At 37.9% G+C, this 279,753-nt stretch overlaps 29 protein-coding genes and 3 pseudogenes across 55 annotated transcripts; 15 read left to right on the forward strand and 17 right to left on the reverse strand.

The window, feature by feature from the left end:
* Positions 1-1,695: 1,695 nt before the first annotated feature.
* Positions 1,696-12,860, forward strand: LOC137946122 (mediator of RNA polymerase II transcription subunit 6). 3 transcript variants are annotated; one of them, XM_068792314.1, is made up of 5 exons: positions 1,696-2,075; positions 2,481-2,655; positions 7,756-7,825; positions 11,730-11,839; positions 12,597-12,860. In XM_068792314.1, the coding sequence occupies exons 1-5, from the start codon at positions 1,813-1,815 to the stop codon at positions 12,759-12,761; spliced, it is 783 nt and encodes a 260-aa protein (XP_068648415.1). In that variant the 5' UTR covers positions 1,696-1,812; the 3' UTR covers positions 12,762-12,860. The 3 variants fall into 3 exon arrangements, with proteins under 3 accessions (XP_068648415.1, XP_068648414.1, XP_068648416.1); XM_068792313.1 differs by having other exon boundaries at positions 12,607-12,860; XM_068792315.1 differs by lacking the exon at positions 11,730-11,839 and having other exon boundaries at positions 12,607-12,860.
* Positions 12,861-13,439: 579 nt separating this feature from the next.
* On the reverse strand, positions 13,440-15,728 carry LOC137945942 (probable inositol oxygenase). The gene is made up of 11 exons (XM_068792052.1): positions 15,665-15,728; positions 15,397-15,520; positions 15,203-15,284; positions 14,894-15,098; positions 14,696-14,755; positions 14,550-14,602; positions 14,291-14,413; positions 14,124-14,193; positions 13,951-14,029; positions 13,777-13,858; positions 13,440-13,663 (listed from the first exon to the last, which is right to left on the reverse strand). The coding sequence occupies exons 1-11, from the start codon at positions 15,681-15,683 to the stop codon at positions 13,637-13,639; spliced, it is 924 nt and encodes a 307-aa protein (XP_068648153.1). The 5' UTR covers positions 15,684-15,728; the 3' UTR covers positions 13,440-13,636.
* A 3,491-nt stretch (positions 15,729-19,219) lies between these two features.
* On the forward strand, positions 19,220-23,244 carry LOC137946223 (RNA polymerase sigma factor sigC). The gene is made up of 7 exons (XM_068792441.1): positions 19,220-19,418; positions 20,270-20,436; positions 20,597-21,112; positions 21,195-21,422; positions 21,675-21,815; positions 21,950-22,150; positions 22,839-23,244. The coding sequence occupies exons 1-7, from the start codon at positions 19,316-19,318 to the stop codon at positions 23,118-23,120; spliced, it is 1,638 nt and encodes a 545-aa protein (XP_068648542.1). The 5' UTR covers positions 19,220-19,315; the 3' UTR covers positions 23,121-23,244.
* A 2,846-nt stretch (positions 23,245-26,090) lies between these two features.
* On the forward strand, positions 26,091-28,638 carry LOC137945621 (inositol oxygenase 1-like). Its single transcript, XM_068791567.1, has 10 exons — positions 26,091-26,209; positions 26,506-26,608; positions 26,998-27,079; positions 27,175-27,379; positions 27,466-27,578; positions 27,679-27,801; positions 27,891-27,960; positions 28,035-28,113; positions 28,198-28,279; positions 28,365-28,638. The coding sequence occupies exons 1-10, from the start codon at positions 26,179-26,181 to the stop codon at positions 28,389-28,391; spliced, it is 915 nt and encodes a 304-aa protein (XP_068647668.1). The 5' UTR covers positions 26,091-26,178; the 3' UTR covers positions 28,392-28,638.
* Positions 28,639-28,943: 305 nt separating this feature from the next.
* On the forward strand, positions 28,944-33,252 carry LOC137946228 (polyadenylate-binding protein 2). Its single transcript, XM_068792444.1, has 10 exons — positions 28,944-29,532; positions 29,638-29,700; positions 30,469-30,550; positions 30,645-30,719; positions 30,987-31,068; positions 31,267-31,312; positions 32,091-32,200; positions 32,368-32,437; positions 32,843-32,925; positions 33,059-33,252. Exons 1-10 carry the CDS (start codon positions 29,116-29,118, stop codon positions 33,087-33,089), a joined length of 1,059 nt encoding a protein of 352 aa, XP_068648545.1. The 5' UTR covers positions 28,944-29,115; the 3' UTR covers positions 33,090-33,252.
* A 920-nt stretch (positions 33,253-34,172) lies between these two features.
* Positions 34,173-48,642, forward strand: LOC137945281 (K(+) efflux antiporter 4-like). Of its 2 annotated transcripts, none has more exons than XM_068791094.1 (20): positions 34,173-34,443; positions 34,772-34,815; positions 37,563-37,621; positions 37,778-37,856; positions 38,018-38,079; positions 38,278-38,353; positions 38,523-38,597; positions 39,173-39,244; positions 39,341-39,424; positions 41,686-41,754; positions 42,870-42,947; positions 43,150-43,238; positions 43,402-43,498; positions 43,597-43,650; positions 43,834-43,929; positions 45,058-45,246; positions 45,344-45,421; positions 47,519-47,563; positions 47,868-47,960; positions 48,134-48,642. In XM_068791094.1, exons 1-20 carry the CDS (start codon positions 34,230-34,232, stop codon positions 48,212-48,214), a joined length of 1,734 nt encoding a protein of 577 aa, XP_068647195.1. In that variant the 5' UTR covers positions 34,173-34,229; the 3' UTR covers positions 48,215-48,642. The 2 variants fall into 2 exon arrangements, with proteins under 2 accessions (XP_068647195.1, XP_068647196.1); XM_068791095.1 differs by having other exon boundaries at positions 48,290-48,642.
* Positions 48,643-50,755: 2,113 nt separating this feature from the next.
* On the reverse strand, positions 50,756-52,922 carry LOC137946059 (transcription factor MYBS3-like). Its single transcript, XM_068792233.1, has 3 exons — positions 52,412-52,922; positions 51,521-51,717; positions 50,756-51,423 (listed from the first exon to the last, which is right to left on the reverse strand). The coding sequence occupies exons 1-3, from the start codon at positions 52,683-52,685 to the stop codon at positions 51,025-51,027; spliced, it is 870 nt and encodes a 289-aa protein (XP_068648334.1). The 5' UTR covers positions 52,686-52,922; the 3' UTR covers positions 50,756-51,024.
* Positions 52,923-58,820: 5,898 nt separating this feature from the next.
* Positions 58,821-72,380, reverse strand: LOC137946172 (probable acyl-[acyl-carrier-protein]--UDP-N-acetylglucosamine O-acyltransferase, mitochondrial). 2 transcript variants are annotated; one of them, XM_068792384.1, is made up of 10 exons: positions 72,122-72,380; positions 71,928-72,025; positions 64,605-64,729; positions 64,288-64,396; positions 62,701-62,793; positions 62,482-62,598; positions 60,119-60,202; positions 59,898-60,002; positions 59,265-59,351; positions 58,821-59,140 (listed from the first exon to the last, which is right to left on the reverse strand). In XM_068792384.1, exons 1-10 carry the CDS (start codon positions 72,231-72,233, stop codon positions 59,021-59,023), a joined length of 1,050 nt encoding a protein of 349 aa, XP_068648485.1. In that variant the 5' UTR covers positions 72,234-72,380; the 3' UTR covers positions 58,821-59,020. The 2 variants fall into 2 exon arrangements, with proteins under 2 accessions (XP_068648485.1, XP_068648484.1); XM_068792383.1 differs by having other exon boundaries at positions 58,821-59,161.
* Positions 72,381-74,147: 1,767 nt separating this feature from the next.
* LOC137946173 (proteasome subunit beta type-1-like) lies at positions 74,148-88,876 on the forward strand. Its single transcript, XM_068792385.1, has 7 exons — positions 74,148-74,323; positions 74,421-74,528; positions 77,012-77,093; positions 82,223-82,352; positions 82,427-82,569; positions 82,671-82,757; positions 88,580-88,876. Exons 1-7 carry the CDS (start codon positions 74,274-74,276, stop codon positions 88,652-88,654), a joined length of 675 nt encoding a protein of 224 aa, XP_068648486.1. The 5' UTR covers positions 74,148-74,273; the 3' UTR covers positions 88,655-88,876.
* Positions 88,877-90,827: 1,951 nt separating this feature from the next.
* Positions 90,828-97,078, forward strand: LOC137945633 (RGG repeats nuclear RNA binding protein A-like). Of its 2 annotated transcripts, none has more exons than XM_068791581.1 (6): positions 90,828-91,303; positions 92,040-92,427; positions 92,537-92,678; positions 96,280-96,438; positions 96,532-96,594; positions 96,699-97,078. In XM_068791581.1, exons 1-6 carry the CDS (start codon positions 91,138-91,140, stop codon positions 96,894-96,896), a joined length of 1,116 nt encoding a protein of 371 aa, XP_068647682.1. In that variant the 5' UTR covers positions 90,828-91,137; the 3' UTR covers positions 96,897-97,078. The 2 variants fall into 2 exon arrangements, with proteins under 2 accessions (XP_068647682.1, XP_068647683.1); XM_068791582.1 differs by having other exon boundaries at positions 96,280-96,435.
* A 947-nt stretch (positions 97,079-98,025) lies between these two features.
* Positions 98,026-103,844, reverse strand: LOC137945526 (inactive protein kinase SELMODRAFT_444075). 3 transcript variants are annotated; one of them, XM_068791462.1, is made up of 11 exons: positions 102,526-103,844; positions 102,174-102,425; positions 101,065-101,219; positions 100,880-100,974; positions 99,723-100,759; positions 99,448-99,608; positions 99,205-99,281; positions 98,972-99,119; positions 98,654-98,803; positions 98,273-98,541; positions 98,026-98,118 (listed from the first exon to the last, which is right to left on the reverse strand). In XM_068791462.1, the coding sequence occupies exons 2-10, from the start codon at positions 102,358-102,360 to the stop codon at positions 98,302-98,304; spliced, it is 2,250 nt and encodes a 749-aa protein (XP_068647563.1). In that variant the 5' UTR covers positions 102,361-102,425; positions 102,526-103,844; the 3' UTR covers positions 98,026-98,118; positions 98,273-98,301. The 3 variants fall into 3 exon arrangements, with proteins under 3 accessions (XP_068647563.1, XP_068647561.1, XP_068647562.1); XM_068791460.1 differs by having other exon boundaries at positions 98,026-98,541; XM_068791461.1 differs by having other exon boundaries at positions 98,026-98,541; positions 102,174-103,844.
* Positions 103,845-105,799: 1,955 nt separating this feature from the next.
* On the reverse strand, positions 105,800-113,573 carry LOC137945834 (zinc finger BED domain-containing protein RICESLEEPER 2-like). Of its 2 annotated transcripts, none has more exons than XM_068791882.1 (4): positions 113,036-113,573; positions 106,304-108,454; positions 106,064-106,194; positions 105,800-105,970 (listed from the first exon to the last, which is right to left on the reverse strand). In XM_068791882.1, exons 2-4 carry the CDS (start codon positions 108,438-108,440, stop codon positions 105,962-105,964), a joined length of 2,277 nt encoding a protein of 758 aa, XP_068647983.1. In that variant the 5' UTR covers positions 108,441-108,454; positions 113,036-113,573; the 3' UTR covers positions 105,800-105,961. The 2 variants fall into 2 exon arrangements, with proteins under 2 accessions (XP_068647983.1, XP_068647984.1); XM_068791883.1 differs by lacking the exon at positions 113,036-113,573 and adding an exon at positions 110,047-110,091.
* An 809-nt stretch (positions 113,574-114,382) lies between these two features.
* Positions 114,383-119,357, forward strand: LOC137945423 (protein EFFECTOR OF TRANSCRIPTION 2-like). Its single transcript, XM_068791311.1, has 3 exons — positions 114,383-114,558; positions 115,023-115,391; positions 117,897-119,357. Exons 1-3 carry the CDS (start codon positions 114,472-114,474, stop codon positions 118,938-118,940), a joined length of 1,500 nt encoding a protein of 499 aa, XP_068647412.1. The 5' UTR covers positions 114,383-114,471; the 3' UTR covers positions 118,941-119,357.
* Positions 119,322-126,735, reverse strand: LOC137945422 (uncharacterized). Its single transcript, XM_068791310.1, has 18 exons — positions 126,423-126,735; positions 125,673-125,798; positions 125,461-125,586; positions 125,308-125,370; positions 124,065-124,172; positions 123,391-123,468; positions 123,009-123,101; positions 122,830-122,916; positions 122,152-122,253; positions 121,779-121,898; positions 121,421-121,483; positions 121,137-121,267; positions 120,550-120,631; positions 120,390-120,448; positions 120,257-120,302; positions 119,978-120,069; positions 119,808-119,877; positions 119,322-119,721 (listed from the first exon to the last, which is right to left on the reverse strand). Exons 1-18 carry the CDS (start codon positions 126,663-126,665, stop codon positions 119,650-119,652), a joined length of 1,761 nt encoding a protein of 586 aa, XP_068647411.1. The 5' UTR covers positions 126,666-126,735; the 3' UTR covers positions 119,322-119,649.
* An 800-nt stretch (positions 126,736-127,535) lies between these two features.
* On the forward strand, positions 127,536-130,821 carry LOC137946080 (probable polyol transporter 4). Its single transcript, XM_068792256.1, has 2 exons — positions 127,536-128,083; positions 129,083-130,821. The coding sequence occupies exons 1-2, from the start codon at positions 127,882-127,884 to the stop codon at positions 130,459-130,461; spliced, it is 1,581 nt and encodes a 526-aa protein (XP_068648357.1). The 5' UTR covers positions 127,536-127,881; the 3' UTR covers positions 130,462-130,821.
* Positions 130,822-132,997: 2,176 nt separating this feature from the next.
* Positions 132,998-138,306, forward strand: LOC137946021 (ABC transporter C family member 8). The gene is made up of 11 exons (XM_068792169.1): positions 132,998-134,536; positions 134,623-134,943; positions 135,372-135,458; positions 135,559-136,167; positions 136,262-136,426; positions 136,512-136,803; positions 136,906-137,120; positions 137,203-137,508; positions 137,591-137,654; positions 137,734-137,973; positions 138,052-138,306. The coding sequence occupies exons 1-11, from the start codon at positions 133,040-133,042 to the stop codon at positions 138,180-138,182; spliced, it is 3,927 nt and encodes a 1,308-aa protein (XP_068648270.1). The 5' UTR covers positions 132,998-133,039; the 3' UTR covers positions 138,183-138,306.
* A 2,092-nt stretch (positions 138,307-140,398) lies between these two features.
* Positions 140,399-141,010, forward strand: LOC137946845 (abscisic acid receptor PYL2-like). The gene has a single exon (XM_068793137.1). It carries the CDS (start codon positions 140,450-140,452, stop codon positions 141,008-141,010), a length of 561 nt encoding a protein of 186 aa, XP_068649238.1. The 5' UTR covers positions 140,399-140,449.
* Positions 141,011-142,051: 1,041 nt separating this feature from the next.
* LOC137945302 (homeobox protein ATH1-like) lies at positions 142,052-147,549 on the reverse strand. Of its 15 annotated transcripts, XM_068791121.1 has the most exons (7): positions 147,285-147,546; positions 146,400-147,177; positions 145,878-145,958; positions 143,227-144,272; positions 142,754-143,106; positions 142,582-142,642; positions 142,052-142,402 (listed from the first exon to the last, which is right to left on the reverse strand). In XM_068791121.1, exons 2-7 carry the CDS (start codon positions 146,497-146,499, stop codon positions 142,244-142,246), a joined length of 1,800 nt encoding a protein of 599 aa, XP_068647222.1. In that variant the 5' UTR covers positions 146,500-147,177; positions 147,285-147,546; the 3' UTR covers positions 142,052-142,243. The 15 variants fall into 15 exon arrangements, with proteins under 15 accessions (XP_068647222.1, XP_068647223.1, XP_068647221.1 ...); XM_068791122.1 differs by having other exon boundaries at positions 143,230-144,272; positions 146,400-147,549; XM_068791120.1 differs by having other exon boundaries at positions 146,400-147,546.
* Positions 147,550-148,306: 757 nt separating this feature from the next.
* Positions 148,307-151,325, reverse strand: LOC137945794 (mitochondrial carrier protein CoAc2-like). 2 transcript variants are annotated; one of them, XM_068791823.1, is made up of 7 exons: positions 151,097-151,179; positions 149,964-150,063; positions 149,662-149,869; positions 149,388-149,514; positions 149,108-149,292; positions 148,896-149,021; positions 148,307-148,802 (listed from the first exon to the last, which is right to left on the reverse strand). In XM_068791823.1, exons 3-7 carry the CDS (start codon positions 149,815-149,817, stop codon positions 148,665-148,667), a joined length of 732 nt encoding a protein of 243 aa, XP_068647924.1. In that variant the 5' UTR covers positions 149,818-149,869; positions 149,964-150,063; positions 151,097-151,179; the 3' UTR covers positions 148,307-148,664. The 2 variants fall into 2 exon arrangements, with proteins under 2 accessions (XP_068647924.1, XP_068647923.1); XM_068791822.1 differs by having other exon boundaries at positions 148,309-148,802; positions 149,964-150,049; positions 151,097-151,325.
* A 3,786-nt stretch (positions 151,326-155,111) lies between these two features.
* On the reverse strand, positions 155,112-158,424 carry LOC137945781 (thiamine phosphate phosphatase-like protein). 2 transcript variants are annotated; one of them, XM_068791804.1, is made up of 5 exons: positions 158,129-158,424; positions 157,133-157,298; positions 156,426-156,547; positions 156,123-156,321; positions 155,112-155,627 (listed from the first exon to the last, which is right to left on the reverse strand). In XM_068791804.1, exons 2-5 carry the CDS (start codon positions 157,268-157,270, stop codon positions 155,259-155,261), a joined length of 828 nt encoding a protein of 275 aa, XP_068647905.1. In that variant the 5' UTR covers positions 157,271-157,298; positions 158,129-158,424; the 3' UTR covers positions 155,112-155,258. The 2 variants fall into 2 exon arrangements, with proteins under 2 accessions (XP_068647905.1, XP_068647904.1); XM_068791803.1 differs by having other exon boundaries at positions 157,133-157,306.
* Positions 158,425-161,900: 3,476 nt separating this feature from the next.
* LOC137945802 (inorganic pyrophosphatase 2-like) lies at positions 161,901-163,680 on the reverse strand. Its single transcript, XM_068791832.1, has 5 exons — positions 163,606-163,680; positions 163,200-163,442; positions 162,843-162,964; positions 162,554-162,755; positions 161,901-162,423 (listed from the first exon to the last, which is right to left on the reverse strand). The coding sequence occupies exons 2-5, from the start codon at positions 163,335-163,337 to the stop codon at positions 162,061-162,063; spliced, it is 825 nt and encodes a 274-aa protein (XP_068647933.1). The 5' UTR covers positions 163,338-163,442; positions 163,606-163,680; the 3' UTR covers positions 161,901-162,060.
* Positions 163,681-165,370: 1,690 nt separating this feature from the next.
* Positions 165,371-166,873, reverse strand: LOC137946222 (inorganic pyrophosphatase 1-like). The gene is made up of 4 exons (XM_068792440.1): positions 166,655-166,873; positions 166,289-166,410; positions 165,982-166,183; positions 165,371-165,825 (listed from the first exon to the last, which is right to left on the reverse strand). Exons 1-4 carry the CDS (start codon positions 166,790-166,792, stop codon positions 165,466-165,468), a joined length of 822 nt encoding a protein of 273 aa, XP_068648541.1. The 5' UTR covers positions 166,793-166,873; the 3' UTR covers positions 165,371-165,465.
* Positions 166,874-173,655: 6,782 nt separating this feature from the next.
* LOC137946846 (protein NDL1-like) lies at positions 173,656-174,957 on the reverse strand (annotated as a pseudogene).
* Positions 174,958-183,762: 8,805 nt separating this feature from the next.
* Positions 183,763-190,583, reverse strand: LOC137946847 (protein NDL1-like; annotated as a pseudogene).
* LOC137945297 (protein NDL1-like) lies at positions 189,915-197,764 on the reverse strand. Its single transcript, XM_068791113.1, has 11 exons — positions 197,599-197,764; positions 192,875-192,974; positions 192,565-192,662; positions 192,322-192,410; positions 191,880-191,940; positions 191,690-191,776; positions 191,526-191,603; positions 191,356-191,412; positions 191,190-191,245; positions 190,951-191,086; positions 189,915-190,870 (listed from the first exon to the last, which is right to left on the reverse strand). The coding sequence occupies exons 1-11, from the start codon at positions 197,656-197,658 to the stop codon at positions 190,649-190,651; spliced, it is 1,044 nt and encodes a 347-aa protein (XP_068647214.1). The 5' UTR covers positions 197,659-197,764; the 3' UTR covers positions 189,915-190,648.
* Positions 194,173-195,702, forward strand: LOC137945296 (3-ketoacyl-CoA synthase 11-like; annotated as a pseudogene).
* A 4,916-nt stretch (positions 197,765-202,680) lies between the features above and the next one.
* LOC137945780 (uncharacterized) lies at positions 202,681-207,413 on the reverse strand. 2 transcript variants are annotated; one of them, XM_068791802.1, is made up of 6 exons: positions 206,479-207,413; positions 205,354-205,406; positions 204,177-204,343; positions 203,799-203,947; positions 203,242-203,697; positions 202,681-203,124 (listed from the first exon to the last, which is right to left on the reverse strand). In XM_068791802.1, exons 1-5 carry the CDS (start codon positions 207,290-207,292, stop codon positions 203,243-203,245), a joined length of 1,638 nt encoding a protein of 545 aa, XP_068647903.1. In that variant the 5' UTR covers positions 207,293-207,413; the 3' UTR covers positions 202,681-203,124; position 203,242. The 2 variants fall into 2 exon arrangements, with proteins under 2 accessions (XP_068647903.1, XP_068647902.1); XM_068791801.1 differs by having other exon boundaries at positions 202,681-203,697.
* A 639-nt stretch (positions 207,414-208,052) lies between these two features.
* LOC137946337 (uncharacterized) lies at positions 208,053-211,472 on the forward strand. Its single transcript, XM_068792594.1, has 7 exons — positions 208,053-208,285; positions 208,351-208,461; positions 209,066-209,134; positions 210,269-210,400; positions 210,689-210,766; positions 210,847-210,966; positions 211,060-211,472. Exons 1-7 carry the CDS (start codon positions 208,088-208,090, stop codon positions 211,243-211,245), a joined length of 894 nt encoding a protein of 297 aa, XP_068648695.1. The 5' UTR covers positions 208,053-208,087; the 3' UTR covers positions 211,246-211,472.
* Positions 211,473-211,767: 295 nt separating this feature from the next.
* Positions 211,768-217,646, reverse strand: LOC137945687 (probable protein arginine N-methyltransferase 1). Its single transcript, XM_068791664.1, has 9 exons — positions 217,220-217,646; positions 216,624-216,634; positions 215,644-215,799; positions 214,225-214,288; positions 213,767-213,909; positions 213,353-213,440; positions 212,871-212,986; positions 212,611-212,761; positions 211,768-212,208 (listed from the first exon to the last, which is right to left on the reverse strand). Exons 1-9 carry the CDS (start codon positions 217,428-217,430, stop codon positions 212,003-212,005), a joined length of 1,146 nt encoding a protein of 381 aa, XP_068647765.1. The 5' UTR covers positions 217,431-217,646; the 3' UTR covers positions 211,768-212,002.
* An 11,801-nt stretch (positions 217,647-229,447) lies between these two features.
* Positions 229,448-241,951, reverse strand: LOC137945316 (serine/threonine protein phosphatase 2A 55 kDa regulatory subunit B beta isoform-like). 2 transcript variants are annotated; one of them, XM_068791155.1, is made up of 14 exons: positions 241,481-241,951; positions 239,078-239,181; positions 238,892-238,990; positions 238,651-238,770; positions 235,290-235,490; positions 233,708-233,799; positions 232,464-232,582; positions 231,636-231,759; positions 231,363-231,486; positions 230,918-230,986; positions 230,744-230,835; positions 230,578-230,655; positions 230,383-230,450; positions 229,448-230,284 (listed from the first exon to the last, which is right to left on the reverse strand). In XM_068791155.1, the coding sequence occupies exons 1-14, from the start codon at positions 241,593-241,595 to the stop codon at positions 230,148-230,150; spliced, it is 1,542 nt and encodes a 513-aa protein (XP_068647256.1). In that variant the 5' UTR covers positions 241,596-241,951; the 3' UTR covers positions 229,448-230,147. The 2 variants fall into 2 exon arrangements, with proteins under 2 accessions (XP_068647256.1, XP_068647255.1); XM_068791154.1 differs by having other exon boundaries at positions 235,287-235,490.
* Positions 241,952-250,198: 8,247 nt separating this feature from the next.
* On the forward strand, positions 250,199-262,070 carry LOC137945909 (uncharacterized). Its single transcript, XM_068791998.1, has 2 exons — positions 250,199-250,679; positions 261,558-262,070. Exons 1-2 carry the CDS (start codon positions 250,282-250,284, stop codon positions 261,790-261,792), a joined length of 633 nt encoding a protein of 210 aa, XP_068648099.1. The 5' UTR covers positions 250,199-250,281; the 3' UTR covers positions 261,793-262,070.
* A 1,223-nt stretch (positions 262,071-263,293) lies between these two features.
* Positions 263,294-272,440, forward strand: LOC137945300 (uncharacterized). Its single transcript, XM_068791118.1, has 7 exons — positions 263,294-263,672; positions 264,685-264,812; positions 264,902-265,087; positions 265,197-265,292; positions 265,454-265,525; positions 266,836-266,952; positions 270,969-272,440. Exons 1-7 carry the CDS (start codon positions 263,369-263,371, stop codon positions 272,292-272,294), a joined length of 2,229 nt encoding a protein of 742 aa, XP_068647219.1. The 5' UTR covers positions 263,294-263,368; the 3' UTR covers positions 272,295-272,440.
* Positions 272,441-279,753: the final 7,313 nt, after the last annotated feature.

Here is a 279,753-nt window from a genome sequence, read left to right on the forward strand (position 1 = left end):
CCCTTCAGAGAAAAGCAGCCGTGCAGAGAAGCAGCAGAAGAAGCAGAAGATAAGGACTCTGCCTGCTTGGACCCATTTAAGAGAGAGAAAGTGGGGCTCAAACGTGTGAGACACCCAAAACAAACTGGGCTTGCTTCATCTCGGATATCATTGCATTCGGATGAGAACGAGCTCCAGAATGAGCTCAAACCATGTGAAAGTGTACTCTTAACCACTTTCTCCCTTTATCTTTCATTCAAGATTAGAACTAATCCATTAGTCTCTAAACTATTTCAATTTGAAAGAGGATGTTGATGAGTCAACGACCACTGTTCTTATCCTTCTCATCTTCCACTCTCTCTCTCTCTCTGTCTCTGGTTCACAAGAAAATCCCAAATAATAAGATTAAAAATACTAATTAAGGCGATGTGGCACATCTTCAAGAAGTGTTAGCTAAGTGATGATATGGAGATAGCATATATAATATAAGATAAGAATGGGATAATAATTTATGTGATTGCAGAAAAGATAAAGAAGAAGTCAAAAGGCATACAAATCTAGTGCAAGATATCATAAATAAATGGAACCAGGCGAAAGAATCGTAGAAGGGGTGCACGGGTTCGGAGAAGATTGACACTGACGGCTAACAACTAGTCCATCTGGTGCACTCTCTTCCACTACACATGTACCTACACATTACTGGATCCTAATTATATTTTTTAGGCCTCTTTCGTTTGATCCATAGAAGTTACTTATCCCATAATATAATTTATTTTTTTCTAACACCAAGGCCTAATCAATACAATCCAAAAGATCGAGTTAAGTACTCAGAATATGTTACCGACTTTAATACCATATCAAACACTTAGCCAATATAATCCGATAGATCGGTTTGTTAAATACAAAAGTACTTAACCTATCAGTAGCGGAGGGAACCACTCGGTGGAAACCGCCTAGAAGGAACTACCCACCTTTGACATTTTTCACTTTTGAAAATTTGATTGTTGTTTTATTACAAAGTAAAAATATTCAAAAAATAAAAAATGGTGTTCTAAAATAAAAAAAATAAAAAAAAAATCGAGAAGTCACTACGGGCACTTGTCTACAAGATTAATTATGCTTTCAATAATTTAGGGTTAGGTTACATCCCATAGAAAACTAAATAATTCACTTTGATTTGCTACAAAGGTTAGAAAAATATTGACAATCTCATTATTATAAAAAAAACAATAAAAGAGTGATTTGTGTGTTTGTAAATTAAATAATATAATTCTATCATAAGAATAATACTTTTAACATAAAAATTATAGGGTAAGTGTATTTAGCTTTTTTTTTAAATAAATATTATTTGATATAAAATAAGTAGTTATTATAAATAATTATTATAACAAATATATTTATCATAGAGTTGAATCTCATTCAAAATACAAATGAGCTTTTATTTTAGTTTTTTTTATAAATAATTTTAAATATAAAAATATACAATTTAATTCAATGACAAGAAGATCATATATTTAAATAAATATATTTAATCCTCTCCGTTCTCTTCGGCAGAAAAAGGGTGGATTCAGGGTTACAAATTTTAAACGGGCCTTCCATGCCCATTCTGGGTCAGACTGGCTCCTGGACCTCTCGGCCTGGGTCCGGTAGGCCTCTGTGACCTTAGTCAAGGAAGGAAACAAGATTGATCCTCCTCTTACATAAAGGCAAAGAACCCAAGTATTGTAGTCCGGCAGTTCGTCGTTTCGAGTTTCCAGTCCAACATTTTGCCACCTCCGGGTAGGAAGTGAGACTGTGAGAGCGACTGGCGAGCGTGGGGAAGAAACGTAGAAAATGGCAGCAACGCCTCTCCCACCACCAAACCCCGGTATGGGGGCTGGAAATTCTACTTTTGATGGAAACCCAGCATTGCCGCCTCCGCCTGGGACGGACATGACAGGGATCTGCTTCCGAGATCAGCTGTGGCTGAACAGCTACCCGCTTGATCGTAATTTCGTCTTTGATTACTTTGCTCTCTCACCTTTCTATGATAGGACCTGTAATAACGAGCAGCTTCGGTCACGATCAGTTCATCCCCTTGACATCTCTCACCTCTCGTGAGTTCTCCCCTCTTTGAAGTTACTGAAATTTACCAGTATTTGACTTCCTCAGAATAGGTGTATTTTGTTCTCTGAAACTAAAAACTCTTGAATTGTTTTGGTAATTTTCTAATTTTTTTTAATGTTAGTTAGATTTAGCCATAAAGTGACAGCTTCCTTTGGAAGAAATGGACAAGGAAATGATGCTTGAATTGATTCTTAGTCATTTTTTAACGGAAACATTTGGGCAGCATTTCATATGTAAAACACGATGGGAATTAATTTGATGCTGATGTTTATCGACTACTAGCTGGAAAAATAATCAGCTATGCATTCCCCTCTCTTGCTGTTGTTACTTTAATCAAGTAGTTGTAGTTATTCTTGAATGTGTAACTTGATTTCACGTGCACCATAATCCTACAGGAAGATGACTGGAAATGAGTACATGTTGAACGAAGTTATGGAGCCTCATCTCTTTGTTATCCGAAAGCAGAAGAGAGATGGACCTGAGAAGGTCACTCCCATGCTAACTTACTACGTTCTTGATGGTTCTATTTATCAAGCACCTCAACTTTCCAATGTCTTTGCAGCTAGAATTGTAAGTTCTTTTCTTTTTATCATCTATTTGTTTTGTTCTCCCTTGTATCAATGCTATTTTGGGTTGCTTAATTGTGTTTTTCAACAAGCTATGCATTTTCTATGAATCCTGCATGTTTTGAACTTCAGAGCAGTGTGTTAATTAAGTATAGATCATCCAATGGCAGACACAGGTGTCAGCCACAGGTGAGCACTGAACCCTGTTTCTAGGACAGCCCTCAGTACTAGTGATAGGTGTCACTCTGCAATCATTGTTTTTCTTCATTGAAAATGTCCCAGCTAGTTATGTTGAATCAAATTTTTCATATCCTCGTTCCAGTGCTGAGATAATATTTGATATCTTTTGGCCTCAAACCATGTCATTTCAAAGTGGAAAAAAGACCTACATGTATTATTTGTGCTCATATGTGTAAAATGTTAGAAATATGCTGAGGTTGTATAATAAATAAATTGTAAAGAAAGCAAATGGACTTTCTTTGAGGTACTATATAGAGATGTGAGATTAATTAGGGTTTGGGGTTTGGAGAGAAGTTTAAAAAAAAAACATTGACACTGTGGATGGAAAGTCTCTTTTCTCTTTATATGTGTATTATAGGGATTAAGCCTTTTTTTGAAGTCTGCTGCTCAGATCTCTGGTCAGTTTTTTTGCTAGATAAAAGAAAAGAAAAGTCTGGTTAGTTTTTGTAAAGGCTGGTGAAGATTCAGCTGGCGTGTTGTGCATGGTGGAGAGGAACCTTTTCTTTTGTAGGCAGAGACTAAGTGTCTGGGAATTTAGAATGTGGGGCAAATTTTAGCCCAATTGGTGGTGTTTGAACCTTGGAGAGAAGTTGGTAATTGAAGAATGGTGTGATGTAGATTGGACTCGAGGGTATAGATCCCAAGAAAAGACAAAAAAAGGAGGCTCTCATCTGGAAAAAAGAAAAGGAGAAAATATTTATGGATTGTCTTGTGAGCATCATATTTGAACTAGGCATTGATGGTGCACTTTTACTAAGATGGTTCTTGTATTGATACCTCTTCAGCATCTTCTCTTCTATTTATTCTAACTCCACATGAGATCAGCCTCAGATGGTTATTGATTTCAGGTGGTTCTCATGTTGTAATTGTTTCAGTAGTCGGGCGCCTTTCAGTGACACCTTCAAGATAACTAGAAATTAGTAGTTTAGAAACACTTAATAATTGGAGAGGACATCTCATTATTCTTACAATATAGTTATTGAAAAAACAAATGTTTGTACTATGGTTGGTTGTTGAAACTGAGGATTCCATGATGGATAATCATGGTAGAAGATGATTAAGGGATGAGAAGAAGAAGAAGAGTTGTGGAGAGGAGGTTTTAGGACTTTATCAAAAAAAAAAAAAAAAAAAAAAAGGAGGTTTTAGGAGGAGAAGAGGAAGAGTAACAATTTGGAGCAAAAAGGAGGAAGAATAGGGTTATGGATTTGTCCAAACACTCTCCCTTAAGTTGTATTTATTGATGTCAAAATACCGATATTACAAGAATACTCTTCACCTTAATAAGAGTTAATAAGAGACATATATGATAAACTAATTACATCAATGTCATCTTTATGGATGACTCTTTATTGACCATCATGCCACCACTGTGTGGGCATTTGGGCCTTCTCCTTGGTCTGTGGGCTTGAGCTCATCTTTCACATACTTGGATGCGTGGGCTTGGGTCCATCTTCCACACACTTGGACGTGTGAGCTTGGGCTCATCTTCCAACACTCCCCCTCAAGCAAACACCTAGCTTACTACAAATGGTGTATATGATCTTCCCATATAAAATGGCAGTCCACCATATCTTCTAACACTCCCCCTCAAGTTGGTGGTCTCTTGTTCTTTTCCAAGAGACCCAACTGGCATAATATAAGAGAGAGTAAAATCACTCCTAGCCGTAAGACATTTCTCCATACTCTAGTCAAATGGTCATAGTCAAAAATACTTTTTGCTCAATTTCACAGGCGGAAAAGTAGCCCTACTGTGGGGCACAGAGTCTACCCACTTTCTCAGGGTAGCTAAAAAAAACTCTTGGGTGAATAATAGATTTGACTCATGTTGGATGTTGGGCACACTCCTATCCTCTGTAGGTAGTGGGTCTATAGGCATTGCTCAGAAGTGAACAAATAAACTCCTCCATCACGGTGTCCCAACACAGGGCACCGACTCTCAATACGTAGGAGTAAAACTGCCAAATAAGGGAGTAAAAGGTAATCACCGAAAGATAATATTCTGGGGCCACCATGTACTTTCTTCTTCATCGGAGTAACCAATGCTGACAACAATCAGCAACTGAGAAGTCCTGCAATAATAATGTCTCAATCAGATAGACACAATAGCAGCAGCGGATATGGGCCAATGCCAAAATAGCACATACCAAATAGGTAGTTATATAGCAACGGATAACCAATAGGTAGTAAAAGTCCTTAAGAGCAAGAAGGACACATAAGATAATCTACAACAAGTCCATCCTTGAATAAAGAAGCTATGCACCAAGTAAAAAGTTGAGGATAATCCAGGGTAATAATCATGTTGGAGTCAAGCCGGTAGCAGATAACAAATAGTAACTTTGACCATGAGTGAGTGAGTCAAGCTGAGTAATGGACTGCCAATAATAAGTTGAACTAAGTGTTGTTTGATAATCAATAAATTCAGTAATCTCCAATGTGCTCATCCTTCATACTTCTCCTTCTATTCTCCCCCTCAAGCTGGGAGATAATGTCAATGATCCCAGCTTAAAGTCAACACATATTTTGCAAGCTCAAGTACTAATCCACCTTTTGTATGGTCAAGTAAAAGAAGGATAGTATCAACAACTTCACTAGCTCAAATATTGTAAACCAAGTAACTCAAGCCAAGCTAAATATTTCAATCTTTTCTTGCCTTAAATTTTTAGGTAAGGATACCAAATCAAATTCTTTGTAATCTTTCAAAAAACCAACAAAATCTCACAAAATTCGTGGCTGGAAAAATCTTCTAAATAAGGTACTTTACTCCTTCAATTGCTGCCAACTTAGCAATCAAAGAAGACACCTTTCCTTGCCTTTTTTTCTTGAATTCCTTTTTTTTTTCTTGAAATATTTGACAAATAAATCAAGGAAAGTTTCTGAAAATAAGATGATCTTCTAAAGATTTTTTCCAGATATTTTTAGTTAACAAAAAAAAAAAAAATTCCAAGGGTAGATCGTGAGATAGTTTCCTGATATTGTTGATCAATAGCAGCAACTCAAAAATTTAAGCAAAAAATTCGGCTTAAATCCCATCTTCGCATGCAATAGTATACCAACATGACCTTTGATTCTTCCGATGTGAATATCTCCTTAAATATAGATCCAATTGACATAAAATTTTCTCCTTTTGAAACTAGACTTAAGTAAATTTCAACCATGTACTTCTTCATAAATAATCTGATAGATTTCGGACTCTGTAATCTAGCCGAACTGAGTATTCTTTCTTCTTTGGCCAGAATGACTATTAACTCTTCCAAGATTGATATCTTCATCTAAAAAACTCAGAATGAGAATTAGTTGAATAGGTAAAAAAATGGACTTACATATATTTCTTTTGATATATAATTCTCCATATAAAGTCTCGTTCTTTATAGCATAAAACAGCTCGAAGTATGAAGTTTTCTGCTGTTGCACAAAACTTTTCTGTTGCTTTACCTTTGCTGCTTCAGATGTCGATTTCTCTTTCTAGAAAAATCTGATTTCAATGATTCTTTTTGAGTTGGAAACTATACTCAAATATCTTTCCAACGGTATATAATTTTCTACATGTTAAATACGTCAAGAGAGTGAAACATCCAATGAAATAAAGAAATATAGAAATAAGACTTAAGGGAAAACGAGAAACTCCTCTTTTTTCCTTTTCTTCTTTTTTTTTCTTCTTCCTCCTCTGTTTCTTCTCCATCTTCTTCTCCTTTTACATCTCAGATCATTACCTACTTTGATACCTTGTTGAAACTTAGGATTCCATAATGGATAATCATGGTAGAAGAGGATTAAGGGGTGAGAAGAAGAAGAAGAGTTGTGGAGAGAAGGTTTTAGGAGGAGAGAGGAAGAGTAACGGATTTGGAGCAAAGAGGAGGAAGAATAGGGTTATGGACTAGTCCAAACCCTCCCCCTTAAGTTGTATTTATAGATGTCAAAAGTACTAATATTACAAGAATACCCTTTACCCTAGTAAGAGTGAATAAGAGATATAAATCATAAACTAATTACATCAGTGCCATCTTTATGAGATGTCTCTTTATTTACCATCATGTCACATATGTGGGCCTTCTCTTTGGTCCGTGGGCTTGAGCCCATCTTCCACACACTTGGATGTGTGGGTTTGGTTCCACCTTCCACACACTTGGACGTGTTGACCTTCTTTAGTCATGTGGACTTGGGTCCATCTTCCACACAGTTGGATGTGTGGGCCTTCTTTGGTCATGTGAGCTTGGGCCCATCTTCCAACAGGTTTTATTAGATAATATCAAATAAATAAATCAATAGATCAATGAAATTATACTATTTAATTGTGATAAATAAACAAAACAATCATAATGATGAGATGATAATTGCGATCATTTTTTTTCAACTGCGAGTATTATTTGTTGATGCCATCTATATTAATAGGAAGCTTTTCAAAAAATCTATATTAATAGGAAGAAAAAAGTGGTTCTCCTGTTCTTGTTGTTGGTAGGGGAGCCCATACCAAGGTCAGTTTTTTGCTAAATTGATCTTGTAATAACCCTCAATTCCTACTTCATGAATTCTGTAGCAACATCTTTGTGATGCCTGTTTTAGGTTTCAGTTTAAATGATTTGCTTCCAGTTGATAACTTTGGACATCTCGGTTAGTAACTTTACTCACTTCCTGTAAACAACTATGTCCGCTATCTGTTTTTTGGCTCTGAATTGTGGATGGCTGTATGTTCCTTTCTTGCATGTAGTGGTACTAAACTTATGAGATCTATTCTCTTTGATTTTTGTGGGGGTAAGGCTGTTGTCTATGGCCAAACATGTCTTGTTTCTTCTTCAATGCTAAAAGTAGCTTATGTTACCTTCAGGAACTACTTTGCCTCGTGTCTAACTGAGTGTCAATGTGACAGGGTCGAGCATTATATCATATATCAAAGGCTTTTACAACTGCTGCATCAAAATTGGAAAAGATTGGTTATGGTATGAGCTCAGATGTGAATAATCTCTTTTAATGATTTTTGTCATCTGTGTTTGGCCATGAATTTTTTTCCCTTTTTTTTACTTCTTTGCTTTCTCTTAATGCTTAAGTGGAGCTTATTGGTCATGTGGTGACTATCTTGCATGAGGATTTTGTATGGCCTTATCAACAATTTTCTACTACTGAAGGTCACAAGGCTTTTCTCCACTACTAGCTGGAATTGATTAAGAGGACTTGAGAACTATAATTAATGGAACAAATAAAGGGTAAAAAAGAAAAAAAATTAAATATGCTGTTTACTGTTGAAACTATTGACACTTCTACAAGCGTTTTCCATTTTAAAAGACTTTCCTAATGATGAGAAGAAGCTTTTATAGGTCATGCGAGAAGTAGTTTGAAAGCCACTTATTTTAGGAGATTCCTATTTTAGTCAGAATTTGTTAGAGAGGGAATGAAGCAGACTTATCTCAAATTGTACATGCTCTCTTTGGGTTCAATTGTCACTTTTTTCATCAGTGACTGTGATGCGGGACGAGCGTGATTTAATGACTCTAACGGTGAAATTACTGAAGAAAATAGGAGAAACAGATAAAGAGAAGAGGAATTGAGAAGAAGAAGAAAGAGAAGATTAGAGAGGATGAAGAGAAAGATCGGGAAGGAGATAACAGTAGGAGGAAAATTTCAATTCATCATCATTCTCTTTCAGTAATCCGATTACAATCAACTAATAAAGGAAAAATTGAAATTCAAAAAGAGATAAATCACTAAATTATAAATCTCGTAAAATCAGGAAGAATAAAAAACAAAATAAAATGAAATAAAGGAATTACAAATATATGGAATCACCCAACCACAATGTAGTGGATACTGGTGGGGCTCAATACTTCTGAGTGTAAACTCGGGTGACTAGTTGCACATTGGTGTCCCCACCAACTCTCCTGAGGTAGGCAAATCTTGACCTCATCGAGTGTAACTCCTAGAGGCTTTGATAATATGCGAAGAAATCCAGATCCAACTACTGCACATGAGAAATAGGTGTTGTATTGGACGAAATGGTAGAGTCAGAAGGGGTCAGACAAAATGGATTATCAGGAATGGATGAAGGACCCCTGTATGCGATCAAATCCTCAATGTTAAAAGTGGAGCTAATGCTAGATTCAGGTGGCAAATCAACAACATAAGCATTAGTTCCTACTCTCTTTAGCTTCTTAAATGGTCCTGCACTACGGGCTTGCAGCTTTCGAGCTTGCCTCGAAGGTAGCCGCTGGGGTAGAATCCGAACCATGACATATTCACCCTCATTAAATTTTTAGCATTTTTAAGCATATCAACATACATTTTGTACTGGGCATTACTTGTGCGAATACGTTTATTAACTTCAGCATGCAATTCTTGGACTCTACGTGCAAATGAAACGGCGGGCTCAGAGACCCTAGCATGGGGAGACATTGGTATGAGGTCTAAAGGTTTCCTATGTTCATACATATGGATAACTTGAAACGGGCTCATACCTATTGATCTATTCACCAAGTTATTGTATGCAAATTGTGCAGTTGGAAGAATTAACCCCCATGTCCGATGATGGTCGCCCACAAGGCACCGAAGTAGGTTCCCTAAATTGTAGTTAATGACTTCAGTCTGACCATCAGTCTTTGGATGGTAGGCAGTAGAAAATTTCAATTGTATACCTAGTAAGTGCCACAAAGTTTTTCAAAAGTAGCTCATGAAGCTAACATCCGTATAAAAAACTATGGTCTGAGGAAGACCGTATTGCTTGATGATCTCATCAAAGAATAGTCGAGCGACTTTGGATGCATCGAAAGTTTTAGCACAATGGATAAAATGAGTCATCTTGGAAAAACGATCTACCACAACAAAGATGGAGTCATTTTTCCAAAAGGTACATTGTAGACCTAAGACAAAATCGATGTTGAGGTCTTGCCAAGGGCATGTAGAGACTAGTAGGGGCATATATAACCCAGTGTTTTGTTTCCTATGTTTACCCAATTGACATGTCCTACACTGTTCAACTAGTTTTGCGATGTCCTTTTTATGCTCGGCCAATAAAATCGACTATCCACCTTCTCAATTGTTCTATTTTGCCCAAAATATCCCCCAAGTCCTCCTACATGGAGTTCCAAAACCCAAAAGTCTCGCACTGACATACAGGGAACTCATAGCTTTTCTACGTGAAATAAATAGTCATCTGGAGATAGAAGTCATTGATAATGAGCCGGTGTCCCTCTCTCAATTCAGTGTACACCTTACCAAAGTCGGGGCAGGAAACATAGTCATCTTTGATCTTCTCAAAACCAGTAACTTGCACGCTCACAACAAACAATAAGGTAATCCTGCGATTGAGGGCATTTGCCACTTTATTCACACTCTCGGATAGGTGCTTTAAGACAAAAGAGTATGCTTGTAGGTACTCGACCCATCACCCATGCCTAGTGTTGTGTTTCTTTTGAGAATTGATATATCGAAGGGCCTAGTGATCGGTGTGCAAGAAAAATTCATGCGGAAGGAGATAGTGATGCCAATAACGTAAAGCTTGTACAACCGCATAGAATTCCTTATCATAGGTCGAATACTTTTGTTTGGCGTCGTTAAGTTTTTAACTAATGTGATCGGATGTCGCTCTTGACTTATTACTCTACCTATTCCGATACCTAATGCATCGCATTCGACTTCGAAAACCATAGAAAATTAGGTAATCTCATAATAGGTCTCTGTCTTATGTTTCTTAATTTCTTAGAATGCGCAAGAGGCAACTTTACCACGAGAACTCTCCTTTCTTCATGCAATCTATGATGGGTGTCATGAAGGAACTGAATCCCCTAATAAATTATCGGTAAAAAGTGGTTAAACCATGAAATCTACGAACCTCATGCATGGTAGAAGGTTCCAACCACTCAACAATTGTTTTTACTTTCTGGGGATCTGTAGGAGTTACTATAAAGCCCAAGAAAATTACTTGATCAGTTAGGAATAAACATTTCTGGAGATTGGCATAAAGTTTTCCTTCTGGAGCAAGTGGCAAACTAGGCGAAGGTGGTCAAGGCGCTGGTCTTTGGTTTGGTTATAAATGAGGATGTTATCAACATAGACCACCAAGAACTTGCCAAGAAATGGTCAAAGCACTTGTGTCATCATGCGCATAAAAGTGCTAGGTGCATTCGACAATCCAAATGACATAACCATCCATTCATGCAACCCATATTTTTTCTTAAAGATTGTGTCACTGATCTAAAAGGGTGCTTCTATAGAAAGGGGGAAGGTATTTCGTCTGGAGCTTAGAGTTTCATTTACTCCCGGTGAGTAATAGGAGGCTCGCGTCTTCTCGCAATACCCTTTTCAAGGTTTTCCTATATAAGCATTGTCACTCGAATCCTGCATTTGGGAAGGCTGTGATGAAAGAGCTAGAAGGCACCTAAATATGTCTTCTTTGGCACCCCAAAATGCTTGCAAATCATGGTTCTTTTGGAGATGATAAAAAACAAAGAAGACTTAATGAGGATGCTTGCCCACCAATACATTCATGAAGCTGAAATACAGGTGATATATTTAGCTGAGAATAGGCAATAGGATGGAGAAGATATTTCATTAATTACCGAAAGAGAGAGTCTCCACAAGATCAGAGAGGAACGGGCTAGGGAGGAAAAAAGGCAGTAAACAAGGATATGGTCATTTGACTCTGTAAAGGTTGAAGAGAGTCGGATCTTAAAAATGATTTGTCACGTCATCATCAAAGCCTTGTTTCAACTTTTGGGGCTGGCTATGCATGTATGCATGATTGACATAGATTTATGTTTGATGAATATTTATTTCTTCTCCATGTGCTTTTCAGACAAATAGTATTTGAAGTTTATTGTTTTATTGCTAAAGTATATGTTGGTTGAGTTGCAGTGGATGCTGAAAGTGAAAGCACAAGCATTGAACCAAAGAGTGGAAAAGAAACCATAGACTTGAAGGAAGTGAAGCGAGTTGATCATATTCTTGCCTCATTACAACGGAAGGTAACTTCTTCCTTTTTCTGATTCTGAAGTCTATGGTTGCTTTTATGAGAAGAGTCTCACTCTTGTGAAACACTGGAGATCTAGGAAAACAAAATTAATACCTCAAGAATTAAGTTTCTGATCTTGATCATCAGAAAAATATTAAATAATAATCAACAATGTTTTTAGAAGAAAAGTAAATGGAAATCATTAAAAAAAAATCTCTGCAAGGAATTGACAAAAAGAGAAGATTTGGAAAGAAGAGTTAGCACATAGTATCATATTTGTTCAAAGAATAATATTTGCATGAAGGGATTTGTTACATGTTAGGAACGATGGAGTAGAGATGAAACTGTAAAGAACGATGGTGACCATGATTATGGAAATTAGATTAATGTCGAGCCCTGAATATCTGAAAATGTTGCATCCAGTGATGAGTTAAATCATGCGCTCATTGAAATACACATCGTGAGGCTCCTCCCAACTCCAGCAGTTCACAGAGCAATGAGCTGCCACAGTAAAGTTCTGGCAGCGCAGTTTTACATAAAAATTTGTTCAAATTCAGTTGACAGCTTTGCTACATTTTGTGAGAAGAATTCCAGTTTCTCCTAAAAAACTCTCAAGACCTCGAAGCTTCTTCTTTGATCTCTCAGATAGACCAGTCTGGAGATTGCAAACAACTCGTATTTGGTTTGAAATTGTGCCATATTGTTTGCATTTATTATCCAAAATCATATGTAATACATTTGAGTCATTTATTTGTGATAATAATGTGCAGCTTCCCCCAGTACCACCTCCACCTCCATTTCCAGAAGGCTATGCTCCACGACCAAGTTCGGATGCAGACAAAGGTCCTGATGGTCAACAACAGGAAGAACAGCAAGTTTCTCCTGTTGATCCTATTATTGATCAAGGTCCATCAAAAAGGGCAAGATTTCAGTGATCCAAAAATTCATCCTCTAGTAGCATTTGTATAACGTGTATCTTTATTTTCCCAGTAAAAGAGTATGATTCTCCCCAGAAGAGATGGCCTTGGTTGGTTTACTCTGTTTTCAGCGTCTTCAGTTTCTGTTTCTTTCTTTCTTTTTAGAGGTTAAGTAGGTAGCGGCATCTAGTGGCATTCTCGTTCTCACAATTAATAAAGGAAGTTGTAAACAAAGAGAGCCAACGATTCTATGATGCGGGGGCAAAGAGCGAATGGCATCAAAGAGTCAAATCAAATCACAAATATGATATACAACGTTCTGGGCAGGTCTTTACAGTTGAAATCAGCTGTTTGATTTACAACATTTTTATTTATTTTTTTAATTATTTACAACATTCTCCAATTTAACCTATTTTAGATGTTTATTACTTGACTTCGTCATCCTACAGCAATATAAGAAATCAAAAGCGCGAGGTGCTCGACTCTACAACCGTTAAGGAGCATCGAGTCATTTAGACAAATCTCAATTTGATTGATGGGCATGCCAGACCCCCAAGATTCATTATTCTGGGTGCAATGGTGGTGCATTCGTCTGGACTGGACTACTTATAAAGGGTTAAAACGAATTTTTCATTTTCGGGTCCTAGTTTAAGGATGGAGACCCAGATGTGATGTAAGTGATAGGAGATCCATGGAAGCATGTCCCACTTTTTTATTTATCCATTTACGGACCTATGAGAGATTCAGATGGATACAAAAGATCACTTGATCATTCAAAACCTACTACGATAAGACGAGCTATTAACTTCACTGTATAAAAACTAGTAACTATCCAGGCGTCTCAGATATTGGCAGTCCCCATGATTATGAGCCCAACTCCTCGTATATATCTCTCACCATCGAAGCTTGGCGGGGAAATACTGAAGCAAAGAGTGGAGAATGATCATGAATGGAATAGAACAATCCGACGATTCTGAAACAAAATAAAGCACTGAAACCAAAGAGAAGGGCAGGCATATACGCAAATGGCTACCTTGTCAATGAGAGAAAGGTAGTAAGGTTTGACTTTCTCCAAGTCGACCCGCACCTTGCTTTTACTGTATAGATCATATTTGCTGCGTGCAGTGAAAGATAAAATCCCCCATGATTATTCAGAATAAGATGATGAAAGAGAATTGAGAGCTGCCATGGGAGAACACCAACTTACTTGAAAATATGAACCCATTTGAGCATCTTCTTGTCCTCGTCATTCATTAAATATGAGTAAGCTCCATCTCGATGCAAAGCTGCAACATAAGTCGTATATAGCAAACTCTGACATCCACTCTAAGAAAAAAAAAAAAAAAACAGTGTAGGAACAACAGGTTGGATCCCACCCACCATAGAAGGAATGGAACCTGATGACGAAAAGGGCCTCTGGAGGTAGCTTCGTGTCGTTCCCCTTCGCCACCTAGTCGTGAAATTCCGTCAGTGGCTCAATTTGCCCAATTCAAATTGAAAAGGTACAGAAAAATAAAAGATAGGAAGATGAAACCTGCGTGCCTTACCAGGTACATGTACTCGTCGTGTCCCCAGGACATGGTGACCTTGTCCAGCCCGCAGTTCTCTGAGTAGATTCCGAGCTTTGTCGAGAAGATCGGGTTCTGCGAGTCCGGGTTTTCCTTGAAGAACTGGATTAAAATGCATTTTTAAAAAAAAAAAAAGGTTCATCGGATCATCAATTTATTGAAGTTGACAAGTCACCTGGAAAAAAAAACATGCAAGACGTCGTTGCATCGATTTATGGTGAAGAATGAGTAGTGTTACCTGAGAGTGAACTACCGCCGCGTCAAATGCACATCCCAGAGGAAAAGTGTCACCTTTCAAAATGAAAACTCTTTAATTAATAAATAAAGATTAAAGAATAAATAGCAATGAAGAAAACACAATTTCAAGATTTTTGTCCTACTTACCGACTGTACACCACTGGGGTTGAGCACCGAATGACTGGTGGAGCAAAACCTTTCCGAGATCTGCACAAAGAACACTTGTGCTAAGCATCATGCCTACATGCATGCGGGCGGGCTTCACAATTTTTCTGGAATGGTTTCACGTAAAAGTTAAGCTACAAATAGGAAGACGAAGATCCGATAATGTGATAAAATGCGAACCGTGGATGAGAGCAGTGAGATGAAGCCAATCTTCACCGGGATAGTCCCTTCGAATGGCCTCCGCTGATTGGAGGAGATGTTCAATCTGTGGCTCATCCAAATCCGGATCGCTCTCGTCAACAAACTCGTTCAATAGATCGCAGCACTCCCAAATGCTCATCTTAGCTTTGTCAAGCTTCGCATAGTCCTCTTTCTTTTCCACTGCCTGTACTTCCACCAAATCATACCACAGATTAATTTTTTTTGTATCCTTTCTTTTTTCCTTAACTTATCAGTAATTTATTGAGATACCACAAAGACTATTCTTACGAATCCATAGGTCTGATAAATGTGATTTAATCTGTAAGTTTCCTCCACGATTGCGGTCCTGTCATTTTCCTTGTTGTAATCCCTTCAAAAATTAAACCATATCTAATCCATCAGTCTTGTAAAGACTGAGTCAAATTAATCCACAATCGATTGTAGCAACACTACTAACAACATCACTAATTAACAGCACTAACCTGAAGGAAGTCCCGAACGCATTGTTGTCAGGAACCACAAAGCCTCCGTCAAGCTTAAGCGATCCGTCATCTCCTTCCTCCTTAGCTTCAGCCACAGAGTTGTTACTGGCGGAAAGGATAGGTTCTAAATAGAACAAACACACAAATAAAATTGTTGCGGATGTGAAAGTGATTAAATGCATATCTGTTCCATAAATCCAAAACTAGAAGCTATGAAAAGAGATGAATTTCTAAGAAATTGCAACAAAAAAACTAGGAAAATTTCTACCTGGAACGATGATCGTCATGGCAAAAGGGGCGACGCTATTACCCAAGCCCACAGAGACGGAATGGAGAAGCCGCGGATGCCCGGGGCGCTTCTCGCCAGCCCTTTTATAGCCTAGGCTGGCCTTCCAAACAACCGCCTCGCTTCTCCGCTAATTTACATCTCCACCACTATGTAAAATTTTGAAAGTTCACCACTTGTACAACCCGAAAGTCGGTATTTGTTTACTCTCGGATAGAGATTTAATTCGTCTTTGAGGAAGGAGGGCATTATGGTAAATTAAATTGTCAGAGACGTTTGGTGTAAACGAGCGGAGCGGAGATGACTTAATCCTCAGAATTGAATTACACGTCAGTAATTAGCAAAAAACAAATTCAGGGAGAGGCGTGGAGGACCGAGGTAGAGAATTCAGTCACATCCGACAAAAGACTGACGTGGATCCAGGCGGATTCTGCCAAGTTTGGCGGTACCTCTGCTACGCGGCTTTTTCGAGCTGGCACGTCACCTTTTTTACCGGGGATACCCGGTGTCGGTGCGAGAGAAGAGAGAGAGGTGGCGGTTTGCACGCTTGCATGCTCTAACAGCCTAAAATATCTTCTCACCCGAGTATATCCTTTTCCAACTCGGGAACTGTTCGAAGGTACAACCGTACGATCGCTTCAAGGAAATCACGTGGCATCGTACCCTCCGCTGAACTTATAGAGGGAGCCGTTCCGTAAAGCGAGGATCCGAGGAACCGTACGAGTCAAACGAAATAAATTGGGGTTCGTATTTCTTCTCAAGTGGCCGGTGCCTAGTGGGACGTGGTCCCACCTAACTCGCACGGTCACATGGTGGCAGTATTTGATTGAAACTGTCCTTGGAAGTAAAAAAGCGCAGCACGAGCCCTCTCCTTGGAAAGAGAAAAGAAAGAATTCGGGACGTGTCCTTTTTAATGAAAACGGCGGGGTTCTGTCTTCTTCTCTCTCGGTCAAACGCTGACGTGAGACAATCATTTTAGAAGGACAATTCTAAGGACAATTCAATCATTGGGAGAAACGCACCTAGCAAATGTTTTTGCGGACAAAGAAGGGCTTTTTGAAGAGTTTAACAGAAAACAGGATTCTTTTTATAAATTCGATAAAATATAAGACGGAATTACGGATCTAACCTTCCCACGTTTACCCCTTGAGGGTACTTCCGTCTCCCTGGTTGTTGAAGTCACGGATTACGGATATGCATTTGGTTTACTGTTGACACGTATCACGTAGTAGGCGAGAATCGCGAACAGGGGCCCTCGTGGCGTCATAAGAGTCGGAACTTGTGTAATATTTGGATGACAGTAAATAACAGTAAAATTATTTTATTTATTTATTAAAAAAATATTTTGATCTAATTTAATAATTATTGTATACTAATATTTAATTTATTTCTATATTGTTAATTTAAATTTATTTTTAATAATATGATCAAATTCAACTACATGACTATATGATTAGAGATACAACTATGATAATTATTTATTTTGATTAAATAGTATCTATGCCAAATGTCAACTCTTTAACTAATCACTTTTTTAATTAAAAATATAAATATAAATATTTAATGTAGAGTTTTTTATTTGTAATAAATTTAACATATAATTTTATATCCCCAAACAAAAATTCCTAGAAAGAAAGCAATCCAAATTGAATTACGGTCCTTAGGTAAGCACTTTCCATCCTCTTTGGAACACAAACTAGAGAGAAAAAGAAAAGAAAAAGATAAATAGAAAATAAGTTTTTTTTTTTCTTGTTTGGATACCCATGGAAAAGAAATATAGTTTATCTTATTCGGATACAAGTAAAAAAAAAAAGAAAATTAGTAGTATTTAAATTTTGATTTTCTCTCAAATTTCCAGTTTTTTTCTTTTTTCCCCAAATTCTATCATTTTGCGAGAGAAAATTTATTAATTCTCTCTTTTTCTTTTATCTCAATGATTCTCTGCTACTAAACAATAGAAAATAATTTTATTTCCCCTTTTCTTTTCTATAGGTTCCAAACGGACCTTATTATTTCATTTTTATTAAATATTTTTGGAAATAATAATAATAAAATTCTCATTTTTTTTCTTTTCCATAGGTTCCAAACAAACTATTAGGGTGGGTCTTTTTTGGCACTTATGTGATAGGAAGGACAAACCCCTCCTTTGTCAAAAAAAAAAAAAAAAAAAAAAGAATAGAGGGGAAAACCTCTTCCTCCTGCGTTACCTAATTCATCAAATAATGGCATTAATGTAGAAAAAATTACATTGAAGTGAGATTACACCGTTTCATTATCTGATGCACCTATTTTGCAAATCAACCAATTGAATCGCATATCGAGTGTTGCTCTTCCCCCAGCGATCCTTCGGGGTAATCTCCCTCCCTCCTGTCGGCCTCCCTCTCCTCTCTCGCTCGTCCTCCGTCACAAAGTATGGGAGGGCGACCTCTATTGCAGAGCCTCTCGGCCTCCCTCTCTGCCCTTCCCCCCCCCCCCCCCCCCCAAACCCTAAACTCTAAACTCTAAGTTAAGGAAAAATTAAACCATCGTAATAAGAATAATAATTTATATTTTTTTTTTATAAAATAATTATTTTTATTTATTTAATATATTTATTTTATAATTACTATATTATATTAGTTATTTAATAGTCATAATTAAAATATTTTTTAAATAAAATATTTGATAAATTGTTTTGGTTTAATTATCCCGCTGCTATAATTAATTAAACCAATGGTTTTAAATTTTGTGACAATATATTATTAATTATTAATACATAAAAAATATATTATGTTATTGATAAATATTATATATATATATATATATATATTATTATTACTATATTAAATTAGTGAGTTTTAATGTTAAAATATTTTTTATGTTATTAAAAAATAATTTATTTATTTATTATATGCGATTCTGTTATTTTTTACTTTTTTATAAAATTTTAATAATTTATTCTAGTCACGCGTAATAATTGTATTAATTAATAATAAACTATAATCATTAAGTAATATAATATACTTTTTTAAATTAGGATATTAACATATTTTAATACTACACGTTAAATCACTTATAAGTATAGTAACCATATTTATTTTGGTTAATTATCTATTTAGGTATATATTCTATTTAAGTATATTATAAAAGGTTACTCATTCTCTTGTTTATATCATACTTTTCATTCGAGGGCACTAATACTGGAATTTGTTTCTAGTACACTGAAACTCTTCTACACTAACACCTAAGGATGAGTTGAGGTTGAATCAATTCATTTAAGTTCAATTCAATTATTCACTTCAATTTAAGTTCATTGTGAACTAACCCCTCAGTGCTTGGGCTTAAGAACGCTAATGTCATGAAATGAGAGGTGAGTCACTCATAGTGAGTCGTCCGAGGTGGGAGAGCGGCCGAGAAAAACGAGTCGAGACAATAGACGGACTGACAGAGCAAAACTGCCTTGTGTAGGAGTAGAAACTAGAAATTTTAGATAAAAGAAGCGGTCTTCATTCTTGAGTCACTCATTTTAGGGAGTAGACTCCAGATGGGAAACCAGTGGCGTGGTGGGAGCCTTCAATTTATCCGTTCCTTTCCACCACAACCACCTTTTGAAAATAACATGCTTCTCCTCCTGCTCGCCATCGAGCCATTTCCATGGGAATTCGCTTCTTTCTCCAGTGGAAGTGGGTCCTTCCCGTCCGATCCCCGCCCATATCCAGTTCCACGACCCGACTTCAACAATCGTCATCTTCTTCCTGTAGGTTTCAATTGAACTTGTTTTACCTTTCTTGGCTGCTTTCTGCTTTCGCTGATTTTGTTAATTATCTATAAAAAAAACCTGTGTTTCTTTTGAGTGAGATGCTTACCTAAAGGGAATTATTGGCTGCTGAATGTCATCAAAAGTTTCAGTTTATCGTGGTTTATGGTTTCCCGAACAAACTTTTTTTTTTTTTTTTTGTCGAAATTGAAGTTAATGAAGCGGAAAGAGGGCGAACCATTTCTGTCCCTAGAGATAACAGCTAAAAACTATACAGAAACCATACGAATTTGAGGACACAGAAAATCAATGGGTATTGAGCAGCCAATTCGTTGTATCGTTGAGGGAATTCCTGACTCATCATCTCAGACATCTATCACCTTTCTGTTCAAAATCGAACTTCTTTCACCACAAAACTGGAAGAGTGATCTGGGCATCTCTTTTACTTATAAAGCTTTTGTTGGATGTGGAAGATGTCACTGATTCTCCAGAGTTCAGGTCTAATATAAATGGTTGATTTGTGAATACATTGCCTGTGGCGCTCTGCAACCATTGGGAGTGATACTAGGTTACATTTGCCCAATATAGGACTCAAGGATTTTCTACCCCTCTTAATTTACCAAAGTCCTGTTTTTGAGTGTATCTTTTATTTATTTGTCACAATTTACTCAATTTCTGGATTTTGTTATATACATTTGCTTTTGCAGATCACCTTTATGTGGTGGGACTTGGGATGTTGTTCTCACCAACAGTCTTTAGATAAAGTTTTTATTCTGAATCTACTTGTTGGATGGATTTATAGTGTCTAATTTCTCTTCTGATTTATGGCTTTTACCTATTTCACAATGCAGTGAGGAGCAGGGAAGCGGCTTCATTTGATTCAGCTACAGTGTCTACCTTGTCTATCTTTCCTGAAGAATATGAAATTTGTCATAAAGATGCTCTCAAACCTCACACATGTTCATTTGGAACTTTGGAAAGCCTCGAGAGGAACGATTCATCGAAAGGAGTGGTGAAGGTATTTTCTGTAGCATAAATGAAATTCTTGGTAAATTTTAATTTTCTTTGGTTACTTTTAACACCCAGAGTCTTTCTACCTCAGTATATCTCCTCCATTTACATATTTTTAGTGGAGTGATAAGAACAAAAGTTTTTTCCTGTGATTTTTATTATGTCAGATGAGCATAGAGAAGACAGGATCCTTTGTGGAGGTTTCGTCTACATATCTTGCGAGTCATCCAGAAAATAATACCTATCTCTATACACTCTTAATGGAAAACCTAGCACAAATAGAACAGTCCATTGACAATTCAAACTTGTTAAGGCTGGAAAGAGATATACTCACACAGATAGACAGGCTTGGAGCTCTTAGCATATTTTATGCATGTCTATCCAAGACCATTAAGACCCCGAGAGATGTATCTACAGCAGCTTCAGTTGCTGGGGTAGCTAACGACTCCCCTGTACGCAGCAGAAGTGATAACAGAGACAAAGGAATTGTTCGCTCTGTAAAAAGCATGGAGAGAAAGTTTAAGAGAAAAAAGGCATTGTCAAAAGCTTCCAAGAAACCTATTTCGTCTTCATCCACAAGGACAGTTCATAACATTAACATCACCTTGTCAAAATTGTCAAGCCCAAGTAGCAGAAGACTTCCAATTGCTAGAAGTGAGTCAGAAATGTCCAAAGGGGTAAAGGTAAAAATTCGGCTGCTAATTATTTGAAGTGACCACAGTCACTTTAGTGGTAAAACTCCTGAGCTTCTGAATTGTGTAATAGGATGTTGCAAATTTGGAGAGAATACGGACAAGTTTGGAAGAAAGAATTGAAATGGTAAGCTTTAAGGGGTGGGCTGATGCTGTTGGAATCAGTGAAAAGGAACTGCAACAGCGGTTGTCTTGTGGATGGGAATGCAGAGATAGACTTCTGAAAAGCGCTCGATCTTTAGTTCAATACATTGCCAGAAACTATCGTGGACAAGGAATCAGCAGCGAAGATTTAGTTCAGGTATTATCATAATAAATAATGGTTTCCTGCAACCTGAAACACAGTTTTAACCCTTTTTGTGGCTCTAGAGTGGGATAACTACTAAATGCCCACAATGAACATGAAGGTGCTAGTGATGGTAGGAGTTATTTTTTGTCTGCCCATGGGCTTCTGCCACTTTGGGTGCTTAAGCAGTGTACAATTTTCTAGGAATGGTTTTGACCTACATTTTGGTAGTTATGGCCTCATTTTACATTCTTGATTCATAAGCAGGCAGGGAATATTGGCGTTCTTCAAGGAGCAGAGAGGTTTGATCCGACAAAGGGCTACCAATTTTCCACCTATGCGCAGTATTGGATCCGCAGATCAATATCAACTTTTCTAGCCAGGCATTCTAGAGGGATACAAATGACTGTAAGGACTTTTTTGTCTTCATAGTAGCTCATGATCCTTGTTTTGTGGTTCCTTGTTGGTCTATGTTCTTGTCAATATTGTCTTGTTCAAGATATCCATGCAGTTAGTTGATGAATGTGTTTTTATTTTTGCAGCGGCTATTCAATAATGCAATGATTACAACAAAGAAAGCACGGAAGGTGTTGTATAATCTCCACAAAAGACCCCCTCAAGATGAAGAAATCGCCAAGTTTACTGGTATTTCAATAGCTAATATCAGATTAGCTTGCAAGTACTTGCGAGTTGTTGGATCTATTGAGCAGAAAGTGGGAGATGACACAGGTGCAAAATTTATGGTATGAATCATCTTTTCTCTAATTGTTTTTATTTATCTACCTTATTACATCTAAGAAAATTATTGTGTGTCCCACTATTTTAATCTTATTATCCAATATCGAGCTCTATTTGATCTTCTAACTGGTGACATGATGGTGTAAGCTTTGTTTTGAATACGCCAAGATCTCTTTATCAGCTCAAACTTCATTAGTTCGGTTACATATATATATATATATATATATATATATATAATAATCTTTTTCCCACCATCTTTAAGCACATTACAGTTGAATATTACTGTTAAATGAGTGGCAAAAACATAATCAAAGCCGGTCTGGAGTTGGCCTTCAGTCACAGATTCAACAAAGCTGAGAGGAACAAAACAATATTATTTTCAGTGAACCGGATGATGGGTGTGATAGCTTGGGCAGTGGCCTATTAGCCCCTCAACAAAAACAAACAAAAATCGGAAACTTGAGTCAAATTTGCCAGTTCTCAAGTTTTCATTGGCAATATTGAAATTGGTGGGAACAAGGGCATCATCCCCTGGAGATAAACTGCCTATGAACAATAAGGGCTTTAACTGGTTGTGGTGACTTGCTAATTTCCGATACGCATTCACCTGTGTTGCTTTCCACATTCAACTGAACTACTGACATTCACCTTGTGTGAAAACTTTTCTCATGATAGGCTTATATGTGCCCGCAGGAAATAACACCCGATGCATCGGTAAGCATTCCTGAAGAGATTGTAATGAGGCAGCACATGATAAAAGAGATATATGAGCTACTGGAAGGGCTTCAGCCTAGGGAGAAGCAAGTGCTGATGCTAAGGTATGGGCTTGGGGATGGTAGATGCAAATCACTTGGGGAGATAGGAAGTCTTTTTGGTGTCAGTAAGGAATGGATAAGAAAGATAGAGAGAGCCGCCCTGATTAAGTTGAGGCAAGGAGATATACAGAAGAGATTAAAGCACTTTATAGAGTTATAGATATGTAGAACCAGTGGGCAGTCAAATTCATTTGATGGAATTAGATTTGAGAGATCGATTCCAACTGTAGTGACTCAGAATTGGGTTAAACTTTTTGTAGATACTATTGAACATAAATAAAACGTTTCCGAGTTTTGCTACATATAGGTTGTTGCCTGCTGGGGTGATGGATGACAAAGACGCTGCCAACATTGCCGAAGTATCTATCCAATTGACCATAGAGTGATAGAGAATTTGCTCACAAAAAGTCATAAATTCATAATGATTGATAAAAATATCCTTGCTTATAACAAACAGAACTTGTGGTAATTCTTCGTCAAATAAATGAAACGCCAGTCATATGAAAGAGATCGCTTATCGCAACTCCCTCTGCAAGTCCCTCTCTTTCTGTATATGGAAAGGAGATTTTGCTAGTGATTAGAGAGATCGTACGCCCGAAGGACTACTTTTATGAAGAGGCAGCTAAGGAGTTGAAAACTTTCTGAAAGTTGAGTTTTACTCAGAAAAAATTGCTTTCTTGCCTTTTTCTTTGAAAGGCAGTAAGAATTTCATGTCAAGGAGAGTATTATTTGATATTTGTCCGCCATTAACGAAGGCTGATCGAGTGTTTGAGACAAGCTTAGAAATATGGACGTAGATGATTTGCTAAAACTTTTGAAGCACATCCCCTCCCCAGAGACTGAAACTCAGCGCCTGGTGTGGCTTCATTGGGGATCCATAGGTGTTAGTTGAGTAAAGCGAATGTGCGGGGAAGTAGGTAGGTGGGGGTGGGAAGAAGAGTAGGTAGGTGTTTTGAACTGGGTAATTTGATCAGATATGCGAGTTACATAGCGATGGAGACATAATTGATGACAAGATGGTGATATATATCCATTAAATGGAGCAAGATCTCTCTGAGATTTGGAAGTATGTGCTTTTGCCGTTTTGTACTACGGAGGGTGGGTAGGGATGATGTTGCCTGTCGGAAAATTTTATAGTTGATATGTAAGGTATATGATACGTCGATCTGGTGTCTAAATCTTGGTAGTACGGTGAAGAGAAAGAAGATAAGACATTGCTGTTATTCTAATAAGACTGATAGAAAAATGAAAAAAAGGCATAAATGATGATGAGATAACAGAGAACCACCGCCGACGTCAGAGTTTGCAGTCGGTGGCTTCTTTTGGTAAAGGACAAGTACCGATTGTGCGTCAGTCTCTTCTTTCTTGCTCGGTATCAATTACCATGATACTGCTCACGGCGGGCCGAGTGTCAGGGCTCCGGCGGAGTCAAATATTGCAGCGATCATCCAGTAAAATTTGTCCCTGAACACGGCTACATGAATGCCAGCTACATAAAGCCCTCTCGCCTTTATGAAAACAGCAAGTGGGTTCCTAATGTTGGCAACATTGCTGGAAGTGTCCATTCAGAACTCTCGATAGAGATTTTTTCCCTGGAAACAGAAGTCGTAAATTTAATAATGATTGGGTAAATGATCCACTTTGCATATAACAAGCAGAACCTGTCGTAATTGTTTGTCAGATGTGGGTGGAAGCTGTATCATTTAGTTGAATCACTTTCTCTTTTACTTTCGCAGGGGGGTAATGGACAGAACCTGTCGTCATCGTCTCCGGGACCTCCCAACTTGCAAATAGATCACTTTTCTTTACTCGTCCTTCTGTACTCTTCTCTGAGTCATTTAAGAGTGATACTTTCTTTCTATTGGTCCCCATGTCAACTTTTAGCAGACGGCAGAATTGTGCAGGTTAGGTTCTGAAATTCATCAACTGGTTGTACCGATGCGGAGTGATGACTGTCGGTTCTGGTTAGGAAAATTCTTTGAAGAAGACTCACCGCCGTTCCGTTGTCCTCCCTCGTAGCAAAATGAAAAAAAGAAGCACGTTCTTAAGGTATCTATCTCCTTAATGTTTGATTCGCCTGGCATCTTTGGTCGAGTGTTTGTATAATTATGCTTCTTTTTATGTTAAGTAAACGAAGGCACTTCCAGATTAAGGAGTTTAATGTTTGTGAGTTAGAAAGAAAATATTTGCTGAACTGTGATGGCTATTCAGCAAACTTCTTCGTCCCGCCAATGCTAGAACTCTCTCTCTCTCTCTCTGTGATTTTTTTTTCTCTTCTTCCGTTTCACTCTCCCTTAGTGTTTGCTTTTCACATGTTCCTCCACAGAGATAGGAGAGAAGAGGTAGCGTCGATCCCTCATCGCCCTGAACAATAAAAATGGAAGGAAAACAGTTTCCAAGCAGTTACAAGAGATACAAAACCTCAAAAACCAATTTTTTTCTGTCGTTTTGGCTGTCGTTGTCAGTCAGGGGTTCGTAAAGAGACTGATAAATACACAGCCTTACCATCGAAAGCACGTGGTGGTGGCAGTACGTCCGCCTCTCCTGAGCGAGATGTTCTCGTCCACGGAATTGAGAAAAATCACGGAAAGCACCGACGTGGCCGCATGTTGCGTCCATTTGTCGGCAGCCATCGGCCGGACAAATCCGGTACGTGGCTTGAAAACCTGAAATTTGTTGAACTGGGTCGCAGCCAAGGCCCCCGTCAGGCGGACCCCCTCGCCTTCTTTTCCGCCTCCAAGCGTTAATGTCAACCTGAAACCTCGGGAAAACGATGCGTCCACGCAGAGCTGACTCAGCTTCCCCCGCTTCTGTACCTACTTCCTCACGTCTGTGTAAATTTTTTTATTCAATATCATTCATTCTAAATTAGATAATATAAATATTTTTAATCTACCATTAGGGGGCAGAAATGTCATTTCATCCCTGAAAGGCTAAAACGAGTAAGTGGCGTGGATGCAGACGAGATGGGCTGGATGCAGCCCTTTACGTTTTTTTTTTTGTTTCCATTTATGAATTCCAAATTAATAAGGAGAATTTCGGTATTTTACCAGAAGTACGCGTCACTCTCCTTCCCCCGCCTATAAAGAGCCTTCGTCATGTAGAATACCTCCATGCACAGAAACTGAGATCCTCTTTCTCTAGCCACTCTTCTCAGCTTCTGTATTGCGGTGTTCCGCCCTCCTCGTCCTTCTTTCTTTTTTGCTTCGCCGAGGAAGATGACGATCGTCATTGAGCAACCTCAACTCGGTAACTTCATCTTTCCTTTGATGAAACAAATGTCTTCCTTTTTTATAATTTTCACGTCTCCGCCTCCAAAAAGAGATTTTTGGTTTCCAGATGCTTTTGCTGGGTTTCTCTTTTAACTTCTTGTTTATCTAGTTACTTTCAGATTTCTTTCAAGAATACTTTTTTTTTTCATGTTTTTGCGCATTAATGGCGATAACCTCCTCTTTGGCGTCGCCCAACATGCGAAATGATGTGGATGGGGGAGAGAGATTTTAGTTTTTGCGCTACGTGCTGATCATTGGTGAGACTTTTTGCAGGAGATGATGTGGTGGAGAAGAAGATCCATAACGAGTCGAACGATCTAGCCCTGGATGAAGGCTTTGTCGTGCAGGAAAAAAACTCGTTCGGCCACACTTTCAGGTTCGCGTTTCTTTTGTGTCCTCGCTCGTTCTTTCCACGAGTCGCACCCAGTCGTTGACGAGAAAATACCGCGGAGATACGCCAAGCATTTTTGGATATAGAGATCGCATATTCCTAATAGTTTGTTGGAATCTAGTCAGATCTAAAGGTCAAAAGTCAACCCTCATCAGCATCCATTGGATCACGCTGACGCGTCAGCCGTATCTTCGTTCCCAAATTCCACGCCCCAGATTTTCCTTCACCTTTATGGCCTTTTTGGTCATTTAGTTCCGTACGATATCTCGTACGGCGGAAAAGGGCCCTGGGCCGGGCCCCCAGTCTAACTATCAGTATTTTTTCCAAAAATATATTCGAGTATATTTAATTTCGTTTTCGGTAAATTTTAACAGGGATTACGATGCGGAAAGCGAACGTAAGAATAGTGTGGAGGAGTTCTACCGGACGAATCACATCCATCAATCTGTCGAATTTGTGAGTAAAATCTGCAGTTTATGTGTTTAACGAAATTCTCAACGAGATTTTACCAAATGGAGATTTAATCGATCGATTGCTTTGCGTTTTTACAGGTGAAGAAAATGAGGGAAGAGTACGGGAAGCTGAACAGGGTGGAGATGAGCATCTGGGAATGTTGTGAGCTTCTGAACGAGTTCGTCGACGAGAGTGATCCCGACCTCGACGAGCCCCAGATTGAGCACTTGTTGCAGACGGCTGAGGCCATTAGGAAAGATTACCCTGATGAGGATTGGCTCCACCTCACTGGCCTCATTCACGGTTCGCTCTGTTCTTTTCTTTTCTTTTCTTTTCTTTCTTTTTTTCCCCCTATTCGCGTATGTTTTCAAAATCGGTTTCTGTTTCAGACCTCGGGAAGGTTCTTCTTCATCAAAAGTTTGGAGCACTTCCTCAATGGGCTGTAGTTGGTGACACGTTCCCTGTTGGTTGTGCCTTCGATGAATCAAACGTTCATCACAAGGTATTATCTACCAATTCTTCCCGTTTTTGAAGAGTTTTCTGAAGTTGTCATCCGAGACAAATCATCTAAACTTCGATTTTCTATCTCTGCAACAATGAAGTACTTTAAGGAGAACCCAGACTACCACAACCCTGCTTATAACGGCAAGCTTGGTATCTACTCTGAAGGCTGTGGACTTAATAATGTTATGATGTCTTGGGGCCATGATGACTACATGTACCTGGTAATCCCTTCATTCCCTTTCTCATCGATCTGTTTGATCTTTGCCTTTCATGGACACCTTCTTAGTGTTTGACTTTATGCTTCTTACAGGTTGCTAAGGAAAATAAAACAACTCTACCATCTGCTGCGCTTTTCATCATCCGTTACCATTCCTTTTATCGTAAGTATTTAACGCTGCGTTTTTTTTCTTTCAATCTGAAACATCTATTGATGATGTTTTCCATTACTGTGCAGCCCTGCACAGGTCTGGTGCTTACACATTCCTGATGAACGAGGAGGATGCCGAGAATCTGAAATGGCTGCACATATTCAAGTAATTTTGATTTACAGAATTCAGTTATTTGCCCCTAAACTACACCACCCTTCACTTCCTAATGGAGTTTTGATGTTTGTACAGCAAATATGACCTCTACAGCAAGAGCAAGGTGAGGGTTGATGTCGAAAAAGTGAAGCCATACTACTTATCTCTCATTGAAAAGGTGAAAATCTCTCTTTCTGGGCTTTCTTTTTTCTCGTACTTCATCAAGATCCAATACTAACATTGTTGTTGTAATGTTGGTGCAGTACTTCCCTTCAAAGCTTAGATGGTGATTGCAGCCCAAACGCAGGATCATGATTTAGTTGATGAACATTTTGAGATCGGATGGGAGCGGATAGAATTAGATTTTGGAATGCCATTGTTTGTATGAGGAGATCTTATAAAAAAATAATGTTAGTCCTTCGTTTTGGGATTTCTTGGTCTGTTATAGAATTGGTTTGACAAAAATTCGTCCTTTTGGAGTTCCTTGTTCTCAGTCATGTGGCTCAATAAAAAACTGGTCAGAAATTATTGTATCAATTGATTTGCTCTACTTCATAACCATGGCACTTGGGACGGAATTTTACTGCTACAATTTAAAAAAACGAACGGTGCCAAAATTGCAACTAATCACTCTTAGATTACCAAAATTGAGGTTAAGATGATAAATATGAAATATTTATATAAATAATGTAAATGTCATTTTGAAAATTATCTATTCCTGTTGGTCACTGTTTCCAAAATAAACAAAATAGGGGGGGTTTCTCTTAGTTGTGTTGGTTGGCTCGGCCCAATCTTTTGCAGCCCAGTTGGTCATTTGATCGGAACTGATGTTCTTCGCCGAAAAGATCGTTTTTGATGGCATCTAAGTTAGATCAGTAGGAGGAGCTGAGCACGAAGTTAGGTTGCCCGGAAAATTATCCATGCAGTGGCTGCCTGCCGGCCATCGGAATTGCGATTATGATTGCTCCTAGATCCTAGACAACCGTCGGCTGCGACTGACTTGGATCCTCTCGCATGGACTCCAAGGACGCCTTCAGCATGCCGACGATGGCTCCTACTGCTCAAACCCTCGCACCCAATATGGACATCAAGATTTATCACCCAAACCCCGCTGTGCATTTACCTCCTCCTCAGCCAACAATGCACTCCTCCGCCGTCGGCCCGTTTCCACCGCCCGGCGCCGAGGCTACCCATTCGCCAGCTGCTGCTCAACGCCCCTTCGGCCAACTTTACTTACATCAGCAACACCACTTTCATTACCCGCCGCCATCGAATCCGGCGTCTTTCCTTCATCCCGAGCAACAAAATATCCACACACTTTTCATTTCTGGCCTCCCCGACGACGTCAAGGCTCGCGAAATCCACAACTTGTTTCGCCGCCGTCAAGGGTTCGAGTCATGCCAGCTTAAATACACCGGTCGCGGTAATCAGGTCAGAACCCCCCCTCCCTAAATGGAAGAAATTGTTCGAGTTTCCATTGAAGGAAAAGAGAGAAATGTTTGAGCTTGTTTATTAAAAGATATTAACTTTCTGCAGGTTGTTGCGTTTGCTACTTTCTATAATCACCACACGGCGATGGTAGCTTTGAAAGAGCTAGACGTAAGTACCGCTGATAGTTGAACAATTCTTCATTTTGTTGCTACTTTTTGTTATGGTGCTTGCTATGTCGGAACTGACTTTCTCTGTAGCTTTGAGATATATTGGTAATCAGAAGCCGCGTTTTTTTTTTTTTTTATGAATTACGAAAGCGTTTACAACTTTTACCGGATTCAAGTCCTCTGAAGATATTTTCCTTTTAAATTCTGTTCAGGATTGATGGAACTGATAGATAGGTGGAATATACCTGGGTATAGCTCATCATGGTAGAGAAAGGAACCGATCCTGTCTTGGGATCAGTATACCAAATTTCTCAGTAATATCTAATAGCTGTCTAGCTTGTTGAGATTTGCAAGATTTTCACTTGATGTGTTCTCGCTTCTTACCACAAAAAAGAACTAAAAAAAGTGTTACTAAATCCATCTGCATTTACCCTATCTAGAAATCATCGTAACATGATTATCTGAAGGGGCGTCCCTGATCAACAGCAACATAGTCATATTCTCAAAAAAAAATAAAAAAATCAATATGGTTGATATCGGGTAGTTCTACATATAGCATATGAAGCACTCTGAGTTACTCTGTTATGGAAGTTAGGTGCTGCTCGTTCTTCAAGTTCTGGGCTGAGGTTCTGGAAAAGACTAGACTAGATCTCCCTCTTTTTTTTGCATGGATATTTGCTATTGGGATGATTTGCACTTCTGTTTTCTGTTTTTATTTTTTTCCTACTCTTCTGATAGTGAATGATAACTGGTGATGATTATCATTCAGGGTAGACTCTTTGACCCTGAGACAGGGGCCACACTTCATGTTGAGCTTGCCAGATCCAATTCCCGGACAAAAAGGCCTCGTGGTACTGGAATTGAAGTTTCATTCTTTTGTTATTCACAAATTGTCTTCTCATGTTATTGTTGGTTTGAATTATCTTGGAACATGCTTTCATACAGGAACTGGAGCATATGCGATAATTGACAAAAGATTTAGAACATCAATTGACATTCAAGAAACCGAGAGCAATGATGGTACGAAACATACCTATCAGTTAATATGGACTTTGATGAAACAAATTCTTATGAATAATTGGATGGTGGAGTCTGGAAATTCTTTCTGTTCTAATACCTTTAAGACATGTCAAAGTTAAACTCAGACCAATATCTATCTTGGGTTTCTTTTCCTTACGTATGCTTTTGAGAATTGCGCAGTCTGGGTTTCACTAATGAGACACTGGTCACAAGAATTTGATTCAACAGCTCACTTGCACATGTTTTTGGCACATTTTGCACGTCCAGGAGATGGTGGATCTGATGACCCATCCGGCACCGATAATCCTAATTCCAACAACAAGGATACTGCTTTAGCTGCTACACAGAGGTCCAGATGCACTTCATAAAGACACAAAAGTTAATTGTTTGCTAATATGTTAGGTGATACTTGCTACTACTGTTAGCAGACCCACATTATAAATACTGCAGTCACCTTGCAGTTGAAATAATATGAAGCATAATGTTGAACTCTTATGATCTGTATGAGGAAAGCTAACTTAAGTCTTTTTCCTCTTGCCATGTGCAGTGGTGATTCTAGTGGCAATCTGGATAGTGAGCAAGTTGGTCTGAATGTAAGTTGATTACATGATTTTATTTGTGGTTTTCCAGAAGAAAGGAATTGTAGTTTCTTGTGCTGTTTAAAGCACTGTTATCAAACCCAGACTGGACTGGCTGGTTGATCTGGATCCAACCAGACCCAGTCCCTCCATCTCGTCAAAGTTTTAGTAAATCCTGGAAATGAGTCAAAACGTGGTTGACCAGTTCAACCGGTGAACTTGCTAACCTTGCTCAGTTAGTTGGGTTATTCATTGTGCAGGAGAATTCTTCCTGTGCAGCATAGAAATAAGGGTGACTCTCTTTTTGCACTGGCTAGGGGGTTATCCTTCATTGTTAATGGTGGGGAGAGCAAGAAATCCAGTCCTGGTGACACGAAAAGTGACAGAGAGGAGCAGCTGCTCCTCTTTCCTTCACCCTCTCTGTATATCGACCTGTGTACATTTATAGAGGGGGAGGGGGGCAGCCCTTCTAAGTCTCCTTTTCACTGCAAATATGAGAAAGGATCCCCTATTGCAGAAGGGTAGTGAGGGAGACACCCTTCTGAAGTTGGCTCCCGCCCCCCCTCCTAGTGATCCCCTCCTAGCGATCATGGGAAAGAAGATATGATGTCAAATGACATCATCGTCAGGTCAAACTGGTGGTTAACGCGGGTTGACCTTTGTTCAACTGGATCGAGTTAACTTGCCAGTTTGGGTTTTATAACATTGGTTTAAAGTTTCATTTTTATTTTTAGCATTACTTGTTGTATGGGTGGATATATTGTAGTCAGATTTTTCATATCTGATATTGCAGGAGCAATCAGAGAAACCTACAACTACAGAACTACATCCTTGTTCTACTTTGTTTATCGCAAATCTGGGTCCAACTTGCACTGAAGAAGAACTGAAACAGGTTATGTCTCAGTAAGTTGAACAAGATTCTCTTTTGCTTTTTTATTTTTCCTGGTTTTTGTTGTTTGCACGGTTTGTAATCAAATTGAAGCAATTACTGTTCACAATTCCACATGTTTTTGTTTCTCAGTATTTGTGTGTTCTTTGGTTTGGCATGTAACTTCTTTTCTGGGTGATAGATATCCTGGGTTTCTTGTGCTTAAGATGAGGGCCAGAGGTGGAATGCCAGTTGCCTTTGCAGATTTTGAGGTATGATTCTGTTCACTATGGGAGCTTGGTAAACTCTTAGAGAAGAAAATATGCTTAATACTTTAGTGGGATAATTCTTGATTGCCACTATTAATTTGACTACTATCTTGATCATTTATAATTCTTGTATGTTTTCTGATATTCTATCACCTTATGCCTTTTTATTATGAGTTTGACTGTTACGAATTGTGAGTCTAACTAAGATGACTTCGAGGTGATAGCAAGCAGCTCGCAGAGCAGCAGATATTACATTTATCATTAAAAGTATTAGAGTTATCATTATCATAGTTTGTGGGTGATGATGATGATGGTTGTCCTTCCCATAGGTCTTTCACCTGAGAAATTTCTACTTGCTTTGGTGTGTGTGGCTTGAGCAAATAAAAAAGGTACAAGCTTTTGTTGCAGGAAGTTGATCAAGCCACTGAAGCTCTGAAGAGCCTTCACGGTAGCTTGCTGCCATCATCTGATCGAGGGGGCTTGCACATGGAGTATCCTTTTTGTGATAATTTGAATTGTTGCTATACCTTGACTTTGCATGCCCTCTTTCTGCATAGTTTGAATTAGTGCCACTGTCCTTTTAAAATCATCTTGGTTATTATTTCTTAACGTGACACTCTTCAGATATGCAAGATCGAAAATGAGAAAACGCTAGAGCTGAAGGACTTGTTGAAGCAGCTGTTAACAAACTGAATTTCTGTTTATGATACTTAGAATGGTTTAGAATGGTTTAACAGACTTTCTTAACTCCTTTGTTTGTAATGGTCTGTTCATTTCTTATATTGCCTTCAGGTGCCATAAATTTCACTATTCTTCCAGTTGAGTATTTGTCCTCTACTCCAATAATGGTCACTAGCAAACTCACAATCCCTTCTGTTTTGAGGACCGACTTATAGTTCTGAAGTAAGGTAATGAGGCACAAATCTACTTACAATGGCTTTCATGATTTGCTCTTCAGAGCCTACAAACCCAAACCAAGTTTATGTTTGATGTGAAGTATCGACCAACTCGGCAAATCCCCTCTAGGCCTGCGTACACAAAAAACAGCGGGGCAGTTGAAACGAAGCTCGGGTCAGATACCACAAATGCCATCTCCGTAGTCTTCCTTTTCATAGTTAAGCTCTGGAGAGTCACGTTTCTTAAGGCTAGCAGAACAACGGTGGCCATCTCTATTTGGAAAAATTATTGTATTCGTTTAGCAAAACGAGGAGCTGCTTATTTTAAGTTTTTAACGAACAGAAATGCTTATTCAGTTATTCGGATGCTTGGATTCATGTTGACTTTTACACTCAGCTCGTCCTTCCAAGTATACAGGTACTTCGACCAAGACAGTGGAACTATTTTACACGTAAAATGACTTAACTAGCCTCACATTCTCTCGAATCGTCAACTCGTTTGGTGCAATTTGACGGTTAGGACCCACGGGTGTACTTTCGTCAAAAACAAAATTTCAGTTAATTAGTTTATTCAAACTGAGGAGATTAATAGGGTCTATTAATTAGGTTTTAAAAACAAAGTTCAATGCCGCTGATTTATAATCTTCCGACTCGGTCGGGTCGGTCCAAGTTCAATGAGATTGTAATCAGGACGTGTGTAGTCTGTACTCTGTACGCCAGGTCACATCTTAAGCGCCGGGCGCCTTTTAACAGAATCCAACCGCACCTGATCAACACACATGCGACCGGTGCCTACTTAAACTTTGTAAGCCCGATTAAGCTCACTTCTCCCCCCACTCCTTCCGACGCAGGCTGCCTCTTAATTTCCGCCATCGCCACCGTCGTCTTCCGCCCATCTGATGAAGAGCGCCTCCCTCTTCCACATGCGGACCTTTTTGTACCTCGCTTTCCTCCTCATCTTCTTCAACGCCTTTGTTCCGTCGTTCGTGTTGACATCACCTGACGGATCTGCTGATGGCAATGCTACTGAGACCGGATCTAAGGAGGAAAGCTTCGCTAACATGATTGATCGCGCGCTTGAGAAGGAATTCACTGAAAATGATCAGCCTGAAGGTCCGTAGATCTGCACTTTCATCTTTTTCCTTTGTTTTTCTTGTGTTCGCCTTTGGATTCGGCATCCGCGATGTGATTGCAAAATGTGTGATGAATAAGTCAAGTTTAGGGTTTCGATGAGGTTTTTTAGGGGACTGGATTTCTAGTGGCTAGATTTGCTGTGGTTAATTGGTGTTGCTCTTCCTCACTTCACATCGAGATTCTTTCTCCTAAACTTACACTTTTTTCTAGAAAGATGTTACGCGCCGCTGATGCTTAAACAACATTGAAATGATGGAAGTTGGAAATGGACTTCGACGTGTACTGATTAGTCTTCTCTTTTATGCAGTGGCTGATGTAGGCGGCTTTAACAATAGTGTTGCAGAACAACAGGTTTCTGATCTTTTATTTATTTATTTATTGGAATTGATATTGAATACTTTTTTTATTGCAGCAAGTGCAACCATGCCATGATTTAGTCTCTTATGCATTGATTAAGGCCTTTCCTTATGTGTATTGCAGTGCTTTGTTGACAAATTTTGTTTTTCATATTTGATAGCATTACTGCGACAAGGAGTTATTGGCTTCTATTAAAGGATTTTAGCTGCTTTTTGGAAGATTATTTTTTTTGCAATGCTGGTAGTTTTTATTTTTTTCCTTTTTTTTTTCTTGAGAATTATCATACTATTGCTCTTAAATACACGATTTATTTATTCTAGTCAAACCCGATGGCAACTTTGGTTGAAATTTGGAGCATTTACTAAAGCCTGAGGCGTACTAAGTAGTCTTCAACTTGAATTTTTTTTTATTTCCTCATTATAATAGTTTTCATAGTTTGGTTCAAAAATAATTTTTTTCATAGAGTCCCTCTTAAAATGACTATACAAAGTTAGGAAACCTCTTCCCTAGTAATAAGTATAGAATTTTTCTTACCCTAGATCTATGTGGGACTATTATTTGCACTCTCTCTCATGTGTGGGCTCTCTTGATTCCTATATATGGGTGGAAACCTACATACAAGTACCCCTTCTAATACCATGTTAAAGTTGGTCCCAACTCTATCTTGAATTGACTGGCCGAAGAAATGCCACAAAAATATTGAAATATAGTTGATAGGCAAGACAAGAAAATGAATAACCCAATCACTACTGCTTTTTTGTCTTCCTCTTCCTTTTTTTTGCTTCGTTCTTGTATATACCTTAAATGATTTGGGATGGCTTAGTTTGCCCTCGAGTTCTCAACTTTATCTTCATGACCGCTATAGTAAGATGGTGGATGTTTGACGCTCAATGTATCACTGATGTGTAACTCAGGAGGCAATTGTACCTTGTAGGCATTGTTATTTATCATCTATCTCACATAGAACTATCTTAGTTTTTGTTTTTTTTTTCTCAAATAATGAACCCTTTTATTGGCTCAAGAAAAGTTGAACCAGTGATTAGAAAAGACCTATTAGCCTACAAAGGGAAGGATGTTCCCCATACAAGAGATGGGCAAAGCATGCCGTCTTTAGCTAATGTATCAGCCAAGGAATTTGCAGCCCTTAACTAGTGCTGCCAGGAAACAACATAAAGCTTATAAATGTCCAGAATTTCCACATGAATGTATCTGAGTCTCCAGAGAGGCTTTCATTCAACTAATCAACATGGAAGAGTTTCCTTCAACTTCTAAAGGAGCAGAAAAATTCTCAAAGTACAGTTTGCATCGTTGTTTTTCTAGCACTAATTTCTATACTGCAGAATCCTTGTAGAGCCTGTGAAAGAAACCTTATAAATCCCTTGTTATCCCTTATGATCCCTCCTATTCCTGCTGCCTTGGGTGACCAAATGAGCTCCAATTAATGTTCAACTTGAGACTGCAGTGGGGATTACTCCAAGAAATTGCAACTAGGGACTCATGATTCACGAACATGGCCACTGGTCTCCAATTCTTTTTTATTAAAGAGAGGTGCAAAGGAGGGTAGTGTTTATATGTTTTAGCCCATGATAATATCATGTGGGAGAGGTTTTCAACTATACTTCCAGCTCAAGTTGTTTTTTTTTTGTGAAAGGTTTGGGAATTCTTTTCTTCTTAGACTTGAGTTTACGATATTCACCTGTAGGATATCTTTCCTTTGAGAGATACACTAAAAAATCCATCACCTACATCAATATTATGTTCCTTGTGTGTTTATTAACATGCTCACTGTAGTCAGCATAGCTTGTCCCACTTTTAGCCCAAACTTGTTCATAAAGGGCAAGTAGATCAGCAATCATGTCTTCAGTCTTTTCTATGCTTTACTATGCTGATGATTTGCTTCCATCTTTCTATTGATTCCATTTTCATCCTAGAATGGTCTCAACATTTGCATTTTATGAGTGACTTTCACTTTTTCCTTTTATGGCATTGAGGAGTTTGTGGTTCATTTCTTATCGCATATTGCCCCTGATATATTTGGTCTTCTATTACTTTGTAACTGTACATTTTCAAGTGGATCTGCCTCTTGTTTTAGTGCTTGATTTTTTTGCCTATTTCTTCAGTGCATGATCTTCTCCCTAATTCTTTTGGAGATACGTTCTGTTGCATTGTTTTTGAAAACCCTTGTGCAATTTTTGGAATATTTATGCTTTTTCACTGTGCTTGCTTTTCTTTTGTTTTCTTTGTACAGTACTACAACACTTTTCTTTTCAATTGGGTTAAAATTGAGTTCAGGTCCATTCCAAAATGACTCAGAAGTTAGGAGGCCTCTTCCCCAGTTATGAGCACATAATCTTTCTGACCCTAGATCCATGTGCACGTATGTGAACCCTCATATGACTTCTAATCATGGATAATTTTGGGTGGCAGCCTACAAATGATTATCTTCTTTAATATCAGGTTAAAGTTGGGTCCAAGGCCATCCCAACGTTGCTAGTCGCCGTTAGGAAGGTCTCTTCCCAAGTTATAAGCATAGGATCTTTCTTACCCTAGATACATGTGGGACTGTTCTTAACAAACTGAAGAACAAAGATTACTATTGAAAACAACCTGAATGTGTTTCATCATCATTTATACAGCTGCAAACAGTCTAATTGTGAATATTGGTTTTTGTGATCGATTTACATTGAAATTGTGGATACCTACTAAATATTTAGTCTTTGTTTGCTTTTTTTGATCATCAGGCAGTTCTGGAAACAGTAGCTAGAGTTAAGTCCAAGAAAAATGAGACCAAAGAGGAGAAGTATATGCTTCTTTCATTTGAATATATACATAATTATCTTCTGTCTTCTTTTCCTGAAAATACTGATCTAAATCTTACTGTGGTCAGATAATATCAGTTCATTGTCTACAATCCATGTTGACTTTTATTATTTGCATTTTGTGATTCTTATGCCAGGTCATTTCAGCTTCATGATGTTTTCAATTTAGATAATGAAAATCGAGCAGAAGACACACCTACCTTAATAGATAGAAAGGTATGCTTGAACTTCAGTGAAAATGTTTATCTCATTGAATGGATAGATGTTTTGAGTAGTTTGTTAATACCTAAGGTAACAGTTTTTGTGCTAGCTTAGTCTTTATGGAATTTCTAAAGACTCATCATATTTGGTCTACTTGTTTGCAAATTTCTTTTCAGGACAATGTTTTCATTATATCAAATCCCAAGTTGAAGTATCCTGCTTTACAGCTGGACACAAGGTAAACCAATTTGTTTTTCTTTATTGTTGCACTGACTTAATGGGTAATAGTAAATTACCTATTTAACATTCAAAAAAATTGTGAATTACTTATTTGATAATCAATCAAGATCATTGAAGCTACTTTATGAATTCTATGAGTTGGATTTAAATAATTATGTTTAACTTTTCAATACCATTCAAATTATTATCTTTGCAGGTTGATATCAGATTTGGTAGTGGTCATTGTTTCTGCTACTTGTGGTGGCATTGCCTTTGCTTGTGCTGGACAACCGGTCTGATTGTTGTTATGTTTTTAATTTTAGTTATGAACTATAATGATTTATCCGTCATGAGGATTTTTTTTTCAGTTTCATTGAGCCATTGAAATTTTGTGTTTATGTTTGTTTGAATTTTGCATTTATGGTGTAACTATTTTTTAACTATTTTCTACCAAATTTGCAGGTTATTTCTGGATATTTGCTAGCAGGATCAGTAATTGGACCTGGGGGTTTCAGCTTTGTCAGCGAAATGGTGCAAGTAAGATGCTTTTGCTTTTGCAACACAATACTGGCTCAATCTTACATATGAAATTTAAATTTGGTGAGGCTTATAAAGAGTAGCTATTATTGAGGAAGATGAAGTGTTGAGGAAGTGCTTTGTAGAGTTCAGCCAGAAACCAGCATCAATCTAAGACCACACTTAAGGGCCAAGTGTGATGACCGTTGTCTAGAAATGGGGCTGAGCAGCAACATCTCATTGTTAGAAGTCATCATTCTCATATCTCTGTGTCTAATTTTCTATCTTTTGTATCATTGGACTCTGCAATCATGTTTGATCTCTTTGGCTGAGCTAGCACTCCATCCTTTTCTTGGGCTCTTTTCTTAATACAAACTTCTTTTCAAAGAAAAAAAAAAGAAAGAAAGGAAGGAAGTCATGAGTTTTGTGTCTGCTTTAGTTAATGTAGTTTTAATTGAAAAGTATTTGGGTTTAACTTGGTGTATCTTACTCCTTGGCATAGTATGGTACAGATCTGATTGAAAAGTTTTTTGGTCTAGCTTAGTAAATCTTACTGCTTGGCATGTATGATACAAATCTCTCACTTTTTGATGTAGGTAGAGACTGTTGCTCAGTTTGGAGTAATTTTCCTTCTGTTTGCTCTGGGTCTTGAATTCTCCATGACGAAGGTCAACCTATAACATTGACCCATGTAACTTTAGTTTTTGCTGATTTATAGACATCTGGAATAGCTTGGTTTTGACTTGATCTGTTTTTTCTTGCAGCTTAGAGTTGTTCGAGCTGTGGCTGTTCTGGGGGGCCTACTCCAGATATTTCTGTTCATGTGTTTGTGTGGCATTATAACTTCGGTATGGTTCTGTATTCTATCAGCAAATCCTTGCCTGACGTGGATGTTGCCCTCAGGAGCTCCATAATTTTTTTTGTTAAAATTTCTGAACTTTTTTTTATTAATTGACATTTTGAATGATTTATTAATTAGTATGTCACTTAATTTTACTTAAAGCATTCAAATAATGCTGACAGTGCCACCTATTGGGAACCAAATATGCAGCCTATCTTCTTCTCCTCTATATTATTGCTTTTCACTAGTTCTTCTTCCAACCTACTTACAGTATATTTCTGTGATCATTTGTTTCCTGTGGCATCTAATTGCATACAACTAAGACATAAATGGAAAGAGTTGTTCATTTAAATGTTATGCATTTTCTCATTGCAAAACTTCACCTTCAATGTCTTTAGTATAATAATCATGGGATACACTGAAGCCCATCCACTTATAGCTGTTGATGGATTCATGTGCTCTCATCACAGAAGCCAATGGCCTCAAAGTTCAAAACCTGAGGCACACAAAGTTTGCTACTCAAGAGGAAATCAAAATGGTATCTGTTGCAACAAAACAATGCTTCCAATAGAGTATTTGTGGTGTTTGACAGGATCAATTAATGATGAAATCTGCTATTGCCCAATTAGGTTTTTTGGTGAAATGAAGGTTGTTAAGGAATAGTCCCACATGGATTAGCAAGATCAAATATCTTAAGTTTATTAATTGGTAAAGAGGTTTATTTAGATGGCTAGTCATTTTGGAATTGGCCTTGGACCCAACTTCACATGGTATCAGAGCAAATACTCGTATGTGGGCTTTCACCCAAATTATCCACGTGTAAGAGTCCAGAGGGCCTACACGTGAGGGGGAGTGTTAAGGAATAGTTCCACATGGATTAGTGAGATCAAATATCTTAAGTTTATTAATTGGTAAAGAGGTTTCTTAAGATGGCTAGTCATTTTGGGATAGGTCTTGGACCCAACTTCACAAAGGTCTATCAGGAGATTGTGGGCAAATAAGACCATTCAAGATTGCTCCATTTATGCGTAAAGACCATCTGAATATTCTATTGGAGACTTACTATGTCATCTCTTTTGTTATAAAAAAGAGTGGAAGCTCCCTCTTCTGGTTTTTCTTTTGTTAGAGATGGATAATTTTTCAAGCAGCGTCTGAATATATGAGAGAAGTTTGTATGAGAGACAAACAGTTGTGGAGATAGAATAATGTGCCTAATTTTGTCTACTTCCTTCTTGGTGCAAATCTTTTATCACTACCTTGTTTATCTAAATCTAAAAATTTGTGAAACTGAGGGGTCTTCTGACAGAATATGACTGTTAGTGCTATTGCGAATTGCTCTGAAGCCAGGGCGCTTCTTGAGTATGATTGAAGTGCAAATATCTTTGATATTACTGTTGTTTGATTTTGATTATGCACTACCTAAACCTTCAGTCAGTTCTGAAAAATTAAATGTTTTCTACTCTTGATTATTAAAATTGTAATTTCTTTTTTATAAATATTCACACTTTCCATAAAAAAAAAAGATTGTAATCTACTTTCTTTCAAAAGGTTGTGATTTGGGTACACTTGATTGTTTTATTTCTGATATCCTCAATGAAAATATGAAACAGTTTGATTGATGCTTAACTTTTATGCAGTACTTAATTTACTTAGATATGTTGGATATGACAACCACCTCAGTCCTGATGAAGAAAACATAGATATTTGTATAGACACATAGAAACTGAAAAGAATAACCTCCTATTCTGCAATTACCTTTTCTAAAAGATCATCAAATTTTTTTTTCTTAGCATAATTCCAGTCTTTATGGCTGAGGGGCTGTGAACGAGAGAAGTTATTTGCTATACTTCTTTTATTTACTTTTCTTCAATGATCATTAGTACAAAACTTGCAGTGTTTTAACTTAATATTAGAGTCAAGATAACATACCTCTGACAGTGAATAGAGAAACATTGATTGGACTCTTGACAAATTCAGTAAATTATCCTGTTAAGCTTTGTAAGCAGAAGTGGTCTGTATGAAAATTCTCCTAATTTTCTTAATTTTGAAGCATGATAAAAGTTCTGAAAGTTATCCTCCATAGCCAGTACTATGTTACTTATTTTATTTGTGTTGCACATAATGGTATATTGATAACTGTTGAGTCTATTAAAGAAAATGTTGCCAAATGTTAGTGTTTTGTTGTTAATCGATGCAGTTGAAGACTAGTATATGTTAATGCTCCCTCACTTCACTTTTACCAAGTTCTGACATGCATAATTTTTGCAGCTGTGTGGTGGTAAAGCTTCAGAAGGGATATTTGTTGGTGCATTCTTGTCAATGTCCTCTACAGCTGTGGTACTTTCACAATATTTGTTGAGAAAATCTTCATCTGTTTTAAGTATGTTTACTTAATGATTGATTGGAGCTTTGTTTCAAGAAAAAGGTTAATAGGAGGTAATTGGTCCTCACACATCTGGCAGGTTTACATGGTTCAAGGATGTTCGGATGTCATTATTTGTTCTCTTTATTCATTTGAAATTAAAATGCACATTAAAGTTAACAGCTACTACTGTATTACTCTGCAAGTTCGGCTAGATAATAATTACATTTGCTACCAAAAGCAGCCATTTTCCTATTCGATAATGTGAAATTGTCAACTTTGGTTCTTCCTGGAAAGGTGCAAGCGTTATAAAACAGCTGCATTTCTTTCACCAGGATTTTACTGCCTCAGGTGTCTTCTGCTCTTTCAGCATCAGTATTTCTGGAGAAACTAGATGAAAAATAGTTAGGACAGAGATAAAGAATGATACTCATGGTTCTATTTTCTTATTTGGCAAAAAATTAAAGGTCAAAACATATGACCTGCTCAGAATCTACCTGTTTCCCTGAGAATTCTTTATTTCAACATAGTATAGCATGCCTTCTGTCTGCAAGTGAATCTTCCTTTGACTGCCTAGCATGTGGTTGCCAGTCATTTTGGCTTGACCTGAGTTATTCCTTCTCTTGGTTCTATTATCTGTTGCTCGTATTGACCAGTGCTATATTGTTCCAGTGATCTGATCTGTTGCTTCTATATGATATATGATTGTTATTCAAAAATGTATAGCAATTTCATAAAAAAGTATAGCAATTTTAAGTGAGTTCAGTATCCTCTAAGAATGTTTCCGTCATTTCAACATAAGTAGCTGAATGATTGATGCTGTGTTTTGTTTGTACATGTGTTACAACCTTTTTTTGCTGGAGGAAAACTGTTAATTTGCTTGTATTTGAACATGGCTCACATTAAGCTGTCTTTCAAAATGTTTTCCAAATGAATAAATTTTCTTAAGGATAAGTTGAATTAATTGTGTGAATGTTTGGATGGTTGCTGGGACAGGGAGTTTGAAACTCACCACCCTCGGTATAATCTGCCTGGATTCACTGTCCTGTTAATGACACATTAAACATCAATTAACCTGTTTTATGTGTAGGTCCTGAAGTTCTTAATGGAAAGAAATAGCATCAGTGCTCTTCATGGACAAGTCACAATTGGCATCCTTATTCTCCAGGTACATTTTTTCCCCCTGATTTCTAAACATGAACTAACAGTTAAGAAGAGAATTTTGAAAGAGACTAAAGATTGCCATGCTTTATCTAACTCTGCCAATTCTACTCCACATCTGTAGGTTCTTAAAGATTTTCCATTCCTCATTGATAGTATCTGTTTTCCAAAACACTGCTTGCAAATGATCAAGCTTTATATTGTTCTAGGATTGTGCTGTTGGCTTGCTGTTTGCAATGCTGCCTGTTCTAGGTGGTACATCTGGTGTCTTCCAAGGAGTGATATCCTTGACTAAATCGTAAGTGAAAATCCTACCACATCCTTGTTATTATGGCCTGCTCTAGTTTTTATCAGGCCATTTATTTTTATTTCCTTATAAGAGTTCAATGCCTAGTTTTTATCTGGCCATTTTTTTCTGCATAAGAATGCAATGCATACACTTGATTTGTCTTTTCTGACAGAATGGTGCTCCTATGTACGTTTTTGACTATTCTTTCCATATTATGTCGTACTTGTGTTCCCCGATTTCTTAAGCTAATGGTCAGCCTTTCTTCTCAGGTATTTCTGAACTTATTGATAGAAAGTTATGTATGTCATTTTGCTATGTTGCAAGTCACATGCTCTACATTCTGTTTAACCCTTCTCTTTTTTGGCAGACAAATGAACTTTATCAATTGGCAGTGGTGGCATTTTGTTTACTTGTTGCATGGGTTTGTATCAGCATCTCTTATTTGTTTTCATTAATTTCTTCTTATGCTTTAGCTCTGATTGGGAATCTATTTCTCACATTGTGTTTGCTTCATGTAATTTCCTCACTTTGTGACATCTAAGATGGTTACGCGAGTCACTGCTTTGCTAATTTCGTTTTTTCCCCATTATCTGGTACATTTCAGTGTAGTGACAAGTTGGGTCTAAGCCTTGAATTGGGTTCATTCGCTGCTGGAGTGATGATATCAACTACTGATCTTTCACAGCATACCCTTGAACAGGTCTTTTTTTTTTGCTTATTTGTTCATTTCCTTGACGAAAAGTTTGTTTACATGGTCTATACCTGTAAAACATTGTGCATACTCTTTTACTGAAATTGGGATTTTCTCTATTTTACTGAATGAAGTCGGGCAGCTTTGAATGTTCTTGCAATTCAATGAATTTGTTTTTGGACAGATTTGACAATTCCTAGTTTAGCTTCTGCTGATCGATCTATTCTGGTTGGTTGCTGTCACATCACAACCTCCTGAGAGAAACATGTAGACCAATCTCTAGCGTATCTTATATTTTTGAAATATAATGTAGGGACAGCATTGCACCTTTATAAAAAAATAAAAAAATACAAAAAGTAAAGAAAAAGGCATTGCCAGCTAACTCGAGTGGAGTTGCTGGCCTAAGATATAGAAGGGGATTCAAAGTTGTGATCGGCTGGTGCTCAACTGCTTCAGATCCTCCTTGGTGTCATTAGGAGATTTTCCATGAGATTTTGAATCTCTCCTCTTATACTAACGTTTCTTGGTTTCATGTACTGAGGTTTACCAACCAACTCCTTTGCTAAACAAGGGGTTGCCCTACAATCCCTTGTTGTATCAGGCTCCCCCCTGTCTAGTGCTTTGTAATTTGTTTTAGCTTTTTTGCCTTAATGAAATCTCACCTTTCTTAAAAAAATAAAAAATAAAAAAAACAAATAAAGTGTTTCATTGATATTTATTAGTGTCTGATATGATTTTTTTTTTATGGATGCATGATGTTTACCTGACTAGGCAATTTTCTGTGGTACGGAAACTGTTATAGGTTATCTGGCTAGTGTGTTTTTTTTTTAAACTTAACGGGAACAACATTCATTGTTATAAAAATAAAAATAAAAAATAAAAAAAAGCATTGCACCAGCTAACTTGCTGATTATGCAATTTTCTTTGTGATATGGATGTAGGTTTGTCTGGCTAATGCCTTGGGCAAAAACATTAATGTAGGGTTTGCTGATTCTCTTAAATACAAACTTGCAATTAAACGATGGATTTTGATTTTTATCATTTGGACCTGTTTTTTAGATAGTGCACATTTCAATCTTTCTCATAGAGATGTCATGAAATCAGCTCTCATCATACCATATGTGCTCTTTTCTGCAGATTGAACCTATCCGTAATTTCTTTGCTGCTCTTTTTCTCGCCAGTATCGGAATGCTAATCCATGTTCATTTCCTTTGGAACCATGTGGATATATTACTGGCGGCTGTTATTTTGGTGATCATTGTGAAAACACTAGTCATCACTACTGTAGTCAAGGGATTTGGCTACTCCAATAAGACTTCGGTGCTTGTAAGGATTTGGTTTCTGCTGACCACATGAAATGAATTTATTCACTGTATGTAATATGATGCTGATTGATCTTATTTGTCATTATATATTTTCATAGGTTGGCATGTCTCTGGCACAAATTGGCGAATTCGCTTTTGTACTTCTCAGCCGTGCTTCTAATCTTCATCTGGTTGAGGTTAGTTATTTTGTACATCCACTCCATGCCCTTATGGCAAACTGCAAGTCTTTATCATAAACTTGCTTAGATTGGTGTACTGAGTGATTATGGTAGATTACATTCACTTACCCTTTTATTTATTCATAAATATTGAATTAGTTATAAAATCTAGCTAGTAAAGTTACAATTGAACAATATTTTGCCATGCAATATATCCAGGTCAATAGGCGATTGGAACTAAAAAAGGTTAAGTACAAATGATCCAACCATACAATTAGTGTCTGTCAGCATGAAATATTTACCCCCTTCCAAAATCACAAGTTTCTTTTAGATGTTAATGTTGTTCACGTTTTTGTTCAGACATTAAGTAATGATAGCTTGACAAAATTAATCTTCCTCATTGATTAGTAGGATGGTGCTGGCAGACTCCTGCTAAGCTGCTGGGTTGGAGTCATTGGTTATAAATATTTTGCACAGCCCCTGTTTAAGGTTAACTGTAGCATTTAACAGTATGAGCTGTGCCTGAATAACTTAATGAGCCTATCCATCTAATCCCTTATGGTCTGGATCCGTATTGCTTCCAAGTTCTCCAGAGATTGACCTAGATGTTTCTTGTACCCAGATAAACATAATGCTTTCTATATGTAGATTCATTCAGTAATCAACAGGGCATGGAAAATTCAGATATTGAATGAATCTGCGAAAAATAGTTTATAAGGTTATTAAAGTTGGGCCTAGGTTCATCCCAAAGTGACTAGCCAAATTCAGGGATTTTTTTTTCTCTAATTGATAGATACAGGATTTTTTTTCTGACTTATAGCCTATATAGGATAATGCCCACTAATACTTCCTCTCACATCCAGGCCTAAACAAATAGACAACTAACATGAAACAGGACAAGTTAATTGGATACAAACTAAATGGGGTATAAACTAGGCCCAACAAGATAGTACCCTACTTAAATATGGGTCGAGATCCATCCCAAAATGATTAGCCGAATTAACGTCTTTCACAACTAATAACCACAAGATTTTCAGGACGTTACTTATATTGGATTATTCCCAGAAGCAAAAAATTTGTTAAACCACAAAATTTAAGGATACATCATGGTATATAAGGCATATAACAAATGTCACTAATGTTGTTGAGAGAAGTAATAAATATCATTGATGTTATTGTCTATCATGTACTATAACTTGTGAATGTGGAACCTTAGCTATAATTAGATGCATTATTGACATAATTTGAACTTTTGGTGCTCAACCTTGGTTGGGAATTGGATATTAGTTATTGTGATCAAAATGTGTAAAACTAGGTACTTAAAGGTCCAATAAATAAAGCTCATCATTCTCAAAAAAAAGGGCCAACAATGGAAGGTATAGAAAATATATACTCAGTAAAGTTGGGTCCAAGGCCCATCCCAAAATGACTAGCCAACTTAGGAAATCTCTTTCCCAACTAATAAACACAAGATCTTTTTACTCACTAATCCATGTGAGACTATTCCTTAACATACTCAATACCATAGGTGTTCAGTATGCACTTTATCTTGTAACTGTTTTTCAATCCTATCTATAAGTTATTGCATTATTAACAGAAATGAGATTCTTTGGTGCTTGGTTTGGGTTGATTATTGGGGCCAAATATTGTGGTTAGAATCTGTAAAATTTGGGTAGTTATGTCCAATGATGTCACAGTTTGCCCTAGGGGGAACAGTCCGGGTGGGTGATGCGAAGGACAGGAGCAGAGTGAAAACCCTGTTACACCCAGAAGTGTTGGGTCAGGTTTTGTGGACTTCTTTGTGAATGAGTCAATTTGATCAGATTCAGTGGGCCATGTCTGGTTTGCTTAATCAACCAAAAACCCCAAAGAGCAGAGTACAGTCTAGATATTCAAGTCTATTTAAGATTCAGGTTTTAAAAATAAAACAGTATTCTGTCAGACTTAACTAATACCAGGACCTTTTTGGTCCATTAGATCCAAAGAGTCACAATAATGAAGAAACTTATATGTTAAAAAAAAAAAAAAATACCAAATCGATGTCTACTGCAAAAAAATGAAGAGAACCCAAAAAAGTTGATGGTGTTACTCATTTTTCTATAATGTTTCTTACAGGGTAAATTATACCTCCTGCTGCTTGGTACAACAGCTCTTAGCCTGGTAATTTTCTCTGACGCATGACTTATCATTATGGAATTCTATTTTGTAAAAGGATGTGCACGTCTCCAAACCCATGGAAAACATACCACTGATTTTGTTATAGCATGCATACCTTCCATGCTCAACCAATATACATAAAAATGTAAATGTTGATTTAGCAAGAAATAGAAGTGCATCCAGGGACAAACGTTATTCATGCTCTTCAGCATGGCCATTCTCTTCAAAAAAAAAACATTTCAAGCAGATTTTAGTTCCTTATTCTTAGTTTTCTTAGTCTATATCACTTGCAAAAAAAATTGTGCAGGTGACTACCCCATTGCTTTTCAAGCTCATTCCTGCAGTAGTACACCTTGGGGTTCTGTTGCGGTGGTTCTCTCCAGATAGCAGTCAGATAGAGGTAAAACTTCCTGTTCTCAAATTGGCCCATTCAGAAATTAATTTAATTTCTAGGGTACCCCGGTGATTCATTGCCATTTATGAAGAAGGATTTTGGTTGTTCTTTCTTTTATTTTGGAACTACGCAAAAAAACAAGGGGTTTAAGGCTTTTGAATTATGATTTCAACTTCCAGATGGGATTTAAAGGTGATAGCCTTCTCGCAGACAGTGCTAAGCGTATTACTTTGATGGTCCAAGGCTCTCATGATTCATGAAAAAAACAAAAAAAAAAAAACAAATTGGTGGAATTCCAGCTAACCTCATGGGCTTCTCTATACTCTGGGGGACAGGTACCTAAAAGTGCGAAGGAGATAGACTGAGACATTTGTTGAAACTGCTCTTTCATCTCTCCTTCCAAGCATGCCTGCGCACGCGGAAATACAACTAACAACTACAACGCTTCCCAAATGTGAAGGCCCAGAATTTTGATCAAGTTAATTTTACCTCAATACCAATTTTGTGTAAATTGCGATGTATTTGATTTTATTTTTTTGGTTGCAACCTGCAAGCAAAGTTGCAGTCATTTGTGAAATTTGTAGAATATGACGATCGATTCTTGTATTCCATTTCATGATATCGGTTCAATTCTGAAAATTTTGTGTGGGCATCTTACTGAATTTGGGCACTTCCCATGTTTGTACCTTCCGATTACTTCTAATTACTAATGAAGTGAAGGAACTAATGTCACTTCCAAAATGATAAGGATAATTTGTAAATATTGCCCTTACTTCAGTTTTATTTTAGAAATGCAACTCGATTTCTCGTATCATGGGCACGTGTTCGGTACAAAAGGGTAAATCTTCATAGAGGAGATGATTACTCCTTTGTGAGAAGCATTACAGCAGATACTCTTGAGAGAGAAAGTAGCGTCACTGCCAGTCAAGAAAGGTTGTCCTCTCCATGGCCAATCTCCAAGAAATTGGATTAGGTGAGGAACTAGTACAACGACTCCATTTTAAGAGTTCCCAGGTGACAGCATCTGTTCTGACGCGATTCATTTCCCAGGGAATCCCTCCAATCCAGTAAATCTACGAGTATCTTTTGCATCAGCAATCAATAATTAATATAGACAATAAAGAGAGGATAACTTTTCTTAAAACACAAGTAGGCCAAAGAAATCACTTGGATATTGCCAGTTAAAATAAACGGTTCATTATTTCTTTTTTATTAAAGTAACGACCGTTGGACTTTGCTACCTCTCTCAAGCATTATTTTAAGAGTTCAACAAGTTACCTATGTCAAGTTTGTTCGAGAACATAGGTTGTTGCTTCAGCCTCCTCCATTTCATCTTACCTACGGCAACAAAAAACAAAAAGACGAAAAACCTGCACATTTCAAATGTCTCTCCTTTAGTGATTGAAGAAGGGGACTCGACATTTGCAATCGAATCCTGTGCAGGTTTCATTTCCCTTTACGTGTAAAGTCATCTCTTGGTGGTGGCCTAACTTTAGTTTTTCCTATAATGAATGGCGCAGGCACAGAACTTACACAGTTACTCCTTTGCCCAGTACTCCACCTTCTGGCGCAACAACTGTTAAGAAAACCAAAAGGACATGCATCCGTCAGTTACAAGTTATCACCACCACAAAAATACTATTGGAAGAAAATTGAGGAACGACAGGTTTATCCACCGGAAGCAACTCGACTCCTCCTATTATCCTTCAAGTCTTTTCTGTGAAAAAGAAAAAGAAAAAGAAAAAAATCCTGTGATATGAATTTCAAATGTTCAAAAGAAGGTACATAAACATGGTGGCATTGACACGTCTATGATGACTACACTGAGTCAATAAGACATATCAAGTAGTTCAAATGTCGCTATTTCTCAAAAGTGGGTGCTCAATATGGACAAACCGTCACATTTCAATTATTTATGACCAAAAGAACTCTTTTCACTACTAGGCTTAGCAGGTCTTTTTTTCCCCCTTTTGTTTATAATATCAACCCAAGTGTTTGAGGTGGGTGTGAAGGTAATGTCTTAATATGAATTTGCTTAAAACGCAATGGTAGAAGTGGTCCCCTTGATCGATTGCCATGAATCATGAAGAAGGTGTCTGATAACTACATTCCGGCCATGGCTGTACGAGTTTTTGGAGGATTTTCTGATCCCCAGATCCTGTAGTTGCTATCACATTTCACTAGACAGTACCTACCGCTCCTTCAAAACCCATTATTATTTGGGTCAGTCATGAAGATTTCAAGGTCAAGGCTTAACTTTCATGGATGTTTAATCGTCCTATCCTTCACAGAAGACAAGTATGTGGTTGTAAAACCTACACACTGTAAGCGAAGGAAAGCAAATAGATTTTCCAGAGGTTTCCCTGGCAAACAAGAAAGGATGTCAGTAAATACAGTGGTCCCTCGATCGGCTTCTTCTGGAGCTGTGGTCAATCTTTCTTCTATTTTTCCTCTTTGTTATCCTCTTCTTTTGCACAAAACTTCATTTTGAATTGTTTACGGAAACATTCTGGGTAGCGAGAGAGAAGACCAAATCCAGACTCACTTGAGTTGTTTAATCGAACAGCTCCAAAAGGTTTTCCTTACATCGTAGAATCTATGAAAGTAAGGGATGGTCCAAACTCCAAATCCAAATGGTTATGAGTAGTCTTCTCTATTAACGAAGAAAACTTTTTATATAAATTTACGATTCCTAAACAGAAGGCCCAGTGGTTGGCGGTGCAGTCACCCATCTAAGATATCTTTCAGTCGAGTGGATCTTTCATCTACCTCGAGTATCCAGCCCCGCATCTTTATCAAGATAAAGAGATAAACTACAATACTAGATATGATCAAAGATAAAGTTAAGCATACAGTTTGCTGGTTTTCTCAGACCCAGTCAAACAAATTTACAGAAATTTTTTAAAGAAAAGCTATTTCTACTTATCATCCACCATTAACTGTTGGAAATCGAACATCGCAACATTAACTGGCGGCTTGTTTCAGAGTTTTTCTCTCTTGCAACAGAAGTGGCTTTGGTGTTAAAGTTGTTAGCATTCCACAGCGTGATCCTTCTGAATTGGGTCGGTCGTCACGTTACGGTAATGGGTCCGACGAGAACTGAGTTGTGAGTTGAATTACTTTGATCTATCGACCTCGGAGCTGCAATTGTCAGTTCTAGATTGAGAGGGTCAGGAGGCGTAATTAGAGAAGAAGATGCTTGAGAGAGAAAACCAGTAGGCAAACCAGATGATCCACAAGAAGGCCAAGCAGGCATTACATATTGATACGATGGTGACTGGAGAAGTTTTCCCGTTCCCAATTGAGCTTCGTTCTCCAAAGAATTAAGATCGATCGATTTGGTGCCTTCATGGTTTTCAGGATTTACCGTTTTGTAGGAAGACAATGCAGGAAGTGGCATTTCGCAAGACAAAGAATGCTCGCTGAAGATATACTCGGCATTCTTATGAACTTCTGAGTCACTTCGGACCTGGGAAAAATGGAAACGAGGATCATATCTCACTATTTTTATAGGATTTTGGAGAGAGAGAGAGAGAGACTGTATTTGGCAATTTTATGAGAATTACCATGTCGAAGAGGCTGGATCGGCGCTTTTTCTTGTTGAGGCAGCTCTGTCTGAGAAAGTATTTCTGGGCGTGGCTAGCAACTTGGGTTGGAGTTCTGGTGGTTACGAAGTTTCTGGAAATGCCTCTCCAGTCACCTTTGCCAAGCTTCTCAAGACCAATGAGAAATGTTTTATGCTCTTCTTCAGTCCATGGAACACCTGCTCATTGCAGAAATTTCTCATCAATAACAAGGTCAACCCTACAAACCGAATTAGTTCATGACAAATCTAAACGAACCAAAGAGGACGAAGAAATGAATGAGAACGCTCTGTATCAGAGCAAAAGCAGACCAAAATTGTAAACCAACAAGATTACAAGATAGCAGAGAAACAGAACTTGAGACAGACAAGTCAAGACAATAGTAGACGCCATTAACGAAAATTCTCTGGCATCATATTTTTCGTAAGAGGATTAAATTCTGAGAGTACCAGCCCTACAGGGTCTGCCATATGAATCCTTTTTTCTTCGTTAGAACTACAGGCTGAAAATTTGTCCAACTACAGATGGGAAAAAACATGAAAAGAAAGAATAACAGTCACGGTGTCTTATGTTGGACTGAATCATCCACCAGAATGTATTATGAACTTCACTAATTTAAAGCCCAAATTAGTGGAGAAACCAGTATAAAACAGTGACACAACCCATGAACTCTATGTAATGCTGAAAATTTGAGATGCCACTCTCCTACCAACATTCTCAAAAGTAGCAAAAGATGTTATTAACTACGAGAAAATTTCTGGAAATGGCTTCTAAGCACGCAACAGCAAGAACACCAAAAGAAAATAAGAATTAAAGAGGGAGGCAAAAAAGAAGAGACCCAGAATCACACCCACCATGACATCCCATTCTCACCTTTCTTTCTTTCTTGAGTACCGCAAATAGGACCCTCGGAGAGATATCCGTTCCCCAGTTTCCCAGAGCTATCATCAATAGAAAGACGAGAAAAGGAGGACGATGAAGTAGAGGAAGACGACGACAAGCTATCCATGCTAAAACTCTTCTTCATGGGAGAACCTACGTCAAGCTGTACTCCAAAGAGCCTGAGCCCAGTATTGTTACCTCTGTAACCGCCACAGGTCCTCGAATTGTGCCCATTGTTCCCACAATGAGAGCATTTCCTGCCCATACTTCCCCTGGTAAACCAACTACCGACAGAAAACACAGAAGGAAGAGGTATCAGAGAGGTAGGATTGATGGTTTAAGAAGAGCTAGCAAGGAAAGAGGATTGGTTGGATGTTGTCTCTTGGTGCGCCTTTTTCCACTTCGGAAATTCTTCAATCATGTACATACCCAATCCAGGGGAACATGCAAACACTACGATTTAATGAATGGCTTTGCATGCTTTAGCAATCCATGGCCTTGGTTGAACCTACGAAAGGAGAGGAATGTATGCCCATGTATGCATATCTTTGAACTTTGAACCTGTACATATATTACATCCACCTTCTTGCATACATCCATATCACTGAAGCTCTACCAAGGCCAGAGATTCGTTATCTAGTTTCCAACATTGATACACGTATGTTATTTGAAATCATGAGAGAGAGAGAGAGAGAGAGAGAGAGAGAGAGAGAGATAAAAGAAGGTGGTCGGAAGAAGAAAAAATCCACCAACTGTCTGGAAGTGGTAGAAAAAAAAAAAAAAACTTGAAGAAAGAAGAAAAGAGGGTGTCTACAGTTTTTTTAGAAAACGGTTCCTTTCTTTTGAGGAAAACGACGGAAAATCACAGCTGACTATCTGGAAAATGATAAGTTTTACATTAATAAGATACAACTATTTAAGTTTTTTATTAAGTTCATTTTAGTTTTGATTTTGAAAATAAACGTTTAAGTTTTGCAGCTGCCGTTTGATGCTATGAATCAAATGCCAATTTCTGGATATTTTTATTGCTTCCACTACTCATCAAAAAAAAAAAAAAAAAAAAAACTCTTTGCCGACATACCCATTTGGCACTATCATGAGAGGAATCTTCATTCCTCATAACAACAGGAGTAATGAGTTCTAAAGGAAATTTTACTGTTCTTTGACTTCATTATCATAGATTCTCCGCTAAGTGCTCATATTATAATCCCAGAAGTCTGGATCTTATCTGCTTAACTCCTTTAAAAACTAAATTCGTATTGCAATGGCCATTAGACAAAGACCCTTTCACATATCATGGTTTAATGAGCTCGGATGCCCATGAGATGCTCGATAATTTTCCCACTGTATGCATGGTTTTTTTGTGTGTGGCACATAAACCAGATAGAACGGTCCCAAGCTTACACAAGTCAAATCTCTGTTCATAGGACACACAGAGATATGTGAACCGAAAACAGATTTGTTGTTTCGGATCAGGTAGGTAACCGTGCGATAAGATCCAGCTGATGTTCGGTCAGTAAAGAACCGAACAAGCATACCAGACAACGTTGGGAAAATGTCTCCCCTGAACCTCCTCCGGTACAGAGCAAGAAAAAAAAATCATCCCTTCCCCCCTCTTCCGTTCTGCAGTTTTTTTATCCTTGTTTTACTGTTGTTCAATGGGGGCCATACAAAAATATTCCATAAATTGAATTTAAATCCAGAACGACCAAAATTTTGCTTTTTCTACTTGTTTAAACCAGAACTATTAAAGAAGAAGAAAATTAAGAACTTTGTGCTTCCAAAGTAAACTTTATCAACTTGACCTCGGCCAGAATATCCAACTTTTCAAACCAATTGACGCAGAAGCTTTTTAAGTTCAAGCACAACTTTATCCAGCCAGTAGTCATCACTTCCAGTTTGCAGAAACTTTCTTTAGGCTCAGTAACCTCATGACAGCACTTTGAAGAATCAGTCTCCCATTTAGAGTTCTTTGTCCATTTGCAACGTACTAGAAGATAAGTTTTCTGAAGTCATTTCATATCTGTAGGCTTCAACTTGACCACAAGCCTCCAAAACTAGATGGCAAGTGGGGGATCTTTCTGGCTCAGACCTCAAAAGAGGGAAGCATCTACAAAGAATTGTACAGAAGATGAAGTACTCAAATGCTTTTGTTCTGCAAAGTGAATCATATTGTGACAAACAAATCCCTTCAGTGGAGCCTCTGCTCTGTAGAACATCTGCCGAACATCTTTTCTTTTAAATAAAGAGCATTTAAGAAGAGGAAAATTGGATCCATGGGAATCCAGCACCTATTGATTCAAACCAGCCCATTGATTCTTCACCATTAGAAGAGAAAAACAGCTGAAATCTTGCACAGATGGAGAAAGAATGAAAGAGAACGGAAGAGAAAATACATCAAATAATATTTTATTGAAAAGTTATACGTTAGTCCCTTCTCTTCTTTTCACTCGTATTAGAAGAATAAATTATCCTGCCCATGATTCTTTAGATCACTTAAGATAATGTAATATGCAACTAAGTCAGTCTTACCTGGTCCGTCCTTTTCAACAAAGGAAAAAGTCATGGGCCTAATTCAAAATGATGATGCCCTTTATTAATCCTCTGGGACCCAAAGTTCGGAGAAGATTAGGTACCTTCCAAGAACAACATAATGCTTTTTAGTTTCTTCCTAGAGAGAGAAAATGAAAAAAAAAAAAAAAAAAAAACTTCATCTCTCTTTAGTACAAATTTGATGAAACCAATCCTAGAAAAGACCGCACTGAGCAATCACTAGGAATTGTCTTTTATCTTTTATCTGTCTAACCGTGTATTGTTGTCTTCGTAATCCTGCCAAAAAAATCTTAACTTCTTCTCCAAATATTGTAAAAGATTAGATATGAAGGACACACAGTTCACATCAAAGTTTTAAGATCATGGCGTGAAGTGGCACCCACAAATCAACTACATGGATTACATTCAAACCCATTACCTCAGCCACTTGTATTATCTTACTTTATCTCATTTGTTCATCTTTAGTCTGGCCTACTTTGACAAGACTATCAATCACTAAAGCTTGTTCATGTAGTGGACTCAGGAGGATGAATCTTGCCATTCTTTAAAATGGGCTTGTCAGTATGAGATAGTGCTTGCATGATCTCATTGCTCATTCTTTTTTCCACATGATAAGGGATTTATTTAAGCAGATGAAGCAACATCAAGAATAAGCTTGAGTAGTCTCTTCATTAAAATATTTGCAGGTTCAAGGCATGAAGGATGTAAATTCTATTCTAAAAGGTGTTAAGAAAAGCCTAGCCTTGCAAATTATCCTTCTTCTCTTCTTCTAACTTCAAATTTCTTTATTTTCTTGATTTTTATCAAGGTATCAAAGCAGTAGCGTCGGTTCTTGAGAGTTTATAGCAGATTCTCTCTCTCTCTCTCAACCCTAAAGGCAAAAATCAAATCGCTCTACTCTTTGGTAAGGTAATATCAATTTTTTATTTTTTCTACTGCCATAAATTCCTTTGATTGATGATTATTGTTGCTATTTGAGCAGTTATAATTGTCTCTAGAAGACATTTATTGAAGTTTTTTAGCCTCATATATGCATGTGTCACCTACCATTTCATGTGTCATCCTTCCCATGTTGACATCATCATGCCAAAAGCCAATTTTATACTATGTTGAGAGTATTATTGATGGTAATTTGGTTTAGTTGAGAATGGTGTGCCCTAATTGAAAAATATCATAGATCTAATTTCCTAGTTAGTTCTAGTAGTAGTTTTCGTCTTTTTAAATTAATTCATTTTGATGTATGGGGCCCATGTCAAGTTCCGAGTCCATTTAGTCTTAAGTATTTTGCCTTTTATTGATGACTTAAGTTGGGTAACTTGGTTTATCTTTTAAGAGGAAAATATGAAGCTTTTGATATATTCGTGAAATTTTAGGGTGAATTAAAAAAACCAATTTGATATACATGTTAGTGTGTTTTATACTAATAATGGGCTTTAAGTACCTAATCAAGAGTTTACTTCTTGTTGTATCTTGCATGGAATCATTCACTTGATTTTGTGTATTTATACTCTCCAACAAAATGGGGTTGTCGAGCATAAAAATCAACATCTTCTTAAAATAACCCACACTTCATTATTTCATATGAACATATTCCTAAATTATATTTGGGAGATACAATGTTGACATCTTGTTTTTTATTAATCGGATGTCATCGTTTGTACTACATGGACAAATTTTGATTCAGGTTTTAAAACTAGGATGTAAATGATTTTATGTTATTCCTCGTATATTTTGATCTACATGTTTTATTCATTTTTTCAATCCATCTATGGATAAATCATTTCCTTGTGCTATAAAATTTGTCGTTGAGTTATTTCCGTATTAAGAAGGGATACAAGTATTATGATCTAATTAACAAGAAAACATATATCTCTTTTAATGTCACATTTTTTTAAGTCCACTTCAAATTTGGCTTCTATGCTCCTCTTGTAGGTCATACTCCACCACTCTAAGTGTATAACAAACGCTCTCACCACATATTACCTACACCAACATCAGTAGACTATCCTCATGAGCTCCCTTTTCATGGTCAACTATCTTCTTCTTTGCTTACTGATCATATAAAATAGCTTGGTTTGGACAGTTTAGTAGTTTGGTGACATAATTTGGGTTTTACAGAAGTCATTGTCGATTTTTGTACTCAAAACAAAACAAGGTATTGTGATTTTAATTGGGTATGTTGATGATATTATCTTATCTAATAGTGACTTTGAATAAATGATAGAAGTAAAACAATATTTGGTCACACACTTTCATACCAAAGATTTGGGATAGTTGAAGTATTTTTTTCGCATTAAAGTAACTTGGAGTAAAAAAGGTATTATTCTTTCTCAAAGGAAATATGTCGCTGACATGTTAACTGAATATGGCAACTTAGATGCAAAACTTGTGGGGACCCTTGTGGAGGTGGACCATAACTAGACCCGATATATCATTTTCCGTGGGCGTAGTGAGTTAGTTTATGTGGAATCCAAGGTTGATCCATTTTGAAGTAACTCATCAAATCTTGAAATAATTGGAAGGAACTCCTGGAAACGCCTCCTATATGTTCCAAAGTGATATGATGGATATAATGGGGTACTCTAATGCATATTATGTTGGGTACAAAATGGATAGGAGGTTAACTATTGGTTATTGTTGTTTTTTTGGAAGTAACCTAGTGAGCGGGAAGAGCAATAAGCAAGTTGTGGTAGTCAGATCTAGTGTAGCGGCTGAATATAGAGCAATTGCTCACACAATTAGTAAGCTCATGTAAGACAAGTCGCTTCCGGTTGAGTTTGGTGTTTCTGTCCCAAAACCTATGATTATGAAGTGTAATAATCAAATATTAATTTTTATAATAAGTGATATTCTGTTTTATGAAAGAACTAAATGACTGTCATTTTACAGTGAGCGTGGAGACTGAAAATTAGCCTCTTCAATGGAAATGGATCTCTTCCAGCGTTCCTCTGGAGTCTCTTTTTAGCCATTTTTAACTGTTACGCTGTTCCACCATTGACGGAATCCCTCAATTCTAATCAAAGTTGGGCATTTCAGTTTTCTGAAAATCTAAGACGTGTCGCCTGATACACCTCCAATTGATGTGAATGGGAGATCTATGCATGATGATATAATCCTCGTAACAGGACGCCCATACATGAGAGAATCATATACTCAAGGAAGCCAACAGATCAGTGATTCCTGTACAGTGACAGGACCCACTCAACTTTTCTCCATTCAATGCACCAACCTATCAAACGTTTTGACGTTACATTGGTGGGCAATCACTTACGGAGATGCTTCGGGAAAGATTTTTTCTGGGTTTCAAATTCCAATCATGGAGGCGATAAGCAAGTTGACTGATGGCAGATAAGTCTGTCCAGGTGTTGTTGGCCTCACAGCCTCAAGATGGGAAGACGAAGATTGGGACTTGGGGCTTCGCAAGCCTCACCCTTTTCATCATGGAACGTGTGACCATGAAATTGCAGAATTTCCATTATCTTCGCTTCTTCTTTCCAACGAGGTAGAGATAATTAGATATTCCTCGGCCATTATGCTGACAGAATCTGTCACCCGCAAGGGTGGGATTGAGACTTGGGGCCCCTAGCGGGAAGCAAGACTTCTTGGGTCCAAGGAAATAATCTTCTTTACCATGATTAAATTGAATTTTTTTTTTTCGACTTCTACAATGATAATCTGAGAGAACTTCGGCTTGAAAGTTGAAACGCAAGCGTGGGTGAAAGAGAAAAGAAAAGGTGGATTTGAGATAAGGCAGGCCAGAATCACATTCACCAACCGTGCGAGATAGTCACAGAACCACATTGGGGATGTTCACATCAGTAGGAAGTAATTAAAGTTATACGCTAGAAATTAATTAAAAACAGTTCTGTTGTGTATGATAATTTACAACAGCCTCTTGGGCTCACAAAGTGGTCAAATCTCAAATTTTGACCGTCCTGTTCCCGTCGAAATGGATACATTCTTATGAAACTAAAAAAGTTTCAAACTCTGTTTGAAACAATGTTACAAGAAGATGAGAAATCGCAATAGCTCGTCACCATTTATCCTTCAAGATCCACTCCAATGACTGAATTTGCAAATTCCACGACGGTTAAGTTCAAATGAATCACGGATAGATTGCACCATAGAGCAAACAACGGGCAAGTTTGACAATTCTTCATCCTGTTCCTGCAAAGTGTAAAAGCATGGCTTGGGCTTCTTTTTTTTTTTTTTTGAAATGGCTAATTGTCATGTAGAATACTTTTCAATAATCTGGTGCAACAAAAACAGAGTATATCAGGCGGAGACTCACAACTTCAGCCAATCGCTCTTCAATTCGCCCCGACTCTCCATCATTAGGCATGAATATCTTCCGATAAGCTTTTCTCATGCATTTGACCTTGAATTTTATCAAACAAAGAATTTAAATCATAAGACATATAAGAAAGCCATAATATAAAGAGAATCCTGCAACGAATAAATTGTGTTTATGCATGTGTATGTTTGATGTTTGTCTCTGTATATATTAAACTTCCTATATTTTTTTCAAAGAGTTGTGTGCTTTCTTTTCAAGAACTAATTAACTACTTGCTTGTCATGGCACATGATTATTGACTTCTCTCTCTGTAAAAGAATAGATCCAAGATAGATGCCTATTTTCATTTTTTTCTTCTTTGTGGATGTGAGGGTATCCTTCTACTATAGAAATGGATCACAAACCAAATCAAAACAGAAATGGGACTCTCTAAACAATAGGAGTTGACCAATAAGATAAAAAACAAAATGGCACAAGGGAATTCAATATGGGAGTTGGAGCCCAATTTTTGCCAGTACCATACAGCAAAATCCAATTCAACCCTTTATTTGTTCACTTAGTGATTTTTCAAGTTGACGGAACACTAATGGGTTCAAAGCAAAAACTGTTAGATGTTTAGGATATAACAACCTCTGTGCTTGAGAATCCATGACGCCGAAGACCCTCTAGATTCAGACCACGGAGCTCAGCTCTGTCCCCAGCAACCATCATATACTTTGGGATGTCTTGGGAGACCTGTTTGAAATTAACTTGAAATAATTTAAGAAACTATGGTAGAATACTAAGGGCAGATTAAAATTGTACAACAGATAATCACCAGCATAGTATGTAGGGAGAAGGCAGATCCATACCACAGAACCCCCTCCAATGAATGAAAAAGACCCGAGATGACTAAATTGATGAACAACAATTGCACCTGCTGTACGGGTGAAGTCCTACATTCAAGAAACCAAATTGAGGTCAACTGAAAAACTTGTTTATGAGTAACAACTAAGGGTGGCATCGAGTCGAGCCTCGCCCGAACCTGCCTATGTTCGAGCCGAGCTTGATTTAAATATTTCGAACTCGAGCGTGAACTCAGCCCAGCCTCGAGCCTAAAATTGTTATCGAGCTCGAGCCCAATAATTTTAACCGAGCTCGAGTCGAGTTCGAACTTCCACTTATATTTAAAACTTTGCATAAAATACATGTAAGATAAATTATATATAAAATTATTTATACACTCTGCATAAAATTATTCATAAAAACTACATAATTATACATAAACTTTATTCAAAAAAAATAATTCATCTATAAAAAAGGAGGTGTTTTGCATTTCCTCTCTCTCTCTACAGTCAAATCCTTGCCATGGTGGGAAGGTCACATGTGGCTGCAAATCAAATGAGGCTATTCAGATCTCAAACTAAATAATTTAGTGCCGTGTACTATTTAAACTAAGAAACACTAAAACCACCACCTAACATATCTTATGGATCTTATGGTGTTAGCCCTGGAGGCTTCTACAATATATTTCACCCATAAATGCTTCCGCTTTTCTCAGTAAGAATTTAATGGCTTAGAAGGACAAGCTTACTGCTCTCCTTCATGTCTGACCCGAACTCACTATGATCTTAATAGTTCAGGTCAGTTTTTACCCCACTTCAACAACCTGCACCCCCGCAAACACTGTATACGATCTCTTTTTATTATTAAAAATAATCATGAACTGTTCATAGACATGATAAAATAAGGTTAGGGATCAATGTAATATCAGTAAGAACCGAGCCATACTACAAGTACGTCAATGGGTAATTCTTTTCTTTTACGAAAAAACAAATACAAAGCATCAATATGAAAATTGGTGCTCATAGTGCCAATTGTCACAATTATACCACCTCATTGAACCCTCTTTGCCAGCTACGCTTCTCTCCTTCTCCCTAGTCGTCCCCCTCTCCCCCTCGAACGAGCAAATGAACATTCGCTTTCCGTCATTCTAGGGCTGAGAAAACCCAAAGTTGGAAGTTGCAGATCTTCTTTCTCGGCCTGGAAAGGAAAAGAAACGAGGGAGTGAGGACTCAGAAATTTTGATCGATAGCCTTATTTTTCTTCTTGCTTGCTTTTGATTGCAGTTATTTCTTTCTTCTTGAAGGTCTTTTCTTGATAAATGTGATCATTGTGATATGAAGGTCGTGAGAATCATCGCTGCTTGCGTGATTTGTTGATTTGTGTGGGAATAGGGGAATCATCAAGATTTTTGGGTGGTCTGGTTTTGTTTGGGTTTTCGCCATGGCTAACATCGTGAAACAAATCTTGGTGAAGCCCATCCAGTTGGCGGACCAGGCAACACAAGGGGCAGACGACGTCTCCAATTTTAGGGCGGAGTGCGTCGAGCTCAAAGCCAAGACGGGGAAGTTGGCAACGTTGCTCTGGCAGGCGGCCCGCGTTGGCTCTGACCTTTATGAGTGACCCATGCGCCAGATCATCGATGAGATAGAGCAGGCTCTTGACAAGGCGCTTACCCTAGTTGTCAAATGCCGCACCAATAACATCATGAAACAGGTCTTCACCATCATCCCCACCGCTGCATTCAAGAAGGTTACCACCCAGTTGGGGAATTCCATCGGGGAGAAACAAAAGTAGCGGCTACTGAGACGACGCAGGGGTAAGGGAGTCTACGACAAAGGTGGCCGGCGAGCAGCTGTCGACGGCGACGAAGGCGGCCACAACAGCGGACGGGAGGGCTCGGCGACAGCAGACGAGGGGAAGAAGAAATCGAAGTCCCGCTCGCGGCTCCCGCCTCCCGCCTCCCGGTCCTGAACCCTCGTTAAGTTAACGAGCCGACTCGCGAGCTTTCAAACCGAACCATGGTTCGGTAGAGTTCGGCTTGTTAACTCAAACGAGCCTTATCCGGATCTCGAACTTAGTTCAAGATCCAGATAAATCGAATTGAACCAAGCTGGAACCGAGTTGAGCTCGAGTCGCTCGTGAACTGGCTCGGTTCGATGCCACCCCTAGTAACAACCCAGCTCTAGGCACTCTCGCAATAGTTATAGTGGGCTCATAGATTGAATAAATATCAATATTTGATTCCTCCCTAAGCAGATACATATAAAAATTTTACTTGAGGGAAAATGAAAAGTGAAAACAACACACTCTCATGCTGGTTATTAACAATCCTTACTCATTATCAGTAGATAGATATATTGAAGCAACAGAAGAGAAAAAAGATACTTACTTCTACCACTACATGGCCTGCTAATAGGGTATTATTTGCAAAAATATTATTACTGCCTACTTTGCAATCATGTGCTATATGACAGGAACCCATAATAAGATTGTTGTTACCTATAACCTGACAAAAGAAATGCAAATCATGGAGTTCAGATATCATTGCAATCAAACAAACAAAAGGAGGTTATCAGAGAACGAAGCACAACAGAGATGAATTCAGTACCGTTTTATCACATGATTTAGAAGATCTATGAATAGAAGTATGCTCTCTGATATCATTGTTATCACCAACGTATAGGAAACATTCATCTCCAGCCTGAGAGAGGACATAAGGGGTCTAAGGTCAATTCTTGTAAGGTAATTGAATTTTCAAGTATTAAGATGCCTTCGTAAAAAGTTAGAACATTATTTGGCTTCCTTCAGTTATTCAGATGATCGAGATTTTGGTTAAACATCTAAAACCATTAACCATTCTAAACAACTGAAGGAACAAGAGGAAGAAAGAATGGCATCTGACTTCAAGGCAAAAAAATTAACCATAAAAAATGGCAGAAACACTTCATGGCAGTGGGAAGCATAATTCAACTATTGTAAGCAATTAACGATAATAATCATAATAAAGAGAGAGAGAGAGAAGAAGAAGAAGGAGAAGAGGAGGAAGAGACATCCCTGGGATTCATGGCTTTACTGATTTAGGAATTTAATGCTTCCAAAAACTCCTAAAGAAACAGTGTACCCAAAAATCTGTAACCATATGCCTTCAGTACATTTTAAAATAACAACTTTAACACAATGTTTCCTTCAGAGTACAAGCTTAATAAAAAATGTCATAAATCTTATAACATAAGCTTTTCACATGCATTCCTCATATACAACAAAAGGCACCACAAGTAATTTTCAGTTTCATCATTTTATGGGCAGAAGCATGACTAAGATGACAGTTCCACCCATAAATGTCAATCAAAATAAAAAAAGATGGATAAAGCAGATGTTCAGTAGGATAATCTTGCAAAGGCCATAGTACCATATAAAGATCATAACCGATGCCTTTTTCATCAACACCTATGAATGTTACTTATAATGATCCAATCGCCATAGCTAAGAACCTGTAGCTCTCTCTCTCTAACTCGAAAATAAGGGTGTAGAGAGCATGTTCAGCATTAAAATCAAGAGGAATCCTAAAGCAGAAAAAGTAAAAATAGAACCAAAAGCTAGAGATCATTCTCAAGGTTTACCAAGTTGCCCTGACTAGTTCTCTGCCTAACATAATGAAGTTGAACTGATACTAACACTGAACAGATATATTATAGCAGATCTACATTTACAAGAATCAGAAATAAAATAACATATTTTTTCCTCGTGGAGAGGAATTTTGAAATTCAAAATGAGAAAATGTCAGAACTATCCATTTTAGTCAGAATGCTGTTACTGCAGACACGCTCATAAAAGAAAATATATCCATGGCAGGAATCTCTTTTTCTTTTCTTTTTTTCCCACAGCAATCAGTGCATCCAAAGGAAAGATAAAACTCACCCTATCACTGGTAAGTCTGCCAGGTCCTAGGCCGGGCTGAGAGAGGGTAAAGTTTACGTATCTTTCACATATTTTGTGTATGTGTATAAAAAATAAGCTTGAAAACCAAGAAAGTTCAGACACATCCATCTGATAGAACCAAAAAATTAAAAACTTGTAGTGGAAAGCCTGAAGCACAGTTATTACAGATATACTGTGTGGATCACTCCACACAAACACGTACATGTATGTATCACTGCCTACATAGCCATTCTAGTCACATTAGAAGCACACTAACCTTGTATTTCAAATCTTGGCACATAACACCAACAACTGCATGATGTCCAATGATGTTATTGTTCCCAATGATTGTTTGACCTGGAATATCAGCACCCACAATAGCACCACTGGCCTGACAAAATTCCAAATAGTAAACATTTATTTTTGGCAAGGGGACTGAAGGAATGCTTATAGAACTCTTGAGCTATTCTATCTTTAGGAGACGTAAATAACAAATGTACAAAGTGAAGCTACAAACTGAAAGATAGAAGGCAGACATGCTACCAAATAGGGAATATAGAACCATATGGTATTAAAAGGATGAGGCAAACTCACGTTAGTAAAGTGCAACGATCACCTAACTCTGTATCCCCAAATAAATGACTTCCTGGATGTAAGTTACAAGCATTCCCAAGCTTCACACCACACCCAACAGTACAGAAAGGCCCAACTGTAACACTCTAAAAACAAAAGAAGCCGTGTCAGGAACTCTAAAGCCAAACAGAAAAAGTTGAATGTGTAGCAGTTCTCGGTCATTTAAAATTTGATCTTTGCATACATTTAAATCTGATTGTAAAATTACAGATTAAAGAGAAAGAAGGGAGTATTCCATATGTTCTGCTCTTCCAGTGAAGGGTGATCATTGTATTGACTAGGACATGAAAAAGGTTTTAAACTGAAAAAAGGAGTAACATTGAAGATTATAGAGAGAGATGATGAGAGAGAAGAGAGAGGAAAAGAATGAGAGATAAAGAACCTGAAATCATATCTCCCAATATACATACTCAAAATCTACCAAATTTGAACTAGAGCCAGATCTAAACATGCTGAACGATATAATGTGTACTCTGAATACTACAGCTAATGTAAAATGATGAAACTAGCCTTCAGCTGATTTTCTAACACTACCCCTCAAGCTGGAGAGTATATGTCCATGAGTCCCATCTTGTTACAAAAAGATTCAAACTTATGTTTGCCCAATGATTTAATAAACACAATGGTCACCATACCTAACATAGGGAGTGACTTTCCTTCTTCATGGCAGCATCTCTAATAAAGTATGAATTTACTTCAATATGTTTAGTTCTTTCGAGATTTCCTTTAATGAATATGGTTGTTTGGTTATCACAATATATGGTCATAGGCTCCTTCATCTGTAGATTAAATTCTCTAACAACCGATCACAGTAGCCTGAGGTAGACTTTTTGTCAAGTTTTGACCTTGCATAGTCGCATCTGAGAAAGCTTATATTTTCAAATGACCATGAGATTTAAAGAATAGCCCCTTTACAAGTGGCTCCTTCAAATATCTTAATATTCTTTGTGCAACCTCTAGGTAAACCATACATGGGCAATCCATAAACTGACTGACAACACTAATAGCAAAGGAGATGTCAGGACGAGTGATTGTGCCATATATAAGTTGGCCAACTAATCGGTCATACACTATCTTGTTATTACGCTCATCACTCTATTCATTATGAAGATCATGTCCAACCTCCATATTTCTGCAATATGTTTGTGACATACTTCCTCTTGTGTCAATACTAGAGCAGCATTACTTCTAGCTACCTTAATACCCAAAAAATATTTTAGGGTACCCAGGTCTTTGGTCTGAAAGTGTTTGGCCAAATGTGATTTAACCTCCTCAATGCCTTTCACATCACTGTCAGATAGGATACTATCAACAACATATACTATCAAAATCACAATGCCAAACTAGCGCTTCATGATAAAAAGAGAATGGTCACAGTGACTTCTAGAAAAGCCAATAGGCATACCTATATGACAGGATTTCTCAAACCACACTCGAGGGCTTTGTTTGACTTCTAGAAAAACCAATAGATATAACTATATAACAAAATTTATCAAACCACACTCTAGGGCTTTGTTTGAGACCATATATAGCTTTCTTGAGTCTGTCTACCTTGTTCATTTCCAACCTAAGCAACATACCCAGAAAGTTGGTCCATATAAACTTCTTCATTCAAGTTTCCATATAAGAAAGCATTTTTAATGTCAAGTTGAGACAGTGACCACCCTTGGTTCACAACCACAAAGATCAAAATCCGTACAGAAGATAATCTAGCAACTGGGAAAAAAGTCTCAAACACATCAACGCCATATGTTGGAGTGTTTGTTTGCTACCAACCAAGCCTTGTACTTCTCAATGGATCCATCTGTCTTATACTTCATAGTATATACCGAGCGATACTCAACCAATGTAGCACCAAGAAGTAAGTCACACAACACCTACGTGCCTCTATCCGGAAGAGCCTCCATCCCAACATCCATGGCCTGCTTCTATTGAAGGAAAGAGAAAGCATCCTACACAGAAGAAGGAATAGTGCAAGAAGAGAGTGATAGAACAAACTGTTTGTATCAGTCTAACAATGAATCAAAGGAAACAAAATGGAACATGGGGTCCCATGTCCCTTTACACACACCTTTTAAAAGCGCAATAGGGAGGTCTAAATCACTTACCTCAGGATCTACAGCTAAGGAAGATTCATGATCCAGTGTGAGAGAAGGAATTGGAGTCTTATATTGAGTCACATGCCGTCTATGATATACCTATAGTGGTTTCTCTGTAGTGGCATCAACAAAGGAATAGGAAAATCCTCTACAAAAGTGGGGACAACAATCTCTGGACCTGTAGTAGATGGAGACACATCTATGATGGATGAAGGAAAGAAAGGAGATAATCTATCCCTAGAAGGACCAAATACATGTACAAAACAAACGCATCCAAATTGTCCAGTAGACAATGTCAACAAGGTGTCAGATTGCAACAACACTTGCAAAGGAATCTTTTCTTCAAGAGCTGAGGAATGAATGTATCTTGTTAATGAAGAAGCAAATAGTAAAAACCGCATCACCACAATTTGATTTGGGTACATTCATGTGTAGTATCATGTTTCGTGCAGCTTCCAAAAGGTGACGGTTCTTACACTTAGCTACTCCATTTTATTGTGGAGTAAATACAAATGAAGATTGACGCATGACTTTGTTTCTTTGACAAAATAAATCAATTTTTTATTCATAAATTCCAAACCAGTTTTAGTGCGAAGTACACGAAGAGAAGTATCAAACTGAACTTTAATTTCATTATGAAAAAGTTTAAACATACCAAATACTTCAAATTTCTTCCGAAGGATATACACCCGAGTATATCAACTAAAATCATCAATAAACGAAAGAAAATACTTAGTACAGGACAAGGACCCCCAAACATTAGAATGAACAATGTCAAATAAGCGACCACTTCTAGATTGACTTAATGGAAAAGGTGTCTGGTGATGCTTGCCTTGCGTACTGGAATCACACTGAAGCGAATGATAGGAAGGAAATGCAAGAAAAAGTTGAACCAACTTTGCAAGAGAAGGATGGTCTAACTGTAGATGCCAGAGTGAGACTGCAAAATGCAGCACATATAATGAATCCTAGGAGTGGCTCTCCAGATAGTACAATCCGCCTCTCACACATGTGGAACCAATCGTCCTCTTCATTGCGAGATTCTAGAAAACACAATGAGAAGGATAAAAAATTACAGAACGGTTCATGGACTTTGTAAGTTAACTAATTGACAACAAATTAAGAGGAAACTTAGGAATAAACATTACAGACTAAGGGTGACATAAAAGAAGATGGAACTAATGTACCTATTCTTTGAGTAAATGAAATGGATCCATCAGCTAAGATGGCATGCTTAATGGCAGAAGACTCTTTTAACTCAGAAAATAGAGATAACATATCTCACATGTGGGTAGTAGCACCTGAGTCAAGAACCTAGGTGGATGAAGGACACACATATAGGATAGACGTACCTGAAGTAGCCAGAATGGTTGTAGACATGGAAGACTGTGCCATAGATGTTGAGCTAGAAGCAACAATCATCTGTGCCATACGCTGAACTAACAGTTGCATCTCATAAAATGCTCCTAGTATGATGTCCATTGTGGGGCCAGTAGATGTCTTTGCACTCTCGTGGATAACTGAGTTTGCCCATGTAGGCTTGCCAAACTTTGCCCAACACTTGTCAGGGAAATGGTTAGACTGTCCAAAATGGATAAACTTCCTGTCCGACCTACTATCACCTCTGCATCTTCCTCTACCTTGACTATCTCTCCCTCTGCATCTAACACTTCGACCTCTACCTCTAGATGATTCCGAGGTACCCAGAGTACTGGCGTGCAGATATAGGAACACTAATCACATCTTTACTTCCCTGGTTCCTGTCCGACCTACTATCACCTTTGCATCTTCCTCTGCCTTGACTATCTCTCCCTCTGCATCTAACACTTCGACCCCTACCTCTAGATGATTCCGAGGTACCTAGAGTACTGAGTGCAGATATAGGAACACTAATCACATCTTTACTTCCCTGGGATATAATAGTAAACTCTGCGTGCAAGACTCTGCTAAAAGTTGTGGACAAAGACTAAATATCCTCTGAGGCTAATAATTGTGCCCTAACAGTGTCAAATTTTGGTCCTAAGCCATCCAAAATTTTTGTAATATGCACCTGTCAATATTGTTTTCTAGACTCCCTTTCATTAGTAGTAAAGGGACGGACAACGTTTATCTCATGGTATACCAGTCAACTCGTTGTAGTACTCTATAACAGATCTCGGACCTCTCTTGAGGCTAAATAGTATGGCATATAATTCATAAAATCATGACAAGTTGCTCTCCTAAGCATAAATAAATTCTAAGGATACTTACATCTTCTTAGCAATATTACAATTCATAACTTGATTCCTCGAACTAGAATCAATGTTGTTAGTCAGTCAGGTCATCACCTAACTATCCTCAACTTCTCAGTCATCATTCAACAGAACAAGAGGGTCTTCCTTAATGAATTTGGACTTTCTCTTAGCCTTCAAGTGTATCTGAATTGACTTGATCAGCTAAGATATTTTTGGCCATTTAGCCTTTCAAAAGTAATTAGGATTGTATGCATGCTTTCCCTCTTAACTTCCAGATTCCTTTGAGGGAGTAATTACTTCACCAGAGTCACCCATAAGTATCACCCAATTGTCACAATCAATCAAACTGTGCTTCAATCACAAGATTGATGCGTAGGGTAGGTGGGCCCTACTTCTAAGAAATTAGGGTTTTTATGCACACTTGCACTAAAAGCCAAATTCAATCCAATATCAACCAATTGTCACAATCAATCAAACAGTGCTTCAATCACAAGATTGGTGTGTAGGGTAGGTGGGCCCTACTTCTAAGAAATTAGGGTTTTTATGCACACTTGCACTAAAAACCAAATTCAATCCAATATCAACCAATATGTATGATTTCAATCAACTAATATCACAAATCAACCAAAAATAGGGCTGACCTCACTTTACCAGTGGAAGACGCACCCAAAAAAGCCCAGTATTGAGCTACTCACCAGAAGAAAGGGACTTTTCCAAGCCAAAGAAGCCCTCCTAGGACTCTCTCTCAGCATTAGAATGCACTTAAATACAGTAGAAGCCAACAACTCTAGGGTTATGGCAAAAAAGAATGAGAAAAAACCTTGTTTTTGTTAACCAGTCGCATATAAACCTCAAAAGACCTCCTTTCTTGAATTCACAAGCTCCAAAAAAGAAAAAAGATGGAAAATGAAGACTTGTATCTACTCTGATACCATAAAAAAAGGGTAACATTGAAGATTATAGAGAGAAGATAATCTGAAATCGCTCTCCTTGGGGGTCGTGCTTGATCCCCATCTTCTTTTATTCACTTAAGTCATAGACAATTACAAATATGCCCCTACTCACTTACACTTCACTTAAACCCTTATATCTTCCAATATACATACTCAAAATACACCAAATTTGAACTAGAGTTAGATCTAAACATGCTGAACAACATAATGTCTACACTGAATACTACAGCTAATGTAAAATGAAGAAACTACCCTTCAGCTGATTTCTAATATAAACCTTTGGCTGATGAATGCCATTTGAAAAAAGAAAAACTATTGCAGCTTAGACCTACTTCTTGGTAACTTTTGAACCAAGTAAACCTCAAAAGATACACCACATTCTAAGAAACGAAAAGAAGAAGTTATAGGGTTAAGCACTTTCAGAAGTAGTTAGTTACTAAAAAGCATCAGCAAGAAAAAAATGCGTACTCACTGTTTGAAATGGGATATATCCTATTTAAAAATAAAAATAAAAGGCAAGACACAGAATCCAAAGCTTTTTCCATCTAGAAAAAGAAAGAAAGAATATGGACGCTAGTCCATGTAAGTTAGATATGATCATTTGCTAATTTAGATCTAATGGTTTAAATCTTGCTCATTTCTATCCTAAATTATTTTTTTCCCAATAGGTTCATATTTCATGTCCATTTCAATTGTTTTCTCAATTTTGAATGATAGAATGGTAATCGGACTTTGCAGTTACAGTATAGAAAGTTTTTTTTAATTAAAAAGAAAGCAAATAAAAGTAGAAGTCTGCTGCATTGCAGATGTGATAACTTTCAATTAGTACAAATTTGAGTTCAGCCACACAAACAGCGCTCAAATATGCCTCTCTAGAAAAATCCATCACTCCACCCTTGGATTTCCAAACTACTGGTGACTCTTTGTGGGAAGAAATAAAGAACTCTACCAAAACAGCTCAGAGTTCCTTACAGATGAGCATACACTCTTTCAATGACTCAGACTACAGTGTTATCAGATTTCCTGTTAAGGGCTCACCAAACAAAATGGCTGTGCCAACTCAAGATACACATCAGTGCAGAAGTCATAGACAGAGAATGCAGAAAACTTCCAGGAAAACTTAAGATTTCGTAACTACATAGAGGACAACAATGTGAGGTAGTACACAGAAAAACACATGAAAGACGACAAGGATGGGTGAAACAAAGGGGAAAAGCGGGTCAGTTGTGATCTTTTCTTGCTTTTCGCTTTTTAGAAGGTGGATAACCCTCGAAGCTGAACTAAACATCCATATAATCAAGTCTTTCTGCCTCAAAGTGCAGCAATATAATAAAATTTCCAAGAGCTAGATCCTGAATTTGAGGTTTCTCTGATTTCTTTTTTGCAAATCATATAATTTCCTGAACCAACCGAAATAACATTACTTTTATTTGTCTTCCTTAGTTAAAAATAAAAAACTTTAACGGAGACAACTTAAACAACCAAGTAAATGCAATGTTACCGATTAAAGTAATCATCTTAAAAACTATACACGTCTATAGGTGGCATAGGTCGAAGTACCAACAAAACCAGAAACATTTTCATACATTTCATGGCTAAGAGTCAATTAAGACGCATCAAATGAAGAAGCACCAAACTTGAACAATCAAATATTAATCAGAAACTACTTCATTGTCATCCATAACTTTGTAACTCAGAGAAGAACTTAAGTAGCATAAGTGATTTTTTTCTCTTATAAACTGTAAGCGTGCTTAACTTCGAGCTACCGACAGCTGATATAAAACTTTGTAAAATAAAATCCCATGTCCACTCTTAAGCTCCTATTCTCAATTATATCTACAGATTTAACACTCGCCAGCTATCACTCCTAACCTTACTCTCTTGTCCTTCCGACGCCGAGGATGCGACTGTTCAGATTAATCTGTAACTTTGAGTTAACTCGAGTCAACATCCTTCATTCTTATGCAATGAAACCAGATAGAGTTCCAAAAGAATTACGTGGCCGAGAATAGCGTCGGGATGAACGACTGCAGTTGGATGAATGACGTTGGTTGTCGTCTCAAAGAATGGCTCGGATTTGGCTTCGCATGAAACATCTGACCACGATAAGTAATCAGAAATTAACAATTAAGGATATTTGCATTCGCTTGTACAGAAGAAACGAAGAAATGCACCCGGAACTGTGTTCTTACGATGGAGAACTCTTTCGAAGTGTTGAAGCGGTTTTGGCCGCGGGGTGGAGAAATCGGAAAAAGAAATTAGCTTCTGGAAGCGACCAACCGCTCGGGCTGCTTTGTAGAACATCGCACCGTCACAAATGAGGAAATAGATTGTGCAATCAGCGCAAAAGCGCTGACGACTTCGCTCAGTGCTCGTCGGTACTATATCAACGGAGCCAGAAATGTCGCGGCTGCCGAAGACTGACGAGAGTTGGAAATTTAACTTTGGATGTGAAAGACTCGAAACCCCTTTGGAAATCTTGTGTGAAAGACTCAAAAACATGCCCGTGTGGGTTTGGGGGGCCTAGCCGAACATGCATATCTTCGAACTTGATTTGATTGGATTTGAATATTTTGCACTCATTGTGAACTTAACTTTAGTCTAAAATTAGAATCGATCTTCAGTCCAAATTTTTTTAGCGAGTTTCTCTAGCTCGAGTTGGGTTAGAGTTTTAACCTAAATTACAAAAAAATAAAAAAATATTACAAATAATTTAGTATCATTGGACTACCAACTATCACAGTCGAGTCCAATATTTTGTAATGGAACATACTAATGTGTAATAACCAGTTTAATAAACCTACAAAAAATATCAAACACCTCCATCGATAGTATTTTTCCTTTAGTAAACAATAACATTAGATGTTGAGTGATCCAAAAGGGTTAAACGATTAATCGGTCTATGATGTTTGAGGTAAATAAAAATAACTATCAACCAACTTAAGAGAGAATTGACGAGAGTGATTAATGTGAAGGGTATTACCTCTTGGGTTTACTTTTTATATAAATGATATTTTGTGAAAATTACATATTTTCAAGGCAGATAAGGCTCGGATGGTTTAATTTAAAGATTGTCTAGTCAAAAAGTATATTTATGTATATTGATATTATAAAAAGATTGATCTCAATACATATCAAAGTAAAGTAATTGGGCATCATCAAATCTAAGTTAACCAATTTGACCATTGTTTGACTCGATGATATCAACACAATGCCAATATTTAAAAAAATAAAACATGCTGATTTTTTAGATAAACTTGACCTTCTATAGCTTCTTCACCTTTTGCAATTTCTATCACAACGGAGAAATCTCTTGCTACTAGGCCTCGTTATTGCCCCCAATTGAAAATTTATATCCTAGAAAAGACTATCAATGTTTTTTCTATGATACACATTTTCAATAAACATTCAAATAAAAGCTTATTAGTGCCTTACTACAAAATTCCATGGGAAATTTTAGAAATTTTCAAGGAAAATTAAATGAACCTTTTAGTGCATTTTTTAAGGAAAATAGATAAAAATTAATAATCAATCTCATACATTATCATACTTATTTGATAATTTTTTAGTAAAATAAAATATCAAATACAAAATTTTCTTGAAAATTACTTTTGTACGAAAAGAATTACAACATCAATTGTGAGATACTTATTCAAAAATTTTCTATATGTTTTTCAGCTCATATTGGCTAAAACATCTTACTTAGAAATTTATTTGATTTTTTTATAATAATTTATAACTAAAAAAATATTTATAAAAAACATGAGGCACTAATGATCTCCGAAAATATATTTCTACTACAAATATTTGTTCCGGTGTTTCTGAAAAAATACACTAACAAAACCTTAGTCTACCCTCTTTTTACCCTTCTTTCGCTCTCATGTTAACTAAGAGGTTAGGGGAAGTAGGGCTCCTTCCCTTTTTTTATGTGTCATGTGGGTTGACCTGTACTTCAACTCAAGCTTGATGGCTTTCAGACCTGCCTAAAAACTCAAAACAATCGAACTCTAATTTGTAAGTGATTGAGTCAGATCATGAGTTTGAATCGAAAAGACATGGTAACAAGTAAAGTTTAATGTGATCAAACTTTTAACAAATTGTGTGTATTATCCATAGCCATCCCGATCTGGGACTTTTCTCCACCCATTAAAACGGGTCGTGTTTTTACATGGTCGAGTTTCGGTCATATGACTCGGCCGAGTCGAGAAACCTGGCACTAGAAGTTGGAGTAGCGCTTAAGGCATCGAGATTTGAGAAGGCTCGAAGAGGGAGACGCTTTAATCAAATTGAACGACCTGTTGATTCTTCACAAACCCTACATCCTTTCTACTATTTCTTTGATCGATGGCTTCAAAGGAACACGCGAACTGGTCTCCGTATGATAACAATGGAGGGTGAGCTGTTGCGTATTAGATCAGATCATTCTTTGATCGCTGCTCTTTCTTTAAGATAGCTCACCAATTATTTTGGATTTCTGGTTGTTACTTTCAGGACATGTGTGGCGATTGCAGGTGCAGATTATTGTGTCATCGCGGCGGACACGCGAATGTCGACAGGTTACAGCATCCTCACACGTGATTATTCCAAAATATGCAAGCTGTACGGCTTTCATCCTTTACAATCAAACCTAAAATACAATATTCTGATAACATCGAGTCGTAATTATAAGGCCTCTAGGCCCTTACTGCTTTTAGTACGTATGAACAGTGAGTGGTTTTCCAATAGAATGCTTTTGATAATCCTCTTCTCCCGGAGAAGCTTGTACTTCTGCTTCTTCTGTTGTTGTTTTTGTTGTTATTTTTATTTTTTAATTTTTAAGTACAATTGAATGCGTGGGGAAGGGGGAGGGGGATGTGAAATCACCATGACTCTTAAATCCAGTCTTTCTTCATTTAAAAGCAATCAAATCTAATACTTCCGGATCAAAGCTGTTCAGCTCCTTGGAGTTATTTAGTAGAAACGGCAATGTAAAATGTGTACCAGATATTATTTTGAGTGTTATATGCCCTCATTGAAATACTTTCTGACAAGCTATCTTCTCTATCAAAGTCTTATTCTTCTAGTGATAAGCTTCAAGATCAGTCATTTTCATAATTTAATTCCATTACTTTATCATTTTAAATTTTTTTAAAATATTGTTATTATTATTTATTGAAAACGTTGATAGCTTTATTATATCAAATGAAAGAATGCATGACATCTATAATGGAAGGGAATACCTGACAGCAGTATGTCTGTAGAAAGGGAAACTCTGCCTCTAGCAGAGAACCTGCAAGGCTGTTGGCTGAGCGAGGCAGATGCTTCCATTCAACACTTCATTTGGAGGAGACATCAGAAATTTCATCTAACATAAGCTAGAATCCAAGGAGAATGAAATTGTTTTGGTTGTCCAAGGAGAATGAGATTTTTTTGGTTGTCCAGCTGATTTTTTTCAGTGAGGTGTATGAGATCAGTGATGTTATACTAAAGCCATGCTTAAAGTAGCCTTTTGAAGAGTATCCTTGTGGACTTAGGAGAAAAACCTAAGTTGTATAGTTGCCCAGGGTAACACTGACGAGATTCTGATAGGGGCATCCAATATTCCAACTATTGGCAGAGAACCTCAAACAGTGTTTAATGCAACTTGGTCAATTGGATTGAGGTCTGCCTTCCCAAGCATAATAGTGGTCCTGATATTTTTTTTGAAGGTTGATTACACACAATTGAGGTCTGCCTTCCCAAGCATAATGTTGATCTTGATATTTTTTTGAATGTTGAGTACACATCCCGTAGCTCCTGGTGAGACTTGAACCAAGACCTCACACTAGAATCCCACTTGTGTGACCATGGAGCCGAAGGCCCAAGCCACATGGTGGTCTTATATTCACCATATTAAAATGACGAAATGGCCATACCTGTCTAAGTGGCTCTTGAGGTTCAGTTCTAACTAATCTGGACCTGGAAGCTAATTGTTACAAATTTTAATTATGATGTTGAAACTTGGCCTTCTTAGGTGTTACACTATCTTACTCATTTGAGCCTTTGAAAATCTGTTTTCTGTGTTAAAAAACTGCTGTGTAAAAATATAAATAACAATTCGAGAGATTTGGTGGCAGCTGTTAGGAGCACCTTTCTGGATAATAGCACTCACCTATGACAGTGGCATCCCTTCCAGGTGGTGAGCTTTTTCTGGAGGCCCTCTAACCTTCCTAGCAGCCATTCTTTGATTTTCTGCCTGTTTCTTTTATTTTTCATTTTTTATTTCAATCCTATATCTTCATACAGCAGATAGTGTGGCAGAAAGGCGCATCTATTTCGTCCATTGAGCAGCATTTGTTATATCAAGTTTTAGGTTCATCATCTCCATCTTCCTTTAGTCCAAAGTGTTTTATTGTTGTCACTTTTAGCATTTTCTTATGCAAGTGGGGAAAAACTTTATTTGTGGTGACGTCCTCTTTGGAACCTTCAAATCTCAAAAGACTTTTTACAGGGGTTTTGACCTTGGAATTAGGGGAAAGGACAGAAAACAGAAGTAGCACTGGATTGGCAAATGGGCGAGGCAAAGACTGTAATGGAAACACTAATAATATCTCGCCTGTAGCTTTTCCCCCCAAAAAATTGCATATGTGGTACATGGCATTGCAAAAGGTCTCAGATAACCTTAGACTAAATCTATGTGGTATCTTATGAATATTCTTTAAATAGATTCCTAATATCATAGTATTGACTGTCCTTGATTCTTGGAAAATTTGCTTTCCTAGTATTGATTAAGAAATGGGAGATTATATAGAGGTGGTGGTTGCCCAAAATGAATTACTTATTAGGTAAGGAGACCTTCGGCATGATATTAGGTAAGGCAGATCACAAAGTATTTACAATTCATTTTGGTGTTTTCTTGTGCCGGTGTAATTCATCTCTTCAGTTGGTTAACCATATTTCCTTCTGCTCTTTTGGTTGCTTTCAAGTCGTGTTCAAACTTTATATTGAAAAATTTAATAGATTTGTTTTAGTTACTTTTTGTGAGTAATGCTTGGATATATCTATTTTCTATCTTGGGAGGTACATGTTAAATTAAAAATGCTGTATGCTTTATCTTCTTGTAGAGCGGACAAATCTATGATGGCTTCCTCAGGATTTCAGGCTGATGTTAGAGCTTTACAAAAGAACTTAGCTGCCAAACACTTGGTATGTTGTCTGTAAGTTGAAGATACAATTGCTTGTTTGTTTGTGTAAATTTCCTGCAATGGTTATCTCATGATGTTTGTGTTATGTGAAATCTATTGTGTTATTTTAAGTGCATATAGTTCTGACCAGGCTTACAGTGTTACATGTTGCTTTTGTTTTTTTATATGTCTTGGTTTGGCTGGAGTTTTTGGTGCCTTTGGACAGCATTGGCTGCAAAATGGATAGTCCATTTTATTTTCCTCTCTTACCTTGGCATGGGGTTTGTCCTGTGCAGTGAACTGGTTCTTCAGCCACCCTTTGTAGGGATAGCAGAAATATGTTTCTGGATGGAAGCAGACTTCCTGATCTGATTTCTTCATTATTTTTTCTTTTTTGTTGTTTTTTTTTTGTTAATTCCACTTGCCTTTAGAAAATTGTGAATTACAATCAAAACCATATTCACTGGAAACTCTTTATTAGAGTGGGAAATTTTTTTCCTGGAAAACTGATTTTGGACACTGTACTGAAACTTCTCTCAAGTTTAATGAGTAACCCATCAAAAACTTTTAAGGAAATTCTTGAGAAACAATTCTGCAACTTCTAAGAAACTTTTTCCTAAATTTATTTGGAACTTGGTAAGAAATCTTATTTTATATATTTCCTGAATTGTTTTTAGCTGTTGATTACACATGCACACTATATACCCTTCCCCTTGGTGAAATTGAACCCAAGATATCACACTAGACCCTCCCCCTTCTCTCTTCTCCAACCATGTGGCCATTGCGCTGAAGTCCCAATACACTTAATCTGCTAAGTGGTTAAAATGAAAAAAGAAGTGTTTGATTGTTATTCATAGAGTAAAATATTGTTTTTAATTAAATATTTTAACTTTATTTGATGATTATTGTCAAAAGAATTTACCATTAATTATTTACTTATGTCTTTTACCACCGAATATATAGGAAGTTTCTTGTTGTGTTCCTATCTGTTTCTTACAAATTTTAAACTATTTATTATTTGTTTCTCAATGTTTCATAGACGTTTCTCAGATGATCTCTATTCATTTCTTTACTCTATGTTTTGGACAGATTTTTTTGTTACATTTGTTGTTTCATTTCTTGTTTCCATTTCCTATTTTTATGACTGTGGTCAAAATTTCTGGATATTGATTTCAGAGCACCCCCTTGCTTTGAAATTTCATTATGCTCTACCCCTTACTTTTTTTTTTCTTTTAGAAGGAGAAATAATATCTGTAGTAAAAGGTTCTTATGCCTCTTCTTTTAGAAGGAGAAAAAAATCTGTAGTAAAAGGTTCTTATGCCTCTTATGTCATATGAGTGTATAACCCCCACTTTTAACGTGGAACCACATTGTTTATAATGGACCTCTTAGTGCATCTTAGTGGTCCATTTGTCTTTGTGTTAAACAGCTATGATGTGGATGTCATCAAATGGGCTCTGTAGTTTGAAGTCAGGTTAGTCAGTCTTAAAAGAGTGGAACCACACTTTCAGTGGTCCTACATTAAATGGACCTTAAATCATAGGTGCAAAAGTGGATCCACTATTTTAATGAAGGATACACGAAGTTTCTCTCCTAAGCTATGCACACCCATGTTAACCTGGTGGGGCCATTTCGCTCATATGATGTGAGAGGCATATAATATTTAGGGTTTTTTTTGTCATCTTTTACAAGGAAAGAGGGCAACGGGTTGAATGTAATGAAAATTTAAAACTAGGGGGAGGGGGGAAGAGGGAGAGGGGTTAGTGTAATTAAACCATCTGTTTCCTCTAGAGAGGATTACTACCTGGAAAAAAACTTCACTGGAATAAGACTATTGTTCAGTGCAATTGTTTGTAGCCAAAAGATTGTCATTTGGCATGGACCGAATAATTGAACTAGGTTCAATCATTATGAGTAACATTTTTGAATAGTAATATCCTTTCCTTTTTTTTTAAAACACCTTTCCATATTCTATCCTTGAATTACTAATAAATAAAATTGACATATTAACTTGTTAATATTATTAATATGAATGTTTGAATGTGGGTTTAGATTTTTTTTATTTTTTTTTGAAAAGTAAAATATTGGATTGATAGATATTCTTTGTTCCTTATATTCTATGATGAACAACTTGGACATTTATGGAAGCTTACAGTTGAATACAATCATGAGTTTTCATTCTATTTGAGTAATTATTTGAAAACCGAAAATTCCTAAGGAATGGCTTTGATGGTATAAGTTATTTTTTCAACCAATTTCTTCTCATTTCACAGTTTTAGCTTATTGATAGCTCGGAAGGGTGTTTTTGTGATACATCCATAGCTCTTTCATGTTTCTTGAGTGGAGTATATGGAAATTGTCCTGATACAGCAATTGCGGTTAATGACAAAGGATTTAGGTATAATAGACTGTTTGGTTGCATATCTGTCTAGGTTTCATAACTTTTGCATACAAAAGCCAAGCACAAATGATCTGTTATATTTTTAATTCCAAATATAAGTTTATCAAGGATGTTCTTTTTTTGAGATGATTTGGATACAAAAAATAGGAGAAAATGGTCAAGTTCTACTTGGTTATTTGGATAAATTTCAAATATTTTTCTCAATTTTTTTTATTATATTTTTAATTCCAAATATAAGTTTATCAAGGATGTTCTTTTTTTGAGGTGATTTGGATACAAAAAATAGGAGAAAATGGTCAAGTTCTACTTGGTTATTTGGATAAATTTCAAATATTTTTCTCAAAAAATTATTTTTGACAAATTCACTGGATTTTTATTGTAAAAGGAAAAAATATAAAAGGTAAAGAGATCACAGCCGCCAGCCAAAAAAATGCAGATTTGTTTTGCTGCAATCGCATGGCACCATAAGGCCTCCCTGGAGTATGTGAATTAGGAGGTCTGTGTTGTTGAGCCACTTTTTAAATTTTTTGTGTGCCTCTGCATACTGGTGGTGATGCAAATAGTGATTCCAGACTTATGGAGGCCATGATCACATTGCTGCAATTTTTACCTTAATAACTTATGGTTGTTAAATTTAGATTTGGGTGTGAAAATTCTTAAATTGTTCCAACTGTAAAGCCACAAGAAGCTGTTCTAATCTATAACTTGTTCACTTGGAATGACATTCTTGCATTGGAGCAGATGTTAGCACTCTTGTATTGAGCAGCTGTTTAATTAGTGACCACTGATAGCTAAACCATCTGTCCCAGAAGTGTGAGCTATTGTTCCACTAACAGTTAGCTCTGCAGTTTGTGCAATGTTTCACATTTGTAGCTTAGGCCTTTGGTTTAATGGTCACATGGAGGGTTTAAGTGTGATGTTTTGAGTTCAAGTCTCACCCTTACCCTCCCCGCCCCCAAATATTTCTTGTAGTTGACCAGCTTAGAATGCACTTCTTTTTTTTGTTGATTGATAATTGATGTGGGATGACTGCATGATTTTAATTGACGTATGCGAATATCGATTAGCTGCTGGATTAGAAAAGAAAAGGAAGAGAAAATAGAAGAAGACGTGCGAAGAAGAAGGAGAAGAGAGGAAGAGAAAACCAAGAGAGAAAATTATTAATCCATCTTCAAAAGCTGCCTTCAACATGCTGTTATAACCTATTAATAGCTAAAATTGAAATTTAAAATTCAAAATAGATAAGATCAATATATGATTAAATCCTCAAAACAGGTAAGATCAATATATGATCAAATCCAATAAAATTGGTAAAGATAAACTAAAAATAAAATAAAATAAAAGGGATTATAAAAATATATAATTTCAGCAATAATTGGTGAGTCCACTGGAGCCCGATGGGCATACTGGTGTCCCCACCAATTCTCTCGTTATTGGATGGAGTATGGTTCTTGGAGTTTGGAGTTTTGCAGAGGAACCCGGTTTGGCGCCAGCGAAGAGCAAAGGCGACGTAGGTGGCTGACGGCACCGACGAAGGTTCCAGCGTATGGTAGCGTGCGGCTGTTTCGGCGGAAAATTGAAGACATAAGGAGTTTTGTAGCGTCGGTAGGGGTTGGCAGTTCCAATGGTGGAGAGATGTGTCAGAACTGGTGGTTGATGATCGGTGATGTCAGGATGGCAACTGTGGGTGACGATTGTGTTAGGACCTGGTACTTGGGCATTGCAAAGTTGTCGGTGGGTGGCGGATTTGTTGTATGCCGTTGATTGAAGTGATGAGGGAAGGGGGGGGGGGGGGGCACGGTGTGCCGTTAGAAGTGTCGGTGGAGGTCAGGAATGTCCAGCGGCAATAGCTGATGGTTAGGTTGTTCATTGCGTCGGCTATTTCGTGGATTTGGGGCTAGGGAAGGAGGTAGGATGGCCGATAAGGGTTGGTGAAGGAAAGCCAACTGACAGAGGAGAAGCTTGTAAGCTTCTCAATTGGCAATAATAGTTTGCTATGCGAGGGTTCAGGAGTAGGTTTGAAAAGAAAGAAATGGCATTGCTTCAAATCTTCTGTTGGACGGTTTGTCGGCAATGGTGGATTGAGTCTCGATGGGTGCTTTGTTTTTGTCTCGACAAAAGGATATGGAGAACCAAGCGGCTACATGTAGCTGTGAAGTCTGAGCCGAGTTCTCGCCGAAGGGATCTTCAATGCTGATACCAAATCGATGCGGGATGATTGTGTGATTTTAGTTGATGTATGCGAATATCGATTAGCAGCTGAATTAGAAAGGAAAAGGAAAAGAAAATAGAGAAGAAAGAAGAAAGATAGAAGAAGACTTGAGAAGAAGAAGGAGAAGGGAGAAGAAGAGAAAACCAAGAGAGAAAATTATTAATCCATCTTCAAAAACTGTCTTCAACATTCTGTTACAACCCATTAATAACTATAATTGAAATTTAAAATTCAAAACAGATAAGATCAATATATGATCAAATCCAGTAAAATCAGGAAAGACATACTAACAATAAAATAAAATAACATAAAAGGGATTATAAAAATAAATAATTTCAACAATAATTGGTGGGTCCACTGGAGCCCCATGGGCATACTGATGTCCCCACCAATAATCATTGGAGATTCTCAATTGCCAAGTAGTTATCAACATATTTTTTATCTTTGTGATTTACCTTTTAAAAAGACGAATTATTTTACTTTCAGTTGCTTGCTTTTAAATCTTGTACTGATCTCTAGTTGTTTTTTGGTGTTGAAGATCTATCAGCATCAACATAACAAGCAGATGAGCTGTCCTGCAATGGCTCAGCTGCTCTCCAATACTCTGTATTACAAAAGATTCTTCCCTTATTACGCTTTCAATGTGCTAGGAGGCCTAGATAATGAAGGTAAAGGTTAAGCATTGAATATATTTCTAACAGGTAGCATTATTTTGTTGCACTTCTAATTTTTAAATTTTCAGGGAAGGGCTGTGTTTTCACATATGATGCTGTTGGGTCATATGAGAGAGTTGGATATAGCTCCCAAGGTTCTGGTTCTACCCTCATAATACCTGTCTTAGACAACCAACTAAAATCTCCCAGTCCCCTCTTGCTTCCTGCAAAGGTAAAAACACTCTAACGTGTTAGATCTTAATTTATTCTTCTGCAATCTACTTTTTAAGTTTGTTGGAAAAGCTGTAGTTCAATGCCCAATTTCCTCTGCAGGATGCTGTAACTCCTCTTTCAGAATCTGAGGCAGTTGATCTTGTAAAAGATGTTTTTGCATCTGCAGCTGAAAGGGATATTCAGACTGTAAGTTTCCAAATGCAATTATATTATAAGAACGATCTATGGAAATTGATAGCTAGATTGCAAGTAATAATCTTCTTATTCCTCATGCATTGATCTGTCAGGGTCCTTAGAAGATATAATATATTTGTTAAAGTTCAAGGGTGTTTTAGTTATTACACACACATGTGAGTAGTTAAGTCACTAGATTTACTATTTTCCTGTTTTAAGTGATAGTTTGAAGGGACAAAGGTGTAAATTTGTTGCTTTGTACATATGCTTCTGTAAATGTGTTAGTCATGAGGGATATCAGTCTTTTTTGTAATAACCCACTTAAGTAGTTTAATAAAAAGGTCTAGGGGTTGAGTTTCTTGACTTCTCACAGCCTTCTCTTCCTTACTCTCTATTTCCTTCTTTCTTCTCTTTCTTCTATCAATTATACATGGTATTAGAGCTTTTTATCCATAGAAGAGGAGTTTTAAGTTGCTCTCTCTCTCTCTCTCCCCCTGTGTTTCAAGCTTGTGATTCCTCACCAGGCTTTGTCTTGTTTCTTTTCTGCCGATTGAGATTAAAGTTTAGTGTTTTTCTTTTATTTGTGCCATAATGTAAGGATTAATGGCTTGTGCTGCTTTGTAAAGCAGTTGGTATTTGTATCTGTGTTCCTTCTAGGTTGGATGAATTGTTGAAGTAAGGTCTACAAGAGACCTGTGCCTGCATCACCTGTTCTGGTGCACAGGAGTGCCTGTGTAGACAGGTTCATGTGTTGGAGTTGCAGATTGCGAATTGTTGGAAGTAATTGAAGTGTTTTTGGGTCCTATTGAGTTGCTGGAATTGTGTACTCTCCAAACCCTAGTTGGGCATCTGCATTGTGGGTCTACAGTAGTTTGTGCAGACTAGTTATCCTCCCAGTGTAAGTAGGTCTGTGGTTAATTTCTGTGGGGGTTATTTGATAGTGTTATTAGTGCTGGATTTCTGTTTTTGGGTGTGATTATGACTGATGCAGGTGAAGTTATTATGCCTACTAAGACAATAAAATCTGCAAAGACCAAAGATTACATTCTGATTTCCATTAAGCTGAATGGATCAAATTACTTAAAATTGGACTAGAGCTGTCCTGAAGTTCTTGATTGCAAAAAAGAAGGCAGAGTATATTTGTGGTGATCCCTCTAAGCCTATGAGTGAGGATTGGAAGGCAAAAGATCGCCAAATTCAGACTTTTATATTCAAGCCCATGTAAATGATCAAGTTATGAGTTGTGATACAACCTAGGACATGCGGAAAACTCTTTGAGTCAGTTTTTGCTCAAGAAAGTAATCTCTCCCGAATTCATGAATTGTATGTGAAGTTTTTCAGCATGAGTAGAGGAGAAAAATTTGCTACAGAGTATTTTATGGAGATGCTTGGAGTTTTATAAGAGATTGCAGTATTTCATCCCTTTACAATAATCCTACTAAGGTTAGGGGGAAGGAAGGCCAAATTCAGGCTGCCCGGTTTTTGGAAGGTCTTCAACCAAATTATGATGCATTGTGTGCCCAAATGTTGGCTGATAACGATGTTTGTACCCTTGAAAAAGCATATAACTGAGTTATTATTGCTGAAAGTGTTGTCTTGTCCAAGGGAAGTCGAGAAACTAAAAGTACAGATGCTGTTGCCCATAACTTATTCTCCACCTCCTCTCAATCTGAGTCATTTCGAGGACGAGGGGGAGGTATAAAATGTGGTTGTGATAGTGGTGGTCGTGGAGACAAGAAGTGTGTACATTGTAACAAGTCTAATCACAGTTCATATAAGTGTTGGGATAAATTTGGAAAACCAGCTTAGGCCAACTTGAGTGTTTCTGAAGGTGCTGACATGTTTTGAAGTGATTAGGGGACTAGCATCTCATAGGATGAAATTCAGAAACTGCTATAGTGCTTAGGACAATTTACCACCACTTTTTTTGTTCCTCCTATGGCTAGCACATCGTCCAATGATGCCACTTTGGAGATATCAGGTTCGCCTGCACTTTATGTGTCACTTGTGCCTCCATGGGTTATTGATCTAGGGCATCGGCCCATATGTCAAGTATATCCTTTACGTTTTCTAATTTATCCTCTTCTTCATCTTGTTAGTTTGTTAAGTTGGCAGATGAATCACCCTCATTTGTTAAAGGTGAAGGTGCGGTTCATCCTACTCGTTAGCTTTCCTTGCCTACTGCTCAATATGTCCCGAAGTTTCTTGTTAATATATTATGAGTTAATCAACTTACAAATCCTTAAATTCTTCTATTACATTTTTTCCTTCTAGTTTTGTTTTAGGATTTAGATGAGGAGGATTGGTTTTGGGCATGAGAGTGAAGGGCTTTACTACTTGGATGTTGCTCCTCAACTCCAATCTACTTCATTTTAGGCTTTGTGACTCTTTTCTTGTGGCATTTACAATTGGGACATCCATCTCTTTTAAAGTTACATCAACTTCTTCCCTCTTTGCCTTCAAATTATCCTTTGAATATCAGTCTTGTCAATTTGGAAAGTACCATAGAAGTTCATTTCTGTCAAATAGAAGTCAGAGTTAAAAGTTCATTTAGATGTATGGGACCCATGTAGGGTTGCCAATGTGTTTGGTTGTCACTATTTTTTAACTTCTATAGATAATTACAGTTGAATGACTTGGGTGTGCTTCTTTCAGGAGAAGTCTGAAGTTTTTGATGTATTTGTTAAAATTTTCAATGAAATACAAAATCAATTTGGTGCTTCAATCAGTAAATTTTGCTCAAATAATGGGTTTGAGTTCATGGATCGTCAATTTTCGTCTTTTTGCGCTAGTCATGTAATTGTTCATCAATCTTCAAGTGTCCACACCTCCCAATGAAATGGGGTTGTAGAAAGAAACAATAGACATCTCTTAGAGGTATCACATACTCTACTATTTTAGATGAATATCCCCAAATCTTTTTGGCGAGATGCCATTTTAAATTCATGCTACTTGATTAACTGAATAGCTTCTTTGGTTTTGAGGGGGAGAGTGCCTATAAAGGTACTTAGACCTAGTACATTGTTTGAAGTAACTCGTGTTTTTTGCTTGATATGTTTGTTCATTCAGTCTGCTCTACTATTGATAAATAATCTCTTCATGCTATTCAATGTATCTACCTTGGTTATCTATACACACAAAAAAGGATATAAATGGTATGATCCCCAACATAAGAAGACTTCTATATCTACAAATGTGACATTCTTTGAAGGTACACCATATTTTTCCGAGTCTCAGAGTGTACTTCTGTTAATATTATCATGGTTAAATCTCCCTTCCCTCTTCATGTGATGGATAACTCCATTGCTTATGTCTCTCCATCTTCGGTTAGACCATTACAAGTATCACAGTCGAAAAGTTGTTATCAAGAAACCAATTAGCAATGTGCCCCACTCAGATACAAGATTCTCTCACTACTGATTCACCCAAACCTTTTTCCTCCACGTGTGCTTCCTATCTTTGATTACCTGCATCTTCCAATTTACCATAGAAAAGGTACACGACATACTATATCTAAATATGTTTCGTTTCATGGATTATTACCTAAATTTCTGTCCTTTGTTGTGTCTTTGTCTAGTATTTCTTTCCTACTTAAGTACATGATGTTTTGTGTTCACCAAAGTGGGAAAAGGCTATAGATGAAGAAATGGATGCCCTTTTGGCTAGATAAACTTGGACTTTGGTCAATCCTTTTACAGATCTGGTTGTTGTGGTTGCTGTTGGGTTTATACAATCAAATACAATGTGGATGGTGCGGTGGAACGCTATAAGACACGTTTGGATGCCAAATGCTACAACCAGACTTATGAAGTGGATGTTTTTGATATTTTTTGTCAAATAGCCAGAATGAGTACTGTTCGGATTTTAATCTCTATTACCATGAAGAAAGGGTGACCTTTATATTAGTTAGATATTAAAAAGGCTTTTCTATATGGTGATTTGCAGGAGGTTTATATGGAGTAACTTACTGGGACTGTTATTCATTGGGAGAATGGGGAGGTGTGTAAATTGAATAAATCTATCTATGGTTTGAAGGGAAGTCGAAGGGTGTGGTTTGACAAATTCAATAAGGTGGTTATGTCGTTTGGCTTTACAAGGAGCTATTGTGAACCCCATGTTTGTTTTGCATAGGTCTTCCAGAGTTGTAGTACTAGTGATATATGTAGATGATATTGTGTTTTCCGGAAGTGACACTAAAGGAATTGAAGAAGTCAAGTATCTCAGAGCACATTTTCAGACCGCGGAGCCCAGAGTAAGGAAAGTGTAGTGTTATCTCAAAGAAAATATGTCACTGACATGTTATATGAGTATGGCTTGCTCAGAGCTTGACCGGTCAAGACACCTATGACAATTGGTCATAATGTGTTTGATGAGGAGAGTCCCTATTAAAGACAAGACAATTCAGAGGAGACTAATCGGTCAGTTGATTGACGTGACAATGACTAGATTTGATATCTCTTTTCTAATCTGTGTAGTGATTCAATTTATGAAAAATCCTCTCAAGGTTCATATTGAAGCAGCTTAAAAGAATTATACACTATTTGAAGGAAGCTCTTGGTAAAGGGTTGTTCTATAAGCCTCATGTACACTTGGATGTTGTGGGCAATGCTGATTATGTCGGTTCGAAGACAGAGAAAATCTACAACAGAGTTTTGTGTGTTTGTTGGAGGAAATCTTAGGAGCTAGAAGAGCAAGAAGTAAAATGTTGTGGCCTGTTCGAGTGTAGAGGCTGAGTACCATGCTATGACACAAACAGTGAGTGAACTTATGTGGGTAAAATTAGTTTTGAAAGAATTTAGATTTGCCTCTTAAGGATCCTATAGTGCTAAAGTGTGATAACCAAGTAGTAATTTTTATTGCCAGTAACTCTGTTGTTTATGAGAGAATCAAACACGTAGGGGTTGATTGTCATTTCATATCGTGATGCTTTGATAAGTGGGAAGGTTGTTACCCAATATGTCAAGACAACAGTTCAGATTGGAGACATGTTCACAAAGGCCTTTGGAAAATGAGGCTTGGTAATTTTTGTAACAAGCTCGGGTTATTTGATATATATATATATATATATATATATATATATACTAGCTTGAGGGGGAGTATTAAAGTTCAAAGGTATTTTAGTCATTATGCAAGACTTGATTAATGTTGTCGTGTTTTAAGTGATAGTAGAAGGGAGAAAGGTGTGATATTTTTGGTTTTCATATGTGCTACTGTAGACGTGCAAGTCATGAGGGCTATATGAGTCTTTTTGTAATAACCCACTTAAATTATTTAATAAAAAGGTTTAGGGGTTGAGTTTTTCCCTTAATGAAAGTGAGATTTCTTGCAGCTTTCTCTTCCTCTTCGCTCTCTTTTCTTCTCTTTCTTCTATCTATTTTACAATTGTTAATACTGGTTTTGTAACTGATGACTATGCTGAATCTTAGCTCAAAATCACTAAAATATTGGCAACCTCAGTGTCCAAATCAAGTCAGTCACTCAGCGATTCAAATTGATTACTACAAAAGATGGGGCACCCTTAGAAGATCAATATTCCTGCTTTGGTTAATCCCACTGCAGTGTGACCATTTCTAAATGATGGCGACTTGTCTTTTGAGATTGTAGAGGCTAGTATTTTCATTTGCCAAACTGGCCGTTTTCATGTCTACAATTTGTACATTTGGTGGTTAGCGTATATCATTAGAATGGGTAAGATTCTTCCCCATCCCTAGCCAGATAATCCACTTGGTGCAATCTTATTTGTTGATTACACTCTTGCTTGTTGAATTATCTTCCTACTACAATTTAAACATTACTTTTTTTAGTATTTTCATGATATGATTTTTGTTTTGCAGGGAGATAGATTAGAAATAGTTGTTGTAAATGCTGGAGGTACTCGTCGTGAGTACGTTGAACTAAGAAAAGATTAGTTAGCCTTTACGGCTCGATGATTACTCGGGAGCAAACAGTACTCTTTTTTCATAACTATTACTGTATTATTAAGTTTTAATACCATTATACTGTTTATTAAGTACATTTTTCCAATTTCACTTGCACTATGCTGCATGGTTTGCATTTATTAAAGATTCTGTCTTCAATGAAGAACAAAATTTCAGGTAAATATTTTGTCAAGGGATGGCATCCCTGTCTGAAAATGATTTATGACAGCAAAATTTTTTATGCCCTGTAGTGAAACTACCATCACTCCAAGCTGCAAAATTCAACTGTTCCTATGTAAAACTTGAAAATGTATGTGAGTAGTCATGTGGGAACAATTTTTCTCATTGATGCGTGCCTTCTAGTTGTGGGAGTGAACAAAGAGAATACAAGACTGAAAATGTTATGGCTGGAAGTTCTTTATAAATATTTAAAAGAAATTAAAGATGAAGTTAGTGGAGGATAAGGCAGAATGGATGAGTAAATCATATTTGTTGATCTTATATAGTTGTCATGATAATGTTTCTATTTCATTCAAAGAAAATGTAGATACCTTTATTTATGCTCTTACATTGCAATTTTAATTTTGTAAAAAGAAGACGTGATGCAGTTATTCTTCTAGGAACTCGTCCATTTGTCTTGTCTGGGCTGATGATAGTGTAGGTCATCAGATGAGGTTGTGGTAAAGTTAGGTACAGCTTTTTTGTTTATTGATTCACCATATTCTGCTCAATTAGATTTTGATGGTAAAATTTGATTCTGCTGCATTCTTCTGGCTTGTTGTTGGTGATGCGCATTGGCTACAGTAACTATGTCAAAGTGGAAAATCATTTAAACGAGAATTTTTTTCTGCATGTGAAACATAGAACGAGCTCTTAAGTTGTTAAGAAAAAAGAGAAAAACAGATGGTAGAGTGGCCTTTGTTCCTAGCGTGTACCATCGAGTAGGACATTTGATATCATCCGGTGAAAAAAATGTTTTCCTCTGAAAGCATTGAAATTTTTTTATCAGAAAATCCATTGACTGGTGTTTTACTTTTATGGTTTTCTGTTTATTTCAGTGGAGAAATGGAAACTAATTTTTGTTCATTAGTTTTTTTTTTTAGGAAAAAGGCATTATGATGAAAAAACTTCGTTTGTTTTTTTTCCTATGATTTTTTTTTCTATTAGTAAAACACACCTTTAAGTACAGTGAAGCCGTCCTAAATTCCTAATGGATTGACCAGGTTTGCTGTTCTCAATCTAGAAATAAATATTATTACAATGTAACTATAGCAGATGCCAACATCTAACAAACGTTATCACAATGTAACCAGGACTGATCCGTATTGGCATTTTGGCGGTGAGGAAAAACTCTCGATTTTATGACTCCATTCATCAGTTTCTACCAAAAAGGCCGACGAAGTGGCAAGCCATTGTTTAGGAACACTTCCTTTAGTAGTTACTAATGGAAGATAACGTCCTTTCTGCTTCTCTCTTAATGTGGTGTCATCCAAATGTTATCTTGGTATATTGGTTGTCTCTCTCAATTTGAGGGCGTCTTTTTATTTTTATTTTTTTAATCGCTGTTAGTTATCATCGGGATAGATTTCAATGAGAGGTCCTCCGGTCAAAATTCAAGTACAAAAGATCGGGTATTGAAGCTGTGTTTCAGTTTATTTGGCAACTGACAATAAGCTTAGTAGAAAGGTTCTAAGGGCCGCTTAAATTCCTACATGCTATCTCTGCTCCAGGATACAAATTTAGAGCCGAGGCAACTCCGGATTTGATCGCAATGCCGGGATCCCTTCTTGGTCTACGGCGAAGGGTGGTTGTACAAAATACCTCTTTGAAGTCTTTTCATTCTGGTGTTGTCTATTAAATGCGTTTAATGTACCTCTTGGTCTCTTTCTACTTCCCACTTGGGTAATATATCCGGATTAAGCTCCACCCGTTTATAACGAGAACCTTTAACAAATTTTCATTATAATAATTTATGCTTCTTCTTCTTTCTCCCAGAAGATTTTTTTCTTGGAATTTTCTGTTAGGATCAAGTTTTAAAGGTTTAAATAACTATATGGTATATTCATTTTTTATGGTTATAAAAAGTAGTTTTATTGGAAAATTTGGTAAAATATTCAATAATGTAGCACTCGCATTTCTAGCAGTACTGCAGTAACACCATCAAAGCTCCTAATCAATCTCTTCCCAAATAAAAGATATCCAGGATAGTGGGTAATGCAATCTCCGAATTTGATTAAATGCCGGATAAACCGTAACCCCCTCGGATCTGAGCGAGAGGACGCGAGGAAACTATCGATTATTTGGCTCTTTGTAGTGTGCTAGGGTTTTTGTGCAATTCTTCACCCCATTTCGTCTTCTCCCGCCGCTCTATCAACCTATTTTTCTGTGGCCTGACAGAATCAACCATGAAGCATAACAGAATCTAGTATTGGGTGTTATCCCTATCGCCCCCGGTTCTCTAACGACCGAGCTCAATGGCAACGTCGAATCCTTTCGAACTCCTTGGGGACGACGACAATGACGATCCCTCGCAGCTAATTGCCAAACAGCAAGAGAAAATCCTTAGCAAAAACTCTGTCTCGGTTGCCGCGTCTTCACCCGCAAAGCTTCCGTCGAAGCCTCTTCCTCCGGCGCAAGCTGGTAAGGACCATTATTTCGTATCCGCAAATTTGGAAGTTTGATGGGGAACTTTGGTGTATTGGGTCGACTTGGTAAACTAAGTATGACGCTTGGAGGCTTAAGCGTTCTCGGATGTTGTAGACATGTCGTCTATTGTTCTTTTGATATCAATCTTCCACGGAGGACTTGATCTCATTTGTACATCCTCTCAAATCTACCAACATTTGGAGTAACAACGGTCTCTGTGTTTGCAATAACAATAAGTGCTTAGCATTGTAGTGCTCAAACTAAAGTATTTGCATAAGAAAGAAGCTCTTCACTACTTAATTTTCATTAGGTTGTTGGATCCAATCAACTCATCCACGTGTGGCATGCTGGAGTTTTATGGAAATTTTGATTGACATAGAGTTATGTTGTTTTTTCCACAGTTAACAATAAGTGCTTAAACTAAAGTAGCTGCAGAAGAATGAAGCTCTTCACTTGTGTTTCACTAGGTAGTTGGATCCAATCAACCCGTCCATATCTGACACGCTGAAGTTTTGTGGAAATTTTGGTTGACATAGTGTTATGTGTTTTTTTCTGTGGCTAACAGTAAGTGCTTAGCATTGTAGTGTTTGAACTAAAATATTTGCAGAGGAATGAAGCTCTTCACTACTTAAGTTTCACTATTCAGTTGCATCCAATCACCTTGGCCACATCTAGCATGGAGTTTTGTGGAAATTTTCATTGATATAGTGTTATCTGTTTTTTTCTGCAGTTAGGGAGGCTCCGAAGGATGTCGCTAGTGCTCCACGAGGTGACCGGCGAGGTGGAAGTGCACGTGGAAGGGGTACACGTGGAGGTGTGGCTGGGGGGGATCGAGACTTCGGGAGTAACGAAAATGCGAACGGGTTGGCTGCAGGTTATGATGGTAGGGGTGATGGAGACCTGAATAAACCCTCAGAGAGAGGGCGTGGGGTTTCTAGTGGAGGCCGCCTGCCATTCCGTGGTGGTCGACGAGGGGGTTACAGGGGTGGACATGACTTTGAGAAGCCAACACGCCTTGAGTTCGACCGTCTAACTGGAGTTGCGCAAGGGCAGGACACCAGGAGGGAGGAGGGAGGACGTGGTAATTGGGTGACCAATAAGGAAGAACCTTTCATACAGTTAAGCGACAATTTTTGTTTCTCTTTTTTCCTCTTTACAATTATGTGCTTAGATATGTTTAGGTTTTTTCATTTAATTGAAACTTTGCTAAATTTCATTACCAATTAGGGAATCTGAGGGAACTGCCAATTTGGAGAATAATAGTCCTGAGAAACAGCAGGAGCAAGAAGAGTTGCAGAGTTTGGATTCAAACATGGAGAGCATGAAGAATCCAGTGGAAGAAATGGAAAGAAAGGAACCAGAGGACAAGGTAAAAGTTCATGTAGTCAAAGCTATGTCCTCAACGGTTTTGGTCATTTTTTACTGTTTTCATTTTGCTGTTGCGGAAGCGGAAGTTAATTTGGTGTTCTGCTTCCTGATTAAGACCTATGCACTAGAGGGAAATGTAGTCAATGTTTCTATTTACTGCAGCTACTTTTTTGGCATGGAATTTTGAGTTGGTTGGATTCCCATGTCTGGTGGTTTTTCTAGATGAGGGAAAGAAAAAGTGTCACAATGAAGCATTTGGGGTAAAATTACCAAATGGGGAATGGTTTGTGAATAACGTTACAGAAAGCTGTTTAGGGAACTAGAATTGATTTTTGGGATCTTCTCCCTTTAATTCATAGTGAGTTGTATCTTCTTGATGTATGTCTCCCATTTCTGTAAGATTTTGCTATCTTTTCAGATTTCTTGTCAATAACTTTTTATCTCTTGAGCTAAGTTTTTTGGCAAGTTACTTAATCAGTCTGCCTCAATTGAGGTACTACTACAAGTTATCCTGTTACTTTTGCTAAAATGTTAGGATATTATTGTTTATTGTGTTTATTATTGCTCAGAGTATCCAAATATTCAGAAGCTATTGTTCCTCGAGGCAAAGGCAAGTTTTTGGAAAAGTAGGAGGCTCTGGTTTTAGGCTGCTGTCATTACATTTTGTGGTTGGTTTGACAATATTTAGAAAGGGGGTAAACTTCTATGCCTGAATTTAATGTTTATGGGTGGATGGCTGGTCAATGCATCTTGTCACAGCTGTGCTATAATGGCTTGGAGTTGTGGAGACCACGATTCATTAAATTGAAGAATACAAAACTATGTTTTGCAGCATGGAAGTGTAAATGGATATACTTGTACAATTTGAAATTAAAAAATATAGATCATCCAGACTCCTCTTTCTACCTTCGAAAAGGTATCGTTTTCTGATTGTTGCAAGGTTTGGGCCCTTTGTAGAATCTGAAGACAATTACTGGACTAAAACAGAAGGCAGATATCCAAGCTGCTGATTATTGGTTGAGTTCTTCAGTTGCATTGGGATTGTAAGAATGACTCGAATCCATTTGATCTGTCTATCCTGTTAGTTCTCATGATTCAGACATTCTAAGGGTGGCTGAACTTATGGATACCCCAGGCACTATATTGGTGGAGGGATTGAAATGATGTTAGTGCTTGGTAGTCGTAAGTCCAGCCAGCTTAGCGGTTGGAAGAGGTTTGAAATTTTTTACGATACCTAGAAGGACATGGTTATCTCTTGGCTGCAGGTGAAACTCAAGTCAAATGGATTACTCTACAATTTAGCAGAAGGTAGATTGTAAAAAATGGAGTGCATAAACACATTCAAGTTCCTTGCTTGCATGTTCTTTGAAAAGCCATTGCTTCCAAAGACATACTGGATACAAACATGTGCTCTAGTTGCCCCTCAAGCAATTTTATAGAGGAACCTAATATTTTTGTATTACGTCCATGGCAATGGTGTAGGTGAGACTCCAAGGGGTGGAATAGCAAACTCAGCTATCTAAGGGAATTGGAGCTTTTCTCTTTCCTATTTATAGCCCATCTTGATTTTGCTTGTTACTTGGAACAGAGTAGCAACAAAGAAATTGACAATTGGATGAAATCTGATCCAGGGCATAAATTCATGGGAAATGCTCTTTGGTATGTAAGAATAACAATACTTCAACTATCTAGGTCTTCCTATTTTGGCTAACAAACATCTGGAATAACACTGTTCTTGAGAGGTTCAACCAGAGATTCTGTACCTGGAAAAGGAAACTTCCTAACTTAGCAGGTAGGTCATCCTTAATTAAATCCTCACTGGCTGGATTTCTCTCCCTTCTTCAATGCCCCAGAGTTGTGGCCCATAATTGAATTTTCACCTTGTTAATTGGGATCAGGTTTGCCTCACTCAAGCTCATGTGGATGTGGGTATTATGTTAATCCATCAGATGAATAAGACCCTCCTCACCACTTGGGGGCTACTGTGCTTCAGTTTCAACAAGATCAGTCTGTGGACAAGCATCATTACCATACCCTACCTCCTATTAGCTCCCTTTTGACCCCATTCCTGCTTAGGCTTTTGTCTTCTGAAAATCAGCTTGTAAGCGAAAGCCTTTCCTTATGTGGGACCTTAGAGTTTATCGTCATGATGGAGCCACACTAGATTTTGGCTTGATATTCTGCTTGGTGACATAACTCTTGATTAGGCCTCACTACTGGTGGGGTGTTTAAAGTTGTATACTCTGACCCCTTGGAGGTCACATACTCTGGTTGAGGCTGAGCTGAGAGCCCTCTTTTGCAAATCTTTTGGGGCTTTTTTCTGATCCTCTTGTGCTGAGGTCAATTCGGTGATTGTGATGAGTTGGGCTTCTGGTCATGTCCGTCCTCCTTGGTGTTTCCAGCAGTTCATTAACTCCTCTACACTCCTCTTGGGAGGCTAACCTGTTGGCTGACACCCTATGAGAGTCTGTGTAGGGGCAAAGGCACATGACACCAGTGTGTGAGTGTGTGTAGGGGCACAGGTGCATGCCTAGTTCTTTTTTTTTTTTGTTGTATGTGGCTTCTTCTTGTTATTTGCATGTATCTCCCAGTGGGGCATTTTGTACCTTTCCTTTACTTTTTAGCTAATTTATTTTCTTGTCATTATACAAAAATTACTTATATAATATGGAATCCAGCAGGTCTTGGGGCTCTGCTACTTCAGTTGCAGTTCGCTTTTTAGGGTTTTCCCTTTATTTAAAGCTAATGAATTTTGGAATTAACAAAAAAAATAAAACTGGATATTTTTTTGCTAGTTGTGATGATTTCACATGAAATTGGATACAATGCTTAATCTCTTATGAGAATGTGTCATGTGATTTTTGAACTCTTGTTGTTCTTGATGATTTGAGAACCCTAGGTGCCTAATGGCCATTTTATGTGGTATGTGCTAAAGGTGAGATTCTCACCCTTAACTAGCTCTCACGGCATGGCTACAACTTGGAAATTAGGCAATGCAAGCTCTATGGTTGTGATTATGAATCTGAAGACATTTATTCATTCACCGCCTTTTAGCTTCTCTCTATGATGGTCATCAGTTGGGCTACGGGGTCCACATTGGGTTCATGTAGCTTGCATGCTCACAATGTTGTTGACTCCCTTGCTAGGAGTGGGGTTCTTCAGCATCTCCTTATTGTTAGAGACACTGCCTGTTGGCCCTACTTATTGGCATCTCGTATTTAGTTGTCTTTCCTTCTTCTTAAGTACAGGCTTCCCCTCCTTTCTTCGTTTTTTCTTATTATTGTTTCCCCTCCTTTCTTCTTTTTTCTTATTCTTGCTTCCCCTTGGAGACTCCTTGTAATTTGCTTTTGCTCTTAAAAAATTTCTTGCCATTTTCAAAAACAAAATATCAGCAACCATGGATGCGATAGGATAGCCTGAAAGATTTGTAGAATCCTATACTATTTAGTTTTTCCTTTTGCCTTCAAGAGTTTCAAATCTATCTGCAATTATGTGAATATATTGAAACAAGTTTAGCCTATAATATTCCTTTTTTTCTCTGGATCTTATAGAACTTTTTAGACTTAAACAGATAAATACATGTTTTTTCTTCTGATGTATAGAAGATGACTCTTGATGAGTATGAAAAGATACTGATGGAGAAGCGGAGAGCTTTAAATGTGACGAAGACTGAGGAGAGGAGGGTTAATGTTGATAAAGAATTTGAGTCCATGCAGCTTCTCTCATTGAAAAAGGGAAATGATGATTTCTTCATAAAGGTGGTAAGTCTGCTGTGTCATTTGAAATTCTCAGTCTCACCTAATGAGCCTTTTATTTTCATGTGCTGTTTCTGATACATTAGATGGACTGTATAGGCATCCGACAAAGACGCTGGCAAGCGCAAAGAAAATGTAGACCGTGAAGAAAGGGTGAAGAAGGTATGTTATAAACTTTCCTTTGCTTTTTCTTGTTATATATCTTTATTTTCCAATTAAAGAAGCATTAGACCCATTAATAATGAGAACAATCTTTTCCTTCTCAGTCTGTCAGCATCAATGAATTTTTGAAGCCAGCTGAAGGGGAGAGGTATTATGCTCCACGGGGTCGAGGCCGTGGCAGGGGAAGAGGTGATCGCGGGGAGAGCAGAGGAGGTTTTGGTGGTGGTGGTGGTGGCTCAGTCATGCCAGCTGCTCCCTCCATCGAGGACCCAGGACAATTTCCAACTTTGGGTGGAAAGTGAATTAAGACAATAAGCATTCCCTTTGTTTTCCTACATTTTTGTTTTTCATTTTTCTTGTACTGAGAATTAAGGATCCTCCAAAAGTAGTTAGGTCTTTGTGTTTAAAATTTAAAATCTTTAATCCTCATTGATGTATATTCGAATGTTCCCATACCTGTTGCAGTATCTGACTGTTTATTTGACGTGTATTTGTCTTAACCGGGAAGGGCTCAGCACCGTACTATACCACCTGATGCTCATCTCTTGCTGCTCAACCCAGTATTTGTTTCTGTTGTCAGAGGAGGTTCAGTTCTTGTGGAATATTACTACTTCCAAGAAACAGGAAATTGGAATCTGTTGCATGATATCGGAAGAACCAACTTGGCCCAGTATGCTTTGCCGCTGGTGGTTTAATTAAAGATTGGTGATGTCTTTATGAACTTCAGTGAGCGAGCCCGTTTAGGGATGAATAACGGATTCGGGAGTCATAGGCCTTTTGTGTTTGTTTTAGGCCAAGTTGGTAGTAGCAGGCTCTCGTGTTTTCATTGACAGGGGGGGGCAGCTAGCCCTGTACTCCGTCTTTGCCTGCAATGAACCTCAACAGCCTTTTCCACAATGTTAGCTTCTCTTCCTCCGCTAACGAGAGAACCAGGCATACATGAACCGGGAGAGGGATTTCTGATGTTCATTTCATTTTTTTTTTAATTTCAAACAAACTTCCAATATGCTCTCACAGACTATTTCAACGACAGATTGGTTGAATTAGGCCTTTGCTCTCATAGGTTGGAAAAATAGCAGAAATGGCCTATCAATGAATCAAATATGCTGCTATTGTTGTTCTCGATTGCAAGTCCAAAGAAGGTAATCATGAACAAATATTAATACTACAGTTGAACGGACATCATAATATTAATCAGACGATCCCCAACAAATAGTGAAACGTAAGTGTTATTTATAGAAGAAGCATTCAAGTATCGCAATTATTTGTTGTCATCTATGATTTTGACCTTTAGACCACATTAAAAGAAGTAATAACAAATGCATGCTCCTGTTCTAAAGCGCGAAGGAAAATAACTTGTTAAAAACAAATGTTTTTGCCATCTAAACCGCGCGACTACCTTGCCGACGCGATGGAGGCTGCCATTAACACTTTCATCGGCAGAGAAACAGACAGGGCGGCCTCATTTGCCTCCATACCAGGCCTTCAAATTTTTACTAGCCGCGGGATGACAAGATGACTGACCTACATAGTCATTAAGCATCAGCTCCTTCAACTTCAAGCACATTTATACAAGGAATTATAATGCAACAACTGTACAAGTAAAATTCCAATGAAGACAATTAAGAGATGAGACCATGCAAAAAGAGAAGATAACGGAAAGAATTGAGTCAACTACATGTCACGCTCGATGTTTTCCTTTCCGGCTCAGAGATTATCATCGTCTTCATTACAAGAGCCCTGCCTTGCATTCTCCATTTCCCAATAGGCCGCTCTTAAGGCCTCGTAGGAGAGTTTCCCACTCAATCTCTCCGCCTCCCTTGAGATTGGACCACTATGTTCTTGCTGCTCTGCCCACATTCTCCGGCTCCTGCTTCCAGTCTCATATACCGGTGTAGAAACATAATTGGAATCAACCACCAGGTCACCCTCCAATACTCGAAGCACCTTTTATAAAATCCCCATCAAATAGGCCCGTTAATGACATCTTTCTTTTGCAAAACTATCAAAATGGAGACATACTAGGGAGCTATACTGATGGTATTGGATTCGGTTTTACCTGAGACATGCGAGGCCTTGAATGGGGATCACGACAAATGCATAAAGCTGCTGCATGCAGCATGCAGTACACCTCATGTTCAGAATAATGGTTCCCCAAGCGAGGGTCAACCAGTTCTTCAATGGCATAATCTTCTAACAAAGGGCGGGCCTGTTCAAGGCAAGAAATAGCCGAGGAAAGATGAATAGGATTGCAAATAACATTGACAAGAGAATTTTTAATATTCACTTTCTAGAAAGAAGCAAGAAATTATTTCTATCAGAAAATGTGCTTTCTAAGCTTGAAATTTAGAACAGGATTTAGATTGTGAAATTCTACCCATTCTGTGAGGCACTGCTGACCCTTTGGCCGATTTATATCAACAGCTTTTCTGCCAGTAACAAGCTCCACGAGTACAACACCAAATGAATAAACATCAGCCTTTTCTGTAATCTGGCCACTTTGAGCATATTCTGGTGCCAAATACCTAGATAGATAAATAGAGCATATTCTTTAAATCTCATTTATCCAACAGAATTAGAATGCTCTGTCATTATAGTTTCTACACTAACCCGAATGTTCCAATTACTCTAGTTTCCACGCCCATGTCTCCATCAGGCTGCCACCTTGCAAGGCCAAAATCTCCAACCTTGAAAAGACCAAAAGGCAGAATAGCAGTTAGTAAACACACTAATTTATCTGACATGTTGAATGCAAATTTTCTAAGCTGTACATGTGATCAATGTGAAGATGCCAATGCTAATCAGTTGCAGAGAAAGCTAGAGTTAACTCCTGGGAGTTTCAACTTCACATACCAAAGGCTCAAAATCATGAGTGATGAGTATATTATTTGGCCTCATATCACGATGAACAATGCAACCCACACGACATTCTTCATGAAGGTATCGCAAGCCTCGAGCAGCTCCAACTGCAATCTTTTGACGTGCAGCCCATGATAATGGTTCTCGACTATTTCCTGCAAGTTGTAATTGCTTATATCTGATGAAAAAACTTAGAACATAGAAACACAGAATCTCCAAAACTAGAAGACACTTTTTTTTCCCCCAAACATGAAATCACAGATTGTTACCATAAAGGTGAGAATCCAAAGATCCATTGCAGATAAATTCATAAACCAGCAACCTTCGCTTATCCTCGACACAGAAGCCAATCAACATAACAACATTCCTATGCTGTGCACAGCTTAGAACTTCCACTTCAGAGCAAAACTCAAGATCCCCCTGTGAACTAGCCAGTTTGTGCTGTTTCACGGCAACTGCCTGACCATCTGGAAGGACACCTCTGTGCACAGATCCAAACCCTCCTTCAGCCAAGAAATTTGCTTGAGAAAATCCACCAGTTGCAAGCTCCAATTCAGCGTAGTTAAACCACCTTGGTGGTTTTCCAAACACCGGTGCCTTGTGTTGACATATGGAACAAAGGGGAGGAGGACCTGCAGGTGCATTTCTAGACAGTGAAATTGCGTCCCGAACATTTCCACTGAAGTCCAGATCCGATCTATAGTTAAGTGCACCAATTCCAGCCTCGAGGTCAAGTTTAGAAAAGTTTTCAAGCAATGCTTTAGCAGTGGTAGTCTGAGTTTTATCATTCAATCTCTCTGAGTTGTCTTCAACATGTTTTAAAGAGTGGCATCTAACACTTAGAATATTAGCCATCCATGGCTGGACATCTAGGCTTGTGGATGGAGGGCTTAGATTCTCACTGTCAGTGTCTGAGCTCGTTGGATCTAAATTTCTGTTTTCCTCCATGATGTTTGTCCCTTTTTTTTTTAAACTTCCATTTGTATCAGATACAAAAAATGGTGAAGTTCCAGGATCTGAACTTGACACAGAGGAGGTACCTGCCTCTGTTGCAGTAAAGGGGGTCCCTAGCTCCGGACTGCTAGTTGGCGTCACAACAGGTCCACGGATGGAAGCCATGGATCTATGGCTATTCTTTGGAGGTTTAGAGGATTGTTCTTCCAACTCATTGGGCACTGAATCTGTTGGCTCTGTATTGCGTGATCCAACCAAGTTCAAACGGAGAACTTTTGGTTGAGAACGCTTCATTACTACTATATTACATTGCAGCTCCTCCATGCAGCGTTTCTCTTCCTGCTTCAGTTGTCTGTGAACAGTAAATTCAAATGAAAATTTTAAGCAAATGCAGATAGAGGCTTTAACAAAGAAGATATAATTCTAATATGCATTATTCAAAATAAGAGAATATATGAAGATTAATGATTACTTGTCTAATACAACCCAACTTGCTTGAGCTCGCTTGCATTCTACAGCAACAGCACCAGACGGTGACCCAGAAATTACCTTTACATTCACATTTATCTGCAAAGGAAAATTGAATTATAGCAAATCATCAGTCATGAAAGGGACATGTAGAGAGATGCGGAGTTACAAAATAAACTGCATATCGACCTTGTTAGGGTCATAGACATCCTGGAGCTGCAGCATCAGCTGGGAGCAAGAATCAGTAATTTCACATTTCAGCTCTGTTGTAGTTCCTGAGTGAGACCTTTTGTGCCCACTTGCACAATCACCTGCAAACCTTGGGAAACTCCATAGCTTTCGGCCTGAATGAAAGGGATGAATAAATCTCATCAGTCATTGCAACTGTTACCTACTCACTAGATAAAGAAACAAGCACAGAGAAACAAGTAGAAAGAGGAAAGATTAACTAGACATTCTGCCATTAACAAGGTAGATGGAAAAGGTGCAACAGCCGAGATAATATCAACTTCCTTAACCATGTCTTCTAATGTGGTTGGACTGCATCCATTCTACTATTGACTTTTCCAGATAAAATTGAAAAATACCATATAATATTGTTAAGTTCATCTGTCGAAGGAATGATGACTTAGCCACAGCATGCTTCAATAAACCATAACATACTGAGAGATATACTAATTTTAACATTCTAAGAATTCAAAGAAAGAAAGAAAGGTATTGGTGATTCCTGCACAGAATGAGCAGCTCATCATGAAAATCATTAAATATAACTTGGACACACGTCTTCAAACCTTGACAATTTTTCAAGAAACCGGGTTATCTCATTCCCAAAGGATGCTCAAATTTCTGGCACTTCTACACATCTTTCTGAACAACAAAATCGTGACCTAAGTAAAATGGGGGGCAATGTAAATCATGTGTGTGCAACGTCAGAGGAAAGTGATATTAGTCATAGTAAGACCACCACTGCCAACTCGTTGGTTGACTCCCTGGCTAAGCAGGGGCTTCCCTTCAACCCCTCGTTGTACCGGGTCCCCCCAGCCTAGTTTGCTTTTGTATATTTTGTTCTCTGACTGCCCCTTCAATGAAATTTGCCTCTTTCCCAGAAAAAAAATACACACACACACACACACACACACACACACACACATTGCAACTTTTCATTCTGCTCGGAATTACTAGATGAGTTAAAGAAGAACGCACTGCCGGACACGATATTACATACTGATCTAGATGGACAATAGCAAGTGGAGACATCAAGATCTCGAGATATGGCATACGCAGCAAAAGAGTCATACCTGAAGTATAAGATGGCACTACTACTAATAGTGTAATGCAATCGCCGGGTTGAACGACATGGGTCAGGGCCCAAACGAGGGCTGTCCTCGGAATTTCCTTAGAAGCTTTAACGGCAACAACAACCTTCTCAGTAATATCCGAGTCCCTCTCCAGCTTCCCACGATTGTGCTGGAGATTATTGCTCATGGCATCCAAAAACTCAATGTAAACCTTCTACACCAGCTTCATTATCCAAAACCTTTCTCTTCTCTCTGATGGACACAGACCAAGAATGAGAACGGAAGGAGTAACAAGAAACAGCAAAGATTCTTACGGATGCTCTTAGAAGCCTAGAAAGATAAATCTCAAAACCTGGAAACGCTTCCGGGTGGGAAGATCGCTCTGTTCCTGTCCTGATGAAGCCAGGCCAGAAGAAAGTCAAAGAGAAGAATTGACGCCCCCAGAAAAAAACTTTCAGCAAGAAAAGACTCGTTTAGCTTTCTGCGCTTCTCTAACTTTAAGATTTTGAAAGCCCGCTTGCCGAATCTTCAAACAACTGCTCTCTTCTCTATCTTTATTCCATCAATACCACGAAAAAAATTAAAATATTTGCGTGTGCACTCGAAACCTTCAGATGAACGATTAACAGCAGCAAGAAACAAGCAGTTCCGGCCAAGCTTCACAATTCAAGGCAACATAAGAATCCTTGAAATAAAAGGATGGAGGCACTGTTTCTGCGAATGTACAACAGCCCCACTCAAATAGACCTCATCACCTACTGCAGATTCGCGATAGTTCACAGTAATGATCTTCCAAACTCAGAGCCCCTTGAGGATAAAACAAAGGGGGCACAAGTTCCAGGTGGGTAAAAGAACAGGTTCTTGATCGACAAAAGGATCCACAACCGGAATCGGCCAATCCTTTAGTACAGCACATACGCAGCTGAATTGCGGTTCGTTTACCTCTTTGTCACGTATAATGTGAGAAATTTCGGATCAGGCCTTGAAAGAACTCATCCAGTTAGTTCACCTAAAAGGCGAAGACGACAAGCTACAGAACTCGGGAAGCAAAACAAACGAAGAACCTTCACTCAAATAAGCAGGAATCGTCGAGAAGGCTCGAGTCCCTGCATCTAAGCAAGTTCAGATGCAAACCAGCCCATGTAGGCTGCATTTCCACACCTTACAATCTAAAAGGGAATATGTCTACCAGTCCCGATTCTGGTAAGGGAAGTCACAGAGCTGCATCAAATCCGGCTGAGTCTAGGGGTTCTTACCACTTCGCAGTGTCCTCAAGTTCTTATCCTTTCACAAACTCACCGACAAGATTTAAAAACAGAAAAAGGGCCACAAAAACGCTCGAAAGACTCTTCAAATGTTCATCCGAAACCGTCAAGTTTCCCAAAAGCGCCACCCTCCTCCGACTATCTCTAAATTCTTTCTCTTCCCAACAACACAAAAACCCTCCAACCCGGTCTAAAAAAACATTGATTCACGTCGAACAAACACGCGTCCTTTCTCACAGATGATCTCTCCAACTTGTCCAATCCAAAGCCGGAACGAAAGCGGCCGATTTATCTACAGTTTTGCACCTCTACAACTAGATTCACAGAGGGAAACATCAAAATACCGAGAGAAATGACCTCAATCCTCTCGAGTAGAAAACTCCGCCAAAGAGGAAACTCAAAATCTCCAGAGACTACAGCAGATCTTGAACAGCTCGAATCGCCCTCGAAGGTCCGTTCAACAGAAAATACACCTACTTTTTCCAAACAATTGCGAAACTACCCTCGTGTCTCTAGGAAGCCTGACAGTCCTGCAAGGAAAATGAAAGCTTGACGCGTCGAGTTTGTCGAGGCTAAAAAGGTTTTTAATTAATCTTAGAAAACACCGTTTCGAGTCGATTTGGGGAGTTGGGACCCAACCCTTCACATGAGTTTTGAGACAAAATGACAAGGCGTATGCTATCTACTTTCTTTAAGTACAGACTGTGACATCCTCATCGGGCCCACGCTACATCATTTCGAAAATGATACACTTGCCGCGGGACCCACCGCAGAGAAATTACGTATCCACAGTCGTTCATTATCTAAAACTTCGATTCAATTTCAACGCCGAAAGGACAGGAGCAGTAAATAACCAAAACAGCGAGGGCCTCACTTCAATCTGACTCCGGCTCCAACGGCATTTTTGAACTTCGAATCCGTCACAGTCGGGTTGCGAACTAACCCGCCGGCCGACTGGGGACCAGTTAACGGCGCCGTTAGACGCTCGTCGACTTGGGCGGCAGACGCGGATCCTGTCGCCGGGGATCGGAAGCTCCGAAACGTTTGAAAATAGATTCGAACTTCGTAAGAGGAGCCGCCGGGTTTCCTCGTGTTCATGGTTTTTTGTGCTTTAAGCTGAAGAAGCTTCAACGAATGAGGCCAAGTAGGTCCATTAAATTAATGCCTGTTTGGGGAGGTGGGGAAGCTGTAACGTGCACGTCCAAAGGTGAGTTTTTAAGGTGAACGCGAGTGCGTCACTGAATTCAATTCAAGATCTAAAGGATTCTTTTAATTATCAATTTTGCGTGGCCTTAAAAGGACGCATATTTGAGTTTTTGTCCTCTTTTTGGTACTTCAAATGTCAGACCTTTTAAAACCTTTTTTTATTAACTCAAGTTTAGTAGAAGGATTTGAGTCGAAATTATCCAACATTAGAAGCAGCAGGAAAAAGGAAGGGCCCTCTGATGTCGGTGATTTCTTGTCCTCTGCTGCTCGAGCTGATCTCATAGAAGTTGTTTCTACTTCGCTCTGGCTGCTCCTCGATCTTAAGATGCCTGTACCGTGGGTGCCTGGTTCCGTTTTTACTATCCTATTAAATTCAATTTTAATATGATCCAAAGCTAAGATGAAGACACAGATGAACTGAACCGTAGAGAAGGGCGTCAGGGAAAAAGAAGAAAATGACAGAGCGGAAAAAGCTGAAGGCGTCGAGCGTGTTGGGAAACTGAGGAGAGAAGATGAGCTAAAAGGGGCGAAAGGTGGAAGGTAGAAATGCCTGGAAAACAGGTGGGACAAAATGGACATGATTGAATTTGTAGTTTACTCTTGGAGGAGGGAGCAGAGGCGGAGGAGAAGCGTGTCTGGATCTGTAGGGGCTGCTTCGCTGTGGCTGACGATTCCTTGGATGAAAATGGAGAGTAATTAAATGGGATCTTTCGTGCCTGAGCTCCCAAGTAAATGTGCTCATTTATTATGCTTCAGAAACGGGTTTAAATGTGCGGCCCCTGCCATGCGTGGAGGACGAGCATTCCCAGATTGGCTTTCGCCTTCGTCCTTTCTTATCGATTTGCTGCGGAGTTACTGCTACGGCTGCCTTTTCAGTTAAACCAAGCAACTTCATCTGCAGTGTGTCACAGAGCGGAGGATCTGTCGGACCCTCTGTGAAGAATCTGAACGGCAACGTGACAGTGTGGAGACCCACCTCTATCTTAAATTGTTTTAAATTTTTTTCTTCCATGACTTTTAAGGTTGTTGCTTATGCATTGCTGTAACAGTGTAAGAGACATTCTTGGAGTTTTTGTTTTTAAATAAATTATTTGAAGGCCAGTGTCGGCTACGGCATTAATACAGGTATTTAAAAGTGATAGCCAAGTTAATTTAATTAATTATTTATTGATTTGTAGTAGAAAGGAAAAAGAAGATCAACACACTTATATATGCATGCAAAGTCACAAAGATAATACCATTACCAAGCACTAAGACAACATCTATCACTAGAACCAGGAAGAAAAAAAAACACTCTAGTCCTACAGTGGCAAAAAGTCATGGGTCCTGCAAAAAAGAAAAATACAAGTTATACTAAAAATGAGGTAAAAATATGTCAGGCCATCAGGTTGCAAAACTGCAGCTGGAAAAGGTTTTTACCGGTCTGGGTGAAGGACTGAATTCATCGTCAGCACTCATTGTCAAACACACATCAACCTCCCCCTCAAAGTCGATAGCAGTAGTCAATGTGGAAAATGATAAATGGCCATCTGATGATCCTGTGAGTGATTCTAAGAGAAACATGACAAAAATAAGATACATTAGTATTTAATCATAACCTAACAAAACTAAAATATAAAACTACAAAGAATTATTTCAAGTAGCTTTTTCACCACTTACCTTGTAATTCATTTCTCAACCAATCTTGTGCACATATCAAACCCTGCACAGTGCTTGGGTGCATTGAGCTTCGGTACTGATCAAGTACTTTACCCCCAGAGCTAAAAGCAACGTCTGATGCAACAGTTGACATAGGTATGCATAAAATGTCCTGAGCCATCAGACCAACAATTGGGTACTTTGGTGCACTGAACTTCCACCAAGCCAAGACATCAAAATTTTCTGCATGTAAACCATTTTGCACAGGGTAAACAGGTTCCTCCAAATACATTTCCAAATCTGTCTTTATACGTTGGTTGCATGAGGTCTCCTGAAGAAACTTTTCCAGTCCTCTTCGCTTATCAACAGAAGTATTACTGGGGGAAATCTCACTCACTCCACTAACACCACATTCGTTACTAGCACTGCAACTACTTCCAACATTCCATGGAAGCCCTTGACAAATTGCAGTCAAAGCTGAGCGAGCCACATATTCATTGTAAAGGTTAGTTAAACCAACACGAATATTTGCAATCTTCTGCTCAGCTTCCTCACTACCATATATCATTGGAAAGTAATACTCTATTGGCTTCATCTTGAGTCGAGGATCCAATATTGCAGCTATTGCCAAAACCAAGTTACTAACACCCCAGTATATGTTGAATTTCTCAATCATTTTCGACGCCATGGAAGCAACTAAAGGATCTGAACTGGTAGCCCATTCTTTTAAAAGTAAATGGATGCAACAGACTTCAGTAAAACAAATATTTGCTGTTGGATATTTTGCAGTAGAGAAAACTTGCATTACATCATAAAAGGCCTTCAAACGGCTATGAACTGTTCTAAGAGTTTCCCATTCCTCAGAAGTTGGAGCATGTAAATACTCACCACAAGATTCTGCCAAACCAGAGAAGGCCTCCTTCAAATCTAGCGCAGTTTCAATCATAAAAAGTGATGAGTTCCACCTTGACGAAACATCAAGAGTGATTGATTTTTCTGGGGCTCCAACTTGCTTAGCCACATCTTTAAACCTTTGCTGCCTCACTGGTGAGGATTTCAAATATTTCACACTCTCACGCACTTTATGAACCACCTCATGTATCACTTCCATGCCATCTTGAACAAGTACGCTGACTATATGTGCACAACAATGCACATGAAAAATATCACCACCCATAAAAAGTGAACCACTTGGAGCAATAAGTTTAATAAGCGACTGACCAATTTCGTCATTGGTAGAAGAATTATCCATGACTATACTAAATACTTTCCTGTCAATATTCCAGTCATACAACTTCTCCAAAATAGTTTTAGCTATTGATTCAGGGACCTGTGGATCCTCAAGCACAGAAAAGTTTAGGACCCTCTTCTGCAGCTTCCAGTCATTGTCAATGTAATGACCAGTCAATCTTATGTATTCCAATTCTTTGCCAGAACTCCAAAAATCAGCTGTGAGGCTGATTCGACTTGGGAGTTTCTCAAAAACCTCATATAACTTTTGCTTTTCATTTTCAAAAATCTTCATGCAATCTGCCTTGACAGTATTGCGTGACATTATCTTGAAATACGGTTGAAGATTTTCCAGAAATGTCTTAAAGCCAACATGGTGAACAATTGAGAATGGATATTCATGTAAAATGATCATACGAGCAAGATCCAGACGACTTACTTCTTGGTCAAATTTAAAGTGTTCTGGACTAGAGATCACATCTTTGTCTTTGTTTACATCACCTGCCTCTAAAAGTAGCTGACCTTCATCCGGAAGATTGTCCTTCAACCTTTTAAAGGCAGGACAAGCTTCTAGGTGTTTCCTCAGGTGAGTAGTCCCACTTTTACTTGCTCCATTCAAAGGCTTTTTACAATGCTTACACCTAGCCACACAAGTCCCATCCTCATTTTTTTCTCTATCATAATCATTCCACACAGGTGATGTCAATTTTCTGTGACGAACTTTCTTCAACTGTTTGAAGGGTAGACAAGCTTCCAGATGTTTTCTCAGATGAGTAGTTCCACTCCTACTGCCTCCATTCAATTGTCTCTTACAATGCTTACACCTGGCTACACAACTGCCATCATCATTCTTTATTCGATCATAATCATTCCATACAGGAGAAGTCAATTTTCGCTTTCTTGGAGAGACACGTGATGCTTCAGACATACTGATGACAAAGCCTGCACGCCAATCAAATAGGTATTACAACATAATGACATAATTCTATAGATGTAAAACCCATAAAGAAATAAATAATTAGGTCCAAGAGAACCAAGAAAGATTTAATCAACTAATTCTCATGAAAAAGACAAGGAACATGTTGATGGAGCAAATAATATTTCACTGGTTACTACCCTTTTTATGTCACCACAGTCGGTGTTACTTGTCCCTAAATTTCCACTTAATTTGTTGTCAGTAAGTCAGCTTACTAAGTCCATGAACTACTCAGTAACCTTTTATCCATCTTATTGTATATTTCAGATCTCACAACAAAGAGGACGATTGGCTCCGCACATGAAAAAGGGTGGACTTTATCATTTGGAGGGACACGCACAGCCTCTGTTAGATGCTCTGCATTCTGCAATATCGCCACTCTAGTGGAACCTACAGTTAGGACATCCATCTCCGACAAAAGTTGATTCAGCTATTTCCCTATTTTCCTTCCAATTTACCTTTTCAATGTGACTCATGTTAACTGGGCACGCATCACTCGACTATGTTTCCCTTGAGCAAAAAAAGAAGCACAAGTTTATTTGAAATTGTTCACTCTAATGTATAGGGACCATGTCCCATGTCCAGTGTCTTTGGTCATAAGTATTTTCTTTTCTTTATTGGTGATTTCAGTAGATGTACTTGGGTGTATTTCTTAGGGGAGAAATCTGAAGCATTCACTGTATTTCAAAATGTTTACAATGAAATAAAGACCCAATTTAATGATTTTTTTCGTGTCATTCGCACTGATAATGGCTTAGAGTATATGAATCACAAGTTTCAAAATCATGGGATTATTCATTAGTCTTCTGGTGTGTTCACTCCTCAATAGAATGGGGTAGCTGAACATAAAAATCATCACTTGTTGGAAGTTGTGCGCATTATGCTCCTTTATATAAATGTTTTTTTATAGTGAATCCTGCATATAAATGTTCCCAAACAATATTGGGGTGATGCAGTTCTAACTGCATGTTTCCTTATTAATAGGATGTCGTTTTCTATCCTTGGGGGAAAAATTCCCATCAAGCTGCTTATGCCCTCAATTTCTTTGTATGTCGTGAGTCCACAAGTGTTTGGGTGTGTATGTTTTGCACAAGCATCTGGTTCAACAACTGATAAGTTGTCTCCCCATTCTATGAAGTGTGTCTTCTTAGGATACTCTCATACACAGAAGGGATACAAGTGTTTTTGTCCTTTCACTAGGAAAACATTTGTATCCGCTAATGTAACATTTTTTGAAAATGTCCCATTCTTTCGTATTGATGTTAGAGATACTTCTCCTCTTTCTCCATATAGGGAAGTTGTTGTTCCAACTCCTATAGAGGATAGTCCTACCCACTCACTAGTTGTTAGTGCAGAAAAACCACTACAAGCGTACCATGAAAGACACACTCTCGAATGCCCAACACTAGCTCCCCCTCTCTCATTGAATCCACAATTTTCCTTCTTTGCCGATCCTAAGGTAAGTGACTTGGACCTTCCTATTGCTCGTCGAAAAGGTGTATGTAAGTCTACTAGACATCCATTATCTAATCTTGTCTCGTTTGACTCTTCGTCTCACCAATAGAAAAAATTTGCCTTGCCCTTGTCTTCGTGCACGGTTCCTTCTTCTATGCAGAGGACTTGTTATCCTCTCAGCAGGAAAAAGCTATGGATGTTGAATGGATACGTGATAGAGTAACATGGGTGTTATGTGATAGAGGCACATGACTGCTATGTGACTTCCCCTCAAAAGCTACTGTCGTTAGATGTCGCTGGGTATACTCTGTCAATACCTGGCAAATGGTTCAATTGAACAACATAAGGCCCAACTGGTAGCGAAAGGGTAAACACTAACATATGACATGGATGTATTTGAGACTTTCTCACCTGTGACTTATTTATCTTCGGTATACATTCTTGTTTCTATGGTTGTTAACCAAGGCTAACCATTGTTTCAACTTGATATAAAAAATGTCTTTTTGTATAGTAGCTCAGAGAGAGATTAGGAAAGTGTGTAAACTCAAAAAGGCAATCAGTGGACTTAAACAGAGTCTGAGGGCATGGTTTAAAAAAATCAACCAAGTGATTATGTCTTATGAATTCTCTTGAAGTCATTTTGACCATTCTCTATTTACAATGAAGAGATCATTTGATCTTGTTGTTTTGCTAGTATATGTGGATGATACCATCCTGTCTAATAAGTCATAGAAAGGGGATTGAAGAAGTAAAGTTATATCTCTCACAACATTTTGAGATGAAAGATTTGGTTCCTTGAAGTATTTTATTGGCATAGAAGTAGCCAGAAGCAAGGCAGGACTCATACTCACTTGAGAAAATATGTCACTGCTATGTTACAAGAGTATGACCTATTAGGAGGAAACCAATAGAGACTCCTACGTAGTTGGTCATGATATTCACAGTGAGAATAATGATGAACTCAAGGACAAGACTGTGTAACACCGATTCGTTGGAAACTTATCTATGCTACAGTTATCCGTCATGAAATATCATTCTCAATCAATATGATCATCCAATTCATGGATCATCCACGAAAGATACATCTTGAAGCAGTTCAGAGAATATTAAGATATCTAAAAGGCTCTCTTAGAATGGGTTGTTTTTTAAGCCTCGTGATCACCTTAAGATAGAGGTGTACTCAGATGCTGACTATGCTAAGTCTAAACTGGACAGATTGTCAACTACTGACTATTGTGTGTTCTTGAGTGGAAACTCAATAAGTTGGAGAAGTAAGAAAAAAAATGTGGTGGCCCACTCTAGTGCCAAAGTTGAGTATAAAGCTACTGCACATACAATTAGTGTTATACGGCAATTGAATCTACAAAGCAAGACCAATGACTATGTATTGTGACAATCAAGCAGCTATTTTCATTGCTGGAAATCCAGTATTTCACGAAAAAAAAACACACATAAAAGTGGATTGTTGTTTTATCTGAGATACAATTATGAAGAAGGAATGGCCACTCCCTATATTTGGTCCAATAATCAGATTGCTGATATGTTTACCCAGGCATTGGGAAAACGTAAATTTGGGAACTTACGTAACAAGTTGGAGCTTATGGATATTTATGCTCCAGCTTGAGGAGGAGTGTTAGAAAACATTATAAAGGGTAGTTTGGTAATTTCTCACTACCTACACCTCCTAAGTATAGTCTTATCTTATTCAGTATGTTTGAGAGTTTATGTAGCTCAAGTTTCATGTAATTTGGAGGTGTAATATAGGAGTTATAAGGGTTTAAGTGAGTTTTAAGTGAGTGGAGGTATTATAGTCTTTGTAACCACATTTTTTGACTGAAGCTATAAGTATGGATTAGGGGTCGACCAAAACCCTAATCAAAGAGAGTCTTTGCTCTCTTGTTGTCGCCGGCCTTCTTCCTCTCTCTCAATCTTCCGTATTTCATTATTCTGACAGTATATATGTACACAGTTACATATTTTGTGTCAGACACAAGAGATGAGAATAAGGTTCCCTCAAATGACAAAATGAACTCATAAACACTTTAGAGAAATCTAGATGACTACATGTATGTTCTCTGAGAACTTCAACTAGAGTAAGCAATCACAAGAAAGGATATTAAAAGTTGTGAATCCCTCATATGTTGAGTTCAAGGGTACCAAATAGCAGAAAACAGATGACATAGACATTTTAATACCAAAGTAAACACTCATAACTAAGTTATTGATAATCAAACATTTTTTTAAAGGAAGAAGCAACACTTGTCTACAAGTCCTGGTTATTATTAATGCAGGATAAAGGAACAACGAAAACAAAGTAAGAAGAACTCTGACATTTTGCAAATCTAATGAGCCAGATTTCATATTAATACCATTACATATAAAATACCAAGTAGCAACTAATTAAAATTACGTTTTGATTTCTGTGAACAAGTCAAAAGCATAAGTCAGAACTTTTGACTCATTACAATAAAATTACGTTTTGATAAAGAGTGGAAGAAACAGATTTTCTAGATTGCATGCTACAAATTACATGTTCGGTGGATTAAACAATCCAAGGGACTATTTACAACCCGTGTTTTCAAATTTTGATCCCTGGATGAAATCAGCTTCAACCACGATAATAAACATTATCATGACCAGAGCCATGTTCAATGGAAATAAAAAAAAAAAACTTTTTTTTTTGTTTAAATGTCGATTTGATTAAGGCCGAATGACAAAAAAAGGCAGCAGGCTATGGAGGGGAGATCTGAACAAAGAATAAACCATTTTAAAATAGACGAACGAGTATGGAAGAGTTTAAGAAGCTATTTCAAATAATTCTTTCACACTGTACGTAGAAGTTTTGGCTAAAAATAACGAAGAGAACTGTTTGTTCCTAAAACTTACGTACATAAAGAGGGAAAGTAACCGCAGAATTTCTACCAACCTCAAAAGAGAGACCGTCAAGGGATGGAGGCGTAAACCATGAGACCAGGCAGATAAAAAATGATCGTATTTAAAAACAAATTTACGATGCAAATAAAAAGAACCTTTTATCTTTCTGCATGATGCAGTTAGGAGAGTGCAAAAAAGAATAGCAAACACTACAATACCTCCGGAGAGAACCCTCCAAAAAGCTTGCAAGCGGAGGTTCACCCAAAGCTACGGCACAAATACCCAACCACGAAGCCACATCACATCACCGTCGAGAGTGATGGAGGAAAATTAGAGCCCCTCCATTTCCAAATCACATCAGTTCCCAAATCTCTCTTTTGGCACTACGACCCTCAACAGTTACGCAGAGAAAGAAAAACTTAAATGAATAACGGCCCTGAACCAAAGAAGAGATTCAAGAAGTGCCTGTGCCAGAGGACAAAAGAGACCAAATTTTGAGCAGAAAAAATGGTAAGTTTTGTCACGGGACATGAGATTGACGAAGGAAGAGCAGCTACTACAAGTGAAGGAATTCTCTCCTTTTTTTTAACAAATAAAATAGCATTGAGAATAGAGAAGACAAAATTACTGAGACAGCACCAGTGACACTGAAGAGAACATCGACGGCGAACGCCGGTAAGAACGAAAAGGCCAAGAGGATACCAACGGCCGAACAAAGGGTTCGGAGTCTTCGGACTTCGGAGGCAACGAAAACGATATTAGGGTTCGGACTTCGGAGGCAAAGAACACGATATGTTTGGAGGTCCGATTGGGCGAGTCCGTAAAGAGGCGGTCGAATTGCTCGCCGCTCCTTTACTCTCGAGAGTATATTCTCCCGATACCCGAACCTTCCCCCCGGTTGGACCGGTTGAAACGTGCGTTCGGGTTACCCATTTTCTTATCCTTTTCCCCTTAAAAGCAAGCCCCATGAGACTTTTATAGTCAACCCATAATATAAAGAAAAGATGTAGCATTCTTTACATCTGAAAACGACCGAGTCCGTTACAAGACTAGACCGGGTTTCCAGGATGTGCACTAACCCACGGGCCACGTTGAAGGTGACGTAGTTGAGGGTTGAGATCAGTCAATTTTCAAAGCAGCGATCTATCCAGGAAGCCCATATTACATCAACGGTGATGATCATATCGTACGTACCAAGCCGCAGCACAACTCTTATAATTCTTTCACGACCGACCCCCCGTTTTGTGGCTTGGGAAGCCATGTTACTGGATTATAAGGTGGTCGGGTACTCGGGTCCGGGCAGGGAGGGTTGTCCTGCGTGGTGCGTGTGTAAGCGCGCGAACTTTTGAACCGCATCCAGATTTGAATCTATATCCGGATAAGATAAAGTGATAGGACGCACTTCCAAAGTGAAAAAGAATCAAATTCGAGAAACCCCAACTACGTACAAATAAATATCTAACGGACTTTTGGCTAAATTAATTTTTTAGTTATTAAATTATTAAATTTAAATTTAAATTGTTTATCTCTTTCTCTTCCTCTTCGTTTTCTTTTCTCCCCACTTTCTCTGTTCTGAACACAGAATAAGTGGCGACATCCCGCCAGAGGCCATGGGGAGGAAGCAAATTTAAGGCGATAGGGTTCTCATGGCAGAATGAGAGAACACGGGCAGGGGTGCTCAAGACTAAAGAGGGAGGAATATAAGCACACCTGCCATGACTCTGTTTTCTCCCCATGGAAGGTCCGTCTATCTTGCATTATCTGTTTCCGCACTTGATATTGTATCATGCTGATCTATCGCTGCAAATTTGAAATTTTCCACGAGCAGTGTCTTTTGAATTCTAAAAACTTCGACTTTGGAAATTTGGACATAGTCTAACTTTTTATCCTCTTCAATATATAGTTTTTGTTTATTTATTTGAAATACTTCCGTTTTTTTATTAAACCTATAGGTAGGATATACGCTTTTCTTCTCACAATTATGAGATGCGTCCTCTTTGGATCGAAAAATTCGTAAAGAAATCTGAACAGAAAAAAAAAAATTGAGAAAAGATGTGGGATTGAGTTTTTCTTTTCCTCTTTTATTGTCATTGAGTTCTATATTACGAACTATTATGATTGTTCAAGTGTTCTGGCATTCCATTTCGCTTGGGTACGTTTCCTCACTATGAATAGATCTGGCTATTTCTATTTTGCATGTTTCAGATTCTTATTGGACCTTCGGACTGGGAAAACTATTCTTTCGGCAAGGACGGAGCAGAGAGGTATCGTACCGAGAACCTTCCTGCGAGTTGTTCATGCCCAGGTCTCTACGAGCTGGGCATATTTACACACTATGAGGTGAGTTGCAAGGTACGCCAGGTCAATTCTGGACGTGTGATTGTAGTGTACCTTGGACAAGCGGACAATGTTAGAACACGACTGCAGCACTATGGTCGTTCTGGTTCCCATCTTGACCATGGGAATTCAATTTGTCCTTCGAATGAAAAACAAGGCCTTTGTCATAAAAAAGGTCCCGGCTTGTTTAAAGAGATATTTTTAAGAGGCTTCCCAATTGTGTTCAGATGGGCTCCAGTAAGTATTTGTCTTTTTGTTTGTAGTTCTTTACTTGCGACTGGCTAAAATTTTAAGCAATGGGAACTTTTTCATTTTTCTTAGTTTTTACCTCATGCAAATTATGTTAGATTGTTCTACCTCAACTAACTTATAATGCATACAAGTGTTCTTACACATGTCAAGTCACTTTGTTTCAAAGCATAATTGCTATGACCAAGTCTGCTATTATGCTTCACCCATTTGTTTCCTTATAAGGAAGAAAGTACTAATCCGTATAGAGGTTAGCAGGAATCCTTATTCAAACTTCTGGGTGAAGAAAGTTTGCTCAATTAAAATTATTCCCTTCTCACATTGGGACAAAAATAATTCCTAATTTCAACTGTCATCTGATAATCCTAAATTTTGAGACTTTTACGAAATTCTGAAGTGGCTACCTCTCGGAGTAGTGTATTCTTCTGGTTGACTAGTTGTCTCCCAAAGTAGCTATATTGTAGATGTTGTTTTACTAAAATAAAATGCTAATGGAACATTGTTATATCACCTTTGTTACATCCCCAAATGTAGCGAGACCCTCTTCCTGTGATTATTTTAATGTCAAAGTGAAAACTAATTGATCTCATCCAAAAGATGCTTGGTTATATCATCTTTTTTATACCCTCAATTGTAGCTATACCCACCACAGCAGGTTATTTCCATGTCAAATGTGAAAATGCATTAATCTCTTCGAAACAATTCATCAGTTTAAACGTTTTAATATTTCAAAATCCTTCTTTGAGGGAAAGAATGATTATTCCTTAAAAAACTAATAATGTGAAAGCAAAAAGAGGGAAAATGAATAGAAAATAAGACTAGCAGATCTTTAGGCAGTGATGGTTTTGGCAAGCAAGGTTTCAGAACAAGCCTGCCAGAACTTTTTGCACGTGGAAACAACCTTTTCTTTTAGTCTTTTTGCTTTGAGCCTCTATCGTTTACTTTGTATTGGGCAGTTTCACTTCCCTTTTCGGGTTTTTCCTAGTTAAGGGACTCTGAAGAAAAATCACTAAATGATTTTAGTTTCTACTCAGGGAATGTGGATTTCTAACGTTTGAAGGGTAATTGGAAAAACATGTTTTTTTTGGGGGGTTGTTGAATCTTTGACTGTTTTTCTGTCTTGTAATCTTGCCACATTAGAGAGGTAAACACACTTCATCGTTGTATATATATCTTGCTCTTTGAAACAAGCAAAAGAAGACATTCTTTCATCCGAATGTCTCGACTTCAATTGTGCAGCTAGGGAACTGAAACCAACTAAAAAAAAAAGATTCATGCCCATGTCATGTAGGAAAGTAAAACCTAGAATAATGGGAAATTCATGAAGGGAAGTGAAACCAAGAAAACCGCTACTTCATTTTTCAGGAGGGCATTTGTATTCTTATTTTTTTTGCAAGATGGTGATGTCGCTAATGGGCTAGAAGTTTTCAAAAGTGCTAGTTAAAGTAGCGCCCAAGTCCATTGTAACATTATTAGTGAAGTTAGGAGGCTTCTTTGCAAGTAATGAGAATAGGATCTGTCAATCCTGGATCCATGTTAGACTATTCTGAATACTCCTTCACTCGTGGATCTTCTTTATGGCTCCAACCCATGGACAATTTTTTGTAGAGGGCCATATACAGGTATCTACTCTGGTACCATATTAAAGTAGGGTTTAGGTCCATTCAGCCATGACTAACAAAAGCTATGAGGCCTTTTTCCAAGTATTAGGTTTAAGATCTTTCTAATCCTGGATCCATGTAGGACTATTATAGATATTTACAAACATTTTTATGCTATTTATGATGTGTATTTTTCCTTTATGTAGAAGTACTTGCCTTTATTGAGGCCTTTTTACGATAATTTCAGGTGTGAAAGACAATATAGTGTGGTTTTTTTTATTTTTTTACCTTGGCAAAATAGTAGAATTTGAGAGAAAAATTATCTGTTTTTCTGTCTTTACTTTCTAGGGTGATGATGTTTTCTTATGATGTCACTTTGTATAAGTAGAGTGATATCTAAGTTTAGAGGAGTAAAGTGAAAAGAAAGAGAGAGAGAGAGAGAGAGAAGAAAGACAATTTTCCAGCAGTGTTGTCACAATTTGTGGAGAAGAAGATTAGGGTCGATTTCTACCCCTTCCCTTTTTTTATCTGTTACTCAAGTGACTGTTATATCCAAAGATTAATATATGCCCCTCTCTCTAGCTCGATGTAGCTCAGTATAATCCTAATTACATAATGTTTAAACTAAACATGTAACAGAAAATATAGCAAGTCTAGATGTGGGAGAGAAGGCCAAAAATCAAACAATCCATGAATGAAAATGATTAAAATGCCCTTGGACAGTATTGTTAAACAATATATTTGTTGATTGTTAATCAAGTTTAATAAGCATCATCTACTGAACACTTTCATCAGCAAGTCTGGTACAGGTGCTCCCGAAGGGGCTTCTATGTTTACATTTGCTCTCGCTGTTGTTATATATTTATTGTTAGTCAATGATTGAATGATGCAGATGCATACCAAGAAAGAAGCTCAGAAGATAGAATCTCAACTGCTTGAAACCTTTGATTATGCATGGAACATGGGTAGGAATGGGGTCCGTCGCCGTGAGTGTATTCTCCTAAGACTTGATAAAAATGTTCCTAACAAGTCCAATACTTCTACCATTCTTGAATTGTTGCATAATTGGAAGTCACTTGTTTTTGGTGAAAAACAAGTAGGGATCAAAATCAACGGAAGTGTGCCTTCAGGACACGCTTCAAAACATACTCTATCTTCTTCAGATGATCCACTTAACAAGCTTATCCCCTCAGTGTTCAAATTTAGCAAATCAAGACCTCAGTTAATTTGGGAAAGACTAGTTCTTAATGAGGATTCTCCTGTGTGTGAAGTTGCTGTGGGCGATGGATCTGTCTGTACAAACAAAGCAGTTGAAGGAAGAAAACGGTGCAACAAACACAAAGGAATGAAGATCAATGGAACAGCACATAAATTTGTTGTTGTGGATGATAGAAAAGCATATATTTGTGGCATCAATCTAGGGGATGGTTCTCTTTGTACAATGCCCCCTATGCATAGACAAAAACGATGTGAACTACATGAAGGGCAGAAGATTGCCACTATTTTCTCACAATTCCAGAATAGCAAGCCAAGATTTGACTTGGTGAATCCTAAGTTAGTTGCAAAGCAATTGAATGCTGTTGAGGATTATAGCATATGTGGTGTGAACTTAAGGGATGGGTCCATCTGCAGAAATAGACCTTTTCATGGAAGGAAGAGATGTAGTGAACATAAAGGGAAGAGAATTAGTGGATCAAGGTTGGCATCAACTAAAGCTAACGGAAATTTATTGAAACAAGGCAAATCAGACATTTGTGGGTTTGGTTTGGAAGATGGTTCTATTTGTCAGAAGTTACCCGTGCAAGGAAGAAAAAGATGTGAAGCACATAAAGGGAGGAGAGTAACAACTACAGTATGTTCACTAAAGGTTGGTCAACCTAAGGGAACTCTTCAATCACGTTCAAGTCCATGCATTAATGATGAGGTTCTAAAGTAAATCAACAGGAAGAAAGAACCAGGATTATTGCATGTCAGGGAAAGAGGTTAGCTGTTGTAACTGAAGGATTTTACTAACGAAAATAGACATGTTCTTAAAGAAACAAACATGCATGAGCTTGAGTACTGAGTTTGCCGTTCGGGTAGTGTAGTGCGTATGGGCTTTGCTTGGGTGTGTGCCAATGGTGTGTTATCATAGCTGGAGTTCTAACCAGCTCTAATGTGGAAGATTTGCGTCTGGATGGCAGGTTGGTTTGTGAGATTTTGGTTTGACTCACTCGGGTAATTTGTTCGGTGAAATAAATAAACTAGAACTTTTGGCTAAGGAACACTAGATCATCGTAACATTACATTTCTGGTATTATCTTGCATTATCCATATAACCTGCTCGCCATGCATTTTCAAAAATTCATCACGAGACATTTGTATCACCTTGTCTAAGGTAAAAGATTGTAACGAATATCATCCACATTTAGCTGCCTGTCTCATATTTTAAACCTGTCAATCACAATGTCAGTAGACTACCATGAAACCGGTAGAGACTACCACTGTAGATACATATATATCTTGATTACACTTCAGCATCATCATAATAGTTGGAACCATCTTTTGACCGGATAAATCAGAGCCTCCAGGAGGCTGTATCAGGTGGAGGGGGGAAAAATGCTTCCGAACAGCAGGCGAGCCCATGGTCGGTTGCAACTGAGCTCCTAAAACTTGAAATCTTTCTTCTTTGACTTCCCTTCCCTTTCCTGCATCTTTCGCTTCCTCTTTCTCTCGTTCTGCACCAACCATTGGAGTGTTAAAAAACAACGGTGACGACTTGACAATAGAAAAATAACAGAAACGCTCAGTCTACAATAGATACCTCAGCAACCATGTCACTGAGATCTTCGGGCTGCTTTCGCATCTTCTCCTCTTCTCTAGCTTCCTCGTACCTGTTTTAACATAGAGATTCAACATAAGTGACCAAGTCCTGCAGAAGAAATAAACACAGGATATTGACCACAGAAGAACCATAAGAAGTAAATGCCTTACTTGGCTGCCAAAACATTGTCCATAACCTCCAACTCTTCCGGTTGCAGAGTGACATCCACCTTATCTGCTTTTTGTCCTCGCAACAGATCAACCTAGCATTGCATGAGGGTGCAAATGTGTGATTAAATGACAGTAATTAAATTCATTTGTTAACTCAAGCATGCAGAACAAAATAAATAGACCGGATAAAAGACTCTTTGCCAGAACTTTTCCACCCTCAAACCCTCAATGACCTTAAACTCACTATAAACACAACTTAGAAAACACAAAAAGACTCACCCTTTTCGCAGCTGGCTTGTCTTGTGTACCAGTTCCAACCACATATCTGCACCCCACATAAAGAACACGATTAAGTACCAACACTTTATCCAAAATTGTACAAGACGATTTAAGGAAACCAAAAAATACATACGTATGTGTTGTTCCAAGCAAAGTCCCTGGAGCAATCTTCTCTTCCTTTTCTTCAAGCACCTGACCAAAAGAAAAAGAAGGACAAGTCAGTTCATTTCTGCTAAAGCTACATAAAAAATGAGAAATCAGAAGGTCAGTTCACAACAAAATGCTCAACTCACCTGGTACAACGGTCTTTCTGGCTCCTTCTGTGGCTGTTTTCGGAGATCAATAACATCGGGTGTTTCCATGCCAGTCGGTGTACTGCAAGAGACAAATTACTCAAAGATACTTAAAAAAGAAAACGAAAAAGAACAACCAGATCATCAATAGAACCATGCAGCTACAATTACCAACATTATGCCCAGAAAACCAACACTATTGTATACCAATATTGTAGTAATTCAAGCAAAGGTCATACTATCTATAAGTAGGTTGATTATTTGTATGCATCTTTAGAAATCTTTCAGCATCTGTTAAAGATAACACTCTTTTAAAAAAAAAATGGAGACAACACTATGTTTTAGTAGGTCAATGCTTTGCATATGGCCATATCTGGTGCTTTCTTAACAAGAAATCTTGGTGTAAGTCCCACTGGTGTCTGGAACGTCTTGGATATCTGCTGAAATCAATCTAAAGATAATAACATGTTCTGTCTATTAACTATTACCATCAACAGTGGTACTGGTGTTTTTCCAATAAAGACTAAATGCCAAGATTTTTTGTAACAAGAAGACAAGAAAAACAAGATACAGAAATGTAACGGTACCTGGAAAGGCTGTCAACAGACTGAATGCCAGCTTCCAACTCCTCTTCCTCCATCTCAGGCTCCTCTTCATCTGATGACAACACTTCTTCCTCTAGATCTCCCCAGTGTTTGCTCCTATCCACAGGCTCGTCCTAAAATTTGAAGGCAACAAATGAAGCATTCAGTTACTAAATAAAAGCATCAATTCTCATCCACAGCCTCCCAATACACAAGCATCATACATCCCAAACATTGTTAGAAGCTTGACTTTTGAAACATATAGAGCAAAAGAAACAGAAAACTACCTCATAGTTTGGTTGGTCTTGTTGATGAACCCCAAAAACATCTCCATATAAAGGACGTCCGTACTAGTTGACAGAAAAATATGAAAAACATCAGGAAAACAGATAAGTGCTGCAAGAAATAAAACCAAAAAAAAAAGATCCAGGAACACAGGGAAGCAACCCTGAAATGACCCTTATTTTCCTGGTTCAGATCAGGTACTTCAAACGTCCTGATGGTATCAACAGCTAGGAGCCATAACCCCCAATTATTCAAAAAGATCTATGGCCCAATTTTTTTAGTTTCTTTAATATGCTATCCAAGTAAATTTGCATACTGTTTTGCTGCATGGAACCATTGTCACCCATACCAAAAACTCACCTCATCAACTGGAGGTTTGCCCCAGCCTCCTGGATGATAACCAAAGCTAGCACCTGGTGGGATTGGAGCATTTAAACCAGGAATCTTTAGATGTGGATATGAAGGTGGAGGCCCATACCTCTGCAATAGAAAAAATCTGTGAGGCACTATAGACAAGTACAAGTATTACTAAGTTATCCTAGTAAAAAGTGCTTAAACCAGCAAACAAACAGGATAGAGGATTTTGCCATTCAAGCAACTTTCATAAAATGAGAAGAATAAACAATTCATAAACAAATATGATTTGAAAAGGTGTGGTAGCATAATGTTGTTGGAGGTATAAAGGAAAATATAAGATGGTTTTCTCAAAAAAAGATTGTTGAGACAGATAAACCTGCATGTTGATCAACCATGGAGGAGGAGCACCATCAGGCATACCAAGAGCCTCTTTAAGTTCATGTGACAGAAGCCCTGGCTTCATCTCCCTAAGCTTCACCTGTATACACAAAATAGAATTGTTTCATTCAACAATAAAACAACTCAAAAAAAAGCCAAAGGCAAAGAGATCAACCACATGAATTACAGGACATACACAATGTTGGCATAAATAGTCTTAAGTAGTTATTTGTTGACCCCTTCCCCGAGGAGGCTCGGGCATGTGTTTGATGAGATATCAGACCTATGTTCAGAATGAGGCATTGCATGGAACAAAATCCCCAGATTTGCCAACTCACTGGCAGACTATCTTGCTAAAGCTGGTGTTTCCAAAGCTTCTCTTTCCTTCAGGTCATATCACTTTCTCTTCTTTGATTTAGCCCGGATTGTACTCTATGTTATGCGCTATGTGGTGCTCTTAAGCTTTCTTTGCTTTATCAAATAAAAGTTATTCAACATTTTTAAGAATAAACATTTATTGACCTGCATTGCTTAATTTACTATAAAAAAATTCCATTATAGAAAACAAACCAGCAGAATTACAAGAGCACAAATAGGCAATTTTCCATCAACCATGTGAATGGAGAATGTCCTACACATACAAAAATCATATATAATGTGAATGCAGAAACTACACCTCAAACTCTTTCCCTTCATGGTACAGGTCACCATGTGTGGTCAGCTTTGGCTTTGTCTGATACTTAAAGAAGGCATCATGTAGAACCTGTCAAAAGAGGAAGTGACATCAGTATTTTCAGAGAAATTTCTCTTACTCTCTCTACACTTATTAAGATAACAAATAAAGTGATTACAGACCTGATAATCAATATCCATTTTCCCCATCTTTGGTTGCATGCGTTCACGTTGCTTCTGTTTCAGCTTCTTACTATCCTCCTTTTCAATGTATGCCTATATATAGAATTGACAATAAGATGAACAGTATAAATGTTTAAACCAGAACAGGCTTTAGTTCTGCAGTTACATAATTCCATTCTAAAAATTAAACAAAGGATGAAAGGAGAGGTCTCGGTAAATATTGTGAGAGATAAGATTTTAAATTGATACTGTTTTTGAAATCATTGTGGTTCCTATCCTCAAACTTCTGAGATAAGATTTTAAATTGATACTGTTTTTGAAATCATTGTGGTTCCTATCCTCAAACTTCTGATATCTTGCAGATCCAAATACATCAAACTACCTGTCTTATTTTCTCAATTCCAGTAGCAGCAATAAAGTCTGGTAGTTGAAAAGGCTGTTTCTCAATACCACGCTTACCCTGCATGGTGGAAATACAAGATTAGCTCTGAATTCCTATAGATTTCTTTAATAAGGCCTAATTACGCCATTCACTAAATGAAAATTTAATAGGCGTAGTAACAGGCCACATCTGCAATATAAAAAGAACAAATTCAGTCCAAACAAAATTAATAGAAATAGACATTTTGAAACTTAAAATCCATCTAATCACTGAGGTGAAGACAGATTAGGAAGCTAACTAGACAAAGTTATCAAATATAAGGGACATGGTGTGGGCACACCTAAATGAACTTTTCGGTTCAAAGATGGGCATAAACATAGCTAACTAGACCCCACCCACCCTAGCATTATATCAAAAGAGAAACCATTCAAGGGTCCCCTTTGGCAAAAACGGTGATATGTCCTGGCTCCATGATGGTTACAGCAGGCCCCTGCAAGAACCACATATATGTATAAGAGGGGTGAAACCTTATGGACTTTTATCATCCCTCACCCCTTATACCCCTTCCCCTTCAATTTGCACCCTTAAAGCACGTGATGTCTGCAGCAATTTTTTTCCCCAAAAGGCCTGTGACATTTTTCTTATCATCCCATATCATACATGCAGTTACTGACCTGTAAAAACTTTCGCTTTTGGCACCAATGTCTGGGTACAGGGACAGTGTTCCTGTAGGATTTCAGATACACAAGCAACTTAGGGTCCGCAGACGTTGCATCCCAAACCTGGAAAAAAAGATATCACAGAATCAATGTTACAAGAGATAAGACAGCTGAAACTATCACAAATATTTTGGGTACACTTCTTATTTTTTTACTGTTAGGAACTGCACTTTGATGTAATTTCTACATGTTTACTCCATCAATCTTCTTCACGATGCTAAAGAATGATGATCTATTGCAAAAGAAAAATCTACAACCTAAACAATAAGAAAATACATGAATCCATACAACAAGTAGTAGCCACAAATTGGAAGATGTCAAGTCATTAACCTGGACAGCGTGCTCATTTTAGTTGAATTATTGTGATAACAAGTATGACCTAATAGATGCTTCCAAAATAATGACAATAACAATAATTATTCATTGCAATAGAGATCACTTTGCTTTTCTATTTATCAGCATGGAGAATTACTTAACATCAACAATCGTTACTTTTTTTTTTTGAGAAAATACATCAAAAATCATTATGACTGCTTTATTTTAGCAGATCAAATCAAGAAGGGAACTTGGGGAATCTTTGTTAAAAAATGCCTCTAGCTAACGTTAGAGCAGGTTCTCTTGCAAAACATATGATGCAGAAGGCACATCCTTCTTTTATCCTCAACATGTTATCCATTCTTAATTTTAGACTTTAACTTCAATTCTACACAGCAAGTGTGGAAAGTACTAAACCCAATCATAAAACCTCAATCCAATTTACTAAAATTTATGTGGGTTAATATAAGAGTTGGGTCCAAAATCTTTCAGCTCATCATGGGAATGCAGTCCATCGTGTCTAGGAAAAGAAGGCTAAATGAAAGAACAAGTGTCACTGAATAACATGAAGCATAGAAAAAACCATTGAAAGCATAAGTTCTTTGGTAGAAGAACTTCTTTTGAACATTGACTACACACACTACACCCCCATAACCTAGTGAGTCTTGGACCCAAAACCTCACACTAGAAGCTGCCCATGTGGCCATTAAGCCAAAGTCCAATCACACATTTGTACTTAATTACTTGAAAAGACTTTCTTGTTGACAAGTATCCACACTCGTGTACTTGAATGGCTAAAAAATAGTGATAGGATCAAGCCCAGGTGAGAGCAACTCAGATGATGCAAGAAAAATATAGCCAATTAATTAACACTTGATCATACCTCAACAACATCAGGTCTAGAGCAAATTTGTTTCAGCTCAGCAATTTTCATTCGCCTTTGGAGCTGAAAAGACGGAAAAAATAACCAAAATAATTAGAAAACAAAAATGAAGGAAATGCAAGAATTGCCAGAACAATAAGGTAATCATGGAACCTTCTTCTTCTTGTTGGAAAATCCTTTTTCTTTCTGTTGTGCATCTTGGTCTTCCTCTTCTGAGTCAGAGTCTGCTTTCTTTTTGGCTACTGCATCAGTAGCTGCATTGTCCTGCTTCTCTTGCCCCTGAAAATACAAAAACATCATCTTCAGATAACAAACATCCCAAATTATCATTAGACATTTTGGTCCAATTATAGATAATCACTCACTTCGCTGTCACCAGCTGCACTGCTAAAGCTAAACTTCTCAAGGATGTGCTTAAAATCTTCAATCAGACCATCCGCAAAATCTGCTTTTTCTGGTACATATTCAATCTCGATTTGCTCGGGGGCCTCCTGACATCCAACACGTAAATTGTTAAAAAGGAATCGGGTATGCAATCAAGGAAAATGGAAGTGATAATCAAATATTCCATCCTACTGCGAATAAACCAATAAATCAAATAACTATAACACTTCCTACTAGTGGATGATGGCTACAGAAAGTAATGCCCGTAACTTGCTCGTACAATTAGTAGGGAAACATGGGGGGGTAAAAAACCTGATAAATTTCAGCGAACGTTGAATCCGTGCAAGCAAGGAAAGATAGAGAAAATGGATGCAAAGTGTGATCGAGATTATTAATAAAGAAGAAAACAGGTAAGCATTCACGAAACATAAACAAGGTCGTATTAACGCTCTCGAACTAACTAAAAAATGTCTGAACGTCACCACAGAACATTATAACTAAGAAGCTTGACCTCTCCGCGATAAAGGAAGCAAAATGGCTAAGAATCATAATGTCAACAAATCTTGCAAGCCACAAATATCAATTAGAATGAATTCAAATCCAGCGTTCTCACTCATTTATATCATAATTCTCAGCCACGGCATAAAAAAACCATTTGACAGTAGTTTTATCCTCTAAGATATTCTCCTTTCCTAAAAGTAAACCCTAACCGCTAAAGAGGAGGAGTTTACTCGCTGGGGGTTGGAGTTTTCCTTGCCTTCATCATGGGCATCGATCTCTTCTCCAGCATCCTTATTACCCTCGCCAGAAGCTGCTTTACTGTTCTTCTTCTGCTTTCTCCGTCGACGACGACGCTCACTCTCCTTCGGTTTCTTCCCCGGAGCAGCAGCGCCGTTCTGCAAGTCTCCATTTTGGATAACACCATTCGGCATCGATAAGGATTCGAAGGTCCCGTTAGCCGTCTCCACCGCCATGATCGCCGGCTATCCCTCCGGTAGTAACGAGAAAAAATAAGCAGATTCAAGTAGGTGGCACTCGTTCTATGCATAAGCTCTCCCTGGAGATCTGAACCGTCAATCTTGGTCCAGCCGATGATCTGAACCTGTTTTGTTCTTGGTGGATTTGAACATGTTCCACCTTGTCCAAAGGGGTTCCTAATTAGACTGTTAATGTCAAATGACACAGGTTCTAAAGGGTGTGACAATTGGACCGGGTCAGGAACGATGGTATTTGGAATATTTAGATTAATCTATTCTAATAATTACTGTTTTAACTTTAATTTTAGACAAATTATTTTAAAATCTAAAATCTCTTATACCACGTGGCGGTCCCCAAAGCAGGTAGGATTTACGAAGCAGAGAGCAAAGATACTCCGAGAGAATCGGAACTCGTAAATTTCACCACCGTTTCTCATGCATGATTTCTCGCTCATCTTTTACTTAAATTTCTGCTCTGTTGACAGTGAAATTTGGTCCGTCGTCTACCGTCATTCAAAAAGAGTTAATTGCCAAATTACGCATTACTTAAAAATAGGTGCAAATCCGTGTTATCGAGATCTCATCGGTTCGTCGCCGTCGCTATGCCCTCTCACCGCCAGAAAATTTCCCGACAAATGCCCGGTTTTTCCTCTTTTGATTCTTCTTCTTCCATTTTTCTCTTTGGTAAATATCTATCGTTGAATTTGGTTTGTTTATAGATAGAAAACCAAAGGGAGGACGTATTTTCCGCCATTGTTAAAGATATTCGTTTCTTCATTTCTCCGCTTCTGATTCATCTGATGGGAGTTTTCGAGACTGATGAAAATACAGATTACCCAATTCTCTACGGAGGTTTATTTACTTCTTCCTCTTTCTCTCTCATCACGTGATCCTGCGAATTGCAGACGTCAAGCGAACAAGGCTTTTTTATGCTGAAAATGGAGAGATGACCCAATAGTCTGGAGTTCCTGAACAAGAATAAAGGCCATGGCCGAGTCAAAACCTCGTGCTGACGGAGGGAAGGCCCACGCGCGTTCGCTGTTCCAATGAAACGAGGGTGAGTCTTCTTCAAAACCCCAGTCGTTGTCTGAAACCTCTTCCCCTCCTACACTTCCTTCAGATCTCGAAAAGCGCCTCTATTTGTGCTCTGGGCGCACAGAACCTCCTGTCTTTTCCTGTTAGAGAGAGAGAGAGAGAGACAGAAAAGGAGAAAATGGGATTGGTAGATCCCCAAGTAAATGGGAATGGCAATGGAGATGGCTTCTCCAAATATTCCAAATACCAGAAAATGGGCACTGAACTCAGAGAGGAACACGAGGAAATTCAAAACCGACAGACCAAGAGCTTCAGCAGCAACAAATATGTACTGGCTTGCGCCATTTTTGCTTCTCTTAACTCCGTCCTTCTAGGATATGGTAAATCAACTCTCTTTTTTTTTAATTTTAATTTTCGCCTGCTTTGCAGAATCTTTCTTATTTTTATTTGTTCTATGTATGAAGTCAACCGTCCTGTATCCTTTGTTTCATTTTAGCGACTATTTCTCTTTCTGAAACGTTTTCGATCATAAAACCCGACCCTTTATCTCTTTCATTTTCCCCCAATCTTTCTTGAATCTTCCTGAACATAGAATTGGGGATCTAGATGCAAATTTATGATGGTTTATTATCTGTTCACAAAAAGAAATTTTATTTCTGTTTTGGTTTTATTTGATTTGAAGGAAACAAACGAAAAGAAACTGGACGAAAACAACAATGTATGTTACGAACATTACATTTTAGTAAAAAATGCATACTAGACGGTTAGAAATTCGCTTCCTGCTTGATCTGCCCTGGTTTTTGCGGGGATAATCTCATATGGTGAACTAACCTCAGCTTGTTATCTAGAAACATGTCTAGCTGTTATTTAGCTAGTTGAAGTACTAGTGGATGAGAATTATTGAACTTAGATCAGATGGTTACAAACACGACGCAGAGCATCTACCCAAGAGTTCCGAGACAGATGGACGATTTTCATGGATTCTCACCATTCATTTGTTTCTTTATATTGACGGCAACGCATATTCTAAATCTGAACACTGGAAAGGGCATAATGTATGCAAATACTTCACTATCTTTCATTTGCATTCACAATTTTAACGGCTTCCAAGGTGCCTTATGATTGCTGCTAACCTGTCTATTCAGAAAGCTTTCAAATGCCAACTAGAGCTTGTGCTGTTGGCTTTGTTTTGTTTCTGGAAGATCACTGGTCTCTTTAGTGCATAGATAACTTGAACTTGTCTCCGTCTCTGTGTTTGAATAGCCAAAATCTATCTTCTTTACTTTTTAGTTTTTGTAATTATATTTCTTAATCTGACAAAATATCATCCCAAAAGTGTTTGAATGTTCGATAACTAATTTAAGTTCCTCATTATACAGATGTTGGAGTTATGAGTGGAGCCATTCTTTTCATTCAGAAGGATTTGAAAATAAGCCAGTTTCAAGAAGAAATCCTGGTTGGATGTTTGAGTATTATTTCTCTTTTAGGTAGTTTGGGAGGGGGGAGAACCTCAGATGCCATTGGGAGGAAATGGACAATGGGTTTAGCTGCCATAATTTTCCAAACTGGTGCCGCCATAATGTCTGTTGCTCCATCTTTTGCAGTACTGATGGTTGGGCGACTTCTTGCTGGTGTGGGGATAGGCTTTGGGGTGATGATTGCTCCTGTATACATTGTTGAGATATCCCCTGCTGTTGCCAGAGGAGCTCTCACTTCTTTTCCTGAGATCTTCATAAATTTGGGAATTCTTCTTGGTTATGTCTCGAATTATGTCTTCTCAGGTCTTTCAATTCACATTGGCTGGCGAGTCATGTTGGCCGTGGGTATTCTCCCTTCAATCTTTATTGCAGGTGCTTTGTTTATCATCCCAGAATCACCGAGGTGGCTGGTGATGCAGAACCGAATTGATGAAGCAAAGTTTGTACTGCTAAAGATAAATGAGAGTGAGAGTGAAGTGGAAGAAAGACTTGCTGAGATTGAGGAAGCAGCTGGGTCAAAAAATCCTGAGAAAAAGTTTGAAGAGAAGGCTATATGGTATGAACTACTGAGGCCATCTCCGACGATTCGTCGAATGCTTATTACTGGATTGGGGATCCAGTGCTTCCAACAGATGACAGGCATTGATGCTCTTGTATATTACAGCCCCACTGTTTTTAAAAAGGCAGGGGTTGAAGGGGATCAAGCAATTCTTGCTGCAACTGTGGCTGTTGGATTCACCAAGACTATTTTCATCCTAGTTGCAATCTTTCTTATTGATAGAATTGGGAGGAAACCTCTTTTATATGTGAGCACAACTGGGATGACATGTTGTCTGTTTGGTTTGGCCGTTACCCTTTCTTTATTGATGCATGGGTTAGGCTCAAAAGACTTTGGAATCGGACTGGCGATTCTGATGGTATGTGGAAATGTTGCTTTCTTCTCAGTGGGAATAGGTCCGGTTTGTTGGGTTTTGACGTCCGAGATCTTCCCTATGAGGTTGCGTGCCCAGGCAGCTGCACTTGGAGCAGTGGTAAATAGAGTGAGCAGTGGCCTGATCGCAATGTCCTTTCTATCCTTGTCTGAAGCCATTTCAGTGGCTGGGACTTTCTGCCTGTTCGGAATCATTTCAGCTCTTGCAGTGGCCTTCATCTACTTTTCTGTTCCTGAGACAAAAGGGAAAACACTAGAGGAGATCGAGGAGTTGTTTCAGGATGCAACCGATTCACAGAGTGGTGAAGTGGAGCTTGGAGATGTGGAGCGTTTGGTGCAGAAAGAATGAGCATTTGATGGTTTTAATGGACATCTCAAATCTTGGACTTAGAAGGTTTTATGGTCTCCTGACTCGTACTAAACCTTAGCAAATGGAGCTTTTAGAGTTCATGAGATCCTCCAATTCTTTATAGGTTGCATACGGGGCATTTGATTATATTCTATGAACTTCCTGTACTCAAAGAAGAAGATCATCTGCTTACACTACCATATTTTACTTCAGGAGGAGAGGAGAATGGATCCCGATCTCTTGGCCAATTTATGTACATGGGCTGCCAGTACGCGGTGCTTAGATGATGAACATATTATATTTTATCTTAGATGACATGTTCTTTAAGCAAATCAATAATAATTCAGTTGGATATAAGAACCCATTATTTGTAAATATAATAGTATTATGTCACATACCTTAAATTCCAATGATATCATTTTGTAATGAGTTTCAAATAATAAATACAAGCGCCGCCTTGCCATTGCCATTGCCAAATTGCGATCGCCCTCAGTCCTTCATGAGTAAGTCGGGCTATTTTTGTTGGATAAATCATACTGAAAGGACGTCGAATAATCACCAGACGTGGTCTGCAACGCCTCTTTTGGTCACGGGGATAAATCATACTGAAAGGACGTTGAATAATCACCAGACGTGGTCTGCAACGCCTCTTTTGGTCACAGGGTCAAACAAAGGCTGCCGTTTGCCAAGTAGTAGTTTACTATAAGACGAAAGGCTCTAAATTTGGCTACGAAGTGCTTTCTGTACCCGTCCAAACCAAGTTTGTCCTGAGCTGTCATTTTACAGTCCCTGAGCCTTCTCTTTCTCTCCCCGGAACCAAGTTTGCTGCAATGATGGGTCCATAAATGTGTGTCCGACTGCCGTGAATGATCACAACAATTCCTTTTATTTCTCTTGAATTACTGGGAGGCTAGAATGATGGACACGTCAACCAAGAACAAAATACAGGATGAAGTGATGTTTCCATTCTCCGACTTTCATAAGGATCGATCGTTCTTTACCTGCTGGAACTTAGGAAACGACAGCTGATTCCCTTACAAAAGGAAAAATTCCCTCGTCTTGTGCAGTATTCTGTATTCAAGCTCTCGGGTTTTCTCGCAGCGTCGACCACCTCAGTGAAGTACGAAAGAAACGGGATTTCTTCTGTTCAAGTGGATGGGTCGGGGATTTGCTGGCGTTTTTTGCGGGAGATCCCGTCCTGTGACTGAAGACCAGACTCCAAACAATCCACAGAAATACGGTGATGACTGATGATGGTAACACAGTAGACTGCAAATGTATAAAGGAACTGCACACAAGGAAACAGCAAGACGTACTTTTTGAATTTGTAAAGAGAGAAATCAGCAAATCACGTGCGCATACCTGACAACGATCCCTACATAATGAATTCCGATGACTTTATATGTCTTTTATCTGTCTTGCTTTAAATTTTCACCACAGCGTTAGACGGCTGAAGCCTTCACGCATCTGTTTCTGTTCTTGCTCTTCCTGAATCCGTCTCACTGCTCATGGTGGCAGTTTCACCTCTTAACTTATGCAGTTGTCACAAGCAATGGCGCGTAGAGAAGTTGAGGAGACGATATCCACGGGACTTTTCCAAGGTTTCAACTCTTTCTTAGTTGAAAGCTTCAGTGTTGGTTGTGATTGAAATTCAGACAATATCCATGGGACGTTTCTGTTGCTTCTTTTTCTGCTTTAGTTTTTGCTGTTGATTCTATTCTTTTCAAGCAGACGTTCTTTTTGCTTTTTTTTTTTTTTTTGCTCTCTTTTTCCTGTTGTTTTTGTTTCTTCTTGATACGTTGTTAATTCTTTCGATAAGATTTTTTTTTGCTGTTGGAACCTGATTAAATACTAATGTCCTTAGTTACTGTTTGGTGATGTATCTGGTTTCAGTGCTCTGTGATTTTGTTTCTGTAGTAGTTGATGTATATTCTACTCTCTGATAATGGGACATGCACTTTCTTCTTTAACGAGCTAACCTTGATTGTGTATGGAATCTTATTATCTTTTAAGTTTATCATGATCCGTTCTGTTAATGCTTTGTAAGGAATTTTCTGGTTCTGTCTCCCAGTTGTTCGTCTTGATGATATTCATTCACCTATTTTTTTTTTTTTCCATTATATGTGGAGCCGCAGGGGAATTTAATTGGATTTGTGAAGATCAGTTTGATATACGATCTTCATGTCTACAAAGATGCGGAATAGATGGTTTGAATCTCCTATTTTTAATTCTCTTTTGTGGAATTGTACTTGTGAGATTTATCAGAAAAATTCCAATCAAAGTAAACAGAACAAAACACTGGGGCTTTGTGTTTGTCTCTTCTTGTGCTTTCATAGCCGGCATTGGATATATCATTTCTGGTTTATGGAATTTTCAAGAGACAAAAGATGGATTCAGGCTTGCAAATTTCTACCTTGTCAGAGGACTAGTTTGGATGTTCTTGGCAGTTTCATTGAATATACAATGGACCAAATTGGAAAACATCCTAATTTTGATTTGGTGGGTCTCATTTTCAGTTCTAGTTTCTCTACTTAACATTAAAATTTTAGTAAAAAAGGAGACTGTCAGGATCATCGACATGCTATCCTGGCCAGTAAACTTGTTTTTACTCTTTTGCTCTATTAGACTCTTTAAGAAACCTCATCAGGAAAATGTTAACCAGGGGTTAGAGGAGCCTCTTGTTGGTAAAACAAAAGGAAATCAAACTGAATTTAGCAAAACTGGTTGGTTCAATCAATTGACATTTTCTTGGATCAATTCATTACTGAGTTTGGGCTATTCGAAACCATTACTGCTTGAAGACATACCCCCCTTGGAAATAGAAGATGAAGCACTTGAAGCTTATCAGAGTTTTGCCCATGAATTTGATCAGCTGACAAAGAAAAGTTTGAATTCATGTCCAGATCGTAATTTGGTTCTTAAAGCTCTACTCAAGTGCAACAAGAACCCAATGATTGTGATAGGATTCTATGCAATTTTTAGGACATTCTCTGTTGTGGCAGCACCAGTGCTGCTTTATGCTTTCGTGAAGTTTTCTGCCCATGAAGAGAGAAATCTGCACCAAGGTCTTGTGTTAGTTGGATTCTTAGTTATTGTTAAAGTTGTGGAGTCTTTGTCACAAAGGCATTGGTTTTTTGGTGCGAGGAGATTTGGTATGAGAATGAGATCAGCTGTTATGGTGGCTGTTTTTCACAAGCTTCTTAAGCTGTCCAGCTCTGGTAGGAGAAATCATTCTACAGGAGAGATTGTTAATTACATTGCAGTTGATGCATACCGTCTTGGTGAATTTCCTTGGTGGCTTCACACAACCTGGACTCTCCTGCTGCAGTTAGTCCTTGCAGTCAGTGTGCTGTTTGGGGTTGTGGGACTGGGTAGTCTTCCAGGTTTAGTGCCTCTCACCATTTGTGCGCTTTTAAATTTTCCATTTGCAAAGATGCTACAGAAGTGCCAGTCTGAATTCATGGTTGCTCAAGATGAAAGACTTAAAGCCACCTCTGAAGTCCTAAACAATATGAAGATTATCAAATTACAGTCATGGGAAGAAAAATTCAAAAGTGTGATCGAGTCTCTCAGGAAAATTGAGTTTAATTGGTTGTCAGAGGCCCAAATTAAGAAGTCCTATGGAACTGTGTTGTATTGGATGTCTCCTATGCTTGTGTCTTCGGTGGTTTTTGCTGGTTGTGCCATTTTGAGGTCTGCCCCGTTGAATGCAAGCACCATTTTCACAATTCTTGCAATTCTTCGGGTCATGTCCGAACCTGTGAGGATGCTCCCTGAGGCTCTCTCTATGTTGATCCAAGTTAAAGTCTCATTGGATCGTCTTGATGTATTTTTACTAGAAAAAGAGCTCCCGGAAGGGGGTGTGAAGAGGATCGTCTTTGAACATTCTGATTGCAGTGTTAGAATACGCTCTGGGGCTTTCAGTTGGAACCTGGACACATCATCTCTAACTCTGAAGGATTTGACCTTACATATAAAACAGGGACAGAAAGTTGCAATCTGTGGCCCTGTTGGTGCTGGGAAGTCTTCTCTCTTGCATGCCTTACTCGGTGAAATACCAAAAATTTCAGGAGATGTAAGTCATACAAAATTTTAAAAGTTATATCTTGCTATATAATTTTCAAATGAATTCAAATTCTCATTTTTGTTGAACTTTTTCAGGTTGAAGTTCTTGGCTCCATAGCCTATGTTGCCCAGACTGCTTGGATACAAAGCGGGACAATCCGAGATAATATCTTGTTTGGAAAGCCAATGGACATTGATAGGTACAAGAAGGCAATAAAAGTCTCTGCTTTGGATAAAGATATAGACAATTTTGACCATGGAGATCTGACCGAGATTGGACAGAGGGGGCTCAACATGAGCGGGGGACAGAAGCAAAGGATTCAGCTTGCTAGAGCTGTTTACGGTGATGCAGACACTTATCTCCTTGATGACCCTTTTAGCGCAGTTGATGCACATACTGCTGCAATCCTTTTCCATGTAAGTAGCATGCTAAGTATCACTGGGTCTGCTAGTTCATTATTGGAAATGCACCAACTGTGTCAAGTATTATTCCTGATGCTCGCCAATCCTAAAAATGTCCAGAGGCCATTTGTATTCCTGTAAATGCCACCCAAAACTAGATCTATCTGGTTCACCCTTAAAAGAGTTGAAGCATGGTAATTCAACTAGATGTCTGAGGTTAGTGAATATAATTCTACCGGTCCTTACTAGGAGCTGTTACTCATTTTCAAACTGACTACCCACTTCATTTTAGTCCCAAGATGTAGATCAAAGCAATATTGCCTAAAGTTTATTCGAGATAGGCTAATTTTCTTAATGTCTCTGCTTGTGTGAATAGTGCAAAAATGACAACGAAACTATTTTTTTTTTCTGATTTCTAATTGATGGGAAATGAGAAAATGTAGGAATGTGTGATGGCTGCTCTGGAGAAGAAAACTGTCATTCTAGTCACCCACCAAGTTGAGTTTCTGACAGAAGTTGATAGAATTTTGGTAATCAATCTATGCAATCATCTTCTTTTCAGTTCTTCTTCCCTTATTGTGTTTTCTTTTTTATTCCTGCATTTAGTCAAGTTTCAGATTCTTATTTCAGGTCATGGTAGGTGGACAGATAACTCAATCAGGAACTTATGAGGAGCTTTTAAGATCTGGAACAGCATTTGAACAGCTTGTGACAGCTCACCAAGAGGCAATGACAGCCCTTGAGAGTAAGAGAAATCTAATGCAAGATGAATCTGAGAAGGGAGATCAGATGGAGTCAAAAGGGTTTCCCCTTTCTGAACAAATGAGTCAGGAAGAGATCTCCAATCTTAATCTTTCAACTGTCCAACTCACTGAAGATGAAGAAATGGAGACACATATTGGCTGGAAGCCATATTTTGATTACATACGTACATCAAGGGGATATGTGCAATTCGCTTCGCTTCTTTTCAACCAATTTGCTTTTGTCATTCTTCAAATATTATCAACATATTGGTTGGCTCTAGCGGATAAAATTTCATACCTTGGAAGTAGCATCTTAATTGGGGTTTATGCAGGAATTTCAGCATTTAGTTGCCTATTTGTGTACTTAAGGACCTTGTCTGCAGCTTTGCTTGGTCTGAAAGCATCAGAAGCTTTCTTTTCTTCATTAATGAACTCGGTATTCAAAGCTCCTATGTCATTTTTTGATTCAACACCAGTTGGAAGAATCTTTACTCGAGTGAGTGTCTTATTCTGTTTACAGGAGCAGATTTACGTAGAGGGATTTTGGCATTTGCTCCATTTTTTAGAATTCATTTGCAAATCTTTTGCAGGCATCTTCAGACTTGACTGTGATCGATTTTGACATTCCTTATGCCCTTGCTTTTGCATTAACTGGTGCAATCGAGGTGGTCTCAACCCTTGGGATTATGGCAGCTGTGACCTGGCAAGTGTTGGTTGTCGCAATACCCATTCTACTATTAGCAAACTATGTTCAGGTGAATCTCTGTTATGGAAATTTGATTTCACGACATACATCACATGGTAATTTCTCTTATTTTAGCTTTGCTTGTTCAACTGAAGGGGTACTACATGGCATCAGCAAGGGCTCTGATTAGGATCAATGGGACGACTAAGGCTCCTGTTATGAGTTATGCAGCGGAGACATCACTGGGCGTAGTCTCCATAAGGGCTTTCTCTGCAATGGATAGATTCATAAGCAACTACTTAAGGCTTGTTGATACTGATGCGAGCCTTTTCTTCTATACAAATGCTGCCATGGAATGGGTGCTTATAAGAGTGGAAGCACTTCAAAATTTGACCGTCATCACTTCAACACTTCTTCTTGTTCTGCTTCCTAACGCCGTAGCTCCAGGTTTATTTTGTTTACCGGTTGCTTTCAGGTTTGATCTCTCTTTCTTTCTGTGATTTAGGTGCTGTTTGACCCTGAATATGGAATTCTTGACTATATCTTCAGGTCTAGCTGGATTGTCTCTTACATATGCATTGACTCTCACATCAGCCCAAGTGTTCCTGACTCGTTTCCACTGCAACTTAGCCAACTCAATCATTTCTGTTGAACGAATAAAACAATATATTCATATCCCATCAGAACCACCAGCTATAGTGGACGATAAGAGGCCCCCCTCTTCATGGCCTTCTGAGGGGAGAATCGATTTACAGGAGCTGAAAGTAAGAGATTGTGATAACTAGTTTTCTGGTTAAGGTCGGTTAGACAGTCTTTAATTTCTACAGTTTTGATGGCTGTGCTCAGGTAAAATATCGCTCGAATGCACCTTTGGTTCTTAAGGGAATCACGTGCACTTTTAAAGCCGGGAAGAGGGTTGGAGTGGTGGGAAGAACTGGAAGTGGAAAAACCACTCTGATCAGTGCTCTGTTTCGTCTTGTGGAACCTGTCAGTGGGAGAATTCTTGTGGACAGTTTAGACATCTGCTCCATTGGCCTAAAAGACTTGAGGATGAAACTAAGCATAATTCCGCAGGAACCAGCACTATTTCGAGGTAGCATCCGAAGTAACTTGGATCCATTAGGCCTTTATTCTGATCAAGAGATTTGGAAGGTAATGCTATCTGTCCATCTGTTCATGCTTGATGTTGCCTATGAGTTCATATTGACATAGGTTCTCATTCAGCTTGTATCAGGCTTTAGAGAAGTGCCAACTGAGTACTACAGTTAGTGCTCTACCTCACCTTCTTGATTCCTCTGGTATGCCATGCACTCTTTATTTTTCCTTGGGGGTAATGATGAAGTTTGTGTTTTGCTTTACACTTGTTTCCATTAACAGTGAGTGATGAAGGCCAAAACTGGAGTGTTGGACAACGCCAACTATTCTGTCTTGGCCGGGTCCTACTGAAGAGAAACAAAATCCTAGTGTTGGATGAAGCTACAGCATCCATTGATTCAGCAACGGATGCCATTCTTCAAAGAGTAATAAGAAAGGAGTTCTCGGGCTGCACAGTAATAACAGTAGCTCATAGAGTGCCAACGGTCACTGATAGTGATATGGTCATGGTTCTTTCTTACGGTAGGATCTCTTTTTGTTTCCATTGCTAAACTTGATATTGGTCCCTTATCTTAACAAACCATTATATGTTCCTTACAGGAAAGTTGATCGAATATGAAAACCCATCAAAACTTATGGAGACAAACTCTTCCTTTGCTAAGCTTGTTGCTGAATACTGGGCAAATTGTAGAAGGGGCTCCGAGCAGGATCTCAACCATGGAACGAACTAAGGCAAGGATTCAAGGCTGGAAATTTTAAGATTTTAAATGGAAGGGAAGGTTGCTGAACAAATTTAAGCAATTATTTCACCACCACATAGGGTTCAATATAGAATAAGCTTGCACGGTTCAGTTGTGAAGGACTTTGTATATTACAGAGTGGTAAACATGTCCTCTTAGTATTACTGGTCCCAAAGGCAAAGCATCATTCATCTCTGATTTGTTTACAAAGCCCAAAGTCCAAATTGCGTAAACACTTCTTGATTAAAGAAAACAGCCGGCGTTAAGCTGAGTGGATGGAGACCTTATGATTAGATAACGGTTCTTATGATTGTGGACGCTGCTTAATCATTGGCAGTTTAAGAAGGTACGTTCCGTGCTTCATGTCAACTTCTCCCACTAACTCGCTCTTATAATAAGAGCAATCATCAAAAGCAATTGCTCTAGTCTCAGCACTCGCAGAGGTTATCTATAAGTGCATTTATATAAAAAAGAATTTGGGAATATTTAATCCATCATTTACAAACAAAAAGGGGTTGAATTCCCATCCTAGTTGAATAATGAGTTCAATCGGTCGAATCGGACGGATTGTCAAAGCATTGAACGTAACTCGTAAGCAATATATAATAATAAAAGCCAGGCAGATTAGAGGCCACGGGGTTCTCTTGACTCGTCTCATCGTTCGTTTCGTAGCTGGAGCCGGGTGGTTCCCACTTCCCAGTCTCAAACGCAACCTCCAGCAGACGAAGAAGCGACCCAATTTATTTGGCTGGCTCTACTTGCAACTTGCTGCTGCCCTGAACTTCGCAGTTTGCAGTCTGGAGACTGGACTGCTGCGCCAGGCAGGCCGCCGAGTCCACACGCTTCCTCTCTTTGACTCGGGTACCGAAACGTCATCGCCGTCTCTTTCCTGCGAAGCGTGATCAGTAACGACGAACCCACCTCTTCAGTCTTCACCCGAACATCACGTTTGGACTTTCCGGACCAGACTTCCAAGCCCCCCCGAATCCGATGGCTCAACGAAATTTCTTAAAATAATGGGTATTTAATGATCAAGTGGTTCTATGTCGATATTCAATTGAAATGAGTACAAAACGCTCGTCAACTCCGACTAATCGAAACCAACGAAATAATATACAGACTTTCATTCTTGAATTAATCATTAAAATAAGGTAAAAACTTGGGTCTATTTGGAACCCCATAAAAAAAAAAAGAATTTGACCATAATTATTTTTAAAAATAATATAATAATTAAAATTTCATTTTTACTAATTATTTTTTAGAATAATAATGGTCAAAATTCTTATTTTTTTTAATTTTCCATGGGGTTCTAAACAGTTTCTTAGACTCTATGAGTGACTTTATAAGGAATTAAATCATATTTTTTGAAAATAAGAATTTTCAGCTAAAATGGCCTGAAAACCCATATATTTTTTTTAAAATAAGTATTTGATAATTGATGCTTTAATATTTTTATCACAATACAAAATTTCACTGTAATTTAATATTTAATATTTTATTTTATTAATAAATTATTTAATTTTCTTTAAAAAATTACTAGTAAAGCACTAATAGGATTTTGTTGATAGAAAATTATAAAAAATTGTCACCGTGAAAATAATCAGTGAATTTAAATAATTGTAAAAAAAAATAATAATAATTGTGGGGTTTATGTGGCAAGGGCAGGGCCAGGTGACGAGAATCTGCAAAAAGCGGACAGTTTGTTACACGCCTCACATGATTCTTCAATCTACACTCCCTCCTTTTCACAGATAGCGACAAGTCTTTCCATCGGTTCTCCTTGTCCACTCTACTTCCCCGATTTGCCCCTATTCCTTTCCCACATTGACCTCTATTTACCAGACCCAATTTCCGAAAATGACCTCCCTATTTTTATAATGTTTTGTTGCAGTGGGGAGCGGATTTCGCTGGTTTTGTCATTGTCGGACCCTCGGCCTTCCATTTGCTAACTATAGAAACAGGCTCCTTCGAGTTGCCTTTTCGAGAAAACGACAAAAGTCTTCATTAGAAATGTTTGTCTTCTAGTGGGGAAATTAAAAAAACAGACAAGGGTATATCTGTCACAAAAATATATTTTACAGATATATCTCGTCAAAAAAGTCAATATCTATAAATAAGTCCATGCAACCACCTTCTTCATCTTCTCCACCCCCTCCGCCGTCCCTCTCTCTCTCTCCTTTTGGTTTCTCCTTGCATGAGTTCTTTATTGAGCTGCTGCTTCTTCTTCTTCTACCTTGACCGCAGGTGCTACTGAGAAGATGCCGCAGCCGCTAACCCAGGAAGAATGGGCGGAACTGGATTCGGTCATCCGCAATTACCACACCTTCGAGCCGGCGCCGCACACTTGTACTTCTCTGATCTCGCAGAAGATCGACGCACCCCTCGGCGCCGTCTGGCCTCTTGTACGGAGCTTCGAGAATCCGCAGAGGTATAAGCACTTCATCAAGAGCTGCTCCACGAGAGGGGATGGAGGGGTGGGCTCCATCCGGGACGTCACGGTTATATCCGGCTTGCCGGCGTCCGCCAGCACCGAGAGGCTCGAGATGTTGGACGATGAGAATCATATACTGAGCTTCAGCGTCGTTGGGGGAGAGCACCGGCTCAAGAATTACAGGTCGGTCACCTCGGTTAATGAGTTCAGGAAGGCGGACGCCAATGTTTATACCGTCGTTCTGGAGTCTTATATCGTGGATATACCGGATGGAAACACTGGGGAGGATACGAAGATGTTCGTGGATACGGTTGTCAAGTTGAATCTGCAGAAGCTGGCGGTTGTGGCTGTGGCCTCTTTACAAGGGAATAACGGACCTGCTGGATGAGGCTGGCGGCGAAAGCGCGAGTGATCGTCATGGGTCTGTGCTGTTTTCTCTTTTTGAGTTTTGTTCTTGAGAAGAAGATGAAGAAGAGACGAGAGTTTTATGTTGGGTGACTTTATTTATTTAAGTATTGGTGGGTGGGTGGGTTTTTGCTGTAATTGTTCTTGGAAATTTTCAAAATCATAGTTTAGAGAAGGCAGAGCGGTTCTCACTGCAGTTTTACCCACGCTTGATCTATATATGAACTTTTACTGTTTCACCAGCTGTTTTTTGTTTTAATTCTTCTTCTACCTTTTTCCCACCTCGATCCCCATCGATAATATCGAGTTGCAGAAGAAGAAGAAAAAAAAAAAAGGGAAAAAAGCCGAAACCCACACTCATTCTGTCAATGCGCTGCTGCAAGTTCTGACTTCATATGATGATACTTCTCTCATTCCATTTCCTCTCCAATTCCAACTTCTTACGTACGTCGGGCAGTTCACATGAACCAAATCCATTTCATCACCTCTCCATATTCGTAGTTTAAAATCACAGTCGATTTCAGTTATAACCTCTCTTTCTTCTGGTGACTGCGAGCACTTTCAAACTCGATCAATCTGTCATCATCTTCCTTGGTAAAAAATACATGTTTCCTGGGGTAAGGCACCGAAAGAAAAAAAAAAAGGAAAAGAAAATAGAGCTTCTCTGGAAGGCGGTGGGCTATTAGGTAAGCAATTTCGGGCACCAGTTTGCAGTAAAGGCAGCAATGTCAACCCTAATCACTAATCTCGTTTGTGGTGACAAGGGTGAAACCTTACGAGACATGTGAGTGGAATCTGCGACTGGGCATCCAATTTTAGAGCCCATCTCGGATACTAGATTGGTCCCTTGGTCAACCAGAATGGGCTTGACCAATAGCCCATTAACCCGCTCACGGCTATTCATAAGTCCCAACCCTTCTTCAGAGAAAAATAAGCCTAGTCCCTCATTTGCTCAAGGCCAACACCATTGTCTTCTCCAGATGCATCAGAAAGAGAAACCAAGCTCAATGGGATACACAGACTCTGGTCACCGACGTGCATGAGATGGATAAACAAGATATTTGGTACCGAGTTCAAAGAGAGAATAAAAAATAGAAAACAGACGTGAAGAAACAGCAGAAGAAAAGTTGACCACACCCGAAGCCGGATTTACACACAGCAAAATAATAGTTCAGGGAACACGTATATACAATTACGACAAACTGATGTCTCTGCTTCACTCCATTTGAAACCTATGATCACTGCTGAATCCAGGATGCCGGTGAGGACCGACATTTCCTTCTTCCTTTCCATCAGTTTTGTTCATCTCCATGTACATTTCTTCTATCATTGGCTTCCACAGTCGGACCCGTGCGTTAATGAACCAGTTGGAGACCTGATCAATAAGGTTATGCAAGGGATGAGAAATATGAACAGCAATAAAGACGAGTTGTATGTGTTCATTTCAGCATGTCTAAAATGGGATTCAATCCTGCTTAAAACACCATGGCTTTAAACTCCGGGAAACGAAACTTAAAGCTCCTGCAATGGAGTTTTCCAACAAAGGTAAAGTACCTGGTTCCGAGTCAGCCCACTCTGGAGGGCAAGTAAGTGCTTTTCCGAATCTTTTGGGTACCTGAAAGTTGGATATCCATGGGAGATTACATCCTACTGGTTTGTTTCTTCACTGAAAGAAAAAGAATATAAAAGCATCCTTTCTGCACAGTAGTCTAAGTAAGCAACTCACGGGTGGAGGAAATTCTGAAACATCCATTGTCGTAAAACGGTGACTGACTTCTCTGGGAGCCCTCTCTGTGGTCGCCATGACAGTGGATCACTTCTTCTCATATGCTGCAACATCAACTGCTTTTGCACAGAAGATTCTAAAGACTTATGGCTTTCTTGCATGCTTTCGCTGTCAAGGCAGTTCTCAATCATGATAATTTGATGGGATATACGGTCCCTAAGTTTTCTGTAGAAGCTTGAGACCGTGTGAAGGGTAAATTGAGTGTGAATCTTGGGATCCAGCTTCATTGCAACATAGAATGCAGATACGACTGCCTGAATTTGATCCACACATTGATTATACCTACGATCAACCTGGCATTATAAAAGTGAAACCCAGAATTAGACAAAAAGAAACAAAGTGAAAACCAAGGGGAACACAAGAAAATGAACAAATTCTAGTTCTTTTGAGCAAACAAAAAAGATTCAAGCTACCACTTGGAGCATAGCCAACAGTTCTGCTTTCTGTGTTTGAAGTCCTTGCTTTTGCCATCTCAGCTTCATCTGATCGTGATATTTCATTTCTCCAGAAGAGAACAGACACATATTGGAACCCGACATTGAATCACACATTTCCATTTCATTTTGATCCATGTGCTTTAGATTCTCGAGTGCATTGCTGGCGATCTTGATTAGTATATCCTGAGCAACATGGAGATACTTCGCTACTAATGGCACCTGCAAGAACCAAGATGCCTGTCTATATGGTCCACAACCCATCAGGAGATCCTTACGATTTGATGTGGTTTGCTCAAATCCCAGCCCATTGTTACTCATATCAGGCCAACCATTGCGAGACCCAACTTGTGATTCACCATAGTCAGCATATCCATTCTCTTTTGATGTAACCTGAGTTACACCAGAGCAACTTATTTCTGAGCATTGGTCTGAAACAACAATGGAAGGGCGAGAAGAGGCAAGACTGAGGGAAAGCTCATTACTAGGGATACGGTAACTGAACGAATGATTTGTGCCGACATGGTGTGATGTGCCCACAGAGCTGTAAGGAGCCTTGAGTGGAAGCTCTTGATGACCCAATATTTGGTGGTAATCCCATCGATAACTAAGTTCGCCATTCATTCCCATATCTTGTTTGGTTGCTACAAAGTCTGTGTTGGATTTTGATGCATTAGAACTATCGTATGAAATGAAAGTTCTCAAATTTGCCAATTGTGTCTCAGAGGCAGGCATTGCATATGCAGTTTCCTGGAGACCTGTCCTCGAAGAGAGAAGGGTTGCAAGAGAAGTCGCTGACATAGAAGGGCCAACAAATTCCTGAGGAAACTGGTTGTCTCCGATAGCACAGGTGCCCAAGGCATCTCTTCTAATGTGGCTGTCAATGTGATCTGAAGGAAATGTTGAAAGTAAAGGATATCCAGATATTATCTGAGTTTGAGAGTTAAGATCGAGCTCACCGTGCTGAACAAGTGGATCAGGATATATCTTTTCAGATGTTGCATCTATAAGCATTGAATTTTGATCTGAAATAGGCACTGATGAGTTAAATATATCATTCTCCATTGTCATCAATGATGCCTTACATATAAATTAGAAACCACTGAGAATCGAAAAGAACAAAATTATAGTTTCACAGAAAATTTGCACTCTGAGAACAGATTTTAACCAAACTTTATTTGGTCTTTTCTGAGGGAAGGTTGTTGTTATTCTAAACCTTGAAATTTTCTCTACATAATGCCCAGTGATAAGGAAGCTGAAGCTACACAAGTGTTAAGTATTGGTGCTTTGCTCCAGGCAAATCTGCAAGCAATCTTCACTGGGAATCTCTCTCAACAGCTGAAGCCTGTCCCACAAACAATAGAATCCCTTTGAACCTCTTAAGCAAAACTTCTTTGATAACATTAACCTGGGAAAGTAGATGTATGTTAAAAGAAAGGTAGGTAGCATATGGAGATTTCAGCAGTGCACCATTTCTTAATTTTTTATACGAGAGAATGTCCCATTAACTCAAAAATAAGTGTAAGAGAAGAATCCAAACATTACATACCGGATAAGGAAAAAGAGTAGTGTTCAATATGAGAAAAATTTATCCTCCCATGTAAATATTAGTTTCTTCAAGTCAAGATGGCAATTTTCCCATTCCTTAACATCATAACATAGCGGCAATGATGCAGAATGCAGTCACAAGTTACCCTACCATTTCTCTTGTATAGAAGCACTAAAAGTCCACAGATGGCCGTGCTTGTGGATGCTGCAGCATGAAAATTTCTCAAAACAGGAAGGATCAAATTGATCAACAACTACATAATGTTTACTGCAATGAGGTAGACTTCACAAAGGTCTATATCTGTTGATTCCTAGAGTAAATATGATCCGGGAGAGAACTTTCCACTCAGTTGGCCTTTCTCTGCAATTTTACTCTCATGAATTAGTAAATCAATGCCAATAAATTTATTTGACAAAAATGAGGTAAAATACACAAACCCCAATCTGTATGTAGAATGGAACACCATTGACATATTTCATTCTGAATCTCATGTTCTAAAAAACCCCTCTCATTTTGTTACATTTTCTTATTTTGTTTCTTTTTGCTGTTCTTAGCCAGCAGTTCACTAGTCCAAGTGCTTTATTTCTCTTTTCATAGTGAGAGAGTGTCACATGAAAATCCATGCCAAACACTTGTCTACATCTCCCATAAAGGAGAAGAAGATGCCTTGCATAATGTTCTCAGTTTGATTTCAACTCAAAGAGCATGAAGCACCAGTATAGTATGTCAATGACCAAATTATCAATGTGAAGCTAAAGAAAAGGTACAAAAACGAGCTTTGTCCAGTCTCAACAGTGGTATAAGATAGTCGTGTTCTTGGTTCAAGAATTGGCATGAAACTCAAAGACCTGGCAACAATGGGATAACAATATGTACAACCAAAATGCCTACTCCATTGCACGCTCTCGTTGACCACAGATTCTCGATTCTTAGTTGAAGCAGATTATTATGTGAACTCAAATATACAAGCAAGTCTTGGACCCATAAGATCATCCGGTACAACGAAAGCACTTCAGTCTGATAACGCCAAACAATCATTCAAGTCTACGCAAAACAGAAGAAAATAAGCGAGAGAACGGACCTCTTTTCTGTCTGAAGATGGTGAATCCCCTGTTGTGAAACAAACCGCCAATGAGGAGGCAAATTCCTTCTCGGCACCTGACTGACAACCAGGGCAATAGAGGTAAGAGTTCATCAACATTCATAGGCTTCTGCACAGGCCTTTGGACCTAAATATCCAAAAGACAATGCGGTCCTATCCATTTAAATAGACTAAATAAGTGGATTTATTTTTTCAGGGCGGTGCTTAGTCCAAGAAAAGTCCAAGAGAAAGATTCAGCAGTCTCCCCTTTCCTCTAGAACATTAAACCTAGCCCCAGAAAACAAAAAAGCATTTGATCACTCAAAATGGTAACCTTTTCAGAAGTTAGAACTAAAGGGATGGGTCCGGAAACCATCCCTAACCACTCATTTTCTCCATTTCTGTCAAAGCGCATGACACAAACCTGTTGCTAAAGAGAAGGATTCAGTCTAACAACTCAGAGGCTTAAGGAGTAAGACTATCCCAAAACCAACAGGAAACTCTAATGCTTTGTTTATTTACCTTGTCTGGCAGAATCCCAGAAACGAATGAAGTCAGTTGCCAAAGAGAAAAATAATTCGTAGTTCGGAAGAGATAGAGAAAAAAGCAATGGCCCATGCATTAAAGCGTGTTCCGGGGCAGAAAAAGGGATAGGGGAGGAAGAAGAGCCACACGAGAAAAAAACAAAGACATGTAGAAAGAGAAGGAGAGAGAAAGCATTACTGTTGGTGCAGTAACACTCATTTCTCTTGCAGGCTTTAGGGGCCCATCACTCTCTCTTCTCCCCTCATTTCCCTGGTCTTCCTCATCCCCCTCTGCTTCTCTCTCTGCAATCATCGGTATCAAAATATCTGGTTTCTCTGTTCAAATCCCTGTTCCCAGCAGAGCTATTTTCGGCAGGCTGCAGACAAACAAGGCTACTTTCATTAGCTTTTTAGGCTGCAAGTTTTCCTTTTCCGCTTCCACCTTGTTTTCTTTGTTTGGCCAAAAAAAGGAAACATAAAAAATTAAAAGAAAGTGAATGCGAAGAAGCGAGGACACCGGTGGCGTCAGCAGCTCCAAGTCGCCGAGAGTGGCTAGGAAATTTAGTGGGAAATAGATCTCTGACAAAATTTAAAATGGGGCTGCCGCAGGCTCTCCTCTTTTTCCTTTACAGAACCCAATCGCGTACGGTCGTCAATGATGATGGCTCCCCGCTCTGTACTTCTCGTTAAAAGCTTTCGATACTTAATTTCTGCTCTTCATGGGCTGATTAGTGTCTGATGCGTAATCGTGTACCACCTTGAAGTTGATAACGTCGCTGAACAAAAAAACGGAGAGAAAAAACAGGGGAATCGTCGACTGGTCGTGACTTGGGCAATTTAGTGCGCGACAACTGATCTGAAGACTGGAGTTTTGTGTACTCACTGTACCACAGAGGTTAGCAGGTCCTTGATGTTCTCTGCGCAGTTGAGGAAGAGCGGTAGAACGGTCGAAGAATCAAGGTATGGGGGGCCTCTCCCGATTCTACCATTATAGAGGAAGGGCAGTTTCTGCGAGAGACTGCCATTACCAGTCTGTCCGCATTGTAAACAAATGAACCTGTGGAGCCTGCACGACATGACCTTTCTCTCGCAAAACAGCCCCCCCATCACCAAATGCACATAAGAGTCCACTTGTCCAACCGGCCCTTCTCCTTTTCTGGCAAGCCATGAGTGGCTGTGAATCGACATTAGCGGAAACGAGGTAATTCTCCTTCTCTAACCCACAGCTCGCGTAATTTTTGCTGGTGATTCGGGTCCTGCTCAAGTCCCAGTGTGGGATATCAGAACTCCAACAAGTGTATATTTCTGGAGGCGACGACAAAGCATACGATACAAACTGGGGTCAATTATCCCTGAAATTGGAAGGGCAAGGAGGCGAGACGTTGAGTACAACTAATGCTGTTCGATTCATTTGTTGAAGTTGAAGACAATGATGTTATCCCGTCTTGTCGTATGGAAAGCGCCAAATCCTTGGATACCCAGAAGTGAAAAAGAAAGTTGTCTACGCCTGATCCAAAGTGAGGGAAGTGACTAATCCACACAACAGGTCCAACAGAGTCCAGGATCGGTAGACCCCCTCGTGCTTTTGCTGTACCATGCCCTTGTTTTTTGTCTTCTATCTTATCCTCCCTCTCCTTCTTGTATTTTGTATCTTCCCTTCATAAATCTACCAATTCGATTCGAATATGCTAATTTCATGTCATGTGACCACTTTTTAAGAGATAGACGACCTTTTTCATGTGAGCTCACTGTTACTGCTCCGCCTATGTGGTACATCATACATCATATGATAAGGATCAACCTTGAAAAGCTAGGCTTCAATTAGTGGATTAAAAGTTTATGAACCTAAATCCTAATGAGTCACTCTCAAGTCTCAAGGAGCACACTTCACAGCCAAAGGAACGGTCTGTTCATGGAATCAAATATTATACATGAACGTCTATTAACTGCTTTTATACTATTCACTTCTAGTCTGGTCATATATAGCTATATTCAGACACATCTTACAAAGAATCGAATCTACACTGTAGGATCATAACACTGCCCCTGGTTGAGGGGCCCAAATCTTAGACCATATCCTAATCAAACCATTGGCAATGGCCTAAATGAGTAGAAATCTTGAAAGAATCAAATATACAGACGAGAATGGGTGGTGATTGTTCTGGAAAAATCCCACAGAACAACTCTCACACTTATATTAACTTGGCAATAACCTCAATGGATTAAAAATTGGCTATTGCCGAGGAGGATAAAAGATCTCATCTCAAGGGTGCATGGAGGATGGCTTCATTGTTCGTCGCTCTGATACTACCTCAACAACCTTTTCGTCTCGAGATGGAACTCTCAACCATGACTTCATTGCATCATACACAGTGAACCCTATAGCTACAGATGGAACTACCTGCATTAGAAATTCACATTGTTGGCATTACATTCACAATATATATAGTATATGTATGTACATATATAATGGAAACAGAAAGATGTGTTATACCTTCAAATAGTTGATGCTGAGCCCTGAAAACAGTTGCTTCCATCCTTGCCTTTGAACAATTAGAATGAGGCTCTCCATCGTTCCCTCTGCTTTACCTCCATCCGTAGATGATGCAAGTGTTTGAACCTGAACATAGTGTGTCGTAATTCGTATTAGTTCCATTTCAAAGTTTTCTTCCTAGTTCTATCATTAAACCTCATCAAAATTATTACCTGCATTTGCCTCCTCACGACATCAAGTGGGTATGTCATTGTTTGACCCAATAAACCGGCGACCGACCCAGAAATGAGGTTGACAGTGATATCTTTCTTGTGTTCTACAGGGACAAAAGTCTTCATCTTCTCATAGAAATAGAATTTTAGACCAGAATATGGAAAGATCCCATATAGTGATGGTGCTGCGATGTAATCCATGTGTGTTAATTACCTAACAAATATAATTGAGAAAAGAAATTCCTCTCTGAGAGTATGAAAACCTAAATGTGGTACATACCTGCACCCCGATAGAGGCCCCTTAAACCACTTTGTTTATAGATTTTGGAGACACAATCAGCAATTCCTCTATAAATATGATCAGGATGGGGTTGTCTTATTGTAATCACTCTTGATTGTTCAACCACCTGTGCCACAATTTATATAATAAAATACAGCAGTTGGATCCACAACTCCACTATATCAATAACTCACTTTGAGAAAAGTTAAGTCAACATCTGGGAAATAACCAGGAAAAAAAGAAATGAGAAGCATGTATTCTCAAAGTTGTTCACCTGATAAGCTAATTTGGTCCGAACTAAATCAAGAGGATAAGTGAAAAGAACTGCAGTTCCTCCAGCAATGGATCCTGCTACAAGATCAAGCACAGGACCTCTTCTTATGTCAGGAAAAGTTAATACGATCCACCGGCGATATTGCTCATAAGCCATATAATGCAAAGCTGCATAAGGCACAATCCGAGCAACACTAGCTCCATTCCCTCTGGGACGAAAGAAGAACAATACTTGCTAAGATATTTGAAAACTAACTGGTGAAAGGTGAGATTGGAGGAAATAAGAGAGTTTTTTCATCCTACTTGTAAAACCCCAATAAACCTTCTGTCCGTACAATCTTTCTGAAAGATCCCAACAACCCTACACTCTGAAACTCTGCTCTTCTCGTCTGCAAAACAATCACTGAAGAAAACAGTTAGACACTTATCTTATTAATACCATTAATTGAAACCCCCTGACATTAGCAGCACATACAACAGAGAATAAACATGAAGACCTATAACACAAAACCAACTTTGGTCAATGATATCATCAAGTCTCTCCCAATTTCAAACAGAACAATGAATCATCTTTAATATCATTTGAAGAGATTAGAGGAAATGCAGGAAGGGGAAATTCCCTATCATGTAAATCATGGGACTAAAAAATAGAATCATAGGGCAGTAGAGAGCAAAAATGAGACAATGGTTACTACAGTGGATGGCAAAGATACAGCACGCAGAGGCTAATGGACCTCAGTCATTTCTTTTTTAATAACTTTTAGAAATTGACAAGCCATTTCTACCTGTGAAACGTTATTTAGGATGATTCTAACACTTCTTTAGGAAAATCGAGTCAAGAAAACTTATCATATAAACGATCAGACAAGATGACACACATCAAGATTTGAACATATTCCCGGACTCGAGATCACTTCCACTTCAAAATAATTCGACACCACTGAAGGATTTGTTTCTCAAGGCACCCACCCTAATGCCCACACTGAAGGATTTCCAATAAGGTCATTTTAACTAAAACATTACGCTTTACCAACACTCTTCTTTCTGTAAACCCAAGTAATAGAAAAAATTCCTTCCAAAGATGATACAGTCTCCTCTAACTATCGATAACAAAAAGACCAGACGCATTTTCCCCTAAGCACCAAATCCAGCACACAGAAGGGCCCTTTACATGCAAATATCAAACTGAGAATAAAAAAATGCACACACTTTCGTCCATCAACGCCAACCTCCACTTAGTGCCAAATCACAACCCCAAGAATCCACCTTAAAACCACAAGCTGAAACTGAAAAGATCTCGGCGTAGAAATCATTATACCTCACAACCTCAGCCAAGAGAAAAATAAGAAAAGCACATAAACCAAAAATAACTTATAATTGAATTGATAGACACGAAAGAAATACTTGTGTCTTTGAAAATTTCCCCAATGACTTACCTGAAACAAGATCTTGACGCGCTCCAGCGGCGCGACGACTGTTTTCGCCATGCCACCTGCAACACCTCCAGCAACAAGTTCCTTCGCAAAGACTGGCATCGACTGCACAATCCCATCGGACATAATTGTCTGTTTGTCATCTCTTCTTTCCGCCATCAAAAAACGCGAAAAGAAGAGACCATAGTAGAGAAATGCATGAAAGAGAAGGTTATGAGAGAGGTAAAAGAAATGGCAATGGACAAGTCAGAAACGATTCTTTTTTCCACAGCGGTTTTGATTGGAAGAAGAACTTGTGGTGTCCCGCGAGTTAAACAAATTGTACGATACTCTAATTTTCAAAGATGCTTTGGCCTTTTCTACGAGAAGGCTTAAGGTGCCAGTAATTCGGTGGTCCCGAGTGGTAGCAACTCTCTTTTGGCTGCAGACACGACGGAAGCGTCTGACTTCAGACGTCAAAGACACGAGCTGCAGGAAAGAAAGTGAATTCACTAGGGAAAAGAGGAATATCACTTTTTGCTTAATTTTTTACCTTCTTTAGGTAATTCATGGATTGAAGAAATATCCCTCTTTAGGAATATCACTTTATTTTTAATGTAACCATGGTAATGAGTATAAAGATATTGTAGAAAAGGTTTTCTAAACTAGAAATTTGATCTTCATCTTCGTCTTCATCTCATGTATCTACATGATCTTCATCTTCGAAATGGTTAGTGTAGATAAGTTCATGTTCGAAGATAGTGTTAGTGTGGAAAAGTTCATCTTCATCTTCATCTTCGAAATTTAAAATTATTTATTTTATTAATTATAAAAATAGTTAATTAAACCAAATGTTTGAGTTAATAATATTTTAATTACCACTATTAAATCACTAATACAATAGAGTAAATAAAAAATAAATATGATCAATAAATAAAAATATATTATATTAATAACATAAGATAGATTTTTCACATGGTATTAATTACTAATATATTTTCACAAAATTAAAAGTAATTAATTAATCAAATGCATACTTTAATTATATTTTATTTCTTGGAACAATAAATATGAAGTTTAATATAGTAATAAAATTGAACAAAAATAATAAATAAATATATATACTTTATTAATAACCTAAAAGAAAAATTATTCAAATAACGAGTTCATGCTTTCAATATTAAAATCATCAAGTTACAAGTTTAGTACATATGAACGACACATGTTCAAAAGTAATAACATACAACCATCATTTATCGTTCCACATGGAAGTCGATATGGCATCTCGAAATTGTGAGGCTCTTGTGGATTCTAATGCACGTTGTCTCCGAAAGCTTGTTACTTGCCTACCCTCATCCACAAGACCATCATCTTCGTTGTCGTCTGTATCATCCATTGCACCTTGGACCGCATCACCTCCTCCACTGAGCTCGCCACCCGAATCATCATCTTCATCTTCAAACGTACCTTTGAAGGGTTTCGTGAGAGAACATTCATTATTTATGTTAAAGCTAGCGGTGAACCTTAAATTTAGCTCAGTAATATCATTCTGAGATCCAGATTTTAATATTATCTATCGACTTGCCCAATCTAGCTGACTCCACTATTTAACCTGAATGGAGACTTGCATTGGTATGAACCCTAACCATTTTCCAACGAATCAGTTTGCTCTTTGCATCCATTGACACCTAAACCTTGATTCCATAGGTATAATGCCCTTGCCCCCCACCTCTTAGCCTCTTCCTCTTTCAATTTCTATGGAGATTACATAAACAACCTATGTATAGTAGGAACAATATAAACGATGATATGAAAAAAAAATTATTACACAAAATGAGAAATTATATAGCTTCTATACACCATTCTCACTCCTACCATCTTTAGGCCAATAGCTGAAAGAATGTTTATAGGGAGACCAAAGCAGGTAACAAATATACACCAAAAACCCCGTAAAGAATGTCATTCTCACTCCTACTAGCTTTATATCAACAACTTATAGATGTTTATAGGGAGACCACAACAGACAATATATATACACCATAACCACATAAATAATGAAATGACATCAAATATATCTCATAAAATGAAAAAACTACATAGCTTCTATATAACGTTCTCACTCCTTCCAGCCTTGCCATCCAACCTCTTCCTCTCACACCTATAAACTTAATAAAAACAGTGAGCAATTTCACTAAGCCTACATCCACAACAAATTTCCTCCAAATAAATTACTCAATGCCCCTCCATATTCTACAGTGGGAACCAGAGAAGTCCAATTTGAAGGCTCAAATAAGAATAGGACTTATATGCACAGGTAATGATCTCATCTCTCCTTCTAGAGCTTCTCTTCAAAACAAAGTAGTTCAGGTTCTTCAGATCCTTTTGTAAATTGTAGTAGGGAATCAATCATGAGAGGGAAGTATAAGAACATGCACTCACAAAATCAGTTCCTATTTCTACATGTATTTCTCCCATTCAAGATGGTTCCTTGCCCGTCCAATTGCTGCTCGGTTATTTCGCTTGTATTATGAGTAAGAAGTGTACAACAATTCATACCCTTTTTCTGTTTCTCAGTATTGATAAATAGATGACTTCTATAATAGGGAAAAGTAATTTGATTCTTTTGGTGCCTATGAAAATTGAATTGCATAAAAATTATCACCTGGACATTAAGTAAGTTTCTCTACAATACAGAAGGGACACATAAAAAAGCTTTGTGTACACAAAAATTTCACTAGAACGAAAACAAAAGGCAAATGCCCATCCAACCATCATTGTACACTACGACCATTTCACCCCAATGATGGTCGGATGGTCAACTAAAACACTAATTTAATGAAAAAAAATTAAGGTTTAGTCGTACCTTCTGAAATTTGGGGAAAATCGAAGTCGAAGGGTAAAATCAATGTCGAATGGGGAAATCGATGCCTAATCGAAGTAGAAATTAAGAAATTGAAGCCCAAATGTCAAAATTGAAGAAAATTGAAACCGAAATAGGGAAAACCGCAAAAAATCAAAAGGTATTTTGGGGAAAAAGAGAATAGCAAGAGGGAGAAGGGAGTGAGATGTCGAAAGGGAGAATAGAGAGAAGAAAGGAAGGTCGAGAGGGATAAGAGAGAGAGAGAGAGAGAAGCGAGAGAGAAAAATGGAGAGTGAGTCCGAGAGAAAAGAGGGAGACACGGAGACGAGAGAGGGGGTGTGAGAGAGAGGGTGAGTCCTAGAGAAGACCGAGAGATGGAGGCCGGAGACGAGAGGGAGCAGAGACGGAGGTCGGATACGAGAATCCAAGGGAAGAGATGCAACAGCGACATCGGGGGCGCAGGGAGACGAGAGAGGGAGTGCGGGAGAGAGGAAGAAAAAAAGGAAAATGAGGACGCGCGAGAGAGGGGGGTGCGAGGAGAGAGAGGGGCAAAGGGAGCATCACGCGTCCTTCATCTCAAAGAAGATCAAATATGGCCTTCTTTGATACGAAGGATTTTAAACCGTGGAGATGAAGGACCGCTTCATCCCCTGCATCCAGATGAAATGTTATCTGTGCTCCGCTAACGACTTCAAGTGTTGAAGGCATCATGCGGTTGAAGATCATCTCGGACTTCAAGTTGACTAACCCCCCCTGAGTGATTAATCATTTTAGGATAAGGCCTTAACCCAATTTAACATGGTATCAGAGCAAGGTTCTCATATGTGGGCATCCACCCATATTATCCACATACCACCATGTTAGGGTCTCTACACAAATTATCCACGTGCCTTGAACCCAATTTAACATAGTATCAAAACAAGGTTTTCATATGTGGACATCTTCCCAAATTATCCACATGTCACCACGTGAGGGGGAGTGTCAAGGATAGTCCCACATACATTAATGAGTATAAAGATCTTACATTTATTAGTTGGCATAAAAATTTCCTAAGTGTCTAGTCATTTTAGGATAAGGCCTTGGACCCAATTTAACAGTTTATATTATTCAATAGTGTGATCAATATCTAATTAAACAATTCTCTCTTTCTTTGAAAAAACAAAATCTCTAAACTGAAGATAAATTAACTTCTCCAATTCAATTATATAATAATTCTCTCTAATTTGAAGACAACTTACAAAGTGGACTTGCATAGGATGTGCTAGTCTTTAGAATGTCAACATTTCAGAACTGAGTTGTAGGTATATATCATATATATTGGACATATCAGTGAGGCACTGGAAGGGCTTTGCGAGGAGCATCATGTAAAGGGATTGGAACCACTCTGACCATGCAATCAGAATCAAACGAAGGGGACTGACTGGAGGTCTTGTCTTCACCAGACATTGTGGTTATCAGGCGGAGGAGGATTTTTTCAAGCTCTTCAGCACTGCTCCATTCCTGAACATCAGCTTTCAGAAGCAACCGATTGCTGCAAATGAGATCCCACAGTGGGAAGTTCTTCCTTGGCATTGCAAAGTCTCCTTCCCTTAACTTGAGACATGGGCAGAAATCACCCCTACCATCACCAACATAGACGAATCGCTTTTGTCCCAGTTCAGAAACTGAGGCATGGATTCGTTCAATTACGAAACCCTGCAACGGGACATCAACCTTACATGTTAAAGAAAAGAACCCAAAGATAAACAAGACCCATTTATGCAATTGCATGTTCCTTCCGGAAACAATTCTACATAAAATCCACAGATAATGAAGAAACAAACAAAATATGCAAAGGCATCATTGAGCACTTCAATTGTTTACAAGAGATTATTTTTAAGGCACACACTAGAGGATCCCAATAAGGGCAATCTAACGAAAAACACAGTTTCATGAGTGGAGCATTAAATTGAGATTGCTGCCTCAGATGATCCGACAATCTACCAAGTCTGTTTTAAGTACCACATTTGGATGTCATAGAGCATTCAATAGATTCAGGGCTTCCTCATGTTACTTTTGACACTGTTTCTTGCTCATTTTAACATCATTTATGTAAATAATCATATTGACCAAAAGATTGCCTTCCTTTGATACTAGTGCCAGTTTAAATAATAAACACAGTGCCAAGCAGCAGAAGTGATCTGAAGGTACCTTGCACAGGTTTGAAGGGCAATGATTGCAGCCATGAGGAGAGGACATATCATGGTAAGGTAAAATTCGAAGTTTTCCATCTTCATCAACAAAACTAGGATTTGTGTGGATCTCAGAGAAGTACTCAAAGAGCTTATGATGTTTGAGGATAGTCTGTATGAAAAAGCTATTGGCATCACTCACTATTCTTAAATCACACCTGAAAAATTCATTTAGCAGAACATGTAAAAAATAGAATGCAATCAAAACACAAGTGGAAAAAAAAGGTGTAAATTTATTAAAGGTAAACAATGGGTAAATTACCCAAGTGCATGAGATGATTTGATGGCTCTGATGATGTGGGGTTGCAATGGAGCCGCTTTCAAGCACTCTGCAATTTCTTCAACTGTTCTTCCTAGTGAGTGAATCTCACCCATCATTCTGTCCTGAGCAGGATCAAGAACACAGATGAAATTAATACTGCCGGCCACTTTTGTTAAAACATACAAAACAACCAATCATGGCTGGAATGCAGGAGAAAATCCAGCATAAGAGCATATTGCAAATCCTCTATCATCTGACATAGAGAGGGAGTCAAACTACTTAAATCATAAGGACCAAGTGATTCTAATTGCCTTGAGGTAAGCATAAGCTGTTCATGGACCAGTAATTGCTATCACGTTTGCATCCTGGGAGAAGCTCAAAAACTATTACAATCTACTAGGCAATATTAAGAACTATTCCAGACATCCAGTTTAGAGTATACCATCAGGCATGGCGACTCTAGTAGGTATTTCCTAATGAAAAGTAGAGCAGAAGATTGTATTGCAAATATTATATTCCGGAGACAAAAAATACAGATCCATAAAATATGTATCAGGCGGGTAATTTACAGAACTTGGAAAAAACACAAAATAGAAAACAGACATCAAGCAAGCGGTATAGCAAATCCAGCAGCACTACCAGAACCTGCAAAAATCATAAAAAATACACATTTAATATACAGGAGGCAAAACTGTAACAGAACTAACCATGAGGATATTCCAAGGCAAGATCGGATAGAATTCATGGAAAACTTCCGTTATGCCCATTTGATTCACAACCCAATTGTCACTGTCCCAGTCAATGATTGTTTTGTCGAAATCAAATATCACAACAATTCCAGCCATAGTAAGCAGCTAAAACTTCTCCGTCAACCTGAAAAACTAAATTCAATAAAGAGTGAAACAGAGCCTGAAATAGATTCTATGATATATCTAAGAGAATGAAAAAGGTATTTATAGCCCCTTCTAAGTGGGATGTTAAAGTAGTATGATAAGTGTATGCAGTAAGTGCTTTAGTTTCATTGGTTAGCTATGAATTTTTCAAGCTTCATGAGGTGGCCACTGGACAATTAGGCTTTCAGGGCTGCAAGGAGATGGAATATTCCCAAAGCACTGTTACCATGCAAATTGCAGACAGGCGGCTAGTTATGCTCCACTTTCATCATTGGATATATACAAAAAGTGTTTCAGTCATGCACGATGACTAAGCAAGAGCACACTTCTGTCTGCAAATGGGTCTGCACCGAAGTCCATCTTCACTTGACACATGAGAATTGAAACAAAATTTTCACATTTTAAAATTTCAAAAGAGGTATATCATCGATGTAGGTTGTCAAAAACCTCATCTCGGCAACTACTTCAAAAAAAAAAAAAAAATCATCTTATCCGGGAAACCAAGAACACCACCAGCTCTTGGAGGAGGAGCCAAAGATCCCTTCTGTTAGGAAAGACACCCAATTTTTTTTCTAATTCCATTTCTGAAATCCTCGAGGCCTTTCAATTCATTAAATTCTAGTATTTTTCTTTCGCTAGTAAGCAAGCACCCCTATCTCTAGAAACGCAAAAGCCCCAATCCCAACCTTAACATTTCTAATAATCTTTTAAGATGCCTCTTGTTGTCATCACGATTCCAAGAAATTATATAAGCAACCATCCACACCATGACTAGGATTGAAACAGAAGGGAAGTGGGTTGCCCACTTACCTTAACAAACTGACCTCGCTTGCCCACCGTCTACAGCTCGAATTGCATCTTGATGTTACAATGCGGTAATACCAGCCTCTGCGTGGAAGCGGACGGGGCTCAGAATGACCAGCTACAGAGGATGGACTCACTTTACGACTTAGCAGGCACGGAGCGGAAGAGGCAACGCCTGAACCCAGAAATACTGGAGGCCAGGAAAACCAGGAACTGTACTGTTCCCTGGCGACTGAATAAACGGACGAGGAGAAATGAAATTATAAAATTACAAAAGGAAATCCAGCTAATTATGTCGGGGACTCTTCCATGACCACAAATCCTACACGCCCAAATGAAATATACACCCTCCTATTTGATAAAGACACTGTTACTGTTACAGAGTACCCCTAAAGTTACCACGAGTATTAAGAGATAAGCTTTTGTTTCCCAAGTTTTCTATTGGAATTATGAGCATTAATAAGTCCTGAAGTCATTCCGCTTCGCTGCGCCAAGTGATCATACAGATTGCAGTAAATTCTTCCCTAATGCCAAGTGCTACTTGATGATTCTGGTCTCGTTCTTAGTTTCTTTAGCAAATATCCATAGAAAATTCATCCAATCGAAGTCACGATGGACAGGGGAAGAGTTCTCCAGCAGAATTTTACAAATCCATTGAGAGGATTTCACGAAAGTAGATGTCGATTTTCCATTGGGTATGGAGTTCATCATGTCCAAGAGATTACGCTTTCCGGGCCAAAAGATTCGTTGCAGACAGGACTGAAGATTATATTATAATAGGTGCCGCCAAACATGACCTTCATTTTAACGGTGAAACCCATGTATATGGAAGGGACTATCACTACAAGTTACATAACAGATGACGACAGCAGCAGCATGAAACCACAAGCTCAGATTGTGGTAAGTGAGGAACTCGAAGTGCATGACGAAGGGCTTCTTGTCCATACTGGAGCTAGCAGAGAATTGCAGTCAACTGGCACCAATTCAGTAGAGAACCTTCCGTCAAGACTATCATCGTATTTACAACGTGGGGGAGAACTCTTTTAAACTCGTCGTAACTGCTCCATTCGTGGATGGCCGCCTTGAGAAGCAAAGGATTCCGGCAAATGAGATCCCAGAGAGGGAAATTCTTCCTAATGGCAGCACAAAGTCTCCTTATTGTAATCCGAGAGACGGATAGAAATCCCCCGTTCCGTCTTCTTGTATTTATGATTTTAAATGTGAAAGTAGTGCAAACACGTGGATGAGAAGAACAGGGTTCCGTCCTCATCCTCATCGCAAGTATTTATAAAAGATAGTAGCAATGAATGAAGACTAAAAGATAGGATTACCTAACACTACAGAATTCCAAGGCATATTATGAAGAGGATTATTGAACAACTGGGAGGCATCCAATTCGTCCACCACCCAGTTGTCACTATCGCAGTCTATGATAGTCTTGTCGAAGTCGAAAACCACCACGATTCTAGTTCCAGTTCCAGCCATGGAGGAGTAATTCATCTTGGCTAAAAGTGCTTGGCAGTTGCTTCAAGGAAATGGGGATTGGGGAGTTGGTTCCAACTTCCGAAGAAGCAGAGATATTTATAGACAGAATTTGGGAGGAAGCAAAGCATGCGACGTGAACGTGGTGATGTCCAATCCATTAATGCATACTTTGAGTATTCCTAAGGCATCTATATACCCTTTCAAATTCTTGTAATTCTTTTACAAGAAGAGTTTTAACATTGAAGAAGGCGAATAATCCAAATCCTGAAAAAGATACAATAACAACAACAACAAGAAAAAAGAAAAACGAAGGGAGAGAGAACTGAGAATATAAGAGATGCTTCATTTTTCTATTTTCTTTTCCTCCCACAGTTAGCATAAAATGCTTTTTCTGCTTAAGCGAAAGCCTAAAACTATAAAAGACGAATGACGCTTGCGAGCACAGAAACCAGTTGGTACAAATGGAGGAAATGTTCTTGCAGTGATCGATTACCCGTTTCGGATTGTCCCACATAAAGATGAAATTAAGTCATGAAGAATCGGAGCAGCTCTGCCACAAGTGTATGTTAAGTTTCAAGTTCGGCCCAGATCTTCTTATGCTCATTCTGCTTTTTCACCAACGCTTCGAAGTTTTAGCGCAATTGCTTTCAACAGAGAGAATAAAGGTAGTACTTGAAGATAAGTGGGGAAGACGAATAAAGCATTGGATGGTATATATCCTAAATTTGTCAAGCAACTTAGGAGCATATAGTTCGAGATAACAGTACTGTGATTTGGAGTCAATTCTCTGTCATGCGGCATGTTTTATCAAATGAAAAGTGATTTGGATCGCCTGAAAAAATAAAAGACTAGAGAGTTTGGGGGCCCTAAAAATGTAAAAGCCAACAAAGAGCTCGCCTCTTGGCTCACATGAAAGGATTTGGATCCCAATGGGAGAATGAACTGGCGTCCTCCCTACCAACAAAACAGAGCTGTTTCAGAAAGCTATTGTTTTTTGTTTCAAGGGGATAGAAAAAGTATTGTGTTAGTGCCTAGTTAAGTTAAGTGTTCTCAACAGACCGGTCTAAAAAACCGGCCCGGGAGGAACCCAAATAGCTAGCGTACGCCCAATGGAAACTGTCGCCGTATGTTCACGTTCCTAACCCCCCCCCCCCGAGACGGGGATTAAAAAACCGGCCCGGGAGGAACCCAAATAGCTAGCGTACGCCCAATGGAAACTGTCGCCGTATGTTCACGTTCCTAACCCCCCCCCCCCCCCCCCCCCCCGAGACGGGGATTGGAACGCTGAACCTGTGTTCCCAACAGACAAGGTCTGTTGGGAATACTTGGCTAGGCACTAACATATTGAAAAGTAAGCACTAAAGGCTGGAAACACTAGAAATTTCATGAACAGTAGACGGCAACAGAAACTTGTATTCATGAAGTTTAGTATAAAAGCACAATTAGTTACCTTCCCCTCTCACCTTCGGCAGAGAAATTCTCTTTCTGTTATTGACCTGAAATTCCTTGGCAAGGTAATTCTTTCCCCAAATAAGAATGAAAGATTGAACAATGAAAACAGAAAGCCATTACATATATGATTCAATATTTAATTGCTTTCCATGATCTCTTGACGGTCTCTGTTGAATTTTCTCCATTTCAAACAAGCATCTACAGGACCAACATTCTGCTTCACTTTCCTTCTCTTCTGTTATCTGACGACACAAAACTGACCATGTACTTTCGATCTCTCACCTCTGTCATCCAAATCCATTTGTTCTCTCTCCAGTCTGTTTTACACATAATAATAGAGAAGCTACGTATGCAATTGGAGACAACACGGTTCAAATCTAATGAATCTGATCAAGAAGGAAAAGGATGGGAGCTGATGCTGCTAAACCAGACCTGCTATATGCGGAACAGGGACAGGATTAACCTTTGGAAGAGGAAGTATTCGAAGCAGGGGCAGTTAATTTCTTTTACGAGAAAGAAGTCTTAAAACTTTGCTTTTGCCGTTTTATTCGAATAACTCGTAGTTAACACTTGGCATCGAGTGGACAGCTAACGCCTGTCAGGTAAAATACTGTGTCGAGTATGGGATGTGATCACGATTGTGATGGCAGTAGGTGAGATGAACAAACTTGCAAAGCATAGTCGTAAACAACATGGAAAGTCCTTGAATATAGAGTGAGTTCAAGAAATGGTTGAGTTTAAGAGAACCAAGAGAAACAAGAGAGAATATTAATTCATAAGCTAAAATCTTATTGGTTGAGGAGAAATGTTAATGTTAAAAATTATGGATACAGGAGACGAGTTTAAGAAATAGTTTTTTCAACTTCTTCTAGTATAGGCTGAGCCGCGTTTCCTTGATGCCTTTCTGACATCGGTGAATTACAGAATGTAGAAAATCTGAAAAAGCAAGAACTCGGAAAGTAAATCCTAATGTAGCCTGCTTGAAAGCACTCTCTGACTGATCAATGGCGAACTGGAAGGGCCTGGAGAAGAGCTTCATGTGTTGATATCGGTACAGTTTTCACCTTGCAGTCGGTGTAGACCAAAAGCAAAGAGCTGTTCTCTTCGGCGAGGATTTGGTTAATAAGCTGAAGAAGAACACTCTCTTGATCTTCCCCATAGGTCCATTCATGAACCCCTGCTTTAAGAAGCAACGGATTGCTGTAAATGAGATCCCAAAGCGGGAAATTTTTCCTGGGCATCACGAAGTCTCCTTCTCCAAGTTTCAAAGACGGACAGAAATCACCCTTTCCATCTCCCAGGTAAATGAATCTCTTCTTTGCCTCTCCATAGAACGACCCTTGAATCCGCTCAAAGACCGCACTCTGGGATACACACATAGCCACAGTCAGCGATAGACAGAGTCATTTTCAGATGCATGTAAGATTAAAAAGGAGCACACTTGGCTAACAAATTTAACAACCAAAACTTGAACATTGTTTTGAATTTAACAACCTTGCACATGTTTGGAGGACAGAGATTGCAGCCGTGGGAAGAGGAAGTGAAATCATGATAAGGGAAGATTCTGAGCTTTCCATCCTCATCAATGAAACTTGGGTTGGTATTGATCTCTGAGAAGTAATCAAACAGCCCATGATGTTTGAGGATGGTCTCAATGAAGAAGAGATTGGCATCACTCACTATTCTTAATTCACACCTGAGATTAAAACCCATTACAGTTAAAACCAACGGGAACAAATTAGAAAGTGGGAAGAAGACCACGGCAAAAATATTCAGTATTCACCCAAGGGCATAAGCATTTTTTATGGCGGAGATGATTTGTGGATGCAGAGAGGCCCTTTTCAAGCATTCGGCAATATCTTCAACAGTTCTTCCATGGGATCGAAGCTCCGCCATCATCCTATCCTGTTAAATATTAATCAAAATACCAACTTGAGCCTTAAAAAACTCAAGATGAATATTGAGGAAGAAGAATAGGCTCACTTAAATACTAAACAATTAACAGATTTGATCGTATATATCATCTCGAAGAGGGGAAAACAGAAAGAAGCAGGAGGTCCGAAAATCCCCATGTCTGCGAAGAATGATTTAAATGCTTATTTAAAAAAAGTTGCCACAATGACCTCAAGAAATTACAAACCATTAGAGAATTCCACGGCATGGTGGGGAGAAGCTCATCGAACAATGCCGTAACTCCCAGCTCGTTCACCACCCAGTTGTCGCTATCGCAGTCTATGATGGTTTTGTCAAAGTCGAAAATCACCACAATGCCGGCCATGGAAGCTGTTTTTTAAGTTGTTGACGCGTATGCGAGCAGAGGCAGAGGCACTTGGCGTATCAAGTTGTTGAAGGAGAGCGAAGGAGAGGCACTTATTTATAAGCCCTGCGGGAGGGAAACAGAACAGAGAAGCTTAGAAGGGAAATCATCTCAATAACCTACACATGGACGGTCGACCAGCAGCCACCACAACTGTGGAGAAGCACCGGATAAAGAATATTCCACCGCCGCAAACATCCACTTGGCGGGACGGATGAGAAGAATATACCGTCAATGTGCGGCGAATCTTCCTTAACTTTAACCTCGATCTTGAGGAATTTGCTCCGGTACAATGCTGTTACATCTCCTTTTGTGGATGGCTTCGGCGGAAAGGCCTGGAAAGCTGGTTTTATTTTGGTCTTATCGAGTGGACACACGATTTGCATGTGATTGTGCCGCTTTGATGAAGAGCTCCTCTTCAAGAATTGTAACACGTATGGAAGTGCGACTGATGTTTCACGTGCATGGTCTGGAGAGAGGGGAGGGGCCCCCACTATCCCTCCAAGCGGTCGGTCTAGTTTTTGTTTCTGTTTAAAAAAAAAAACTATTGAGCTTCATCCATAATGGTTATATACGTAATCAAATCCAAATAAGATTTCACATCTTCTCCTTCACTTGTATTCGAGTAAGTTTGAGAGATAAAAGGTTCGTAGTAGACTAGAGCACCCAATGAGACTCTCAAGCAGCATCTATTCTCGAAGGGAATTTTAGGATATTACTTAATTTTTTTAACATAATAACATAAATAATAATTTTTTAATTTATTTCACAAATATCTAACTTTGACCAGTCAATTGTACATATAAACTTTGATCGCATCATCAACACCTGATGATCGCATCATCAACACCTGATGACTCTAATGCCACGTCAATAGACACATCATAGACAAGTCATGTTATCCTCCACATAGGATGACACTTCATTAAATGCCACGTCTTTCCACATCAGTTTGCCTTTTTTCTCCTATTTTTATTTCATGATAGATTTAGGTTATTTTGTAATTAATTTTTAAAAAATATTAATTCTGTTTATAAAAAATCTTACATATTTCATTTCATCACCTTCACTTTAAAGGGGGGGGGGGGGGGGGGAAGAACTTGAATTGAAATGAAGAATTCAATTGAACTTAATATAATAAAAAAAACATAATTTATTATTAATTATTTAAAAAATATTTTTTAATACAATTAATACTATTTTAATTGATACCTTGATTTAATTATTTTACTTTAAGATATTATTTTATTTAATACAATATTTAGTAAAAAAATAATTTAGTTTTAAAATTCTCATTTGCTGGCACAAATATTCTACCTTCTTTTTTATAATAATAAAGCAAAAAATCCATATATTAATTAATTAAAATATTCATTCTTACCTATTTTAAAAACTATTATTATCAATTTAAAATTTTTTTGAAATATAATTATTTAAAAATTATTTTAGAGTTTAAAAATCTAATTTATCAGTACATGTTTAATTATATTTTATTTTAAAATATTTAAATAATCATTCATTATAAAAAAAAATTAAATCATAAAAATATTATTTATAAAATATTTTTTTAAATTATTTTAAAAACTTTAAAATATTTAAATTATTTTTAAAAAATTAATTAATTAATTTTTAAAATTAATTTAAAAATCTAATATTTTTTTAAAAAAATAATTTTAAAAAATATTTTTTGATGCCCACATAGGATGATATGGCAGGGGTGATGGAGGGTGGGTAAGATGGTTGAAGCTCTTTGGGTACTGATTTGGCACGAAGACATGATACCACATAATTGGTCAAAAATTATGTATTACCTTTGACTCTACACATGTTAACTAGTGAAAGTTAAATATTTATACAAATAAATTAAAAAAATTGGTTATTTATGTTATTATGTAAAAAAATTAGATAATATCATAAAATTCCCATTCTTCTGGAACCTCCGTCAATTTTTGTCGCTGGACATCTATTGTCGAACGACGTGTGGAATTTGAAGAACGGCCCAGCAATCTATGTACTCGGAAGACATGATCTCAATTCTCAAAAATCAAAATCATTTACTCCGTCGTTTGTTCTTGCAAAGTTAAAAAGATTACTGGGTGACACGGAGGGCCTGAGGGAGGGCTTCGTGTGCGGAGATCGGAACTGTTTGAAGCATGCACTCTGTTGAATGCATTTGTACCGAAGAGCTTTTTTCTTCCAAAAGGATTCGGTTTACGAGTTGAAGTAGAATTTTGTCTTGATCTTCTCCGTAGTTCCACCCGTGAACCTCCGCCTTGAGGAGGCTGGGGTTGCTGTTGATGAGATCCCAAAACTCGAGATTCTTCCTTGGCATCACGAAGTCTCCTTCGCTGAGTTTTAGAGATGGGCAGTAATCGCCCTTTCCATCTCCCAAATAGATGAATCTTTTCTTCGTCTCCATAGAGACCAGAATCCGCTCCATTATCTGTCCCTGTTTCAAATAATCAAACCATTGTCAGATATACAACTTCTGAAAGGCGAATAGGTTCCTAGTCGATCCATTAGAAATTGCCAAAGACGCTGATTAAAGAATGCATGTTTTAGACCCCAAAAAAAGAGAGGTTCGCTGGATTATTTAATCACTTGCCTTGCACATATTAGGTGGGCACAGATTACAGCCATGAGAGGAGAGGGTGAAATCATGGAAAGGGAAAATCCTAAGATTCCCATCCTCATCAATGAAACTTGGGTTGGTATTGATCTCTGAGAAGTAATCAAACAGCCCGTGGTGTTTAAGGATAGTCTCGACGAAGAAAACGTTGGCATCGCTTACGATCCTCAATTCGCACCTGAAGATCGCCAACAACTCGTCAGTCGTCAGTAAATAAACCAGAGGGAAAGATTGAAGGAAGGGACAGAAGGAAAAGGGTTGAACGATATTGAAAACTATTTACCCGAGTGCATAAGCTGATTTAATGGCGGTGATGAGTTGGGGATGCAGAGGAGCGCTTTTCAAGCTCTCTGCTATATCTCCCAGCGTTTTTCCTTGCGAATGAAGCTCCTTCATCATCCTAGCCTGTAAAAGAACAACAACACGACAATGAGGAACAGATGACCCAAGGTATAGAACAAAGCCAAATCAAATCAAATATCGATGCAATCATGTTTCGAAAACAAGACACTCTCCCGGAAGACAACGTATCTCACTCTACTTCATCTGGAGCGATGACAAGAACCCATGAGCGAGACGAAAACAGGCTTTTCCCAGAAAGAAGATTAATTAAGAGGACAAAATTTTAGCCGAGCAGTAAACAACGTACCATGAGAGAATTCCAGGGCATGGTGGGAAGAAGTTGATTGAAGAGATCGGTGGCACCCAATGCGTCCACCACCCATTTGTCGCTATCACATTCAATGATAGTTTTGTCGAAGTCGAAAACCAAGACAATTCCGGCCATCGCACTGTGTTTTTCCCGGTCAGCGGACGAACAAAACAAGAAGCAAAGACAAGAAGGGAGAGAGAGAGTCCTAATCCTTAAACTTGATTCAACTCTCTTGCAGAGAAGAACCGGAAGAGATGGATTTATAATCTTCCTCGGAAGTAGTCGCACGCTCTTGGGAACGCAACGAGAAGCGTAAGCTGAGATTATGTGGGCCAAATCCGGACCAAATATCGAATATTCGGCGAAACGAAGATCCACTGGAACGCGTTAGTTGCCAGTTTGCGGCGAATCGGGAGCATATTCCGTCGGAAGTCCCATGAATCTCCGAAACCTTTTCTTATTCTGATTCCAAAGAGTCATAGTTATTGTTGACTCAAAGTTCAATCTCCGAGTGGTACACCGTTATCTTTGGTAAGGCAGAAATTAGGAAGCTTCTTTATGCCCACCAATTTTTTTTATTTGGGAAAGTGTTCACTTTCTTCAGAAGATTAAAGAAAACTCGCAATGATGACCAAATCATCAACAATTAAATAGTTTGCTCAATGTGATGGCATGGATGTCAATTCCTGAAGTTAGGTCTAAAGCTATTTCAAGAATGATTAGCCAAACTGCTTTGATAATGTGTGGAATTGGGTCCAAGCCTATCCAAAACGGTTAATCATGTTAAAAAAAAAAATTAATTAATAAATTCAACATATTTATTCATACTAATGCATGTGGGACTATTCCTTAATAGATGTGTTGTCCGATGCAAACGAAAACTCTTTTGCTTGGAATGCCTTGTTTGTTTACGCCGTCAGTCACCTTGTAGCCCCTCCTACTCCAAATTTGGCCAATAAGCAATCAAAAAAGGAGGCAACAATGCGAGTGTGAGACAAAAAAATATTGTCAACTTACGAGGATTAGGACATCGATGATCTCAAATAACAACAAGTAGGTACAATGAAGGGAGAGGAATGAAGCTGCTCTTCGGGAGAGTAACAAAGCCTCCTCAGGTATGGATCTCAAATCGACCCGAAATTTTTTTTTGTCAAGTTTCTATTTCTTTTTTTTTTCTTCCCAAATTCCATAATTTTATGAAAGAAATTTCATTAACTAAAGAGACCATAAGTATGATAATCATTAGGATTGGCATTGGGTTGGGATTGAATCAATTTAAAACTGTTGTTAAATAATTTGATTTGGACTTGACTCGTTCTGGTGTGGGTTGATTTCTCGTTAATTTATTTATAATATTAAAAAAATAAATATATAAAAATATGACTAAATGTACATATGTATTTAAAGTTAAAGGATAAAATTTATTAGAAAATAAATTATTTTAAATAGTTAAAGGCAAAAACAAATTTTTGATCCACTGTAGATACATTGAATTGGACCATTATGTTCTACTTTTTACTTATTCACCAATTAAACCTCATATCCAACTTATTTACAAGTCAAGTCAGGTTTGGATCAAGTTACTAGGTGTTGGAAAACAACTTATGTGGTACAAATGTAAATTAAGGGAGAACTCTCCCGCGTCAAGAGGTTGCAAAGGAGTAAATAAGTGTAATTAAGTAAAATAATGTATGTCTACTTATGTCCATTTATTTATAAAAATTGTAGTCATAAGGGCATTTTAGTCATTATAAACTTCCTTCCGCGATTATCAATAAGGGGAGGTTAGTCCAAAATGAACTTTAATTGAAGTAAAATGAATTGATTCAACTTCAAACTCATGTTTGGGTGTTAGTGTAGACGATTTCAAGTGGCTGGAAAATAGATTACAGTGTTAGTGCCCCCAAATAAAAATATGATATAAAGAAGAGAATAAGTAACCTTTTATAATATATTTAAATAGAACATATACCTAAACATATAATTAACAAAAATAAACGTGGTTACTACACTTATAAGTGATTTAACGTGTAGTATTAGAATATATTAATATCCTAATTAATGAAAAACTATATTATATTACTTAATGATTATAATTTATTATAAATTAAAACAATAATTACATGTGACTAGAATAAATTATACAAAATTAATAAAAATAAATAAAAATAACACAAGAGAATATAATAAATAAACCTAATGGTTTAATTAATTATAGCAGTTGGATAATTAAACCAATTAATGATTACAGTTTATTATAAATTAATATACTAATTAAGTGTGACTAGAATATATTATTTAAAATAAATAAAAAGTTAAAAATAACATAAGTGAATATAATAAATTAATTAATTATTTTGTAATAACATAAGATATAGTTTAACATTAAAACTCACTATTTTAATAGAAAATAAAAAATACATAATAAATAAATAAATATATTAATTTATAAATAACATAATATATATTTTACATATTATTAATTAATAATATATTAACAAAAAATGAAAAAACTAATGGTTTAATTAATTGGATAATTAAACCAATTATGAAGATAGTTTAATTTTTCCTAACTTAAGAAAAATTAAACATCGTCTTCGTCTTCCTCAACGGTGGGCCAACGGCCAACAACGATGAGGCGGGCAACGGCGACGCTCCGACGGTACGCTGAGAGGGAGAAAAGAGGGAGGCCGAGAGAGAAGAGAAGTTGGAAGACTGAGAGGCTCAACCTCACGTGCTCTGCGACGGAGGTCGAGAGGGAGTGGAGAGGGAAGCCGAGAGGAGGGTGGAAGGCCAACAGGAAGGGGGGGGGGGAAGAGTAGCCTCCCATGTTTTGCGACGGAGGTTAAGAGGGAAGAAGGCCGACGGGGGTGGGGGAAGAGGGAGGAGAAAAAAAAACACTTTGCTGAAGGATCGCAGAGGGAGCAGAGATCGTCGGGAGACGAAGGCAGAGGAGAATAGCAGGGAGGGGGGGGGGGGGGGGGGGGGGGGGGGGGGGGAGAAGCAACGCGCGTCGCACATGGAAAGCCGATGATTCGCAAAATAGGTAGGAAACAACTTTCTCCCGTTTTTGTCTGAGCAAATGAAATGGTGTTATCTCACTTTAATTCAAGTCTTTTTACACTAACGCCATTTTTTAATGAATTAGATAATGCGGGGGGAATTCATTCCACTTCATTGTGGATTAACCCCCCCAAAGAAACTCTGTGGGGTAGAGTATTAAGTCTCTTATCTTTTCATAAATTAGTCCCTAGCCTATTCCGTCTTTTCCTAAGCTCTCTCTAGTTGTTCTTTCTTCTTCTCTTTTCTTTTCTTATTCTTCTTCCTCTCATCCTTCACCACTTTGATCGGGGTTCTTTATCAATAGATCCTAAATCCAATTTTTTTTAAAACTTCAACACGATTCTTCAATTTTTTTCTAAAGTGACAGTTTAAAAATTTTAGACTAAAAGCCCATTGTAATAGATTATATAAAACAATTAGAAACTTCAACACATGAGGAGTAGTCAATTGCTTTATTTAATCGATTAGAGGGAATTTTTTGGCCAAAGATTTAGAATCTTTATTATAAAAAATTTGAAACAATTTTATAAAATTAATTATTATAAAAATTTAAGACAGGAGAGAGGAGGGCTCCACCCAATCCTTTTTCTTTCTTAAAAGCGGGAGAAAGTGTCATCTTCACATAACAATGAGATCCTCTGGGACAGTTTTCTAAGCCTGCCCCACCCAGAATCGTAAATGAGAAGGGGAAGAAGCCATAAGGAATTTCATGGACAAGGTCAGCTATTGGATAACCAATAAATCCTAATTAGTTAATCCAATTTTGATCGGGTCTTGAGTTAAAGATCTATTAGACCAATTTTTCATTGAATTTTATTGTATTTTTCTAAGAAATGAAGATATTAATACTCTCATAAAAACCTAGAAATTAGAATTGCATTCGTAATTGAAAATAAAACACACTTTCAAACTTCCTCAACGAAGAGATAACTTGCTACATCCTGATCCGAGGACACGTGAGGAAATTAAAATTAGAAAGCCTCCACCTAAAAGATATTGTAGGTTTGGGTTGCGTAAAGCTTGTGAGGGAGTTAACTTCAACTTCCCATCGGTTACACATTTATTTTCGTCCCGGATATCTTTTAGACTTTGGATGTGGGAGTTAAGCCTTGGCATGTGGGGAACTTGTGGTTTATGACACCTGCATTCGCCTTTTCGGGGGACAGGTGGAGTCCCCGAAAGGTCGATGATATATCTATTGTTATTTTATTAAAGATAGTTTAAAAATTTCACATTTGTAATTCGGTTGTCTTAATTTTCTTTTTATATTTAAGAACGCCGTTGTTAGGGTGTTATAACTTGGAGTAAGATGATCAGTTGTGGTCGAGAGAGGTTACAGAAAAAACACCTATGATTTCTTGGACACAGTCTCACCTTACGGGGAACCTGTATAAATTTTATTGTATTTTCATGTTTGATTTTTCCTTTTTTTTGCGATTATTATTACTCTAGCTACTTAGAACGTCTAATTACTAATACTTGTGTATAGTTATATGGGTTACATATTAAAAGGTAAAAGACTGCAAGGGGAATTGAAAATAAAAATTCTCTCTCAGATCTTTCCATGCTACGGAATCAAAACCAATACCAGATATGCTCACCACAATAGGCATTTTTCACGTCAAGAATCATAACCAAGTTGAAGAACATAAGTATATAAGACAAATTGATTAACGTAATCAAAATAAAGCAGGTACTGAAGATTCTAATAAAAAAGCTTCACACAATAAAAATTGTCAAAGACATGAAGAAATGTAAATACTAAACACAAGTCGCGAAGAAAACCCAGTAAGTTACACTACAGGTACCAGAAAATTAAAAAATAAAAGAACCGAGATCCATCAATAAACCTATACAACCAGTTGCATTATCAGCATTCTGTGGAGGAAGAGATGTTGATGCTCACTCCTCGGGAGATACTCACAAGGCAAGAATTTTCTCATGTACTAAAAACCCAAATTTGCAGTAATGCAGTTTGAATTAACGAATTGCACCCTCCTGCACAGCTTCTTGTTTCTCTGGTGATCACATATAGGTACGTCAGAGACGAGATCAAAGCGTGTCTAGCCCACACCCTGAATCGTTACAAGGATGATCTCGGTGCATCTATCACCAAGGTATCGCGAGAAATAGATTGCGCTTCTTCTTGCTTCTCGGTTCTTGCCCGGTATAGTTTTCCTTTTCATAATTAACCAGACTGTGTTCTTTCTATAACAAATTGAACTGAACAACGATTTTTTCATTAGAAGAATCTGGAAAGTTTCAAGAAATTGAAGCCTCAAAATATTTTGTGTGTCATACTTTCTAGATTCTTCTGATGAAAAAGCAGAAATTTGCCTTGAATCGTACTTGCCTTAAAATCAACCTGCCTTTAGTAGAACTTGTCTTAGCTAGATTACTAGACAGAAAGGAGCAGTTTACATTGGCTCTTGCTTATTTCTCTTTGATGGCTTGATGCTGTTATGTGCTTGGGGGTCACAGTGGGTTCCTTATACTCTTTGCAGTATGTTATTGTTAGAAGATTTGTTTTCTTAGAGTGGGTGGTCATTCTTCTGATCAACTATGGTTTTATATTTATTGAGTTCTTATTGTACTGCTGGTTGCATATGAAATATAGGGAGCGGGTTAAAGGATCGATGCTTGTTTCCCCTTTATGCTAAGCACCCTCATGGACTGAGTGGCTATACAACAAGGTTTTCTTGGATCATTTCTTGATCTTGTATTCAAATTTACTATATGCGTCCAACAAGATTGATAGATAATTTTTGAAATATGAGCACCAGGTGTCCAGTGTCCTATATTACTATGGGATGTGTAGCATGGTCAAGGAAATGTTGCTTCAGAGGTATGTCAATAAGGTAATTCTGAGTGGTCTTTTAGTTACAGTTACTTGCTCGGGGGTCACTTTTTTGTTTTTGAAATTCAATGGTTTAGTTAGCTTATGATACCCTTTTTTATCACGTGCTACAGGAGCTATAATTAGAATCAGTTGAACTGATAACACTAGGGAATTGTTGTAGGAGACCTGACATTACAAATGGATAGAGTATATATAGTGACCAAGTAAACAACATTCGTGAGATTTTTTTTTTGTAATACTTTCAAGTTTTTTTTATTTTTTATTTGAAATTATGCTGAATTTTATTAAGAGAACTCAAACGAGGAGATTAAAAGAGGGCAAGTCTTCCAAACAATGAGAGATTGTTGGGAGGTTCTGAATTTTGCCAATTTATCAGTCAAAGAATTGGCCAAAGTGATGCTTTCAAGTTCAAGCGTGTGGTTCCATGGTTACAGAGGAGCAGCCCCATGCAATGGTGATACCGATCAAATATTTTCTCATGGATTATGGTTTGTATCATTCAAGCCAGCTTAATGGCAGCCCACCTAGTCCTTTGAGCGGTTCATGCATTTCACCTGATTTTTTTTTGCCAGAAAGCATAGGCTTGAAGCTTAAGCCACTTAAGACTCGTGTTTCATTTCAAGCATGACAACGCAAAGGAGAGATTTAGGTTCATTATTGTCATGCATATAAAGCGTAAATTGTTCTCTTAATATGCCGAATTCCAAATGTTGGGTAGGGGATGACACTGGGGATGAGGCATTCTCGAAGCAAGTGGGTTAGGATGGGGTGGTAGTAGATACTAGGGACAAAAGGTCAAAATACTTTAGAGGCAAAATTCTATTTGATTCATTTGTACTCAATTGACCTATCTGTAAAATTGATAATTTACTGATAGATCAACTGAGGACAAATTAGCCGAATAGAATCTTGCCTCTAAAGTATTTCGATTTCTTATCCCTAGTATCTACAACCACCCCATCCTAACCCACCTGCTTCGAGAATGCCTCATCCCCGGTGTCATCCCCCACCCAACACTCGGAATCTGGCATATTAAGAGAACAATTTACTCTTTTTATGCATGATAATAATGGAGCTAAATCTCTCCTCTGCATTGTCCTGCTTGAAATGAAACACAAGTCTTAATTGGCTTAAGCTTCAAGCCCATACTTTTTGGCAAAAAAAGTTCTGGTGAAAAACATGAACCGCTCAAAGGACTAGGTGGGCCACAATTAAGCTGGCATGGCCGATACCAACCATAACCCATGAGAAAATATTCAATTGGTGTCACCATTGCATGGGGGGCTGCTCCTTTGTAACCATGGAACCACACGCTTGAACCTGAAAGCATCACAAAAAAAAAAAAAAAAAAAAATTCTCAAGAATGTTGTTTACATGGTCACTATATATATACTATCTTTTTAATTACCTCCACCAATGCGCTGAATCTTCTGTTGAGTTTATAGGTCATGTGCATGACCTCAGAATGAAAAGGTGAATTATCACCACCAAATATGAGTGCCCAGCACTGTAGTCTTCTCAATTCATCTTTATTGTCGGGTCTCCTACAACAATTCCCAAGTGTTAGCAGTTTAACTGATTCTAACTATAGCACCTGTAGACCAAATCCTAGAATTAGAAACTTCAAAAAGATAACCAAGACTTACCCATTGATGGCCTCAAGGAACCTCAAAACATTTGCACTCTGCCTCTCATTAACTAACTGCAGGGAAAAATTAAAAGTCACATTGCCATCAGGAAGGGATCGTCCTTCTTTGCACATGGAAAAAGAAGGCACGTGTATTTACCGTAGGATAAGAGCAAAATCACTCACACTTCTACATGCTAATACAATATCTGATTCAGAAACTTGTGCACTCCCACGCACTTCCTGCAGCACATGATCAAAAAGGGCATCATAAGTTAACTTAACCAATGAGTTTCAAAAAAAAAAAAAGTGACCCCCGAGCAAGTAACTGTAACTACAAGACCACTCAGAATTACCTTACTGACATACCTCTGAAGCAACATTTCCTTGACCATGCTACACATCCCATAGTAATACAGGACACTGGACATCAGCTGCATATATTCCAAAAATTATCTATCAATATTATTTGGACGCGTATAGTAAATTTGAATACAAGATCAAGAAAGGATCCAAGAAAACCTTGTTGTATAGCCACTCAATCCATGAGGGTGCTTTGCATACAGGGGAAACAAGCATCAATCCTTTAACTCGCTCCCTATATTTCATATGCAACCAGCAGTACAATAAGAACTCAACAAATATAAAATCATAGTTGATCAGAAGAATGATCAACCACACTAACAAAACAAATCTTCTAACAAGGACATACTGCAAAGAGTGTAAGGAACCCATTGTGACCCCCCAGCACATAACAACATCAAGCCTGCAAAGAGAAATATGTAAAGCTGCTCCTTTCTGGCTAGTAATCTAGCTAAGATAAGCTCTATTAAAGGCAGTTTGTATTTAAGGCAAGTACGATTCAAGGCAAGTTTCTGATTTTTCATCAGAAGAATCTGGAAAGTATTACACACAAAATATTCTGTGACTTCAATTTCCTGAAACTTACCTATGATAAACTTCCTACTTCTGATATTCAATTACCAATTCAAGATTCATCTTTCCTTTGCTAAGACGTTGGGAAGTTTCCTTATTGTTGCTACTCAATTTGAGGAAAGTATCTACAGCTTGTACTTACTTCTTGTGTCTTGCCTTAAGCACGTTTTCAGAACTGGTTCTAGTTCGGTAATTGTATCTCTGAGACATGGATCAAATTCAGCAACAGGGAACAAATTCTATTCTGGTATTGTCTGCTAATCAACTGGTTTTATATGTCTAGCACTTGGGTTCTATGGTATGGCTAGCTCTCGGTTGAATGTCTGAATTAATTACTGCTGCAGTAACTTGTAAGCAGCATACATTACTGGTTTACTTGCCTTTTGTTTTGAGAAAACCTTGCTGCAGCTCTTGGATCCAGCCCATTACAGCCTTAATTCGAGCTGAATTATCAAGATTCATGGCTAACGCAGTGTGAATATAATACCTATAACCAAATTATACAGCTATATATACAAAACAGATTACTCAAGAAAAGAGAGAATGAATGATACAATGAAGCAAAAGTGCAATAAAGTTTATTAGAATACCGACCTCATGCCCAGGTGGACTGATATGATATATGCAGAAATTGTGAAGCAGCAAAGAGGTAGCTTCTGGGCAAAAGAACAATCCTTGAAAGCATGACATGTCTGGACACAGCCTTTAAAATTGTATAAGAACCTAGGGACTCACAGAAGAATGCTGCAATGCAGTAGAACCTTGCCTCTCATGAATAAAGCATAAACATAGTTGGAGCTGTATCCAATATTGGTTCGATATCTTTTTTTTGTTTTAAGTTAATGTACATCTCACTTTAACAAAAAAAAGTTATTGTACTTCTCAACTGAAATTTTAGCCTAACCACAGGGTAAAGTATCCTAATATGGTGGTAACTCACGATTTGGAACCAAATCAGGATAAGTAGAGAGTGCTGGCTTTTCAGGATCTCCAAACGCAGCAACGGATGCAGAACCGCAGCCAGTTTGCACTAGGTGTTCCTGATGATATTTCGCAAATATGTCACTTTCAACTCTTGAACGTTGAAAAACAAGCATAGGTTTAAATCAGAAAATAAAACAAGAGTTTATGTTTCTGTTGAGTAGCAAATAGTATTCCTTAATAAATGAATACCATAACAGGCAACTTGATTGAACATCAATAAATAAATTCATTAGTATGCATTTTCAACAATAAAGATAGCAATACCCGTAACAACCAAACCTGGTTTTTAAATTAAGAAAATTCATTAAATATGCAATATGGGACATCAATAAGAAAGCCATCAAAAGTGTAACAATAATCAAAAAACACTAAAGAAAAGGACCACCAAATTGACCAACATAAGATTGAATGTTTTGTTTCCTTCATATTCAGATAATTTAGCATCGGAACAAGCAGCGCTGAACTGGCAATGTAGGGACGAAGCCATACTTGAAAGCACAAGGAAAGGTGAATCCAAAGCTAAAACTCAGTTACTAACATGTTCAAAGCATAGAAAAAAGAAAATATTTCTTTCATATATACTTTGCTTATTTTATTCATTCTTTCAAGTTTGAACTTTCACCCAGTTACATTAGGGAACACATCAATTTTCGCAGCTAAGACGGACCAGGATCTAAGCGATGCTTACCGTCTGCAACACCAAATCACGGGACCCAAGCTGCTTTTATCCAATGGTCCGTTATTCTTGACGTGAAATCAGAGATTTGGATCTCAAAGCCCGAGCCATGAGGAACTCATGCAAGCTCAACTGCTCAAGATCAGAAGGTCTCCTGCAAAACAAGGACCATTTCGGAGGTGTTTATGTGATTTCATCAATGCCCTGCAACATCGTCCATTTCGATTTCATTTGCATCTAATAATATAACCTTCTGCAAATGAAGGACCATTGCATGGGGCTGCTCCTTTGTAACCATGGAACCGCACGCTTGAACCTGAAAGCATTACTAAAATATAAAAAATTCTCAAGAATGTTGTTTACTTGGTCACTATATATACACTATCTATTTAATTACCTCCACCAATGCGTTGAATCTTCTGTCGAGTTTAGAGGTCATGTGCAGGACCTCGGAATGAAGTGGTGAATTATCACCACCAAATATGAGTGTCCGACACTGCAGTCTTCTCAATCCATCTGTAATGTCAGGTCTCCTACAACAATTCCCAAGTGTTATCAGTTTCACTGATTCTAAATATAGCACCTGTAGACCAAATCCTAGAATTAGAAACTTCAGAAAGATAACCAAGACATAACCATTGATGGCCTCAAGGAACCTCAAAACATTTGCACTCTGCCTCTCATTAGCTTCATGACTGGTCTTAATTATACGAAAATACTGTCAGGTTTCTGCCATTTTCATGTTTTTAGTTACTTGTTGTCTTATTTACATTGGCTCTTGCATATTTCTCTTTGCAGGCTTGATGCTATTACGTGCTTGCAATCGTAACCTTGTTCATTTTCATGATCACGGGGCCACCAAGATCAGGTGCAGCAATAAAAACAGCATTTACAAAAAAAAAACTTGCTAACTATCTGATTTAGATAGTAATTAGTTCCAGCAACTGCAACGTGACCAAACGTTGGAACTTTGCTGAATAATCAGCAAAGTGATGGAGGAGGAATAAAATAATCAATAAGTCAAAAGTCATGCTGATTCACCAGCTTGATCAAAACAAACAACTTTCCAAGTTGCAACCTATTATAACTCGTCAAAGAAACCTGCTGTATCAACGTGTTAACCAAGCACCATTATCAATGTCATCGACATGCTGGAAATCAAGAGAGAGGAGAAGGCAGCAGCTGCTTCTTTTTTCAAAACAGATGACAGAAGTTGAATCCGTCTTGACAGGGTGAGCTTGTTAAGATAAGAGATGTAAACTATTGCAGCAATTTTCTATGATTAGAGTTCAGAATTAAGAAGCCTGCTCAGCAGCTCACCTTACCAGAATATAAACCACTGCTGCTAAGAAAGTTCAAATCGAAACTCTCTTATTCTGCTGCTCCAACAGCTACTGAAACACAGAGAATGATAATCGAGTAGAAGACTAGATGCTACTGCTGGAAGAAGAAGATACTCTCTTGATCTCTGCTACTGCACTTACATCTTAAAATAAAACAGAGAAGAGAAACATCTTCCATATGCTGCTTAGAAGATAATCTCTGCTGCTGGTAATCGATATGGTTGGAGTAACTTCTGCTGTTTGGAGAAGAAACAGTAACGTGTCTTCCTTGGTACTGCAACAGACGTAAAAGGAATTATATCTCTCGTTCTCTACTGCTGCAATTGGTATGTACTGCAGAAGTGAAACAATAATGCTGATTTGTAGTTACAGAACTAAAACAGGTTCTGAATGCAGAGACGTTAGCCAGGAAGCTTGATAATTCATCTCGAATTAAGGCTGTAATGGGCTGGATCCAAGAGCTGCTGCAAGGCTTTCTCAAAACCAAAGGTAAGTAAACCAGTAATGTATGTGGCTTACAAGTTACTGCAACAGTAATTATTTCAGACATGTGTGAAAAATATGTGAAAAAATATGCAATTGGTATGTACTGCAGAGGTGAAACAATAATGCTGATATGTAGTTACGGAACAAAAATGGGTTCTGAATGCAGAGACGTTGGTCATGAAGCTTGATAATTCTGCCCGAATTAAGGCTGTAATGGGCTGGATCCAAGAGCTGCTGCAAGGTTTTCTCAAAACAAAAGGTAAGTAAACCAGTATTGTATGCTGCTTACAAGTTACTGCAGCAGTAATTAATTCAGACATTCAACCAAGAGGTAGCCATACAAGAGGGGAAGCCTTCCCAAACAATGAGAGATTGTTGGGAGGTTCCGAATTTTGCCAATTTATCAGCCAAAGAATTGGCCAAAGTGATGTTTTCAAGTTCAAGCGTGTGGTTCCATGGTTACAGAGGAGCAACCCCATGCAATGGTGATACCGATCGAATATTTTCTCATGGATTATGGTTTGTATCATTCAAGCCAGCTTAATGGCAGCCCACCTAGTCCTTTGAGCGGTTCATGCATTTCACCTGATTTTTTTTGCCAAAAAGCATGGGCATGAAGCTTAAGCCAATTAAGACTCGTGTTTCATTCCAAGCATGACAACGCGGATGAGAGATTTAGGTTCGTTATTGCCATGCATAGAAAGCGTAAATTGTTCTCTTAATATGCCGGATTCCAAATGTCGGGTGGGGGATGACACTGGGGATGAGGCATTCTCGAAGCAGGTGGGTTAGGATGGGGTGGTTGTAAATAGTAAGGATAAGAGGTCGAAATACTTTAGAGGCAAGATTCTATTCGATTCATTTGTACTCAATTGACCTATCTGTAAAATTGACAATTTACAGATAGATCAACTGAGGACAAATTAACCGAATAGAATCTTGCCTCTAAAGTATTTCGACCTCTTATCCCTACTATTTACAACCACCCCATCCTAACCCACCTGCTTCGAGAATGCCTCATCCCCGGTGTCATCCCCCACCCAACACACGGAATTCGGCATATTAGGAGAACAATTTACTCTTTATATGCACGACAATAATGAAGCTAAATCTCTCCTCTGCATTGTCATGCTTGAAATGAAACACGGGGCTTAATTGGCTTGAGCTTCAAGCCCATGCTTTTTGGCGAAAAAAGTTCTGGTGAAAAGCATGAACCGCTCAAAGGACTAGGTGGGCCGCAATTAAGCCGGCATGGCCGATACAAACCATAACTCATGAGAAAATATTGGATTGGTCTCACCGTTGCATGGGGGGCTTCTCCTCTGTAACCGTGGAACCACACGCATGAACCTGAAAGCATCACAAAATAAACAAAAAAAAATAATCTCAAGAATGTTATTTATATGGTCTCTTTACATACACATCTTTTTAATTACCTCCACCAATGCGCTGAATCTTCTATTGAGTTTAGAGGTCATGTGCATGACCTCAGAATGAAATGGTGAATTATCACCACCAAATATGAGTGCCCGACACTGTAGTCTTCTCAATCTATCTTTAATGTCGGGTCTCCTACAACAATTCCCAAGTGTTATCAGTTTAACTGATTCTAAATATAGCACCTGTAGACCGAATCCTAGAATTAGAAACTTCAGCAAGATAACCAAGACATACCCATTGATGGCCTCAAGGAACCTCAAAACATTTGCACTCTGCCTCTCATTAACTAACTGCAGGGAAAAATTAAAAGTCTCATTGCCATCAGGAAGGGATCGTCCTTCTTTGCACACTGAAAAAGAAGGCACGTGTGTTCCTGATGAAATTTCGCACATATGTCACTTTCAACTCTTGAACGTTGAAAAACAAGCATGGGTTTAAATCAGAAAATAAAAGAAGAGTTTATGTTTCTGTTGAGTAGCAAATAGTATTCCTTAATAAATGAATACCATAACAGGAAACTTGATTGAACATCAATGAATAAATTCATTAGCATGCATTTTCAATAATAAAGATAACAGTACCCGTAACAACCAAACCTGGTTTTTAAATTTAGAAAATTCATTAAATATGCAATATGGGACATCAATAAGAAAGCCATCAAAAGTGTAACAATAATCAAAAAACACTAAAGAAAAGGACCACCAAATTGACCAACATAAGATTGAATGTTTTGTTTCCTTCATATTCAGATAATTTAGCATCGGAACAAGCAGCGCTGAACTGGCAATGTAGGGACGAAGCCATACTTGAAAGCACAAGGAAAGGTGAATCCAAAGCTAAAACTCAGTTACTAACATGTTCAAAGCATAGAAAAAGAAAATATTTCTTTCATATATACTTTGCTTATTTTATTCATTCTTTCAAGTTTGAACTTTCACCCAGTTACATTAGGGAACACATCAATTTTTGCAGCTAAGACGGACCAGGATCTAAGCGATGCTTACCGTCTGCAACACCAAATCACGGGACCCAAGCTGCTTTTATCCAATGGTCCGTTATTCTTGACGTGAAATCAGAGATTTGGATCTCAAAGCCCGAGCCATGAGGAACTCATGTAAGCTCAGCTGCTCAAGATCAGAAGGTCTCCTGCAAAACAAGGACCATTTCGGAGGTGTTTATGTGATTTCATCAATGCCCTGCAACATCGTCCATTTCAATTTCATTTGCATCTAATAATATAACCTTCTGCAAACGAAGGACCATTGCATGGGGCTGCTCCTTTGTAACCATGGAACCGCACGCTTGAACCTGAAAGCATTACTAAAATATAAAAAATTCTCAAGAATGTTGTTTACTTGGTCACTATATATACACTATCTATTTAATTACCTCCACCAATGCGTTGAATCTTCTGTCGAGTTTAGAGGTCATGTGCAGGACCTCGGAATGAAGTGGTGAATTATCACCACCAAATATGAGTGTCCGACACTGCAGTCTTCTCAATCCATCTGTAATGTCAGGTCTCCTACAACAATTCCCAAGTGTTATCAGTTTCACTGATTCTAAATATAGCACCTATAGACCAAATCCTAGAATTAGAAACTTCAGAAAGATAACCAAGACATAACCATTGATGGCCTCAAGGAACCTCAAAACATTTGCACTCTGCCTCTCATTAGCTTCATGATTGGTCTTAATTATACGAAAATACTGTCAGGTTTCTGCCATTTTCATGTTTTTAGTTACATGTTGTCTTATTTACATTGGCTCTTGCATATTTCTCTTTGCAGGCTTGATGCTGTTATGTGCTTGCAATCGTAACCTTGTTCATTTTCATGATCACGGGGCCACCAAGATCAGGTGCAGCAATAAAAACAGCATTTACAAAAAAAAACTTGCTAACTATCTGATTTAGATAGTAATTAGTTCCAGCAACTGCAACGTGACCAAACGTTGGAACTTTGCTGAATAATCAGCAATGTGATGGAGGAGGAATAAAATAATCAATAAGTCAAAAATCATGCTGATTCACCAGCTTGATCAAAACAAACAACTTTCCAAGTTGCAACCTATTATAACTCATCAAAGAAACCTGCTGTATCAACGTGTTAACCAAGCACCATTATCAATGTCATCGACATGCTGGAAATCAAGAGAGAGGAGAAGGCAGCAGCTGCTTCTCTTTTCAAAACAGATGACAGATGTTGAATCCGTCTTGACAGGGTGAGCTTGTTAAGATAAGATATGTAAACTATTGCAGCAATTTTCTATGATTAGAGTTCAGAATTAAGAAGCCTGCTCAGCAGCTCACCTTACCAGAATATAAACCACTGCTGCTAAGAAAGTTCAAATCGAAACTCTCTTATTCTGCTGCTCCAACGGCTACTGAAACACAGAGAATGATAATCGAGTAGAAGACTAGATGCTACTGCTGGAAGAAGAAGATACTCTCTTGATCTCTGCTACTGCACTTACATCTTAAAATAAAACAGAGAAGAGAAACATCTTGCATATGCTGCTTAGAAGATAATCTCTGCTGCTGGTAATCGATATGGTTGGAGTAACTTCTGCTGTTTGGAGAAGAAACAGCAACGTGTCTTCCTTGGTACTGCAACAGACGTAAAAGGAATTATATCTCTCGTTCTCTACTGCTGCAATTGGTATGTACTGCAGAAGTGAAACAATAATGCTGATTTGTAGTTACAGAACTAAAACAGGTTCTGAATGCAGAGACGTTGGTCATGAAGCTTGATAATTCTGCCCGAATTAAGGCTGTAATGGGCTGGATCCAAGAGCTGCTGCAAGGTTTTCTCAAAACAAAAGGTAAGTAAACCAGTATTGTATGCTGCTTACAAGTTACTGCAGCAGTAATTAATTCAGACATTCAACCAAGAGGTAGCCATACAGAGGGGAAGCCTTCCCAAACAATGAGAGATTGTTGGGAGGTTCCGAATTTTGCCAATTTATCAGCCAAAGAATTGGCCAAAGTGATGCTTTCAAGTTCAAGCGTGTGGTTCCATGGTTACAGAGGAGCAACCCCATGCAATGGTGATACCGATCGAATATTTTCTCATGGATTATGGTTTGTATCATTCAAGCCAGCTTAATGGCAGCCCACCTAGTCCTTTGAGCGGTTCATGCATTTCACCTTTTTTTTTTTTGCCAGAAAGCATGGGCATGAAGCTTAAGCCAATTAAGACTCGTGTTTCATTCCAAGCATTACAACGCAGATGAGAGATGTAGGTTCGTTATTGCCATGCATAGAAAGCGTAAATTGTTCTCTTAATATGCCGGATTCCTAATGTTGGGTGGGGGATGACACTGGGGATGAGGCATTCTCGAAGCAGGTGGGTTAGGATGGGGTGGTTGTAGATACTAGGGACAAAAGGTCGAAATATTTTGGAGGCAAGATTCTATTCGATTCATTTGTACTCAATTGACCTATCTGTAAAATTGACAATTTACAGATAGATCAACTGAGGACAAATTAACCGAATAGAATCTTGCCTCTAAAGTATTTCGACCTCTTATCCCTACTATTTACAACCACCCCATCCTAACCCACCTGCTTCGAGAATGCCTCATCCCCGGTGTCATCCCCCACCCAACACACGGAATTCGGCATATTAGGAGAACAATTTACTCTTTATATGCACGACAATAATGAAGTTAAATCTCTCCTCTGCATTGTCATGCTTGAAATGAAATACGGGGCTTAATTGGCTTGAGCTTCAAGCCCATGCTTTTTGGCGAAAAAAGTTCTGGTGAAAAGCATGAACCGCTCAAAGGACTAGGTGGGCCGCAATTAAGCCGGCATGGCCGATACAAACCATAACTCATGAGAAAATATTGGATTGGTCTCACCATTGCATGGGGGGCTTCTCCTCTGTAACCGTGGAACCACACGCTTGAACCTGAAAGCATCACAAAACAAACAAAAAAAAATAATCTCAAGAATGTTATTTATATGGTCTCTTTACATACACATCTTTTTAATTACCTCCACCAATGCGCTGAATCTTCTGTTGAGTTTAGAGGTCATGTGCATGACCTCAGAATGAAATGGTGAATTATCACCACCAAATATGAGTGCCCGACATTGTAGTCTTCTCAATCTATCTTTAATGTCGGGTCTCCTACAACAATTCCCAAGTGTTATCAGTTTAACTGATTCTAAATATAGCACCTGTAGACCGAATCCTAGAATTAGAAACTTCAGCAAGATAACCAAGACATACCCATTGATGGCCTCAAGGAACCTCAAAACATTTGCACTCTGCCTCTCATTAACTAACTGCAGGGAAAAATTAAAAGTCTCATTGCCATCAGGAAGGGATCGTCCTTCTTTGCACACTGAAAAAGAAGGCACGTGTGTTCCTGATGAAATTTCACAAATATGTCACTTTCAACTGTTGAACGTTGAAAAACAAGCATGGGTTTAAATCAGAAAATAAAAGAAGTGTTTATGTTTCTGTTGAGTAGCAAATAGTATTCCTTAATAAATGAATACCATAACAGGAAACTTGATTGAACATCAATAAATAAATTCATTAGCATGCATTTTCAATAATAAAGATAACAGTACCCGTAACAACCAAACCTGGTTTTTAAATTTAGAAAATTCATTAAATATGCAATATGGGACATCAATAGGAAAGCCATCAAAAGTGTAACAATAATCAAAAAACACTAAAGAAAAGGACCATCAAATTGACCAACATAAGATTGAATGTTTTGTTTCCTTCATATTCAGATAATTTAGCATCGGAACAAGCAGCGCTGAACTGGCAATGTAGGGACGAAGCCATACTTGAAAGCACAAAGAAAGGTGAATCCAAAGCTAAAACTCAGTTACTAACATGTTCAAAGCATAGAAAAAGAAAATATTTCTTTCATATATACTTTGCTTATTTTATTCATTCTTTCAAGTTTGAACTTTCACCCAGTTACATTAGGGAACACATCAATTTTCGCAGCTAAGACGGACCAAGATCTAAGCGATGCTTACCGTCTACAACACCAAATCACGGGACCCAAGCTGCTTTTATCCAATGGTCCGTTATTCTTGACGTGAAATCAGAGATTTGGATCTCAAAGCCCGAGCCATGAGGAACTCATGTAAGCTCAGCTGCTCAAGATCAGAAGGTCTCCTGTAAAACAAGGACCATTTAGGACGTGTTTATGTGATTTCATCAATGCCCCGCAACATCGTCCATTTCGATTTCATTTGCATCTAATAATATAACCTTCTACAAAACAGGGACCATTGCTGGGGCTGCTCCTTTGTAACTATGGAACCGCACGCTTGAACCTGAAAGCATTACTGAAATATAAAAAATTCTCAAGATTATTGTTTACTTGGTCACTATATATACACTATCTATTTAATTACCTCCACCAATGCGTTGAATCTTCTGTCGAGTTTAGAGGTCATGTGCAGGACCTCGGAATGAAATGGTGAATTATCACCACCAAATATGAGTGTCCGACACTGCAGTCTTCTCAATCCATCTGTAATGTCAGGTCTCCTACAACAATTCCCAAGTGTTATCAGTTTCACTGATTCTAAATATAGCACCTATAGACCAAATCCTAGAATTAGAAACTTCAGAAAGATAACCAAGACATAACCATTGATGGCCTCAAGGAACCTCAAAACATTTGCACTCTGCCTCTCATTAGCTTCATGATTGGTCTTAATTATACGAAAATACTGTCAGGTTTCTGCCATTTTCATGTTTTTAGTTACATGTTGTCTTATTTACATTGGCTCTTGCATATTTCTCTTTGCAGGCTTGATGCTGTTATGTGTTTGCAATCGTAACCTTGTTCATTTTCATGATCACGGGGCCACCAAGATCAGGTGCAGCAATAACAACAGCATTTACAAAAAAAACTTGCTAACTATCTGATTTAGATAGTAATTAGTTCCAGCAACTGCAACGTGACCAAACGTTGGAACTTTGCTGAATTATCAGCAATGTGATGGAGGAGGAATAAAATAATCAATAAGTCGAAAGTCATGCTGATTCACCAGCTTGATCAAAACAAACAACTTTCCAAGTTGCAACCTATTATAACTCATCAAAGAAACCTGCTGTATCAACGTGTTAACCAAGCACCATTATCAATGTCATCGACATGCTGGAAATCAAGAGAGAGGAGAAGGCAGCAGCTGTTTCTCTTTTCAAAACAGATGACAGAAGTTGAATCCGTCTTGACAGGGTGAGCTTGTTAAGATAAGAGATGTAAACTATTGCAGCAATTTTCTATGGTTAGAGTTCAGAATTAAGAAGCCTGCTCAGCAGCTCACCTTACCAGAATATAAACCACTGCTGCTAAGAAAGTTCAAATCGAAACTCTCTTATTCTGCTGCTCCAACGGCTACTGAAAAACAGAGAATGATAATCGAGTAGAAGACTAGATGCTACTGCTGGAAGAAGAAGATACACTCTTGATCTCTGCTTCTGCACTGACATCTTAAAATAAAACAGAGAAGAGAAACATGTTCCATATGCTGCTTAGAAGATATTCTCTGCTGCTGGTAATCGATATGGTTGGAGTAACTTCTGCTGAGTTTAGAGGTCATGTGCATGACCTCAGAATGAAATGGTGAATTATCACCACCAAATATGAGTGTCCAGCACTGTAGTCTTCTCAATTCATCTTTATTGTCGGGTCTCCTACAACAATTCCTAAGTGTTATCAGTTTAACTGATTCTAAATATTGCACCTGTAGACCAAATCCTAGAATTAGAAACTTCAGAACGATAACTAAGACATACTCATTGATGGCCTCAAGGAACCTCAAAACATTTGCACTCTGCCTCTCATTAACTAACTGCAGGGAAAAATTAAAAGTCTCATTGCCATCAGTAAGGGATCGTTCTTCTTTGCACACTGAAAAAGAAGGCACTTGTGTTTACCTTAGGATAAGAGCAAAATCTCTCATACTTCTACATGCTAATACAATATCCGATTCAGAAACTTGTGCATTCCCACGCACTTCCTGCAGCACATGATCAAAAAGGGCATCATAAGTTAACTTAACCAATGAGTTTCAAAAAAAAAAAAAAAAAAGTGACCCCCGAGCAATTAACTGTAACTACCAGACCTCTCAGAATTACCTTACTGACATACCTCTGATGCAACATTTCCTTGACCATGCTACACATCCCATAGTATTACAGGACACAGGACATCAGCTGCATATATTCCAAAAATTATCTATCAACGTTATTTGGACGCGTATAGTAAATTTGAATACAAGATCAAGAAAGGATCCAAGAAAACCTTGTTGTATAGCCACTCAGTCCATGAGGGTGCTTTGCATACAGGGGAAACAAGCATCAATCCTTTAACCCGCTCCCTGTATTTCAAATGCAACCAGCAGTACAATAAGAACTCAACAAATATAAAACCATAATTGATTAGAAGAATGATCTGACACACTAACAAAACAAATCTTATAACAAGGACATACTGCAAAGAGTGTAAGGAACCCGTTGTGACCCCAAGCACATTAACAACATCAAGCCTGCAAAGAGAAATATGCAAGAGCCAATGTAAAGCTGCTCCTTTCTGGCTAGTAATCTAGCTAAGATAAGCTCTATTAAAGGCAGTTTGTATTTAAGGCAAGTACGATTCAAGGCACGTTTCTGATTTTTCATCAGAAGAATTTGGAAAGTATTACACACAAAATATTCTGAGACTTCAATTTCCTGAAACTTACCTATGATAAACTTCCTACTTCTGATATGCAATTACCAATTCAAGATTCATCTGTCCTTTGCTAAGACGTTGGGAAGTTTCCTTATTGCTGCTGCTCAATTTGAGGAAAGTATCTACAGCTTGCACTTACTTCTTGTGTCTTGCCTTAAGCACGTTTTCAGAACTGGTTCTAGTTCGGTAATTATATCTCTGAGACGTGGATCAAATTCAGCAACAGGGAACAAATTCTATTCTGGTATTGGCAGCTAATCAACTGGTTTTATATGTCTAGCACTTGGGTTAGCTCTCTGTTGAATGTCTGTATGGTATGGCTAGCTCTCGGTTGAATGTCTGAATTAATTACTGCTGCAGTAACTTGTAAGCAGCATACATCACTGGTTTACTTCCTTTTGTTTTGAGATAACCTTGCAGCAGCTCTTGGATCCAGCCCATTACAGTCTTAATTCGAGCTGAATTATCAAGATTCATGGCTAACACAGTGTGAATATAATACCTTTAACCAAATTATATACAAAACAGAATATTCAAGAAAAGAGAGAATGAATGATACAATGAAGCAAAAGTGCAATAAAGTTTATTAGAATACCGACCTCATGCCCAGGTGGACTGATATGATATATGCAGAAATTGTGAAGAGGTAGCTTCTGGGCAAAAGAACAATCCTTGAAAGCATGACATGTCTGGACACAGCCTTTAAAATTGTATAAGAACCTAGGGACAGCAGAAGAATGATGCAATGCAGTAGACCCTTGCCTCTCATGAAAATGGCGTAAGCATAGTTGGAGCTGTATCGAATTTTGGTTGGGTATCTTTTTTTGTTTTAAGTTAATGTACTTCTCACTTTATCAAAAAAAAATTATTGTACTTCTCAAATGAAATTTTAGCCTAACAATAGGGTAACTCACGATTTAGAGCCAAATCCGGATAAGTAGTGAGTGCTGGCTTTTCAAGATCTCCACACGCAGCAACGGATACAGAACCGCAGCCAGTTTGCACTAGGTATTCCTGATGAAATTTCGCAAATATGTCACTTTCAACTCTTGAACGTTGAAAAACAAGCATAGGTTTAAATAAGAAAATAAAACAAGAGTTTATGTTTTTGTTGAGCAGCAAATAGTATTCCTTAATAAATGAATACCATAACAGGTAACTTGATTGAACATCAATAAATAAATTCATTAACATGCGTTTTCAATAATAAAGATAGCAATACAAGTGACATCCAAACCTTGTTTTTAAATTTAGAAAATTCATAAAATATGCAATATGGGACATCAATAGAAAACCATAAAAAATGTAACAACAATAAAAAAAAAAACACTAAAGAAGATTGAATGTTTTGTTTCCTTCATATTCAAATACTTTAGCATCGAAACAAGCAGTGCAGAACTTGGCAATGTGGGGATGAAGCCATACTTGAGTCCAAAGCTAAAACTTAGTTACTAACATGGTGAAAGCATTGAAAAGAAAAGATTTCTTGCATATATATTTTGCTTATTTTATTCATTCTTTCAAGTTTAAACTTTCACCCAATTATATTATAGCTATGCTTACCATCTACAACACCAAATCACGGGACCCAAGCTACTTTTATCCAATGCTCTATTATTCTTGAGGTGAAATCAGAGATTTGGATCTCTAACCCCGAGCCATGAGGAACTCATGTAAGCTCAACTGCAACATGTCCATTTCGATTTCATTTACATATAATAATATTTAATACGTGAACAGGGCAGAAAACCACCATTATTCATGCGAACACACCACAACTTGTATCCAATTTTTTCACACATATAAAGCCTTGGAGTCCGATGGTTAAGTGGAGAAATTTTATTCTATTAATTTGTATAAATTGATCAATCTATAAATTGACATTATTTAAAAGATTAATGATCATACAAAAGAGGGGATAAATGTATGTTTGCGTCAAAATTAATGGCAATCCAAGAATTATCCTTCAATCAATTTTATTTTCTATCATTATCTTGTTTATGATCGGTAACTTTATCTGCTGATTCATGTCTTTGCCAAAGTGGCAAGATGAACTGGTAAGTAATCGTGGCAAAAAAATCTTTTTTTTTCGGAAGCTGAGAATGACAAATAGGAATAAATATTATTTCTTGTAGATCCTTAAACATCAAAATGGTACCGCCAAAGAGGCTTTTGTGATTCCGTCATGGGGCATGGCAACATCAGTATTTTTACTTCTTCGACTGTCCGGAGAAAACATTGTTCTTTTTAAGAAACCACAAAAGCCTCGCTTGCAACACCATCCTAATGTTTGACATTCTTTACATTGAAAAATTTAGTCCCACTTGCTTATTATCTTCAAATGGAGCAAAAACATATTCCAACTATATACCAACTTGACATCGCATCCTGCAAATCCTGCCAAGAGAAGACCTAAAGAATAAAGTAAACTACTACTACTAAAAAATAAAAAAAATGAGTCCCATGACGTCATTACAGATGATAAACAAAAAAGTTAAAAAAAAAAAAAAAAAAAAAGACACAGGATTAACGACTGATTCAGTAAACAAAAACCCTTCCCCTCAAGCCACCATACTTCTCTTCCCTTCTTATTGTTATTATTAATCATCCACAAAAATTGACAATTTACAGATAGATCAACCGAGCACAAATGAATCAAATAGAATCTTGCCTCTAAAGTATTTCGACCTTTTATCCCTAGTATCTACAACCACCCCATCCTAACCCACTTGCTTTGAAAATGCCTCATCCCCAGTGTCATCCACCACCCAACACGCGGAATCCGGCATACTAAGATAACAATTTACGCTTTATATGCATGGCAATAATGAACCTAAATTTCTCATCTGCATTGTCATGCTTGAAATGACACACGAGTCTTAATTGGCTTAAGCTTCAAGCCCATGCTTTCTGGCGAAAAAAGTTCAGGTGAAATGCATGAACTGCTCAAAGGACTAGGTGGGCTGCCATTAAGTTGGCATGGCCGATACAAACCATAACCCATAAGAAAATATTCGATTGGTATCACCATTGCATGGGGCTGCTCCTCTGTAACCATGGAACCACACGCTTGAACCTGAAAGCATCACAAAAATATATAAATTCTCAAGAATGTTGTTTACATGGTTACTATATATACACTATCGATTTAATTACCTCCACCAATGCGCTGAATCTTTTGTCGAGTTTAGAGGTCATGTGCAGGGCCTCAGAATGAAATGGTGAGTCATCACCAACAAATATGAGTGTCCGGCACTGCAGTTTTCTCAATCCATCTGTAATGTCAGGTCTCCTACAACAATTCCCAAAGTGTTATCAGTTTAACTGATTCTAAATATAGTACCTGTAGAACAAATTTTAGAATTAGAAACTTCAAAAAGTTAACTAAGACATACCCATTGATGGCCTCAAGGAACCTCAAAACATTTGTACTCTGCCTCTCATTAAGTAACTGCAAGGAAAAATTAAAAGTCTCATTGCCATCAGGAAGGGATCGTCCTTCTTTCCACACTGAAAAAAAAGGCAGTCTGTTTGCTGTTGGAAAAGAGAAAAATCACTTACACTTCTGCATGCTAATACAATGTCTGATTCAGGAACTTGTGCACTCCCACGCACTTCCTACAACACATGATAAAAAAGGGAATTATAAGCTAAATGAACTATTGAATTTCAAAAGTAAAACAGTGACCCCCGAGCAAGTAACTCTTAACTAAAAGACCACTCAGAATTACCTTACTGAAATACCTCTGAAGCAACATTTCCTTCACCATGCTACACATCCCATAGTAATATAGGACATTGGACATCAGCTGCATATATTTCAAAATTTACCATCAAAATTATTGGACACAAATAGTAAATTTGAATATAAGATTAAGAAAGGATCCAAGAAAACCTTGTTGTATAGCCACTCAGTCCATGAGGGTGCTTTGCATACAGGGGAAACAAGTATCAATCCAATAACCCGCTCCCTATATTTCATCTACAACCAACAGTACAATAACAACTCAATAAATATAAAACCATAGTTGATCAGAGGAATGACCAGCCACACTAAGAAAGCAAATCTTCTAACAAGGACATACTGCAAAGAGTGTAAGGATGTAAGCACCCGCTGTGACCCCCAAGCACATAACAGCATCAAGCCTGCAAAGAGAAATATGCAAGAGCCAATGTAAATAAGACAATGTGTAACTAAAAACATGAAAATGGCAGAAACCTAAGAGTATTTTCATATACTTAGACCAATCATAAAACTAAAACTAACTAAATGCCGTCGTGCATAGCTTTATAAAGATTTTTTTTTTATTTTTGAAAATGATGATTTCATTAAAGCAGCAAAGCTACATAAAGGGGCGGATCTAAACAATGAAAGACTGGTGATCAATCCCCCTCTGTTGCCAAACTGTTTGCACATCTGTGTACATGGGACTATCTGCAAACCACCTTAGACAACAGATTACAAATCTCAAGGAAAAATTGAAAATGCCATGGAGGAGATGATGATTATGTTAATAGGTAAATTACCCAAAATAGTCAAGAACATCAGCTATCTGATCTGCTAAGTCGTCAACTGAAGGCACAGGTGTTTCAGAAGAAATCGACGCACCACCTAACTGTAACAACTCTTGAGGAAAACAAACACAGTGTGAATATAATACCTATAACCAAATTGTACGGCTATATATACAAAACGGCTTGTTCAAGAAAAGACAGAATGAATGAAATACAACGAAGCAAAAGTGCAATCAAGTTTATTAGAATACCGACCTCATGCCCAGGTGGACTTATATGATATATGCAGAAATTGTGAAGCAGCAACAAGGTAGCTTCCGGGCAAAAGAACAATCCTTGGAAGCACGACATGTCTGGACACAGCCATTAAAATTGTATAAGAACCTAAGGAATCATAGAAGATTGCTACAATACAGTAGAACCTTGCCTCTCATGAATAAAGCATGAACATAGTTGGAGCTGTATCCAATACAAGTTGGATATCTTTTTCTGTTTTAAGTTAATGTACTTCTCAACTGAAATTTTAGCCTACAGGGTAAACTATGCTAACATGTTGGTAACTCACGATTTAGAGCCAAATCAGGATACGTAATGAGTGCTGGCTTGTCAGGATCTCCAAACACAGCAACAGATACAGAACCGCAGCCAGTTTGCACTAGGTGTTCCTGATGCAATATCGTAAATATGTCACCTTGAATTCTTGAACGTTGAAAAACAAGTATAGGTTTAAATCAGAAAATAAAACAAGAGTTTATGTTTCTGTTGAGCAGCAAATAGTATTCCTTAACAAATGAATACATAACAGGTAACTTGATTGAACATCAATAAATAAATTCATTAGCATGCATTTTCAATAATAAAACGAATACAGAAACTTCTAAACTCAAAGAGCTGTAACAGAACTCTTATTTTTCTCGAAATTTGCACTCCCTGTGTGTGCATGTGGGAGTGACAGAGATAGCAAGACCTATACATTCAGATTTTAAATTTTAGGTACACTATCAACCCAGTAAGGAGGATATCGTCAACTCTCAAGAAAGAAACTCGAGGTGTTTCAATTAACTGGGAAATATGATTAGAGGTGCTTCTGTACAGCCATATAGGTTAAAAACTAACACATAAAAGACGGTAAGGGGGAAAGTGAGACAGAGGGATTTCAATTTCATGGGAAGTGCAATGGCGTCAAAGGCTGGCGCCTGCCGGTAAGCTCTTATCCGCATCTTTCTGGCCGATTCCAACCTGTTTCCACCTTGCATTTTCCTCCACTCGTATATATATAAACACATATCCAAATGCGTCAACCCCTGCATTTCATGGATCCTCTGAGCTTGTTTACGTTAGCTTCCCTCTTTCTGTTTCCCTTTCTTTTGGATTGGTTCTCTAATAGCAGGAGCCTGCGTCCTTTCTTGTCTGCAGAATCGGTGCACAAGGGCGGTCAAATTGACAGAGGACCGTGGGAATACTCAAAGAGGGCCCTTGGTAGGAATCACTTTCTGTGAGTGAAAACCTCATTGTCCTTTTCTCTATCTGATCTTTCGGAGGAAAGTTTTCTGGCATCCCTAACTGGCCAGTACCTGAACTGTTCTCTCCCTCTTTGTTGAACTGATTTCAGAAACTTACTTTCACCATCAATTTAGGATTGTTTTGAAAAGTTATTGCAGTTTTTCTCCCTGAGTACTTTGTATATTCCGGATTTAGTTTCCAGACTCATTGTCCTAGATCTCCCATCTTCTACATTCAAGGGCACCCTTTCTTTCCTTCAAGAATTTTTTTTCTCTCAAGGATATATTGCATGCTTTATCGCTTCAGCTAGATCCCTTCATCCTAGTCTCTAACCAGGTTTTCCTTGAACAATCTCCCAATATGATAGAGCCAAGACCTACTTCTCCTTAGCTTCAATCTTCCCGAAGACTTCCGGACTTCAAACAATCTATTAAATTAAAATATGTTCAGCTTGGCTACCATTATCTCAGTACCCATGGAATGTAACTCTTTCTCACCCATCTACTTGTTCTCATCGCTGCACAACTTTCCACCCTCTCTCTTCAAGATCTCCATGACTTATGGAACCACCTCCGCTACAATCTTATCTCAGTCATTCTCTGCTTGACTCTTCTTGTCTTCATATGCACCCCTTACTTCCTTACTCATCCCTGTCCAGTGCATCTAGTCAATTTTGCCTGCTATAAGCCTGATGAAGCTCGTAAATGCACTCGTCAGATCTTTATGCAGAAATCTACATTAACTGGTTCCTTTACTCCAGAGAATCTTGAATTCCAACGTAAAGTTCTTGAAAGATCAGGTCTTGGGGAGTCTACCGACCTCCCTAAAGCTATCTTCAATGTCTCTCCCAATCCATGTATGGCTGAAGCAAGGAAAGAAGCTGAAGCTGTTATGTTTGGTGTTCTTGATGAATTCTTTGAGAAAACGAATATAAAGCCGAAAGATATTGGCATTTTGATTGTGAATTGCAGCTTATTCAATCCAGCCCCATCACTTTCTGCAATGCTCATCAACCACTACAAGCTCCGAGGAAATATAAAAAGCTTTAATCTTGCTGGCATGGGTTGCAGTGCAGGTCTGATCTCCATTGATTTGGCCAAAGATCTTCTCCAAGTTCATCCCAACTCTTATGCATTGGTCATCAGCATGGAGAACATAACCTTAAATTGGTATTGTGGTAACAATCGGTCAATGCTTGTATCAAATAGCTTGTTTCGTATGGGTGGAGAGCTGCTATACTCCTTTCTAACAAGAGCTCTGACCTCCGTCGATCCAAGTATCAGTTGGTTCACATTGTTCGGACACACAAAGGTGCAGATGACAAGTGTTTCAGCTGCGTCACTCAGGAGGAGGATGAGAATGGAAAGATTGGAGTTTCCCAATAAAAGATCTCATGGCGGTTGCTGGAGATGCTTTGAAGACTAACATAACTACCTTGGGCCACTTGTGTGGCCCATGTCAGAACAATTGCTCTTCCTTGGCACATTGATTGGGAGGAAACTTTTCAAGAGGAAAATCAAGCCTCACATTCCTGATTTTAGGTTAGCTTTTGAGCACTTTTGCATTCATGCTGGAGGAAGAGCTGTTTTGGATGAACTGGAGAGGAACTTGCAGTTAACTGATTGGCATATGGAGCCTTCAAGGATCACTCTTGATCGATTTGGGAACACTACGAGCAGTTCACTTTGGTATGAATTGGCAAATACAGAAGCTAAGGGGAGAATGAGGAAGGGAGATAGAACATGGCAGATAGCATTTAGATCCGGTTTCAAATGCAACAGTGCAGTTTGGAAGGCTTTAAGGACTATTAATCCAGCAAAGGAGAAGAATCCCTGGATGGATGAGATTGACAATTTTCTGGCAAAAGTTCCAAAGATATCATCAATTTGATGAGGCAGTTGTCGTGGCATAGGCACTCAAGAAGGGAATAATGAGTTTATACTTATCCTAAGTGCTTTTTTATGTGTTTAGGAGTGGTTGGAAGTTGGATTTGAGGTGTATTTTTTTTCGGATTAGTATGTACGACGATGGGCGTCTGGGTATAGGAAGTGCACTGTTTGGGAAGTTCAGCGTTTCATTTTTGTTGTTAGAGAACGAAAGGGAAGGTATATATTGGTTATTAGTGATTTAGTTTAGTGAGTGTAGGACATTGAGCTGGAAGCAGTTTCTAGTAGGGAGGGATTCGTGTGTCCTTCTCTCATGATTTGGAGTTGATTTCATTGGTTTTAAAGTTTAATTTTACTTATTTCATTGATTTCATTGATCAAACAAAAAAAAAAAGACGGTAAGGGGAATTGAAAATAAAAATACTCTCTGATCACACATGATACAGACTACCCAACCTCAATTGCAGGACATAGAAAGTCAAATGAAAACAAGAGGAGCTCGCAGATCTATATGATCTTTCCATGCCACGGAATCAAAACCAATACCAGATATGCTCACGACAATAGGTTTTTTTCACATCAAGAATGATAAGCAAGTTTAAGAACATAAGTATATATGACAAATTGATTAACATCATCAAAAGAAAACAGGTATTCAAGATTCTAATAAAAAAGCTTAGCACCGTAAAACTTAAAAACATAAGAAGTAATGCAAATACTAAACAAAAGTCGCATAGAATACAGAAGCATAGGTTTAAATCAGAAAATAAAACAAGAGTTTCTGTTTCTGTTGAGCAGTAAATAGTATTCCTTAATAAATAAATACATAACAGGTAACTTGATTGAACATCAATAAATAAATTCATTAGCATGCATTTTCAATAATAAAACGAATACAGAAACTTCTAAACTCAAAGAGCTGTAACAGAACTCTTTATTTTTCTCAAAATTTGCAGTCCCTGTGAGTGCATGTGGGAGTGAGAGAGATAACGAGACCTATACATCCAGATTTAAAAATTTAGGTATATTTCAACCCAGTAAGGAGGATATCGCCAACTCTCAACAAAGAAACCCGAGATGATTCAATTAACTGGGAAATATGATTAGAGGTGATTCTGTAAAGCCATATCGGTTAAAGACTAACATGTAAAAGACCATAAGGGGAATTGAAATAAAAATGCTCTCTCTGATCACACATGATACAGACTACCCTACCTCAATTGCAGGACACAGAAAGTCAAATGAAAACAAGAGGAGCTCGCAGATCTACGAGATCTTTCCATGCCACGGAATCAAAACCAATACCAGATATGCTCACGACAATAGGCGTTTTTCACATCAAGAACGATAAGCAAGTTTAAGAACATAAGTATATATGACAAATTGGTTAACGTCATCAAAAGAAAACAGGTATTCAAGATTCTAATAAAAAAGCTTCGCACCGTAAAACTTTTCAAAAAACATAAGAAGTAATGTAAATTCTAAACAAAATTCGGGTAGAAAAACCTGTACGTTACACTACAGGTACCAGAAATTTTAAAACAAATGAAACAAGACCCATCAACAAATATATCCTATAACCAGCGAAAACTCGTGTGTTTTGCTCTCTGAAACAAAATGCAAACGCAGAATCAATCGTCATAAAAGTAAGATCGCCCTCCTCTCACTCCCATAATGCAATAAAAGATTAAGTCGTAGATGAGAATTTCAAGAATAGATCAATTAATATAAAACGAATACTATAGAGAACTAAATAGCCGTAATGCGGAAAAAGAAAGTATAAAAACCTCAAAAAAGAAAGAAAGAAGACGTTACGGATGAGATCATAATAAAATTCGAAGGTAAACACACAAGACCTTGACGAATGAGAGAAATAATCGCAATTAACGGATATTCAAACCTTTCCGCCAAGGGAGATCATCTCCATGTCGACAGAAACTGAACCGCTGGAGTCCCCCATGGCCGCGGCTCTGCAAAAATTAACGCTCGCACGCTTTCTTCTCCTCCTGCTCTGTTTCTCTCTCACCCGGCTTCTTTCAATCTTTCTCTCACCCGGCTGCTTTCAATATGTCTCACCCAAAAACGTTCCCTAACGCTTCCGTGGCTTAAATATGAGCAGAGGAGGGAGAGACCAGGAGAGGGGCTAACCGCAACTTAACCAGGGTTAACCCCACCGACGCTTTTCTTTTTCCCAGCTGGACCTCTCCACAGCTTTTAACCACGGTTTAAGGACCGACAGTTCCGTATGAATTTACCAAAATATCATAATTCGCACGTGCTTAAACTGCCCGCGGTAAAAAACCTGGGACAATGTTTGTGTGTCCTCCGCTGGTCCCGTACAATCGGGAATTATCGGATCTTGTATTCCAATACAAAATCTCAATAGAAAACGAAAAGTTAATTACGATTTTGACCAAGAAGGAGACGCGGGGTAGTCCACGTGTCGGTATCTTGAAAAGGATGTAAGTGGTCAATGCCGTATTTCCGATAGTTGAGGAGGATTGACGCCACAAATTAGTCGAAAATCACGAGTGCGCCGATTCGTAGCTCATTTTCGAAATTCGGATGGCCGAAAAAATCTCGAAATTCTGAGCAGAAGATGCATGCACTGAGGGGTTAAGGACGGTGGGATGGAATTGAAGAGAGACTGAGCCGGTGGGCCCGCAGCCTGCGACCGACAGTTGGCTCAACCCTCGGATGTGGCCACATTAAAGTCCCATGCTATTTCTACATTTTTTATACAAAATAATTAATCTTAAACCAATAAGATACGTTCACTTGCACACTCGTCGCACAGGGTGCACCATCTACGGTGCTACCCTGGTCCCTGCGTGGCTTAGCAATATACGCCAGGGGAGATCCTGTACCATAACTTGCGGACTACTAATCAAAAAGATAATTAATTTGCACCAGTTAGGAATATATTATAATTCTTCTCACCAGTGATTACTGGTAACCATCCATGACTTATTAGCATTAGGTAGATTAATTATTGAAAATAACGTGAGATTAATGACATGTAATGCTTCATTAACATTGGACAAGGTTAGTAGTAGTGGAGTTTGACTAGATGTGACCTTGGTTGTTAAGCTCTCCTTCCCCTTCAGGCTTCCGTTCAGTTTTTTTACTCTGATTAGTGATAACAACAAAGCGTATTTGTGAATAAGAACTGCGGAATGGGCTGTTTGGGAAATTTGTCTATTTTAATGTCTTTCTCGAAACTGCTTCTCTTAGGGATACGGGCCCGTTTTTTAATCGAGAAATGATAGAAAGGCGTAAAGAGTTTTAGGTAGGGGCTATTAGGCAGCGACAGCGATAAGGGCCGCATACACGGAAAGAATGTGACAAATGAAACTCTTTTGTGTTTTTTTTTTTTTTTTTTTTAATTTTTACCCGTGGCTGCTTCACAAAATCCGTCAGCTTCGTCAGAAAGTTTACCATCTTGTCCTCCCTATAATTAACTTTGGCTGAAAATTGGTGATGATCCATTGAGAATTTCAAAATGTGCTCCTCGTTCCCATGGTGGCGAGTCTCCATCGTCGAGGCTTTCTCCGAGTTCTTTATCTGAGCTTTCAGGTAAAATGCAACAGTCATGGCGTCATCTGATTCACTTCAAGTGGTGCAGATACGTAGCTCTCTCTCTGAATAGAAGAACGAATTTCACTTTGTTTCGTCTGGAGGTAGCGGCTACATGGAATGGGAAGCAGTGGCCCTATGATTTGGATGCCCCACATTGATTTTCTCACAACGCCTTTGCCACTAGTAGTATGTACACTGATAAACTGCAGGAAGAACTCCAGATGCCACTAGAGTATTCTAACGAATATCGCGTCTTCGTCACGCTATTGCTCAATCATCTACTTGGGTATGAATCTTTCTTTCCTTCTGTTATTTTTTACTTGTTTTAGAACCTTTTTGCTTGATAGGTAAGATCATCAATACCTCTGAACAGTCTGTTGCTTGATGGCTAAGATCATTTGATGTTCAAGACTTAATAATTTATATGGGCAATCGGCCTCTTCGTGATTGTTTTAAAATCCAAAAATGATCATCCTGAAATTCGAATCATTGTCTATTTGCACTCTTTGTATTATGTCAGAACGAAAGCAGATACGGAATGGAGGCAGCTGCCATAATAAAAATATATATTTGAACCAACCAGCCACCATGTGTTTGTGATATTGTCAAAAAAAAAGGAAAATGAGTTCAAAGAGTAAAGAAGATGATAGCTGATAATCCTCGAGTTTTCTGCAAAACCACCGTCTCATGTGACGGATGCAAGAGAAAGTCGGTATTCAGTTGGATTTAACGACCGTGGCTACAATTGTTATACAATCTACAGGACAAACGTGTTTTGTACAAACGGAAGGATCACCGAGCCAGTTTCTTTATGAACAAAGAAGAGAGAAAAATATTAACTCAAGAATGACTAGGGGACCGACCACATGTGAAAGATAACGAAAGATCAACAGAGAAGCACTAGTTTATTCCAGTGTTGACATTTTGAAGAGTGTAGAGAAGGAGACGACTGTAGAGCTTTCCAGTAAATGTCAAAATGAAGTTAAAACAGGCTTTTCAGCCAGTATTTCTTTAGAGGAGAAAGGCGAATCTTTTTTAATCTATTATTTGCCAACAAACAGAATAGAAATCCCACCTCCCATAACAAGGCGATATATAATCTACTGATGAGCAGTCTGCACCTAAGATGACCTTTTAACCGTTTCTAATGTCCAGTTCCGTAGATTCTTCTCCCCTAATTCAGGGATTTGCGCTTGCTCCACGTCTCCAGTTGTTAGAAGAAGTTGCTATTTTGTCTCTTTCCTCAGTGGAGCTATTGCCTTTCAGGTTACCTGGTAAGTATCGTCGGCTTTTCTATTTAACTTTCACACGGGGTTTAAGGGATAGAAAACTTTTTAGCCAAATTCTTCTTATTCTATAAAAGATTAATGGGACTAGAATTTACTCGAACATTCATGTGCTGGTAAAAACAAATAAAAAAGACACTAACACGGATAAAGAAAAAAAAATTAATGTCAATTTTTTTTCTAGTGACTATACAAACGGACAGAAGCATTTAATTGTTTATGTTGTTTTCATAGACCACTTTTTCCTCTTCTCTTGTTTTGATAGATCTGTTGCTTGATGCTTTCTTTATGGGACAACATTTTTTCAAGAGTACCCCACGTCAAATTGAATTACTTTTTTTTCCTGGATGCTTTGTTTGTATAAGATATGGTTTACTGACTCATAAAATTGTATAAGATATGGTTAAAAATTAATCATCTATTGAGGTAAGTCAACAATTTGCCAAGAACTTGACGTTGCCATCGCACAAAAGGACCTTTCACTGTTACCACCTGTCGAGCGACAAAATGCTGGATGAGATTGCTGACTCTTCCTTTATGTAATGTCGTCCATAAATTTTGGTTGATTCTTGAAAAGTAAAGCTTTGGTGGTTCTGTTGTCCGATACTTCATACAGAACTGGACTTAGTACCGACGTTAGCTCGAATGAGTATCAATAAGGGGACCCATGACAAGGAATCTTCTTGAATAGCAGAGCTTGGAACACTAGAAGACAGGCTTGGGGAAGACAAAAGAAGCTTTGGGAGAGAGATGACTGTCGGCACAAATGACAAGTGTCGCGCACGAGCTTGCGGGCAGTGGGAAAGTAAGGAACTTCCACTGGCTTAAAAGCTGAGGGTGGAGCCAACATTACGTGAGTTTGGTGGAGGGTCTTCTTCGCTGGCTATTACCCCACCGTAGGAATGGAAATCTTTGAAACATCATACTGGCCCTCTTCTCTTTATGAATCGTAACTCTGTCTGGGTGCAGAGTATCTCCAATGCGTCTCTATATAGCTGCCAACAGTTTACAATTGAAGAAGTGTGAGAGGATCTATTAGGCCTCTCTCCAGAGTCATATTTTAATCTCTAATAAATTAAATCTTCGGCTTCCTGTGGATTTTGCTCAAAGAACCAAGATACTTGAATCGGTCAAGACTGTTCTGTTAGAGATCATATTCTAATCTCGGTGTCTGTAGTTTAAGCAGGATCCCCGGCTTGAGAGCTACAGTCTACGTGCGACGTGCACAGAGAGAGCTGCGGGGCTGAGGGTGGAAATGTTTAGGGCTGCCCTCGGAGGAATGAAAGGGTAAAGATACGAACAGTTCTCACTTCCGATGATGAGCTGCCGACGTGCACAGACGTCAGGAAACGGGAATTCTTTAGGAAAAATAAAATAATAGGAATATTATTTTTTTACTAATTTTTTATTGAAAAATATTTGGTCAAATGATTAAGAATCACTTTATTGTTTCTTATTTTATTTTTTTATAATTTTTAATTAGAGTAATAGGAAATTCATTATCCTATTTTTTTTAACATTTCTATCCCAAGAATTACACAAATTCATTTGGCCAAATTACTAGCAGCATCGAACGAACTTTTTTGGAGCTTTATGGAGCAGCTTTTGGTGAGCCATGACTGCCGAGGGTGTGATAAATGATATGGGAAGAAAGTTTGTCTGCGGACATTGGCTACAGCTGGATGTGCTGGCAATGATGTGAGAGGAGAAGAATATTTGAAAATTGAAGTATTTGCTGTGAAAAACATAGCAATGCCCAGAGGCTCGGAGCCAGTGAGAGCGATGGGCTCGCCCTTGTTGCGGATCGGTGATCTCTGAGAGCGACGGTAAGCAGGATATAGCATCCCTGGGTCATTTACTCTGGGATAATAGCAGAGAAGCAACATAATTAGTTTATGTTTACGACGGCCTCACAGGTTCCAGAGACAAAAAAAATTCAATGTAAAAATATTCACAGGCCCAAAGTCTCCTACAGGGTGAGCTTGGAGGGAGTTGGAACTGCTGAGCCTCATCCTGGAGGAAGACATGGATGGGCAGGAACGGGACCGGAGACCACAAATGCCCACCAAAGCTTAGTTCTTGTAGACTCTCACAGAATCACAATCGATCAACATGGATAACATCTTAACAATCAAGCGTGATGCTTGTAATAGTCAGATTCACGAATTTCATCCATAGAACACTGTCAGATTCCATCATAAGCCAGTTACAGCTAGTGGCATGTAATCTGAATTGAAAGCTATAGCCTATAAATGTAAGACACACTAAAACATATAATTTGCTCTCCATTCAACAAAAGCCTGCACTACATCCTAGTATTTGGTCTCTTTGACCAAGGATTTGTCAATCATAGGAAGAACTTGGCTCCACGGACAAGATGCAGGTGTAACTGTCGCATCGCCTCTCTTGTCAGGGAGATTCAAATTTTGACCAGGAAATATGTCAATCAAACTTTTGAATGACCCTGAAGAGAAATTATGTTGAACTCATCCAAGTCTCTGATTTTCACCGTGAGACACTGAAGTGCACCCAATTTAAATCGCATGCATCTGCACCTTAAGCTGCATCACCGGTTATATTCAGCTAAATACGTTTAGAGCAAGAAACAGGTAAGATCACCAAAGCCATCACCAGGGGACTGGAGCTTTCTCCATCCACAGGAATTTTTTTTTTTTTACCTCATTCTTTGGTTTCTTCCATATCTTCATCAGAGAGCGGATTCTCCACCTCACTACCACTAGTAGCATCTTCATCAGACACAATCATTTTTTCTTCCACTGGATTGGCAGGGAGCTTGTACTTGAGAAACTTAACTTGTTTTTGTCCTTCTGTCTTGCTCGATTCTTTACGTTTTCTTATTCCATTTGTAGCTTTGGATCTCATCATTTGAGCAGCAGCCAAGAATTCAGAGTCCATGAACAGCATTCCCTGGTCCTCTTCCAAACTCTTCTCAACTTCTTCCTTCCCCTTGCAGTCAATATAGAAAAGATCCTCATCCACTTTCATGCTCTCCAACGTAGATGTTGGGTGTTCAAAAGCTACTTTAGCCTTATTGAGAGTCAATTTAGACCTGAGCTTTAGGTTATCATTTGCAAATAATCTCACTCCTTGATCTTCAAGATTCAGCAGCCATTCTGATCATCAAGAAATGGTTCAGCGTGAACTTAGATAGATAAAACTCCATATAATGACTAGAAGCAAGAAAATGACAAAAGACGAGGATTTGGAAGCTTACTTAGAAGTGCCTGGGGAGTAGACCCATCAGGTCTTATAGGCTTTTCCGTGCCTGTTTGATCCTTGACCCACTTAATTATATCAGATGGGAGTCGTGATCTAGAAAAACCATTGATGTAAGATATGGCCTTTTCTTGATCTCCTTTAGACCTGTGGCCAAAATTCAGATTTAGTAGGAATAGAGAAGTAATATCTTATCATTCTTTTTAGTCATTCTAAGAACAAAGAATTCATAAAGTTTCATTGAAGTAAAAATTTTTACTAATACTTCTTAAATTTATTTGGTTATCCACAAAAATAAAAATAAAAGTAAAAATTATATTTTCTTAAAATTATAAAAATAAAAAATATAGCAGTATTAAAATTAGATATTACCAACCTTGCAACACATACAGCCTCATGGGTTGTTATCAATCTCAACATAGCTAGACTTCTCATCCAATCAACAGATTGCTCAGATGCTATTTCAGGATTTAGGAAAGGATACTCCACCAATATGACCACTTCAAAGAGAAGCTCTCGCAACATGGGTTCATCTTCAGGACCCTGATATTAGCAAACATCAATTATTTGCATATGTTTATAACAGGTAAAGATGCACACTGCTCACAAGATTGCCAAAATCTTCACAGCGTTTATGGTCAGTTTGGTTCATGATCAGTAAATGCGAGAATGACAATGATCTGAGAGCACACAGACGACTGTTGTAAAAAATAAGTTGCAGAAAACATAAAATTTATATGAAGTAAAATATAACCTCAAAGTTCAAGGTATATCTGTATCAATGTCAAAGCAGATTTATTCATAAATGCACCAAGCCACAGATAGCAGAATTGAGTAAGTGGTGGCACACAATGTGAAAAGAAACAACTGAGGTACACCCTAGAAAAAATTATAATCACAAGGTACCATGCTACGCCCAAAGAATAAATTAAAAGAAAATATTATACAAAAAGACACAAGCAGCAGTTTTTTTCTTTCGGATTTAAGGGATCAGTAATTAGTTTCGGCAATAAATCAATATTTTGAAATAACACATATTAATCACTATAAACATCATGATCTGGATATGTAAATCTCCATCCATGCAACTCAATTACCACGTCAGTTCTGGGTTGCTAGATTGGCCTCATTTCAAGTCTATCCTCACAACTCACATCCATGCAACTTTCTCTTCCTCTTATTTCGTACTAGTCTTTGAAACGAAACCATCACCCTCATACACACACACACACACACACACACACACACACACACACATTGATTATACAAGCACAGTATACCCCTTTCCGCTGGTGAAACTTGAACCCAATACCTACTAATAGAAATCCCCCGACGTGGTAATTGAGTCAAAGGCCCAATCCACTACTCTACTACATCAATGTCTCATTAAAAATGATCGACCTTCCAAAAACAGGCTTCCCAGTTCTTACATACATGAAAAGTATAAAGGTTTCCAAGAATCAATTAGGCTTTTTTCTGTTTATTGGTTACACTACGATATTGGCCACTGAAAAAAATCAACCACAATATTCTCATTGAGTATTCATACTGACCAATAGGGAGCTAACAGGCAAACTTGGCTCCAGAAGCATCCTCAGAAGTATCTCTGATCAACACCAATTAAAAATTAGAAACCATAAAGACAAATCTAGTGATCTAACAAGGGCTAAGCAACATCAGTAGAACCATAAATTATAAAACAAAACAAACAGAAAGGAACAAACAATAGTTCTGGCTGCTTACCTCAAGTGTTGCACTCATATGCATACATGCACTAAATGTGTATGCTACGATACTCTGCGACATATAAGAACTAGAGGTATTCTCTAATATTCTTGAAGGGATAAAATTTGCATTAGTAACATCTAGTGAGCATGGTAATAGACAAATACATACTTCCATCTGTAACTAGAGGGTTGTCCTTGTAAGAGTTGACAATAACCCCTATGAACAATGCCTAGTATTGTTCCACTGAAGTAGGTCATGCATCAAACACTTCTATGTGATACTGGCAGCAGCTGTTATTTTTCTCAGAATATTGATTATCCGCACATACTACAATGCTTAACCCCAGTGAAACTTGAACCAAGACATCATACAGGAAATCCCCAATGTGGACATTGAACTAAAGGCCCAATTCATGTGGCAGTAACAATTATGGTTAAAAATTGTATATCATTGGTCCCAAACAATTAAAAAACATTACATGTGAAACTAAAACAAAAAAAGAAAACATGAACCAACTAAAAAGACAGCCATATTATCGAAAGATATAAGGCAAAAGTTAGCCAACTAAAATTAATGTGGTTAGACAGCGAAGCCCATGATGTTTCACAAACAAACTTTGACCTGTAATGCGCAGGCTCCTCCCTCATGCACTAAGAGACCATGCCACTTTACACTACTTCCGAACACCAATAATTAATCGCCGGTTTTTATAAGCGATACCTCTAGTAATATCATAAGAGCAAAATTAGTAAAATGCTCTTGAACACTTTTAGGTCTTTTTTCATGCATATTTCAGCATCAACTTAAAGTTGAACAAACAGACTCACAGTATAATACTTTTCAACAAAATCTGACCACTGTATTAATGCCTACAACTAACGACCAAAAGTTATAACAAATCATAATGCCACAAGGACACCAACTCAGAAAGCAAGAAAAAGGAACCCTACCAAAGAACATGCAATTTCGGAAACCAGTTATGGCACCAACTGCCCATATCTTAAGCTCCTTTTGCAGCTCCAACCTCGATACACTGCTTTGAAACTTCAAACACAATCTAAGAAAAAATGCTTGGAGAATCACAACGGCAGCCAAATAATCAATTCTACATCCCGCTGTTCCGAGCTCTTCTCTTATCTGATCACTAATGAGTGGAAAGAATACTGAAAATGCTTCTCCCGCTTCCTCCACTGCCCACACCTTAATCAAATCACTGAGACACGAAAGAGAATCAACTGACCCAAAGTCTCCAGTCCCATACTTACAACAGCAAATGCTAATGTAACCAATAATTCCTTCCGCTAAACATTCGAGCTCTCTTGACAAATTTTTTGCCTTTTTCGAAGAAAGGTCGCCCAAGGAGGATTCGGTCAGGGAATAATGAAGCTTCTCGATAACAGGAGCAAGTAAAGAAATGCTCTTTGCACCATCAGACGAAGCCGAGCAAGCACAGAGCAGCTGGAAAAGGTCCCTAAGGACCCTAACTATAGAAACCCTACTCAATGCGTCATCCTGTGAAACCCTAGTTTCATGGAAGCTTATTGCGGAGTAAAACCAGATGACTTCAAGAGGAGGATCCTGTCTAGACTGGAGCAATCGCAAGAAAATGGAACGAAACCCCGAAAAGTCGGATTTTTGTTTCTTTGTTTCTTGTAAGAAGCGATCGATGGATTCCTTTAACAACATTTCGAAATTCTCGCTCCGTAGAGGATAGGAACTCAGGTTCTTCGTCCCGGGTGTCGGTTCCACGATAACTTCATCCATCTTGAACGACTCAGGCTTCAAATGCGACTTCTCACGTTGATATCAAACGAACGGGAAAAGAGAGCGGTAAAGTTTTCAGTCGACGTTTGAAGAGGGTTTTAGAATTCGTTAGGGTTTTGCAACGGTTGGAAACCCGGAATTCAGCTCCGTCAGCGTACCACGCAAATCTAAAATAAGATGCTGCTATGCTGCGCCGTGAGCGAAATTTGCCTCCCTTGCATTAGTTCCTCCTTTCTCCTCAATTCCTTCCTCTTCTTAGGTGATGATTTTTTAATTATTTCTTAAGTTTAATTTGATAATGCTCTGCCCCTCTTGTTTATCTAATTGATTTATTAATATTTATTGTTTCTTTTAATGCCTAATTACTACTAGTAAATTACATGAATGCCTTATTTATTTGACAATAATGGAAAGGATTAATCAATAATTTATAATAGATTAAGTACTAATCGTAATTATTATGCATAATAATATTTATTATTTATTTATAACTAATAATAATAACATTACTTGAAATTTAATATTACCAATTATTAATAATATTGTGTTAAAAAGTAATCAACAACGATAACAATTAAAAAATTCAAAATTTTAATATTATTAATATTTGAGCTAACTAAGATCGGTAATACATGCTTAAAAAATTAAAGACTTAATAGAACGTCTTCAGGGTTAACTTTGTAATTTCAGTCAATTGCCTTCTTTGACGCGATTCGTCCTCCCATCCAAGCTGGTCACCTGTTTAGTCTTCGTAAAGGAAACTTGTCAGAGAGCTGGGAGAAGGAGCAGGGAGTAATGGCGACAACCGAAGCCATTGTTCTACTTTCTCTTGTTTTCTTTTCGTCGCTACAGATCACTCACGCCTCCAAAAAAACAGTTCCGCTTGCACGAAAGGAAGACATCCCTTACATAAAATGCCAAGTTTGTGAAAAGCTCGCGGCCCAGCTTTATCAGCAAGTCCAGAAGAAGGAAAACCAAATCTTCCCCAAGAAGGTAATTTTTATATTTCTGCTTTATTTGCTTCAGACGAACAACACTTATCATACTTCATGTCTCAGGTTTCCGAGTTTCAGATTATTGAAATAGCTGAGAATATATGCAATTTGAAGAAGGAAGAAGGGGATTGGATCTTCCGGATTGATATTGTCGAGAAGGGAGATGCCTTGGAGGTGGGAAATCTTGACTTTTTACCGTTTTCTTTTTCACAGAAATATACAAACGTTGGGAAATTTCCTATGATATTTACTGCAAGATTTATGTTTTCAATTGCAATCTTTGAATGATTAGGATTCTTCCAGATTTACTAATCATTTGACATTATTTTAGCATAGACACTACTATATATATCATGTTATTAACTTATTTTAAAATATGATAACGGGAAGCCTGCATTGTGCACTCATTGACAAATCTTAGGTATCGATCTACGGCAATATGCATCAAGTTTACAGACGCTGTTCATTTTGGCCGGATTTGTTATGTAAAAAATGTGAAATTGGATAGTCAGAAAATATGGATACCTGCTTATTTCTAGTATTACTATCGAGAGATTATGGTTTGTGTGGCTCTATGGCTTCTGACAGGTTTCAGTACATTTGAGTTTCTTCTACGACAGATTACACCCTCATTGAACTTATACTAACGGCCACTTAGTCGAAGTCATTTTATGTCAGCTGCTCAGCAAAGAGTTGCATTTGTGCTCGTACTATTTGTGCTTTTGGTGCGAGTTCTTTTCCAAAATGGTATTTAAATGGACCCCCTGTTTTATTCCAGCTTGTTGAACAAGATGCCGAAGGAGAGTGCAACTCAGAATGCAAGACTATTGAACGAGCCTGTCAGGAGGTAAAATAGCGGGGCTTAAATGAATTGATGCATAAAATGGGCTTCATACTTATCAGAAAAGAAAACTCATGTGATCCTTTAGGAATTAAGGTTTTCACTTTCTGCTTTTTCATATGTTTCCTCACTTTTTTTCAATAATCTACAATGAGTGTAATCAAATGATGAAGGTTATCTCATCAAACACTGGATCCTCCTTAGACTATTGGGAAATTGGAGACCTATTCTTAAATTTGTCTTATTGTATGAGACCAGAATTGGTGGTATATATGAACTGGCATTTTCATTCTGAGTATTGATTTTATAAATAGAAGAAATTTAATTTTTTTTAGTATTATGTTAAATTCCTCAATGATTCATTTCCTTAGTTGTAGAGGAGTCAATATTCTTCCTGCCCCCATTCTTATTCTCGTGGATGAGGAGGGGGAGTGCTTTGTTTCTCTCTCTCAATAAAATCCCTTTCCACTTTTTCAATAATAAAATAAAAAAAGTAAACATTGTCTTAGCTTACCAATCTTCGTAGAGTTCTCGTGATCAAAGTAGGAAGACTGATGATTTTCAAAGAATAAATAAGATGGCTGGTTTTTGTTCCTAAATAAATAGAAAGGTCCTCAAATAACTTCTTATGGTTTCTTTTTGCTTCACTATCATGTGAATAGTTGGGGAAAGCAAAGTATCTTTCTACATAGAAAGAAAAAAGGAAAAAAAGATCCATTATGATCACCTTAGGTGCAGTACCTAGTTGTATTATTCCTGACTATTCAGGCACAACAAAGATTAATTTTCATGTTTTTAAGCCCATACTCCCTTTTGCACTGTCTCCCATAAACCAGGTGCATTAGTATTAAGGCAGGCTATTGTGTGTTCATATATGAACTCAAGCAGATCCTAACTCATGTAGCGAAGTAATACACATTTATGATTTAGCACACACTCAGGAATCACAATTCTTTGGGAAATTATCTTCATTAGCCTATCCTTTAAGGGCTTTTTCTCTGCTTTTTCCTTTTCTAAAATTATCTAAACAAAATTTTGAAGAAATTTTGCAGAGGTCTCTAATCTCCTCAATTGCCTTGTAGCCAAGACTTGATCCAACTTGATTGTTACAAATGAAATTCTTCATGACAAATTTTGCAGGTGTTGGGATATTCTGATACTGATGTAGCCGAATTTCTCTTCAAAAAGAAGCCTCAAATGGATTCTTTGGTGAACCTTCTCTGCAAGGACGTTACTGGAGCCTGCTCTGCTAAGCCTCTTCCTGTTCCTAAGGTATTTACTCATTCCTGTTGTCGTTGATGCTTGCGAGTCTGTCTGGGAGTTCGGTTGATTCGTGTGTGGAAGCCTCATGTAAGTATTGTACACCTCTCGAGTAGCATGGGATCTTGTGACACTTTTAGCTTCCAATTTTGGGTGTAGACATACTGCCTTGCTATTTCCTCTGTATAAGAAGTTTTAGTTGTGTTAGCTCAATAATGAAAAGCTATTCCATGTTCTTCTTCTTGGAAGATTTTCTTTGGTGTAAAATTTTTCATGAAATATTTCTTTTTTACATAACAGGAGAGGGCTCCAGGTGAATCTTTTCAACCTAAATCATCCAAAGAGGCTGAGATGGAAAAGATTTTGAGGTCCATGCAGGTAACTTTCTTTAATTGGCCACTTGCTTGAATAATGTTACCCTGATTGGTATTGTTAAACTGTGAAGTCTACATTTTTAGGGTATGCCAGGAGCACCGAACATGAAAATGTATTCCAAAGAAGATCTTCTTAATAACAATTTTGAAGATGAGGAAGCTGATGACGAGGATGATGAAGAAAATTCATTTCCTTCAAACTTGGTAGACACTATTTTTTCTGATATTGTAAATTAAGTGGTTGCTGGATGAGCTAAAAAAGCTTGGTGTTTTGAAGTTTCTGTTTTGACCTTGCAGGGTAAAATCTTGAAAGACCAACAATCACAGAAAACGGATTGGAAGCAAACGATTCTCAAAGGATTTAGAGAGAATATATCATCAGTAAGGAAACATGTAAAGAAGACATCACGAATACTACAGAATTGGTGGAAGGGGAAGACGACAATCTCCAAATCTTCGAAGGCTAAAAGGCCTGAGCTTTAAGAAGTGCTTGCCCCCTCTTTCTGGAATTGAAGCCTCTTCCATATGCTTGCTTAATCGCCAAAGCGCAAGACCACAAGCAAGCCTCTTGCCTTCCCTCCCATCCTAGATTATGTAGTTTTACCAAAAATGGTAGGTTGAAAAATTGTAGGAATGTTGGCCTAAGATCAAATTCTTTGTTTCATCTATTTGCTGTGGATTGAATAAATCCTTTCATCGATTTTGCGTTATTGCTCATGAACTAACAAGCCAGGATTACTTATTTAAATCGAATTAGATTCTCAGACAAAAAACTTCTTTTCTATATTTTTAGAAATATTCCCTTTAATTAGGAAACTGATCAGCAATATGACATAATAGATGCAAATTTTGTTATATGAAATAACAAATGAAACTCAAATGCTCGCGATAACTATCATGTTCTCTGTACAAGTGCTTAATTGTAGAGGATTTCAGGTGCATTTCCCTATCTCTCAACGCAGTACCTAAGATAACATTCAGATACAATCCACATTATTCACCAAAGATCCAGTCAGCGAGGCTAATCCACTAAATGGAATACATAGACATGACAGCAGATAGTACAAATTAAACAAATACTACATTATCGTTGAGTATCATATGAACTGAAACAATTAATATTACATACTATTTAACAAACAATGAGAAACATAAATCTTCAAAATCATAAATATGATCTACCCCTGCAACTTATGGGATAGTGAGCAAACAGTGATAGGTATTTCAGGAAAAATGGTGTTCACCGCATCTTGTAGTGTTGAGTTCGAGAAACACTACAGCGGAGGCCGCTCAAGGAATACTCAACCATTATATCAACATCTCGAGGGTTATTCTTGCTGGGCGCAACTGTCATGCTTCCTACCAATGCCTCGCCTTCACATATTGTCAACACATCTTCAAGGTATAATACAGTTTGCTTCCAATGGGTTGCCCGTGATTTAGGTCCTGCGTAAATTTGTGGATGTGAGCAGATTGTAGTAGAAATTACATTTTGATATCAGCATCGATGTCAAATATGTCAACCTAGATACATATGATAGCCTAATTGGTCTCAATTTTTTTCTTTTTTGGTTTTTTGAGAACAAATTTGGTTGCGCATATTATGCAACCTCTGTTTGGGGGTTCATCTATGTTGGATGGGAATGGCCAAATAATATATAGTTGAGACATTCAGCAAATCCTTTTTCCATCCTCTCTCTCGTCCAAATTCCTTCAGTTGGCTCACATTTCCCATCCTTGATATAAGCCATTTTTCATTTGCAAACAGAGAAAGATATCGACAGAGACCAAACTTACATAATGCATGCACTTTAAGACAACTGAAAATAATGAGAGCGAAGTATAAACCTGTAGAGAAGCCAATCAATTTGTGACCCTTGGTAAATGAAACATCGAAGTATGCCACAAGAGCGTGGATGTAATCATTTCGCTCTGCTATGAGCTTGAAGGGTGCTGTAAAGGAGACGTCTCCTGGAGCCATCTTGGAGATGTCCATAGTCTAAGAAGCAGGATGCATTCATGTCAGGAAGACAAAGGCAAAGCTAAACTTGGACAAGTATGGAATGAGATTAAGCCCCTCAAAGAAAGAACAGAATGACATTACTTACCTTGAGTAACTGGCAGTTGGTAACAATCTGATTCTGATCAACTGTATCAACCAGAGGTTCCATCATTGATTGCTTCTTGATACAGCTCATGTCAAATCCATACACATCGTTCCAGACTGATAAAAATTAACAAATGCAATCAAAGCCTGAAAAATAAAGCCATCAAAACATCTTGAATTCTAAATTATGTCCAGTGACCCGAAATCCCTCTGACCAGACACTCCTAGTCATCCAATAAAAAATGTTCACAATGCAGTCTGAAACCAACCATAGGTCCAACCACTCAGCAATGTTTTAGCACCATGATACCCCATCCTGACAACCTTGTAGTGCAGAAATATACAACAAGGGCATCAAACTGTTATTTTTTCAGCTGTATCCTTCTGAAGAGGAACTTAAGAAAACTCAATAGCCAATTCATGTCGCTGAGACTTGAATTGCCAGCAACAATCTATTGGCATTTCAAGCATATTAGGACTTACACTCAATCTTGTCTTCTTTGTAGTCAGCATCCTCTATGGCTGTCAAATACAGGGAAGCTCTGTCAGGCAACACTATCCCATCCTCCACCTGAATAAAAGAACTCCAAGTTACCAAACTAATATACAAGAGTTACAAAGGTGAGTCCTTGAAAAGCAGATTTGATGAAGTGGTGAGAATCCAAATCAGAAACTTATGATTGAGACAATTCTTTATCTGAAAATGTTAGATTCTTCACAAATTATAACAAAAATGAAGTACAAATAAAAAATGTAGATAAAAGACACTACAAGGGATATCGCTCGGCCAATAAAGTGGATTCAATTCCTTAAATAAAACAAGAAAAAATTACAAATAGTAGAAAAACCAACTAGAGAAAATGGAATATAGAATCTTTGCAGAGATGTATAACTTACAAGCCATTTATCACGTGCATACAATACAGTGTTGAGCATATTTTCAAACAGTAAAAAGTACCCCATCCACTCTGAAACAATGATGTCAACATGGTTGACTGGAAGATCAATCTCTTCAACCTTTCCCTTCAGAACTGTTATAACTGGAGAAAGTGAAAAGATAATCATTAGAAGTACTACAATTGAAGGCATCCAGAGGATTACTCTCATAAACACAGGCAGTATCTAGACGGAATCAGGATATATCACTTCTAAACATATACTATGAGAATGACAATATTTAGATAATCACAAATTGACATTATATATGAATAGTAGTTGTTGTGTGGAATAGGAATAAAGCATTCAAGTTGGAGTATAACAACTCATAACCTACAATCTTGCAGTCGAGCACCACTAGCAGTAGGAGCAGCTAATCATGCAAATACAACACCCTGCTTAAGCATGAAAATACTTACCATCAGAAAATCCATTTTTCTGAACAATTTCCTTTGCCATGTCCGCCATAAGAGAGCATTCCACCTGCAAAGTAAAAAGTGCATTAATAACAAAATCATATGCATCTGACCAACACCACCGTGAGTTCCGGTAGCAAAAAAAAAAACTAGTTCATATTTAACTATAATGCAAATAGTTCATCCTGTTGCAAAACAAACACAAGGGGACTGAGGGGGTAAGAGGTAGAGAAGGGGCATAGTTTACACAGAATAAATCATAAGAAAACTCTAGGGCCACTTGAGACCTAGGAAGAGACCATTAAACTCCAAGATGATTTCTTAGAGCTCTTGAAACTCGGGAAAAGGAAACTGAAGTGACCTTTTATCAGACAGGAGGTGTCATATACACCAAATTGACATTTCCAGTGGCCTTAAAAAACGAGTCTAAACATCTCAGCTTAAAAAGTTGGTACGTTTTAGGTCAAACGAGAAGATACTATTATATGGACAACAAACATTCTCTTGCTTGAGTCTTTACTCTAAGAATAAGATCCCTATGGTAAGGTTCCAGCTACTCCATCTGACCGGGAGGTCGATACTCAAAACTGTAGCTCCTCTATATGAAAAAATAGCTAATCTTTACACAATTTAATTGCTCTTTTCTGCTCCAGGTGCAGATAATACACTCTCATAGAGGTTTCTTGCCCTTGACCAGCATAATCCAGGCCCCCTATCCTACTATGAGCCAGTTATTTAGTCCTATTGGGTTCTCTGATCATATGCAAATTTAGCAAGAATGAAACAACAAGATAATTCTGGTAGAAGCAATACCAGTCACTGCCACTCACTGCTGGACTCCTAAGTCAAAAAAGTATGTTGTACTAAGGCCTTCCATCAATAAAGAATTCAGCAGTCAACTTCTGAGCTGAAGAAGCTAAAAATCATGGAGCTAACTAACAGGCTGATAGCAAATATGGATAGGCTGTAGGGGTGCAACATGAGCTTTCCAGTTTCCAGTTACATCGGAGTAGGAAATCAAGCAGAAGGTTCATTTGGCCCTCATACGGCCAGCAATTAACATAAATTAAACACTGCAGGGTCTCTTGTTCTTATGACTTCAAAACCTTGCTCAATGATATCAGCTTAATTTTTTTCCACAGCATGAGGAAAAATTCATTGGTTAACAGATAGTTACCTCAATCACAAAACGAATGAGCTCAGAGATGCTTTCACTAAATTGGAGATTACAATACCCAATTCTCAAGCGAAAAACCATCTTCCACTTAATAATATACGCTCCTCTAAAGTGGGATTACAAGTCTTGCATTCCTTTCTCATTTTGCTTACTATCAAGAAAAAATATGACAAAAAATATCTTTAAATGTTTTCTTATACTATGCCAAAATATGCAAAAACCTGCTATAAAGGACATAAACTCACAGCGTAAACATGCTTGGCTCCTGCTTTTGCACAAAAAAGGGACAAAATTCCTGTTCCGGCTCCAACATCAAGAACTATCTTGTCCTTGAAAAGAAAGGTATTCTTGTAGATGGCATTTTGGTACGTTTTGGTCCTGATAGTATCTTTCAACATTTCCTGCAAGAAATATATTTCGTACAAAGATTTTGTTGTATTCAAACAAACAATGTAAACAATATCTGGTCCAAGCCTCTAAGAACTCAAGTTTAAACAATCGGTGTGTGAACAAAGTAGAACAGAAACAAAGTGCAGGCCCCAATCTCTAGATTCTTAAAAGAAGTCTAACTGCAGACCCAACTCACAGGGTTCTAAAGACAACCATTCCATACGGTGCAAAGATCAGTCAATGGTATATTCTTGCAATAAAATACTGTAAAAACATCAAATGCCTTAAAAAGAACTAACTGCCATGCACAATAACATTAGTATAAAAAGTATCCATCTTTTGATGCAGTGCAGCAAAGTGAAAAGAACTCTTTTTTCACAGGTATCATCCTTAACTGGTGGTCTACCTTTTCACGACTAACACCTAAGTCCACATATATCAATAACGAATGCAATTTTCACCAATTTAATATATGTTCCCTTTCAAGCTGTACCTTGTTTAGTCATTACATAGACTTCAGTGCAAAACTTGAGAAATATCTGAGTAAACTCTCAATCTAGAACTACAAAAAAAGTTCCTTATCAAAAAGAGAACTACAACAACGGTGACCCAGTTGATTAACAGTGTGAATTGAGGACGACGTTATAATTGCTTGCAGTACATGGAAAAAATCTCATCAAATAACATATCATGAAAAACAATCTTAACCTGCTAAGGCCTTGGCCAATCCGTACGACTTCTCTTTCAAAATGAATGATCATACGAGCTTTATAAATGCACCACTCAAAAATATAAACATTTGTCACTCAATTGAACAGGAAAAAGATAAACTTACTTCGTGAATTCCTGCAAAGAAGAAAAGCAAAACAAAAGCAACATCAGTTCCAAAATCGATATATAGTTCAAAGAACGATCAAGCGATCTAGAAGAAACAAAAAAAAAAAAAAAAAAGAGCTTCAAATAACAGCAAACAAATGCGTCCAAATTCCTTGGGCAATCAGAAATACTATACTAAATTAAAAGAAGGAGTAATAAATAGCAACGGCGCAACTGTGGAAAACTTTTTTTTTTCACTACAAGTTACACCAAAAATGATTCAGAGACGCGGCGTCCTGAAACAATAAACCTGTTAAACAAAATGAGAAGAAAAGTACTGCACCACAAAAAAATTTAAGAAGACCCGGCGGAATGCAAATAAAAAAACATACGGACCACACTTGGTAAACGTACCAAAACGAGCAAAAAGAAGAAAAGCAAACTCGCAGAATGTTGACTGAGGCTTCTACGCAAAAGTGAATAAGAAACACAAAAAAATGTCCTGGTAAATAGCTCACCGTCCACACTACAGTAACAAGTCAACTTCAACAAGCATAATTGCTAAAAACCACAAAAAAAAAAAACAAACATAAGACTGAAACATACAAGACATACCAAAATGAGAGTAGGAATCGAAGTAGTAATCGGCGCTCGTTTTGTCGCTGCCGATAACGTCTTCCGGTGGAACGCACACGGATTTGTCAATATTAGAGGTCTCTGCCATCTCTTCATCATCAACACTCATCCTCGTCACTTTGACATTCAAGCTACCGCTGTTGTTGCTCGCGGAGCCGTTTTCGCTTTTACCACCCTTTCGCCGGCCCATTGTTTTCACCGCTACTGTTGCAGAGCGAGAAAGAATATCTTGCGGAGAATGGAGATGGGCCTAGAGTGGATGAGCTCAGGTGAAGGAGTGGAAGCGGGATGGGCGCCAGTCGTCGAGCGAGGTTTTTGTAGGGTTTTGAAGGTAAGATTGTTATGCTTTGTGAAATTTGAGAGTCGAATAGCCTTTGGCAGTTACGCTATATATATGAATTACTATGAAGATTTAGGGCTTCGTTCGTGAAGGAGGCGGACACAAACCCCGAAGACAAATTTGTAATTTTGTACTACAGCGAGTGGAATTTCCAGATTTGGAAGCCAATCCGATTGACCGCCAGATTGATGCTATACATTCTTGGATGTTGGATTCCATCATTCCGCAGATACTCTAATTTTCAATAATCCCTGGCTTAGATACGATCTCTATAATATATCTATTAAACTTTAAGAGACAAATACAAGTTTGTTACTCGTGTTAGGAATTTTTTTAAATAATCAAATTTTAAAAAATAATTAGAAAAATATCTGATTTATAAACTTAATTAAAAAAATACCCAACTTTGATAAATAAAAAAACATAGTCAATTTGCATGCCTTTATTGATCGCCAGTGTAGCGACACTTCAGTGCCACATCAGCCCTATTATTCCCCGATTTCTTCTTTTTTCTTTCTTCTTTCGACAATATAACATTTTAGAATCGCCTGCTTTTAAAAAATGGATCATATTTATAAGTAATACAATAAAAAACAAGTTGTATAAGAATAGCTTAGAAGTCCGACATTTAGAGTCACCTGCCTGCTTTTAAACATCGATGTAAGTATATTTATTCTCTATCTGTTGTATAATAGAAATATAACAAAAGTATATGTCTAAACTCATCTAGGATAAACGAGTCAATAATTAGTTTAACTATCAACAACTTATTTTTTATAATTTTACATTTATTTCATATTTCATGTATTCATAATGTTCATATAAGATTTTTATTTTTACTAATATTTAATAAAAAATAATAACATTAATGTATTATCAATCTACAAAAGATATGGACTATGAAATTGAATTATTGTGAGTACAATAACAAGGAAATTTATGAGATTTCCAAGTGATGCAAAGTTAATTCTTATGATGCCACATACCACTTATTTGTATGTCAACTCTCTTGCTCGGGTGAAACTTTCCTATATAATATCACATGTCACTTATGGCACTCATGTGGTAATCATGTGGCCTTTAAGTGGTACACCTTTTTAATCTGATCTTAGTTGTGGTATCATTATAATCCGTTTCATCTTAACTGTAAATTATGTTTTGGTTTTGACCAAAACTCTATTATGAACATTGACCGACTATTTGACTAAACCTCCATATTTTGACCATCAATCATTTTGACTTTGATAGTTGATCAATTAGCAATCAGGCCCCTTCAATCTTAACCCCTGATCAATGTCAATGATCTCAAACCTTGATCATAATCTTAATTTTTAGGATTGAATTTTCTACGAGTATATAATAAAATAAATAACATTCTGATAATAACTTCTTAATTTTCTATGCCTCAGTTTTTTACAGGATACTTGAACAGAAAGGACACTTGGCTCAGGATCCCCATTCCGGCTCAGAGCAGATGATGTAAATCCTTTAAATTTTCTATGCATGCAGCAAAAGCACCTCCTGCCTCAGTATTGCACTTTCTCTACATTTTTCATTTTGTGTCTGTGGATATGAGTATCTGAGTCTTGTTTATTTACGTCTATGCATGTGTATTCAGGGACTCGATGGGATTAGCTAACAGACAAGAATCTGCTATCAACTCCTTCAGTTCACATATAAACCAAGAAAGACTTGCTTGAATTTATTTTCAGAGAAGCAACACTCCATTTTTCTGATTGTGGATCAGATATCTACAGATTTTGAGTGCCATAAAATTTGCCCATGAAACTCTCGATATTTCCACATAATAAGTAAAGTTCAGTTAAGTTATACACAGTTATATCAGAACCATAAAAATGGTATTCAGCTCCCATATCTAGCAGTGCTATGTCACCATCCTGTAAAATTTGCACAGGAAACAACAGGACTACATGAACAAATTACTAGAAAATTATAGCATAGTTATTAAATAATCTGAACTTTCAAAGTTCAGCACCTCAACACAGATGACGATGCAAAATCAGTTTTCGCCAATGCAGTTCCCTGACATTCCTAACCACATGAAATCAATCCAAAGGGAACACAAGCAGCAACCCCCCCCCCCCCCCACACACACTACACTTCTTAACGTACATAGAAATCGAAGACCTATGTAAAAACCTTGAAGTCTCACCCTCAAACGTGCTAATGGCATTGCTGACGACTTAGCTAGGGATGGGGTTTCCAGGCAGCATCTCACTGTGGTAACCTCTCCTCCTCTACTCGGCCCTAGTGCTTCAGTTTGGAGTGCTGCTTTTGCTTTGGTTTCCTCTTGTTTGTTTTGATCTTGTACTTGTAGTCACCCGCTCCCTCGGGAGCCTTCATAATGGAATCCACGTTCCCATTGTTATCAAAAAAATAATTAATAATAATAATAATAGAAGTGCAGTAACAAGCAAGGCTTCACAGTTCAAAAAATGGTGTGAAAAATGCTAAAATGTATTCTTTACAGCACAGATTAAACTTCCAACAAAAATAAAAACCTAAAGGAGGTGGTCTTTACAATGAGAGATTTGTAGGCAACCCCCACCTTAGCAAGAGAGACAGCTAAATTATTAGATCTGATCTTGGAACATGAATCCAGGAACAACAACACTATTGGTTAAATCAACAATATCAAACCAAGGGAACCAGAGCCTCCAAGTAGTTAACATGTCTGTTTTATTAAGAGGTTTATCTGTTCTCTTCTTTTTCTTTAATTTTTCACCCTTATTTCCTTTTTAAAAACTAGACCAGCCAAAAACATAACAAATAATTCTAAACAGTCAATCTAGAGCAACCCATTTGCAAAATCCAAGAGAGATGACAAGGAGAAATAACACCTACCAATGAATACAGAGTTTTTTCAATAGATTTCTTTCACTGCTTGGGTTTCATAATCAGAGGTAATGTCTCATAGATCGTTCAGAAATAGGTTATCCCCATTTACAGTAGGACCATAATTAGACAACATAGTAAATAGTACTCCAATGGCAATACAAGACTACCAAAAAAGAATAACGTCTACAGAACTAGCATATTGACACACACTATCAATCAAATATGAAAAAAAATCTAAACAAACATCATTTGACCCTATGTTAATTCAAGCATCAGTAGACATGCACACTAACAAGAATAATTTAACAAAATTCACTAAACAAAAACAGTATTTGAATCTCACTTCTCATACTACATGATTTTATGTAACAACAAAACTACTTGATTCCAACTAATACTGACGAAAAACCTCATCAACCCTATCCTTTATATGCTAGAGGTAGAAGGGAGTAAGGTTTGAGATCTAAATGCAAGAGAGAATAGAAAAGAGAAAACAGACAAAGAAGAAGAGAGAAAAGAAGAAAAGAAAGGCAATGTGAGAATCTGCACTAGTTAGGGGGAGAATTCAACCTCTAACAGGTTTTATATCACTTAAGTGAAAGAAATGGAAAATAACTAAAATGCCCCTAATTACAAGAGTTCATAATACACTACATATAGGGACCTAAGCTAAACAAAAAATATAATTAGAACATAATGTGAAGGGTAATTTGGTAATTTCACATAGTCATACCTTCTAGGTACAGTACTGTTTTACTCAGCACATTTGAGTGTTCGTGTAGTTTCACTTTAATGTAATTTAGAGGTGTATTCTAGGAGTTATAAGGCATTAAATGTATAGGGGTATCTTTGACTTTGTACTCTATTTTTCACATAAGCTATATAGAGTCGAATTAGAACCATACTGAGAGCGTCTCTTTGAGCTCTCTTGCAGCAACTCTCTTTCTCCTTCTCTCTTCCTCAATCTTCTTTATTCTTTTTTTTTGTTTGAGAAAAAAGTGAAATTTTATTAAAAACAAAAGCACAAACAGAAAGAGAGCAAGTCAGGGGAGCATACACTTTACAACAAGGGATTGGAGGGATGCTCCTTGCTTCACAAGCAAATCAGCAACAAAATTAGTAGACCTAGGAATGTGAGGCTAAATACAAGTAATGTGGGGTAATGAATCCATGATTTCATAAAATACATCCCAGTGTCGCCAAGGCAAGGTGGAAAGTGAGGAGCACTAGCAAATAACCACCATGGAATCACCCTCAATATGGAGCGGACTACAAAGATGCTCGCGAAAGATAGTGAGGCCGTAGAGGAGGGCCTAAACAGAGTAAGATATGACCTGATTGCCATCCGAGTCACGAAAGACGCTGCCATAGCCAGCCTTGCCGGGGTTACCGAAAAGCTGCCATTGAAATTGAGCTTGAGGAAGCCTAGCTGGGGAGGCTGCCATTCTTGAATGGTGGGATGCCTGGAAGGAGAGGTCATCTGAGCAAGAGCAAGCCAATTGTCTCTAAGGGAGAAGCCTAGGAGAGAGAAAAATCCAAGAGGAGATTAGGCCAATGATAGAGCAGGTGACCCTCTCAGCATTTGTTGTTGAGTTCCTTCCAGATAGATACCCCAAGGGATAAATGTCGTGCAAGCAGAAATAAGTAACTTACCCATCTTGGGAAGGGAGATCCCAAGGAGCATCCTGCAGACAAAGATGACGTCCCGAGGCAAACAGATCTGAAGATCCACCTGGCTGAGGATGGCCATCCACACCGACCAAGAGAAGGGGCAGCAAATGTTTCCTCCTCGAAGGTACAGAGAGGTCAAAGAATGCTCGCATTATGGTTACCTCTTCGTCTGAGATAGTCAGTCGTGAGAATCTTGTTAAGGCTGGCACTCCAAAGGAAAACTTTGACCTTAAGGGGGGAACAGAGACGCCAAACAAAGGCCACATCATGATCAGTGGCACTAGGACTCCATTCCTTGATGAGGGAGTAAGCAGAAAATACAGTGAAGGTACCACTCATATCCGACCACTAGATCATCATATCGGCCAAATAGTCTATGAGCTTCAAAGACGCAAGAGCCTCTAGAAGGCGAGAGGCCAAAAAGGGATCAGAGTCGTCAAGCCCGCACCGAAGGTGAAGGTCCCAATAGCCTGTGAAGCCCCATCTCCTTCTCCATTAGAGCCAACGAACTCAAAGAAAGGGGGATCCAATGGGATAAACCTCAAGGCCAAAAGGAAATTTAAATTCATTAGGGAAGATCCACCAATTCCCTTAAATCATGACTAGGAAACAAAAAATACTCATGTCATGACAATCAACAACATTAATTTCAAGTTAAGAAATCAAATTATGAACTGTGAAACTGCAAAGGAGATATGGATGTCTCTAAAAGCTCTGAATGCTCAATAGAGCAATTTTTCCCGTGTACTTGAGTTATATGCTAAATTATTTAGTCTCAAGTGGGCTGAAGGATCAATTACAGGTTACTATAGTGACCTTCTAGGAGTTCTACAAGAGAAGCATTTTTCACCCCTTTACTACAGAGGAGATGAAGTTGAGAAAACAACAAGGACAACTAAATGTAGTTAAATTCGTGGATGGCTAGGGACAGGAATTTGATGCAATTACAGTGCAGTTGCTGGCCTCATATGACATTTAGTCATTGTTCATTGTGTTTAACAGAATTGTGAAAGCAGAAACTGCTATTATATCTAGAGGAAATAAAGAGACTAAAAATGTTGATATATCTGCCCTTCATACTAGGGGCAATTTTGAATCAGTCAGAGGACATGGTGGAACTAGTAGAATCAAAGGCAAAGATGGTTCGGGCAAAAGTAGAGGTCGAGGTGACAATATATTTGACAGAACATGTATTCATTGTGGCCGCTGAAACCATTTCTCTAACAAGTGCTGGAGTAAGTTTGGGAAGCTTGCGTGGGCAAATTCCCTTGTTCATGAGAATACTTAGACATCTATCGAATCCATAATCAATATTGTGCCAGGGGCACCTGATCAGATGCAGCAATTAGCTCAGTGTATGGCACAATTGGCAGGTAACCCTCCTTTCTCAGCATCTGTAGCTCAATCTTCACTTCCCATTGCCAAGTTGGGTAGTTCACGTACATCAGCTCTACATTTGTGACCCTCTTTTACCTGGGCTCTTGACTTTAGAGCCACTACTCATATTTAAAGGAATCCTCTAACATTAAGCATGTCACCCTTGTTGATGGGTCAATGTCATTTGTTCAGGGAATAGGTACAGTTGTTCCATCTTTTTTTATGACACTTCAATCCATGTTGATTGTTTCAAAATTTCCACTTAAATTGTTGTCAGTAAGCCAACTTACTAAGTCTATGAACTATTTTGTAACATTTTACCATCTCATTGTGTAGTTTAGGATCTCATGACAAGGAGGACAATTAGTTCCATGCATGAGAGAGGTGGACTATATCCTCTGGAAGGTCACTCATTGCCTCCTTCCCATGCTCTTCATAGAGTAGGTTCACCAATCTAGTGGCATCTACGGTTAGGACATCCATCTCTTACAAGTTGGCTTAGTTATTTCTTAATTTTCCTTCAAGTTTATCATTTCCCATTCAGTTGTTACTGCCCTCTGTTACACTAATTGCTTTATCTCCCTGTGTGTTTTGGGTGTGTGTGCTTTGCTCACATATTTGGCTCATCCACAAACAAGTTGTCTCCTCATGCAATGAAATGTGTCCTCTTGGGGTATTCCCACACACGGAAGAGATACAAATGTTTTTGTGCCTCTACCAGGTAAACATTTGTATCTGTAAACATGACATTCTTTGAAAATGTCCCCTTCTTTTCTTCAGCTACCAAGGACATGACTCCTTTTCTAGGTCCAGAAATTGTTGCTCCAACCCATGTAGATGATGGTCCTACTCTCTCACTAGTTGTCACTGCAAATAAACCATTACAGGTGTCTCATAGAAAATGTGCTACTAAGCACCAAACTTCAGTTCCCTCTCTCCTGCTAGTTCCAAAAGCTTCCTCCCTCTCCTATAGATCATGAGGTACATGATCTAAACCTCCCACATTGCGTCTTTTGATTCCTTCTCTCACCAGTACAAAAAGCTTGTTTTGTCTTTGTTTTCTTGCACTATTCCTTCTTCTATGTAGGATGTTCTCCTATTCCCTGAGTAGAAGGAAGCTATCAATGTTAAGATGGAGGCATTATTTGATAGAGGCACATGGTTTTTGTGTGATTTACCTTCAAGTGCTAATGTGGTTGGATGTCGCTCGCTGTAAAATATTGGGCAGATGGTTCCATTGAGCGATGTAAGATTCACCTACAGAGCAATGGGCCTATGACTATGTATTGTGATAATCAAACTGCTACATTCATTACAAGAAATCCAATTTTTCAAGTGAGAACAAAACATATAGAAGTTAGTCGCCAATTTGTTCGAGATGCAATGATGAAGAAGGAAGAGATTACATCTTATGTTCAATATGATGATCAAGTTGTTAATATGTTTACTAAAGCTTACAAAAACGTGAATTTGGAATTTTCTGTAACAAGTTGGAGCTTATGGATAATTATTCTCAAATTTGAGAGGATGTTAGAAAAATAATGTGAAGGCGAGTTTAATAATTCACATAGTCTATACCTCCTAGATAAATTATTGTTTTACTCAGCATGTTTGAGTGTTCATGTAGTTTCATTTTCATGTAATTTGGAGGTGTATTATAGGAGTTATAAGGGATTTTGACTTTGTACTTTATCAGCTTGAGGGGGAGTGTTAGAAAATAATGTAAAGGGTAATTTGGTAACTTCACATAGTCTATAACTCCTAGATAGAGTACTAATTTACTTAGCATGTTTGAGTGTTCATGTATTTGGAGGTGTATTTTAGGAGTTATAAGGGATTAAGTGTATAGGGGTATTTTTTACTTTGTACTCTATTTTTCACTTAAGCTATATAAAGTGTTAGGGGTAGAATTAGAACCCTAACGAGAGCCTCTCCTTGAACTCTCTTGCAACAATGTTTCCCTTTCTCTCTCCTCTCTTTCTCCTTCTCTCTTCCTCAATCTTCTTTATTCTCTTATTTCACAACAGACTCATAGACTAACTTCCTATATCACTATTTGACCACTGGATGTAGATATCACACTTATAGAAAAACCAAAAATATCCATAATCTCATTTTCTAACACTCTCCCTCAATCTAGAGTATAAACATCTAACAATCCCAACTTGCCACAAAGTATCATATGTTTATATTTTCCAAGAGGTTTAATAAATATGTCTTCCAGTTGCTCAGATGATTTTACATGAGGTGTAACTATCTTCCCTTGCATAATGACGCCTCAGATAAAATGACAATCGACTTCAATGTGTTTCATTCTCCATGGAATATCGGATTATTTGTGAGACACCCAGTTATGAAGGGCCTCACTTTGAAAATTAGGGTTAGGGCAAAAATTGTAATGTGTGACAACCACAAATCCAAAATTATGCAATCAATATAGCATAAACCATGAAAACATAAAAACTTAGGCTATGTCAGCCAATTAATGGATGATGCAGGCAGAGAACCCAATATTGAGGTGCGCACAGTGCAAAAAAGGTAGAACTTAACTCAATAAACCCTCATGGGACAGTCATCAGCCACAAAACTGCTTAATATGCAATAGGAACCATCAACCCTAGGGTAACAACAGGAAAGGAACACAAAAAAACAGATTTTTACCAACTAGACCAATCCAAACTTGAAATTACCTTCTTTATGAGATTGATGGCTTCAAAGGAGAGGAGAGGGAGGTTTCACAAGCTTGTACTATGGATCGGCTGCTCCGATACCATGTAAAAGTATAATATAAAGGGGATTGAGAGAGGAAGAAGAAGAAACAGAAAGTAAAACTACATGAAAATACACACTCAAATTACACGAAAATAAAACTAGAGACAGATCTAATAATGTAGAATAAGATAATATAAACTCTAGACATCACAACTAATGTAAAAAGACGAACGTACCCTTCAGTAGATTTTCTTACAGAAATATTGCAAAGTCCAAGCACATGGAGAAGAGTTCCAACTTTATAAGGAATCAATTTCCTCAACTGGACTGATGCAGGTGAAATGTGACTCTCATGATCTCTAGAAATGCCAACAGGCTCTAACGCCCCAGTAGAGGCAGAGTAGATGAGATAATGTGCTGATGGTGCTAGAACTACAAGTAGCAATAACTGTCCAGTTCTCTCAAACAATAAAACAAGTAAAAAATCATTGAATTCATTCATATATCTAAGCAAATTGGAAAAGGGAGGGAAGGAGTGTTTTTTGAAAGAAAAAGAACAATCTGCAATGACTTCCGATTTCCGAGTGAGTCCCTTTACAATAACATTCATGAAGGTTCTAATATGAACAAAAAGAAATCAAGGGCCCACAACCATGATCAATTTCCAAAGCAGCTTGCCAAGCTTTAGGATTGGCAAGGAGGAGCCTTCAACAAAAAGGCTAGTAAACAATGGGGGAAACCACTAATCCCTATCTCCTTAGGAAGGACATGCACATAGGACATGCAAAGGCGCAATAGAGCAAGGTGAAAACAATATTCTCCTCAGCTGAATTCTGTAATTTCTGAAGGGACTTCAGAGGCTTGAACCCAGCCTTGCAAGCTGATCACAGGTTAGAATTCTTCCATCAAGTCAAAGACAAACAACCTTTGCTGGTCCAATAAGCTTCCAAAATATGGAAGGAAGAGGATGGGCAGGTTTTGTGATTTAGAATACAACTCATAGAGAGGAGGAACTAATTATATGACAAATGAGTGTGTTTTACTGTTTGTGGCATGTTTTCTCTGCCAGCCTGTACCAGTTCCTTGACTACTTCTTATGGAAATTGACTCATTCCAATAGGTCCACATGGTCCTCACAGTTCCCCATTTTCAGATATACAGCTACATTACCGAGGTTAAGACAGTCCAATCGGAGCACTTCTGATCCAAGTCCATCCATTGCAGCACCTTTATCCATAGTGTTTGAGTTGAAATTCAATTCAAACTACTTCATGCAAGTAAATTCTGACTCAGAACAGACCTAAATTCCCATACCGGCTTTCTTTTAACTGTACAATGACATGAATGACAGATCTGAGTGTTGTATCAATTTTAAAGTCAAAGCACATCTAACATCACTTTTTTTGGGAAAATACGTCTAACATCACAAATAAAAGGAATGCATGTACCTTTCTGCTGGAAAAGTGACCTACTTGACTTGAATGAAAGTGGCAATGATCTGATTACCTGAACTGGATACACTCAATGCAAGTGGGAAAACAAGAATAAGATAGAAAAATAAAAAAAATAAAAATAACTTACTATTGCCCCATAAAAGCTAGGCTCCCTTACTCCAAAAAGGTAAGCAAAACAGCTCTCTTGCTTGCAACAGCATCCAACTAAATTTGGGGGAAAAAATGGATGCCCCTTTGATGCATAGGGGAAGTGAAGAAGGAATTCATTTTCTTTCTTTAAGACTACGCTTTGACATTATTGTACAGGAAAATGAGGAGAAATGCACTTTGCAAGAGAAGCCCTCATATGATAAGGAATCTTCTGCATGCACTTTCGTTTATATCGAAGCTACCATATCGTATGAAGACTCTACAACAAAAAACCACACACACACACACACACACACACATATATATATATATGATATAGCGCTTCTGCATGAAAACAAGTGCCACAGACAAGAAATCCGCAATTTGCTTGTCTGTGGTGCTTGTGTTCATACAGATTGCAGAAGCACCATATCATTGTGTTTTCTGTTGCATGAATGAGGTGAATTCTACTCATAACTCCTTGGCAAGGGAAAGTAAATTCCATTCATGAAAAGGGAATTCATCTTCTGGAATTCAAATGAAATTGTTGTAGCGTTAAGATGTCATGGACCATAACCTTAATTGCTGCGAATTCATGTACTCGTTCTCTTTCCCAAAGTGTTTTACTCTCTTTCTGCCCTACTCCTAACAGTCTTTTTTTCTTCATGCAGAATAAATTAAATTAAGTGCCATCTTTGAAAGAGGATTCCACAAAGTACAAAGTTCACATGACAACAATTCCACAAGAGCTGAGACGACCAAGGCAATATTACAATGATCAAAATAATGTCCACCGAGAAGTTTGAAGAGAGACCTGAAGTCTGCTAAGTATTCGAACTCGTCCATCAAGCAGATTAATTGAATCAATGGACTTGCCTCGGTCCTCTCTCAATCGACACGTGTCTGATGTAAAGCACATGATACCGCCAGTAGGCCATTAATATTATCTCTTTTTACTATCACGAGTTACGACCACTAAGATTAAGCAGTTCAGTACAAAATATATCTCACTTTATTTTCTACATGCTCTGTTCTTCAAGATAAGAGCCGATAAATAGAGTTTCACCTAGCGCATATGCCTTTCTGGATTGAACTTCAACAGCGTACAGTCCTTATAATCACTTCATATTTTCTGAATTTAAGTTTCTGTCAGTTGTAATTAAGTCATCTTCTTTGTTCATGAGTCGAGCAAATGCGCCAAGTTTTTCTTAAGAGCTTAATCGCGCAACGAACTTCTGCTTGGAGAGGTTTCCAAGCAAGCGCAGTGCAATTAAGCCATAATTATTGAACCTGAAACACCTGGTTCGGAAGCGCCACCACAGCCCCGTCCTTGCACCCGGTGGAACGAGAAAAGAAATGGCAACGGACAAACATTGGTTTTTGGAGCTGTAAGGCAATTGGGAAAATAACCACACCCGCTGCAGCACCAAACATGACCTCGTCGGGAAGCATTAGTTACCCATATAATACGATGAACAGATCCCTCAAGGGGGCCCTCATTGCTGATGCTTTTCTTATCTTCAGTTCTCACTATTTTTTTGTAAAAAAATCTGCAAAATACAGGGTAATCCATCTCCGCATAAAAAAATCTGCAAAATACAGGGTAATCCATCTCCGCATCTCAACTTAGTACCTGGAAGAAGAGAATAGTGAAGACTACGTACATCTAAAACAAACACCGTCTTATTCAAGGAAGCCAGTCATTCATCTCCCTTCTTAAATTTACAAATTTTGTGGCTGTCAGATAAACAAAATATTTCTTCTCAAAAAAAAAAAAAAGAACGATCTATGAACCAAAACTTACACAACGTGCTTCCCCCTCAATCCGGACCTTGTAACAATCAAGCTCTTGATTTAACAGAGCCTGGCAACTCTGTAACAGAAAGAAACTGGTTAGCATAGACTATGATAACAATCATCATAGACTCAGGTGCAGCAATTTGCAAGACCCACGTCGCCCAGGTGGCCTAAGTTATAGATGTACAAAAACAGAGCCCTCCCCCATTCTAATCACAGGATTTGTTTTGGTTGTAGGAGAGCTACAATCACTTCATTTTCCACCTAAACCCAACACAAGAAGATAAAGGAAGTGAATCTTCTCTACAAAGAATCAGATTAGAGCTGCCTGCCCGGGAACAAAACACAGTTTTTTTTACTTCCTCGTGGTTTCCGACAGCCTCTCTTTGACCCACCAATATGAGAATGAGTTACAAATTAAAATGATGGATGCTGGGGTCTCTGAAGTACGTAGCCTCCACCTCTTCCCATGGCTGCAAGAATAGAAGTTTTAACGGCCTTCACTGACAGCAACTCAGAAACTCGCCAAGCAACCCCAATTCTCTTTCCTCGCTGCTCCATAAATATGCTATGCATAATACATGTACAGGCTATTTGCAGCAGCACAGGCAAGTGAGTTCTCAGTTGGGTGCCATGCAAGGTGAAGCAACTTTGTTGTAAAATCATAAGCATTTCCATTTGCATCAACAGCCGGACTTTCAGCTCCTGTTGGTTACATTCAAAACCAGATACAAAACATTACAAAAGGAACTGGTATTAAAGAGATGTACAAGAATAAAGAACCATACAAAGTTAGGACTAACCTCGTCTTACAACACGAGTAAGACTGCTTAGAGATCTTGAAGGCCTTGAAGGCGTCTGTACTTGTCTCCTATTAAAATTGAAAAACACAACAAAGAAGCTTAGCATATTAACATTCAACACTATTAATGATTTCAAAATTAGAATCTAATGACAGTGATGTTGTTCATTCAGATAATTACTACTGCAGAGTATACCTCATTGGATTTTTGCTGCCTTCTAAAGTTGTGGCCTCATTGCTGCCAGCAACACAACCAAACACGCGAAAGAAATTGCTGGAACCACATCAGTAGAGTTCAGGATTTGCAGTTTTGAGATCTACTCGTGAGACTGTTCTATTAAGTCGTAATCTAAAAAGCAAACCTGTAGGAACCAGTGGCCACTCGCAGTCCATCTCCACTCAAGCAGCACTCAAATTTGTCAAATATCGAGTCATTCTCATACAAGTCACAAAGCTGTGGAAGATGGTCAGCAATTATGATAAGAACAACACACACACATATACAAATACACTCTCACTCACATTCACTCACTCACCCTTGGCCGTAAATATTCATGGACCTGGAAGGTGGCAACAGGACCAGAATCCATATTTATGTCCCATAGCTGGCAAATCACATGACATTATAATGTCAGGAACTACAGTTAAACAGCAGAAATATGATTACAAGAAAAGTTCACATTCCAATACCTCTTTAAGTAAGATTTCAGAGAAGTGTAGAACAATATTTGCATCAAAAGACTCGAGTATCATTTAAAGAACATAAATAAATAAAATACTGATCCTTCCAAATAATAATGTCAAAATAAAATTGTATAACATATTTTGGTTGTAAAGTCAAACTAATGGTGCCAGGTAGGCCACCAAAAATGGGACCAGAAGTCATCAGAAAGTACTCCACACCTTCTGGAAATATCATAAACGACTGAAACAATAACACAATCAGCAGCGAAATCAATAGTAAGAAACAAAAACATGGACCTTGAGTGTCATGTAATCACGACTAAGGATATATCTCCCATCTTTTCCAAACTTAATATCAGATATTGATGCAATTATCTCTGTAAAGAAGGATCTTGAACCAGGTGCCTCGGTTTCCTCAAACCTGCAATAAAAAAATCAATTAGCTAAAGCTGAAGGATGAAATAGAATATTTACCTAGCAAACAAGCAAGTGCACCTACAATTCTACATCTTTTATAAGAACCTTTGAAATTCAAAAATGACCTGTTATAGGAAAGCACAGAAAACTTACAGCTTGGCATGACTATCACATAATGCTGATTGTCGCATGTCAATTAGCCGAATTGATCCCTTGGAGCTACTATAAGCAAGCATGTTGCAGTGTGTTGGATGGAACTCAGCAGATGTAATCACCTCTAAAAAGTTAAAGATAAAGGAACAAAAGTACTTAGGCTGACCAAGCAAACACCACAGGACACAATATATAATCAATCCCCTATATGCACCTAAATCATTTTTCAAATACAAGATTGTTAAGTAGGGTCAGAGTCCATCTCAAAATGACTAAAAATTTAGGAGGTATCTTCCCCAGTAATAAGGACAGCATTTTCTTATCTCCTGAAACCACATGGGAAAATTCTTAACACTTCCCCCACATGTTTGGGCCCACTTCATAGCTCAGACAAGTAGACAACATTGGCTGGAGGCCCACATACAAGCACCAAAGTACCAAGTTAAAATTACATCTAGCTATATCCCAAAATAACCAACCGAAATTAGAAGGTCTCTTCTCAAGTAATAAACACAGGCTTTTTCCATGCAGGACTAACAAAGATAAAGGACCCAGTAAGGATTATTAAAATGCAGACAAGTACCTACACAAACCTACCAGTATGACAAAATAAAGCTGGTCCAAAACAAATTATAAATTCAATAAAAGAATAAAGTTCACCGAAAGCAAATTGTGCTGCATGAGAAAATAAAAAAATATCAGGACAAACTTAACAAACATAATAGTGTTCTGATGCCCATGTATGGCCTCAGTGCTGCCCCTTTTAAAACCCTACTTTAAACATGAGAGCATCCACCTGAACTGTATACAGGCATTACAAATCTGTACCAGTTAGATCCTCCATGTTGGCAGGCTTCACATCAACAATATTGAAACTTTGGTTGCTTATCTCCAAGTTCCAAAGATTTATTCGAAGGTCATCTGCCGATATAAAAGTCTCCCCATCACTGGAAATTGGCAGGGTGGCATATACATCAGGTAAAGTTTGAAACAGACTAATGTTAGATCCATATCAAAATGTCAAGTATATGTTTCACCACTATAGCCTCAAATATACATACAAAACCATAAGCAAATTGGAAGAGGTCACGTAAGGCAGAGGGAAGCTTATAAACTGCTTCATCATTCATGTTCACAAAAGCACTAGAAGCCACAGAGAAAAACAATAATGTACTTCAGCTGTAACCCTAGCGCTAATACAGAACACTAACGATTCTTTCATAATTGCATTTCATGGAAATGGATAATATCTGGTAACCAGCTGCATAAGACCTAAGATGTCAAATCTGGAGGTGAAAGAATTGATAGCACCCTTCATTTTTTTTAGTGACATGAAATTCTTACTTTTTAGAAGGGCAATAACAATCATACAAAATTACAAAGTGGTCTAAAAATAAAAAATAAAAATAAAAATAAAGAAAAGAGGGATGACTCCAGTACAACAAACAACAGAGAATACAGTGCATGGATTTCCTACACGAGAGAAGGGAATCTGCATGCTAGAGGCATGGGGACATTAGACAAAACACTATGTATCTGCTTGAGACTTTAGTAGTTGTTATCTATCAGATGTTACTGTAAAAGGATCATGCAACTAAATGGTTGGATGTATTCAACAGAGTGGGGAAAACTAATTTCATTACCTAGACTCTATCATTCACAAGAGAGACCAAGGGAGATGCAGCATCACATAGATATTGGATGATTAAAGTAGAGAAAAAAGTTTGGAGGGATGTGAGAAAGCACATGCCACTACTGGGGAAGGCTAATCTCAAAGACAGCTGTTCAACAAAGCTGTTTATTGCGAAGAAACAGATTTTAAAGAACATAAGTCCTAGGATGATAATTCTAAGCGATTTAAACTGATAAGCAAAGACATTTAGATCAGATCCAATGCTACTAGCATCTATAAACTTCTAACAACAAGAAGAGAAACATTAAAGGGTATATCTCAGAGTATAACTTACAAAAGGTAAAAACAAAAAATTCACAGATACAAAACCAGCTTGAAGGGCCAAACATGAATAAAAGGATGAAGCATGCTAAATAATATCAGAGGAAAGTGAATGCACCTGTTATTTGAAATCGAGTTAATATGATAATCATGAGCATGAGCATATATCCTTCGACATCTAGCAATGAGACTAGTTTCATGGCTTGCTACCTAAATAAGAAAAAAATCAACCACATGATTAGCATCTATGACAATATAAACATTTTTGGAGAGACAACAAGAAAAAAAATTCATTAAGTAGGTTCAATAGAGACAAAGGTACAACAGAGGATCCAAATGAGGGCAGCACAAAAGCCACCACAGAAAGAGAAAACTAAACCACAATAACAGCAATCATAAAGGAAACGAGCTGCTGATAGGAGGCGCTGTCGAGGTACTCCATCTCTTGCTAAAGAGTTTGCTACACTATTCGCAGACCTAGCGCTATGCTGCCAAGAAATGATGAAGTAATTAAATATATCCTATCTCATCAAAGTTCATCAAAAATCTCCCCAGGGGGTCCTTTCCATGAGGGCCATGAAATGATAACAGACAAAATCACCTTCCACAAGTAAAGGTGAGGAGAAGCGCTCCATGTACACCCTACAGCTCGTGGAATAGAAGTAGGGCTCTCAACAGACACGCACTAGACACACACTATCCAAAAGGAGCAGAGAAAACAAGAAGGCGACACCACAACAAACATCCCTCTTAAGGGAGAAGCCACGAAACCATCCTCACCACACGATGAGGCATTGATTTAATGATGCTCTCCCAGTTCCTTCTAATCGCAGAGCTGGGGAAATAGGATGTTTCAGTATTTTAACTTGCCCAAAAGAAAGAGTACGTAGCCATTTCAATGATTCCTCCTAGCAGCCTTTGCTTGTCTTCAAATATTCTATTATTGTGCTCTTTTCCAGCTGTTCCAAACCACAGCTGCCAAGGATAGTTTGTGGAGCTCCATTCTAGTCTTTCCCCACGGGAACACAGAAGGAAACGAACATCAAGAGCAAAAGTGGAAAGCAAAAAATGGAGCTAAACTTAAGCCTAAATGCTGCCCAAATCTGTTCCGAGCACAACAAAGGAAAATATGATTTCCTCTTTCAGCACTATCCTCACAGAACATGTTTTAACGTCATAAAACAAACTCAAATCGTATTTACATAGGAACATGCACAAACCACTCCATTGTGTGAGAGAATCGTACACAAATTCAAACAATGCAAGACTCAAAAAAGGGAAAATTGTTAAGAGTTTGCTTCTCAATAAACATACAAGTTCTACAGCATAGACACAAAACATATACAATATGCAAAATATTGTTGAGATGAAGGGAAGCACAAGTGATGACATCTCAATTGACTGCCTTTCCCAAAAAACAATTTCAGAAAGTTTTATGCTTAAATGTCAGTCTTTTAAGGATTTTCATTGATTATTAAGATATCAATAAGTGAGAATGGCAAGAAACTGTTCACCAATTTGGAAATGTCAAATGTAGGCAAAGTTATAGAAAAGAGCAAGTTATCTTTAGAATGATAAAAGAGGATGAAAAACATCCAGAATGGACTTCCTGCATAAATATATCCCCACTCTGACCAACAATCACCAACCACACTACCATTAATGCAAGAAATCCAGTAGACGAGGCTGTGTACAACTACCACAGGTAAATGCAGGGATGGGATCCCCCCTGGGGGGAAGGACAAGTCATTGCAATTGTAAGGCCTTTCCAAACATCCACCATTTGGGAGGAATGTCTTTGAGCTACCCACTGCACTTGAACCTGCAATGTTACCATCTCCTACAATTTGTGAAGGATCCAAATTCATCTCACTTATTCTTTTCACCTTCTTTTCCTGAACCTGAAACAAAAGAAAATAGCACAGACGGCATAGGGCTAAGAAAATGACTGCAGGAAAAATCAATGGCAGCAACAGGTAATGATTAATGAAATTCATACAACTACTTCAAAAGAATCTGAATAATTGCTATTTTTAATTTGTTCATTGACTCCACTAGAGAAAGCTCCTTGCCAGTTGAAATTCAGTCAAACTTTTGGAAACATGAAAGGACAGTTATCTGATTAGTTCTCAAAAAGATATCCACTACAGTTTGTTGAGCAAGAGAAACCACAAAACCAGATAGGTGCTCCTTAACGGATGGAGAACAAGGATAAGGAAATAGTACTGAAGAAATAAAATAGTGAGAACAATATACAGGATACACCACAGGGAAAGGCTTATTTGTTAGACATCATGAGAAGCATAAACTTCAAAAAAGAAAAAAATCAGACAAAAAAAGAGAAAAAATACAAAGCTATACAACTTTTGAGGAAGAACAGTACAAATAGTAGGATTCATCCAAAAAATATTGTTGCAAGGAGACTCTACAATGGGTCAGCAAGTAGGAAATGTGATTTGCACTCTTCAGGCCGTGAATTTAGGCCATGCATCAGAATAATACAAGTCCTCAACAATCCTTATCATAGCTAAACTTCAGCCAGCCACTGGGAGATGCGTCTCCCAGAAGCCTCTTGATCAGCAGATCTGTTTCCAAGAGTCGGCTAAGCAATCCATCTGTCACCATTTATCACTAACCAAAATTGAGAAGGAAAAAAGAAAGATTCCCTAGCCCAAAAGAGGTGTACTACATGATTCTTCAATCGTGCTCGACCCAAATGCAACTAGCTACAGCCAGTAAAGACAGCTACCATAAGATTCTCCAGTTTTCAACAGTGACCACAAATTGAATTGCAGGAGTAAATCTAGCAATGAGGATGAGAAACTGTACTGGTACCCAAATTTCACAATTCATCTTCAATTTCATATGTGGCCCCTTTTTTTAGCTGATCTAAGGGGGCCCAGCACTTGGCATCTGCTCAGAGTCAAGAGACATAGGTATTCTGTAAACATGGCATAAGGTAACAGTGTACTGCTCAGGAAAATTCTTACTTTCCATGAACAACTACTGTAATTGCTATCCAAAATGAAGACTAGACAGCTGACCTCCTAATCATCAATATCTCTAAAACCTCTTCAGGAATGTCAGTTTCTCATACCTCAAAAATAACACTAATATGGAAATAAATGGAAGGTATCATTTACAGTAAGCCTCCCAAATACAAACATCAAGCCAAACTTTACCAAGGTGCCATTACTTACATGAAGTTAAACCCCTCGAAATAATTTATATGAGTTTGAGAGTGGATTTCCATAAACTAGCAATTGTCAGGTTCAAAGAAGCTGAGCCGCCTAATGCTAATAATATTTGAGGATACAGGATTGTGGCATCTTCTTCCATTAGAAAAAGACACTGCCTACTTTTTTTTTTTCTTTTATGTTGATTAATCAGTATACATGCTCACTACACCCCTTACCCCAAGTGATACTTACTAGAACCCCCTTTCCCACCCCAAAAAAAAAAAAAAAAAAATGTGGCCATTGAGCCAAAGGCCCAATAAATTAGATACCGGGCCAGCAACATGCTTTCACAATTCATATGTAGACATCCTTCCAGTCAAGTAGACAGTACTGAAACAGTAAACCTATCCAATACTTCTCAATACAGGAAGCTTTACATGATGCTCATTTCTAGAAAGGGATACTGGTGTTTCAATAAAAAAATAAAATAAAATTTAATTTTCTAGATTATAAATATGCCACTATTGACTGACACATTACCATCTGAGACTAAGCATCAACTCATGGAACTTGAACCCTACTCGCACCAACTTATTTTCTTTAGCTAGTAAAAACCGCTCCTTGACAAAGCACCAAAACAAGAATCACCTTACTTTCACATAAAATAGAGATAATTTATGATAATAATGGTGACCATAACTTCCACAAAAATCAGTAGATTTACAACAACTTGACACACCATTTTCCAGAACCCCATGTTTAGGCTTCTTTAATGAAATGTGCTCCATAGACGGATAGCTCCTTGGCAGCAAGGAGGGTAAGCAGGTCTCACTCCTAACACATTCTGCATGACAGGCTTACCCTCCAAACCTACCACCAACATACCCCACATGCTCAACGGGTGCATCACGGCCTGCTCTGGCTAACTGTGTTTTCAAATCTGAAATTTCCAGTTTCTGCACTTCAACATTATAAATATTAATTCTTTCATCTTTTAAAAATCTACAAGTGCCTGTCAATAATAAGGATTTAAGTAAACTAAATTTTGGAAGGGGGGGTTTCATTCCTCGATACTCTTAACCCCTTTCCTTTCCCATATGGGGCAAGCTGGCCAAGTAGCCATCCCAGTCAAAACTGTTGCCATCTCCAAGCTTGTATGATTTGAGGGATCAAGTGGGATTAAAGAAATACTCAACAGCATTCCTACGAGATAAAAGCAAACGAAATATAACACTATTTGCACCAAAAGATGCAATAGAATTATAGCAACCACTCATGGCACCAGCAGATGCTAAAGGCAACCAAAGGAACTCTATTCTGAACTAAGAATAACAAGGAGCTAATCCACTACAGCAAGTTACAAGCACAAATACACAAACTAGCAAACAAACAGTCCTAGAAATGTTTGTTTAAGGAAAGAAAGCATTTTTAAAATTAAAGAAATAATATTAATGGAAGTTGTATGTTAGAGCATTCCTGTGTAAATGATCAAAGATTGTCAAAATATTTAAACTTCATGAAGATGTACTAGCCAATGCCAGTACAACCCATATAAAACATCAATTAAGTGGACCAACCAAAAGAGCAGTGTGAAAATCAACAAAAAAAATCCACACTTCTTGGCTCATTAGAGTGGCGATAATGGTAACACTCATTCAAACATGGAAAAAAAACATATGGCTTTTACCTCAATTTTTTTGTCATTTTCTTAGATCAAACCATAGACATGCTAAAGATTACTCAGTTAGCTCAAAAGCAACAAACCAACATTCTGCTAATCATACCAAAATGAAACTTTTTTTGTGTGTGTGTGCCAAAATGAAACATTTTTTTTTTTTGAAGTGTGCCAAAATGAAACATTGACGATGGAAATGTGTCATACCTTCCAAAATTTAATCGTTTTGTCATTGGTGGAAAGAAGGAAAAGTGCACCATTGGCTGTCTGGCACCATCTAATTTTGTTGATCTTCTCCTCTATTTCCAAACTTTTCAGGTAATCAAACTGAATTACAAAAAAGATTGAAGACACGGCAAAAAACAGTTAATTCCCCCTACTCCAACTCTACACAGTCAAGCAGCATGAGAAAAAATGCTAAAACAGGACCAAGTAAAAAGAAGAATACCTCAGGTTCATGACTTTGAAATTCTGTTTTATAACGGAACTCAGGGTGCCTACTAATTGAATAATCCATCCTTTCTAGATCTCTTCGATGACCATGGGCCTGGTGACACATTACAACACATGAACACATCCAATAAATGAAGATAAAAAGGCAGAAGATAATCATAGAAGATAAAAATAAGCATACATCTCTAGTATCTGTCCTTTCAAATAAAACCACCCGACCTCCCCGATCTCCAGTAGCAAGGTGATCCCCAGATTTATCAAACTCAATTGCAGATATTATGTCCACTGCAAAAAATCACAGATCAGATAAGCCTGAAAACAAGCTTAACAGTGACTTGGGCTTCAGAAGGAAAACACTTCTCAGGTTCTGAAGGACATGAGAACTAAAGGCGTACAAGTGAGTAATGGACCATAGCCATATGAAGATCTCACAAATTTGGGATTCAGAAAAAAAAAAAACACAGAGAGAGAGATTTGACCAGCCTATCAGAGAACCAACAATGAATATATTTAGTATCAAGCAACTCAATATCTATCTTATATTACAGTTGCAGAAGAATTATTGCAAGTTAAACTGGTGAAGAGATAAACATAAAGTTCAGAACAATGTATTAGATTAGAGCATTTATGTGACCATGGGTAGGCAAAACACTGGATTTGCATGGAACAATAAGACATTTTTTCCGTTAATCTTGCATTGTAGAATCACTACTAGCACTGTAAGGCTTCAGTCTTTTTTTTTCCTTGACAGCAATTATTTTCACAATGTTACTGAACTCTAGCCACTGATCTAGAAACAATCTAGGAAGAAACTTTCTTCAATGATAACACAATCAAAACTGCAACTATATTGAAACCTGAAAGCAAAGTGCACAAATTGCCAGTAAAAGAAAAATGCAAACAGGGCAGTAAATTCAACATATGCTAGATCCAATCTCTGGCAATATGCGCAATATATGATCATGAGAATACAGGGGTAGGCCTTACTTAAAATACATTTTCTACTGAGAGTGTGCATGAAGTATTCATTCAAAAAGAAGAGGGATTACAGCTGACCCCCTCCAAGATGGAGCTGGGGGAAAAGAAAAAAAAATACAAACGGTAAACAGAGAAAAAACCAAAGAAAATAGCAGAACAGTAATAGAAGAATACAACAAAAGAGAACAAAAAAGCAAGAAGAGCTCAGAGACAGATCTAAACATGAGCAGCTAGCTTATCTGGATGGCGAGATCAGGGATGGAAGTGCTATTCCTAGCAAGGCCGTTAGCAGCAGCGTTTGCTGTCCTGGGAGTGTACTACCAACAAATGCTTAAGAGCTATGTTCTATCCACGATTTCTTCAAACATGAGAAGCATCCTCCAAGTGGGTTGAGTTCGTATGAAAGTGGGTTGAGATCCCTTTATGCACCAACTAATAACAGCATAAGAGCCAACCCTTAATAATGAGGGGGGAAAAGGATTTTTCAGTTTCTAGAAGGGCCAGCATAAGCAACAAACTGATTTCCCCCATAGTCACAAAATGAATCCCCAAAACCAGGAGCCCCATGCATCCACAAGCACTGCCATCGAAATTTAACTTTTGAGTACCAACTTGAAGGGGAACCCACGGTATGAGGGCAATGGGTCCAGTTGGTCTGAGTGCCACAATAGTCTGCCAATTCTTCTTTATGTGGGTATGGCTGAACTGACAGAATTGTTTTCTACTGCAGAGCCAAGAGGAAGAAGTGACACAAATAAACTTCAAGTTATTCTTTGGGTGGGTACATAAAAATACACCACAAGTTAGAAAATAATCTTAATAGAGATTAGTATCATTTTGTGGGGCTCCATGTGCACCCAAGATAAAAAAGACTTCCCAGAAGCCTATAAAGCTGAGAAGCTACACAGCACTCCTCCATCAGCGATACACCCTCCATCATAACTTAGCTGCCATTTTGTTTTTGTTTTCTTTAGTCCCTATAGTGTAGTACCTTGTTCACTTGAAGTGTCCCCCCCTCTCATCCAATGAAATCTTACGTTTTCATATGAAATAAATAAATGCCTCATGCAAGCAGGTCTTCACATATTGCTCAGTTCAAGAGCAAAGTCTCTCTAAGCCCAGTGAACAAGCTATCGTTCAGGTTGCATCATTGAAAGTCTATCCAGTATTATCGTCTACATAAAAGCACGAGTGTAACTCAAAGACATTCTCCACAAATGAAAACGTGCTTCAAGTCGGAATTCTGCCGCTAACCGGATAGCACAATTCACAAACACTTTACAATTGTTACTCCAAATTCGAGAGGTAAAACCCAAAAAACGCCAGTTCTATCTTCAATTCTCACAATCAGACAGTCCATGACAAAGTCTGCCAACTATATCGCACAGAAGCTATCGTCCTCAACAGAAAACCCCCTAAAAATTCGTCATAAAACAAACCTGACGTCGGATGATAAAAAAACGGATCAAATGATTTGAAAATCAAACACAAGTTAAAACGCATTGACTGTTTGTGCCAAAAAAAACCTTGCTAGCGATCACAGATAATTAAGCATTAAAAGTTGTTCATTGCACGGATCGAGCACATGAAGGGGGGAAAGTCATACCTTCCTGAACTTCTTCTCCAGCAGAGCGTTCACCAAATACCTGAGAGAATTTCCACTCAAGATGCGGCGGCGGGCCCACTGCAGGGGCAGCATCCGCATCTACCCCGCCGTTCATTTTCTCCGGAGAATCGACGGACAAAATCAACCACAAAGCATCACAGATCGACGGATTCCAATGTCCTAATAAAAGATCATCGCCACCGATTACGTTGAGAATTCCGTCAGAAATACGATTCGTGTATTCTCCATGAGACAGATGCAGCGAGAGCGATGGATAAAAGCAGGGGCTTATCAAAGATTTGAGGTATAGACTTCTTTCTCGTTGGTGGAAGACAAACGAAAACAATGAAATGAAATGAAATGAGAAACGACGAGGACAGAACCCCAAGCACACCCTTCTCCGCCCTAGCTACGGCTCCTTTTTGATGTTGAGAGCTGTAAAAACACCACCTGCGAAAGATGGTGAGAGATGGTGAGGTGAAAAACTTAAAAGAGTTCGTTCGTTCGGCGTTGTGACCCGAACGTCCGCACTTTTACGACAATTACATAAAAGTGGCCGCAACATTTCTCTACTTTACTACTATCCCTTGAACGGGATGATCCTGGCCGCCGATTCTGTGGGCCACCTCTAAATCTCTTTAAATATTTTCCGTCCGCCTGATCGGGGGCACTGAAATCTTTTCGCTGTTTCTTGCCATGCGTCGTTAGGTAGTAGGCTCCGTGGGCTGAGGATTCAAGCTCAAAGATTACGAATTATGTCTCCTCTTTGCTTAAAAAATCTGTCAATGCTCGGGAATTGTTGGCAAGCTGCATCGATAAAAACAAAAAACAAAAACCTATTCAATGAAGATTATGGGATTACATATAAGGGGAGGTTAGTCAACTTAAAGGACGAGATAATCTTTAATCGCATAATGTTTTTCAACACTTGAAGTCGTTAGTGGAGCACAGATGAAGCTTCATCTCGATGCAGGGGATAAAGGGATCCTTCATCTCCATGGTTAAATTTCGATTATGTAGAAGAAGGCCTTGTTTGATCTTCTTTGAATTAAAGGATGGGCGACGCTCAATTTTTCTCCTCTCTCTCCTCGCACCCCCCCATCGCGCGTCATCATTTCTCATTTTTTCTTCCTCTATTCCGCACTCCTTCTCTCGTCTCCCTGCGCCCTCGACGTCGCTGCTGCCAAAATCGATCTCGTCCTTCGTCTCCGGCCACCGTCTCAGTTCCCTCTCGTCTCCGGCCTCTCTCGGTCTTTTCTCGGCCTCGCCCTCTCTCGTCTCTGTGACTCCCTCTCTTCTCTCGGACTCGCTCTCTTTCGCTTCTCTCTCTCTATTCCCTCCCGACCTCCCTTTCTTCTCTGTCTTCTCCCTTTCGGCCTCCCACTCCCTTCTCTCTTTGGCTAGTCTTCTTTCCCCCAAAAATACTTTCCGATTTCGTTCGATTTCCCCATTTTCATTTTGATTTTCTTCTATTTTGGATATTTGGGCATCGATTGCTTAATATCTACTTCAATTAGGCATCGATTTTACCCTTCGGCTTCGGATTTTCCCAAATTTCAGAAGGTATGCCTACACCCTAATTTTTTTCATTAAATTAGTCTTTTATTTGATTTAAATTTATTTTCAGTGCATAATTGGGGGTTATTTGTGCATTATTTTGGGATTTAGGGTTACGTTTTATAGTCTAAATTCTTGATTCGTGTATGAATTATTTTTAGGGTTTGCTGCTCGGTATTTAAAGGTCCAGTAATTAGGGTTTAGGGTTTAGGGTTAAGGATTTAGGGTATTTTAGGGATTAGGGCTTTTAAGGTTTAGGGGGTTTAGGGTTTTTAAGGTTTTGGGAGTTTTGTGTTTTTAAGCTATAAGGTTTTTTGGGTTTGGGGTTTGGAATTAGGGTATAGGGTTTAGCATTTAGGGTTTAGGGCTTTTAATGTATTAAGTTCTGGAATTAGTGTTTAGGGTTTAGAGTTTAGTAGGTGATAGGGTTTAGGGTTTGATGGTTTAGGTCTTTTTTTTATTGTTTGTGTTTCGGGTTTAGGGTTTAGGTTAAGGATTTAGGGTATTTTAGGGATTAGGATTTTTAAGGTTTAGGGGGTTTATGGTTTTTAAGGTTTTGGGGGTTTTGTGTTTTTAAGCTATAGGGTTTTTTAGGTTTAAGGTTTGGAATTAGGTTTTAGGGTTTTGGGCTTTTAAGGTATTAAGTTCTAGAATTAGTGTTTAGGGGTTTTTAGTCCAATTCAAACAAGGCTGAGTCGCCTACACGGGCGTCCATTAGCCAACGAATCCCGACCCCCATCATTGACGAGTACAGTTCGTAGTGACTGCGAAGTTATATGGGGCTCTACCAGGGGGTGTTCAGTGAATTTGGACTTGATGTGTGTGTTTTCTCATTTTTTAATGCATATGCAATAGTGAAAATAGTTTAATTAATTTTGAAATGTTTTAGAATGTTATTGAGGATTTTTTAAGTGTTATGCAATATTTTTGCCATGTGGTGAGGAGATTCGAGTGTTATACATATCCACCACATGGTATTTTCTTTTTTTTTGTGGTTTCGATTTAACCCTTCGGCTTTGATTTTTCTCAAAATTCATAAGGAAAGTCTAAACTCTATTTCTTTTTTATTAATTTAGTTTTGTATTAGATTTGCCTTATAAACAGCTACTTGTGATTGATATATCCTACTTTTGATATTGTTGAGAACTTGTTGACCAATGCCATTTCAACCATTGTTCTAAGATTTTGTTTTCCAATCTTATTTTTTTTGGAGTAGGAGACTTTTGAGTCCGGAGGCCTGCTTGAGAATGTCTCATCAGGGACAATCTTTATATCCCTATTCAGAATTTTTAGATTGTTAAAAGTAAACTAGTAAAGAATTAGCCCTTTTTTTTTACCATTATCATAGATTTATTATGGATGTTCTTACTTGTGTGTCAGGGCAATGCGGATGATGTAACAATTGCAGTATTGAAGGAGTTGCCTCCTCTACAAGAGAAAGATCAATCAAGGGGAAGATTTGGAGATCAGTTAATAGGGGAAAATGGGCGAGGAACAACTAGCATGAAGTAAATTTATAATGGATTTATAGTTTTAATTTGGGCGATTGTAAATTGATAGTGATATTTCATTTAATTTTGTTGTGTTTGATTATTGTATGGAGTTTATTTATAATGTTATGCAATGTATGGAGTGTTTAGACTATTTTATGGAGTGTATATAAACAATTCCATGGAGTGTTTATGGAATGTATAGACAATTTTATGGAGTGTTTATGGAGTGTTTATGCAGGTATTATGTATATTGATTATGCTGAATTTTAAGTAGAGGTCATGTCGAATTTTATACAGGTATTATATACATAGATTATGTTTAATTTCAAGAAGAGGTTATGCCCAATTTTATACATGTATTATATATATAGGTTATGTCTAATTTTATGTAGAGGTCATATCCAATTTTATGTAAAATGTATATAGACAGCGACGATTGCAATGGTCTTAAGGATGTGGGTAACCAAGTAACATGCTTTTGGAGGCAGAGTGCATTAGAATCCACAAGAACCGCACAATTTCGAGATGCCATATCGACTTCCATGTGGAACGATAAATGATGGTTGTATCTTATTACTTTTGAACATGCGTCGTTTATATGTACTAAACTTGTAACTTGATGATTTTAATATTAAAGGCACGAACTCGTAATTAGAATAATCTTTTTTTTATGTTATTAATAAAGTTGTATATGTATTTATTTATTATTTTTGTTCAATTTTATTACCATATTAAACTTCATATTTAAGTCTCAGGTAAATAAAATATAATTAAAGTATGCATTTGATTAATTAATTACATTTAATTTTGTCAAAATATATTATTAATTAATACCATGTAAAAAATCTATCTTATGTTATTAATATAATACTTTTTATTTATTAATCATAATTTTTTTTATTTACTCTATTGTATTAGTGATTTGATAGTGGTAATTAAAATTTTGTTAACTCAAACACTTGGTTTAATTAACTTATTTTTATAATTAATAAAATCAATGGATTTAAATTTCTAAGATGAAGATGAAGATGAAGTTGTCCACACTAACACCCTATTTCGAAGATTTCGAAGATGAAGTTGTCTACACTAACACCCATTTCGAAGATGAAGATCATGTAGATGCATAAAATGAAGATGAAGATGAAGATCAAATTTTCATTTTGTTGACTAATAAAATTTTCATTTTGTTGACTATCACTTCCCCCTAAATAAATGATAATGTGTTCCCTCTGCTTTTGGGAAGACGGCAAAAATAATACTAGTAATTTAAATTAATCCTCCTCTATTCATTTTTTATAATAATTATTATAATTAATTATCATAATTTATAAAACAAGAGCCACCTATCATCAAGAGGAAGGGAGAAAGAGAGAGGGAACTCCCTTTGCTTCCAAGCGAGAACATGTATGAAGAACATGTATCACAAGTTGAAGCAATTCAAATAAGAAAAATAGATAATTTTAACACCATAAGATAGAAAATAAAATAATTTAATTCCACATTATAATCTTAAAGTGAACCCTTATAACCTAGAAGTTCTTCCTTTGACATTGGTATCTGAGTGACAATGTTGCAGTTGAATGCTAAAAAAAATTATTGCAATTGTTTTGGAATATTTATGTTTTTGCAACAAAGAAATGAAGCAAACAAGTGTGTTAGAGTCAAATTTATAATAACATAAACAACATGAATTACGATTTGTTGAGACAGTGGAATCCGTGGGTGATTTTGCACTACATTACGATTTGATGGTGGGTTTGACCATTTGGGCTAAGAAGTTGAGAAACCCATTTTTCATTCAAATAAATTAAATAGAAAGAGTGAAATCTAATTTGATAAGATCCTATAAGACTTAAATAGACAAAAACATTAAATTATAAAACAAATATTGCTTTATTTAGACAATTTTATTTCTAAATAAATATAAATATAAATCTGTATTTATAGTTAAAAATAAAAAATATTAAAATATTTATAGATAATTAAAAAAATAAAAATAATTCAATAATACTTTTTAAAAAATTAAAATAAAAAATGAATAAGAAAACCAATCAAATAAGAAAATTCTAAACAAATAAGTCAATAACTAAAGACAAAAATAAGGTAATCAATGTTTTTGCAATAAGGTAGATGTAAAAGAGAAATTGTAAACTAATCAACAAAATTTAAAACATTAAATATAACAATAACAAAAACTTAAAATAACAAATGAGTAATTTAAATAAATAATGTAACAAAGTAAATATAAAATAGGAATCAAATTAATATTAGATAGGAGTTCAAATATAAAATATATACATTAATAACATTGAGTAAAATCAAATAAAGCAACAGTGATAATCATAAAATTAAACAAAGCGTTTAGCTAATAAACAAAAAGAAAAATATTTAGTTCATGATAAATAACATAAAAAATAATAAATTAAATTAAATAAAGTATGATGGTAGAAACATGATGGATTAAGAAAGCTCCCATTATGAATAAACAAAAAGTGTATAATTTGAAAAAATAAGTTCCACCATTAAAGTAAACATTTCAAATAAAGTGAACATTTTAAGTATGGATTATGGAGGTATGTTGACTTGTCTTTCTCATTCCAATATGGAAAACAACACTGAACCGAAAAATACAAAATAGCAAAAAAACATAGTTGAAATGAAAAATATAGAGGAGCAGAGAAACAAAGTTGATACAAAAAACAAAATAGAAGAGAAGAGCAGTGACGTACAGTAGCAGATATGACGATGGGATGAGCGACTTACTGAAGCAAATAGATGTACACTTGATGGATTGTATGCAAAGAGTCCTAATAAAGATCGTCATTGACGTCCTCACATTAAAGATTTCGAACTCGTTGAGAAGCAAAAGACCAATACCAAAGCAAAACACCAAATATGCAAACAAAGGAGTTTTCTTGGAAGGAATATAATAGTTGTTTTGTTGTTGCATTGCCAACATCTAATACAATTTCGCATAGCATAAGTATGGGGTTTCTTAAGTTGCCCAAATTGCTTCAAACCTAACTTAGGTCATGTTAGTACACACCTAGGGAAAGTGAAAGTGAATTTGAATTCACTCTCACTTACCCAAAATCGTTAGTGTGCGCCAACAAGGGGAAGTGATAGTGAATGAATTATCTAATTCATTTTTACTCGCTATAAAACGAGTAAAAGTGAAATCTGAGGGATCACCACGTTCATTCACTGTCAATCGCTCACTCGACACTCTCTGCATCCCTCTCTCTCTCGAACATTCACTGTCACTCGCTCACTCGACACTCTCTGCATCCCTCTCTCTCAAACGCTCTAACGCTACTCAACCTCACCCTTGACCTCACCGCTGCCCACTCCCCTCCCTAACTCTTGCCATGGCTTAGCCTCGCCCTCCTTTGCCACCATACTGCTTCCCTCTCCTCTCATTGACCACTCTCTCAAAACTGAACCAGGAATAATTTTATTTCTTAATTAATTTATTAATTTATATTACACTAAAATCTATCTTATTTTAATAAAATACATTATTTATTTATTTATTTATTATATTCATTAATTTTTAATCTATCTCACATTAAAGATTTTGAACTCGTTGGGATAGCAAAAAACCAAATATGCAAACAAAGGAGTTTATGGAAAAGTAGCAGCAAGATCAAGATCAAAATTTTGGAAATCAAGTGGCAATAAATTAACAACAACGACACGATAACAGCAAAACCAACAACAAGTTTCTGAAATGGCAGAAAATCCTAGATGCGTCTTTGTAAGTGGCAATGGAGCTAGTGTTTATGAAGGAATTAATAACGTAGCAAATACAACTTGCTGGTGTGGTAGTTGACAAAGTTTCTAGTAAGTAAGCGACGATCAAAACAACATCGGGATAAGCTGTGAATCAACAACTTTCGACAACCTTCCTTGTATATGTACCAACAAAGACAACAAGATGCAATTGCTATAATCAGAATGGACGAGATTGACCAAAATGACGAAGATACCATCGGTTGCTGGATGTTGGAAATAGTAAATAAGCCAACCAGAGATCTCATTTGGATACAAGTTCCAAACAACTTCCAACACAATAAATTTTGGAATATAAGTTAACTAACCGAGCAAAGTTGCGTGAGATATGAATTTTGGGAGGATTGATCAACTTTCCAAGTTTTGTGCGTAGAGTTACCAATTTGATAACCAACCAACCAACAACTTCTGAGTTTAAATGACTTCTCTGTTGCTCGAAAAAAAATTTAGTGTCTTCTTTTCCATATTCACGACCTATTTAGATCTCGTTTGCATATTTAGATACTGATGGGCAACTTTCATTCAACAATCTTCCAGCATATGACTTGCTAGATGAGGAAATTATGCCATAAATGAAAGGTACGAGATCAATCAACAACTAGTCGATTATCATACTACGTGGAACCAAGATTAGTAGACGAAGATCAATCAGCTCTGCAACTAAGTCTTCCACTTGTTGATTATCACCCAATGAAGATGAAGCAATCCAGCTAATCCAAAACAGTTGGATAAACAATATTAGAGCAAGATGACTTACGAAAGGGAGAGATGCCAACAATTTTCCAATAATAAAATTTTGGCTTTCCAATGTAGTAATGAAGTTTGATCTTCAGATTCTCAAGGGCCAATATTAGGCCGACACCATTCATTCGGATGAATATTGTTGGAATGATTTCAATGAACCAAGATCTCCAACTACTGTGAGAAAGCAAACTTTCTGAATATTATTCAAAGTATTACAATCTACACTGGTCTAGTGAAGCACCTCTTGCACTTGATGCTGAAGCAGAAAGCTTCACAATTTAACGAGTAGTAGGAAAAAAATGACTAACAAAATCAAAACGAATTACAACAACTATAAAAAAGAACATTAATAAGAAAAAATAAAAATAATGGGTTTAACCATACTAAGAGTCTTGAAAATCAATGTTCTGATACCATTTTGATTTTCAGGACTCCATGGAGAAAAAAAGATATGACATATTGGGAGAAAAAAGAGAAAAAAAAAAGGGTATGGACTTATTGTCCTAACCCTTTTCCTGAAGCTCAATTTATAAATTAATGAAACTATAATATTACAATTATGCCACTAAAACTTAACCTAATTACATTAATATCATCTCTTACGAGATGACTATTTATTTACCATCCTACCATCACTGTATGGACCTGTGGGTTTTTCCTTGGTATGTGGCTTGAACCCATCTTCCACTTCTCTTTGATGTATGAGCCTTCTTTGGTTTTATGAGTTTTAATCCCATCTTCTACATCTTTTGGACATGTGGGCCTTATTTGGTTGTGTGGGCTTGGACCCATATTTCAACAATGTGTTACGCTAATTACATCCAACCCACTAATTAAAATTTTATTTCAATTTATTTATTTTATTTGAATTGAGTATTGTAATAATTTGATGACTAATTTTCAAACCATTTAATGACCTAGTGGAAGTATATATATATACACATTAATTCGAATATTTATACCAAATTTATGAATTTGAAATAGAGATAGATTATGTTTATTATAGACATAAGCATTTATTGACTATTGAGACACTATTTCATGAGCGAGTTCCACAATACGAAAGTGCATTCATGTGAAGCCACGTCTCTCCAGTTAAGCATCTCTAAACCGCAAGACTGGGAACATAAAACCGATCGAGCGTCATAACTTGATATTTCAGCTCGCCCACCTCTCTCGCGTTTTCTGTCTCTCCCGGCTCTCCGTCGGCAGACCATGGCGCTCCTACCAAGGACTGCGCGTCTTGCCCTAGTTTCCACACAACGTGCAGCTGGCCTCCATACGACTGTTCCATTTTTCTCCTCTTCCTCGCCTCAAGCTCCGGCTTCGTACGCTCGGCCTCCGCCGCCTTCGTCGGCGACGCCGACCGGCCTGCCCAAGGCAGTGGAGTATGTGATCTCGAAGGTGGACGATCTCTTGAACTGGGCCCGCCGTGGATCCATCTGGCCGATGACGTTTGGACTCGCATGCTGTGCCGTCGAGATGATGCACACGGGTGCCGCGCGTTACGACTTTGATAGGTTTGGGGTTATCTTCAGGCCCAGCCCCCGCCAGTCTGATTGCATGATCGTGGCTGGAACACTTACCAACAAGATGGCGCCTGCTCTCCGCAAGTACATATCTACGTTCTTATTTGGTTCCTGGAAGATTGAAATTTCCTGCTTTGAATCCAATTCCATTCCTTATCTTTTTAGGGACGATCACGATATTGTCATTTTTTGCATTCTCATGGCTTTAAAAGTCTGCAAAAGGGTTTCGCACATGGGGGTTCTCAACTCGGTGTTGTTACCGTGTCATCCGGATTAAATTTTTGTTTAGCTTTGATTCTATTAATCTTTGGCCAATTGATTGTGGTGATTCTAGATTTTGTGCCAAGGAATAGAAGATTAGGGTTAACTTTGCATAGAGACTTCATCATGCATTTCTTCTTCACCCTTGTAAATTAGAAACAGTGTAAAAATTCTTCTTCAATCAGTGGGCATGAGAGAGATTTAGTCTTTGTTCTTGCATTTGTTATGCATGTCTTTTTTGTATGATGATTTTTTTATTTTTTTATTTTTTTGCTAAACTGGACGTGAACATGTCCCTATATTTGTTAGTCCCTGCTGAGTCTGAGGCCCAGTGGCTAAGATTTTGGGTATAGTGCATATAGAGTTTTAGTGCAGTAGACCAGTATGAGGAGCCTTTTTTATGTTGGTGTGTCTGAATGTTGAACCCCATAGCGTTACCCTGGTCATATTTGAACCACAGACCTCACGTTAGAAACCCAACTCCCCATTGTGCCCATTGAAATACCTATCTGGGAGGTGATCTATAAGAACAAACATTGGTGCATGAATTCATCGGATGTGAAGGTGTTCATATGTCAAATTTCTAGGGATCCAAATAGGCTGATTATACACTTTTGGAATATGATATAAAAAAATTATTTTATTTTTTATGTTATCTGAATTCGAACTTAAAATTAGTTAAACTTTAATCATTTAAGATATTTCGTTATTCTTAAATTTTTTGAATTTAAAGAATCTCTTAAGTTTAAAGTCTTTTTTGAGCATATATTAATGTTTTTATGAAATGCATATATCGTAAAGAAAAGGTTACGAGAAGTGTACAAATAAAAATAAATAATTTATGTAGAAAGTAGGAATTAGTTTAAAGACACATATCAGCAAACAGAAATCTGTGATGATTGTTACTCAGAAATTGATCCTTCCTCTCAAGTTTATGATGGCACAAAAGCTGGTGCAAAAGCACCATATGTTATACAATCTAGGGATAGCTTGTGCTAAAATGAGTTGATGATTAAGAAATTTATGGAAATGATTAGAAATTTTATAGTAAGGCCTCTAACGTTACAGAAGTTAAGTACAATCACAGTGAGTTCAATGCAATTAGAAAGAATTGGTGAACCTTGGGGAGTTGATTTAAAATAGTTTATACGGCAGCAATCCCGTGGGTTCTTATCTTGGGTAGCATGAGAAAAGGCTTTTAGCAGCCTTTTGCACCAAGAGTACATTAAGCCTTTGTTGGTCCAAACCAGGGGAAGAATATAGACTCAGGGAAAACGAGGCAGTGGGCAAATTAGTAAGCCTTTCTTTCTAAAAAAGTAAATAAGTTTTTTTGGAAAAGAATCTAGTGAGCTTTTGGCAGTGGTGGATGTTCAGGCAACATGGTTCTTGGGTTGCGGGACTTGCAATGAATGATTGCCAAGGGAGGTTGATTTTGTGACCTGTGGAGGAGGAGATTCAAGCAGATATAATTTTTTTTTGGGGTGTTGAATTTCATGAGAGGAAAATAATTCATTAATTGCATTAAATTGAGTACATTGGGTCTTTATTTATAATAGAGAAAATGCATAAAACCAGAGTTAAATTAAACTACCCATGTCCTAGTTACACCCAAACTATATCTCCTGAATTTAACTTGATTCTTGCACTGTGAGACTTCTTTCTTCATATTTGATCTTTAATACTCTTCCTCAAACTGGAGTTGCTAATTTCAGCTTGTAAAGAAAAATTTGTTGGTCTTCAACACTTGGGATTGAAAAAACCTTCGAGATGTAAATTCATCTTTTGTTTCGCCCCTATACTTGGATTTTCTTCATTACTGGTCACATAAAAAATTTCTTCATGGGGTAGCTTCTACCAAATACCTTATTTTTTGTACTTCCTCTTCTACTTCTCCCCTTCAAGTTGGGAATGAAAATGACACAAAGACCCTGCTTGGATAAAACAAATATGAGAAAAGAAAAATCACTCTTTAGCCAAACTACAAAATGCTATACATGGTCTGAAAATGTTGTTCAATTTCGGAGGCTGACAAACCCAATTTGAGGGGAATGGAAAAGAGTCTACTTACATTGTAAGAGTTGCTAAAAAAACACTAGTTGCATAGGGAATTGACTTAAGTTGGATGATGGGTAGGGGTGACATCGAGCTGAGCCGAGCCTGAACCTGCCTATGTTCGAGCCGAGTTTGATTTAAATATTTCAAACTTGAGCTCAAGCCGAGCCCAACCTTGAGCCTAAAATTGTTATCGAGCTCGAGCCCAATAATTTTAACTGAGTTCGAGCCGAGCTCGAGCTTCAACATTTATTTAAAACTTTAAAAAAAAATATATCAAATAAATTATATATAAAATTATGTGTTAAGTTGGATCCATCCCAAAATGACTAGCCCTTGCCGTCACAACCGAAGTGAGCCCACTCGTCGCATATTCCACAATTCACCTGGTCACCGGCCGCGCTACTATGACAAAGCAAACAACACTTGCCATCAAATCAATAGGGCTCTTGTGACCCCAACAAACAAACTAGAAACCTCATGTTCATCTCATCATCATATATCTTAATTTCAGGAAGTGCAGCTGGTGAATCTTTATCTTTCACCTGTAACCTTTTCTGGAGAGTAATATTAATTTTTAGAGGCTCTCCTAGCAAGTGGTTTACTGCCAACCTTTTGGCTTTTAGATGATGAGACCTTTTGGCTTTTTTTTCTCTTCTCTTCTCCTTTCCATTTTGTTTTACCTCCGCACGATATCAAGAAGCAGCGATTTTGTGTCTCATCGTTCAAATCATGTTTCGGCTTGTCTCCTTTTTCTATCCTTCTCAGCATTGCTGAATCTGCGAAAGCTGAAAGGTTTTCTATTTGCAGAAATCACTCATCTGTCGTCTCTTGAGCTCCGGCTCCAGTCTCACGGTACTGGTTTTCTCGCTTTCCGAGCTCGAGCAATGGCGGTCGACGACACATACAAAGGTTTTTGAACTGTACAACGTGTCAAACGTTGAGTCTTAACCGTCCATGACCACTTCTTGCATTTCGGCGAAGCAATCAAACAATTGTTTCTCAAAAAAATACCTACTTGGATGAAAATTCCAGATGAAGCATAACCCGACCGAAGAGATTATCGGGAAATCACGAGCTCGGAGCACAAAACCGAAAAATTACCCACGACAAAGGGGAAAGGGGGAATAAATCAGGAACCCAGAGGAGGAAACGAAGAAACAGAAGACCCAAGAGGGAAACCCCGAAAAATCACGAAGTGATACGAAGAGGGAGAACGAGGGATTCCCGAAATCCCAAATCCCTCGAATCCCGCCGCTCGTTAAATTAACGAGCCGGCTCGCTAGCCGTCGAGCTGAACTTGGACTCAGTCGAGTTCGACTCGTTAATTTAAACGAGCCGAGCTCGAGCCGCTCGCGAGCTGGCTCGGTTCGAAGCCACCCCTAATGATGGGTATTCTCATGTTCTTTGTAGGTAGTGGGTCTGTAGGCATTGCTTAGAAGTGATTAAAATAAAAAAAGGATAAAATACAAAAATAAAAGTTTTCACTACCTACGCTTGTAAAAACATAAATCATTACTCAAAAAAAGCAAATGACCGGATAGTCCACTGATGATTAATGACACAAAATCTGAACCAATAATTCAGTCCAAACAACAGCTAGAATTTGACCACAAATAAAAAACCATGACCAGAAACTAAATAGAACCAAATCATTTCAAAGGTCATGTTTGATCACCAAAACTTCATAAATAAATAAGGTTCCATAAGCTTTAGCTCCCAAACTGACTTGAAGAACCCACTATTGCCACTGTTGCACACAAACGAAAGAATATTCACATACCAAAGAATCAATGCTATTCATTAGCTCGGATGAAGGCATAGAGACCAGACAACAATTCCACATGGCAAAACATCTAGGACCTTAAACTAACATTCATTATGCTGTAGTTGTAGCACATGCTGGCAAGAGTCGTTGCTAGGGGTGGCACCAAGCCAAACCGGCTCGCAAACCGTTTGAGCTCGGTTTAGTTTAGTTTTTACTTGAGCTCGGTTCGAGCTCAGATTTGAAATAAGGCTCGTTAAGTATAACAAACCAAACTTGAGATTTTCCAAGCTCGACTGATTAGCTCGTGAGCTGACTCATTAACATAGATATTTTTACAAATATACCCTTTACTTTAATTGCTCTTGTCAATTCCCTCTTTAATTGGTTGATAGTTTCTCTTATTTGCCTCAAACCTGAAAGATGATCGAAAGTTCAACCCTTTTGGGTCCCTCAACATCTAATGTTGTTGTTTGCCAATGGAATAAACACTATTGATGGAAGTGGTTGCTCTTTCTTTTAGGTCTATTAAGCTGGTTATTATCCATTAGTATGAACCATTGCAAAGTCTTGGATTCCTCTGTGATAGCTTCTAGTTCAATGGTACTAAGTTCATCACAATATTCTCTTTATTTATTTTTTGTAATTTTTTACGTTTGTAATTTAAATTTAGGTTGGAGCTCGAACTTGGCTCGAGCTCAAACTTTGGTAAAAGTTTTGGACTCGAGCTCGAGTTCGAAGTATTCAGATCAAGCTACGCTCGAACATATGTAGGTTTGAGTTTGGCTTGGCTCGATGCCACCCCTAGTGATCGCCATAGATATCTGTATTAGAACATCAACCGTTTCTTCCAAATTGTATAAGATGTAGCTGCTTCTAAACTTGTTGCTTTAACAATATCAGCAGGCAGGGAGTCTGGCACAAATAATTGTCAAAAAAAAGAAAAGAAAGAACAAGTGTTTGTCAAAATACCAACCATCAACCACACTGAATTCATGGGTAGGTGTACCAACTTTTAAAATGAAGGCAAAATAGTAAAGCTGTGTTTAGAACACAAAATTTGGTGAGAAAAGAAAAGAAAAGAAAAGAGTTTTTTTCTTTCTCTTATTTGAATGCCCATGCAAAATGAATAAGAAAATTGAAGAGAAATATAGTTTCTCTTGTTTGGATGCATTTGAAAAATTAAAAAGAAAAGAAAGTTAGTGATATTTTAAAATTTTGATAATTAAATTTTCTCTCTTATTTTCTTTTTTATAGTGCCTACTTGTTGATTTTACCCCGAAAAAAGTAAGGTGGCACCTTCAAAAGGTTCAATGGCCTCTGGTTCAGCATCTGATAAAGTAAGTTATCAATAACCTAGCTTGCTTCTCGGCCAGAGTGGGCTCTACAGTCGGCCTAGGTCTCCGGGTGCATGTGTAGAGGCATGATTAGTTCCATGAATCTCACTGCACTGACCATAGTAAACTCCTTCTCGTTGTACCGAAATTGATGTCTGATTTGAATGACCTCTTCTTCTTTCTAGCCCTTCATTGCTTTATTGCGAGCTTAGGTGCACCATATTACGTAAAGGGGCTTGTGCGCTAGGCTAGCACACGCCCCCTTCGCACATGCCTGCGTAAAAAAGTGCCAATGATTCTCTATTGCCAAACAATTGAAAATAATTTTTTCTCTCCTTTTCTTTTATGTGGGTTCAAAAGCTCTAAAGGTGAGGGCCTGAAAGAGAAGAACATGCATCTTTGTTGTTGGTGGTAAAGCAGCAGCAGGTTGAGCAAGCTAAGATATGTGCTCTAATTCGACTCGTATGTGGTAACCATAGCATTGATGGTATGGATTTGAGGGAAATACAAAAGGTTGTCACTTGCAATAATTCGGCATTAGCGGTTCTCAAGAGATTGAAAAATTCAAAGCCAACACAAAGAGCAGTAGTCGCCAACAAAGAATCTTGTTCTGTGATGAAACTTATATTCTAGAAAAAAAAAACGAGCAGGAATATGGCAGTTGGGAGAGTAAACAACCATGCAGAATTTTAGCTCGAAACTCTAACAACTTATTTCTATTGGACTTGCCATTTGACAGATCTGGAATTCCTATTAGGATTAGGAGTCAGAATGATAGAGAAAGACTGAATTAAGTAGGTCCTGCACCTAAGAGTGGGATTAATTATAAACCGAGAAAGAAGGATTTCACTAACAATTGGAGACATTAAACAGAAACATCAAAAACAAAAGTTGAAGACATCACTGAAAAGAGTGTTTTCCAAAGGAGCTTTTAAGTCAACAGACAAGCATGAAAGTAGAGAAGAATGATTTGAACACCGACAACTCTATACCTAGAGTCCTAATAGGATTCAAACACCATCAGTAGAGACGGATGTCGGTAAGCAAATTTTGTTGGAGAAAGTTTGGGAAACAAAATAAATACAAGTAACTGTTGTTGTTTGTACATAGCCAAAGATTTCTCTTGTGAAAAACTCTGTTTATCCTTCTTGCAAATCAATTCCTTCCAGTCTTAGACAAATCCTTGGATCTAACATTTGTGATGTCAGATAACTGACCTTGATCCATTATTCAATCTGTACCTTTTTTCACAATTCAAAGCTTTTGCAAGTGTAGAAAAGTTCATCTTCCCATCTATGTAAAACTTGACTATTGAGGAGGATGAAGTTGAATATGCTTAGGTTCTAGTGGGATTTTTTTAAAAACCTGCACTTGGGAGCTTGACAGTGCTGCTCTGCCTGGTAGTATGCATGTGGATGAGAGACTGGTGCATGGAATGGTGTATTTGCAATTTAATAGTGATCTGGAGCCATCATGGTGAATCACAAGAGGGAGAGATGGAGCTCGGGATCTTGGTTTCAGATCAGCAAAAGAGAGCAAGAATTGACAGGAACAACCAGAATTTTATGGGAGTTTTGTTAGACAGGAAGAGATTGTCTCCATGGAGAAGGAAGATGATTGAAGAAGAAAACATTGTTTCTATGAGTTGGTGAGTCATCAACTCATAGACCTATAAATACCTACTTTGATACCATGTTGAAATTTTAGGAGAGAAAAATAATTCATTGATTGTGTTAAACTAAGTTAATTGGTTCTCTATTATAATAGAGATAATACATGGAATCAGAGTTAAATTAAACAACCTATGTTCCATTTGCACCAAAGCATATCTCTTAAATTTAAGTCCTAAAGCTAGTAAGCAACTGTAACATAAACAAAAGATTAACAATATTAAAAGACTTCCTTGGTCAGACTTGTTCTTGTGAGATTCCAATAAGACTATCATATTAATTCTTCCACTATGGGGCTTTTTCTTGTGGGAATCATGTAAGACTTTTTCATATCTACCCTTCAATAGGGAGTAGGCTGGTTAGAGTGCCAAAGAAAGGTATAGTAAGAGCAAGGTGATGAGCATCTTTCCCATCTCTTCTCGAGAAACAAGGGGGGTATTTCTTTGCAAAATTGTGCTCAATATCATATGTGGCAATTCCGCCAAGATCTCTTCGTTAGTTGGGGGAAGAATCAGCACGAATCGGATTTTTTGAGGAACGTATCGAGAGAAAATTGGATTTGGTTATAGACAATGCGTGGTCGGTAAACAAGGATCGGTTTTTTAGCAAGGTACGGAATGTATCGTCAAATATTCAATATGATTCCACAAGATCTATTTTCGTTCAAGTAACAGATTCTAGCCAATGGAAAGGATCTTTTGATCAATCCAGAGATCATTTCGATTCCATTAGGAATGAGGATTCGGAATATCACACATTGATCAATCAAACAGAGATTCCACAACTAAAAGAAAGATCGATCCTATGCTTATTGATAATTTTGAGCAGAGATCAGAGGTTAGAGATAGCGATTGTGTTGGAGGCTGAGGAGAGGATGCAACATGATTGTCCTGACTCCTTTTTTTATTTCATGTTTAAATGGCTGAAGTATTGTCAGTGTCTTGTGGGCTGGTGATTAGATATTGCTTAGTACTTAAACTTGAAATCAATGGAGAACGGCCAAGAGGAACCAGATGGGAAAATATAGGGTAGTTGTTTGACATGGTTTATTTATGTTCAAGTGGAGGTTCGGAGTACTCATGTTTAAACCATGGAGGTTTAGGGATTGGCAGGAAGCTGAAGAAGGGTAACAAGATATTGGTGAAGGTAGTGGAGAAGACTTGAAGAAGTCCACCCTTGTGATGGACTACCAAATGATATAGCAGAACAGAGGATTATTTTTTACCCAACCCCAAATTTCATGTATAAATCTGATCTATACTTTAGTTCCAGATTACAATTGTTGAGAGCTTTAAATGTCCGGAGAAATAAACTCACTTTTTAGTTAACATATTCCTATTTTCTGTTGCCATGATTGAGGAGCCCCATTTGCTGCATTGCATGGTTGGAATGTGTTACATACCTTGTTCTATTACTCTCAAGGTTTTGTCAGATCAGATTGAAAGTTTTTTATTTTTTTATTTTTTTATTTTTTGAAGCAGCTATCTATCCATAAAAAATCATTGTAAAATTAGAAGAAAATTTTATTGCACTAAAAAATAGGCAATTTGAGATAATTGTTGAAGGAAATGATATAAAACCTAATGAAGGCTTTTGAAAAATGGGAGTCTTTAGGATTAATGTGAAATAAGTTCAGGTCAGATTGTAACATATCCTTTCACATAGTAGGTCATTTTACATTTCTTACTCTTTCATTGGGTTGCACTTCTTTGACCTCTTCACTAAAAAGAACTCTCCTCTTAACTGCTTTAGGACTTATGCTCTTTTTTTTGCTCTACATTTCCATTTGAAGACACAGATCTTTCAATCCAATGATCAACTAGCCCTTTGAAGTTACTATTAGTTCAAAAAAAAAAAAAAAACCTTGAAGCTAATCCCTTGTTTAGCTTTAGAAGTTATTGTAACTTTCTTAATCAGAAGTAAGGATGCAAATATTGTTTTGGTTGTCTCAGATTAACTTATGGAAGCACCTTTGTGCTCTTTCTCGTGGAATGTGTGGACTTCCATCCTCAGTAAGACGAGGCTGCAATTTTGTATGCCAACAAATCTTACCTTTTTTAGCAAGTCGCTCATTGGTATTCCCTTTCCTGGGCTTGGAAAGCTTATGATATCCGCTTGCATTGGTTTCATTTTGTGGGGGCTTTGGAATGAGCGCAAGCGCATGTGTTTTGATGCTAGAAGTGACTTTGCGGTAAGGGTCGCTGATTATGTGTCGGGCCAGATTTCAGCATGGCTCCTTACCAAGAAGCCCTTCTCCTCCTTTGTTAGTTCCTCTATTCGCGATAATTAGAACAACATAGCAAAAATAGGGTTTGGTACCAAGATCCCTGTCATGTAGGAATGGACCCTCCCAAAACATGGTTTCCTGAAGTTAAATTTTGATGGTTCCTCTCTCAGCAATCCCGGAATTGTTGGCTTTGGGGAAGTTATCTTGGATCCCTCCGGAAATCAGTGCTTCTCGTATGTTGACCCGTTAGGCATTGCTGACTCAATGACAGCTGAACTCCAAGGTCTAGGGTTTAGGATTTGCTCCTTGATTCTTTGTAATTCTCTTTGTTAATATATACAACTTTAAAAAAAAAAAAAAAAGAGGCACCTTTATTTCAAGTCCAATTACAATGTTGACTTACACTGAATCATTCTTCACAGAAGCTTTAAGCTTCTGAAATGTTGAATCCAGGTGGTCTGAGGTAAAGAGCTAGGATGGGACAATGCAAGATAGTCTTCCTTTTTTCTTTGTGGATAAAGAACTGTATAAGATGGTTCTTTGTATCAATTTGTTTTAATTACTCATCCTTACTCTCTTTTTTTTCTTTGGGAGTGTGGGTGTTATTAGGAGGTCTTATCTGTACTTTTTGTTGGTAATTGGAGATGCCACATGCTTATCAACACAATGTTACAAGAGGATGCTAGGGTATTCGGCAAGTGACAACAAAAAAGGATCATAAGAATTAGTGGATGATATTTGTCTTCTGGGAATAATTCTGACTTTTGTCCTTTTGCTATGAAGGCTGTTACTTCATATTGTTGCTGAATAATATGGATAGGAGAGGAGGATGTCTATTTGTCCCGAGTCTTTTATCTTCATTTGAATGCTTTGCATGAATCATAACTAAGTGTTTTTTTATCTATTAGCAGTTATATTTTTATTAGTCATCAGGGTAGGAAATGAGGATAAAGTAGTTTCCATCACTTTAAATAGTTGAACAAAGTTTTTCTTAATCCAGTTTATTTATTTATTTGTAACAATGAGGAAAGTGGATTCCAATAAGAAAGCTTGTCAGGAAGAAAAAAGTGAAGAGGTTATGTATACATGTAAAATGAGAAATGAATATAAGGAGAAAGCAGTAGTCAAAGTGGGAGAGAGTTGCCTGCACAGGTTGTTACCGGATAACTCCAGGAACAACTCTTATTTGAGGGTTCTATGTAGTCCACCATCTTGTTGAGATTGGTATGTAAAACCACAGAGTGTGCTCATCAGTTGAGGTCCACCCAGGTAGAAAGGATTGTGGTGCAGCTGCACAGGAGAGCGGCTTTTGTCCAGTTTTCATCCTGCCCTTTTATGGCAGACTACAAGAGATTTGAAACCATATTCTTTGTAGTTGCTACCTTGTTTTAATGATATTGAGATTCTTATGGATATTTGTGTCATTTGATTGAACATTGCCATGGGAAAATTGATTAGTATAGAGGGGAAAAGTATGGTATTTTTTCCAGGCGGTATCAATTTATTTGGTGTCCAATGAGTCTTATTGCTTGATTTCTCTTTCTGTAAAATCCAAATGCAATGGTTCCTTACGTCAGTTGGTTTTCTTTCTTTGCTTGTGCGACATCATATGCCCATGGGCTTGAGTACCCGTATACTTTTTGATTGCAGGGTCTATGATCAGATGCCGGAGCCTAGGTGGGTGATTTCTATGGGCAGTTGTGCAAATGGCGGTGGCTACTATCACTACTCCTACTCAGTCGTTAGGGGCTGTGACAGGATTGTTCCTGTGGACATTTATGTACCCGGTTGCCCCCCGACTGCCGAGGCTCTACTGTACGGAGTCCTCCAACTGCAGAAGAAGATCAACAGGCGCAAGGACTTCCTCCATTGGTGGACCAACTGAGTATGTATGCTGACTAAACTTCAGCAGCTTAAGAGATAAAGAGAACATATATGGTGATCCGGGTTGTTGTATTGAGAGAATAAAAGCGTAGATATAAGAATCTTGTTGGTATTTTATGTGTCTACAGTTGGACCCTTGTGATTACTGTCATTATTTCTTAAAGAACTTCTGACAATCATGGATGTAAATTTCTCGTTACTGCTTTTGTAGCAATCTCAGCGTGAGGAGATAAAGAAAGTTGTTCATTTTCGTATTTTTATTGAAGCATTTAGTGCAAAGGGGAAGTGAATGGATGGTATATTCTCTTGTGGAACTAGATATAAAGGTTGTAGTCTGCATAAGAGTTTTCATTTTGAGGGAGATGTGAGTCCAAGTGAAGGGGGAGGTATTAGTGTTAGTTTGCTCCCTTACTTTTCTCAAAGAATAGCGGAAATGATGAAGTTACCGTGAACATTAGATCCGAAAGAAATGATTCTGCATTCTCAAGGTTAAGGTTACACTTTTTATGTCTTTATTTACAATTGAAACCGAGCATCTGATCAAAATGTATCCATGAATATTTATCCCTGTGATAGAACCAAAATATTTTGCTCGTCTTTTATGTACAAATCATGTAAAATGATAATTTATCCCTGTGAGAGAATGCCAAAGTGTAATAAAGGAGGGTGAGGCCAAAGCACAATAACCTTAGTGGGGGATGGGAGGGGAGGTTTGGTGCAGTTATTTCATCCATCAACAATTGGTTTGTTTTCACTTGTTTTTTCTCCCCTAATAAATAAATAAATATCAGAAGCTGTTTGTGGGGCTGGACTAATCCAGCCAGATTAATAGCAAAAAGTTGGCTATTAAACATCTTCCAATGAATTTTTGAAATTATTTTTTATTTAATTAGAGAAGGTTTGAGCTCTACTTATTTTTTTAAATTGTCTATGTAAACCAATCACAAAGAGTAAAACTGTTTGATTTTTACCTCTTGAGTAATTTCAAATTGATTATCTATTATTAATTATTATATTAAAATATATTTATATTTAAATTACTAAATATATATATACATATATATATATATATACAAATTATAAATTTATAAGTAAATTTTCTCCTCAGACTCTTGGATGAGGTTCTGACCTTTAGAAAACACAAATTGGCTCATGTCCCATGATAACGCATAATTCGAATAAAATTTTTGGTAGTTAATATTTTTACAAAATAAATAAATTATATTGAATAATGTCATAATTTTGCAGCTTTTTTAACTGTCCGCCTTGCATGGGCTTGTACGTTCTGTTCATAAGTAGTCATTGTTGCAAGGTAAGTTTTTTCTGGGATTTTCCAGGGACTTGGAACCAGTGGGTTGTTGGCCAACCATATTTGGGCTGTGGGATTGGTGGGCCGGCATCAACTTCAGCTTTTGGTAGCAGTACTAGCACCAATGAAAGAACCATTATCATCACTCTCAAACTAGAGGATTAAAAACCGCGTATCTGTATAAAAAGTGTCACTTTTATGTTCTTACTAGGGTTTCTCTAAACCTTGCAGCCCCTTGCTTTTGCTCTCCAAAGGAAATCAGCTCTCAATGGCGGAGGACCCTCAATTCGCTTCTCGGATGGACAGCAAGCGCAAGTACGACGATCAGACTCTCCCTCCTTCAGTGCGTCGTCCCACAGGGTTCTCGGCCCCAATAGCGCCCCCATCGCCGGATTCACTTACTAATACCGCTGCTCCTCCTTCTTACAATACTGTGCCTCCGCCGGCCGACGAGATCCAGCTCGCAAAGCAGCGCGCTCAGGAGATCGCGGCACGACTCTTCAACAGCGCCGAGGCCAAGCGACCTCGTGTTGAGAACGGTGGCGCAGAAGACGATAAGGGTTTTGGCGGTGGTTAGTTGATTTCTTTTCTTCGACTGCCTTCCCTTTGATTTATTCTGTTGTATTTCTTCTTAGGTCGCTTTTGTTTTTATGGCATGGTTTTTGCCTTCGCTCCCCGCTAACTCGTGGTTTTGTGTTAGGTTGAGCATGTTTTAGGTTTTACTTGGGCTATGAACTTTTGGTTGGTACTAATTGGATTTCTTGGTTTGATGCTTGGGAGTGGGAGGCTCATCGATTCTTTTGTTCAGTTTGCTAGCGGGGGCTTGGGCGTTTCAAGATTCAAATGTTGTTTTACTTCGTTCATTTGCTTACATGGTTATTCCATATATGGCTCTGGCTGACATGTAATGTCTGGTCAATGGTAACAGTGGGATTATCATAGTTAGGGATTGGGCCTTCGGTTCGATGGCATATGGAAGGTTTCTAATGTGAGGTGTTGGGTGCAAGTCTCACCAATCGTTTTAGGTTCAAGTATCACCAATGGATCTGGGTTCAAGTCTCACAAGTGGGTTTGGGTTCAAGTCTCACCAATGGTTTTGGGTGCAGTCTGGATGTGTAATCAGCTTACTCATAGTTTGGTTTTATTTGTATGGATAGTTCAATTTTTTCTTTTAATATGTTTCCTTCTTTCGGCATGTTTTTGTTTTAGATGCAGAGTATCTTTCTAACTTTTTATCCACAGCATTTGATATCTAGATTGTTCATACTTCTAAATATTTTCCCATTTTTTAGTTATATTGTAATCGTTTCACTTAAAATTAACATTTGTCATACCCCACCCCCAGTGGCTTGGTGATTATTCTTGTTGCTTGGTGCTTGACCAAATCATTCTGGTTGTGATTTCTGATGTTGCCTTATTTTGGTCACTTGCTCTCATTTTGTGCGATATTATGTTCTTCTGGCGAGCTTTTCTTTTATTATTTATTTAAATGTTTTTGTTGCGGTTTAATAAAAAAATTATAATTTTTCAGTGGCTTTAATGATAAATATTGTAACTTTTAAACCGTTACTATTTATGTGGTAGACTTTCTCCAGAAGGCACCAGGACAGCAAGTTTTCCATTCTCAAGCTGGTCTTGCTCCTCCTGCATCTATAACAGGCACATATGGTTTCCAGGGTACAAGCAAAAAGATTGACATTCCAAATGGGAGGGTATGGATGTATTTCGGATGAACTCGCCTTTAGTAAAAAAAACTGTACCTAGAAATGCTGATTTTTGTCTTAAATATTTTATGGTTCAGGTTGGTGTTATTATTGGAAAAGGTGGGGAGACGATTAAATATCTTCAGCTTCAATCTGGTGCCAAAATTCAAGTGACCAGAGATATGGATGCTGATCCAAATTCTCCAACTAGGCTGGTAGAACTGATGGGTACTCCTGAGCAGATCAGCAAAGCTGAGCAATTAATAAATGATGTTCTTGCAGAGGTAATTGAAACTCAATAGATTTAGCCACACTTATGTTTTCTATATCCTATTGAAGGAACAAGACTGTTAATGGATAATTGTTTTCAATGTATGTTGTTTATGACTGTAGGCTGAATCTGGAGGTTCTGGCATAGTTGCAGCTCGAAGGTTTGGTTCAGGACAGATGGGATCTGAGCAATTTATCATGAAAGTCCCAAATAACAAGGTTTGGCATGTAGTTATTTTTCATATTAACTGTTGTTGGTTGAGCCTCTGGGTAAAAAAGCTCTATAATTTCTTGTTATTATTATTATTATTTTTTGTTGTAGTTTTTCCTTTGTTCTTCGTTTGGTTGAGATTGGTCTTATTTCTGTTGTCTGATTGTAGGTTGGTTTGATAATTGGTAAAGGTGGTGAGACAATTAAAAATATGCAAGCCAGTTCAGGAGCTCGTATTCAGGTTTCTAAATTATTCCTAATGATGACTGATATGCTTTTTTGTGATCATCTCTCTCTCTCTCTCTCTCTTGTATGCATGCTCTCATAAACACACTAAATATCTGGTCTTGTTCTCAGGTTTTATAACTGATTCCTATACTTACAGAGTCCATCCATAGTTAAGGTACTGACATTCTGCAGGAGTTTCATTTTATAAAAAGTGAGATGCAACTAGGCCAGTTGTTAATCTTGCACAAAGAAAATTTGTGCACATCAGTGTTTGCATGGTTGACTTGTGTGTTGGCACATTCTGTACCAAGCAAAGCTATCCTGAAGATCATTCTAAAAGGAAAAAAAGAAAGATCGCCCCTGTTACCGGTTTCACTCATCCAAAGCTATTGAGTTGTCAATTATTTCTTTGAATAGCACCTGTTGTTCTGTCTTTAAGACATGGGTCAACCATTTTTGTTAGCTTAGATATCCGAGTTTAGGGTTTCTCCTTCTATTTGTCCAATTTAGGCTTTGCTTGGTTTGAGAGAGTATGAGAGGAAAGGAACAGTAGGTTTTTAAGTTGTGGATAATCTCATATTTTCTGTCACATACCCTTATGTCTCTCTGGCTTTACTCCAATCAAATAAGGTTTTAACGATGCTTTATTATCAAATTGCAGTCAGCCTACTTTTTGTTTTGCGCTTTTGCTGGTTCTTATTATTTCTTCTGTCTCTTTATATTCCTTCCCCAACCCATAATTCACATCTGTTTAAATGATACCTGTGGAAGTTTCTGTTAGTAAGCCTTTTGTACTAGTGATAGAACTCCAGACTTGCATATATTGTGTATCCTATTATGTCTTACTGATCATGCAGCTGTTAATTAGTGAGGTTTTGAGTCCTTCCCTTGGGGGCCATGCTGTGCTAAGAGAGCTTTGACCTGCTTCAGTTTTGCATCATGGACTTTGGTCAAATAGGTCTTGTGCCCTTTCTTTTCAAGTAAACTTAAGTTGTTTTAGTCTTTTTGAGGCTTATAAGATGTCATACCTCTTTTTCTTCTTCTCTTCAGAATACTATTCTACTCGATATAACTTCCACTTTATACATCGACTGTATTGAGATTGTTTTTAAGTTGCAGTTTTACACTTCTATCAGAGATCTTTATGAAATACTTTATGTTTTGGTTCATACTGCTTGTTGACTGTTTTCTGTGTTATTATGAGTATGTAGCTTTTTTGTTTACTTTAAACAGAGACAGGTGGATCTTGATTAAGTTGCTTATCCGAATTTCCTCTTTACTTTTTGAGTAATTTCTTTTGCTTTTACTTTTACTTTTTTCTAGTTGATTCCTCTCCATCTTCCACCTGGAGATACATCCACTGAAAGAACTGTGCAGATTGATGGCACTCCAGAGCAGATTGAAGCAGCAAAGCAATTGGTCAATGAAGTTACCAGTGAGGTATGCACCATGATTTTGTGCTCATTGATATATGCATAAACAAAATTGCAGTTGCTCTGTGTCTTGGTAAATATAATTTTTTTTTTTTACTGTTGTCTTTTCAAAATTTGTGAGATGATGCCTAAAGACATGTTAAATTTGGATAGCTACACAAATCTGTTTAATTTTTTTTTTTTGTGGTGGTACTGTCTTACTGCCATGTTCTAGTATCAAATTACATTCTTACCAACTCTTCTCTTATAACTCCATTGCTATCTCTCTTCATCCTTTCCAATTTCAGCTAATTGTATTTATACTTTATATTTATGTCTTTATTCTTTGAAGGACATCTTTACTTCATAAGGTAGCTTATTTTATGTATGATACTTTAAATTTAATAGTGATTTCATAGGTCTAGATGAGTAACATGACATATATTTGTTGAATATATGTGATGCTTAGGAAACTGTGGACTCTAGACTGTTTGTGATATGGTTAATTCCTTCTATATAAAAATGCTTTGACTTTTCTTGAAGATGGATGTTGAAGTATGTTATTGGTTTAGATGATTTTTTGTTTTGTTTTAGGGTCTAAACTAACGGCTTTGTGTTAATTGTGTAATTACTTTTAGTTTTGAATGAGTTTTTTGAAGTCTGATTCACTCTCTTTTGCCAGTCTATTTGCATAAAATTTCCTCTAAGCATGATCAAACATATTTGTCCTTTTAAAGATATTTGTTGCCTTTGATACTCGTTTTTTTTCTTCTATACCTTAGGCTCATGGTTATATATCTGCTCTTATGCTTTGGTTAATATTCATTTTCCATTCTAAAAAGAAAATATGGAGTTCCTGTATTGGTCTTATACTTGGATCAACTGCTTCAAGTTGTTCTTATATTCTTAGTTATCTATAGATTATAAAAGATTGTGGAGATGAATGCTGCCTACCTCTTACTACTATCTGACATGACAACTTGAATAATTTGTCATGCCATATTACCTCCATTCTGCAGGTTTATCCAGATTTTTCTTGTTTTACTACTCTTTAGTAATTGAATCCATATTTTTGTTCTGGAATACTGCTATGCAGAATTCAGTTTGAGCATCTGAGGAGGATTTACCATTTTGTAAGATTCTTTAATCTGTCAGTTTCGTCTGAATACTGTGACTTACATTAGCTGTCTTAGATATCCTGTCATCGAATAAAATAACCCAATATTTTCTTATTGATGAAATTACAGTTTACTCTATTGAGATAAAATCTGTTTACCATTTTGTAAGATTCTTTAATCTGTCAGTTTCGTCTGAATACTGTGACTTACATTAGCTGTCTTAGATATCCTGTCATCGAATAAAATAACCCAATAGTTTCATATTGATGAAATTGCAGTTTACTCTATTGAGATAAAATCTGTAGGATTTTCAGCTGCTAGTGGTGTGATTTTCCCCCCTTATCTGCAGTTTACTGATGTTTATGTTCCATTTCTTGCATAAATCAGGTTGAGATAGGTCAGTTCGTCATCCACATTATTGGATTGGGCTTCGATGTCCTTTAGTTTTGTTGATGCAACATGCTGGTATATTAGTGTGTTATCTCAGATTGGGTTGGTTGATTTTCAAATCTTAGCTTTCAGAGTATGTCTCTGGTGGTTTACTCGTTTTTTAGTGAATGTGTCATGGTTTCAAAATCTGCTTATATGGCAAATGATTACGGGGGATAATACCTATACTTGGCCTGAGGGGGCATTTTTACTGTACATATTCTTTGAATCACATTGTTCTTGGGCATTATTGTAGGATTAGCTTGTGTTTGTGACACCAACTTGGTGCAGGCTTTAAAACCCAGCTAGTATCGGTATTTCTTGGGCAGGACACTGGTATGGTCTTGAATCTCGATCCTTCTTAATTGCCTGATCATATATTTTAAAGACAGAATAAACTTCCAAGGTTTTTTTAATTTTGTACATAATTATCTATCCCTGGAGGTTTCTTGACATCATGCACACACAACTCTTGAGTTTAATTTTTGGATTCTTATTTTCGTATCTTTTTGTGACTTTTGCTTCATTCTTCTTCTATTTAAAACGTGGTGATGCTGCTGAAACCTGCTTCATTGTCAGGATCTTTATACATAAAAGTTATTAAATTATACATCTACGACAATATTGTTGCTACTTAATTGAATTGGCAGCTCCCTTTTTCTTCCATATATGCGATGTCTGAGCATCTGAGGTGTGTCAGAAGATGTTCTTTTATGTTAGTAGACCTGTTACCTTTTCTGTATTCAGCATATCTTGAAGTCTCTATGTATTTGTTCTTTTTGTTGCTTTACTTTTGTAAGTTTAGAGAAACTGTTATGCTTATCTTGTTTTCAATATTTTAATTCTGTATTTAAATTTTTTTTTAAAAAATCATTCAAAAAAAATATCTTAATTCTGTAATGTGTTGTCTATGGATTTCTAACTGTTATCAACATCTTAATTAGTGACTTTTTTTTCTCTTGAGTGGTAGTGCATGATCTTGTTCTATGCAGAGAGTTACACCTGCTGTGTTTCTAGTTCTATGTTTTTGTCAATGAACTGTGCAGCAACATTCTTTTTTTTTTCTTTCCTTTTTCCTACATTACTTGAAAGGACAGAAAGTGCCATCTTGGTGATCTTTGGAGCACTTTTTTTTTCTTCTTAAGAAATCTTGTTTTTCAAGTTCATTTTTCTTTCAAGAAAGTAATATACTTTGAATCTTTTGTCATAGATATGTTCGTATTATTTTTCCTACTCTTGCTATGGCACTGTTTTTGTGTTTCTATTATAGCTAGTTTATTGCCTTTCAAGCACTTCACAAATCTTGTTGTGCGGTTGGCTGGTGATGATCGATGTAATACAAGCAGCTCTTTATTGACCAAGTGTTCTTGTCATTTTTTTTTTTTTGCATTTAGTGCATCCTGAAATGCGTTTATCTCTAGGACACGGACCAAAAGGTTTTGCAAGTGGATTTTTCTTTGCAATGCCGTTTAGGTATGCAATACCGGTTTTAATCCTTATGATTCACTATAAACCTCAATAATATAGAACATACAAATTTCTTAGCGCAGGAGTCCATATTTGCGACTTGATGAAAATTGTTTGATTTTGATTGTCCCATCTCATTCAGAGAATGAGATCGTTCTTTTTAGTCAGTGGTTTTATTAGACGGAATTGGGTACTACATTTTTATTAGGTTGGAAGCATGTTTAGATTCTCTTGCTCACCGTTTGGGAGTTAAATTTTTTGATTACCTGATGTTACTAGGCAAGTGGTTGATACCTACACTATGTTGTGTCCAACCCTGCCTGTCGTCTTTGTTGTTTGTTGTTTTGGCCATATCATGTCTTCATTCTTCTCCCTTAGGGAAACATCTGATCATTACAAAACATAATTTGGCTACTTTTTGGCATTGCTTTCAGTTAAGTATTATTAGTTTTTAGTTTTCTGTGAGCAAACCTTGTTTCGGTGTTTGGGTTTTGTAGAGGGGTTGGGGGGGATACTGGTATCTGCGTTAAACTCTGAACTGTTATAAGTTGTCCATCAAAGCTTCATCTAATGAGATCTCCAAGTGATCTATTTCTTTCCATTCTAGGATTTTGTAAAAACCTTTTGGTCAGTTTTGGTGCTTATTGGTGAAAAAGTTCTCAGTATATTGTGCTATATCCGTATCATTCTCTCAAATTGTTTTTGGCATTTTTGGCAATATGTTGTTGTGTATGTGAACCACCTTTCTGTAGTTTTTACTATTGTTCTTTTTAGTACCCATTCACCTCAAGTGGGGAGAGGATGGGCATTTGGTGATGTAGCTTTGAACAGTTGACCTTCACAGTGGTAAGTATGTGTGTTTTCCTGCCCTTTAACTTGCCAGTAATGTGTCAAAAGCTTTTCAATTTTATGTTCTCTCTGCCATTGAAATTTCTGCTTTTGCTTTGTTCTGCTGTGTATTGTGTTGTGATTTCTCAGTGATTTTTGAGAGGGTACATGGGTTCATATGTAGAAAAAAATTGTCATGCAGAATCGTGCCAGGAATCCACCAATGAGTGGAGCATATGCTCAGCAAGGCTACCGTCCGCCACGGCCTCCAACAAACTGGGGCCCACCTGCTCCTATGCAGCAACCTGGATATGGTTACATGCAACCTGGTTCATACCCTGGGGCTCCTCCTCAATATAATGCATCTCAACCACCTTATGGAGGTTATCCCCCGCAGTCTGGTGGGTATTCTTCAGGGTGGGATCAGTCGTCAGCTCCACCAAGTCAGCAGACCACCCCTGGTAGTGGATATGACTACTATAATCAGCAACCTCCACCTCAGCAGCCATCCTCCACTGCTGGGTCTTCTACTCCTGGAGATGCCTCAAGTTACAATTATACCCAACCACCAGCTGCTACTTACAGCTCGCAAGGTTCGTATGGTGATACACACTACTCCCACCCACCTGTTGGGCAGCAAGGAGGCTATGGTCAAGATGGATACACTGGTCCTGGAGGATATCATACACCTACTTCTCAGCAGGGTTATGGCCAGCAGCAGCCGACCTCTCAATCTGGTTATGAGCAGCCACAAGCCTACAGCTCTACTCCGGGCTACCCAAATGTGAACAACCCTAACCAAGATCCAGCTGCTTCATATGGGCCACCAACGGGTTCAACCCAAACCCCTCAGCAAGTTCCCCCATCTGTTCAGCCTCCATCTGCTGCACAGCAAGCGGGTTACACAGGTCAACCACCTGCAACGACAACACCCAGCTATGCGTCTCAAGGTACAACTGCTCAACCTGGTTATGGCGTGCCTCCCTCCTCTCAGTCTCCATATGCAAATCAAGCGCCAGGTCAGACCAGCTATTCTCAGTCTGGTTCGTTAACCCAGACAGGCTATGCTCAGCCACCTCAAGGACAAAAACCGGGCCCTACTCAACCTGTTTATGGGCAAGGTCCACAGCAAATACCTCCAACAACTCAAGGTGGGTACATGGCTCCAGTGCAACCTGGGTATCCACAGTCACAAATTCCTCCAGCACAATCTGGATATGGACAACAAGATCCTGGTCTTCAGCGTACCCTCGCATCAGGTTATGGGTCTGCAGCCCCTCAGGTTTCCTATGGTCCTCCGCAGACTTATGGCGCTTCATCAGTGGGCCAGCCAGGCTATGGGCAGCAGCCACCTCCATCGCAGCAATATGCGGATTCTTATGCTAGTGGTGGTGGTGGTGGTTATCCTCAGCCTCCCGTGTATTCAGGCGATAGTGCAGCAAGTGGAAACACACATGGAGCTTACGATGCCCCCGCAGGAGCACAGCCTGGTCAGGGTGGGGTGGCCAAAACCTCCCCCCAGGCATAATATGCAAACTGCTCTCAATTTGTAGTTAATTTTTGGTAATCTCTTCTAAGATTTTGTGTTCAAGCTTTAGGAATGTTCGTAGTTACTGTTGTTTGAGGTACACTAGCCCAACTCGTTTTTGTTACGTGTTTTTTTTGACTGGTTTAGTTGCTGGCCTTTTATCGGTTATTAGTTATGACATCTCATAACTGGGTCCAAGAGATTGTGTTGTGATCGTTCAAATCTAATGTCTCGGCGGAGATCCGTATGTGTAGAGTTTACCTAGACGAGAAAATTCAGTATGTATCTAAAAATGATCACACTTGCTTTTAAAATTATATTTATCTATGGTATGAACAAAATGCAGTAAGTGATAACAAATTAATTAGAAAACTTTATCCAAACAGCCTCACCATAGTTTATTAATTATAATGGATTGTTAATTACTCAACTTATTTAAGTATATGTTTTCTTATTTCATAGAATTACATCATAAATACTTCAATATGCAAATAGATAAAATTTTAAAAAATTCTCAATGTTTATTCTATAAATTTAGAAATATTGGCTTGACATTCCAATTTTTTTATTTTTTTATTTTTGGGTTGGGGGTTTGGAAGGCCGATGATTAATAAAGTATCAGGCAATTAAAATAACAATCCAGAAATTTAATCAATTACCCTATTCCAAGTTGTTCCCCATAGCTTAATGCCTTTTCACTTCCTTTAAAAGTGTTCTAGTGTACTTGTTTTGTCCATAACACATCTTTTTACAAATGCATATTTTTGGGATAATTTTGTACCCAAATGGGATATATTTGCTATAATTCTTCCTTAAAAGTTGTTCGTGTTGACATATGTCACTTTTTTGAAGACCAATCTTAATATCAAGTTGGAAGTGCACCACCTGGTTTTTCTTGAGTTTACGGATCACATAGAGGTAAGTTTATCTACTCCTGTTCTTTTTTTACCACAAAATGATACTCAACCCATCGCCTTAAGGAAAGAACAATTTTTTGCATCTATTTCCTCCATCTCTGTCTCACAGTCCTATCAGGAGGCTTTGAGACATCCAGGGTGGAAAACGTTAATGGAAGAAAAAGTGCAAACTCTCTATGAGAATCAGAAAAGGGCTCTAGTTTTTTCTTCCTTTAGGAAGGAAACCCGTCGTTTATAAGTGGGTACATACGGTTAAACATAATTCAGATGGTTCACTTCCTTGCCTTAAGGCACACCTCATTGCCAAAGACTAAACTCAATGATATGTGATCGATTATGAAGAAAATTTTTCTTCGGTGGAAAAATTGAACTCGGTAGGTATCTTATTATCCCTTAATACTAATTCTTCTTGGCCTGTCTATAAACTTGATGTGAATAATGCTTTCCTCATTGGGGATATAAAGGAAGAAATTTATATGAAACAATATCTTATTATCCCTTACTACTAATTCTTCTTGGCCGGTCTATAAGCTTGATGTGAAGAATACTTTCCTCATTGGGGATATAAAAGAAGAAATTTATATGTAAAAACCACCTGGATTTGTGGTTGAGGGGGGTCGGTATATCGATTGAAGAAACTGGTAGTGATTAATATGGGCCGGATTTCATCGATGTTCCATAGATCACTCTGTATTTCTAAAGACACCCTTAAAGGGAAAATACTTCTGGCCATCTATGTTGATAATATTGTCTTAATTGATAGTGATTTCAAGGGCATTCAAAAAATCAAAGAAAAAATATGTGAAGTGTTTAAGATAAAAAACATTGGACTACTTAAATACTTTCTGGATATTGAGATCCTACAATCCAAACATGGGATTATACTATCTTAGAGGAAATATGTCCTTGATCTTTTGGAAGAGACATGAATGATTGGGTGTAGTAGACCAGCAGAAACTCCTATGGATTCAAATACAAATTCTTCTGCAGGTACTAGAGACGATGTGGATATTAGAAAATGAAAGACTTATGGGAAAACTTATTTATCTCTGTGTAACAAGGCCAAATATATCATATGTAGTAAGTGTGATAAGTCAATATATTCACAAACCACAACTTACTCATTGGCAAACACTAGAATGAATATTGCGATACTTGAAAGGAGATCCAAGAAGAGGGCTTTTCTATAAGAACCATAATCACTTTAACATAAAAGAGTTCTCAAATGCTGACTAGGCCGGATCTCGGGATGACAATTGTTTTTTACTTTGGGATATTGTATAATGGTTGGAGGAAACTTGGTTACATGGAAAAAAAATAAGTAAAATATAATTGCCAGGTCTAATATAGAAGCAGAATATAGGGCCATGACCCACTCAGTCAGTGAGCTTCTATGGTTCTATATTGCGATAATCAAGGGACAATTGATATCACCTCAAATCCGATTTTCTATGAAAGAACAACATACATTGAGGTGGATTGCCACTTTGTACTAAAAAAAACCCAAGTTGACATATTATCTCTTAGACGTATTTCCTCACAAGGACAAATTGAAGGCATTCTCACAAAACCAATTACTCATAAAATCTTGTCCATCATTTGCAATAAGTTGATCATCTATGATGTTTTCTCACCTTAACTTGAGGAGTGTTAGAAGATGGGCTCAAACCCACACATCCAAGAGGGGTGGCATGATTGTAAATAAGGTGTTTTCTCATAAGGATGACACAAGGGTGTAATTAGTCAAGTTGAACATGTCCACTTATGTATTTTTTTTCATGTAAAACTTGTAATCCGAAGGGCATTGTAGGCATTATAAATTCTTCTAAAAAACTATACACAGAGGCCCTTGGCTAGAGGTAGAGCATCAAACTCTCTCTTTTTCTCACAATTCGTGGAAGACTCTCTCCATTAGCTAAAGGGTTTTCCCTTCTCTCTTCTCTACCCGAGTTTCTTCTTAACTCTTCTCTTTTCTTCTCTTCTTCCTCTCTTATTTTGCTCGAGGTTCTAAGCATGGGGTCCTAAATTCAACACCTTCTATCTTCTACAGCTTCCCTCTTCCTTTCTTCCTCACGTAATCTTGTTAATTAATAGTATTTCTACCATGGAATCCAAAAAGTCAACATATTTCTTATACAATGTATCTTCTTTATCAACTATTGATGGAGGTTTGGTCAAGTGGTCAAATAAATCTTTGGTAATTAAGAACCGCACAACAAACTGGGACCTACTTATAATAATCTGGCAATCCTTTGAGTGTTATGGTTGTAATCTTTAAATTTTTACTCTTGCCTACCATGTATGCAAACCCTTCCTCAACCATTATGGGAGATAATGAGTAAAAAAAGTTAGACTTAACTTTCTTGTGAGGTAAATAATAGGTGGAATAAGTGTAGAGGAAGAGGGAGGGGGGGAAGGAAACAAAGTATTAAAAAACCACTATTTACTCAGATTTGGATTCTCAACTGTGCTTCACACTTGAGGGAAGCCATAAGTCCTTGTGTAGGCAACCAATGTTGAAAATCCTTGTACGGTTCTAGGCCAGGTGTGCCTAGTGAACAACTAATATAAATCCTTGTGTAGGTCTAAGTTTAAATACCCTAGTTAGCTACTGAACTATCCCTTCATGGGTCTAGATTGTGTGTTTAGTATACGCTATTGTAAATTAAATGTTGTGGTTAATTGAATAGTGTAACTCCTTGTATAACCAACATTGTTATTGGTCTTAGAGGCAATTTGAAGCAACTACAACTCGACAACTTTAACATATTGAAACTCCAAGGTGCAAAACACCGTTGCGATAGAAATCTGAGAAGAATTGTTAACCACTATAATTTTGTTTACTCATTGTATATTTGGTTCTATCTGCACTTTAATTATTTGTATATGTGCTTAATTGGATTGTTAAATTTGCATTGCAAATAGAAACATTTGAAGATATGAAAACACAAATAGAATTAAAGATTAATTAAAAGGAGTAAAAAAAAAAAGCAAAACAATTAAACAAACCTATTCACACTCCCCCTTTTCAAGGTTTATTTCTCATTGAACTTAATAGATAATGCCCTTGTTCTGTCTTTTTGTCACCACATATTACGTATGCATTTAGTTTGTGCACATCTTTGTATACTAATTGTATTCTTAAGAAGCTTCATACTCTTGTTTCTATTTTCTGCCTTAAGCATACTATCTTTTTCAATTTTTGTTTCTATCCACGACGACATAAATATCTATGACAACCTATCAATTCTTGCCCCACTATCACACGTCTTCGTATACTAATGCATAAACAACAGTCTCATCACCTACTAACTATACTCATCAATCACTATGACATAAATATCTACAGGTCTTCAACCTCTAGGTTATTTCACCCTACCCATCAGCCAATTTTGTCTCTTAGCCGACCATTAAGTTGTTGCAAAATAGTAGGAAGGTACAACTTTATCCAAATAAGACTTGAGTTTATGATCCCCAAGAATTGCCTACAAGTCTTGTTAGTTTTAGTGGATCTATACAAACTAACTGCGGTCATTAAATTTGTCTCTTTCAATCAGATTCGGTGAATGGGATCTATTTTTTTTTATGTAAATGGTTTCCTTCATCTTCTATATGTGATTAAAGGGGAGTAACCCTATTGCTATATTAGCAAATTTAAACTCTAAAAACTAAGTTACTCACTAATAGCTCAATGGATAAAATGAATTATTATTGGTTCCTTGAATCCATTTCACAACTCTTTGTAGTTGACATTGAAGAGATATTGTATCGTTCATCAAACTTATGACTCTGTATTGATCACTATAACTTTAAATTGGTCCTTTTAGATCAAATCGATGACTTTCTTGTAGGTCATTTCCATCTGGACAATTTTAAAGTAAACTATGTAGTAGTTTGTTGTTAAAAATATTTTTTAGGGTTTTTTACCAAATTACCCAATTTCAAAAACATATTTTGATAAATGACAACACTTTGAACTTTTTTTGAAAAATACCCAACTTTGATCGATCCACTGTACATGTGTACAGTCAAAGATGACACGTAAGCTTTGATTGATTACGTGTCACCATGTCATCAATACAATGTGAGTAGATGGACACATCGACTGCCATATCACAATTCCGACATGTCATTTGCCAGGTAAGATGCCACATCATTATCTATGAACCCTCTCTTTGCCCTGTCATCTCGCGCCACGTAAGCCCTCACTTCTTATTTTTTTTCGTTCTCTCTCTCTCTCTCCGCTCGATCTTTCTCCTCTCCTCTCCTCTCGCCCTCTCGCAGTGCCTGTTGCCGCCGCTCGGCCTTGACCTCCTCTCGCCCTCTCGCTGTGCCTGCTGCCGCTGCTCCCCAGTGCTCCCCTGCTGTCGCTGCTCGGCCTTGGCCCCACCCTCGATGGCCCCCTCTCAATTAAAATTTTTAAAAATATTTTTTAAAAATAATAAAATGTGTTAAGTAAGAGTAAGGTTTTTTAATTACTTAGTATATTTATTTTATTTTGTAATTATTTTAAATATAAGGTAATAAAAAGTGTATCGATAAATTTAAAAATCATGTATTGATAAATTTATTTTTAAACTCAAAACTAAAATTTTCGAAATTTTTAATTAAAATATTTTTTAAATTGATAATAAAAAAGTGTTAAATAGGAAACAGTAAGATTTTTTTATAACTTATTATTTTAAATATGAGGTAATAAAAAGTTTACAGATGTATTTATTTTTTAAACTCAAATAAAATTTACATATTTTTCCAGTTAATAAATATTTTAAATCTATAATAAAAGGTGTTGTAAGATTTTTAATTAACTAATATATTTTTTTAATAATTTATTATTTTTTAAATAAGGTAATAAAAAGTATACAAATAAATTGTATTTTAAACTCTAAAATAACTTTTTTGTATAATTGTTTTTCAATTTATACATATTTTTGAATCGATAATAAATGGGTAAGACTGAAGAGTAAGATTTTTTTAATTTATAAATATTTTAAATCCATAATAAATGGGTAAGAGTAAGATATTTTATTTATAAATATTTTAAATTGATAATATGTTTGTAAAATTTTTAATTAATTAGTATACATATTTTATTTTTAATTTTTTAAAATATAAAGTAATAAAAAGAGTAACGATAAATTTTATTTTTAATTAATAAATATTTTAATCTATAATAAATGGTGTTAAATAAGTAAGAGTTAATTTTTTTAATTATTTATTATATTTTAATAAATTATTATTTTTGATATAAGGTAATAAAAAGTGTATTCATAAATTTGATGTTTAAAATAAAAAAAATTATTCAAAATTTTATCATTTAATTTTATTTGGCTGCTGACGGGTTGGAATTGTGAAGTGGCAGCCAATGTGTCTATCTACTCACACAGTGCTGATGGCGTGTGAGACGTAATCTGTCAATACTTATGTGTTACCTTTGACTGTACACTTACAATGGACCGGTCAAAGTTAGGTATTTTTCAAAATAAGTTCGTAGTGTTGTCATTAATCGAAATATGTTTTGAAATTGGGTAATTTGGTAAAAGGCCCTATTTTTTTTGTATGTTTACATGAAGAAAAACGATTGACCGTTACCCAAACAAATTTATTGAAGCATCGAATATATTTATTATCTTTTTTGATGTTGATTTAACAAGTTTTTCTTTCTAGCTGTCTTTTCCATAATACTGGGTTATTCCTTTCGAAAGTTGATGATTAGTGACAGGCGATCATGTTCAGCTACTTTTTTTGCCATTATTAAGAATTTGGAAAAAGAAAGGTTTTGACCATCTTATTGTTTCTTAGGTATTGATGTCTTTTAACCTTTCCAGTTGCATGATTGCCACAATGAAAATACACTCTCGAGAGATTGTACGACACGCAGGTGTGCACCTTCAATTCTGGCAGTTTCTACTCCTGATAGAGACACCTTTTACTATATGATTGTAGGGTCCCTTTTTTATCTTTTTCTCGGTGCTCATTGGATTAAGGTCGAGAACTAACAAGCAAAGCATTGTGTCTTGAACAAAGCAAAAATCTATATTATGGACGTGCAGCCCCCCTCTAGAGAGCCCGACCAGTGACTCAGTCAGCTCACCCTAGGTTTGGGAGGGGATGAATTGGGTGGCAAATCTATATCATGGACACCCTCTCGAGGTCGACCAGTGATTCAGTCAGCTCACCCGAGGTTTGAGAGGGGATGAATTGGATGGGGAGGTTTGCACTTATCTTTTCTATTTTCGGAAGATCCCCCTAACTTATCCAGAAGCCTTCTGGACGTATAATTTTTTATGAGCCTTCTGAGTCCGGGTGTCAAAAACTTCGGGCGCCCAGCTCGTCGTGAGTCATATAACCTTTCTTGCAAAGGAGACTCTCATTCAGTTTAGTTTGCCTCCCTAGTTCTGTCTGCTGCAGGACAGCACTGCTTACAGATGAAATTTTGATGGAGGCTTTTGGAATCATCTGATATCACAGTTGTATTGGAAGAAAAATGTCGCTCTTTGTCTGCCGACTTTTGCTCAGACTTCTCTTCATCTGCCTCCGCC

Source organism: Aristolochia californica, unplaced genomic scaffold, assembly GCF_029961685.1.
Source record: "Aristolochia californica isolate CCGP_79_NKW_82.1479 unplaced genomic scaffold, dmAriCali1.0.hap1 SCAF_12, whole genome shotgun sequence".
Taxonomy (NCBI): Eukaryota; Viridiplantae; Streptophyta; class Magnoliopsida; order Piperales; family Aristolochiaceae; genus Aristolochia; species Aristolochia californica.

Bases quoted from the DNA above. Each gene is read 5' to 3' on its own strand.
- LOC137946122 (XM_068792313.1), top strand. From the start codon at position 1,813: ATGGCAGCAACGCCTCTCCCACCACCAAACCCCGGTATGGGGGCTGGA. The intron at 2,076-2,480 runs GTGAGTTCTCCC...ATAATCCTACAG, and splicing joins CTTGACATCTCTCACCTCTC to GAAGATGACTGGAAATGAGT. The intron at 11,840-12,606 runs GTAACTTCTTCC...AGCTTCCCCCAG, and splicing joins TTGCCTCATTACAACGGAAG to TACCACCTCCACCTCCATTT.
- LOC137945526 (XM_068791462.1), bottom strand. From the start codon at position 102,360: ATGAGCAATAATCTCCAGCACAATCGTGGGAAGCTGGAGAGGGACTCG. The intron at 99,282-99,447 runs GTATGTGAAGTT...GGTCTTTTCAAG, and splicing joins CTCATGATTTTGAGCCTTTG to GTTGGAGATTTTGGCCTTGC. The intron at 98,804-98,971 runs GTAGAATTTCAC...TGCCTTGAACAG, and splicing joins AGCAGTGCCTCACAGAATGG to GCCCGCCCTTTGTTAGAAGA.
- LOC137946080 (XM_068792256.1), top strand. From the start codon at position 127,882: ATGGGATTGGTAGATCCCCAAGTAAATGGGAATGGCAATGGAGATGGC. The intron at 128,084-129,082 runs GTAAATCAACTC...CTCATTATACAG, and splicing joins CTCCGTCCTTCTAGGATATG to ATGTTGGAGTTATGAGTGGA.
- LOC137945300 (XM_068791118.1), top strand. From the start codon at position 263,369: ATGGCGGAGGACCCTCAATTCGCTTCTCGGATGGACAGCAAGCGCAAG. The intron at 263,673-264,684 runs GTTAGTTGATTT...TTTATGTGGTAG, and splicing joins CGATAAGGGTTTTGGCGGTG to ACTTTCTCCAGAAGGCACCA. The intron at 265,526-266,835 runs GTTTCTAAATTA...ACTTTTTTCTAG, and splicing joins GTTCAGGAGCTCGTATTCAG to TTGATTCCTCTCCATCTTCC.
- LOC137945794 (XM_068791822.1), bottom strand. From the start codon at position 151,252: ATGGCGGAAAGAAGAGATGACAAACAGACAATTATGTCCGATGGGATT. The intron at 149,870-149,963 runs GTAGGATGAAAA...CTTTCGTCCCAG, and splicing joins GGTTTATTGGGGTTTTACAA to AGGGAATGGAGCTAGTGTTG. The intron at 148,803-148,895 runs GTATAACACATC...TTTCTAATGCAG, and splicing joins TCAGCATCAACTATTTGAAG to GTAGTTCCATCTGTAGCTAT.
- LOC137945942 (XM_068792052.1), bottom strand. The intron at 14,603-14,695 runs GTAAGTAGGACA...TCATTTTGAAAG, and splicing joins ACCCCAGTGGTGTACAGTCG to GTGACACTTTTCCTCTGGGA. The intron at 14,194-14,290 runs GTAAGGCACGCA...TTTCACGACTAG, and splicing joins ACGACGAGTACATGTACCTG to GTGGCGAAGGGGAACGACAC.
- LOC137946021 (XM_068792169.1), top strand. From the start codon at position 133,040: ATGCTATCCTGGCCAGTAAACTTGTTTTTACTCTTTTGCTCTATTAGA. The intron at 135,459-135,558 runs GTAATCAATCTA...TTCTTATTTCAG, and splicing joins CAGAAGTTGATAGAATTTTG to GTCATGGTAGGTGGACAGAT. The intron at 137,509-137,590 runs GTAATGCTATCT...AGCTTGTATCAG, and splicing joins CTGATCAAGAGATTTGGAAG to GCTTTAGAGAAGTGCCAACT.
- LOC137946228 (XM_068792444.1), top strand. From the start codon at position 29,116: ATGGACTCCAAGGACGCCTTCAGCATGCCGACGATGGCTCCTACTGCT. The intron at 29,533-29,637 runs GTCAGAACCCCC...AACTTTCTGCAG, and splicing joins ACACCGGTCGCGGTAATCAG to GTTGTTGCGTTTGCTACTTT. The intron at 31,069-31,266 runs GTCCAGATGCAC...TGCCATGTGCAG, and splicing joins GCTTTAGCTGCTACACAGAG to TGGTGATTCTAGTGGCAATC.
- LOC137945302 (XM_068791121.1), bottom strand. From the start codon at position 146,499: ATGCATGGGCCATTGCTTTTTTCTCTATCTCTTCCGAACTACGAATTA. The intron at 144,273-145,877 runs GTCCGTTCTCTC...TGCCTATTTCAG, and splicing joins CATCTTCAGACAGAAAAGAG to ATCAAAATTCAATGCTTATA. The intron at 143,107-143,226 runs GTAGCTTGAATC...TTATAATGCCAG, and splicing joins TGTTGGCTATGCTCCAAGTG to GTTGATCGTAGGTATAATCA.
- LOC137945780 (XM_068791802.1), bottom strand. From the start codon at position 207,292: ATGGATGAAGTTATCGTGGAACCGACACCCGGGACGAAGAACCTGAGT. The intron at 205,407-206,478 runs GTAGGGTTCCTT...GGTGTTGATCAG, and splicing joins CCGAAATTGCATGTTCTTTG to AGATACTTCTGAGGATGCTT. The intron at 203,698-203,798 runs GTAAGCTTCCAA...CTTGATGATCAG, and splicing joins TACTCCCCAGGCACTTCTAA to AATGGCTGCTGAATCTTGAA.
- LOC137946173 (XM_068792385.1), top strand. From the start codon at position 74,274: ATGGCTTCAAAGGAACACGCGAACTGGTCTCCGTATGATAACAATGGA. The intron at 77,094-82,222 runs GTATGTTGTCTG...TTGGTGTTGAAG, and splicing joins ACTTAGCTGCCAAACACTTG to ATCTATCAGCATCAACATAA. The intron at 82,570-82,670 runs GTAAAAACACTC...TTTCCTCTGCAG, and splicing joins CCCTCTTGCTTCCTGCAAAG to GATGCTGTAACTCCTCTTTC.
- LOC137945281 (XM_068791094.1), top strand. From the start codon at position 34,230: ATGAAGAGCGCCTCCCTCTTCCACATGCGGACCTTTTTGTACCTCGCT. The intron at 38,080-38,277 runs GTAAACCAATTT...TTATCTTTGCAG, and splicing joins GCTTTACAGCTGGACACAAG to GTTGATATCAGATTTGGTAG. The intron at 47,961-48,133 runs GTAAAACTTCCT...TTCAACTTCCAG, and splicing joins CAGATAGCAGTCAGATAGAG to ATGGGATTTAAAGGTGATAG.
- LOC137945687 (XM_068791664.1), bottom strand. From the start codon at position 217,430: ATGGGCCGGCGAAAGGGTGGTAAAAGCGAAAACGGCTCCGCGAGCAAC. The intron at 212,987-213,352 runs GTAAGTCCTAAT...AATTTTTATCAG, and splicing joins CAAAGAAGACAAGATTGAGT to TCTGGAACGATGTGTATGGA. The intron at 212,209-212,610 runs GTTTATACTTCG...AAATTTACGCAG, and splicing joins ATTGATTGGCTTCTCTACAG to GACCTAAATCACGGGCAACC.
- LOC137946222 (XM_068792440.1), bottom strand. From the start codon at position 166,792: ATGGCCGGAATTGTCTTGGTTTTCGACTTCGACAAAACTATCATTGAA. The intron at 166,411-166,654 runs GTACGTTGTTTA...GTTCTTTTACAG, and splicing joins TGCCCTGGAATTCTCTCATG to GCTAGGATGATGAAGGAGCT. The intron at 166,184-166,288 runs GTAAATAGTTTT...GGCGATCTTCAG, and splicing joins AAATCAGCTTATGCACTCGG to GTGCGAATTGAGGATCGTAA.
- LOC137946223 (XM_068792441.1), top strand. From the start codon at position 19,316: ATGGGAATTCGCTTCTTTCTCCAGTGGAAGTGGGTCCTTCCCGTCCGA. The intron at 21,423-21,674 runs GTATTATCATAA...ATTCATAAGCAG, and splicing joins GCAGCGAAGATTTAGTTCAG to GCAGGGAATATTGGCGTTCT. The intron at 22,151-22,838 runs GTATGAATCATC...ATGTGCCCGCAG, and splicing joins ACACAGGTGCAAAATTTATG to GAAATAACACCCGATGCATC.
- LOC137945834 (XM_068791882.1), bottom strand. From the start codon at position 108,440: ATGTCTGAAGCATCACGTGTCTCTCCAAGAAAGCGAAAATTGACTTCT. The intron at 106,195-106,303 runs GTAAGTGGTGAA...TGTTTCTCTTAG, and splicing joins GTTGAGAAATGAATTACAAG to AATCACTCACAGGATCATCA.
- LOC137945422 (XM_068791310.1), bottom strand. From the start codon at position 126,665: ATGGCGGTGGAGACGGCTAACGGGACCTTCGAATCCTTATCGATGCCG. The intron at 120,070-120,256 runs GTGAGTCTTTTT...ATGCAATGCTAG, and splicing joins ACAAGCCAGCTGCGAAAAGG to GTTGATCTGTTGCGAGGACA. The intron at 119,722-119,807 runs GTATCTATTGTA...TGGTTGGTGCAG, and splicing joins TCAGTGACATGGTTGCTGAG to AACGAGAGAAAGAGGAAGCG.
- LOC137945621 (XM_068791567.1), top strand. From the start codon at position 26,179: ATGACGATCGTCATTGAGCAACCTCAACTCG. The intron at 27,080-27,174 runs GTGAGTAAAATC...GCGTTTTTACAG, and splicing joins TCCATCAATCTGTCGAATTT to GTGAAGAAAATGAGGGAAGA. The intron at 27,802-27,890 runs GTAATCCCTTCA...TGCTTCTTACAG, and splicing joins ATGATGACTACATGTACCTG to GTTGCTAAGGAAAATAAAAC.
- LOC137945297 (XM_068791113.1), bottom strand. From the start codon at position 197,658: ATGGGGGACTCCAGCGGTTCAGTTTCTGTCGACATGGAGATGATCTCC. The intron at 192,975-197,598 runs GTTTGAATATCC...ATATTGCATCAG, and splicing joins TGATCTCCCTTGGCGGAAAG to GAACACCTAGTGCAAACTGG. The intron at 191,604-191,689 runs GTTTTCTTGGAT...AAATATATGCAG, and splicing joins CTGAGTGGCTATACAACAAG to CTGATGTCCAATGTCCTATA.
- LOC137946059 (XM_068792233.1), bottom strand. From the start codon at position 52,685: ATGGGCAGGAAATGCTCTCATTGTGGGAACAATGGGCACAATTCGAGG. The intron at 51,718-52,411 runs GTGAGAATGGGA...TGCAATGAGCAG, and splicing joins TACTCAAGAAAGAAAGAAAG to GTGTTCCATGGACTGAAGAA. The intron at 51,424-51,520 runs GTAATTCTCATA...CATTTTTCCCAG, and splicing joins GATCCAGCCTCTTCGACATG to GTCCGAAGTGACTCAGAAGT.
- LOC137945316 (XM_068791154.1), bottom strand. From the start codon at position 241,595: ATGAACGGCGGGGTAGATGCGGATGCTGCCCCTGCAGTGGGCCCGCCG. The intron at 238,991-239,077 runs GTATGCTTATTT...ATGTGTCACCAG, and splicing joins AAAGGACAGATACTAGAGAT to GCCCATGGTCATCGAAGAGA. The intron at 230,836-230,917 runs GTGAGTGAGTGA...CATCTTCCACAG, and splicing joins ATGAATATTTACGGCCAAGG to CTTTGTGACTTGTATGAGAA.
- LOC137945802 (XM_068791832.1), bottom strand. From the start codon at position 163,337: ATGGCCGGCATTGTGGTGATTTTCGACTTTGACAAAACCATCATAGAC. The intron at 162,965-163,199 runs GTTTGTAATTTC...AATATTTAACAG, and splicing joins TGCCGTGGAATTCTCTAATG to GATAGGATGATGGCGGAGCT. The intron at 162,424-162,553 runs GTTGTTAAATTC...TGTGTATCCCAG, and splicing joins GTCCTCCAAACATGTGCAAG to AGTGCGGTCTTTGAGCGGAT.
- LOC137946845 (XM_068793137.1), top strand. From the start codon at position 140,450: ATGCCGCAGCCGCTAACCCAGGAAGAATGGGCGGAACTGGATTCGGTC.
- LOC137945909 (XM_068791998.1), top strand. From the start codon at position 250,282: ATGGCGCTCCTACCAAGGACTGCGCGTCTTGCCCTAGTTTCCACACAA. The intron at 250,680-261,557 runs GTACATATCTAC...TTTTGATTGCAG, and splicing joins ATGGCGCCTGCTCTCCGCAA to GGTCTATGATCAGATGCCGG.
- LOC137945423 (XM_068791311.1), top strand. From the start codon at position 114,472: ATGAGAGAACACGGGCAGGGGTGCTCAAGACTAAAGAGGGAGGAATAT. The intron at 114,559-115,022 runs GTCCGTCTATCT...TGCATGTTTCAG, and splicing joins CTGTTTTCTCCCCATGGAAG to ATTCTTATTGGACCTTCGGA. The intron at 115,392-117,896 runs GTAAGTATTTGT...TGAATGATGCAG, and splicing joins TTGTGTTCAGATGGGCTCCA to ATGCATACCAAGAAAGAAGC.
- LOC137945781 (XM_068791804.1), bottom strand. From the start codon at position 157,270: ATGGCTGGAATTGTTGTGATATTTGATTTCGACAAAACAATCATTGAC. The intron at 156,322-156,425 runs GTAATTTACCCA...TGAATTTTTCAG, and splicing joins AAATCATCTCATGCACTTGG to GTGTGATTTAAGAATAGTGA. The intron at 155,628-156,122 runs GTACCTTCAGAT...GTCCCGTTGCAG, and splicing joins GCCCTTCAAACCTGTGCAAG to GGTTTCGTAATTGAACGAAT.
- LOC137946172 (XM_068792383.1), bottom strand. From the start codon at position 72,233: ATGTTCTACAAAGCAGCCCGAGCGGTTGGTCGCTTCCAGAAGCTAATT. The intron at 72,026-72,121 runs GTAAGAACACAG...TATCGTGGTCAG, and splicing joins CTTCGAAAGAGTTCTCCATC to ATGTTTCATGCGAAGCCAAA. The intron at 62,599-62,700 runs GTACTGAATTCA...TTCTTTTGTCAG, and splicing joins CTAAATCATGTGATAAAACG to GTTATAGGTAACAACAATCT.
- LOC137946337 (XM_068792594.1), top strand. From the start codon at position 208,088: ATGGCGACAACCGAAGCCATTGTTCTACTTTCTCTTGTTTTCTTTTCG. The intron at 210,401-210,688 runs GTATTTACTCAT...TTTACATAACAG, and splicing joins AGCCTCTTCCTGTTCCTAAG to GAGAGGGCTCCAGGTGAATC. The intron at 210,767-210,846 runs GTAACTTTCTTT...CTACATTTTTAG, and splicing joins AGATTTTGAGGTCCATGCAG to GGTATGCCAGGAGCACCGAA.
- LOC137945633 (XM_068791581.1), top strand. From the start codon at position 91,138: ATGGCAACGTCGAATCCTTTCGAACTCCTTGGGGACGACGACAATGAC. The intron at 92,428-92,536 runs GTTAAGCGACAA...ATTACCAATTAG, and splicing joins AAGGAAGAACCTTTCATACA to GGAATCTGAGGGAACTGCCA. The intron at 96,595-96,698 runs GTATGTTATAAA...TTTCCTTCTCAG, and splicing joins GTGAAGAAAGGGTGAAGAAG to TCTGTCAGCATCAATGAATT.